This window comes from Mercenaria mercenaria, chromosome 6 (genome assembly GCF_021730395.1).
Source record: "Mercenaria mercenaria strain notata chromosome 6, MADL_Memer_1, whole genome shotgun sequence".
NCBI classification, from domain to species: domain Eukaryota; kingdom Metazoa; phylum Mollusca; class Bivalvia; order Venerida; family Veneridae; genus Mercenaria; species Mercenaria mercenaria.
In genome coordinates, this window is record NC_069366.1 from 19385975 (window position 1) to 19674332 (window position 288358).

Consider the following 288358-nt stretch of genomic DNA (forward strand, 5'->3'; position numbering starts at 1 on the left):
ATAAGAAAAATTACATACGTTAAACCATTTTAGTAATTCATGAAAGACCGTTTTAAACAAGGGCCAAGGTACCGAAAGTTTCGTTTTCATGCATTTTTTTATAGCAATTACTGTATCAGATTATAAACTTCACCAAACACAGTTTCAATTACAACGTAATTAAAAATTTTACGGGCGTTATAGCAGTATACGACGTCACGGTGGATTTTGTACGTCAATAAGTGTAACAAATAAAAACTATTTACATTTCATCAATACTTGGATTTAGCGTAAAATTACTGAATTAAAGTACCAAAACGATTACTTAATTTAGCAGGATTTCGGGCCACAAAAGTGGCCCTTCTGGCAATTTTGTGCATTAGTGGGCCACAAAAACTGTGGGCCCTTTGGGCAGTCTTAGGGTTTATGTATGGTGACTCAGTTGAGCAAGTTAGTTGTTACTTGCATAAAAAACATACATTAATGAAGTGTTTATGAGATTATGCATGTGTTACGAATATTCAAAGTCTACTTTATATTAACGACATTGAAAACATGTTTGCACTCGGCAAATAGCAAGTCTATTGTTTTTAGTGATTTGTATGTATTGCTGATCGCTGATCCCAATGTTCGTAATTTTCAGATGATGATTTCGTTATCCTTGGTCTTCGTTAGCAGTCCTAGTACTGGTCGAACTGCTTCCGCTGTCAACATCCGCAGTGATGTAAGTCAGTGTCCATTTCTATGCGGAATTGCATACATAATTTCTATCAGTTTTAAATCTATGAAAAGTTTGTGAAAAATATTATTCTTTAACAAAGATCCAAGATACAATAAAAATTCACTTTTGAGATATTTCTGATTTATTATCACAGATGTCCGCGCGAAAGTTCAAAACCGATTGATTTTGTTTTGTTTCGTAGTATACTACATTTGTTTACAAATATTGTATTTCATCCTAACATTTGGCTGTACATTTTTCTGCGTTTTCATTATCACTGTATTTTTTGAAAACTTCCTGCATTATTTTCTCATTTTTGTATACAAGAGGGTCATGGATGATCCTGAATCGCACCTCACCTGTGTAATATGCGGGCTACACATTTACAACTGGCAAACAGATGATACAAATATCGGTAGGTCAAATTCATGGTTCACTTTAATGTCAGTTTTAAGCTCGGGTACAAAATGATACATGTCATCCAAATTTCAAGCTGCATAGTAAAAATACAAGAAAGTAGGTCTGTAGGTCAAGGTCACAGTAAGTGACCCTTATTGCTTGGGGTCATCAGGTAATTGTGATTAGATAGTCAAGGAAATATGATTTGATAATTTTTGAAGATTTAATATTCCTTTATACCATATATAACAAGTGACCCACAGGGTGGGGCCTCTTTCCCCCCAGGAGAGTAGTATAGTAATTGTTTGTTTTGGCATTTTTGACCCCACTTGACCTCTTATCCCTATTCTATAAGTGCACCTTATACCGTACCCTAAAAATTTTATACTAACTCGCGAAGCTGGAACCCTCGGTTGCACTAGATTACACCTTTTAACCTCAAAGTCTTTTAAATCTTTTGTTAAACCGAATGAAAACCTCCGATTTAACTAAAGATTGAATGTAAATGGAAGAAAAACGTATATTTAAAAATATGTTTCCACTTAAAAACTTTAAACACTACTCCGAGAGACAAAATGTAGAATAAGTTTGGCCAATATAGCATAAGGAAGGTAAAATATAATGTGGTTGAATTTAGACCACATTTATTTTCTGTTTAAAAGTCACCCTTCTACTCTTTGTTGTGTAAATCCTTCACCATAGTTTAAAAACAACTGTTGAAGGACATTAGAAGGAAACGACACAAGTGTACACAGTACAATTAATACATCTTAAATATAATTATCCATGAAGCAAGAAAATTCTCAAACTAAAAAAATATAAAAAATAACACAGTCCGGGAAACCAAATGCTAAATCTATAACAATATATCAAGGTCGTCAGGTTATTTACAAAATCTATCTTCCCTTTAAAGAATTGAAATAAAAAAAAATACAAGTAATATACTCCCTTTGATAACCTGAAAATTCATACAAATTATTTTAATTTATATGGAAGAATAAAATTACTTTAGGAGTTGTTATTATTTAAAAACAAAATAATTGAATTAAATTATAAACACATGAAAAATAAAATTATGATAAATTTCAAAAAACCATAATACATTATTATACATTAAAGGAAAATATACGTTATATAAGAACGGTATCAACTTTTATATCATTGAGTCGATGTTGTGGTTACGCTTGTTCCGGAAGTCAATCCAAACCGTCTTCCTGTCTGTTTAAAAGGTAGCTTTTGCAGTATGGTATTGTGGTTTTAATGGGTCGTCGTGTCTGTTACAGTTACAGCCTGCTGTTTGACATTGTATTGGTGTGCACATAAAGAATTCTTCCGTCAATGTCGTAACTAGACATTTAGGATTTATTAAGTTACGTGGGACTGTGGGACACCCTAAGGCGATAGATTTTTCAAGGGACCGTCTCAACATTGTTTAATTATATTATGCCCGATCTTGAAAAAGGAGTTTTATATCGCAATAGGGTTTGAGTTATTATATTCATCACTATGCGGTAGTTGATATAAAATTTGGATGTCTTGTTTTTTATTATTGCCATTCGCCCCGGCGTCAGCGTCGGCCGTCGGCGTATACCGTTGGTCTTTTTAAAACTTTTGATAAAGGTCAAATATTTCCTCTTAATTTACTGGTCAAAGCTATTGACTTGAACTTAAAGGACTTATTTTACTATCAAGTCTACACCACGAAGGGACAATTTTTTTTTTTCCCATAATCTCTGATTGAAATTTTTAAGATTATGCCCCTTCCTAATTTAGTATTTTTGGTTATAGATTTTTCATAAGTCAAATAGCTACTGTTACTATCAAGCTATTGACTTGTAACTTGTAAACTGTTATTTTTACTATAGATGTCTACACAAGGATAAAAAATCCCCGTATCTCTGATTGATATTTTGATAGAATTATTGCCCCTTTTAACCTTAAGAATTTATGGTTAATGTTTTTGATTAAGTCAAATAGCTATGTTAAGATACAAAGCTATTGACTTGAAATTAAAAAATAATTATTATTTTATATCGAAGTCCACACAAGGAAAAACTTATCTGCGGTTACTCTGATTTGCAATTTTGATAGAATTAGGAATTATGCCCTTTTTAACTTCGATTTTTTTTTGTTAACATTTGTGATAAAGGCAAATATTTTGGTTACTATCATAAGCTATTCGACTTGAAACTCTTAAAATATTATTTACGTAAACGTTTCACCCCAGAAGAAGAAAATATTCACTTTAAACTTCTGTTTGTAATTTGACAATTTATGCCCCTTTTTAACTTAGAATTTTCGGTTTAAAGTTCTCTGATAAAGTCAAATATATTGTTACTTACCATGCTATTGATCACTTGAAACTTATATCACTTATTTACTATTTCAATAGTCATAACCGGGAAGAAACAATCCCTTAATATGGATTTAAATTATGACAGAATAATTGCCCCCTTGTAAATCAGAATTTTTGGTTTTAAAGTTTTTTTGATAAAGTCAAATGTCTCTGTTTACTATCAAAGCTATTGACTTTAAACTTAAAATAGTTATTTACTATCGAAGTCTACAACAGGAAAAAAAACAATCCTTATAACGTGAATTTAGAATTTTGTCAGAGTTATGTCCCCTTTTACTTTAGCATTTTGGATAAACGTTTTTGTTATAGATAAATATATATTTCTTTTTCATTTTGTATAACGTCGCACCAAACCAACATGATAAGCGTATATGGCGCCTTTTCAGATTTAATGGTTGGAGGAAGGACCCCAGGTGCCCTCCGTGCATTATTTTCATCACGGGGTCGGGCTCACTGGGTAGAAACCACCGACCTTCGTTAAGCCAGCTGAATGGCTTTCTCACATGAAAGAGTTCAACGCCCCCGAGTGAGGCCGAACCCACATCGTTGAGGGGCAAAGTGATTTTAATGTCAGCAACCTTAACCACTCGCCATCAGAGGCCCCAATTGTTTTGTTAAAGTCAAATATCAGAGGATGGGAGCAAAAATTTTAAAGGAACTTTACTGTTGAAGTTCCTAAGGAATATGACAATCAACGGGAGAAATTCTGAAAAAAAATCTTAGTCACTGAAAAAAATCTCTTAGTCCACTAACATTATTAACAGGTACAGTTGTGCAAAAAGACACCTTATACTTTGCAGTACCATCCATGTTATTACCAAAGTAAAGTGGTCTCGGTTTTTACCTACGGCTAATAATATTAAAAAAATTATATAAATAATCTATTTTAGTTAGTAATAAAAGGGAAGTAAGGATGTTAATTAAATAAAACTATTGTAAGTGAAACAAAAAAAGAATCCTGCAAATAAAAACAAGAGTCACCGCAATGCAATGCACATATAAACACCAAAACAAAGTCATGTGACTTTTAACCTCTAAATGTGACCTTTTTCTTTAAGCAAGCTATGTGCTCTGCACCGGTCGTCTTCAATATGGTGAACATTTGTTGCCAAGTTTTTTTTTTAAAAATCCCTCAAGCAGTTTAGGAGTTACACATCGCATCTCGAAACAAAGTTATATATGACCTTTGACCCCTAAGACGGACACAGGACGCCGAGACGTTGTCAGACACGAAATCACCAAAATACTTTCCTTCGTGCGTTATAATAACAACAAAGGAATGGGAGACGCAAGATATGCGTTTCCTACAGTTTTTCACCAACTTGTTTTACCTGTTGACTACATTATTGATCCCAGCTATACCCAGTTAAGGATTTTTTTCATTTCGGCCGCGACGACGATGGAATACGGATACATTGCGAACAGATAAGATCAGCTTTTCCAACTTTGTAGCAGATGCGCCACTTATATTATGAAGAACTTTCGGGAAAGTGTTATGACGGCTAGATCAAATACTTTTTGCGATATACATTAACAAAACACTATACTGGCGAAACAGACAGACGGCCAGCCAAATCCAAATCTTTTCCTTGTGCCGGTAACATAATAAGCTAGACCTTACAATCATTATTGGAATGTTTTCCTTCACAATAAATTGAAATTTATCATGTTGAGACGGTCCCTTGAAAAATCGAGCGTTTTAGGTGTTTCACAGTCCACGTAGACTTAATTCGTAAATGTCTATTAGCCACTGAATTGCCTTACTTCGTTCGGTCTTGTCTTTCGAAAGGTTTCGAGAGGCAACGAACAAATGGGTGTTTGAAGGGTTGATTTGGCTGACAAAATGCAAAACGGGCCAGGTTTGATGAATATAGGAAAAACCAGCTGTTTATGGTGAGCTACAGATGAGGTCTCTTAGGAAAAGACTTTAATGGTTCACCCCGGGCGTTCGGGTGTGCACGTAATAAATTTCTACCTGGCCGTCGGGATTTAAAATAAATGTACGCAACACGGCTTTTTGCACTTTTTTAACAAACTATTAAACAAGTATTACAGATTTAAGTTACAAACAACTGAAATCACTTCAACCGTTTGAGTATGCCATTAGGCATATGCATGATTTTGAATATCATAATACTTTTATGTTATGAAAATCACTCACCGTTTGCTTGAGTAGCCATAGGCATATGCATGTTTGAACAACGCTTTTGAATATTGTTGTCAACCATCGCATGTCGAATGGTTTTCATTTTGTTTATACAACATTTTACAGAAACATAGTTCTTTAATGTTATACAACATAACAGCGTGAGGTATAAGAGCATTTAAGTATTATCCATTATTTGTGTTAATCTCAATTTTAGGAGGGTGTAGGTTCGATTCACTACCGGAACCCTTTTTTAGTAAAAATGTTTTTATAATAATTTTAAATACATATAATATAAATGTTAGATACAGTCAGAAATAACATTCAATTATGAGTATTATTTTGTTTTAGAATGAAGAGAGCAGTCAAGCCAGGCAAGGAGACAACAATGGATTCACAAAAGAGACTAGCGATGTATTAACCAGAGTTGGTACCCATAATGAACAAAGAATTGAAGAAAGCGATATTTTAGCCTGTACACCAGACATCACAGTAAGTAGGAAAAGTCTTGCACTCATTTGACTCAATGAAGTGTTTTATAGTATTTACGGAGTCTTAATTTGTTGAGTCGTTTCAGATTTTCAAATCATTGTCTGAATATTTTTCTCGTGGTCATTTCATGACTGGGTGAATGCTACTTGGGTCATACGCTTAATCATATGTTAATCAACTTAAACATTTTAGCCGTAAGTCTAGCAAAGTCGGCATTCGGCTTCACATTGAAAAATGCAAGACATTGCGTACGTTGTTGGCGATTATCGGAATTTGTAAGTTCTTACATTTCAATGTTTCATGAAATCCGTTTTAGAAATACTGTTGTTTATAGTCTTATACCACCAGAAAGGCAAAACAATCGCCATATTAGTAAATGTGATCGCACTTACGTTTAATAATTAGTAAAAATTTAATTCGACATGAAATGATGGGAAAAAACAACACACAAACGTCATGTAAGATGTAACAAAATTTACTAATGCGCATTACTTAACGACTTGTTAAATCTATAAAATTATTTTTTTCCGTCATTCCGTCAAGTAAGAAGACTCGGTAACGTGATAACTACTATATTTGACGTCATTTCGATAATTAACTGTTCAAGACTTCCTGTAACAAATCGGAAGCTAACGGATTTCTTAATACATCTATCTTTACCTTAACTATTGTATGTTTTTTGTAATATTTATTTTAAAAAATATATATATATTCTACTTTTGAATAATTAAGTTTTTGTCCTGTTTTGACTTTGATTATTTGCGTTTAATGTATGTATACTTTAATCTAGCCTCGTTGTCACACGTATCGAAAATGCAAAAAAAAATTAAAATAAATAAATAAAATAAAATAAAATAACGAAGGTGTTACGCGACGAAATATTAAGGTGAAATATGTATTTGTTTACAAAGTCTGAAACTAGATACAATTGTCTGCAAATTGATATGCATAAGTCCTACGTTGAATAACATTTTTTTATCACGAGCGGTGAAAATTGCAAAATCTAGCCGAAATGTCACAGCCGTGAAATAAATGTAAAATCGACGTTACATTTTAAAGCTTAATAACGTATACGCACTAAAATCGATCCGAACATTGCAACATAATTCACTGTCTGATGAATAATTTGATGGAATATGCACAATATGTACATCTATATGATTATTTTTTAAATATCGGAACGAAATGATGTAAACGTTCTATGTCGAGCTGAATGTTGAGCCAGCTTGACATTTGGATCGACATTCAAAAAAAAAAAAATTGTACACCAAAAATGAGCTTAACGTCGTAAACGTTCTATGTCGAGCTGAATGTTGAGCCAGCTTGACATTTGGATCGACATTCAAAACCGTATAAAAGTTGAATGTCGAGCTGAATTTTGAGTCAGCTCGAAAATCGAATGTCGAGCTGAATGTCGATTGCCGCTCTCTAAGCTAACTTCACACACTTGTTAGTGTGATATAATATGTAGTATGTCGTATCGTATAGACCTGATATAGGCCATGCTTTAAATGAGGCTATTATTATCCCCCGACGAAAGTCGGAGGGATATAGTTTTGGCGTCGTCCGTCCGTCCGTCCGTCCGTCCTTCCGTCCGTCTTTCCGTCCGTCCGTCCGGAGCCATATCTAGGAAATGGTTGGGAATATTTATTTAAAACTTCATATACGTGTTCACCTCAATGAGTTCTTGCGGCCCGTCAAGTTTTAGTCAGATTGCCTAAGTAACACCAGAGTTATGGCCCTTAGAAGTTTCTAGTGTTAACTATATAGGGTACTATAAATATGGCAATTTCTGCATCATAACTTTTGATATATTTGACCTAGAACTATGAAACTTAAACAGAATTTAGATCACCATAATGTGGTTGTGTACACACAATTTCATTTGGATTTATTCGTAAATTAAGAGTTATTGCCCTTTAATTGTATAAAAATCCACATATTTGTACATAACAAACTTACCATTTGGTACAGTTTCATTAAATTTCTTTCATTCTTTTCCATGAACATTTATTGTAAACATGTGAAGTTGTGTACCCACACCTGGTCACCCCTTACCTTGATCACACACCTCCCCCCTTATCCCCTGACCCCCCCCCCCCCACACCCCAAAAAAAAAAAAATTCATTTCTTATTTTAGATTTTTTTCAAACAAACTTCATATACATGTTCACCACTATGAGGTTATGGGGCCCATCAAGTTTCAGACAGATTGCCCAAGTAACACCAGAGTTATGGCCCTTAGAAGTTTCTAGTGTTAACTATATAGGGTACTATAGATCTATAGATATGCCAATTTCTGCATCATAACTTTTGACATATTTGACCTAGAACTATGAAACTTTAACAGAATTTAGAGCACTATAATGTGGTTGTGCACAGACAATTTTGTAAGGATTTCTTTTTGTAACTTCAGAGTTATTGCCCTTTAATTGTCTAAAAATCCACATATTTGTACATTACAAACTTATCATTTGGCAGAATTTTATTAAATTTCTTTCATTCTTTTCTGTGAACATTTATTATAAACATGTGAAGTTGCGCACCCACACCTGGTCACCCACTTGCCTTGGTCACACCCCCTCCCCCTCCCCCCAAAAAAATAATTTTTTTTTTTTCATTTCTTATTTTAGATTTTTTTCAAACCTTCCAAGTTGTACCATTCCCCCACCTCACTTCCCCATCCAGTCATGCCCACCACTGATCATGCATCCTCTGCCCCCCCCCACCCCCCACCCCACTCCAACTTCACCCTTTTACCTTTTTTTTTTTTAATTTTAATTTTCAATCAATATTTATAATCAACATGTGAAATTTTGTTTCCTCTCCCATTCCCCTGCACCCCCACCCCCTAAAAAAATAAATATATACATATATCTATATATAGATATATATATTTCCATTCCTTTTTTTTTTTTTTTTTAAATGTTCAAACCTTCAACATGTTAAGTTGTGACTGCACAAACCTTGCCCTCAGCCGTTTCAAGATATCTTACCTGTGTTCTCTTAAGGACATCTGATCTTTTAAGTTCAAATGTACATGTAAAACAGCAACACCTGGTGCCAAACCACTCAAAGACAATATTTCATTCCAGTTAAACTTCAAGCTCACATTTCAATTAACTGCATTTAATTTTAAAAGCTAAGCTTATTACAGTAAGCATATCCCATTCAAAATAAATTCTTAAGTCAGGATCAAAGTATCATACATTTATTATGTACTCTTTAATTAAACATTTGTTTTCTGTTAAATTGATTTTGACTAATGAAATTATTTGCTTCTTATTAACATCCTTAACTTTTTGCCGGATATATCTTTTTGCCATTCCTCACCACAAACCCTTTCGGCGGGGGATACCAATTCATCGAATTTGCTTGTTATTATTATTATTATTATTATTGCTTTATCATTTCACAAAACAAAGTCTGATAGAGTGAAAAAATGACACTTTCTTCAGCAACACTTTCGTATAATAAATCTTTCTTCTCAATTCAATATATAAAACGTTATCAAGCAATGAGATTTGCAAATAATGTCACGTAGCAAAGATTATGGTAGGTAATCAAAGCGAGCTTAATATGATTGCGCCGGAAACATGGGCCTATATTTTAGTGCTTTCGCTTGAGAGTGATTCTGCGGCTGGACGTTTACTATTCATCAAGAATGAAGATTTTAATTGGGAATTAAGCTATTTATATTATAATACAACCCTACGAATGCAGTTAAATATGCCGAAATCCGTACCCTGCAGTTGCATCTTCGGCTGAATTCACAGGATGATCATGGGGTCCGATTAAAAACCCTCTAGACGCCTACCAAAATGTCAGAGAGGGTTGCTTAATCAAGTAGGGGCTTATCAGCTAGACAAACAATCTGTTAATATTCCATTAAATTCCAACACCAGTTGTGCTGACCAACATCATCACATTAATTGCCTGCTATTTGATCTTATCTTAAATAAATTACTGACCACTAGTAGTGTTATTTCCAGTGCTCACTTTCTAGTATTTTATATAATAATACTTATATAATACTACAAAGCAGGGATTTTTTTCAAGTTATGATATATCTTATTTTTTATCATTTTGTTCTTGAAAAGAATATATTTAGCAAACAATTGGAAAAACTGTGAAATTTTGGAATTTGATATATACTATTATGAGTCTCCTTTACAGTTCGACCGTCCATAAGATCACCCATGTCTGTCTGTAAACACTAGATAATGCAATAGTTTGAAAGCGTTTGTTTAAACTTTCTATACTAATACGGTAATGCATATCACTTTGTGAAGAAAAAAAATGCTGATTTTAGTTTAAAGTTTTATGTTGTAGATTAGCGAAAGTTGGCACTGAGATCGACATTTAGCTCGACGTTCTTGCCGAAAGTTGGCCCGACATTCAATTTAACTTTGGTCGATATAAGCAAATGTCGAGCTGAATTTTGAGCTGGTTCTAGCTTTCGCGTGGAGCTGATTGTCGATCTCCAGTCCGACTTCACACACTCCATTCTGTTTTGTAATTTGAGCATAGCTCGAAATGACTTAATGGACATATATATATAATCTTTTTACATTTTCTGTAGTTAAAATCCAGATAAGAGAAGTTGTGAAATGTATTCATAAAACTTCATGTAGATCATAATCTGTATTTGAATTCAAAACAAATCCAGTTTTGTTGAGCTTCCAGCGGCAATCGAAACCTCAGTGCTTCAGTGCTTTGATTTGTTGGAAATATCTCTTAAATTTACAATGAAAAATTCTGAAAAGAAAGGGTGACACATAATTGAAATACTGTTGAGAAACGGTGTTAAACCTAAAACAACAAACAAAATCAAACGTAACGATCTCGCCTCAGTGAAATATCTTGGTAAAAAGTGCTGTTTTATGTCCTGCACTTCTTTTTTGCTTACGTCAATTATCAAAATGAATGAGGCATTTGCTTAAAATGCCTGTGTTCGAAATATATAAATGTAAATTGTAATAAACAGAGGCACACTCTCTGCTTTTATGACAGATTTCTCCAAAATTCTGCTGGAGAAGGTACCGGTACAGCCTATTAGCACCTCAGCATGATATCTCATTTTTATCAGGACTTGACCCTTAGTTCCTTCATGGTTTGTTATGATGTTAGGCCAGATGTTGCCTGAAGATTACTCAGAGAGAATTAATAAACATTTGTAACTTGAAATAAGAAATAATGAAAAATATTGTTTAAGATTTGAAAAAAAAAATCGGGAAAAATAAAAAACAAGAAAAAGATTTTTTTAGGTAATTAACTATTTAACTTTCTACTACAAACGGCATTATATAATAAGACACATAATAATTACTTACGGTGGCACAGAGAGGACTTAGGAAATATTTTATTTATCACGTGGGGCACGTGTTAGCTCCACGTGCAAAACGTGTTAATTACACGTGCCACGTGATAACTATCACGTTCGCACGTGGTGTTAACACGTTCGCACGTGATACCTATCATGTTCGCATAGGAAATATTTTTTTTATCACGTTCGCACGTGATAGCTATCATGTTCACAATAGGAAATTATATTTATTACGTGCGCCGTGATAATAAAATATTTCCAAATGTCCCCTCTATGCCACCGTAAATACTTGATAATACATGATAAAATTAATGAAGGATAGAATTTGTCTTTTTGCATATGTTTATAATAGACAATAGTATAATTTCCCAAAAAAAAGAGATAAATTTGTAATTTTATTTTCGTATTATAAAATGTCTATGGACATATAAATGATAATAAAACTAGGAATTTGATGTACAGTCATCCTGTGGTAAAAACCACCTGCTAACAAAAAACCACTTTTTTAAAACTTGTCTGCAAAGACCAGGATTTTTACCTCCAATTGACCATTTTCAAAGATATTATACATGTTAAGTGAGACTATCTGCCGTCCAAAACCCAAACTTGGTCTGTTTCCGTGGGTGATCTTTTCAGACATGTTTGACTGTTAATTCACTACGATTTCAATGAAAAAAAAAAAACCCCTAGTTTTTCTAGCACCGGAAAAGCACAGAGAATCTGTCCAGCATGCATAAAATGCCATTTCTGATTTCTTTAAAAACAGAATGGAGGGAAACAAACATATAGTTAGAAATTTGCAAAATTATAGTTTGCAACATTTTAATGTGCCACTTAATTCAGCAAAATAATTGAATTAATAATTGAGCCGCACCATGAGAAAACTAGCATAGTACTGTATTTGTGACTAGTCTGAATCTTGTCAGTCTGCTCATTCCATACAATTTGCTTTCAAACTATATTCGAGTAAAAAACGTTAGTGAACTATATGGATCCTGATCAACTGCATGCAGTACAGGCTAATCTAGTTCCATGCAAATGCAGTAAACTATGTAGGTTTTCGCATGGTGTGACTCAACTATGAATAAAGAAAAAAATATTTGCATTTTGTAAGATTTGCATTTTGTGAATTTTTACTTCAGGCTGTTATAGCAGGAAATAGTTCTGCCTGATGCAAAACAATGCAGACCATATTCAGGCATGGTCTTTCAGGTCCAAATTCAAAATATTTTAAAATGTTTACTATACATAACGAAGGCGTATTGAGAAAATAAAGAGGTTCAGAATTTAAAAATATCCATGTTACTTGGGAGTCAGTTATAAAAATTGTATCATTAAAAACATGTAAAATAAAATTGCTATATATTTTTACATAGCTCATATTTTCCCCCCATTTTTTGAAGTATCATTCAACTAGTACTGATCTATGATATCTGCACAATTCAAATATTTCTTGTAGAATAATACAAACATACTGCATACATGTTGGCTGATAAGCATCTTGGATGAAACACTAATGGGAGATTTATTGCTCCCATGCTGTGCTAGGCTAACCACTAAAACTTAGCATGTAATCGATAAGAGTATTATTGCCCTGTTTATAACTGTTAAGCCTTCCTTACCAGTGAGGAAAATTCTGTCGAAAAATAAGAGAAGTAAAGGTGTACGTTCGGATCAAAATTTGTTCTACAAATTCAATGTAGCATATGATTAAAATTTTATTCTTCAAAACTACAGATTATACCTGGAAAATCCAGCAAATAAAAAAGATGGGGTCGTGTGCTTGAATTTTTGCTCGTGGGACAGATTTGAAAAGATTAGACCTCACGCAATTTTTCAAAATTTGAAGTCTAGGGAAAATCATAACTTTCATAACATTTTCGTGAATAGATTTTTTCTGCAATTTAGAATTTAAGTAAATTTTCCACACTTAAAAATAATCATATGGCCTGTAATGTTGTGAAGCCAAATGTTAAGGTCTGTGTGCTTAATTTTAAAGAATTTGAACATGATGATTGTGAACCGCATTTTAACCGAAAATTTTTTAGACATTAATATGAATTTTACACCGTTAGTTTGTTTTTATATCATGTATTAACTTTAGAAAGACAATAATAGTGCCATTTAAATAAATATGCTCATAGTTTGTTATTAATTCATAAAATGATTTTTTCATTTTCGTACACCGAATCCAGGCTTTATTCCACGTTTCCCGGAATAAATGCGTTACCCATCACTTCCGTTTAATCAAACGGTGCAGAACTACCTTAATTAAGTCTAAAGATGCTATCGATTTTCATGCCAGGGAACTAAAACTGCAGACATTTTGGTAGGAGTACTAGTTAGTTACTAAGAGGTACATCACAACAGATACTGCGAAGGCGGACTTCAGTTGTGGCTATTTAAATGACCAGTGATATTCATGCTACAAAGTCGCTAAAGCAAAGGGGTTAAAACAAGTTCCTGAAAGTCAAAGATTCAGTTGATTTTATTTATAAGCTATATCACTGCAGGTGATGGACTTTAATTGTCTTTTTTAAATTGACTGTTGTAATTACTTGCGGTCGGTCATAGCAAGTTTCTTGTACATCCAGTCTGGAATAGGAAAAAATTTTTACTAAATTTCTTTCCGTTCACCCCAATTGTTTAAATTTTTCTCACTGAGGGCATAAAATTGCTAGCAATTAGCTTGATTATAGTCAGCAAAATTTGCAAACTACAATCATCAATCTTATGTTATCATATTGTTTAAAGATTCACTCTCATTCCTTGCGCGCATCAAAAACCCCATCAACGGAAACGATAAAGATAAAAAAATATATAATGCATACATTTACAAAAAAGCAATTGCACTTGAGAGGCTAGATTTATATTTAAAAAAAAACTATTAGAGCCAAATTATTAAACTGTTTTGCAAAATTATTTGCTGGATATACAGTGAAAAAAAACAACAGTGCATCAAAACTTTAATTTGAAATTTAAAAAGGGCATGATTTATGAAATGTTTAGGCAAGAATATTGACTGCACGTTGTATCATACTAAGAAACAGATGATGTGGAACAACTGTTTTTTATTTGAATCAACTATTTTTTAAATTAGAAGTTTAAAACTTAACATCTGTGGACAGGGATGTGGGGTTTAGTAGCAAAGCTCTTTATAATTTGTATATTCAATTTAAAAGGTGCCGGTAGAGCCAAACTATTTTTGTTTTTTTGTTGTTTGTATTATATATTAAAACCGTCTTTTCATTTTTATGGAATTTCACTCACCACTTTCCACTCCACTCCACGAAAACACTGATCGATGGAACGAATAGAAATTTAAAGGTACTATGTATAGTTAAAATATAAACAGTATTTTTAAGTTTTAATGCATCATTTGAATGTTTAATTTTCTGCTAAATTGGAAAATACTTAAAATTACAAATGCACCTGTAAAATGAAATTGATATTTTCACTGTTTTAATTCAATATTTAGTACGGAACTACACTTAATGTGAAAAAAAAACAACATGAATTATAAATGATTTTGAATCTGACTTGCGTGGGGTCAAAAACTAGGTCATTTCGTAAATCAAAGGAATAGGTTGTATACTCATTAGAGGCCACATTTTTACTCCGATTTTCTTGAAATTTTATCAGAATTTTGGGTTTTTCATTAAATTTGGACATCGTAAAATCTGGGTCATATAGTATCAAAAACAAGGTCACTAGGTCAAATGAAAGAAAATGCTTATTTACACTCAAGAAGATACCTTTTTTGCCCAAATGTTAATGCAAAGTGGGGGGTTTTATTTGTCAGTGGTAAAACAAGGGAAAACATGTTTCACTTTTTATGTGTGTTAATCAGGTGAGGGGCCCTAGGGTCATCCTTTACTCTCTTGAGACTTCACCCCACTATTCCACTGTCATGATAGACAATGTAGTGCACACATTTCATAACTCTACTTTGCTTTTGTACAGAATTATTCCCTCTTCAACTTCCGTATTCATTCAATTGACAATGCTGGGTTTTAAAATTCCTGTACCAGTCCTTATTTATAAATTTTTGTTTTATAGGAACCATCTTATGTTGAGAACGAGTATGAAATATCAGATCGAGATGTCAGCATTAACAACTCTAGTTTTGAAGATGCTCTAAATAATTTCAAATTACCAGCACCCACTCTAAGAAGAAAAAATCAGTCTTACACTCCAAGGCACTCCAAACAACGAAAAAAGTTGTTACATTCAGTTGTTCAAACCAATGCATGAAGCGTGTGACAGAAGATGATATTTCAAGAATGAGGAATAAAGTTTGGACAAAACCTTTTGAAAATAGAGTAGAATGGTTCATGGACAAAGTGGTTGAAAATGTAGACAGTTTAGGGAGAGTGAAGTGGTTGTCTTTCGGACTAGGGAGGAAAGAAGGTGTGCGTACTTGTTTTCGCAAATTATACAGAATAGATAAGAACTTATTTTAAGTATCTCAAGAAGGCTCAAAAGGGTAAACATTCGCCAGTGTAAATTACCAGATCATATTCTGAATCAAGGAATCTGGCCGATACATGGTGAGACTGTTATGCCTTTTTTCATGCAGACATATTTCTTTAACGCTGTATTTCATTTAGAGAAAAATGAAAGCTGGTTGTACTGAAAAGCACGTGAAGGGGTGTTCCCCATGTAAGGCTATACTGTATATGCCATATGAAACTCGAATTGTAAGGTTCATGCATACCCCGAAAGTTAAATTAATATATTTTTAAATGCTTTGTTAAAGGAGACGCGGGGGATCTTCCCCTAAATATGGCTCTACTGTATGTGCTATTTGAAATTCGTTTCCGTAATTTTATATGCACACCTAGACGTTGTTATATATTTAAAGAAAAATTAAAAAGGATTTTGTGAAAAGGACGATGGGAAATTTCCCCGATCTATGGATTTTATATATGTTTTCATTTTAAAACCTGAGTAGTTTGTTTATTATGCCTGCCAATTTGTTTATTATGCCTGCCAAAGGGTTGTTCAATATTTAAAGAAAAAAAGAAGGTGATTTTGCGAAAAGGGACATGGGGATGTTTCCCAATCTATAGCTCTGCTGTATGTGGGAAAAAAGAAAAGTGATTTGTTAAAAAGGGGGTAGGGGATGTTACCCATCTATGGCTCTACTGTATGTGAAAAATGAAAAGTGATTTTTGTTAAAAGGGAAGTGGGGGGATTTACCCTATCTATGACTCTACTGTTTATGTTTTTTTGAAATCGTTTTTTTAATTTTAATATGCATACCCTAACAATTGTATACATTAAAAGAAAACTGAAAAGTGATTTTTGGTGGAAAGGATGTGGGGGAATGTTCCCCTTTCTACAAATAAAATGTATGTGACATTAAAAAACCCGAGTTGTTAGTTTGTTATGCCTACCACGAGTAGTTTAATATTTAAAGAAACATGAAACGTGATTTTTTGGGGGGATGTTACCCTATCTATGACTCTATTGTATTGAATAATGAAAAGTGATTTGTGAAAAGGGGCGTGGGGGGGTGTTACCCACATGCTCTACTGTATTTTAAAAATTGAAAATTGATTTGTTAAAAGGGACGTGGGGATGTTACCCATCTATGGCTCTATTGTATTTGAATAATGAAAAGTAATTTTGGGGAAAGGGACGTGGGGGGATGTTACCCTATCTATGGCTCTACTGTATTTGAAAAATTGAAATCAATTTGTTAAAAAAGATGTGGGGGGTGTTACCCTATCTATGGCTCTATGTATTTGAATAATGAAAATGATTTTGTGAAAAGGGACGTGGGGGGATGTTACCCTATCTATGGCTCTACTGTAAATTTTAAAAATTGAAAATTTATTTTGATTTTGTTAAAAGGGACGTGGGGGGATGTTACCCTATCTATGGCTCTACTGTATGTGTTAATATACTGATAATCATTTTTCATATCACCCCAAAAAAAGGACAAATGGAATTTCCTTTTTTATTCTGGAAAGCCTTGTTTCAGCCTAGTCGGAAATAGTAGTGACGTTGCCGTTTTCAAGGCGATTAATTTAGTTTCGGAGTGGGGGTGGGGGTGGGTGGGGGGCGTTCATTTTATTTAAAAAGTATCTTTTTTCCATTTTATATAATATGCCTTTCGAAACTTATACGGTAATGTAATTTTCAAATATATACTCCCACTAATCGCTGAGGGAATGCTTACTTTATGCAATCAAAGCGCTCAAAGCGCTGATGGTTGCTGCTAATCAATGTGTAAAATATTACAAAGGAAGTGACATTTGAGGAATTCTTAATATAAACCAGAAGAACATTTTTTGTGGGGTGGGGTGGGGGGGGGGGGGGGGGGGGGGGGGGGGGGGGGGGGGGGGGGGAATATTCAGCTTTGGTTTCAAAATTAATCCATTTTTCATTGCCAGTCATTGTTTACATAAACACTGATTCTGTCTTTAACGAATGGTTTGATCCTTTTTGATTATTTTTGACGAAAACAACAACTTAAATTATTTACTGTAAATAAATAATATAAGCTTTTTCTACAAACCATTCAGCTTTTAAGATTTCTTTCTAAAGCTTTTGGACAGTGCCTGTCATTAATTATATACACACTGATTTAGTCCTTATCGGATAACTTTGGTTTTCATGAAATTTTTGTGGAAGAAAACAGCACAAAACATGCACCACAAATGCACCTCAGAATTTCAGTTCTGCATCCAGTGTATTTAAGAGGCGCATTAGTTATCTCTCCATCTGTTATACCGGTACTCAAAAGTCCGCTAGACATAATAGCAGGCTTCGCAAAAATGTTGGACATTTAAGTCAGACAAACTTACAAGAGTAGTCAGATCGTGAAAAAAATCAAAAAATAATTATGTAACTGGCGAAACGAAACCGTTTTAATTTTTATACATATTTGTATCAATCCAGATATTTTGAGCCGCACCATGAGAAATCCAACATAGTGCGTTTGCGACCAGCATGGGTCCAGACCAGCCTGTGCATCCGTGCAGTCTGGTCAGGATCCATGCTGTTCGCTTTCAAAGCATATTGCAACTAGAGAAACCGTTAGCGAACAGCATGGATCCTGACCAGACTGTGCGGATCCGCAGGTCAATGCTGGTCACAAATGCACTATGTTGGTTTACTCTTGGTGCGACTGAAGAGCAAATCTGTCTTAAAACAATTCAATTTTTAAGTTTGGGCAAATTGTTATCCGATGGCTTGATACAGTCTGACATATTGCCGTTCAAAAAGGCGAGTATTAATATCATCGCTGCGCCCTTGATAATTCGGTGTTTTGTTAGACGAAATTGTACCGAAACATGTGTATCTATGCATTAAATAGTATCTTATGTTTTACATTTGCTGAAGGAAGATTATCCGTGAGGGAATATTAAATTTTGAAAACATACATGCTTTTATTCTTATGGCAGGCACATTGCAAACAAAATTGAATGAATTTTAACTGAATATTCTTTTGTTTTGTTCACTCTCGTATTGCAAGCATGTTTAATTTATTTTGTTCTTTTAAAATAACGATGAACTGTACATGTTCAAGTTATATCAATAAATTACTGTCCCGTTATGTTCTGTTCATAAATCATCTTCTTAATTAGTGCGCTAGTGTTAATTGGCAGTAGCAACGCCTGAGGAAATTCGTACACTGATTATCGATTTTCTATAAATGCCAAAATTTAAAATGTGGTCATATTTTGGAGTGTTTTGAAACGACAACGAGACAATACTGTCTAAAATTCGGTAACATTCTAGATCACTAGCTTGCATTAATATAATATCTTATAATTGATAGCTATGAAGACGAAAAATATAATTTATTCTGACATACTTGAAAATTTTTACAAAATTGCTGGAAAAGCTACGGTAGGTACAAACTGGTATTGTTATGGGCCGGAAATGTTCGGAAACTTTTCCGTTGGGAAATTCCGTTTTATTTTAGCCGTGGATTATCTGTAGATGTATATAATCTGTAGATTATTGCTATTAGAAGTCATCGTTCTTTATCAAATACAGTCTTATATTTTGGGAGTTATACATGTGACAATGCGGTTAGGAAACATGGGTTTTAATTGTCAACGTTTATTCACGTGATCATAAATTTGCATATTTGTATTCATACACGTGGTGTTTTAATTAAAAGTTTGGGTTCAGTTTGTATTGATTTTAGTTGCCGAATTTACATTAAAAATGGTATTAAGGCATATTTGTAGCATTGCATATTCTGCACGTTGTGTAGATAAATTATTCCCTGGGAAAGCCTGGAACTATTTTTTGGGTTTTGTGTTAGGATGGTTTAAGAACTGACAAGATTTCTCAAACAGAGTATTCTTTTTAACACTGGTGGCAGCAGCCACCAAAAATCATGCCAAAATCTTTCTATGAAATTATTGTTTTCGTGCGGAATGACTGAGTAGTGTGCAAAAACTGGTCCATAGATTTTTTAAAAAGCTAATATTATCTTATAAATTTATTTCACTGTAAAATGAGCAAAGAAAAATCGGGGGTCACCGACTTCTTTTTCGCAATATTGTCATAAATTTTCCCTTACTCCCATTTTCTCGCGCAATTTTAGACATAACAATCATAAGAAAATCGTTTGATAAATCAACGAAATACACTTCTACCAGATCAATGTTTGCCCACAGCGATATTGACTGCACACGAGTTTGTTAAGTGATAATTTTGAGTCTGATCCTTTGCGATTAATTAAGTTGTAGCCCTAAATCTTAGCATGTCTTGTTCCAAAATCTGACCTCTACGGAAATGACGTTTCTTGTATAAATTGGGAGCATACATTTACTGGTCCATAGATTTTTTTTTAAATTTACATAATTACTTTAAATGCATTTCTCAGCAAAATAACGAAAAAAAAGTCCTTTACTACCGACTTCGTTTTCGAGCTACTAAGTCGCAAAAAATGATAAAGTCTCAAATGCCACTATGGCACACGACCACAGTTATTTGCCCTTGGTTGAATACGGAAGTGGTTACGCGGAAAGTAGTTCCTCTGTTTGATGGTGAATATTGGTGAATTTTTTAGTGAAAGATCTGCAATAAATGGCATGATTTAATAGAGGAGATATGAAATAATAGGCACATGTACAATTTGACAGAATGAGAATGTCAGAATATGCATAACATGAGACTTTTTGATAGGGCCTGTTTTGCCTGTTTGCGGCCATCCAGAGAGTATTTTTCATACGCATGTGATTTGGTTCAAAATGGTGGAAAAAAGAGCCAGTCAACCCATTGTTTACTGTGGCTGGAATTTTTTTCTCTTGAATAGTTCTGTTGAGTTCAGGTATTTTATGGGGGTTGGAATGCATGCAAAATTGCTAAAGTGTCCAGTGCCTATATAGAACATATAGTAAAAATAACTGTTCTCTTAGGCATGTGCGGCGTTTGACGTTGCGCCTTTTCCCGCATTTTTTCTGCCGTTACGCAAACGTTTTATTACTAAAACGGCGTATGCTGTTTGCAAATAGATATCTAGCCATTCCGTTTTAAAAATCTAATACATACTTTCATTCTTGTATTTACATATCATTAAATTTCATAGTTGTCTTTATCACGTGAATAGCCCGCCCGCTTAGCTCAGTAGGTAAGAGCGTTGGTCTACGGATCTCGGGGTCGCGAGTTCGATCCTCGGGCGGGGCATATGTTCTCCGTGACTATTTGATAAACGACATTGTGTCTGATTTCCACGGAGTACCGAAACCTATTTTCAGAATGTGAAATTGAAAGTAGACTATGATTATCAAAAGAGCGCACACTTAGGTGGCAGGGGAGTGCAAATTTGCGAATTCCACATTGACGTGTGGGTACCAGTGTTGAAATATCCATAGAAATCTCGATTTTGCCTTATTTTTCTTTGAAACTAGTATAGACCATTGCAGATACTATAGACTACATAAAGACGCCTCTCCGGTCCTATGCACCTGTCGCTTTCCACGCCAGATGTAGGTGAAAATCGGCCACAGCACCCAAATTTTATAGACCAAAAATAGCCTAACCGGGCCTCACTTTGAACTCTGCCATTCATCCGTTTCTATTTTAAATCCAATTTCGTAGCATATAGGGATAGTACGAACATAGATGCATACCCAGGTGGTGTGGAATGTGTCTGCCAACCACCACTTTATTTCCCTAATTTTCACTTGAAAAAAAGTGGATGGATCACAGCCGCGCGTCTGGCCGACTTTTTGTTCTGATATTTATGTTTTAGCCTCAACCGGAAGTACGGAGCTAGGAATTTTAAAACACCCGTCATGTAGAATCATTAACCGTTTCACATTCCCCAGATATATTAAAGAATTAATAATGATAAATAACCAGTAAGATAGATATGCCTTTATATCTACCCTGTTTATACAGAAAATCGACAGGGGCCAAACTACGAAACCGCTCCCCTGCCACCTTAGCTGCCAAAGGTCAGAGACCACCAATTCAAAAAAGTACAGGGAACTTACTGGGAATGAGGTAAGTGTATACCTGGGAATAAGGTAACGTCTGTGCGTTCTGATTGGTAAGTCATGTAAACAAACCCAGGAAGTGATTATTTTTTCAAAATTGATATTTTTTTCACTGCATTTACAGTATTTTATTATACATTTTGACAAAATTTGCTACATTTTATGTGTATTGAAAAAAAGTTTTATCAAACGAATTTCTCCCGCCATGTCAATGATGTAAACAGGGGGTCATCTCATTCACACGAAAATTACTTAAATAAAGTATCACTATTCATATGTTTTTCGTCCGATATTTTGGTAGAACTAGGATAGTTTTTGAAAAACTTGTGATTAGATATACATGTTTCGATGTATGGAAGGCCGTACACGCCATAATGTTACAATGTAAGTCTATGGGAAAACAATTGGTGGTCTCTTACCTATAATAGAGCTAAAACATGACTTTCGTCGGAAGCCATCACAGGTAATGTAAATGGCCACAAATCTGTTGTAAATGATGTGGAAAGACGTTTTCGTGCAAAAATAAGCGTGAAATTTGATTTTTGTTAAATTTTGGCCTCTTTTTTTAACAGGTGTGCCCATTTTTATCTGAGCTTTTGGGCGAAAAAGGATCATTTTTATCTCTGTAATGTTAGAGAATGATCAAAATTATTAGACCTTATTTCTATTTTTTACGGAATGAATCGTATTTCAGCTTCCAAGTCAAATCAAATGCAGATAAGTGACATTTTCACGAAAAATTACAATCTGACGACGACAGGGACCGAGTCTGGGCATATAAATCGACAGGGGGTGATCTCAGTAAACTGTCCATATCTTTCTTAAAACTGAACATTTCTTGATGAAACTTTGTAAGACATCTGGTATTGGATCATGTTTCACAATATCACTGTAAAATTGGAAAATGTGATACGAAACATTCATCTATAGGTCAGAGACCACCAATTCAAAAAAGTACAGGGAACTTACTGGGAATGAGGTAAGTGTATACCTGGGAATAAGGTAACGTCTGTGCGTTCTGATTAGTCAGTCATGTAAACAAACCCAGGAAGTGATTATTTTTTCAAAATTGATATTTTTTCACTGCATTTACAGTATTTTATTATACATTTTGACAAAATTTGCTACATTTTATGTGTATTGAAAAAAAGTTTTATCAAACGGATTTCTCCCGCCATGTCAATGATGTAAACAGGGGGTCATCTCATTCACACGAAAATTACTTAAATAAAGTATCACTATTCATATGTTTTCCGTCCGATATTTTGGTAGAACTAGGATAGTTCTTGAAAAACTTGTAATTAGATATACATGTTTCGATGTATGGAAGGCCGTACACGCCATAATGTTACAATGTAAGTCTATGGGAAAACAATTGGTGGTCTCTAACCCAAACAGTAACAAAATGGCTGCTCTAGCGCTCAGTAAGGCTTCTGGGTAAAGAAATTCGGTATTAAACGGCGAATATTCTAATATACGGCCTTATATGCAATGTAAATGTTCGTTGGGGGGTATATTCAACAGCTTAAAGACAAATTGTCACGGAATGCGACACAATTTATTATACATGAATTTAAACGTGATGTTAATTTCTTTTAAATGCATGTAGGGCAACGCGCATACTTTGAGAATGAATAGGGTGTATTAATCAATTTTGTATATAGCTGTCAAGGGAGAAACGCCGTTAGTGAACAAAATGGAGAGCAAACAATTACTATGCCAGGGACTATGACACCACTGTACACCATTTTAAAGGTATAAATATTGTTTTTCAAATGCTTGAACATGCAATGTTCTATCTTGGGGAAAGTGCTTCTAACGGCATTCTCATAGTAGACATAAGGTAGAAGATTGAATGAACTACCTAAATCATACCAGAGATAAAAAAAAAAAAGCTGGGCCATAATGAATTTGAAAGACAGTAAATATCTTTAAATATAGTAAAATGATGTATGACGAATTGTATTATATATTCCCTGAAAAAGGAACCTGTACCGCACATTTTTAAGCTCCGTCGACCAATAAACGTTAGTGTTTGCAAACGGTGTTACTGCTGTTTTTGTTACTGTTGGCCAAAAAGTGGTTATCTTATAACTGCTAAGTGTCGTCGACGGCACTTAGTAGTTTACCATTGAAATCTTTGAAAGTTCGCCGAATTTAACGATTATCAATGTTTCACTATTGAAACCAGAATTATTTGACCACGTACAAGTAGAATTATTTTTTTCTATAACGAAATTTAATTAGAGTGTGGAAAGCAGCTTTATTAAACTGTCTGAAATACTGTTGAAAAACGGCGTTAAACCCCCCAAAACAAACAAACAAATTATCACGTGAATATAATTTATGTGGTAATTTTCAAGTTACCTAATAGACTTAGATTGTACGATTGCGAGACAAACGGTACAAATAAGCAAGTGCATATACATGAACGTTTGCAAATATTCAGTTGGAAATAATCTGAATCATTGTATCCCGTGGTAAAAAGAAAACCGTATTTTTTTTCGCATGAAATGTTAATTAGGACATATTTCAAGAAGACGTGTTATTAAGTATAATTTAAGGTGAACTGGCGGTAAATGATTTCTTTTGCATTGAGAATGTAACAATATTAAATAATTTCTTTTTATCCAACACCAACCCCCCACCCCAACCCCGGCCTCCCCCATCCAAGTTGTGTTTGGGTGGGTCAATTAATGTTGCCCTCGCCCGCTCATCCGTCCGTCCGCATCAGTCCCGGAATTAGTGTCGGGCATATCTCAGAAAGTATTGACCCAGAGTCATCAAACCTCACAGGATTGTAATCAGTATTTCCATTTGAGTATATAATGTTTTAATTTGATCTCACACAGTCAGACCAGTGTTATGGCCCTTGACGTAGTCGAAAGTATACATAAAAGTTTGTGTCACATGTATCTCATTATAAAGCTTCAAGATTTTTGTTGCATATATGTTAACAATAATAGAGACATGAAACCATGCGGGAATAATATGCAGCATGTGAAGTTGTAACGTATTCAGCGACCTCCAAATATAATATATTGCTATAATTTATCTTTTGGAGCTAACTAGTACTGCATCTAAACAAATTTAGACAGTTGTATAGAAAGATTCAACCAGTCAGACTAAAGTTTTCGTTTTTTAATATCGGACAGATAGACGTATCCGCTTTTGTTACTTGTTGAGATGTTGTCAGTAACAATGTTGAGCAAGTTAATACCGATAGGGAGTCCGTAAACAATAACAGTTAAATTGTTAGTATATCATTACTACCTACAATACAAAACAGAATACAAACACCAAATGTTTTTCATCTTATTAATGCGCTTGATAACTGCTATACATTGGTTTTATGAAATACAACAATGATATAAAATGTCTTTATACACATCATCTGTCTTCGAAATATATATGAATTTTGAAATGCCTTTCATAATTCTCAAAGGTACCTTTTTCATATAAAAAAAGACCTGCCAATACACAGCATGAACCTATATAGTGCTTAACAACCAAGATTATCCAGCCGAGAATGAAAAACACGTCCGGTGTATCGCCGCCATTTTGTTTCCAACAGCTTTATAGAACGTAATGACGCGACGTTGTGAAGCGTAACGTTTTGTAATGTAATACCTAGGTTTATAATTTTCTATTTTGGTATTTCTATCGATAATTAAGATTTTAACTGTACATTTCAAAAGTCAGACAAAACTTGTCAACACTACAGTAGCTTCAGGGTGTAAAACATTCGTGAATTAATTACTAAGTTTACGGAAGTGAAATAATGTGTCTGCTGTGTTTTCCTGTATAATCCTTTATAAACTCAATATTATATACTCTGTGATCAGGAGAGAGGTGCCCTGGTGCGGGCTAAGGGACTTGTTCCCGCTCTCATGAACTGAAACTTAATAAGCTTTGTTAAGAGCTAGGCTCAAGTAGATTTATAATTAAGAACATCTGTTTATAGAGTTGTTAACATAACTGTTAATAAGTCTCATTGAACTTTGATTATATCTGTGAAATTAGACTGACTATTCATAAGTAACTGTGCATTGCTCTTCGTAGTAAAATAAAAATGTTAGAACTGTCGTAATGTGTTGTGTTAAGACAAACTTCAGGTACACAGACCAAGTGTTACGTTACAAGCACTTTTATGGCGCCGCAGACCAGGATGTCGAATTCTACAATGGGTTATCGCGAGATCAATGTGCAAGTACTACCACTGTACAATGACACGCCGCGAATGATGTGATGCCGCTAACAGTAAGACCTTTATTTTCATACATAGTTCTTACAAAATACAAGCTTTTTCAGTTTTAAAAACAAGAAATTAAACAAAAATATACTTGGCAAATTTTCACATTCAACTGAGATTCGTAAGGAATCATGACGAAACTTTATTATGATACGATTGTTGAGTTATAAAAAGTAGCGAAAATGCTGAAAAATAGTAAAGGATTAAAGTATAACGCATGGAAACCTCAAATATTTATTTTGTGTATATAAAGATCCTATTTTTGTTGTTAATGCATATTTCATTCTGTAAATAGTCATTTTATTGATACCCACTGGTGCATTCTTATATTGAAATTGTAAAGGAAAAGCTATGGAAGCTTAAATTCCTTGAAACCATTTTAATACTTTTAAATGGTATATCCTCTATAATGTGTCCATTTTCGATATGGATACTAATAATTTAAATTATAGAGATGTTGTGCTTTCGCACAAGTTGAATTTTTAAGTACACGTTCATATACATGTATTTAAGGCACTTTTGGGAGCAGTTTTATTAACTATTAGATTATATGTATATAGATTCATCGGAGTACAGTTATAATGACTTGAGTGTTTAAAATTTATTAAGTTGAATTGATACATTTGTTTTGTAGCCTCGAGGCAGGCTTGTCAACCGCGTCTAGAGAAGACGATGTGTTGTGATATAATATAAAAATTCCTTCAGGTGTGGAGTTGATTACTCCGAGTAATATGTTGTAGTACATATTAATTTGTAATATTAATACAAAAAGGCTCAGGGATAAGGTATGAATGTTAAAATCGCCACTATACTAGGTTCAGTATGTAGACTGTTTTTATTGAAAATAACAGTTTGTGGTCATTCATGGGTATAAATATTCAGCTGTTCGTGAAATTCAAGTAAAAGAGATGTTGTAGTCCATCATTGTTCTGCATGTAGAAGCATAATTGATTATTGTCATTAATTTGTGTAAATATTGATTTCAGTATGTGTTTTGTTTGCTTGCAAATTTGTTTATTTCTATGTAAGGTGTCATACGGTACAATATTTGACGTTTTGCTAGCGTTTCTTCTCTTGTGTGAGATACTGATTTTGTCCGTTGTCTGTTTTAGAGTAGAGACTTTAAAGAAATTGATACAAGCTTGTACTTAACATTAAGAACTGTGAAGATTAAAAAGGCTTGATAGCTTATGATCATATGTTCATATGAATATTCCGGTGAAGGATTAAAAAAAATAAAGTCAGTTCTAACACAACATTAGTTAACAGTGACTTTCTACGAAATAACAAGAACTTGGCAATTCAGATTAAACAGTGAAAGATAAATGTAACATTCACATTAAAATATGACAGAAAAGGAGAGACATTTCACTCAATTTCTTACTACGAAGTTATTTTATTCAAATTAAAACGCAATGAATGGACTTAGCATGCACAGTATCATAATTATTAAATTAAATGCATATTATCGAATGGCAAGCTGAAACAACAGAAAGTTAGCATGAAATTAAATCGCAGATCTTTAGAAAATTTTAGTACACAGAGGAATGAAACCACGACTATCGAGTTGGATATGGTACGATGAAGTTTTGGCGATTCAACGATCATGATAACATCTCCTTGAAGGATACCTTTTGACAAAACAACGAACGATGGCAGTGGACATTCTTAAGAAGCTGACGAATCGAGAACTACCGACTGCTGATACCATGGTCGTGTAAAGTTATACTACGGTTGGATCAATGGTGATGTGCGGTAGATGTCAATTCCACCAGCCAACTGGAGACACCAATGGAAAATTTCTCATTGCATTTGTTTAACTTTAGTTCTTTTATCACTTACTTTTTTAAACAAGTTGTTATATCTTATCAATTGATTTTTTTCATCCTAGACTAGTACATTGCTTATGATTAAGAAATCACATATTCTTAATATAATATTCAAGAATGTTTATTTAAATAGTAAGGAAACTAAAAATATGTTATCGTGCAGAAAAATATGTTAACATACAAACTAATGAACTTTCGTATATCTGAGTTTCATGCAATGTTAAACAGAATATTAATTGTGCTTTCTAATTTCAGAATTTGATGTATATGTACCTATTGATTCAGAATATCCGTGAAAACACAGACTTTGAATGCAATCCCTACGCAAAGTGGCACATTCTAAATATAAAGAATGGAAATGACTTTTATTACGTACAAATGTGTGACTGCGAATAGGACTATATATCGAATAATTATAATGAATGCTACATACACATATGAAATGATGTTTACTGTGTAACTTTTATAATGAATTCTGTGTTCAAGTTATAACTTATTTGTATGTTTAAGCTATGTTAATCTATCATATGATTTAATTTCTGAAACCTAAACAAGTAGGGATTCCTGTTTATTTGATTTCATTGATGTATGCAAGGGAACGAACAATTAAAGGAACATCTGTCTCCTTGATTGGCGTGTCCTGTTATATTGACACATTATTCAAATTATTCAATTCCCCAATATACAACTTAATAGTCCATATTAGTTGGATCTTTTAGACTTCTATAATTCTACTGTTTATTTAGATCATTCAGACATCTCAAACTTTTTTATTGTTTTTTTTTTCGTGAAGAAATGAAGGAATTTGTAATGTAATACCTAGGTTTATAATTTTCTATTCTGGTATTTCTTTCGATAATTAAGATTTTAACTGTACATTTCAAAAGTCAGACAAAACTTGTCAACACTACAGTAGCTTCAGGGTGTAAAACATTCGTGAATTAATTACTAAGTTTATGGAAGTGAAATAATGCGTCTGCTGTGTTTTCCTGTATAATCCTTTATAAACTCAATATACTCTGTGATCCTGGTGCGGGCTAAGGGACTTGTTCCCGCTCTCATGAGCTGAAACTTAATAAGCTTTGTTAAGAGCTAGGCTGAAGTAGATTTATAATTAAGAACATCTGTTTATAGAGTTGTTAACATAACTGTTTATAAGTCTCATTGAACTTTGATTATATCTGTGAAATTAGACTGAACATTCATAAGTAACTGTGCATTGCTCTTCGTAGTAAAATAAAAATGTTGGAACTGTCGTAATGTGTTGTGTTCAAGACAAACTTCAGGTACACAGACCAAGTGTTACGTTAGAGTATGGCATTCCGCCAGACGTCGCTAAATTACACCTTCTTCTCCTTAAGTAATTTCAGTAGTTACCGCAGAAAGTGTCGAAAATTCCATTTCCACGAAATTTTCCGTGAGATAAGCAGCCCGTAAGTACATAAATTCTAGTATAATAAATAAACATTTCTTATACTTGCACAATCCTTGAAATGAAATTTGGATCGTTGCCAATCTTGTTCACATTAAGTCTGAGAATTGTCTTTACAATTTTAGGCAGTTTGGTACAACATACATAGAAAAATCACTGTCCACACAATGCACTACAGTAATTTTATGTATGCTGAAAATAGCAACATGTACAAATTATTTTCGTTTTAACACAAGAAGTGGTCAGATTTGAAAACAGATTTTGTAATAAGTTTAGTTTTATTCAGTAAGACATAATGCTCCTATGCATTAATTGAAACTTTGAACTAACTTTTGCCATTCATGAATTTTTAATAAAGTATTTAGAAAGGATTTATAAATCTAACCAAAAATTTGGAAAAATACAGGTAAAATATCTGCTTTGTTTATTTCCAAATTTCAGTATTACTTTTTATACAGCTACTTTCAGTTCAGGTCATGCAAACTGAGCTGTTTTTGTATTATGGCACAGCTGCATTTGAAAGCTTTTGTTCACTATATTTTCACACAACAAATAAAGGTAAAAATTACTCGATATGTATGTTACAAGACACACATTTTACAAATAAAGAGGAAAAGTATATACGCTCTATCTGGGGCTATGAGACATACTTTTCTAATTTTACTAGTCGGTCAAGAGGCGTAGCAATATTTATCAACAATAATTTTGATTGCAAAGTGAATAATGTTGAGCAAGATGAGGAAGGAAATTTACTTATTCTAAACTGCAAAATATGTGATAAAGATATCACTCTAGTAAATATCTATGGACCTAATAGAGATAATCCTAATTTTTATGATGTGGTGTCAGAGAAAATGTCAAAGTTTGAAAACTCTTTATATATTCTTGCTGGGGACTTTAACTTGATTCTTAATCCAGATATAGATTGCTTCAATTATTTACACTTAAACAATCCAAATGCACGTGATAAGCTCCACAGTATAATGTCAGAGTTTAATTTAATGGATTGTTGGAGAGAAAATAATATTGAAAAAAGGGAATATACATGGTTTAGACAGAATCCAATCAAAAAAGCACGTCTTGACTTTTTTCTAATCTCAGATAATTTATATACTGACCTTGATGATACTTTGATTTTACCTGGATATCGTACTGATCACTCACTAATTTTTATGTCATTAGAATTTGGTAAATTTGAAAAAGGTTTGTCCTACTGGAAATTCAATAACTCCCTACTAAGGGATGAGACATATATAAATGAAGTTAAGAAAATCATTTTAGAAACAAAACTACAGTATGTAATTGACACCCCAGAAAATAATGAGGATGTAGATAATATACCTCTTCAAGAAATAAGATTCAATATTAATGATCAGTTATTATTTGAGATAATGTTGCTGAATATCAGAGGAATGACAATAAGCTATGCTTCGCATAAGAAAAAAACGGAAATTAATAAGGAAGAAAAAATTTTAAAAGAAATTGAGAAAATTGAAAAGGAAACAAATATAGATTATGAATTATTAGACAATAAAAGAAGAGAATTGTCAGAATTAAGAAAGAAAAAAATGGATGGGATTTTCATACGATCAAAAGCTAAATAGATACATGAAGGAGAGAAACCTACACGTTACTTTTGCAATCTTGAAAACAGAAACTATATTTCAAAACTTATGAACTCTTTAATCTCTGAAAAAGGTGATATTTTAAAAACACAAAATGAAATTCTTGCCGAAACCAAGCGTCACTATGAATTTTTATACAAAGTGGAAGAAACAGAAAATATTTCTTTAAATGTAACATTAGGAGATTTAGAAGTACCTAAACTTTCAGAAAATGATAAGCAATCCATTGAGGGGCCTCTCACATACAATGAAATGTTGAACTCTTTGAAGCGTATGTCAAACAATACAAGTCCTGGAAATGATGGCTTCACAGTGGAATTTTTTAAATTCTTTTGGAAAGATATTGGTACATTACTAGTTAGGTCAATTAATTATGCATATTCAATAGGTGAATTATCAGTTACCCAGAAACAAGGAGTTATAACATGTATACCAAAGGGGAACAAAGACAAACTTTACTTAAAAAATTGGAGACCAATTTCCCTACTAAATGTTGCTTACAAAATCGCCTCTGCTTCAATCGCTTTTCGTATCAAAAATATCCTAGCAAATATCATAAATGAAGACCAAACTGGATTTCTACCAGGTAGACTAATGGCATCAAACATCAGAATGTTATATGACTTGCTTTTTTATACAGAAAAAAATAATATGCCTGGTTTACTACTTCTGATTGACTTCGCGGCTGCGTTTGATACTGTCTCATGGAATTTTATGCACCAAGTTTTAGACTTTTTTAACTTTGGCCATTCCATAAAATCCTGGATCAAATTATTTTACACAAATATTGAATCCTGTGTCATTGTAAATGGACATATGTCTGAATGGTTCTCATTACAGAGAGGCTGTCGTCAAGGAGATGCCCTGTCATCCTACCTGTTCATTCTTTGTGCTGAAATACTTTCAGTATTAATTAGAAATAATCAAAATATAAAAGGAATAATGATACATGGAAAGGAGTATAAAGTTTCCCAGTATGCAGATGATACTAGTCTGTTTTTGGACGGTACAAACAAATCTCTAAAGAACACAATGTTAACATTAAAATTTTATGCTAGAATTTCAGGCCTTAATATCAACATGGAGAAAACAAAAGTAATTTGGTTTGGATCACAAAAAATTAGTAACACCATTCTTTGCCCAGAATATAACTTGTCATGGAACAATGAAGTTTTTACAGTCCTAGGTGTTAAATTTACCAAAGAATTATCTGAAATTATAGATCTGAACTATGATTCAAAAATTGAAGAAGTTAAGAAACTATTTGCAAGTTGGTCTAAAAGAGTCCTGTCTCCAATAGGCAAGCTAGTTGTTATAAAATCCCTTGCTCTTGCCAAATTAAATCATTTGTTTTTGAGTATACCAAATCCACCATTGGCCAAGATTAATACTATACAGAACCTTTTTTTCAACTTTATGTGGAATAACTCTAGAGACAAAGTAAAAAGAAATATTATAACACAAGACTATAAGTTTGGGGGGCTAAAAATGATAGATTTAAAATGTTTTATGAATAGCTTAAAAGCAACATGGATAAGAAGACTCATTAATTCAAATAATAAATTTAGTCAGTTAGTAGATAGTATTTGTCCAGTTGTAAAGCAAATCTCTAAGTATGGGACAGACTATATTAAAACAAAACTACATTTAGATATTAACCCTTTTTGGAAAGATGTTCTTTATAGTTATTATGCTCTCTCTTTAAATGCAACACCGGAAAATAGTAAACAATGTTATTCTGTTCATTTATGGTTTAATCCTGGAATTAAGGTTGGAAATTCAAGTGTTTGCATAAATAGATGGATTTCAGGTGGAATTCTGTTTTTAGGTGATCTTTTAAATCATGATGGAGAATTCTATACATACAATGAATTTCTAGCCACTTACAATATTAGAAGTAACTTTTTAGAATATAGAGGTATGTTAAACAATTTTGGCTACAGCTTCAGTCCTACATAAAAAATAAATGTAATCTGAATTTTGAAGATTGGACTTTTCAGATATTTTATTTGGTAATACAAAGATGGAAAATGTATTAAACAAACTTATATTATATGCGAAACATTATATATATTATAGTAGGTTGAAAAGATTAAGGCCTAGTCTAGAAAATTTTAAGACTCAAATTGTTGCCACATATAACATTGCAAAATATGTTGCTAAACAAACTCTCAAACATGAAAAATTTGAAAGGTCATGGGAAAAGTTTAGAAACTTAGTTCTATAGAAATATCTCAATAGGTGAATAGCATACATACTATATGAAAAGTCTGTTATAATTTTATTTAAAGTTATATACCTATATACACGTACATGTGTATCTAAATAAATACATTTTTAATAACACTATGAGAAAGAATTAGCAAAAAGTGAAGTTATTAACGCCTACATTATCATTACAATGAGGTCCTCCACCAGCATCTTCTCCCCTCCCCCCCCCCCCCCCCCCCCCCCCCCTTTTTTTCCTTCTCTTGAATATCTTACAGTAAGAAGGAAACCTCAGTAGTTTGCACCGAAGACCTTTTAAAAGTTTTTTTGTTTTTTTTTGTAGACTGATAGATACAAAAGCATACTGTCTTAGCTGTATCACTGGTTTTTGTATCTCTATTGTTTTTGTTTCTTTTCAAATTTAACACAGACTGAAGAAACACATTTGTATACATATATGTCTTTTTTACAGCATGCTCATTATGTTAGAAATAGAACTTATGTAAATTATAATAATATTACAAAGGCTCCAAATATTCAGGTACACCTTCATTAGATAAGGATCCTATTGGCTGTAATGTAGTTTAACACAGTAGTAAAAGAAAACCAAAACAGACACTACATCCATATCAAATTTGTTTCTGTACAAAAACTTGTTACAATGTACCTTTGTTTTGTTTTAGTATAAATTAGGCTAATCTGTGTTTTGAAACTAAGTTGTATATAATATAGAGTTTGTATTTTTGGTACATAGTGTTATTTAGCCACAAAATCTACCACTCCATTTTGAACACTGAAACAAAATGTTAGATATTGTTACAATGTAAAAAAAAACTTCTTGTATCACTATAGCATAGCTACAAGTGTGATTTAAACTAACGAAATTTCAGTAACGTGTCTGAAACATACTATAAAAGTTTTTACTATATATAAATGCATGCAACCAGTGTTCATACCAAACATTTTGAAACAAAGAGTTAAAACGCTATACAATATAGGGCAGTTTGCTTGGCTAGAATAGCACAAGCACATTGTAAATGGAAAAAAAATACGAAAACCCCATTTTTAAACGAAGTTTAACTACCAGTATATCTTTATTATTAGTTAAAAAAATTTATATGAGTAGTTGCTATACATGATTCTGTAAGGGGAAGTGGTGGATGGCTCTCCGACCCCACTCTCCACAATGACGGGGATAATAAATGAGCAACCTTTGGTTGCTGAAATTAGAAAAAAAAAACAAAACAAAAAAAAAAAAAACGGTACAAATAAGCAAGTGCATATACATATACATATGCAAATATTCAGTTGGAAATAATCTGAATCATTGTATCCTGTGGTAAAAAGAAAACCGTATTATTTTTTCGCATGAAATGTTAATTAGGACATATTTCAAGAAGACGAGTTATTAAGTATAATTTAAGGTGAACTGGCGGTAAATGATTTCTTTTGCATTGAGAATGTAACAATACTAAATAATTTCTTTTTATCCCCACCCCCCCCCCCACAACCCCGGCCTCCCCCATCCAAGTTGTGTTTGGGTGGGTCAATTAATGTTGCCCTTGCCCGCTCATCCATCCGTCCGCATCAGTCCTGGAATTAGTGTCGGGCATATCTCAGAAAGAATTGACCCAGAGTCATCAAACCTCACAGGATTGTAATCAGTATTTCCATTTGAGTATATAATGTTTTAATTTGATCTCACACAGTCAGACCAGTGTTATGGCCCTTGACGTAGTCGAAAGTATACATAAAAGTTTGTGTCGCATGTATCTCATAATAAAGCTTCACGATTTTTGTTGCATATAGTTTAACAATAATAGAGACATGAAACCATGTGGGAATAATATGCAGCATGTGAAGTTGTAACGTATTCAGCGGCCGCCAAATATAATATATTGCTATAATTTATCTTTTGGAGCTAACTAGTACTGCACCTAAACAAACTTAGACAGTTGTATAGAAAGATTCAACCAGTCAGACTAAAGTTTTCGTTTTTTTAATATGGGACAAATAGACGTATCCGCTTTTGTTACTTGTTGAGATGTTGTCAGTAACAATGTTGAGCAAGTTAATACCGATAGGGAGTCCGTAAACAATAACAGTTAAATTGTTAGTATATCATTACTACCTACAATACAAAACAGAATACAAACACCAAATGTTTTTCATCTTATTAATGCGCTTGATAACTGCTATACATTGGTTTTATGAAATACAACAATGATATAAAATGTCTTTATACACATCATCTGTCTTCGAAATATATATGAATTTTGAAATGCCTTTCATAATTCTCAAAGGTACCTTTTTCATATAAAAAAAGACCTGCCAATACACAGCATGGACCTATATAGTGCTTAACAACCAAGATTATCCAGCCGAGAATGAAAAACACGTCCGGTGTATCGCCGCCATTTTGTTTCCAACAGCTTTATAGAATGTAATGACGCGACGTTGTGAAGCGTAACGTTTTGTAATGTAATACCTAGGTTTATAATTTTCTATTTTGGTATTTCTTTCGATAATTAAGATTTTAACTGTACATTTCAAAAGTCAGACAAAACTTGTCAACACTACAGTAGCTTCAGGGTGTAAAACATTCGTGAATTAATTACTAAGTTTACGGAAGTGAAATAATGTGTCTGCTGTGTTTTCCTGTATAATCCTTTATAAACTCAATATTATATACTCTGTGATCAGGAGAGAGGTGCCCTGGTGCGGGCTAAGGGACTTGTTCCCGCTCTCATGAACTGAAACTTAATAAGCTTTGTTAAGAGCTAGGCTCAAGTAGATTTATAATTAAGAACATCTGTTTATAGAGTTGTTAACATAACTGTTTATAAGTCTCATTGAACTTTGATTATATCTGTGAAATTAGACTGAATATTCATAAGTAACTGTGCATTGCTCTTCGTAGTAAAATAAAAATGTTGGAACTGTCGTAATGTGTTGTGTTAAGACAAACTTCAGGTACACAGACCAAGTGTTACGTTACAAGCACTTTTATGGCGCCGCAGACCAGGATGTCGAATTCTACAATGGGTTATCGCGAGATCAATGTGCAAGTACTACCACTGTACAATGACACGCCGCGAATGATGTGATGCCGCTAACAGTAAGACCTTTATTTTCATACATAGTTCTTACAAAATACAAGCTTTTTCAGTTTTAAAAACAAGAAATTAAACAAAAATATACTTGGCAAATTTTCACATCCAATTGAGATTCGTAAGGAATCATGACGAAACTTTATTATGATACGATTGTTGAGTTATAAAAAGTAGCGAAAATGCTGAAAAATAGTAAAGGATTAAAGTATAACGCATGGAAACCTCAAATATTTATTTTGTGTATATAAAGATCCTATTTTTGTTGTTAATGCATATTTCATTCTGTAAATAGTCATTTTATTGATACCCACTGGTGCATTCTTATATTGAAATTGTAAAGGAAAAGCTATGGAAGCTTAAATTCCTTGAAACCATTTCAATACTTTTAAATGGTATATCCTCTATAATGTGTCCATTTTCGATATGGATACTAATAATTTAAATTATAGAGATGTTGTGCTTTCGCACAAGTTGAATTTTTAAGTACACGTTCATATATTTAAGGCACTTTTGGGAGCAATTTTATTAACTATTAGATCATATGTATATAGATTCATCGGAGTACAGTTATAATGATTTGAGTGTTTAAAATTAATTAAGTTGAACTGATACATTTTTTTGTAGCCTCAAGGCAGGCTTGTCAACCGCGTCTAGAGAAGACGATGTGTTGTGATATAATATAAAAATCCCTTCAGGTGTGGAGTTGATTACTCCGAGTAATATGTTGTAGTACATATTAATTTGTAATATTAATACAAAAAGGCTCAGGGATAAGGTATGAATGTTAAAATCGCCACTATACTAGGTTCAGTATGTAGATTGTTTTTATTGAAAATAACAGTTTGTGGTCATTCAGCTGTTCGTGAAATTCAAGTAAAAGAGATGTTGTAGTCCATCATTGTTATGCATGTAGAAGCATAACTGATTATTGTCATTAATTTGTGTAAATATTGATTTCAGTATGTGTTTTGTTTGCTTGCAAATTTGTTTATTTCTATGTAAGGTGTCATACGGTATAATATTTGACGTTTTGCTAGCGTTTCTTCTCTTGTGTGAGATACTGATTTTGTCCGTTGTCTGTTTTAGAGTATAGACTTTACAGAAATTGATACAAGCTAACTGTGAAGATTAAAAAGGCTTAATAGCTTATGATCATATGTTCATATGAATATTCCGGTGAAGGATTAAAAAAAATAAAGTCAGTTCTAAAACAACATTAGTTAACAGTGACTTTCTACGAAATAACAAGAACTTGGCAATTCAGATTAAACAGTGAAAGATAAATGTAACATTCACATTAAAATATGACAGAAAAGGAGAGACATTTCACTCAATTTCTTACTACGAAGTTATTTTATTCAAATTAAAACGCAATGAATGGACTTAGCATGCACAGTATCATAATTATTAAATTAAATGCATATTATCGAATGGCAAGCTGAAACAACAGAAAGTTAGCATGAAATTAAATCGCAGATCTTTAGAAACTTTTAGTACACAGAGGAATGAAACCACGACTATCGAGTTGGATATGGTACGATGAAGTTTTGGCGATTCAACGATCATGATAACATCTCCTTGGAGGATACCTTTTGACAAAACAACGAACGATGGCAGTGGACATTCTTAAGAAGCTGACGAATCGAGAACTACCGACTGCTGATACCATGGTCGTGTAAAGTTATACTACGGTTGGATCAATGGTGATGTGCGGTAGATGTCAATTCCACCAGCCAACTGGAGACACCAATGGAAAATTTCTCATTGCATTTGTTTAACTTTAGTTCTTTTATCACTTTCTTTTTGAAACAAGTTGTTATATCTTATCAAATGATTTTTTTCATCCTAGACTAGTACATTGCTTATGATTAAGAAATCATATATTCTTAATATAATATTCCAGAATGTTTATTTAAATAGTAAGGAAACTAAAAATATGTTATCGTGCAGAAAAATATGTTAACATACAAACTAATGAACTTTCGTATATCTGAGTTTCATGCAATGTTAAACAGAATTTTAATTGTGCTTTCTAATTTCAGAATTTGATGTATATGTACCTATTGATTCAGAATATCCGTGAAAACACAGACCTTGAATGGAATCCCTACGCAAAGTGACACATTCTAAATATAAAGAATGGAAATGACTTTTATTACGTACAAATGTGTGACTGCGAATAGGACTATATATTGAATAATGAATGCTACATACACATATGAAATGATGTTTACTGTGTAACTTTTATGATGAATTCTGTGTTCAAGTTATAACTTATTTGTATGTTTAAGCTATGTTGATCTATCATATGATTTAATTTCTGAAACCTAAACAAGTAGGGATTCCTGTTTATTTGATTTCATTGATGTATGCAAGGGAACAAACAATTAAAGGAACATCTGTCTCCTTGATTGGCGTGTCCTGTTATACTGACACATTATTCAAATTATTCAATTCCCCAATATACAACTTAATAGTCCATATTAGTTGGATCTTTTAGACTTCTATAATTCTACTGTTTATTTAGATCATTCAGACATCTCAAACTTTTTTATTGTTTTTTTCGTGAAGAAATGAAGGAATTTGTAATGTAATACCTAGGTTTATAATTTTCTATTTTGGTATTTCTTTCGATAATTAAGATTTTAACTGTACATTTCAAAAGTCAGACAAAACTTGTCAACACTACAGTAGCTTCAGGGTGTAAAACATTCGTGAATTAATTACTAAGTTTATGGAAGTGAAATAATGTGTCTGCTGTGTTTTCCTGTATAATCCTTTATAAACTCAATATACTCTGTGATCCTGGTGCGGGCTAAGGGACTTGTTCCCGCTCTCATGAGCTGAAACTTAATAAGCTTTGTTAAGAGCTAGGCTGAAGTAGATTTATAATTAAGAACATCTGTTTATAGAGTTGTTAACATAACTGTTTATAAGTCTCATTGAACTTTGATTATATCTGTGAAATTAGACTGAACATTCATAAGTAACTGTGCATTGCTCTTCGTAGTAAAATAAAAATGTTGGAACTGTCGTAATGTGTTGTGTTCAAGACAAACTTCAGGTACACAGACCAAGTGTTACGTTACAGTATGGCATTCCGCCAGACGTCGCTAAATTACACCTTCTTCTCCTTAAGTAATTTCAGTAGTTACCGCAGAAAGTGTCGAAAATTCCATTTCCACGAAATTTTCCGTGAGATAAGCAGCCCGTAAGTACATAAATTCTAGTATAATAAATAAACATTTCTTATACTTGCACAATCCTTGAAATGAAATTTGGATCGTTGCCAAATCTTGTTCACATTAAGTCTGAGAATTGTCTTTACAATTTTAGGCAGTTTGGTACAACATACATAGAAAAATCACTGTCCACACAATGCACTACAGTAATTTTATGTATGCTGAAAATAGCAACATGTACAAATTATTTTCGTTTTAACACAAGAAGTGGTCAGATTTGAAAACAGATTTTGTAATAAGTTTAGTTTTATTCAGTAAGACATAATGCTCCTATGCATTAATTGAAACTTTGAACTAACTTTTGCCATTCATGAATTTTTAATAAAGTATTTAGAAAGGATTTATAAATCTAACCAAAAATTTGGAAAAATACAGGTAAAATATCTGCTTTGTTTATTTCCAAATTTCAGTATTACTTTTTATACAGCTACTTTCAGTTCAGGTCTTGCAAACTGAGCTGTTTTTGTACTATGGCACAGCTGCATTTGAAAGCTTTTGTTCACTATATTTTCACACAACAAATAAAGGTCACTCTAAATTCAAGATGGCGGAAGTACCTTAAATGTAAAGGATTGGTAACAGATAAAGGAGATTGGGCAGTGCAAAACTATACTAAATGGACATCTCTAAACATAAATAAGGAGGCATATATGTTTCATTAAGGAAATCTGAGGTAAAAGTATATTTAATTCCCTGAAATAAACATTGCGACGAAATATTTTAGAAAAACTGCACGTGTTTAGCGCATTAGAATTAATTCACGTTTAACGACATTTTATTGAAAAAGTCACGCTCGTATGCACTATTTTGGCATTTCTTTGATTGGAAAATACATATTTTGTGGCAGTTTGGGTTGCATACGATACATTTTTTTTTTGCACCGACAATTTCAACTCATTTTCTTCCAATGCACTGTGGAAAGAAGGTGCAGCGTAGCTTTCATGCTCCCAAATTTACCTACAGATGTATCTTTCCAACTTTCATCATTTATTTTTTTGTGTCCTTGCATTTCCAAAGCTGTTTCGAGGATGCTGATTTTTCACATAAATTTTTAATTTCAATTTGCAGAATATCCTTATGAAGTACCGGGCGTACTGCTACATAAATTTAATAATACATTTAGACATTAAACACATTGTCTTGACTTTATAATATATATATCACTGTCAGTTTGTAAGTAGATACTTTTTTCATACAATTATGTATCATTATTATCATGGAAATATAACCAGATACTGTTACTTTATGGCGCGTCTTTAATCAACTGGCAATATTGACGTCAGGTCATACATACTACTACATTTAATTTACTCTCTTATGTAATAAGACACAGATGTAGGGGTGTTCCTCCGGTCAAGGAAGTTTACCGAATACCTGTATGTCTGATATCACTATTTCATTAAATAAATTGTTTGCACCGGCGTTCGTAATTATGCCTAGCTACGCCACTGGCAACACGACACGTTTTTTTCCGGCGATATTTTAAAAATCTGCAAAGCAGTTTTCAAAAATAAATCTTACTTTCATTTTTGTACTTTCGGTTTTAGATTTGATTTACTATCATGTTATAATTTTTTATTTTTATATAGATTTTAAATTAGCTATACACAAGAATTATAATTTTTGTGAAATAAGTAACATTATTGACCGTTGAGTTCTACTTTCGATTTGAATTCTAAGAACACGGTTTATCAGCTAATTATAAACACTTGCGCATGTGCGGATACCAGCAGACGATTCAGCCAGATCAATGCGTTAGGACGTATATATTTGTGAGTAATTTAATTCTTTTTGTTATATAAGTTTAGCATTTTATATAAATTATATTAGCAGTACAAAGTACGTGAATTACATTTTCATTTTCAGTAGATCTAGCATCGCTTTCAATTTCAGGAGCCGTGACGAGGTACACAAGTTCTATATTTACATGTATATAAACACCTTAATAGGTAAAATATTGACCGTAGAGGATATTACATAATACTCCAGTCACACATACGGCGCGGATAGTAGACTAGCCACTAGACTGATAATAATATATTTCTACATTTTTCCTTTTTTGACGAATTTAATTTCATAGAGACAAAAGCCAGTCTATTTTAGAGATTTTCACAGAGGAATGATGTTGAAACATAGAATATAGACTGGCTCAGTTCACTACATTTAATCATAAAAATGTAAAAAAGATATATCATAGTCTAGGAGCTAGTTTACGCGGATAGCTACGTCTAGCCACGGATAGAAACGTAGAGCAACTGCATTTGAAGTTCTCCGCGGTACGTAATATAGCGGAGAACATTATGTCTTAACACGGCGAAGCACAAAATCATTGAACCATTTTGTGCACGGGATTTTTCGCGGGTATTTAATAGCGAAGAAATCAGTTCTACGCAAGTTTCTGTACTAGTTACATCTACTTTATTGTGCGACGTAAACAAATTGGATGCAGGCACGGAGCTCATGGTGGAAAATAAAGTGAAAGAAGTTTTAAAAAACGAACAATGAAGTATTGCTGAAGGAAATCGGCGAAATGATGAATAAGGTAAGTGCAACGTCTTCTTCTTCAAATTTAAACGCGTTAGAAACGCCTAAATTCAAGCGCAGAAGCAAAAAGAACAATTTAAATATAATTCAAAAGCAGCTGTAAAATTAGAACAGGCCAGCGGTAGCTTATCGTCGCAGAAAGTTGATGAAGCGAAAGAAAATATTATTGAAGGTAATACATAAACTAAATAATAAATAAAATACATGAATAATTAATAAAATACACATGACTCGGGGTATTTTCGTTTAAAAGCATGTAGTAAAGCGTACTAGGATTTCAAAGTTTAGTTTTGTTTGCTTTGCTCACACTGTCAGTAAGATATGTTTATTATGTTTACAGTAAAATTTTAGTGTGTGTATTGATATATCCGTAAGTATTGACCTGGCACTCATGAATATTCCGTATGTTTCCGTAAATCAGTTTTCGGTGTCCGAACCTAAACAACGATATAACTGTTGAAAAGCCAATCATATACCTTCATATACCTTCATTTATCATGTGCGGTTATAGCTGTGCGGACAAAGCGTTTTGCCACTAACCTCAGGATTGTGAAAATCGAAAGTTACCGAATATGAATGTACGGTACGGGTACGATATGGGGATTAGGAACAACCCAAATGGCGGTCTCCAAAAAGGGAGTAACTCCGAGTTACTCTGCCGAAACATAACAACACTGCTCTACCGGAACGCGCCAGAACGATATCTTCACATTTGGCATTGTTTCGTTCCGTCGTTGTGGCGGGGGCACCAGAACGACAGAACGCCAAGACGACGTTTTTTTAGGGCGCCGTTTATAAGTGTCGTTCTTTCGTTCTGTCGCGTTGCAGTCTTCGTTATATCGTTTTGGCGGGGAACGAAACAACGCCAAAAGAGGAAAACGTCGTTCCTTCGTTATGGCGGGTGCGCCAGAACGAGACAACGCCAAAAGAGGAAAACGTCGTTCTTTCGTTATGGCGGGGGCGCCAGAACGACAGAACGACACTGGCAGAAATCAGCCACCATAGTTATGAGCTTAGATGTATAAAGTCTATTTATAGCAAAATTTAGCCCATTAATATTGGCTACGCTTGAATAGTAACGACTTTAATCCGTCAGAGAAAGGTGTACTGTAAAATCATTTAATTTCGTAGGCATGAAATTTCGTGGTATTGGTAAAAACGGCAATTTCGTGGGGATATAAATTCGTGGATTTCATCTTTTGAATATAAATGAATGGGAATTTAACTTGTTCGTTAGGATTAAATTTCGTTGATTGACTCAACCACGAAATCCACGAAAATTAATCCCCCACGAATATTAATGATTTCACAGTATACAGGTACAAGTTATAATACATGTTTTTAATAGCATGTGTCAATTTTTATGTAATCTGAAAAAAAAAAACGATTTTCTTAAACAGAATAGTTATCAGGTACTTTAGCATTGTAAACAAAATATTAACGTTATTTGATACATTTGTACAGTACATCTAGATTTGTCAGCTTAATATATGTATATAAATTATTTAAGCTTCAGATATGATAAAGAAACGACAGAAGCTGGTACAGTTAGCTGACAGTTCTGAGCTGGGCTGGCGCGTGGTGGCGGAATATGAAACCAACCCGATAGCAAGTGACAGCGATGATGAAAAGAAAATGTATAAGGCTGAGGCGAGAGCTGCGAGGAAGGTGAATTTTGAGAAGTCCAAGATCCGTCGTGGTCGGGCATTTCCTTACAGACGTCAACGACAAGTTCCAGATACTCCGTCGCCGTCTGGCGTAATGCAGCGTAACAGACGTCCAGGTTTATGCTTTACTTGCGGAAAGCCCGGTCACTGGAAGATGGAATGCAATCAAAATAGTAGCAACAGTAACATTAAGTTAAGTAGATCTAATTCATGTATGTTTTGTAAATGTAAAGATTCAAAATTTGATACAAATATTGAAAAACTGTCTGTTGCTGGTAAGAAAACCAGTCAGAATGAAATGTCTGATATACAGCGTAGATCTACAAACGGTACTGTAGATGGCGTTTATGGTTCTTTTGATCAAAGTCTCTCATGTGCAAATACCAGTTTTAATGATACAGGACATAGCAGCACAGATTCTTTAAATATTCATGACACACACTGTGTGCAAAATGTTCATAATATAAACGTTCAAAATTGTGATGTAAATGAGACACCTTTGACTGACAGTCAGAAAGTAGGTGCGAAACCATCGCCAGTTGGTAGGTTAAAGAAGCATGTTTCTGAGTGGAAAAACATATCAGATAATGTATATATAATAGGTATGGTACCGGAAGGTTATAAATTACCATTCAAAGAGATACCTCCTAAAGTTAATCTTAAAAATAATAGATCAGCTCGGGAAAATCCCGAATTTGTTTGTGGTGAAATAAATTCACTTTTGCAGAAAGGCGTTATCTCCGAGGTTAATGAGAAAGCTTACGTAGTTAATTGTAGCTTATAACAAAGAGTCAAAACCCAGGCTAGTTCTGGACTGCAGACACATCAATCCATATTTGCATAAATTTAAGATTAAGTTTGACGACATAAAAGTCGCAGAGCAATTGTTTGATATGTTAAGCTATACATTTACATTTGATTTTAAAATCAGCATACCATCATATTGATATATATGCATCCCATGTTACCTATTTAGGTTTCTGTTGGGTACATGATGGTAAAGAAAAGTACTATGTTTTCAATTCTTTACCGTTTGGTATTGCCACAGCTGGCCATATTTTTACTAAAACCTTACGGGTGATTACCAGATACTGGAGAAATTTAGGTCACAGAGTTGTAATGTTTTTAGATGACGAAATTGGGGGTCATCGTGAATTTATAAAAGCTCTAGAATTAAGTCAGTTTGTGAAAGTTTTATTGTTAAAGTTTGGGTTTATGTTAGCGGAGGAGAAATGCAAATGGTTACAGGCTATGGTTTCATGCTGGTTAGGTCATATTTTAGATTTCGAAAGAAATATGTTGTGTATCTGATGAACGCATACATTCATTAGAATATTCAATAGATTCAGTGCTTTTTCAAATTTATAAAGACAGATTTAGTGTAGTACTAGTCAGGGTATTAGCAGCCATTGTGGGTCAGATTATTTCATTACATAGTGTGTTGGGGAAAGCAGTAAGTCTCAGAACTAAATATTTGTACGGTTGTATTTTAGCAAGGGCTAGCTGGAACTCACCAGTGCAAGTAACAAAACAGGCCATTTTAGAATTACAATACTGGCGAAAGAATGCCAGAAACTTGAATTCTGCAGGCAGATCATTTAAGTAAGTAGAGTATATCGATGCGTACTTATTTTCAGACGCTAGTGCATTTGCATACGGCGGTTACATACAGAAATTCGAACAAAAGGTAGATGTTAAGAAAATGAGCGGTAGTTTAATAAATGGAGTGCTCCCGGAAGTGAGCATTTGCGATGACGTATCAAAGATGGGGTCAAGTCAATAATGCCCTCAGATGCGAGCAGTTGTCAGTTTATGCTCCCAGAAGTGAGCAAGTGTCCTGTTACACTCCAAGAAGTGAATAAGAGTACTTTTACGCTCCCGGAAGAGAGCAGGTGTTCTGTTATGCTCCCGAAAGCGGGCAAGTGTCCTGTTACGCTCCCGGAAGGGAGCAAGTGTTCTGTTATGCACCCGGAAGTAAGCAGTTGCCCTGTTTTGCTCCCGGAAATGAGCAAGTGTTCTGTTCCACTCCCGGAAGTGAGCAAGTGTTCTGTTATGATCCCTGAAATGATCATGTGTCCAGTTTTGCTCCCGGAAATGAGCAGGGTCCTGTTATACTCCCGGAAGTGAGCAAGTGTCCCGTTATGATCCCGGAAGTGAACAAACATACTGTTAAGTCTTCGGATACCAGAATCTTTTCTGATATATTTTCAAATGAAATCAAGGGCAGTAATATACTCCCGAAAGAGAGTATGAGTAGTGTTTTGTTCCCAAAAATGAAATTGGGCAATTGGCAATCGGACTGCTTAGATCTTGATGTGTCAGGATAATGATGGTGCCGTGTATGGCTCTTGGACTGACGAAGAAGCAGGCAAGAGTTCAACCAGGCGTGAGCTTGAAGCTGTCCGTAGAATATTGTTTAGTAATTTAGAGTTATTGAAAAATTCTCAAATCAAAATTTTTTCAGGTAACCAGAACGTTAAATATATTTTACAGGGCGGTAGCCGTGTAGAAGAGTTACATTTTATTTCCATGCATATTAACAACGTTTATGATAAACACAATATAAGCTTCACCACTGAATGGATCCCTAGATCACAAAACGAAAGTGCAGATTATTTGAGCAGATGTTATGATGCAGATAATTGGTTTGTTACAAATGAAATGTTTAGGCATTTAGATAGTAAATGGGGGCCCCATACGGTAGACAGATTTGCTACACATTATAACAACAAATGTTTTCGTTTTAATTCAAAGGGGTGGGTGCCCGGTACAGAGGCAGTTGATAGTTTAAGCCAAATATGGCAAGGTGAGAATAACTGGGCTGTACCACCTCCGTACTTAATCACAAAGTGTTTAAGAAAAATCGAAAGTGAGAGGTCGAACACTACTATTGTTATTCCAGAGTGGTTCTCTGCTCCTTACTGTAACTGGCCGTTCATTGTCAACCTGTACAAACAAAATCACAATAGTTTCATTCAAGATGTTTTTGCATTACCTTGTACAGGAGCAATATCCGCAGGAAAAGGCAGCCGCGGAGTATTTAATAACGAACCATTTTCTTTCAGAATGCTGGCTTTGAGATGTTCGTTCACCTAGCTGTTCAGTGTGTTTTAGTTGTAAGTTAAGTTGTTTTAACACATACATGACATGTATAAATATTTTGCAGGTTCTGGTTTAAGACATACTTTAAAACGAAAGTTTGAGGAAGCTGGTGTAAATATTGACAATAGTGATTCAGTAGTGATTCAGTAGTAGATAGATATCTGCTAGAGCTGATGGAACAGTGACGAAATATTCTAGTCAGATTAAATACTTTGAAAACTTTTGTAAAATGAAAGGCTTCCAGTCACGCCCAGCAAATTCTATACATGTGGCTATGTACTTATCAAGCCTAATAGGTTTGGGAAAGTTGGACAGCGTGATATCTTCAGCGTTCTATGCGATCAAATGGTTACATGACATTAACGATTTCGATGATCCTACAAAGTCTTCGACAGTGACTAAAATGCTAGAATGCAGCAAACGTTTAAATTCGAATTCGTGCAGAAGAAGGATGTCATTAATTCTGAACATTTAGTGCGATTGTGTGATATTTATCCAGGCACTACAGACGTTATAACTTTGAGAGATTTAGCTATGATATTAATCGGTAATTCAGGATTTTTGAAATATAATGAAATTAGTGAACTCAAATGCAATGATGTTGAGTTTAAACCCGATTATATTGTATTACACATTAGAAAGAGCAAAACAGACATATATAGGTCAGGTAGACAGGTATTAATAGCAAAAGGTTCTACTTCGGCTTGTCCAGTTGCCATGTTGCAAAGATATATTAAGCATTCAGGTCTGTCTTTGGGTTCCGATTCATACTTATTCAAACCAGCATGTAGATCAAGTTCAGAACGCTTTTTGTTAAAGTCAAACAAGAAACTTAGTTACACTCGTGCTAAGGAATGCATATTGATCAAACTTAAACTTGTCGCTCCTGATTTGAATTTAGGTCTTCATTCACTTAGAGCAAGCGGTACGACCGTTGCAGCAAACTCTAAAGGTGTTTCAGATCGCTGTCTTAAGAGACACGGTCGATGGAAAACTGATACAGCCAAAGATGGCCATATAGAAGATTCTCTAGATAAAAAGTTATTCATAACTAAACAGTTACACTTGTAAAATTTAAGTAATCGAGATATTCGATTGTATAAGTGTACAGATATTAGAAATTTGAATAGCATAAATACACCAAACATTTGTTTCGTTCTATAAAGTGTACATCTTGCCATTGCAATAGGTGTTTGTTATTTTGTGGGTAGTCTTGTTAAGACTTGAAGTTCTCCGCGGTACGTAGTATAGCGGAGAACATATATCTTAACACGGCGAAGCACAAAATCATTGAACCATTTTGTGCACGGGATTTTTCGCGGGTATTTGGTAGCGAAGAAATCAGTTCTACGCAAGTTTCTGTACTAGTTACATCTACTTTATGCTATTCAAATTCACACATTGTTGTACTTGCGTATAAATAAGGCCGAAAAAGATGTAAATACGCTCATTATATCAAGTAAAAATGAAACAATAATCTTTTAAAAGATATGAACATGCTTCTGAACAGATTCCGTAGTTTCAGTATTCTGAGAAATAATCTGAGGAGTTGAAAAACTCCGTGCATGTTACGGATCCACGTTTCCTCCACAGGGGGTTTTTCGTGTACGGCCAGTATTTCTTTGACGAATGTAGCTTTAACTCTGCTAAAGCATGTTGTGATGGGAGACTGATATTGTAGAGCTTTAACAAACATGTACTACGGTTAGTTTCCGATATATACATGTACCTTATGTCCTCCGTGTATTATACACTTTAAGCTGTTTGTAAGGAGGTGATACATGAAATTATAAATAACTTATTTATTCAACCATTATGCATCAAATACAATTGCATTTGTTTATATTGTGAGATCAATATACATGTTTGTTCAAATATACATGTTGGAAATTGTTATGGGTTGTCTCCCCTCTCACTTGTCGCACAATAAAGTGTATATCTTGCCATTGCAATAGGTGTTTGTTATTTTGTGGGTAGTCTTGTTAAGACCTAATGTCGACCCCCTTCTTATATCGACCCCTCTCGAGTTCTCTTTCATATTTGCATATTTTGTCACATGTAGTAAAATAGATTGTGAGGCAGTTTATGACGTCACCATACCTCTTCGCGGAATTTGTTTATTGGCCAAGTTTTGCTGCCAGGAGAAATCTGAAAAAAAAATGGTCGAAAATTATTGTCGCAAATACGGAGGGTGTGAAATTTTTGACAATCTCATGTATCATTATTATCTGTTTCTGAAGTTATTTTATGAAAAGTTATTCCAAAAAAAAGAAAGTAGATTTAATTAACAGTAACAGCAGGATCGATAATACGTTACGCTCTTTATACATTGTATCATTTATCGACCCCCAACTGTATTTCAAGTTTCATAACATGTTTGATTACATTTACATGCTGATAACGCATTATAAGCTATGACAATGTACATACAAATATATAGATATACAGTAAATGTCAGTCTGTGAACCTTGCAGTCGAAAAAATCTGTATGATGACACAGGCCAAACTGAAGGCCCGAGGGATTCTGCAGATGATGTAAATTCGGTCCCTTGCACTTTTTAAATGTTAACATGATTGTATGATTGAAATCGATACACACAACCTTCATAAATATACCCCTAATGAAATATCTACGCCTTTTTTACTTTTTTAAAGCAACTTAGAAAATTTTGCTTTCCACTCCGCCCCATCTCGATCAAAGTTTGAAAACACAAGAATTTGAATTTACCAACATCAATTTTAGCAACTAAGATAAGATTAAACCAAAACATAGTTCATGAGATCTACAAATAAATTGAAAAATATAATAAGGTGGATGAAAAGCATCTATTATCGACCCTTTTAGCTGTAATATAATGTGCTTTGTAAATTTGTCATCCAATTTTCCGCCAAATAGTACCATTTGAAAGAACGTTTTTAATTGGTCATCTTCAGTACTTCCAGTAACTGTATAAGAAAATATAGCCAATGAAAATCTTTGCATCATTTATCGACCCCCAATTAATTTTAATTTTTAAAATGTCAAGCTAAAGAACTTTATTTTGCGACAAACAGATAAAATGTCGTTACAATACAATTCAGAATACACACAGATAATATTTCATTCTTATACCGATATTGTGACCGGACATTGTCCGGAGTCCGTCGTCCATCGTCGTCCGTCGTCAGCATTGCGTTGATAACACTCTAGAGACCACAGTTCTGACCCAATCCTTATGAAACTTTGTCAGAATATTTGTCTTGATGATCTCTAGGTCAAGTTTGAAACTGGGTCGTATGGGTTTAAAAACTAGGTCAGTAGGCCAGATCAAAGGAAAATCTTGTTTACACTCTAGAGGCCATATTTATAACCTTATCTTCTTGAAACTTTGTCTGAGTATGTTTATCTTGATAATCTTTAGGTAGAGTTAGAATCTGGGTTATGTGGGGTCAAAAACTAGGTCACCTGGTCGGATCAAAGGAAAAGCTTGTTAACACTCTAGAGGCCACATTTATAATTCTACCTGTATGAAACTTGGTCAGAATATTTGCCTTGATGATCTTTAAGTCAGTTTTGAATTTGGGTCATGAGTGATCAAAATCTAGGTCACTAGGCCAGATCAAAGGAAAATTTTGTTAACACTCTAGAGACCATATTTATTTTGAAACTCATGAGAACCGGTCAGAATGTTTGTGTAGATGACATAAAGGCCACATTTATGACCCTTCATGAAACCTGGTCAAAATGTTTATCTTGATAGTCTTTAGGCCAAGTTTGAATCTGGGTCATGTGGGGTTAAAAACTAGGTCACTAGGCCAAAGGAAAATCTTGTTAACACTCTAGAGACCACATTCTATGTTTGAAACTGGGTCGTATGGGTTCAAAAACTAGGTCAGTAGGCCAGATCAAAGGAAAATCTTGTTTACACTCTAGAGGCCATATTTATAACCTTATCTTCTTGAAACTTTGTCTGAGTATGTTTATCTTGATAATCTTTAGGCAGAGTTAGAATCTGGGTTATGTGGGGTCAAAAACTAGGTCACCTGGTCGGATCAAAGGAAAAGCTTGTTAACACTCTAGAGGCCACATTTATAATTCTACCTGTACGAAACTTGGTCAGAATATTTGCCTTGATGATCTTTAAGTCAGTTTTGAATTTGGGTCATGAGTGATTAAAATCTAGGTCACTAGGCCAGATCAAAGGAAAATTTTGTTAACACTCTAGAGACCATATTTATTTTGAAACTCATGAGAACCGGTCAGAATGTTTGTGTAGATGACATAAAGGCCACATTTATGACCCTTCATGAAACCTGGTCAAAATGTTTATCTTGATAGTCTTTAGGCCAAGTTTGAATCTGGGTCATGTGGGGTTAAAAACTAGGTCACTAGGCCAGATCAAAGGAAAATCTTGTTAACACTCTAGAGACCACATTCTATGTTTGAAACTCATGAGAATTGGTCAGAATATTTGTCTTGACAAAATCTAGGTAAAATTCGAATATGGGTCATTTTGGGTCAAAAACTAGGTCACCCGGTCAAATCAAAGAAAAACTGTGTAACGGAGGCTATATTTTTCAATGGATATTCGTGGGTTACGTGGGTTCAAAAACTAGGTCACCAGGTCAAATCAAACAAAAAGCTTGTTTACACACTATGGGCCACAATTTTTATTTAATCTTCATAGAACTTGTTCAGAATGTTTGTTATCGTGAAGTATTTTATGATTTCGATCTGGGTTATGTAAGTTCAAAAACTAGGTCACTTGGTAAAATCAAAGGAAAAGCATGTTTACACTCTAGAGGCCACGTTTTTGCTCCAATCTTCTCGTAACTTTGTCAGAATGTTTGATTTTATAATATCATGGAAGGGTTATAATCTGGGTCATGTTGGATTAAAAACTAAGTCACTAGGTCAAATCAAAGAAAATGCTTGTTTGCACTCAAGCCACATTTTTGGTCCACTCTTAATGAAAATTGGTCAGAATATTTGTCTCCATGAAATTTGGGACGGGTTAAAAATTGGGTGCGATTAGGTAAAGGTAAAAACTAGGTCACTAGGCCAAATAGAAGAAAAATCTTGCTTTCACTCTAGAGGCCACATGTTTACTCCAATCGTCATGAAACTTGGTCAGAATGTTTATCTGCTTCAAGACTCGGACGAGTTTGAAACTGGGTCATGTGGTTTCAAAAACTTGGTCACTAGGACAAACATGTTTACACTGTTATGGTGCATTACTCTGGTGAGCGACCTAGGGCCATCTTGGCCCTCTTGTTAATGAAGTGTAAAGAAATGGGAGAACTTTTCCGGGTATTTCATGAAAGCTTTGAAAGAGGCTGTGCCTTCACAGGTTGTGACAAGACATGGGCTTTCTGTGCTCGAGGCAAAAATCTGTTTGGGAAACTTTGACTAGTTTCTTTGATTTCCCAGCATCATTCTCAGCTGATGTCACTGAGGCGTACAATCATCTGTTCACACAAAGAGTAGGGCTATAGTGTGCATTCCTGCATCGTCTGCACACTAAAAAGGTTGCCTATCAGGTCGTACATCTATCCCTTTCCTAGATTCCAAGTCAATATAAATAAGGCTGACCAGAGGCATCTTTAATAAATTGGAACCTTTCTGGTAGTTTTTGCCTCAAGCACCAGTTTCTTGCCAATATCCCCTCAAGTACATGTGCATCCTAGCTAAAAAAGTCAAGGAAGATATAATTTGTCAAAAGTGCTGAAATGCTCTGCACTGCCTTATGCAAGTTAACTAATGTTGTTTACCATCTCATGCTTGTGTGTACTGACACGTGTATCTGACATGTACCTTATTTCAGATTCCAGCTCTCCGTGCTGAGTAATGGACGGATCCAAGACTGTCAATCATTAATGTGGACATAAAACAGACTGTCCAATCGGGACTGTCAAATACGACAGACCTAGTTTACACAAGAGACCACGTGCATTTTGTTTGTGATACCGCTTGTGGGCACTTGACTTTGGTATAAACAAAATAGTAATAGAGAGAGGAGTTAGATGAAATTTATTGACAAAAAGTGGAACTGTCCATATATTTCACAGAATAGTTACTAAGTGTTGCCCGTGAAAACAACATTTTCAGCCTTACTCTTCTTTGTTACACAATTAGCAGTACATAATCAATAATTATATGATCAATTTATTATGCAGATGTTGTGGCAGCGGACGTTGTTTCATTTGATCCTACTGGCCTGTCGCTATAATCTATTCTTGCGTTTCTAAGTCCTAAACCGAAAGGGGCAATTGTCGTATTTGGTGTCATAGGAACCATAAAGGACCATCTTATTCTCCAAATTACCTACCATCTATAAACAAGGTTTCATGAAGAAGTGTGTATAATTTGTAATTTTGAAGTTATTGAAGAATCCACAATTTGCGAATGATAAACGGACACACGGCTGAAAAGATATACAAATGAATAAAATAATAACAAGCATGTTTTCAATTTTTCCTTCTGTCTATGTACAATTTTTAAAGTGACAATCTCTCTTAGTTTTGAAGAAATTGCAGGATGACACTCTCTTTGTCATATTCGTGGACTATTTGTTGCCATAGCAACAACATTTGTTGGCACATGAATTTAAATTACGCTGGCATCCTCCACACTGCTATCTATCCATGTTTGATGTAAAAATCTGTTGTACTTTTAAAGTTGCCGCAGTATCCCACTTCGCATGGCTGACAGATTGACTGGCATACGGGGGTAACCCATAAGCCCCTTCCGGCTAAACACTGGTGGGGTATTACCAATAATGTTTCAATATGCTGTCAAGGAGGAAATACAAGTAATATAACATAATTACATAATATTATATTAAAACAAAACAAATACTTTTAAAATATGAACAAATGACAAAGTTTTCGTAATGATGATATTAAACGGACTTTTAATGGCTATTTTTTAGCTGTTACCATGGAAACAGAAAGAAATTAACAGCATTTAAAGGTTATTCTTTGCTTTTTATTTAAATTAAAGATTTATTATATCATATACATTTATATTTTGGTGCATTTTGGAGATGAATGTAAACTGAATATTTACCTATGAGATACTAATAAAATGTCATTATATTTACATTCATCCCCAAAATGCACCAAAATATAAATGTTTATGATATAATAAATCTTTAATTTAAATGTAGAATTTATATATGTCTTCAGCTGTTCAGGGGTTGATAAATATTTTTCTTCTTTAATTTTTTGCTTGGTTAGAGGTTACGTATAACCTCAGAATGGGCACTGTTTGACTTAGCATGCATACTGGTACTGATCATGATAAACCCGGACAGAAAATGAGGTTTTTTTACCTGTCACTTTTTATTTCTGCAAATTGTAATCAATGGTCGGTATCAAAATAAAGCCTAACATTTTCTGAAAACTTTATTTAATTCAAATTTATACTTTTAATAGTAAGCAATCTCTCACAGAGTGAGGCCGTGAAAGGGGTTTGTAAAACGGGGACTGTACGAACGTTGACTGATGATACATTCGAACACTTTCTCATTTACAAACTTTTCATCGTAGAATTATATTGAAACTTTCCCTAAGAAGCTGCAACAGTCATTCCTGATCAAATAATGAAAAGTGACCCAATGTCAGGCCTTCATGTGTCGACAAATGAGCATCATCAAAAAACGCCCTCTTCCCCAGTAATTTTCGATAAATATTTTTATATAGCAAAATGTAAGTCATTTATTTATACAGAGTATTTACCAATTTTGTTTTTGTTTACACCAGTTGGTGTTGTAAGTGGAACTATTAGACGGTGTGTTCAATTTTATAAATAACTGATTGCAATCAAATATTTCCAAGGTGGTCGACTTTATCATCAGTCCGGGTTTATCATCAGTACCAGTATAGAATCTAGACAGAAAATCCCAGTTTGACTGGGCATTTTTGGTCTTGATATCATAGCAACTTCCGATGAAATTTTCACTGCTGCCGATGCTTTACATGCTATAGATTTAAATACCGATTGTGATATTTTAAAAAATTGGAATATAGCTGAAGATTATGTCACTGTACGAACTTGGTCACATAATTAGGGAAGAATATGTGTTAGGCAGACGGTAAGCTCTATCGGTAGAGCACTCGCCCATGTAAGCGTGGGGTCCTGGCTTCGAGCCCCGGGCTGACTGAACATTTTTCTCACCCTGTGACATTTTGCACCCAATGTGGGACTGTTTGCTTTGTCAGTCTTACCACCCTTGCAGTATTATGTACCATGGTCTCCGGAATTCGAGGACAAATTTCCAGTTGTGGGGGGTGTATTCACATAAGGGACGAATATTGTGTCAGGCCGCCGATTAGCCAAGTTGGTAGAGCAAACGCCCTGTAAGCAAGGGGTCTCTGGTTTGAGCACCGGACTGACTGCACATTTTTCTTACCTTGTGACAATAAGATAGAAAAGATAAATTTTATTTTGAGTCGGCAAGACAAGTAACAATTCATATCTTTATAAGACATCACCGTACATTAGAGGTTCTAACTGACCAATCAGAGAGCTGCATTTTCGAGTACCTGCCAGTTTCCACTTTGGTATAACAAAGTATATAATTTACAATGAACATATAGTGACTTTAGAAATAAATATCACACTATTTAAAAAATCAAATTAGATCTAAGATTTTTCACTGCATATGCCCCAGATGATGCTACAAACAACAAAACTCTGAAGTTTCATTTAAATATTATATGGATTTAATACCTTTATTTTAGTTTAAAGTTTGAGATTTTTTCACAGGGAGTCTATGATAAAGTCCGAGTAAAATGTAATCATTACCCAAGTGAAATTAGCAGGGTTGGCAAAAACCTGGGTTTTAAGCATATTGCCCAGTCCAGTGGGTAATACTGGGAAAACCCGGGTTTTACTGGGCAATATAATATTTCAGTTGACATACTTCAATATACATATTTCAACACTTTAGTTGACATACAACCCATATTGTGATAGCAGTGACACCTGCATGCCTAATGCTATAAAAATCTATTGAATAGACATTATTATGATGATAATTGAGCATTTATTGAACAAGATTAGGGGATTAAAGTGTGAACAACTTAAATCTGCCCATTTTACTCTTGAAAATCAACTTTCCAATTTAGGTCACATTGTCATTTCTATCCTATTACCATGAAACTGAGAATGATTAAAAAAGATTGCAAAATGTGAAGACTGTGACAGTGTAGTTAGTACCAAAATTGAGACTGAAAGCTCATAGACTTTGTGCAGTGTGTTGGTTTTAGATCACCCTTAGACCACTCTGTAGGGTACTGTAGCCAAAAACCTTCTAGATATGCTGGCATCGGCTGTGTCAGCAGAAAGGGTGTTTTCAAAATTTGGAATTATTCAGACAAACTCAGAAATACTGACTTGGGATTAAAAAGACTACAAAACTTGTGTTCATTTACAGAATGTTTTGTGATAAAGAAGAACTAGACTACCATATGTTAAGCAAATTTAAATCTATAGTTGTGACCTAGAGAGATTGTTCAATATGTGATGGGTGGCAGTGTGTAGATTATAATACGTCAATTTCAAAGTAATACCGTACTGTGTCCTTTATAAATTCATAGATCTGTAACTATAAATGTTGAAGGGTGTTTACTTTAAAAATTCACATGGAAAATATTTTGTTGGGTAAATAAATGATAATTTTGTTAATGAAACTGTTGTTGTTTACCTATCACTTCACCAATGGTTTCAAAGTAAGTAAAACTTAATGTAAGAATTAGCTCACATTTTATAACATAGAAACTCAACTTTTGGTAAGAAAAATAGAAAAAACTTTTTATTGCCCAGTATTGCCAACTTCATTCATTTTTAGGAGTATTGCCCAACCCGGGTTTTCCCAGGCGGGTTTACCCACCCTGGGCTGGTAGTCACCAACCCTGGAAATTAGTATCATTCCGCAATCATGGCAATGTTTTGGACATGTTAAAATTATGAATACAACATAAGCATTCCAGGAAATGAGGGAAGCATACCCTACAGTACCTTGAAATTTAGAGAGAAAGAATTGCACCAGAGGCCACCATTTCATGTATGATTATGACACAGTATAATTATATCAAAAACTTTCAGGGAGGAGACTCCACTCTTACCCCAAATATAGACAGAGGCCCCCCTCCCATACCAGGTATCTCCTCTTGACGCTATGCACCTCGCTGGTGACAATCAAATATTTCTAGATCCGGACCTCACAGGTTAAACGCTGTACACCTATTCTACTGTATTCTTCAGGAGGTTTTAAGTATTGCACCATTTGGTATATATATATATTATTAATAAAGCACATCAAACATTTTTCTATTCATTATAAATTCTCATTTATTTACGGATTTGCCAAGCAAGCAGCAGAGGGAGTAGAACAGACCTCTTTTCTCAACTGCAGTGGCTTGGCATTGGATGCCCTAATAAGAAGATTGACTTGACTTTTTAATGCGATTCCGTGTATCACACAACTTACAAGACAATATGTTTCATTATATATCTATGATCATATTTAGGATACATGTTAATGACCATTGTAAGATTGTGTGTAACATACAAGACTTGGGCCACTTGCATCAAGGTCAAGTTCAGATATAGAATTCAGCTGCATACAGTCTACCACATAGCTAATAAACCCTATGAAAGGAGCTGTCGGTATTTCCATGGTGCAGCTATCACCAGTTTCAAAATGGAAACAGGTGAGTAAATTTATATTTTACATTATATTTTCATTGATAAAACCACAGGCCCAGATTTGTGACAATATCTCTATGAAACTTGGTTAGAATGTTGATCTTGATGATCTTTAGATCAAGTTTAAATCTTGGTCATGTGGGGTCAAAAGTTAGGTCATTGGGTAAAAAGACAAAGGAAAAACTTGTTAACACTCTAGAGACCGCATTTATGACCATATCTTAATGAAACTTGGTAGGAATATTAATCTTGATGTTCTTTAGGTTAAGTTCAAATCTGTGTCAGTAGGGGTCAAAAACTAGGTCACCAGGTCAATTCAGAGGAAAGGCTTACTAGTTAACACTCTAGAGGCCACATTTATGACCATATCTTAATGAAACTTTGTCAGAATGTTAATCTTGATGATCTTTAGGCCAAGTTCAAATCTGGGTCAAGTGGGTTCTAAAACAAGATCACCAGGTCAAAAAATCAAAGGAAACGTTTGTTAACACTTTAGAGGCCACATTTATGACTGTATCTTCATGAAACGTGGTCAGAATATTAACCTTGATGATCTTTAGGTCAAATTCAAATCTAGGTCAGGTGGAGTCAAAAAGTAAAATTTTTGAAATCAAAAGTAAAATTTTTAAAGTTTGAAACTCATGAGAATTAGTCAGAATGTTTGTCTTGATGTTTGTCTATGTCAAGTTTGAATTTGGGTCGCATGGGATCATAAACTAGGTCACCAGGTCAAATCAACGGAAAAGCTTGTTAGCACTCTAGAGGTCGCATTTATGACTGTATCTTCTTGAAACTTGGTCTGAATTTTATTATTGATGATCTTTAAATCAAGTTGGAATCTGGGTCATGTGGGTTCAAAATCTAGGTCACCAGATCAAATCAAAGGAGAAGCTATATAACACTGTAGAGACCACATTAATGACCATATCTTAATGAAACTTGACCAGAATGTTTATCTTTAAGCCCTGCTCCGCGGCTGTTCAAGCTCTGTTAACCCACGATTACAATAGGTAACAGTTAACGGCCACACACCAAACTTTAGCATGCAAATCCACAGGTGTTTTATAAATTTTTTTATATAAAATAGACCCTATTTTGACAGGAACTGTTCATAGTCAGGACTTTCATGATTTTCAGTGACAAGTTAAGGTTAAAAGGTTAGACTGGAGCAGGTCTTTAATGATCTTAAGGTCAAGATCATCTGGGTCAGGTGGGGTCAAAAAACAAGGTCGCCAGGTCAGATCAGAGATAAAGCTTGTTAACAATCTAGAGGCCACATTATGACCAAATCTTGAATTATCTTCATAAAACTTGGTCAGAATTTTAATCTTTATGATCTTTAGTTCGAATCTGGGTCACTGAATAAAAATAAAGGAAAAGCTAGTTAACACTCTAGAGGCCATATTTATGACCATATATATCGTAATAAAACTTGGTCAGAATGTTAATCTTGATAATTTTTAGACCTGTCTATTTTCAATCTTGGTCAGGTGTGGTCAGAAACTAGGTCATCAGGTCAAATCAAAGATAAATCTTGTTAACATTCTAGAGGCCACATTAATGACTGTATCTTCATGAAACTTTGTCATGTAAATCTTTATGATCATTAGGTCAGCTTCGAATCTGGTCATGTGGGGTCACAAACTAGGTCACCAGTTCAAATCAAATGAAATGCTTGTTAACACTCTAGAGGTCACATTTATGACCATATCTTCACGTACTATGGTCAGAATGTTATTCTTGGTGTTTTGGGGTCCTTAGGTCAAAGGTCAAGGTTACATGGATCTGAGCATTGAAAATGGTTTCCGCTCAGTCAATAACTGGAGAAGGGTTTCACAGGTACATTGGTCTTGATGAGTAGATAGCCCCTATTGATTTTGGAGTCACTGGGTAAAAGGTCAAGGCCACAGGGACATGAACTTTAAAAATTGTTTTCTTTCAATAAATAGAGAAGCGTTTCACCTAGTACCTTGGAACTTCACAGGTTTATTGATCTTGATGTGTAGATGACTCCTATTGATTTTGTGGTCACTGGGTCAAATGTCAAGCTCACAGGGACCTGAACATTAAAAATGGTTTCTGCTCAATAACTGGTGAAGGGTTTAACCTAGGACCTTGAAACTTAATAGGTTTACTGGTCTTAATGTGTACATGACCCTATTTGATTTTGAGGTCACTGGATCAAAGGTCAAGGTCACAGGGACCTGAAACCTAAAAACGGTTGTTGCTCCGTTATACTTCTATGAATTCAAGAATATGCAGACACTGTTTATCTATTGCAGATGGTGAGTCTCAAGCGAAGAAGAAAAGTGGACCTCTCCTAACAACCTAAAAGGAGAACATTATCTTGCATAGCATTTTTCTCCGAAGGGATTGATTCAAACAAGCACATTGTGACAAGTATCCAACTGGTGGCAAGTTCTAAAACAAGGAAACGGACTCCACCAATATATCGACGTTCAAAAAGGGCTTAAATTTGTTTACCGATCAAAACTATGCCATAAGACATGAATCACCCTCCAATTAAAACAAAACATATGGAGAAGTCAGTCACTTTCAAATCAAGTAAAAATTTAAGATATGAGACGATTCTAATGACGACAGTGAATATGGAAAAGTATAATGTACTTGAAAATGTTAAATGCAAATAGAGGAATGTGAAACGATGTTATAGAAATATTTGAAATAGAATGTAAAAACTGGCCCTTCTTAGGGTCTGCTATAGGGCTAAAATAAAATAAAAACATATAATCGACTTCTTTTCGTGAATCGAATGATGGATTTATTTTTCTGTAGCATTATTATAAGGTCCTCGCATTAAACACGGTTGGGGTTATAGAAATGGTCTCCTTCTGTCCGTCTGTAACAGTTGTGTCAGAGCCATATAACAAACCTAGACTGAAAGATTTTTAGCTCACCTGAGCTTTTGTGATCGCCCTGTGCCTGTCATCGTCAACAATTTGACTGTTAACACTCTAGAAGTCACAATTTTGGTCTAATCTTAATGAAACTTCAGAATGTTACCCTCAATAAAATCTTGGAAGTGTTTGATAATGGGTCATCTGGGGTCAAAAACTAGGTCACCAGGTCAAATCAAAGGAAAAGCTTGTTAACACTCTAGAGGTCACAATTTCGGCTCAATCATAATGGAACTTGGTAGGAATGTTACCCCAAATAAAATCTCGGACGAGTTCGATTTTGTGTAATCTGGTTTCGAAAACTAGGTCACAAGGTCAAATATAAAAGCAAAAATATTGGTCATTGAAAAGTGCAGTTGAGTCAGGGAAAAGTCAGGAAATAGTTTGGGAATTTCTTTTTCTCAACTAAGTGGCAACCCTGAGAAACTGTATAATATATGTTTGTACTAAGCTTACTACAATACTTGTCACATAATTGTGTTTTTACTATGTAAGACTAAAAGATGCAATGAAAAGAACAGCATATTGCATTTGTATATTAACTTGAAAATATTTTAACTGTATGCAAGTTTCTTGTGTGAATTTATTTTTTATTCAGTTCATCATGTTCATGTCCTGAAAACCTAGGTTGTCATTTCGTTTCGAACAACATAGGAAGCAAAGGATTTAAATATAAATTGTGACTTTAGATTCCGAGAAATAGTGTTTTCAAACTATAATGATCACTCTACTGGTACTTGAAAACAATTTTTTACGGTTCTAATATTTTATTAGGTTATTCAAAAATCTTACATTAGTATGATTGTTTTAGCCATTACATCCATTATAGTCTGCCTATATATCCAAAAAAGAGGCCTAGAAATTGCCTTTGATGGCATTTTTTGTTAATGCCCGACAGCCATATTCATTGTTAACTTTATAAAAATTGGAAACTTTTCTAAGGGGGGGGGGGGGGGCTGTCGCCTTCTAAAGGTCATAGTAAGGTCACAGCACAAGGTCAAAGGTCAATAAGTGCATTTTTGTTAAAAACTTCAGATTTTCGCCATTTTTGCTACATTTTAATACAAACTTGTATTTTTTCGGTTATAATTATGAATCTGAGAAGCAAAATAAATTACTTCAAATAGATTTATTGCATTTGAGACAGGCAAAAATTCAAAACGACTAAAGTTATTTCTATAGAATAAGCTTAACTTTTCGTACGCTCTGATATTTTGTTCATTTATGAAAGTTATCTTTCTCATGTTTCTAAAATTTCCGTTTTCAGGCTAACAATTTCCATAAAGTCTTGTTGGTTACCTGTATAATTGTCTGTATGAACTGTACAGGCAGAAAAATCTATGGCGCGTATAGACTAGTACAGTCTGACTTCTTTTGCTCGAATTCAGATTATCCAATTACTACTTTTGGCTCGAACTCAGCGTCAAGTCTGTATAATGTATTCTTCACGTTGGCTTGTACTAACACATTTTGCTTGTCCCGCCGAGCTCTAGCAAACATAGTTTGACTGTACTAACTGTTGACAGATCTAAAGATTCCTCCGAAAGCATAGAACTCAAGGACGTAAAAATAGCAAACTCGGGCTGATTAAGTCTGTATGTGTGATAGTATGAAATGTGCAAATTCTCTGAAGCATGATCTAAAATGGTCCATGTTGTCAATGTAAACTCTATTTCAGCGGCTTACGCGTGTGCTGTAGCAATTTCATCAATGTGTGGGCGTTTAGAATTACTACCTATATATAAAAATCAAGCGATATCAAAGTGTAAATATAAATATTAGATAACCGCAAATGTTACTTTTTTGTGTGTGTTTTTTTTTCTTTTCATTCCACTGGCATGAAAATGGTACTTTTCATATTTTTTAACCAGCTGAAAAAATATTTCTTTGCACATTAACAATAGGCTATTATAAGAACTGGTAACCACTCTCAAGTGTTTTCAATATCTACAATTTTGTAACCATTTGTTTATGTTGGTTCTATAAATGTCATAACTTTAGAAATGCTTTATAATGTCAGTGAATTTGATAGTATATCGAATCTTAATAGTATGATCTTTATGACTGTGAATAAAGGGGCAAAGCATGTTTGTTTTCCTGTTACAACACCTTTAGATTTCCGAGTGATTGGTTGGTGATAGAACCCAGTAGAGCAAACTTACCAATGTATCACAAAGGAATCTACTGATGTTATAAAATAAACAAATGTGAGCTTACGCTAGTGTAGCCTTAAAGAGAATTCCTATAGTTTTTTTTCCTTTCATAGAATTTTTTTAAATTCACATATATGATAGGAAAATTTGTGCTGAAAACAATGAACAAATAAAAACAATAGGTCACCAGGCTTGTTTTTGTGAAAAATTGTTTTGAACAGACCCACTGTTGCTGAAACTGCCAGCGATTTTTCAACATTTTCATAATTTTCTGCTTTTTTATAAATACCAACCAAAATATACATCCAGGCAGCACAGTACTGTTTTTTCTTTTTACAGATTTTATTATATACTTGTTTGATATCATAGTCATATTTGTAATACTCTATCCTTACAATAATGCGTACAAATGAAAAAAAAAAATTGTTTCATATTTACTTTTGTGAACTTTTTTCAATGAAAAATATCCATAGTGAAGAATATTATTTTTTAATTTTGAAAAAACTCTTTCATAGAAATTTTTCTTTTTCTTCTTGTGTAAAGATAATTGTATTGTGAGCATAAAAATGGCTAAAAATGTATGGGTCACCAGGCTAAATTTTATGTTAAGACCGCTAGAATACAACACCTGTTCGGGCGGAAATGGCGCGAACCTGGCCAAATTGATTACATGTATGTCTGCTAAAAGTTAAAAAAAAGTTTTAAAAATTCTTAATTCTTTCTATAATGGAATACTAAATAATCTGAAAGGTGATATTGTCTTATCAGTACTAAGTCAATTATCTTAAATTATATGAACAACACTGTCTTTGTACTAAAATGCGATGTGAAAACACAACCACAAAAATAGCAAGATACCTGTCAGGCATGATACTTGTCAATACAACATAAACCAGTATCAACATTTGATTACTGATATGACTTATCAAAAATGTTATTTCATTCAATATTCCTCATATTTAAGATTGTATGTAACATGTTTCAACAAATGTTGACTTCAGTTCAGTTTTCCATAGAAAGTGTCGGCTGCGCAGAAAGATGCGCATAAAAAACTATAGGAATTCCCTTTAAACGTGTAAAAATAAATATATTGTCAATAAAATTCAGTGCGGAATGCTAGAATGACCTACTCTTATATAGAAATAACTTCTTACCCTTATAAAAAAATGAATAAACCACATAACACTTCACAAGCAATAGACGTCCTAGTCTGACATATTCAATCGGCATTATTTGTTTATTATAAATCCATCGTTTTGAAATTCAAATCTCTTCTTCATGCTCTTCTCATCCTGCAGGAAGTTATTTTTACGCATTGTATATCTCTTGGTAACTATTGAACCACCATATTTCATCATTTTGATTAGTTGAACCATCATCTGTCAGTAATCATGAAAATATCGGAGGGTATAACTTATATTTCATTGAATGAGCCTCAATGTTACTATTATAAAAAAATCTAAAGCAACCTTCTGATATTTTAATACCTTTATTTTTACATTTTTATTTGTAAAACATCTTAATGACTAATGTTTCAGTGTCAAGATACTAGCGTTGTTTTCACAATGTTATCAAGGACTTCCTGTCTGAAACCAAGTGTCAAATCTGTTAGTTGTTACGATCTGATTCGATTTCCGCTTTTGTATTGAACAGCAAGTGAGTGTAGAAGCAAAGCAAAAGATAAAAAGTATCGAAACAGAAATAGCGTGCTGAATTTTCAGAATAAAATGATGCAAATATCGCATTAAGAGCTTCGGTGATAGAAAATCTAGTTCTTGAAATGTGCTACTTAATTGCAAATACATAAAATACGATGATAAATGCCTGACCAATAGTAACAAAAGAACTTTATTGCAGCAAATCAAGGGAATAGTGTATAGATGAACTATGTTGTGACCAATATTTCAGTTATTCTTCTAAAATTGTCCTATTTAACCATCATATAATGAATCATCACCAGATTTGAAATCATTTCTTTAGGGGCTGGAGAAGGATTCCATATAATATTATATATGTCACTTTCAACAGTATTTCAGTCATTTAACGGCGGTCAATTTACCTAATCAGTGTTCTGGAGTCGCTACAAGTAGTAAACTTTTCCCCGCATATAACTGACAAATTCTCCATATGATTCAGAAGTGGAGGACGAAATTACTCCTGACAATGTCTATTATCAAATCGTCATGGAGAACATACACCTCTCCCGGGGATCGAACTCACGACCTCGCGATCCTTAGATCTGCGCTCTACTTATTAAGCTTAAAATACTTGGTTGTATACATGACAGTAAAGTGATTTTAACTGTTTATGTGAGAATTTTATACATTAATTTATATGTAATTCATTTTGCCCTGTAGTCTTCTTCCTGAAAACCTATCATATTTTCTCTTTCGTACGAAATTCTTAAAAGGTGTACACTATGTAATTATTCTTTTTATAGTCAGTTCAAAGCTTCAATTCAAATTTTATTGCTGCCTGAAATGCAAGAAATGCATTAGCAGTGTCATTTTATAATCATTTGCTCAACAATTTTTCTAACTCTGCACCAGACTTTTGCTTTTATCTCTGCCAAATTTTGACAGATTTGAATGAAAATTGGACACATTGTTTAATGACCAGTTCAATTAAATAGGCGATATCAATTGTGCGTACATTCGTTGTGCCATGACAGTTCAAATAAGGTACACCCCCAACCCCCGCTCCCCAAAAATGTCACAGAATGAATGCAACTTGGTGCTGGTCTGTATACGGCAAGTTCTGCCATCTGCGGGATTAATCAATTTTGTCATTATTGTGGTGTCATTAATGTCGTCACAAACCTGATAAAGAATTAACATGTTCATATTGAAAATATTGACGGATGTTCCATTACAACTAAACAGTGAGTGAGTGAGTGAGTTGGGTTTTACGGCGAATCGGACAAAGTTGAACATTCAGAATATAATAATTTGAAATTCACTGAATTAATAGGATCAAAGTGTACTACTGTGATTTGGAATTTACTAATTATGTGACTTTTAATTTAAGGGTTACCTTATTGTTACCTATACAACTGAATTTACATCAGGCTATGATCTTTTTTATGTTATATATTATAACAAAATAATCATTTAACATTGTGTAAAACATTCATTCAAATCTGTCAAAATTTGGCGATAAAGGGAAAAAGCAGGTGTGGATTTAGTATATTATTAATATACGCACCATTTTGCTACCTTTAATAACTTAGAAGTCATTTTTAAAAATTCATATTTGACCTTGACATGTCTGTGACCTTGAAATTACATTGAGTTAACCCTTGGATACGACAGTTCCAAAAACTTTTCTCTAGTTCATCCACATATTAAGATTAGCAAACATGTCAAGTGGAACACACTTTGCCATCGTATGCCACTTTTCCCAGATATATATTATTCTATATAATATATATATATATATATATATATATATATATATATATATATATATATTATATATATTTTATATATTATCATTAGTTTTATTTACAAAATACTAAAGGGCGTTGAGACACAATATTTAAACCAATTTAGATGGTATATGAAAATAAAACGAGTGCACAGTGGCATAGTTTATTTGTAAATGCACTTATTTGACCTTTGACCCCATTGTACTGTAATGAGGAACCCTAGAAGGCGACAGCCCCTTTTAAATTTCATGTTCGATCCTAAGGAATACTTTTATACTAATATCCGAACATTAACAAAAAATGCCATCAGAAGTCACATTTTCCCAAGATATTGGCAGACTATTAAGTAAACTTTACATAAAAAGTATTGGGTGAAGTGCTGTTTGTAGGTAAAAAAAAGTGTACTTTATATAGCAGGGCCTCAACTGGGCCTCAGAAAGTTATAGCCACTTTTTTTAGCTCACCAGAGCCGAAGGCTCAGGGTGAGCTATTCTGATCACTCACCGTCCGGTGTCGGCGTCCGTCCGTAAACTTTTACTTTAAATGACATCTCATAAACTGCTAGGCCAATTTCATCCAAACTTCACAGGAATATTACTTGGGTGAAGCTCTACAAAAATGTTCAAAGAATTGAATTCCATGCAGAACTCTGGTTACCATGGCAACCGAAAGGAAAAACTTTAAAAATCTTCTTCTCAAAAACCAGAAGCCCTAGAGCTTAGATATTTGGTGTTAAGCATTGCCTAGTGGACCTCTACCAAATTTGTTCAAATCATGACCTCGGGGTCAAAATTGACCCCACAAGGGGTCACTTGATTTTACATAGGAAAATCTTAAAAATCTTCTTCTCAAAAACCAGAAGCCCTAGAGCTTAGATATTTGACATGTAGCATTGCCTAGTGGACGTCTACTAAATTTGTTCAAATCATGACCCCGGGATCAAAATTGACCCCGCCCCAGGGGTCACTTGATTTTACATAGATTTCTATAGGAAAATATTCAATTTTTATGCCCCCACTTTGGGGGGGGGGGGGGGGGGCATATAGATTTGCTCTTGTCCGTCCGTCCGTCCGTCCTTCCGTCCGTCCGTCTGTCCGTCCGTCCTTCCGAAAATGTTGTGTCGCGCGTAGCTCTGAAAGTATTTGACGTAGAGTCACAAAACTTTACAGGAATGTTGGTCAGCATGTGTAGTTGTGCACCTGGGGTTTCGCGTCCGGATTCATTCAGTCATGTAGAAGTTATGGCCCCTGACTTTGTAAAAATTGGTCATTTTAATGTTGTGTCGTGCCTAGCTCCAAAAGTATATGACCTAGAGTCACAAAACTTTACAGGAATGTTGGTCAGCATGTGTAGTTGTGCACCTGGGGTTTCGCGTCCGGATTCATCCAGACATGTAGAAGTTATGGCCCCTGACTTAGTAAAAAATTGGTTATTTTAATGTTGTGTCGCGCATAGCTCCAAAAGTATTTGACCTAGAATCACCAAAGTTTACAGGAATGTTGGTCAGCATGTGTAGTTGTGCACCTGGGGTTTCGCGTCCGGATTCATGCAGTCATGTAGAAGTTATGGCCCCTGACTTTGTAAAAATTGGTCATTTTAATGTTGTGTCGTGCCTAGCTCCAAAAGTATATGACCTAGAGTCACAAAACTTTACAGGAATGTTGGTCAGCATGTGTAGTTGTGCACCTGGGGTTTCGCATCCGGATTCATCCAGTCATGTAGGAGTTATGGCTCCTGACTTATTAAAAAATTGGTCATTTTAATGTTGTGTCGCGCATAGCCCCAAAAGTATTTGACCTAGAATCACCAAAGTTTACAGGAATGTTGTTCAGCATGTGTAGTTGTGCACGTGGGGTTTTGCATCCGGATTCATTCAGTATTGTAGGAGTTCTGGCCCCTGACTAATGTCATCTAGTGGGGGCATCTGTGTCCCATGGACACATTTCTAGTTTTTTTAAATAAACCAGAAGGCCTAGAGCTTAGATATTTGACATGTAGCATTGCCTATTAGACCTCTACAAACTTTGTTCAAATCATGACCCCCAGGGTCAAATTGACCACGCCCCATGGGGTTACTTGATTGTACATCGGAAAATCTTTCAAAAAATTCCTAAAAATCATCAGTTTGACATTTGAAAAATGTAGCTCATAATACTCTGGTGAGCGATCCAGGGTCATCATGACCCTCTTGTTTAGAGAAACAGCCAAATTGTAGCTGAATTGCTGAAATTTTGCAACCTTTTAATAAATTCTTGTAACCACTTCATGGTGAGCTTTTGTAATTGCTCTACTTCCTTCATGGGTTATCCATCGGTCAACAATTTGTAAAAAATTTACTTCAAAATCACAGGGCATATTTACACCAAACTTAACAGGAATTATCCTTAGGTGACCCCCTACCAAAATTGTTTAAAGAATTCATTTTCATTTTTGGCATTGTATATGTCATTGTTTGATATTACTGTCTACAAAACAGAATGTGTTTTACTGTAACATTTACATGATGGGCATTTATTGTATATAATTTTTAGCTCAGCTATACGAAGAATAAGGAGGGCTATCCTACTCGACCTGGCATTGGCGTCTTTCCGCGTCCCCCCCCCCCCCCCCCCCCCTCTTAGTTGAAGTTTTTTTACACTTTCTTTTTTTCTCCTTATCTCTTTATTTACTTGATGGATTCGATTCATACTAATTTGTATGGTTATTTCTCACCATCACCCACATCATCTGACATAAGATCCATAACTTTGGCACCAATATTTTATGATTTATCCCCACTTTCCACTTGATTTTCAGTTTAAAGTTTTGGTGCACTCTATATCTGTTATTAATGAATGGATTTGATTCAAACTTGAACTAATTGTTCAACATCATCACCCCCATCATATGACACAAGGTACATAACTCTAGCACAAAGTTTTCATGAATTATACCCCCTTTTTACTTGGAATTTCAGGTTAGAGTTTTGATGCAATTTCACATCATCTCTGTTATTACAGAATGGATTTGATTCAAACTTGAATTATTGTTCAACATCATCACCTATATCATATGACACAAGGTGCATAACTCTAGCACAAATTTTTCATGAATTATACCCCCTTTTTACTTGAATTTCAGGTTAGAGTTTTGATGCAATTTCACATCATCTCTGTTATTACAGAATGGATTTGATTCAAACTTTAAGTAATTGTTCAGCATCATCACCAATATCATATGACATAAGTTCCATTACTCTGGCACATTTTATATCATGAATTATTCCCCCTTTTTACTGGAAAGTTCAGGTTAATGTTTTGTTACACTTTCAGACTATCTAAATTGTCAGTAAATTTAATTAACTAAAGATGTTTTTTTTACAGGTTTTAAACAATTCTGTTTGTATGTAGTGGTTTCATGTAATTTTCTAACCTTTTACTTATTTCATGTGTAAATTTCATAATATTGTCACAACAAAATATGTTCCCTATATATCGAGTATTTCTTAATATTTTTGACACAGTCTAAAGCTATTGTGCAATATCTTCCTCCACACTTGGAATCATTAAACAATCCAGTGACAGCTCCAGTTTCCTCAGACGTGCCTGCCCCGTTTCACTTTCCTGCCCCCCCCCCCCCCCCAAATTCTTGGCAAAAATGTTCCTCATAATGAGACGATATGTCATGCGTAAGATCCAGACTCTTAGTTACAATTAGAGGTTAAATGTTAACATGATGTGTTTCTATCTGGTCTGTTACTCTGCCGTTGTTGAAGGTATTTTGAAAATTCTTGGCATCCCATAACGAAATGAGGTTACATGCACAAGACCCATACCCCTAGCTACAAGTTCAAGATCACACTTAAAAGTCAAAGGTGTTGCTTGTGTGTCAGTTTTCAAGGGATTTGAAAATAATTTGACTCAAACCATACTTGGCCCAAATGTTCACCACATCGAGACGACATGCAGAGCATATGTTTCAGATGGCTCCCTTCAAGGTCAATGTCACACTTAGGGGTCAAAGGTCATATGACTTTGTTTCGTGTCCGCTCTGTAACTCTTGAACTGCTTGAAGGATTTTAAAGAAACTTGGCACAAATGTTCACCACATTGAGATGATGTTACAGAGCACATGTTTCGGATGGCTTTCTTTAAGGTCAAGGTCACACTTAGGGGTCAATGGTCATGTGACTTTGTTTTCTGTGTATATTGCCCTGCATTGCGGTGCTCTTGTTTTTCTTTGGCAGATCCTTTTTTTCCCCTTAGTACGTCAACAATAACTTTTTTAATTGAATCACTTCCCTTTTATGTTACTTTAAATAGCTTTTTTTGTAACTTCTTTATGATTGATCGTAGGGAAAAAACAAGACCATTTTCTTGTGGTACAACATGGATGGTACCTCCAATTTTTATACGCCTGTTTGAAAAACGGGACGTATTATGGGAACGCCCCTGGTGGGCGGGCGGGCGGCGTCCTCAGACATTGTCCGGAGCATATCTTCTTCATGCATGGCAGGATTTTCATGAAACTTGGCACAGTTGTTCACCATCATGAGACGGAGTGTCTTGTACAAGAACCAGGTCCCTAGGTCTAAGGTCAAGGTCACACTTTGAGGTCAAAGGTCAAATTCAAGAATGACTTTGTCCGGAGCATATCTTCTTCATGCATGGAGGGATTTTGATGAAACTTGGCACAATTGTTCACCATCATGAGACGGAGTGTCATGCGCAAGAACCAGGTCCCTAGGTCTAAGGTCAAGGTCATACTTAGAGATCAAAGGTCAAATTCAAGAATGACTTTGTCCCGAGCATATCTTCTTCATGCATGGAGGGATTGCGATGAAACTTGGCACAGTTGTTCACCAGCATGAGACGGAGTGTCTTGCGCAAGAACCAGGTCCCTAGGTCTAAGGTCAAGGTAACACTTAGAGATCAAAGGTCAAATTCAAGAATGACTTTGTCCGGAGCATATCTTCTTCATGCATTGAGGGATTTTGATGTAGTTAGGCACAATTGTTCACCATCATGAGGCGGAGTGTCGTGCGCAAGAACCAGGTCCCTAGGTCTAAGGTCAAGGTCACACTTAGAGGTCAAAGGAAACAAGAATGAAAACTTTGTCCGGAGCATTTCTTCTTCATGCATGGAGGGATTTTGATATAACTTGGCACAAATGTTCACCACCACGAGATGGAGTGTCTTGCGTAAGAACCAGGTCCCTAGGTCTAAGGTCAAGGTCACACTTAGAGGCCAAAGGTCAGATACAAAAATGACTTTGTCCGAAGCATTTCTTCTTCATGCATGAAGGGATTTTGATGTAACTTGGCACAATTGTACACCATCATGAGACGAAGTGTCATGCGCAGGTCCTTTCTTTAGAATTACTTCCCTTTGTTGTTACTATAAATAGCTTATATTGCAACTTTTTCATTACTAGTCGTAGGGAAAAATTGAGACCACTTTTCTGTAGTACAACGCGCATATTACATCCAATGTTGAGGTGTGTTTTGACCTATCTCTACAGGGTAAGGATTTTTGTGTGGACTTACAATTATTTTTTGGATTTTTTTTTTTTTTTTTTTTTTTTTTTTTTTTTTTTTTTTTTTTTTAAGATTAACTTCCCTTAGTTGTTACTATAACTAACCTATACTGTAACCTTTTTTTATAATTGACCGTAGGAAAAAACCAAGATCACTTTTCTGTGGTACAACATAGATGCTACTTTCAAATTTTAGGTGTATTTTAAGCACGGGTGGTAAACGCGCAATCCTATTCCCACTGGGAATACGCTTAAAATGGGTTGCGCGACTTCCGGTGCTGGTGTTGCGCATCAGTATATACAAAATCAAGAGGTGGGTTTTTGTTTTTGTAAATAATGACACATTTATGAGTGTTTTCGAAAAAAAGCAAAATGCTATTCGACCCAAAAATGAATAAAGATCATATGTTTGAAATACCAAATTATTAATTTAAGAATCAGCCCTGATATCACGAAAACTCTGCTGGCTCGATCTGTCAAGTATGGAATCATGAAAAATGCAAATTTTCTAACTCTTGTGGCTTCTTTCTGGAAACGTGCCGCTTCTAATGATCAAACATGTGTAAAACAGTCATGAATATTGCATACACTTGAATGAAATGTTGTTTTTGGGGGAAAGATTGCCAAAAACAATCGGGAATGGGGTTGCGCCACGGGAATGGAGTTGCGCGTATACATTATACATTATGATGTATACGAGCAACTCCATTCCCGGTGCGCAACCCCATTCCCGATTATTTTTTGTCAATTATGTCCCCGTAAGCAGGATTTGAAGCAAATAATTTTGATATCCGTTACTTCATAACAGTTGAGTTATCATAAAAAGCATCAGATGTCCCCAGATTAGGCATATGAGGTCAGAAACTGCCATTTTTGTTGATTTCATACTTTTTTCACGCTTTGTGTCGCCAGAGTTTTTGTGATAATGGAGCCGAATCATAAATTACAAACCAGATATTTTACATATATGATGTATCATCGTATTTGTGTCGAATAGCATTTTCCTTTTTTCGAGAAAAAATATTCTTGTCTCATACTAAGCAAAATCATAACTTCACATACCTCAATTTCGTCTTTTTTTACGCGCAACACTAGCACCGGACGTCGCGCAACCCATTTTAAGCGTATTCCAAGCGGGAATTGGATTGCGCGTTTACCACCCGTGTTAAGGTATCTCTACCTGGTAAGGAGTTTTTATGTTGATTTAGAAAAAAACAAAAGAATTACAATAATTACTAAACAACCACAAAGTTAAGATTCCATTTGCAAACACAGCTGCTATTTGCTAATTTGCTGCGACGGTGTATTTGCTTGTTAGGTGTATTTTCACATATATCTACCTGGTAAGGATTTTTTTTGTTGACTTAGAAATTTTTTTCTGTTGACTTAGATTATTTTTAATTTCTTCCCTTTGTTCTTCTTGTCCTTTGGATTTCAACAGTTAAGTTCTTTAAATTTTGCTCCCTTCCTCCTCTGATAGAACCGTTTAGGCATATATTGCCCCTCTTGGCGGAGCTTTCGTTATCTTTTTTTCACCAACAGCTCTTGTCAATGACAGCTCTTGTTTATTTATGTTAGACTTTGTGTTATATTTATTATGTTAATAAGTATTTGTTTTGGTATTTTTTTAAATAAATAGATTAGAATATGTGTTGAAATTTTCAGTGATTGTTGTATTTTCAAAATGGTATTAAGTGGCATTTGTTCGTACGTGCGAACAATATTTCAATATTCTTTCTCAGTTCTCACATTTGTTCATATTTGGATATTTTTCAAATGCATACAGTCCACAGATTTGTTCGTACAAAATTCCAAATAGCATTTTTTTTCAAATTCTTCTTCATTTCTCTCATCTGTTAGTACGTACGAACAAATCCAGGCTGTTCGTACGTACGAACAAATGATTATGAGAAATGAAAAAAGAATTTATAACAATTTGGAAATTTGTTCGTACGGATGAACAAATCTGGGCTGTTTCAACAAAATGTCAGAACTGATAATTAATCTTTTGCATACAGTCCCTAAATTTGTTCGTACGTACGAACAAAATTCCAAATTGCATTTTTTAAAAAAATAAATTTCATTTTCTTTTCTCTCATTTGTTTATACTTACGAACAAATTCAGGCTGTTCGTACATACGAACAAATGATTATGAGAAATGAAAAAGAATTTTTAAATGCATATATATATTTATATATTCTTTTTTGTAGACATAACTATAAATCACCACCTCATTCAATAATAGTAATCGCTAGATAAAACAAAGTCGTGTTTACAGTTTAATTGTCTCTTTTTCTTCAACCACTTTAATAAAGTTTTCCAATAATGCATATTCGGGGCTGATTTTTTAACCTTAACAGTTTGCTTTCTGCCCAACGCTCGACCCTCTGCACCGGCCCCTCAGCGTCTATCTGTGGCACTCTTCCAGCTCCAACTCCAGCTCCATCCTGTGGAACTGGTGCTATTTCCCTTATTTCTGGAGGTTCGTATCGTTTTAGAACATTTTTAAAAAGGTAAATCTTTTTGTTAATCGCGTACTTCCACGCATCCTCGATAGGGTACCCATCCATCAACTCCAGATCCGATGCCTTTTCCTTAATGGCTCTATAATTAGGATCTTCTTTAAGAGCACGGTACCATAGCATAGCGTTAGCAAAGGCTTTCGCTATCGTTTTCCTATATTTGTGTCTCATGTCGAGAAAAACGCGATTCCTAGCGGTATCTATCGTGAGACTTTCCTCCTCCACATAGCTTTGAACTCTTTCAATGTATTCCGGTTGCCAGTTTTCAAACGTCTGGTCTATAATGATACTCCACGGGTGCTCTGTTTCGTCGTCGTCGTCGGAGGAATCATCATCATCCTTTCTATAATCACTTGTGTTTGAGAATTCATTATCGCTCTCATCATCCGAGACGTCCATTTCCTCTGTATTGACCGATTCACCGCTTTCATCGTCGTGCATCATCTTCTTATGCCGTAACATGTAATCTCGTCTGCTGAAAATCTTGCCACAAACGTCGCATGTACTCATCTCCGCGACCGGTTAAATTATTCCGTTTTTCAAACACTTTGAGGCAAATATCGCACTTAAATAGCTCACTCGGCCTCCAAATTACGAATGAGGAGAAGTCATATGTGCATTCATTTTAGGGAGACGTGAGGGAAGCTTATATAGTTGTAAGGGAGATCTGTATGTTTGTGAGGGAAGACTGTGTAGTTGTGAGGTAGGCATGAGGGGGTTTTTGTTGTTGTGAGGGAAGACTATATAGTTGTGAGGTAGGCATGAGGGAGGTTTTTGTTGTTGTGAGGGAAGACTGTGTAGTTGTGAGGTAGGCATGAGGGAGGTTTTTGTTGTTGTGAGGGAAGACTGCGTAGTTGTGAGGTAGGTATGAGGGAGGTTTTTGTTGTTGTGAGGGAAGACTGTGTAGTTGTGAGCTAGGCATGAGGGAGGTTTTTGTTGTTGTCAGGGAAGACTGTGTAGTTGTGAGGTAGGCATGAGGGAGGTTTTGTTGTTGTGAGGGAAGACTGTGTAGTTGTGAGGTAGGCATGAGGGAGGTTTTGTTGTTGTGAGGGAAGACTGTGTAGTTGTGAGGTAGGCATGAGGGAGGTTTTTATTGTTGTGAGGGAAGTCTGTATAGATGTGAGGAAAGTTATGAGTCTGCTTAGTTGTGAGATAGGTCTGCATCGTTGTGAGGGAGGCAAATATAATTGTGAGGGAATGTCAAACTATTACAAAAATCGACTCATTTCTACGACCTTAAGTTTTGTAGCAGGTATAGCCTTGCCAGGTATTTAAAGACTGGTGCAGAAAGCGCCAACAGCGCATTTCGGAGTATCAAAAGCGCCCTCCTTATTACTCATTTTACCTCCTCATTTACTCATTTTACCTCCTCATTTACTCATTTTACCTCCTCATTTACTCATTTTACCGCCTCAAATATGCATTTTCCCTACTTCCCTCACAACAATACAGACTTCCCTCGCAACTATTCAGACTTCACTCATAACTATACAGACTTCCTTCGCAACAATACGCCTGTATGCTAAAATGTGTATAACAGCACAATCTGTCAGTATTAAAATGAATGCACATATGACTCCTCCTCATTCGTAATTTGGACGCCGAGTGAGCTGTTTAAGTGCGATATTTGTCTCAAAGTGTTTGGAGAACGGAATAATTTAACCGGTCGCGGAGATGAGTACATGCGACGTTTGTGGCAAGATTTTCAGCAGGCGAGATAACATGTTACGTCATAAGAAGATGATGCACGACGATGAAAGCGGTGAATCGGTCAATACAGAGGAAATGGACGTCTCGGTAATGAGAGCGATAATGAATTCTCAAACACAATTGATTATAGAGGGGATAATGATGATTCCTCATCCTCCAACGACGAAACAGAGCACCCGTGGAGTATCATTATAGACCAAACGTTTGAAAAGTGGCAACCGAAATACATTGAAAGAATTCAAAGCTATGTGGAGGAGGAAGGTCTCACGATAGATGCCGCTAGGAATCGCGTTTTTCTCGACATGAGACAAATATAGGAAAACGATAGCGAAAGCCTTTGCTAACGCTATGCTATGGTACCGCGCTCTTAAAGAAGACCCTATTTATAGAGCTATTAAGGAAAAGGCATCGGATTTGGAGTTGATGGATGGGTACCCTATCGAGGATGCGTGGAAGTACGCGATTAACAAAAAGATTTACCTTTTTGAAAATGTTCTAAAACGATACGAACCTCCAGAAATAAGGGAAATAGCACCAGTTCCACAGGATGGAGCTGGAGTTGCAGCTGGAAGAGTGCCGCAGATAGACGCCGAGGGGCCGGTGCAGAGGGTCGAGCATTGGGCAGAAAGCGAACTGTTAAGGTTAAAAAATCAGCCTCGAATATGCATTATTGGAAAACGTTATTAAAGTGGTTGAAGAAAAAGAGACAATTAAACTGTAAACTTGACTTTGTTTTATCTAGCGATTACTATTATTGAATGAGCAGGTGATTCATTGCTATGTCTACAAAAAAAAAAAATAAATAAATAAAATTGACTATAATATAAAAATGAAAATAAAGTAACATCAAAATTACAAAGTTTGTTGACTTTTTTCTACCGGGTATTAAAGAAGAGTTCCGCCTTGCCGCACACAGTGTAATTGAAACCGATTGAAAGCTCAATAGTCAATTGTGTTTAAATATTATAATACAACCGTTAAACGTGTCAAAATTGAAATTTACCTATAATTAACTGGTATTTCAGATATAATGAGAAATAAAAGGTACGTTTTCAAATTTGTAGATTGTAAATATCATTTGTGTTAAAGAAATATATCTGTTTGAAATAAAATAGGAATATACTATTAGCTTGTCTTCAACATTCCACGCACGCGACCATTGTTAAGTGTGTAATTGAATCCTAATCTAATGTTTTCATCAAAAGACGAAGTAACGGATACTTTCGAACAAAAGGTTAAAACTACCGTGGTTCGATTAATTTAAAAAGAGTTAAAACGTTGTCATTTGATCTAGGGGTATTGTTAATTAATTAGATTGCCTGTAATATTTGAAAATAGAATCTGATAGATATAGAAATCAATGAGACGATATTTTAATAGTAAAAAAGAAAAAAATGAAACGAAATCCGTCCTATTGTTTATAGCGTAAAAAGGCTCTATTGTTCTACGTAAGGGTTGGACGCTGGGGGTGAGGCTGTGCCATTGTTCTCGGGTGCAGTTTCCTCTATTGTTTATAACATAAAAGGGAGACTGGGCTCTTTTGTTTGAAAACTAGGGTGGCACCGTAACTCACCTCCTTCCATTCGGGTTGGGCTCTGACGTCATGGGAATTTCCTAGGCTGTTATACGATACCCATTGTTGTAGGGAGCAGCCTCCCTATTATTCGCGCGCAGTCACGGATGACGTCATGGGTCACGTGATATAGCTGCAGGGCTGCAGTTTGGCTGCCCAACTGTGCCAACTTTACTACTTATAATCATTCCATGCAGACCCGCTCAGTAGGGAGAGCGCCTATGTACAGATCACGGGGTCGTGAGTTCGATCCTTGGGCGGGCCGTATGTTCTCCGTGACGATTTGATAAAAGACATCGTCTCTGAAATCATTTGTCCTCCACCTCTGATTCATGTGACTGTGGAAGTTGGCAGTTACTTGCGGAGAACAGGTTTGTACTGGTACAGAAATTAGGAACACTGGTTAGGTTATCTGCCCGCCTTTACATAACTGAAATACTGTTCAAAACAGCGTTAAACCAAACACAAACAAACATTTCATGCATATTTTTATTTACATGTTTAATTTTCTCTTAATATTTCATATCTGTCATAGAACATATTACGTGATAATATATCAATAACCCCTTTGTTGTAAATTGGTACATTTCTCATAACTTTTACAAAACTGTATTTTGTGGTATTATATACTTACACAATTATTCATTTCTCTCACCGTCTCTTTTAGATAGATAAGAAAGGATTATGGGGCAAGGAATATATTCTATTCATACATGTGCTGTCTACCTGCGTATATTGCTTTCCTTGTATTGAAATACGTCATTCAAAAATGAAATTCATACAGCACAATTGACAAATCGGTGGCATGTTAACAAAACACACATTCCGCTTTGTTTATTTTTTATGTGAAACAAATTTAGAATTCAACTTATAATTGAATAGGCTGTCTTCAGATCTAACTGTTAGGAAGATCAAGAACTTTAGTCAGGTTGATCTAAATGTGACCATGATATAATACTTTGTTTTTCTATTGTTAGACAGTAATCCAGTGTGGTATTCTTGGGACAGGTACATGTGTGAAAATAATAGCTAGGATGCGCGTTTCAAGTTGTAGTTGTAAGTAATTATAGAAACAAAGTGTTAAATTTGCGACATACGTACTAACGTAGTCAAACACTGAAGCATTTCCTACGTAGAATAACGTCCAAGGTGATCAGGTTGAGGAGTGCACCTGATAATGATATACCAGTATATCATTATTGTAAGGTGTTCGGTTATGACCATCGCCGCATATCTTCCTGTCGTCCACGCGCACCGGTCTATTACCATTACACGAGGTAGAACATAATCATGTCTTCCGAAGTGTAACCTTCGTGGAAATAACTTCTAATGTATTCATCCAATGTTCTGAATCTTTTGCGCGTGTGTAACTTGAGCGCGATACTGTCATGATGAAAAGTCGGAAGTACAATGGTGAAATGTCGAAACTACGGTGATGAAAAGTCGAAGTACAATGGTGAAAGCCAAAAGTACGATGTGGAAAAGTCAAAACAACGTTGAAAATACCATAATGAAAGTACGAAATACTTTAATCTTTCCGCCATCGTAGTTTGGTTGTTTCGACCTTTTTTACATTTAAGTTTTGTGTTTTCATCATCATGTAGTTTCATCATGTGGTTTCTTGTCACCATCATACTTTCGTTATTAGTCCCCTACTGGTTGAAAACCAGTTTCGGGGACTATAGGAATGCGCTTTTCCGTCATTCCGTCCGTCTGTCCGTCTGTCCGTCCGTCCGTCCGCAATTTCGTTTCCGGTCCATAACTCTGTCATCCATGAAGGGATTTTAATATTACTTGGCACAAATGTTCCCCATGATGAGATGACGTGTCATGCACAAAACCCGGTCCCCTAGCTCAAAGGTCAAGGTCACAATTGGAGGTCAAATGTCAACAGGGCTTTTTTCCTGTCCGGTCCATAACTCTCCCATCCATGAAGGGATTTTAATATTACTTGGCACAAATGTTCCCCATGATGAGACGACGTGTCATGCGCAAAACCCGGACCCCTAGCTCAAAGGTCAAGGTCACAGTTGGAGGTCAAAGGTCAACAGGGCTTTTTTCCTGTCCGGTCCATAACTCTCCCATCCATGAAGGGATTTTAATATTATTTGGCACAAATGTTCCCCATGATGAGGCAACGTGTCGTGCGTAAAACCTAGACACCTAGCTTAAAGGTCAAGGTCACAATTTGAGGTCAAAGGTCAACAGGGCTTTTTTCCTGTCCGGTCCATTACTCTCCCATCCATGAAGGGATTTTAATATTATTTGGCACAAATGTTCCCCATGATGAGACGACGTGTCTTGCGTAAACTTAGACACCTAGCTTAAAGGTCAAGGTCACAATTTGAGGTCAAAGGTCAATAGGGCTTTTTTCCTGTCCGGTCCATAACTCTGCCGTCCATGAAGGGATTTTAATATTACTTGGCACAAATGTACCTCATAATAAGACGATGTGTCATGCACAATTTTTAGACCCCTAGCTTAAAGGTCAAGGTCACACTTAGCAGTCAAATGTTAACATAGCATGAACAGTGTCTGTTTCGTGTCGGTCCATAACTCTGACATTCATTAAGGGATTTGATTATTACTTGGCACAAATGTTCCCCATGATGAGACGACGTGTCGTGCGCAAATCCCGGACCCTCAGCTCAAAGGTCAAGGTCACAATTGGAGGTCAAAGGTCAATATTTTTTTTTCCTGTCCGATCCAGAACTCTGTCATCCATGAAGGGATTACAATATCACTTGGCATAATTGTTCCCCATGATGAGATGACATGTCATGCGCAACACCCAGTACCCTAACTCAAAGGTCAAGGTCACACTTTGAGATCAAAGGTCAGTAGGATTTTTTTCCTATCCAGTCTATAACTTTGTCATGCAAAACAGGATTTAGATATCAGTTGGCACAAATATTCCCCTGGATGAGACAACATGTTATGCGCAAAACCCAAGCCCAGGGTCTAATGTCAAGGTCACACTTAGAGACCAAAGGTCAGACACAAGAATGACTTTGTCTGGAGCATTTCTTCTTCATGCATGGAGGGATTTTGATGTAACTTGGCACAAATGTTCACCAACATAAGACGGATTGTCATGCGCAAAAACCAGGTCCCTAGGTCTAAGGTCAAGGTCATATTTAGAGGTCAAAGGTCAAATTCAAGAATGACTTTGTCCGGAGCATTTCTTCTTCATGCATTGAGGGATTTTGATGTAACTTGGACCAAATGTTCACCACCATGAGGCACTCTTGTTTTTAGAATTACGTCCCTTTGTTATTACTATAAATAGATTTTATTATAACTTTTTTATTATTGGCCGTAGGGAAAAATCGAGACCACTTTTCTGTGGTACAACATGCATGCTACATCCATTTTTTAGGTGTATTTTGACCTATCTCTACCTGGTAAAGAGTTTCTTATGGACTTATATTATATAGATTTTTTTTTTTTTTTTTTTTTTTTTTTTTTTTTTTTTTTTTTTTTTTAAGATTAATTTCCCTTTGTTGGTACTATAAATAACTTATATGATAATTTTTTTATAATCGGCAAAAACATTTCAATATAAAAACAACTGTGGGATTTTATATATGCACATTTTAATCCAGGTGTGTTGTTATAACATATTGTATATAATAGTACAATATTGTTTATACATCATTGACAGATATCAGTTCATGATGTTATACTGCAGTAGAGAAAATTAGGTGCCTTTCAGTAGGGGACTTTGTATTGCATGGCAATACTTCATTCACTTGTTTCTACTTGAATATCGTATCGTCTTTCTTCATTGTCTCGAGCTTAAGATATACGGTGATGGCCCTAACGGGACACCGTACTTACGAGACACCATGTGATTGTAATATGTATAACGATCAAAGGATCTTTTATTGCAGTTTTCGACTAACACGGAGATAAAATAGCTAAAGTATTGACAGAGGAAGTTTGGTTTAAAATCACGTCATGGGTAAGTAATTTCAAGTTATTTTCATATACATTTATGATTGTTATAACGTTACAAAGTTTGTGAGTTTTGAATTTTCTTTTTTTTTTTTTGCAAATTTGAAGAGAATCATAACCTGCTTGAAATTTTTTCTCGTATTGAAGGCTGTTCTAAAATATACATATCTAAAATATACTAAAATATATTGTACAATTTTATTTTAGCATTTTGTGATTCTTCATTTCCAAATATGCATGATCAAACCACGATTATTCATAGGCGTAACAAAGGTTTTCTTGGAAGGGTGCGAATGTGAGCCACCTCCTTCAGTAGGGGTATGGGTGTGTCCCACATAATTTTAAGCCGGGAATATATTTCGTGCAATATGACGTATATATGAGAACTTATCAGATGTGGGCTTTAACTAGGTTTGTAGCAAGTTTGAGTCCATCTGACAAATTTGTATGTGGTCCTCCGTGTCGAGTGGTGTTTTATTTTTTTACGAGGGAAAGCTATCTGACTGATTTACGGAAGTTATAAATCGCAATTAAAACTCAGCTGTCTACAAAAAAATACATGATACAAAGCAAACAAGCAAAAACAAAGTGACTTCCTGATCCATATTAAGGTTTAGGAGTATATCACCAAAAGACAGAAATATTTTATAAACGAATAACATCGTTACCAATATTTTACTTAACCATTACATGTTCTGCCGTACTGTCCCGTACTGAAAATATTCTGAAAAAGTTGTCCCCCTTTGAAAATGAATGCCATTTGTAAAGAAATAAAAATAAACAATTGCTGAAAACTTTATTCCACTTAATTATGTGAAATTTCAACACTCGCATGCAATTGCAAATGAATCAAAACTAACATATGTAACAATTCTTTGAAAATGGTGAGTTTTTGAAGGCGTTTGACTGCCCGGGAGTGGGTCCCATTTAGGCAGTCCTTTTTTCGGAATTCAATGTTTATATTAGTATACTGACACTTGTTTTGTTGTTTTTGTAATGATAGAGTGTATATTACTTATATTACTCTACAAAACAAGTGTCATTATACTGATATAAGCATTGAATTCCGAAAAATGAACTATTTAAACAGGCCCCACTTCCAGACAGTCAAGCGCTTTTAAAAACTCACCATTTTCAAGGAACTGTTACACATGTTTGTTTGGATGCATTTGTAATAGCGTGCGAGTGTTGAAATTTCACATAACTAGGTGGAACACAGTTTTCAACGATTGTTTATTTTTATTTCTTTACAAATGGCATTCATTTTCAAAGGGGGACAACTTTTTCAGAATATTTTCAGTACGGGACAGTACGGCAGAACATGTAATGGTCAGGTAAAATATTGGTAACGATGTTGTTCGTTTATAAAATATTTCTGTGTTTTGGTGATATACTCCTAAACCTTAACAAAACTTCTCAACGCAAGTTTCTCAGGACAAAGGGTGGCTAGTATGGCATTTCGTATATAGATCAGTGCTAGTGATGATAGTCGCTCGTATGTCAGCATTTATATTGAAAAAGAAGACTTGCTGATCACTCGCAATATGTTACTAACACTGCCATGTACATGCTATTTTCAACAAGACGGCTAAAGTGAAAAACGTTTTGTATGTAAACTTCATGGAAAGTTATTAAAGTATGTACGTTGGCGAGTAAAATTTGCTAACCTGGCCGAAAAAAAGAATAAATGTGGATGCTTTCGCACCCCGTCGCACCCCAGCCCCTTCTAACTGGCTACGCCCTTGTTAATTCGATAACAGGTGATAATGGGTGCATGTTGCTATAAGGGTTATTCAGTATGTGTCAACCATAAAGTTGATAAATTTATACTATCAATCCTATTTTGATAAATCAACTAGCTGTGATTTTCTGAAAATATCCAATTACGTCAAACGGTTATTTAATATCTATAATTAGATGATTAAAAAGATATACGGCAGATTATTAAAGCAACCAGCTCATAGTCTGTATTTTTAGCTCACCTGTCACGTATAGTGACAAGGTGAGCTTTTGTGATCGTCCCACGTCCGTCGTTCGTCGGCGTCAATCGTTCGTACACAATTTCTTGTGAACACAATAGAGACCACATTTTAATCAAACTTGCACACAACTTGTACTGGCTTAATATCTCGGCCAGATCCCATCGTGGGTTTCAGAGTTATGCCTTTTTAAAGGTCTAAAAATTGCTATCCATATTGAGACTCCATTTAAGGTTTGATTTATTACAAACTTGCAAAATATCTTCAGGAACAATAGATCTTTGATTCCATGATGAATCTGTTAGATCTAATCATAGGTAGCGGAGTTGTGGCCCCTGATTGACCCATGTAAGAGCTAAAATTTGTTACTTTTTATCTTGTGAATACGATAGAAGTGATAATTCATATTTGATTTTAACCACACTTACATACAACTCAAGTCGCAATTAGATCTCGGTTCCTTTCGAAAACCGGCTAGATTCCGTCATGTGTTCTTGAGTTACACACATGAAAACATGAAACCATTTTGAAATTTTAAAATTTCCAAATAACTTTTTTGCCGTTAGTTAAAAGAAAATATCACGTTTGACATTATTTCCTTACCAAGTTGTTTTTATAAGCTCATCTGAATTTTGGAAAAAAAATAAGAAGTTATTGTCATCACTTGATCGGCGTCGGCGTTGGCGTTGCCTGGTTAAGTTTAAACATTTACTACCTGAAGTACAATTTTAAAAAGTGCAATGTTTGTAAGTATGTTAATATGCACTGACACATAAAAGTTAATCGCGTCCAAGTTTATAGTTCGTCTAACATGTAAAGATCGATAAGAAAATGCAAACATTGCATATTTCATTTCAAACTATTGATTTGCGCTGCAGATTTGACCTTCGGAGTGGATTGATGGCCGTATAACAAACGAGTAAAGGTGTGTTTTAAATAGTGACATAGGAAGGAAGAAGAAACTTGCAACGGGACATTATGGGTAAGAATTTTAAACTGTCACATAGTGTTGATGAATTGTTTCTTTTCCAACAAAATAAATAAAAGCGACTGCTGAATCAGGACAATATTTTATCATAAGGCGTAAAAAAATTGTTTGTTTCCGGTATCCCGACCTACCCTAAATTTTTGGCTCGACCCTAAATGTTTTTATGGCAGTGGATAATATATTTTTCAACTTTTTAACAAAAAGTTGCAAAACTACACATTTTATGCTTTAAACATGGCCAGTGATGTTAGAAATCAACTTACTGATGCTCTAAAGGCATAACCCCCTTAATTGTATTCATTTTTGACACAAAAATAATTTCCGAAAAGTCTCTCTTAACAAAAAAAAACAATTCAAAAAATAAAAAAAATCCGACCTACCTACCTTTTTTAGCATGTTGCCGGAAACAAAGAATGTTTTAGGCCTAATAACGTACATCTCCGTGGATATTCCGCTAGAGAAATATATATCTATATACCTTTGAGTTGCAAAACTTATTGAACTTTTAAATACTTAACTAGCACATACCCCATTTGAAACTCGGCATGTCTGTGTTGAAAGCCCCTTTTCATTTGTTTCTTATGTTCATAGCATGATGTAATGTAGAGACTTACACAAGGGAATCAGTCTGTTTATACAGTGACGAAGTGGACACCGTTTGTATCAGCAATGAAAAATTAATATATGAGCCGTGCCATGGGAAAACCAACATAGTGGCTTTGCGACCAGCATGGATACAGACCAGCCTGCGCATCCGCGCAGTCTGGTCAGGATCCATGCTGTTCGCTTTTAAAGCCTATTGGAATTGGAGAAACTGTTAGCGAACAGCATGGATCCTGACCAGACTGCGCGGATGCGCAGGCTGGTCTGGATCCATGCTGGTCGCAAACCCACTATGTTGGTTTTCCCATGGCACGGCTCATATATCTATTTAAATGCTATGCAGGAAAATACAGCCATGCATCTTACAGTCCTAAAATTGTTTTCTTTGACTTTCTCATATTTCTAGATATTTTCCCCATTTACCTCATGTTTCCGGGTAGCAGATTGTTCTCTTTCCGGCAGTACCTTTTCTAACATATTTTACCTATTGAAATTCTGTGAGTTTGGACTTTTTCAAAAACAAATCGCCTATTTGTTTACCAGTTTCACCAGAAAGAAAATGTCACACTTTATCCAGCGCATTAACTGATTAAATTATTACATAATGTCTTTTCAAGCTGCTAATACTAGTAGTAATTATACGAGGTACTACGTCACTGATCACATTATAGTAATTAAGCCTGCGATAAAGTTTTAGTAGAGTTGTCTCCATTTTTCCCCAAATAATTTACCCAAGATCTTTTTTACGACTTAAATAACTCTAATTTTTCAGAAAATGGTATTTTTTCAGACTGTGACTTTGATGCAGTTTGCTGCATAAATATCGAAAATAAATTGTGTTTACTTGAAGTTTGTATTTTCATTTCCACTGCTAAGTATACTAAAGTTTGGATGAGTCACATTATTATCTTTATCAACTCAAAGTATATACTGACATTAAAAAATACAAGAGGACCATGATGGTCCTGAATCTCTCACCTGTCCTCACATGACCCAGTTTTGAACTGAATATGCCCTCGTTTTTTCTATTATTTGACATAGTGACCTAGTTTTTAAGCTCATGTGACCCAGTTTTGAACTTGACTTAGATATCATCAAGGTAAACATTCAGACCAATCTTCATGAAGATGCAAGGAAAAATATGGCCTCTAGAGAGGTCAAAAGGTTTTTCTATTTTTAGACCTACTGACCTAGTTTTTGACGGCAGTTGACCCATTTTAAACTTTATCTAGAAATCATCAAGATGAACATTCAGACCAACTTTCATACAGATCCCATGAAAAAAATGGCCTCTAGAGAGGTCACAAGGTTTTTATATTATTTGACCTACTGACCTAGTTATTGACCTAGTAACCCGGTTTCAAATTTTTCTTAGATAACATCAAGGTGAACATTCTGACCAATTTTTATGAAGATCCATTCAAAAGTATGGCCTCTAGAGAGGTCAAAAGGTTTTTCTATTTTTAGACCTACTGACCTAGTTTCTGACCTATATATCATCAAGATGAACTTTCAGACCAACTTTAATACAGATCCCATGACAAATATGACCTCTAGAGAGGTCACAATGTTTTTTATTATTTGACCTACTGACCTAGTTATTGACGGCACGTAACCCAGTTTCAAACTGGATATCATCCAGATGAACATTCTGACCACTTTTCATAAAGATCCATTCAAAAACATGGCCTCTAGAGATGTCACAAGGTTTTTCGATTTTTAGACCTACTGACCTATTTTTTGACCGCAATTGACCCACTTTCGAACTTGACCTAGATATCATCATGATGAACATTCTGACGAACTTTCAGACAGATCCCATGAAAAATATAGCCTCTAGAGAGCTCACAATGTTTTATATTTTTGACCTACTGACCTAGTTTTTGAGGCATGTAACCCAGTTTCAAACTTGACTTAGAAATAATCAAGGTGAACATTCTGACTAACTTTCATGAAGATCGATTGAAAAGTATGGCATCTGGAGAGGTCACAAGGTTTTTCTATTTTTAGACCTATTGACCTAGTTTTGGACCGCACGTGACCCAGTTTCAAATTTGACCTAGATATCATCAAGATAAACATTCTGACCAACAGATCCCATGAAAAATATGTCATCCAGAGTGGTCACAAGCAAAAGTTTACGGTCGCACGGACGGACGACGGACGCTGCGTGGTCACAAAAGCTCACCTTGTCACTTTATGACATGTGAGCTAATAAAAAAGACAAAATTCTTATTAGATATTTTAAACTTATAACTTAATATCCTTTATGACAAAGCGTCCGGTATTTCAATGAAAAGGCTGCTATTTCATCGAGTTGTAACTCGAATCCTATGTATTGTTTTGAGTATTTGATGGTTTGCAGTCGAAATCTAATTGCACAGCGATTTGTTTCATATTGTTTTCGCATAGCCCTGTATGTGGTCTGATTGATTTATGAACATACTGAATGGCATGCGTTACGTTTGCAAAAAAAACAAAAACAAAAAAAAGGAAAATAAAAACAACAACAACAACAAACACATGCGTTTGCTACGGAAAAGCATTAGTGCCAGGTGTATGTTATTTACCAACTCGAAATTTCGAGTTACTAAGTCGAAATTTCGAGTTAATATCTCGGATTTCGAGTTACGTATCCATATATTCTCGAAATTTTGAGTTACTAAGTCGAACTTTTGAGTTACTAACTTGAAATTTCAAGTTACCAACTATAGTAGTTTACGTTGATGTATAGGTCCTGGCCATGATTAGGTACATGGTGTATCCACCGGGTAGCCCTACAGGATCAAGTTGACCGAGCAGCGTTTTCTCATAGAAAATATCACTTTTTAAACCATGTTTATTTATTTATTTATTTTGTTGGGTTTAACGTCGCACCGACACAATTATAGGTCATATGGCGACTTCCCAATTTTTATGTTGGAGGAAGACCCCAGGTGCCTAAACTATGTTTAAGTCTGGAAGGTTTTCGACCTAGTCTGAGCCTATATGGAATTGAAATAGAGACATACCCTAAATGAACGTGTAGTTAGGAGTCTGACCAAGATCTGGTACCTGGACAGATCTAGATGTTTCAGGAGAGGTCATAGAAGGTGACCGGGAAGTATTCAAACTTAGAATATTTGACTATTTTTATCATATCTGTAATTAACTCGAAGTAACTCGAAATTTCGACTTATTACGTAAGTCGAAAATTTCGAGTTAGAATTAAAAAAAATACGCACCCGGCACTTATGCTCTTCAGTAGTTTGCTCTACGGAACTGATAAGCGATTTAAACATGATAAATACTTAATGTAATTGATTCAATTATTTATCCGAATCCGTAGAAGCATAATATAACTCGTTTCGCTTGCGACTGTTGCAGTACTACATATGTGTACAGAAACATGCAAGCAATACTGATATAGCATATTATTCTATACCTATTTTATCTATCCAATCGCGAACGTTCATTTGCAACACGTGACCTTACAATATATTACGGTATTTGGATGCACGTGCGTACAAAAATCCTGTATTTTCTGTATTTGGACGCACGCGCGTACAAAAATCCCTGCATTTTCTGTATTTGGACGGCTCAACAGTCCCATGTTAAACATACGATAAAGCCCGAAACGCGTGAAAATGTTCCGAATGTAAATCGGATGAAGTAGGCGCTCTGTGTACAGAGTTTGATTATGCGTCTTGAAATCTGGATTTAATTTGAGTTTGTTTTTTTTTTTTTGTTTACAACACACAAAAACGATTCAAGGGATAACAATGCTATCTGATTTAGATATTAAAACGTTCGTATAAAATCAAAAACTTAGAAATACAGTAAAAAGGATCATCAGATGTTGGAATATTTGAAAAGTCGCTAAAAGAAGCCGTTCCGGACGAAACCTAAAAATTGGTATCAGCCCTGACTATCTGAATAGCTACCTCAGCATTTTTGTTTAACGGTTAAGAAACAGAATGGAGAAGATTATGAATGGCAGCGGACGGGCGGTCAGCATTCAAAACATATCTGCTCTACAATTCAGTTTCGTCGGCTCTTCACTAAGAGAATGTTTGCGGACATTACATCTCGGCCAATTTCGATAACTAGCCAAATTGTACCAGGCACTCTTTGATTATAGTCCATGAATTACTCGAAATACGGGAAATTTAGCCTTGTCCGCTCTTTCAAGTCGAACAGTATTCATCCGCTCTTCACCAAACTTGCTGACAATGTTTGTGGATATAATATCTCAGCCAAGTATTATTACCACCCAAATCGCCAAATGGCTGTTGTAGGGAGGTTGCACCTTATACTTTTTTAATGATGATACGCAGAAAAAACAACATTCAATGAATTACGTATGAAGTGAAATGAATATAGAATAAAAAGGTTATTTAAGGTCTAACATTGTTCTGTATAATATATATTTGCACTCATACCAAGCTGAGAAAAACTAGAAAAGGCAGGAATACAATATTTAGTGAAACATTTTAAATTTAAACTATTATTATAGTAAGATAAAATAGATATAGAATAAAAAGGTTATTTAACATTGTACTGTACAATACGAGATATATTTGGACTCGTACCCAGCTGAGAAAACCATACTGAACTCGCCTAGCGGCTCGTCTAATATGGTTTTCTCAGCTGGGTACGAGTCCAAATATATCACCGTATTGTACAGAGCAATGTTAAATAACCTAATATTAATTTACTATTGTATCAATGTAATTCACATGCAAGGATATGCCATTTACATGAATGTATTTTGTCTTATTAATATCCTTCCACAGAAAGATATGTCGCAAGTTCATGTTATAATAAAAACGGATCAATATTTTGCTTGGTTGGATGGATGTTCACTGAAACGTCTATGTTCATTTGTATGCATGTCCCTTTAATACCACAGTCACACATACGGCGCAAATAACTACGTCTAGCTACGGATAGAAACGTAGTTAACCGTATCGATCCGTATCTGAGCCGTACGGATTGGTACGAATTGATACGGATTACTACGTTAAGGTACGTCTCAGGTACGTATCAATACGGATAGATACGAATTACTACGTTTTTATCCGTGGCTAAACGTAGCTTTCCGCGCCGTATGTGTGACTGGGGTATAACCGTCAATGTGTAGGCACGTTCTTTCAGTCATTTTAATTTGACCTCGGGCTTTGAGAATTTTACAAACATTTACAGCTTCAACGAGTGACGGTGGGCGTACTGTAGAGATTGAGTTCTCGTCTATGAAACAGCCTCCATTAATAAAACAGCTAAAGGGAATTCTCTCAGAATATCCGGACGGAGGTCAGATTCTAAAGGTAAAGCGTCTTCTAATAGTCACACAATACATTTGTTTTAAAACACAAGCATCGACTATCTATAGACTTGAACTTTAATTCTTATAAGTGTTTCTTCATTGTTGTCTTGTCGAAAGAATTTATGCTGGAAAACATCCCGTTATATTGTTGTTCACCGGCATTAAATCTTTTCGGCTGGGCTGATCTAAAATATAAAGTGCAACCCAAGGTTGAAATATCCACATTTACATTAAATGTTGCACAAATGAGGCAAAGAGATCAGGGTTAAAAGTTAGATCATCGATAGCACAATTTGATCGTGGTTACTGGTATAAAACCCAGGAAGCAGGTATTCGGTATGGTAAACATAAGTTCTTTCTCTACTTGATGTAGATTAATCAATCACGATATGCTTTTTCTTGTATATTCTATGCAATATTATAATGATGCACTATATAAGGAAGGTCGTCGCGCCATGCTTAATCCCAAGTGTCAGATACTAAATGTCAGATTTTAGATACCACATGCAATATTCCAATAGTTAATGTTAGATATAGAAAACTTAATGCTAAATGCCAAATACTTAATTTCAAATGCTTAGTATTATAGGCATCATGACAAATGATAAAATTTGATAAAAGTGAGAACAAAAGAATCGAAACAGTAAACTTAAACGAAGCATCAATTGCCATAACTCATATTAAAATCATTTTGAAATAACATGTACAAAAGAAGAATTTGTCATTATGTAGCTCGTATATAGCAATATATTTGGCTTTCCGCATATGGTATTAAAAAGTAAGCATTAAGCATATGACATAAAAACCTATTTGTCATTAAAGGCATCAGCATGGTACAACCGCCTTTCGTATATACATAATGATCCGTGTACATACATTTTTACATTACTGTTTTTAGATATGCTTTACATTTTTACATGGATGCTTTTAGATATGTTTTACATTATTCATAGTGTTCTTTACATTTTTACATGGATGTTTTTAGGTATGCTTTGCATTTTTACATCAATGTTTAGGCTTTACAGTTGGCGTTTGCAATATGACTTCTTCTCGGCGATATATGACCATTTTGTGTCGATTCGCCGTAAAACCCAACTCACTCGCTCACTCATTTCATATCATGAATTATTCATGCGTTTCAATCAATAACACTTGGAACTAATACATTTTCATTCTTAAAAACGGGTGCATGACAAATGAATTTTAGTCGGTTAAAAGAGAAAAATGTCTTTATACACTGCAAGCTTCTTCTGTAGTCATCTTATAAAACCACATTATTCTCCAGGAAATTATTCAAAATGCCGATGATGCTGAAGCAGTTGAAGTGCAGATAGTTTATGATGGTAGGAGAATAAACAATACGACAGGGGAGGCTACTCCAGCTTACAACAGATTTTTTAAGGTAGAGTTATTGTGCCTTGATAGGACAGTAACAGTAACAAATAAACAATGATAGTACTATGCCGCCTCTTACCCACCCAACCAACACATATTGCGATTTTATTGTACAGCATTCAAAATGTTTCAACTATCAAATACTACTTGACAAAAGAGATTTCATTCAAGTATAAAATTCATTTTTGTAGACAGGTGTTGTGGTTGCTGTTTTAGATATAAATGTTTTACGTTACCATCACTTTGTTTCAAGTACAGAAAGAGTTCGCTTTGAAAGTACTTGACATTCGTTTTGTATTTTGGGGGGTAATATGCAGTCTATGGACTACAATATGCATTGTTAAAAACATATTTAATGCCTGCCTTGTTTTGAGTAATTGTTAGCCTGACGTCTTACTTTAGGACTACATTGCATCTGCTATAAGCAGTGCTTAATATGAAGAACATGGTGAAGCCCCTTTCTGAAACTTTATTTTCACATGACTTGTTACGGTAGGTTCGCTTTACATCGCTTTACATCTTCTAAAGTACAGTGTTTTCGGAGAAAATGCAACTTACTTTAGGACCTTTTGAAACGCCCTTTTTGGGAGTCAGTGTTGTTACATTTTCTGGTCCTTCGGGATCATTGATTTCAATTCATTTAGATTTGAAGATTGAATTCTGCTTAAAAGCCGGTGCTAGGGGGCGTGGGCAATGTTGCTTTTTCCATTACTGCTCATGAACAGACTCGGTCAAGCCGAGTCTGCAATTTTCACTGTTTGCCTTGTTTTCGGCGTTTCCGATGGATCTACTTTCCAGATTTTACTGCTTGCATGACGTCTTGGTTTAGGACATTTAGTACAACGGAGTGTTTGCGGAGAACGTATTGAACATTGATCCATTTTTTAGTTATTTTCGCATGACTTATTACTTTTACATTCACATTGCGTTTAATATAATGTTTCAGTGTTTAAGGAGAACTTATTGATTGTTTTGTCTTTGTTTGATGTAATAGTCACCATGACGTCTTTCCTCAGGGACCATCCCTTTGCATTTACAACGATACAGTGTTTGCGGAGAAAGACTGGGATGGCATAAGAATGATCTACAGTACCGTCAAAGAGGACGACACCCTCACAGTTGGTAGATCTGGTCTGGGTTTCAAATCTGTCTTTCATATAACTGGTAAACATTGTACTTATACTTATTATTTGATTCATTTGCTGTGTGCATTTGGTTTTTTTCGCTTTGAACTCACATCTAGAAAATCTAAGTCGTAATATATGGCAACTTCAGCTTAATTTTTGTGAAATATTTTAAATGACTCTCCATTCGTTAAGTTATTAATATTACGTGTATCACGTAGCGGTAAGTATGATTACTATAGCCCCATGTGGTACCTTCTGTGTTATATTATTCTATTTAGCTATTTTACTGCCTTATCAACAATAAAGATACAAATTCACTGGAACCTCATTACGGACTGTTAAATGTTAAATAATTACTTTAAATAATCGATTCCTGATCCACCTGGCTATTGGTTTAATATGTATACATTTACTTCTCTTTACGTTTTACATGTATGTATCATAACCACTTGGTGGAGCAAAACAACATGTATTACAGATTATCCATGTGTGATCAGCGGTGATAAGATGCTCTTGATAGACCCCCAACAACCATCGGATAAGGTAAATGCAATGATTAACCTGGACGATATTGAACAACTGAAAGACAAAGGTCTAAATGCTAGAGCATTTTGGGAAGCTTTGGATAGTAATTTTGGATTTAACAGAGCGTGTGTTCAGAGAGGCTATTTCAAAGGCACAATATTTCGGTTTCCACTTCGTGAGAGGAAGTCAGAGATATCAGAAAATGTGTATGATGAGGCAAAATTATTGGATCTATTCGATGGGTTTCAGACTGAAGCTTCAAGTATACTTCTGTTTCTAAAGAATTTGCAAAGAATTTCTGTTTCTACAATTGGAGCAGATAACCAGATGAAAGAAATGATGAAAACTGAAATCGACGATAGCTCAGGCAAACTTAAAGAACGTAAAGCGAAATTCAAAGAAAAGTTTAAACTTTTAGCCATCGGTTATAAATGGGAAGACATTACAGTGGACCTTCAGATGACGATTAGAACAACAATAAACGGAATTTGTGAGTGTGCTCAATGGCAAGTAGTCAATTACTTCGTAGGAAATAGTGCTTCATCTGATTTCAAAAGACTCATACTAGACGAAGATCTCGGATACAGTCCGTATGTTGGTGTGGCATCACCACTGAATGAAGCAAAGACCCGTTTTGAAGGTCACGTTTTCTGTTTTTTGCCGATACTACGTAAAGGGTCAAGACTAACAGGGTTGCCTGTACATGTCAACGGCTGCTTTGCGTTGAGTCAAAACAGACATGATTTGAAGTGGGAAACAGATGAACAGAAAGGAAATGAGATTGACGATAAGAACATCCAATGGAACAAATATCTCATCAAGGAAGCACTGCCAAGAGCATATAGTAGGTTAGTACAATGTGTCGTGGATGTTTCTAATAATCTTGGAAATACTGACGATTCCGTTGCTGTCGTTTACAATTGCCTACCTCTGGCTTCAAGTACTGAGAACAAATGGAGAGTACTTGAAACGGAGCTATACAAGAAGATTAAAAAGCTACGTTTCTTTTACTCAAAACATCAGAATAAATGGGTAACCATGGCTGACGTGACTTTTGCATCCTTTGACGAATTACCCGAGGACTACAAGCACGTCCAGAACGCAGTGATTCGATGTCTAAGTCTTATTGGGGAGTTACCCGTAGAAATGCCTTCTGAGGTTTTACAGAATTTGCAAAAGCACTATACAGCTATCAAAGATCTTACTCCAGAATTCCTGGCAAAACTGTTACGTCAAAATGCTGCATACACAAACTTGTCGAATTCAGACAAGTTAGACGTTTTAACGTATTTGTGTTCAGAGGGAAGATACCACCAAATGGTCGAAGGTCTAGAACTTCTACCTCTGGCACGCGGTGGCTGGACGAGCTACAGGTCTCAGCCAGAACCTGTCTACATGTGTACTGATGAAGAAGCAGAGATCCTGAAAGGTATAGACAATATAATGACAGTACAACCTTCCTCCCTTGGCACAACAATGATGCATCATATGCACCAGATTTGTTCAAAAGGTAAGGTGTTTTATTTATAAAAGTATAGAGGACTGCTTATATTGATTACATTAAAAGTCACTCAATATCTATAATATATAATATTATGTAACGTCGGCTTTATTAAAATCATTCGTGTTGAAGGTAAAAATTATGTAATGTACTGCCTCATCGTTTCCATAACGTTTCTTCTGGAATGTAAGTAGTTTTCCTAAGGCTACATATACAAAAAATCATAAGGAAAGTATATATATTTACAACAGATGATGCAACAATTTACCAAACATGTAGAAAAGTGATCTAATTGTATGTATATGTCTAACAATATGATGTTTTATAAATTGTTCAAAATATTTTTTGGAGAGAAGACACCACTATAATTCACTTGAACTGAAAGTACCATGAGTAAGAAATATGATGAATAATTGTAGTATATGAATCTACGGATTTAGCTCGACTATTCAAAGAATAGGTAAAGCTATTGAACTCACCTTTGTGTCGGCGTCCGCGTCCCGATTTGGTTAAGTGTATGTAAGTTAGGTATCTCAGTAACCACTAGTGGGTATGGATTGAAACTTCACACACTTGTTCACTGTGATAAACTGACTTACAGTGCACAGGTTCCATAACTATACTTTTTTACAAAAGTATGCCCCTTTTTCGACTTAGAAGTTTTTGTAAGCTAGTATATATTTTTGTATGTAAGCTGCTATCTCAGTACCCACCAATGGGAATAGATTAAAACTTTACACAATTGTTCATTGTCATGAGCTGATATGCTTTTTACAGGTTCCATGTCCCTGTTTTGTATTTTTTTTTTAAAATGCCCCTTTTTCGAGTTTTATATTCATTCAATAGACAAGGCCGTTGAATAGTCGCAGTTAAGTTATAACAGTGAAGTTGCAATAATTATATTCTTGTACGTGCATGCTCATGTTAAGTTTCAATAAGTGTCTGTGGTGTAATTGCATTAAGGGGACAACGGATTTTACACAATTTGGCCGTTACATACAAAATACACTTGTATAGCTTAAATCCAAAGTCGTTTTCGTTTAGAAAGCATCTTAATTAAATAAATAGGACATTACCTAGCGGATACTGATGATTATATATTGAGATCTATTACACATGTATATACACGAAAATGCGTTTAGTGCAACCTTTCTAAAATCTTTCACAAAAAATGCATGTGTTTATATTCTTACAAAGTACCAGTCACATTACTCATTACACGTTTAGATATATTCACATTTTGATCGTATATGTAGCCTCTTTCTTTAAGTAGAAAACATTGTCTAAAAAGAGACTCTGATAAAAGCAAACGGTAGAGTGAACACTAAGTTAAATATATATACATTTAAACTGTGAGGCCGTTTTTGCAATGCGTTATATAGACCCTGTACTAACATAGTGTTGATATGCGCTTGTTTGAACTTTTAGATCTGTTTCAAATAAAGAAACTAACAGATTCAGACTTGGCAATACTGCTGGATTCGACAATACAAGAAGAATTTGAGGCATCATTTTGGATTCCTGAGGAACCATTGACAACGAAAATACACGCATTGCTTTGCGTTGGTTACACAGATTGTCTCTCTGTTCCGAGAGAGCTCATACAAAATGCAGACGATGCCGGTGCTTCTGTTGTAAAATTTCTGTACGATGAAAGACAGAACAACGACAGCAAACAAACAGTTTTTAGCGAAAGAATGAGATCGTTTCAAGGGCCAGCTCTGTGGAGTTTTAATGATGCTCGATTCTCTACCGATGACATGAACAACGTTGCTAAAATGCATGCTTCTACTAAGAAACCAGATGTTAGAAAAATCGGACATTTTGGACTTGGGTTCTGTTCGGTATATAATCTGACTGATTTGCCAAGTTTTTTATCTGGATCCAGTCTTGTGTATTTCGATCCACATGGAAAATATCTTGGTAATTTTAGTAGCGGAACCCGAACTGGCGTGAAATTCCGACTTCCAAATAAAACCCTTGTTTCGACGTACATTGATCAGATTATGCCGTACTCTGGTATATTTGGCTGCAATATTGAACAAGACGACTTTAAAGAGTATAATGGAACGTTATTTCGACTTCCGCTTCGGACAGAGAAGCAAGCTGGAGAAAGTTGTATATCATCAGTATCTTACACAAAGGAAGAGATGGTAACACTACTGCGGATGTTTGTCAAAACAGCTGGAAATTTCCTCCTCTTCACGCAGAATGTCAAAAAGATTGAAATATATCATCTGTGCGAAAGTGCAACAACTACATCTGAACAAAAGCTTCTTTATATAGTAGAAAAAAACAGTGTGAAATGGGACCAAAATGTTACTGGGTCAATTGATAAAAGTGTACTGGCAAGAATTCCAGAGGTATTAGAAAAAACATGCAACTTTCGAGAAATACACAAGTCAGCTATTCTGCAGACGCTAACAGAAAATGCTAGAAGAACTATACCTGACCTCGATGTTAGTGCTAACTACTTAGAAACTACATGGATAACCTCTTGGGCAAAAGGGGATGGTAAATCATTACAAATGTACAAATATGTGTCTTCCGAAGTTGCCGCTCCACTATCAGCAGTCGCCATACCTTGTACTGAATCAAACGTACTGACACTTATGGAGTTGAAAAATCTACCATTTGGTTTTTATCAAGAAGGTCATATATTTTATTTTTTGCCTTTACCTTTGAAAACAAAATTACCCGTACATATAAACGGATGTTTTTCTGTGACATCAGATCATCAACAACTAGCCTCTCTCACAGAAGATGATAAGAACAGTAACGGGAACATATGGAATGTTGCTCTAATGGAAGATTCCCTAGCTGAAGCATTTCTTTATCTAATTCAAGCACTGGCAAGTTCCAAAATAAAAGTGAATTCTGGCTACAAGTACTTTGATCTGTGGCCAGTTAAGTGTGCACCAATAGCGTTACCATTTAGAGAAAGCTTCTACAGGGCAATCATTGAAAAGAATATAAAAGTGTTTAAAGGATATCAAACATGGGTTTCGTTTCAGAATGCAGTTTTTCTGGATCCGGATATATATGAAAGTGGTTTCGGAGAACTAGCTTTTGAGATTTTATCTCATTTTCCACCAAGACGAGGAAAGACGCTTATTGAAATGCCAAAGCAAATTATCGAAAATATCAGACAGAGCAACAGAGGCCTTGAACACTTCATTTCGTCAGCCCAGATATGTGAAAAAGAGTTCTTTCTAGCATTTCTGGAAACACTTTATTCAGATTTTTGGATCAGTCGTCTGGAGGAACGAAACAAACTGATCATAGCTGCATTAGAATGTCGCACCGATGAAGTTGAAAAGGAAATGCGAAATATCAAATGCATTCCGAGTGAGTCTAAAAATGTTTTAGCCAGAGCGTCAGACCTAATTCACCCAGACTTGCCTTTAGCATCTCTATTCAGTAACAGTGAAGAAGTATTTCCACTTAATACAAGGGAGTTTCGGACGGACAGTATTCTAGCAAAATTAGTAGGTCTTGGAATGAATGCAGCTATTCTTCCTTGTTCGCTTTTGATTGATAAATGGGAATCTGTTTCCACACTTGCAAGCAAATGTGGTATCTGTGCACACGAAACCTTTGTAAATTTGATGCGATATTTTTCGCATGACCTTGTCTTAAGGGAACTTGAAAAAGACAAATTTACTGTTGGAACAATTACTGATCATTTAATGTTTCCTGTTTTATCAAAACCAACAGGATGGAAGTTTTCATGGAAGGCCGAATCAGACATAAGACAGCTTAAGATTTGTAGTGGGAGCCATACTTGCAACAGACACAGGCGTGTGAAGGACCAATTTTTATTTGGAAAGTCAAAGAATTTATACAGACAAAGCACAGCTGATTATATCGGAATAGTAGGGTATATGGTGGATGAGAGCTATATTTTCAATTTAAAAGTGAAAAGGAATAGCAGCGAAAGAGTATTGAAGTTGTTGGGAATTAAAGATGTAGATGAAGTTCCAGTGAACATTCTATCAGCGCAAATACAGCAACTTTCAAAAGAATATACAGACAAGAAAGAACAATTTGAAGATGTTACGAGAATACACGGCAAGATATTTAAACATCTTGAGAAAAAAATGAAATTGTCCGAAATACCTGAATCAGAGAAGCAATCAATAGATATTCTACGAAATTGTAGGTTCGTTTTGATAGGAGATGAACTATTGAATGCACAAAATGTGTCATTTAATGTCAAAGAAGAATACAGACCGCACTTATATCGACTTCCTGAAATTGACAAACTGAGTAAAAGTACTGTTTATACCTATCTAGGCGTAAGACAGCATTTCAGCGTGGAGATCATCATTGAAGTTATAAAAGCAATAAGGCAGACAGGTGGAAAGATACAAGACGTAGAGACAATGAATAAATTGCTAATAAACCTTGACGAGATTATGCAAAATGATGGTATAACTTATGAGGAATTGAAAGAATTCCATGACGAAATTGTAGCACCAGATATTAACTGTATGCTCTGGCCTACACATCAGCTTGTTTTTGAGAATATAGAAGACAACACAAGTATGTCAATGAATATTCTTCATCCATCTGTTTCACCAACTGTCGCAAAACGACTTGGTGTAATGGTGAATCAACTTCAAGATTTTGAAGATTTATCAAATGAAATCATTTTATTTGGTCAGCATGAAACGTTAGCAATGAGAATAAACCATCTCTTAAAGGCATGGCCCTGTAACTCGAATATTATGAAACAGTTGCTACAAAACGCTGATAATGCAGGTGCAACCGTAATACATTTTGTGAAGGACTATCGAAACCACTCTACGAAAAGACTTTTCCAAACTTCATGTGAAGTACTGCAGGGTCCCTCATTGTGTGTGTATTACAACAGTTACTTTACCAAGAAAGACATCGAAGGAATATGTAATCTTGATCAAGGAAGTAAAAGCGACGATCCTACAAAGATTGGAAAGTATGGATTTAATGTCGTCTATCATTTGACAGACATACCGTCGATTGTGACTATAGGGCCGGATGATGCAAATGGGGGGTTGATGTTTATATTTGATCCACTATGTAAATATGTACCTCAAGCAACAGTACAGTCACCTGGGATTATGTGCAAAATATCTGACGTTGAAACCAACTTCCCCGACCATATGCTAGGATTTTCCATTAGTGAATTAATTAAGGGAGACGTTGGTACAGTGTTTCGTTTTCCCCTTCGCAAAACGTCATCTGATATCAGTGAAGAAGAAATAACTACTTCAAGAGTGGATGACATTCTGCATTCTTTTGAAAATGATATGTCCAAGTCTGTACCTTTCTTGGAAAACATCAGCTGTATCAAGGTTTTAAATATAACATCTGGTAAATTGGTGGAAGAGTATTCAGTGAAAGTAAAATTGTCAATGGCAACTAGGAAGGAGAAAAAAACATCGGAGTGTGATCGAACAAAATAAACAAAGAAAACGTATACAAAAGAGAGAGAAACTTAAGGATAGAACCAATGGAAGTAATCTACAAAATCAATGTACAAGACAAGAAAACACTTCATATATTGGATGATAGCTCAACAGTTAATTGTGCTGTGAACCATTTCTTTGGCATCAAAGAGAAGTTGAAAATTGGAGACGAGAATGGGGACTCCTACGTTCAGAAGTGTAACAATACAGCTGAATGTAGTTTAGAAGCTAACATTTTCATGGCCGAGACAGAAAGTCTGACACAACCATTTATCTTCAATTTCAAAGGGAGAAACAACAATGAAGTTACAGGAAACATGACATTTCATGACAGGGCATTTTCTTTCTTTCCATTGCCTATTTCTACATGAATACCAGTCCATATCAGTAACCTATTTACCTTTCAAACGAAGCACGGAGAGACGCTTGGTAGAACAGAACGCTTGCATACTTGGTGCTGTGTTTGTTTTATCCTTGTAAATGCATTACACCGGTACTGCAAAGTACAAAGATATTTCATACAGTAAATGCAGTTATTGCAGATTACTACTCTTTTTTCTACTGACAACTGTACGTCTGATACTTGATATTAAGTCGAACGTACTTCTAGAACAGGAATGTAATGGATGGCTTTGTTAGTTTGGCAGCAGCGAGCACAACAATCAAACTATGACTCTGTTGAGACATTAAAAATGTTCAAAATAACAAACAAACAAAAAACACGAGTCGTGATGACTCAAAAAGAATTTTCCCTTTTTGATGACAATATATGATAATCTCATAGATTGCTTTTAGGCTAACTTTAGCGCACTATCATCAGATGGTGGGCTATTCAAATTACTTTTCGTCCGTGGTCCGTCGTCCGTCCGTCCGACAGTTTATTTCTCGTTATCGCTACTGGGGGGATTTTGACCAAACTTTGTCGGACTGATGTATTGCTACGCTAGTTGTGTCCTCCTGAAAGTTAGACTGGTTCAACACTTTTTGAGTGAGTTATGGCCCTTTGTTTATTTTGATATTCTAATATAATTTTATATCCAGTAGTCCTCCAAGTAGTTAATTGCTTTTTATGGCCTTACCTGTAGAAGGGTCTTAAAGTCTGCAGACACTAATGAGATATATATACAAATTATTCATTATTTCCCAATTACACCTCAGCAGTGGATGCACTTCCCTAGTAAATTGATGATTAATGAGGAACATTAGCTTGTTACTACTCTTGAAAAGTCGTATGATAAAGCGCAAGGATAACCAAATATTACATTGGTCCCTTTCATTTGGATTCCTCTGACTTTTTCGTTACCTTTATCCAAGATGTTGCGGTTGGTCAAAATAAATATGTTTTTATGAGTAGGTTTCTGAATAAAAATGATTAATCAGACCTAAATTTAGCAGAGGGCCACTAAACGAAAACCTGTACTTAATCATTTTTCCAATCCAATGAAATTTAGTATAGATATTGCTTTTGAAAATTACAAAGAAGTCAACGATAAAAACAGAGGAAGGACCAATCTACTTCTTAGACATAATCAGGGGAAATAAGTGACTAATATTCCCCAATGGTTTTAGTACTTTCTGGGTTTAATTATTAGTTATAAAAATTATATATGCATTCTTTGTTTCCATAATAAAATGATAATTGCATATAACTTATTAATGGTGTCATCTTTTTTGTTTAGGGTATCGGTTTAATTATTATTTTTAATATAAGTAATTATATGTCCATTCTCTGTTTCCGTAATAAGAAAAAACTGCATATGACTCATTAATGGTGTCATCTCTCTTGTTTAGGGTCAAGGTGATTTATTTTGATGTAGTGACTTACGTTTTTGTTTTTAACCTAAGCATTCAAATTTAGAACAACTGTATAGTTTTGATTGGCAAGATGAATCTTGACATGTTTTGACCTTGATCTTGACCTAGTGACCTACTTTCACATTACTGCAGCTACATCCTTCAAATTTGGACAACATGCATAGGTTTGTGTTCCGAAATAAAATTTGACCTTGATTTTGACCTAGTGACCAACTTTCACATTTCTCAAGCTACAGTTTTCAAATTTTGCCCATATGCACAGTTTTGTGTACCAAAATGAACTTTGACCTTGATTTTGACCTAGTAACATATTTGTGCTTTGCTCATAGCACATTTATTTATTGACCAATCTCTTTGATATTTGGTAAGTAAGTACCTTGTTTGGAGTCAAAATTACCAATTGGTATTAGAGGTCACTGGATCCAAGGACTGTGATGACCTGGATTCTGACATAGTTACCTGTTTTTAATATTTTGAGCTAGTCTTGAAATTCGGAACATTCAAAAATGACTCAATGGTGGGCGCCAAGATCACTCTGTGATCTCTTTTTACATCTTAATATTTAAAATAAAATACTATTAAAAAGGGTACATATGTTTATTCATAAGAAAACCTAAATTCTTTCTTCGAGATCCAAAGCTGTTCGAAACAAAAGTATTCAAAATGTTTTGATTTGAAAACTCTGTCCAGTTACTTCAAAATTCTACAGACATCAGAGTGTTTTGGGAAGGCACAAACATCATGCCAAACATGATTCGAATGAAGAAAAATAAAATTAAACGGAGACTAAAAGTCCCATATGAATTCACGGGTCTTGGGATGGCTTGCCTTATTAGTCCCCTACTGGTTGAAAACCAGTTTCGGGGACTATAGGAATGCGCTTTTCCGTCATTCCGTCCGTCCGTCCGCAATTTCGTGTCCGGTCCATAACTCATCCATGAAGGTATTTTAATACTACTTAGTACAAATGTTCCCCATGATGAGACGACGTGTCTTGCGCAAAACTCGGACACCTAGTTCAAAGGTCAAGGTCACAATTAGAGGTCAAATGTCAACGGTCAATAACTCTCGCATCCATGAAGGGGTTTTAATATTACTTGGCACAAATGTACCTCATAATAAGTCGATGTGTATGCACTACTTTCAGACCCCTAGCTTAGAGGTCAAGGTCATTCTTAGCAGTCAAATGTTAACATGGCATGAACAGGGTCAGTTTCGCGTCCGGTCCATAACTCTGACTTTCACTAAGGAATTTTAATATCACTTGGCAGAAGTGTTCCCCATGATGAGACGACGTATCTTGCGCAAATCCCGAACCCCTAGCTTAAAGGTCAAGGTCACAATTGAGGTCAAATGTCAACAGAGTTCTTTTTCCTCTCCGGTCCATAACTCCATGAAGGGATTTTAATATTACTTGTCACAACTGTTCCCCATGATGAGACAATGTGTCATGCGTAAAACCCAGACCCTTAGCTCAAAGGTCAAGGTCACATTTAGAGGTCAATGGTCAATAAGTTGTTTTTTTTTTCTGTCCGATCCAGAACTCAGTCATCCAACAAGGGATTACAATACTACTTGGCATAAATGTTTCCCATGATGAGACGACGTGTCATGCCCAAAACCCAGAACCCTTGCTTAAAGGTCAAGGTCACACTTTGAGATCAAAAGTCATAGGAATTTTTTCTGTCCGGTCTATAACTTTGTCGTGCAAGGCAGGATTTAAATATCAGTTGGCACAAATATTCCCCTGGATGAGACAAAATGTCATGCGCAAAATCCGGGCCCAAGGTCTAATGTCAAGGTCATACTAAGAGACAGGTCAGATACAAGAATGACATTGTCTGGAGCATTTCTTCTTCATACATTCAGGGATTGTGATATAACTTGGCAAAAATGTTCACCAACATAAGACGGATTGTCATTCGCAAGAACCAGGTCCCTAGGTCTAAGGTCAAGGTCATATTTAGAGGTCAAAGGTCAAACATAAAGAATGACTTTGTCTGGAGCATTTCTTCTTTATGCATGGAGGGATTTTGATGATTTTGACTTGGCACAAATGTTCGCTACCATGAGGCACCCTTGTTTTTAGAATTACGTCCCTTTGTTTTACTACAAATAGATTATATTGTAACTTCTTTTATTTCTGGTCGTAGACAAAATGTCGAGACCACTATTCTGTGGTACAACACGCATGTTACATCCAAGGTTTAGGTGAATTTAGACCTATCTCTACCTGGTAAAGAGTTTCTTGTGGACTTATATTATATAGATTATTTTTTAGGAATAATTTCCCTTTGTTGTTACTATAAATAACTTTTATGACAACTATTTTTATAATCGGCAAAAATTCAATATGAAAACATCTGTGGGTTTTTATATATGCACATTTTAATCCAAGAGTGTTGTTATAACATATTGTATATATAGTACCATACTGTTTATACATCATTGACAGATATCAGTTTATTATGTTTTACTGCAGTAGAGAAAATTAGGTGCCTTCCAGTCGGGGACTTTGTATTGCATGCCAATACTTCATTCACTTGTTTTATGATATACGTTTCGAAAATTCCATTTAGACACACCAACCACCGCAAAAAAAACTTAAATAGCATGTGGTGTGTTCAGCAAGAATAACACCCAGTTTGCACCATCGGTAACAAGTGGACAATACTGAAACTAGTAAAGGAATACACATAACTGTTTAGAGATATACGTCATTATTAAAGTAAAATATGTGTATAGACATTGGTATTGTCATTGTTTGACATACATACATTTACTAACTGTACTGTAATTAAACAATGAAACAACTGATAGACGTAAACTTTACCCTATCCCCTAATATTTTACAAGTGAGTTTACCTCCCCTATCACAAAGATAAGTGAACAAAATATAGATAGGCACGGCTTTGACACTTAAATGGGATTTCATGGAGGATATGACATATTGTTTCCAAGAAAGTATAAACTTCTTTTGGTCTAAATTGTTGCAATAAAAGTATGTGAGCTCTCGGACCAATCCGTTAACGGACCATACGTATGTGAAAACGTCTGTTAGTCATGCCAGTTAAAACTTAAAGTGTACTAAACGTCTTGTCAATATTGAACAGATGTAATCGATGTTTTCTACGTGGAAATTTTGGATCAAATTATATACATGTAGTACCTTATATGTCTGGATTTAATTGTACACTAGTGTGTTATAATTTGCTTGATCATTGTTTAAATCTTTTTGTACAATAATGTCTCGACGTATTATGTTTTTTTTTGTTAGGAAAGCTAAACCTATCAATGTATTTAATGCATTATCATGTAGATAGTAAAAGTTGAGTTATGCTTTTGTTCATGTCTGTCTATCAAAGGTTTCCAGGTTAATATGATTTCATGTTGCATTTTGATAGTATGGTTTCTTACGGATCATGCTTTCTCGCAAATGTTTCTTCGGATTGAACTACAGCAGCAGTTCAAAGTCATTTTTTTTTTGTATTTTAAACGCATGTGTAAACAGTAGTAGTTATCTGTTTATCCTTTATCATATTAATGGAAACTTCCAACACCTGTCAATATTTTTGACAATATTTTTCATAATTCTAATTTTACATGTTCAGATATCTCTTTTATTTAGACAAATATCATGTGTTAAAAAATAACAAAATTTGAACGAAACCAAATTGGACAAAGACATAAATTCTTTCATATTTTTAAAAAAGTTATAAAGATACCTTAAAAGTAGTGCTTTAACAAAATGAGCAAATAGCGTTTATAATGATACAGAGGTGCTAAAACGTCTCACTTAAACATTAAAAAGATAGAAGAAAATATTTTGACAAGCTATTCTATTATGTAGCAAAATTGGCTAGTTTGTACATTGTACCTATCTACGTTTATATTTTGACTTTTAAAAATTTGTTTTGATGCCATACGATAAGTAAAATGATACCATAGTAATATTTAACATTGCCGAAACATTCATAATATGTTTTTGTTTATAGAATTTCCTACATATACGAGAAAATTAAAGAATATAACAAAGTTATATGAAAGATATTAATAAAGATATCAAAGGGGCGTTATAAGTTTTGTTAATTACAATTGTTGTACATAATGCTTTCACTTTAATACTTAAGTAGGATAGAATCATCGTATGGGACATATCCACAAATAGACATATTGTACAATATTAAACGTTTGTGTTATAGACATGTTTTTATCATATTTATGTATTTCACAATTTGTGTTTCATCATGGATACTACTACTTTGATATATAATTAATTTTTACGTTGTATGCACTTCACTTGGCAATGCGTTAGTAAGAAAGACACTTCCCACTAAAGTCACGTAAAACATTTGATCACTATGAATACGAGGTTAATAAGTAGACTGTTTTCTGTCATACTCAAACTCTGCTTCTTGTTAATACTAGTTTTGTCCGTTTGTGTATGTGAAAATATATGTGAGTCATTTATGCTTCCATAGCAGTGAATGCTATATAAACATTGGTATACTGGATGTGTTTTTACTTTAAATTAGAAGTTTTAGTAATAATAGCTATTGATATCATAACGAAGATACCTGGACAATTACCTGTATCATTCATCATCGTGTATTTATGTATAAATATATATATGCATGTGCCTTATATGTCTGGATTTAATAGTATACTAACGTGTTAAAATTTGATTGAACATTGTTAATAAAAGTTTGCATACAGTAATGTAATGTCCTGCTGTTTTGTTTTACTTTTTTAGGAAAGATGATATTCGCTGTATTATTATGTAGATAGTGTTTATAAACTTATGCAAGTTTATAATTATGTATGTTTTATTTCAGTTTAATACAATTTCATTGAAGAAAATTGAATGTTTTTTGTTGTCAAATGCTTACATGTGTAAAGGTACCGTGCATATACTCTCTGTCAAGAAAATAATGCAACCTACCTAAGATAATATAAGATATACATGAAAGTTATAGTTTTGATAGATATTTTCCTAATATTCATTCCATGACAGAACCTTCTTTAGTGACAAGGAATTAAGATAACGTACATTCTTTCACCTTACAAATCGAAGTTTTCTATACTATTTAAAGAGATTCAACGCTTGGCTTTCTTCATTGTTTAACTGACTGTCCTTTTTTAACAGTTATTATAGCAGTAAAGTGAAAGCCGATATTTTGTTAATAGTTGAGAAACTGTTTCAATGCGTTATGAAATTATTTTGCATAGTCTAGTATTGTTCAGATATACAGTAGGTCCCAAGTGTCAATTATTATGTTTTATCAGAAATATTAAAATTGAACATATTTGACCCAAGCATAGTATTTTTCTGTTTATGTGATAAAATGTATTTGATAATCTTAAGGACAGAAGTGGTTGTAATGCGTATACATCAGCACGCGTTGTTTGTGTATTTTTGAGTGTATTATCTGAGACATAAGATCAAGTGTGGTGAGGACATTACACAAGCAGCGAAGGTACATGTGTTAAGGTTACGTGAACATACATGATACAAAATAAATAATGCAGCCTATAAAATCTGTATATGAAAATTGTTGTATTGACAGATATTGTCCTATTATCTATTCGATGAAGAAGGCTGCCTAGGTGACAAAAAGTAAAATCAAGATAACAACATATTCAAGAAGTACATTCTTTTACCTGTCAAGTTTGAAAATTTGAAGAAGTCGTCTTCACTATTTCAAGAGATACAACACTTGGCTTCCTCCTCTGTTTAACTGACGAAAACAATCGAGCAAGGTTAAAATGTAAAAAAAAAAAGAATTAGACTGTCCTTTTTAATAGTTCTCATAGCTATAAAATATTTACCAGGATGATATATCAAGAGTTTTATAGTGTTTAGACGTTTTAGTTTTTGGTATGTTACTTGTACTCTGTTTCTTTATAAGACTTTTTGTTAGTTCATTTGAACACAAGTAGTTTTGTTATAGTCGAGAAATTGTTTCGATACGGTATAAGATAGTTTTTCATTATAAGCCAATCTTATGCCCGCAGATAGCAGTCCGGACATGGAGTCATTCAAAGGTGTTGCAAAGTAATATCGTTTTGTTATAATGCAAGAACACGTCTTGTATTGTTCAGACTTACATGTATATCAGCAGTAGGCCCCAAGTGTCAATTAATAAATATATCGTTAATATTGTTTTGATACATGTATTTGTCTTAAATTGTCTTTAAAGTATTTTATAACTGTGTTGTTAAATGTTCATCCCAAGTATTAGTTTTCATGACATAATTCAGTTTTATATCTCATGAACGGTATTTGATAACATATAACTTATATGTTCTATAAACATTTGTGTTTTCCTATTCTATAAAACATTATTCTATTTTTTACGCAGCATGACTTTGTTTCAAAGTAGCAATGTCCGTGTAATGCAACATTATTATGTTTTATCAGAAATGTTTAAATTGAAATATTCCGTTTTAAGAATAACATTGTTTTGTTTTAGTAAATAAGCCTATGTTGCTAAACTTGAGGCATATTTACATACGTTGGTTGGTCAGTGTAAAACATCTTTCTGATAAAGACAACGCACCTGATTATAAGTTGACAATTGCTGCTATACCATGCAGACTGCATCTGTTATCCTATGGTATTGCCCTTTGAAGGTGGTCAGTCACATTTAAGCAATTTTGTATGACAGTTTTCACTTTTCGTATATTCTGTTAAAGAAATATGTAAGGAACAAAAAGACATATTACATAGTGTTAGATCCCTGTTTTACAAATGTGTGTTTTATTGTGCTTTTTATCAGATTTTGTAATCACCACCCCACCCCTTTAATATGAAATCATTTAAAAATCTGAGTATTTCCTTTTATTTCAATATAATGTCTAGTTCTATATTTTGTATAGATAGGTATTGTAATATTTCAACAATCTGAACCAAAGCCAGTTTTAACACTGTGTCTAGTCTTGAATTCATTTATCTCCGATCTGTCTTGGTTAGGTAAAGAGAGGTAAAATTTTACTTGTTTTTAGCGCGAAGTAAACACAAATAATTGTGAAAGAACAGATGTTTCAAACAAATCTGTTACTTGACCAAATTTGAAAGGTCACTGTGAATCCTACTATATGTTACATGCTTACAGCGGAGTTTTCTGTTTTAAAACCTATCTTATATGTATTTTTATAAGTTTCTATACAGTTCATGTTGTATTAATTGATAGATAGATATATTATGATGTATGGTTTATGATAAATGGTGTATTAAAGCAATACATGACGTCAGCAGGGACTTAAATGTAGTTTAGCATATACACTGATATAAGGTTAACCGTGGGTATGATCCCACTGAAATGTTTGTCTCCGCTGTTTACTATGTCTCCAGTGACATTGCTGAGAACAGTTCTGTTATAAGCTTTTGCAAATAGCCGTGTTAAATTTCACTGTGCACAATATAATGTTTTATAAAATATATTGTATGCATAAAATATTTTACAGATATGATTTAAATTGTATAATAATTGTTATACAACACAACATCATTTTCGTTGTTATGCAACAAAACTATTTCTGAATAAGTAAACAAAAATGTCACTGTTTGGCGACATTACTGTTTATTACTTATTATTATAAATGTCTTATTATACGACATTATTCTAACCCATTTATGAGACTTGTCATAAATACTGAATAAAAATTTTGTTTATCTTTTAATCATTGTTATTTTATTAATCCTTCATTTGTATGAGATGTTTTACAACAAGGAGTACAAGTAATATTTGAAATACTGTTGGATTCATGAAGTTTGGCTTTAGTTCTTCATACTTTCATCAATAATCCCAAGATATCTGTTGTATATGTATATGATGAAATTCACATAGTTATTCACATAGAAGGAATGTGGAATTTTATGAAATTCAATATAGAATAATGGATTAATTAGCCTAGAAGAGATCGAGCGGAGAAGAGAAATTGTCTTCCTTCACTAGATAGATGTTATGTCATAAATCCCAGCTGTTTCTCGGTCTTTATAAACTGAAATCTAATATTTCAATCCAGACGGAAACCACAGACACCACAGAGGTCAGGACCCCCGATCTGTCACCGCCCGTGCCAAATGTCAGTCAATATCATTTAGCGTTTTTAAAAGAAGTGGTCACAGGTCGATCATAAAATACATTTTGTTACAATTTCGACATAATTTCAAAACAAAATTAATTTTCTCATGTAAGAAAGACCATGTTAGACATGGTCATACCCCCGCCGGCTGGAGCAAAGGATTCCTGTAAAAAATTGGAAAATGTTGAAACAATGAACCGTATGCATATTATTTAGTAGTGATAAAGTTTTATTAAGATTTACTTTGCTCAATATGTATGCAAGAGTTGCGGTTTATAAATACTGCAGTTTCTGAATTGTTCGTCATCACGCTCGTGAAGTTTAAACGGTTCTTTTATACGGTTTCAAGTTTACTTGATAAAGGGTGATGATAAAAAGTATGCAAAGTAGAGTTATGGTTCTTGCACACTGCACTACCTCTCGGTTCTTTTGTCATTGTTAGAAGTTTTCTTAAAATCCTTTAATAGTTTTGGAGTTATGTTCTGGACAAAATGTTACAGGTAACTTAAATAAAAGGAAGAAATGAAAAATAAGCAATATAATACTTCTTGTACACTGCACTTTCGTTAATTTCTACATTTTTGTGCAGTCTGAATAAATTCTATTTAGCACTTAAAGAGTTATGACCGCATAAGTAAATTTTATGACGAGAGATTGTAATTTAGTAAGCACGTTATGCTTTTTGTACACTGCACTTTCTCTAAATGTCGCATGTCGTTGTGTGAAGTAATAACAGAATCATTTTAATAGTTTTAGAGCTCTGCTCGGAGCAAGTAAGTTAAATAGAGTGAGATATGTCAAAAAAGTACAGTTGTACTTGTACACAGCACTCTCCCTCATTGTCCTCCGTCTTTGTATGCAGTTTGAATAAAGTTTCTTTAGCACTAAACGAGTTATGCCCAGCACAAGTAAATTTAATAAAGGAAACAAATTAAAAAGGTAAGCGAGAGAGAGAGTTATAGTTCTTGGAAACTTGACTTATTGTCAATGTCCTCTGCCATTGTTTAGAGTTTAATAAATATCCCTTTAATACTTTGAAGTTATGATCTGGACAGACGTGTTATGAGTAAATAAAAAACTTAAAACAGTTATCAAGATAGATTTTTGTTTAGCTTCGGATAAAAAAGTTACGAACGGAGGCAAAGACCCACGTACGTACGTACACAAGCACAGACGGGTCTGTATCCATTTAAATTCTACCGGTCCTGACAACCGACTGTCAGATCTTGGCGAGAAATCAATAACTTCTCTCCTGTTTGATACACTAGCTCGAGAGTGCATAGCCTCTCTGCATCATGCATGCCATAGGTCGACGGAGTTGGGTACCAAAATTGATACGCTTTCAACTGAATCTTTTCCCTGCGTCTGTTAGATGAGGTATTAATTTTGGTACCCGACTTTGATGGTCTATGTTATGCGCGATACAGACGGGGTATCAACGCTAAGCAAGAATTTCACACATGGTCATCTTAAATTGGATAGAGCATTGGTTCTTAAAATATTTAGAATTAAAAATGTTAAAATATACTGGCTGAAGGTTAGGCAGTTCTACCTAACTAAAGTAGAGATATCTTTCTTACTGAGACAAGGGTATTATGATATTATCTTGTTTTCTCCCTTACTGCGTTCGTCCGAAAATAAAATATTTCTTTTCTAAACATATCTCCTGGATAAACAACGACAACAACAAGTATGTTGTACAAGTAGGACAGACTGGCTACTATCTCTATTTTATTTTACATGCAACATGCATCATTATGTAACATGTTATGAATTCGGCATTTGACAGAACATATCATGTAAACAACATCAATCGTAATATATTATAATGTTAACTCATATCCATGATATACTAGCTTCTTTACACTTCTATATTATAACGTCTAAACGTGAAACATCTAAGAGTTACTAAAACTTTCTAAAAAACGATAAAGAGGATTCTACATAAATCGCTTTTTCTTTTCATAAATAACACAAACAAATCCGGTAAAACTGCGAGCCGGCTGCCCTAACCCAAACCTAAATACCTAAATATATATTGTTTCCACCCCCAAATATGTTTTTTAGGGGGAAGGGGAGGTAGAAGGTATCCAAAGCTGCAAACTGTGAGTGTACCTCTCACCCCCGGACTTCCATGGTAATCTTGCTTAAATCTGAATTAGAAGCACATGCTCATAGTAACATAACATAAATATAAACATGATTATAACTCCAAATGTAACAAGACCCACTCTCTTAATATTTACAGAAAAAAATTGCCGCATCAAATAACCTATCTGTGTAGTCGCTAACCTCGAAACTGATTTCTCCCGCTCAATACAACAAAATCCCGTGCAGTTTCTACCCCAAAGAGTTAAATACCGAAAAGAAAAGGAATTATTTTCTCCCCGAAAATAAAATATTTCTTTTCTAAAAATACCTCCTGGATAAACAACAACAAATATGTTGTACAAGTAGAATAGGCTTGCTACTATCTCGAAGCAACAAAGACGTTAAGTATATTAAAAAAGAAAAAGATAGTTAATGATATTTGTATCCATGTAAGGTTTGTATCGTATTGTAAAAGGGAGATAATCAGACTTTATATCTTATCTGCACAATACATGTCTAAAGAAAACGAACCACTTGTGAAAAATTCAATTAATCGTTATCAGAAACGTCTCTGGAAATCCGTTCATTGTAAATGTATATCAACATCTCTAAATTCCTAGAACTTTAGAAAGCTGCAACTTGTTTTCCAATTACCGGACTTCCATTTCCCGTGATTATTAAGCAACCTACTATCAGAAATACCCCCGTTGTTTACCACGGCAGAATCACCTCATCTGCGATATGTAAACCAAAAAAGCTCATTTTCGTAAATAGCTACCATAGCTTCCAGAAACAATTCCTGCGTTCTTGAATATGACAAAGGAATGCTCGTATTAGCCAAAACGTATTTGTTCAGCCTTTTCAAAAATCGTACGCTAGTGAAAATGTACTCTGATAAAAAGAGAGTGAGACCTGCGTTACCAATATATCTTTTTCTACCCAAGACACCGGACACAGCTTATTTCCCGTTCTAGCAATACATATTTCAGAGCCTTTACTTAATTGATCAGTTTTACTCTTTTTAATACTGATAGTCATATGAACTTCGTGAAAGTAATATCTTTCATTTGCAAAGAACTAAGTTCACTGAAACGTAAAAACCCTGAAAATCCAAGAATAAACATAGTACAAATTCTCATAATTTAAGATTGCAGCTGTCACTACCTTTAGCATAGCAGTCAACAATGCGATGTAACATGTTCACAGTTACTGGTTGTTTCTGAACCATGGGTCCAGACAAAATCCTTTTGCTTCCATCATACACTGTATCTTTATCAGTTCATTTTTACATGGATTACTTTGTAAAGACCACTGATGTTTCCAGTTTACACTGTAAAAGTATCCCTCCAGAACTGCACTCGAAACGTTCTGTAATGTTGAATCTTTTGCTGGTAAATACTCCAAGTTGTGTTTTATGCACCAGTTTGCGAATTTTGTAAAACATAAGTCATACTTTTTATTTGTTTCTTGGCTTTAGAAGCATTTGCTATGTCCGGTATCTGGAGCGCTGCTGTTCGGAGACATATTCTGAATCTCAAGCCATGATTCGTGTACCCACATGTTCTGAAAGTACAACAATAGCACCGCCCAAGGGTGCCATCTCTAGTCTGCAAGTGCTGGACAATATGTAAGAAAAGAGTTATAGTTCAGATTTTCTAAGTACAAAAAGGCCCATAATTCTAAAAAAATGCATACCAGAGTAATAGTTCTTGGACTACACCGTTACCTAATAATGATAAATCAGTGTGCAAAGTTTCAAAGCTGTAGCTCTTATAGTTTTTGAGAAAAGGTGATCTAAACACAAATTTTAACCAAACTCAAATTTTCTAAGTACATAAAGGGCCATAATTATGACAAAATGCACATCAGTGTTATGGTTCTTGGCCTACATAGTCCCCTAATGATGATAAACAAGTGTGCAAAGTTTCAAAGCCGTAGCTCTTACAGTTTTTGAGAAAAGGTGGATCTAAACAAAACTCTTAACCAACGCCGACGCCGACGATCAAGTGACGACAAAAATCAGACGGACTAAAACAGCTCATTAATTTCTGAACATATTTGATATTTTCTGCATCAAGAAAACGCAAACAATGTAGTAACAGATTATGCTGTAGATATCTTCAAGGTTAACATTAGAAAGTTTTATATTCAATAACTAAACATTGATCTAATATAATTAATAAGCATTTCAAAGTAGTAACGCCGCCATCGTTCTCTAACCTAGATCAAACGATCTCTGACCAATATTTGAGGCTATACCAATTGCAATACCATACTAACAATATGACCCCCCCCCCCCCCCCCCCCCCCCCCCCCCCACCCCGGTTATAGCCTAATGTTTACATTTTCCCCCGTGACGTCAGCACCGTTCATTTCTGACTAGCATCAGAGACTATTCCATAACATACTACCAATATTATACAGTAATCACCGTTGATAATAGCACCAGTCTTCTCTGACCCGTACCAGAGGCTATACCAATACCAATTACATAATATCAGTATAATACAGTAATCCCCGATGGTGATAGTACCACTCTCCTTTGAACCGTACCAGAGACTAGACCATACCAATAACATAGTACAATACAGTAATTCCCGGTGGTGATAGCACCTTTCTCCTCTGTACCGTACCAGAGACTAGACCAATATCAATAACATAATGTAATACAGTAATCTCCGGTGGTGATAGCACCACTATCCATTGAACCGTATCAGAGGCTATACCAATACCAATAACATAATATAATACAGTAATCCCCGGTGGTGATAGCACCCCTTTCCTCTGAACCGTACCAGAGACTATACCAATAGAAATAACATAGTATAATACAGCAATCCCCGGTGGTGATAGCATCACTCTCCTCTAGCCCGTACCAGAGACTATACTAATACCAATGACGTAATATCAATATAATACAGTAATCCCCGGTGGTGATAGCACCACTTTCCTCTGGCCCGTACCAGAGACTATACCAATATCAATAGCATAATATCAATATAATACAGTATTCCCCGGTGGTGATAGCGCCTCTCACCTCTGGCCCGTACCCGAGGCTATACCAAGACCAATAATATAATACGGTAATCCCGGATGGTGATAGCACCACTCCTCTGAACCGTATCAGTAGCTGTACCGCTACCAGTAACATAATAACATGACATTGATAAATAAATGCTCCCTATGTGATAACACCACTTCTTCCGAACCTATATCCGAGTTATACTAATACCAATATAACATAATACTTATGTTTTATAGCGATCCCCGGTGGTAATAGTACTACTTTCCTCTGATACTTGTCAGAGGTTGTACCATTACTGATAACACTTATAAGTATATAATAATAAATATACAATCAATCGTGATAAAAACTGTTGACTTACCTTAATCTGTGTTTATACCAATTATCATGTCGATTATCATGTACAGAATAGTGTCGATCTAAGGCAATATTGTTACGCTCCTGCCGCTTGGAAGAGCTTCGGGATTATTTCTGTGTCCAATATATGTATATATAGCCTATACGCTATGACAGCGGTCAGTCGCTGCCTAGCAAATATGCTAATGAAGGCTACCGGACTGTAGCCCTTGGGCGTGATCTTGGGTGTGGTTCTGAACTACACTATATTGGGCCGGATTGAACCTTAGGGTTGGGCATTGAGCATATGTATATAATTGGTAGACGTGACTGTGACCGTTCGACCACCCGGTTTGATTTGACCACCGCTGCTTAACGTGTCTGCACCTCTGTAGACTGCTGAGACTAGACTCCTGTAGGTTGCTTGACGTGACTGGGCTTTTGTTGACAGCTAGGTGTGACTGGACTTCTGTTGACTGCTAAGTGTGACAGGACTTCTGTTGACAGCTAAGTGTGACAGGACTTCAATTGACTGCTCAACGTGAGCGTACTTCTGTAGGATGTAATTGTGACAGGACCTCAGTTGACTGCTCAACGTGACCGTGCTTCTGTAGGCTGCAAGGTGTGACAGGTCTTCAGCTGACTGCACAACGTGACTTGCTTTGTAGGCTTTAACACGTGACCGGATCTCTGTAGACTGCTAAGTTACTTGATGTGTGTCGACTGCTCAACGTGAATGGGACTAAGATCGCTTCTGGTCAGCCTTCGCAGATGTTCTCTGGTTGAACTCCAACATTTAAGTTTTGGGAAAATATATCTCTACTTAAGACTTAACAAAGAATTCTAAGACTTAAACTAATAAAAATACCACAAACGACTATTAAAAGTTTCTATTATTTATTTAACAAATCCTTAATAATTGTTTCTCATAAATAAATCATCAAACATTGAATAAAATCTAAAGGAATAGTCGCAAGGCAGTTTAATATATCAGTTTCTTGAGCCAAAGTTTGATTTCTGCAAAATAATTTAAATGCAGCAAATAATTCTTCCTTTTCCAAAAATAAGCTTTAGAATGCCAAAATAAAACTAATAAAAAAATGGTGCACACCCTTATAATTTTGATTCTGGTTAAATGCTTTAGAAATTCTAAGAAAATGCCAAAATGCAGTGTGCAGCCGAAATTTTGGTGTTGGGGCTCCAGAATGACGGTGAGCAGCCCTTATATACTGTCACCGAACATGCCACAAGAAAATGGTGAAATCCACGAACGCTCCACAGGAAGATTGTGGTGACCACAGAAAATCCGTGGCGCCCACAGAAAAATCGTGGTCCACGGAAAAGTTGTGGTACACCACAGGAAAACTGTGGGAAAAGTTTAAATGGCTCTAGCTGACTGAAAAATACACAAAGACACAAAATATTTAACAGACATACAATATAAGCCTCAAACTAGTGTTATCTGGAAAAGATTTAGTGTAAATAGAGGTAATTTTGGTATGAAAATATTCACTCCCTTTGCAACTTTTCACCGTGTAAACAAACATGGCGGATAAGATTCTAGGCAACAGGTGTACTAGATAAAAACATTAAAATACATTGCTTTACACCAAAATTCATAGAATTACTCAGCAGATTTACTTCATGAAGGTTGCTACACAATATGAAATTGGAATTTAACATCTGGAAATTAAAATGAAGGAATAAGGGATTACTGACAACTGTCGTGAAATTCGGATACATTTACAAACTTTGACAAAGTTCTGTCATTGAAACCGGCTTCAAAATTGAAGGATAGATCAAAATGCTGGTACAATACGTAATGTCTGGTTGTTGTCTTGTGAATATAACCTAAGACAACATCCAGCTTCATGCGTTGTCGCCAGCAAAAGCTGCAGAACGAAAGTAAACAACCCAAGTGAAAGAACGAAGGATAAATGAAAGGTAAAATTTCTAGAGCATTTCAATATTACAATGTAATAAATATTCTAACACGACCAGCTAATAACAGGGGGGTGGACGTATTTTGTATTTTTGCTGCTTTTAGGCGGGAAAAATGCTGGTTGCAGTTCAAAATGGAGTCATTTGTTTACTTTTTGACCTAACAGAGGACACATTTTGTAGTGGTAAGTGTGTTTATTATATACGAATTTTCAAACTATAACGCCCAGTTGGTGGCGATATAATTTATCTTCACTCGGCTTTTGGTCTTACATGTTTATATCTGTTTGTTAAAATGTTATCGAAGGTACGGTGCCAGTTTATAGTGACGAAAAAATCGAAGGCGTGCATGAAAATGTAATTCCTGTACAAAACGAACTCTTAACGGGATGTTTATGGATTTGGACATATACATAAATTTATACTGTAATTTAAGATTTTTATCTGCTACTTCTAAAACCTCCCATTGCAATATTATTTTGGTACAAGCAACATTTTGTTGTTTGTTGTTTGATGTTGTATACACGACAATTTTGTTGTTTGATTGTTGTTCCGAGTTTTCAATCTAATATAAAGACTGGCAATTAGAAATATTTAAAAGTGATATATATATACCAGTCTATATAATTACATGTAGCATCGTAATTGAAACACAGTTTTTCTACAATATATCAAAGAGTTATAAAAATAAATAGATTGGCAACTTGAAAGGCAGATAGAGCAAATCTCACCAACATCCCGCGGCTGCAAACGAGATCTCATTACCGGAAGTTCTCCACGCGCCATTTTGTATGCGAAAGATATGACACTGTCAATTATTAATTATCACCGTATGACCACGCTTTTTTGAAAGTAAGAAACGTGTATTTTGTGCTTAAGACTATTTCATATTAAACAAATGTTGTTTTAGAAGCTAACATGTATTTTACATGTAGTTTTAAAGGTACAAATTGCAATTCCATACTCGCTTCATTAAGATAACGCCGAATCACGCTCGGACGCGAGATCACGCGAGATTACAGCCAGTTGCCATTCTGTGTATTTTATACTTCTTTGAATATATGTACAATTAACAACATAAAAATGTCAGTTTATGAAAGATTTTAGATGGATCAGCTGTTTAATTTCATTCTAATTATATCGCAAATATTATTCATTGTTTGTGCATTAATATCATATCTTCATACTGGTATAATCAAACATATACTTTCTTCGTGTTTAACTCGCGTTTTTTTTTTGTGCGGAACCCACATAAGTTTTGTGGTTCTAACAAGGGACAATTATTTGCCTGTAAATGACACTGATGCGTTCAATCATTTTAGATCTTACTATGCAGCCAACACGGAACATTGCATTCTTCTTCTTCCTTCATCTCATTATTTTTATTGTTACAGTGTAACTTCCGAAAACCGGACCTTCTGTAAACCGGAAACCTTTGAAAACCGCACGAAACTCAAGGTCCCGCTTTTTTCTCTTCTTATTTCTATATATTTTTAACTTTTGAAAACCGGAACTTCCGAATTTTGAAAACCGGACGACTTTTGAAGCACCGTTTATATTTTAACACTAAAATTGACTTCCGAAAACCGAACAGCAAAATATTTGCTGGATTAAAAGTGTCATCTGATAATCCAAAAACGCTTTCAGCAAGTTCCTTTATTTATCTATTAGCGGCACGCGTTTATTTTGACACGCTGTATAATCACAATGATAATAAGATGCAAAAGTAAGAAAGTAATCAGTGATAACTTTTATTTATATTCAATTTATCAAAACATGATGAATTAAACAATGTACGTGTTAAAAACTTTCTAAATGTTTGAACGAAAGAAAGATAGGTGTTTTATTGATTAAACTATGCATTATCAACATTAATTAAAATTTAATGTTGACGAACTCGGTGACTCCAAAGATGGTAAAATGTAAGTGGAAAATGTTTGCGTAAATGCTATTATTAAAGATATTTTGTTTCTTTTCATATTTGTTATTCATGCATTTATCATCCTTAATGTTTGTAATTAATTAATCAATTAAATATTTTTTATATGAAATTGTAAAATTAAAAAGGAAAATAATCTCCTTCATCCTACATATAAGAAAACATAACTCTTGTGCACCATGTCCACTTTGCCTACAAATTTCAAACTTCTGAATTCCGGAAACTTACAAAAAAACGAACTTTTAAGCCGGTCCAGAGGTCGTTCGGTTTTCGGAAGTTACACTGTATTATATTATTTTTATTATTAGATTAGTAGATTTACTCAGCACCCGTCCATTATGAAAACGTTTACACACAGAGGCAGCCACTCCGGGTGCCAACTTCATCCTCTTTCAGTACAGACACAGAGCGATCTGACTAGAGCGACAGAAAGTCCCACTAATAGAAAGAGAGAAATCTTTTTAATCCCCCGCCGTGGCGGAGGGATTATAGGAATGGTCTGCGTCCGTCCTTCCGTCCGTCCGTCCTTCCGTCCTTCCGTCCATAACAAATTCGTGTCCGGTCCATATCTCCTAAACCCCTTGAAGGATTTTCATGAAACTTGGGTTAAATGATCACCTCATCAAGACGATGTGCAGAACCCATGAGTCAGCCTTGTCGGTTCAAGGTCAAGGTCACAACTCAAGGTCAAAGGTTTGAGCCTGCCATTTTGTGTCCGCTCTATATCTCCTAAACCCCTTGAAGGAATTTTATAAAACTTAGGTCAAATGATCACCTCATCAAGACGATGTGCAGAACCCATGAGTCAGCCATGCCGGCTCAAGGTCAAGGTCACAACTCAAGGTCAAAGGTTTGAGCCTTCCATTTTGTGTCCACTCTATATCTCTTAAACCCCTTGAAGGAATTTTATAAAACTTGGGTCAAATGATCACCTCATCAAGACGATGTGCAGAACCCATGAGTCAGTCATGCCGGCTCAAGGTCAAGGTCACAACTTAGGGTCAAAGGTTTGAACCTTCCATTTTGTGTCTGCTCTATATCTCCTAAACCCCTTGAAGGATTTTCATCAAACTTGGGTCAAACGATCACCTCATCAAGGCGATGTGCAGAACTTGTGAGTCAGCCATGTCAGCTCAAGGTCAAGGTCACAACTGAAGGTCAAAGGTTTGAGCCTTCCATTGCGTGTCCACTCTATATCTCCTAAACCCCTTGAAGGAATTTTATAAAACCTGGGTCAAATGATTACCTCATCAAGACGATGTGCAGAAATTATGAGTCAACCATGCCAGCTCAAGGTCAAGGTCACAACTAAGGGTCGAAGGTTTGAGCCTTCCATTTGGTGTCCACTCTGTATCTCCTTAACCCCTTGAAGGATTTTCATCAAACTTTGGTCAAATGATCACCTCATCAAGAACTCATGAGTCAGCCATGTCAACTCAAGGTCAAGGTCACAACTGAAGGTCAAAGGTTTCAGCTCTGTATCTCCTAAACCCCTTGAAGGATTTTCATGAAACTTTGGTCAAATGATCACCTCATCAAGACGTTGTGCAGAATTCATGAGTCAGCCGTGTCAGTTCAAGGTCAAGGTCACAGCTAAAATCAAAGGTTTTACCCTTTCACTATCCATAGCAGTGGCGGGGGATTTAGCTGTCTTTCAGACTGCCTTGTAGGAACAGGCATTTCTGTCTTACTGAACTTAGCTCTTTTTTAATCATTACTATGCTTAGTGTACAACATCAATATACATGTAGCACTCTTTCATTGGAAGAACCAATGCACACCTCATACCTAGGTGGTCTACTCTAAAGAGCATCTGATAAATGTCACGTGCTTAACTGGTATTTGAACCCTGGACCACTGGATTGAAAGTCAAGCGTGTTACAAATATACCAACGTTTCATTGCATTTATTTCACCAACATATTCATTACCAAACCGGATTATAACATAATTAACGGACCTTTGCTGTAGATTATCAAAATGATGTAAGTTTCAAAATTACAAATCAATTTCATTAAATTTTTCCTTTTTAATTCTCAATCCCATGAATGTGTTTTATATGAAATATATTTCCTTCCTTTTTTAGAAGTATTTTGTTTGAGTAACTAAAGAAATTAAATGAGAGTCCATTGCAGGATGTACAATTTTGACATTTCAAAAGAGATGGTACATTGTACCTTAGTCCTCAAAGTAATCTGCAATTTTATTTAGGTTCTTTCTATCATTTGCACTTAACTGACTCGTGCATATCATGAATATGATCTTTGACCTTTAATTGTGACCTTGACCTTGGAACCAGCCATCCAAAATTTGCACTCTGCACGTTGTCTCGATGTTGTGAAAATTCTTATTTAGTCTCCAGGTCAATATGTCCTTGACCTTTGATCGACTGAACACAAAAACATACAGGATCCTTCCAAAGTGGTGCTTAGTCGAAATGTCAAATTTGAAAGCTACACCAATTACACTTTGTTACTTACAGACAATGTTGAAGGACGGACAGATGGACGGATAATACCATTCTATAATACGTCCCGTTTTTTCAAAACTGACGTATAAAAAAATAAACAAATTATTTTAAGGTATATATAACTTATATATAGCTTGTATATTTAGAGACTTAAGCTCTATATAAAAGAAAGTAATATAGGGAGATAACCTTTAAAATAAGTGTGGTAAAAGTTATGTCCTTGTACGCTGCACTTCATCTCAATGTCCTCTGTCGTATACTATCTGCGTAAATTCCCAACATCAGTTGTAGTGCAATGCCCTGGACAGTAAAACTTACTAAAGGGACATAACTCAAAAAGTAGGGTGGAGTAATGGTTCGTGTGCATCGCACATTTTCACTTGAACCAGTATTATGTGAAACTTATCGTAAGTGCCAGTTTGGTTTTAGATTTCATTCATGAGCTCGACCCGACACAAATATGGACAGATATCAAATAAAGGAAAATGATTAAACAAATAAGGAGGATAGAGTTATGTCATGTTGTTGAGCTGTCCGTAAGACAGCACGCTCGACTTTTCTCAGTGCTTGACTCTGAATTAGATCTTTGCCAGTAAAAACGTTATAAAACATTAACCAAAAAAATTTCTAAATTTCAAAAGGGCATAACTAGCTCAACTTTCAAATCAGAGCAATGGAGATTGTTTCTCCTAGTGTAGTAGTAAATTACTATTTTAAGTTTCAAGTCAAAAACTTTCATAGTATGAGAGATATTTGACTTTATCAAAAACTTTAACAAAACATCCAAGTTAAAAATGGGCATAACTGTGTCAAATATCAAATCAGAGTTATGGGGACTGTTTCTCCTTGTATAGACTTTGATAGTAAATATTAACTATTTTAAGTTTCAAGTCAAAAGCTATGATAGTTACAGAGGTATTTCACTTTATCAAAAATATAACCAAACAATCGAAGTTAAAAAGGGGCATAACTAAATTAAATGTTCCTCATCGAAATCAAACTTGTTTGATGGAAATAAGGAAAACGTTATTGTCTTCTTAATTTTTATATGGTACCTAGAAACATGACATACAACGGCTGCAGATTGGTGTCATCAAAACTTTTTACATGTCTGCTCCCCCAGGCGACAGTAATTAACTGATCTTCAATAATATCAGGAATTAAAAATGTACGAAAAGTCTAGAGAAATGCATAATATTTTTGTTGCTGTCACTAGTATCGGTGAGAACCACATTACATTTAGTATTATAAATATATCACTTTTAAAATTTCTAATTGCCAATCTTTATATTGGATTGAAAAACTTCAAGAAGACATCTCGGTAGAACAATCAAACAACAGAAATGTCGTGTATACAACATCAAACAACAAAATGTTGCTTGTACCAAAATATTTTTGCAATGGGAAGTTTTAAAAGTAGCAGATAAAAATCTTAAATTACAGTATAAATTTATGTATATGTCCAAATCAATAAACATCCGGTTAAAGGTTCGTTTTGTACAGGAATTACATTTTCATGCACGCCTTCGATTTTTTCGTCACTATAAACTGGCACTGTACCTTCTATAACTTTTTAACAAACAAAGATAAACATGTAAGACCAAAAGCCGAGTGAAGATAAATTATATCGCCACCAACTGGGCGTTATCGTTTTAAAAGTCGTATATAATAAACACACTTACCACAGGCAAAATATGTCCTCTGTTAGGTCAAAAAGTAAACAAATGACGCCATTTTGAACTGCAACCAGCATTTTTCTCGCCTAACAGCAGCAAAATATAAAATACGTCCACCCCCCTGAATAACCTTCATACTTTTAGAGCAAAATCTATCTCGGGTTATCCTGCAATAAACCGACCTGAACTATGCTGCGCGCACCGTGTTTTGGCCAAATGCTGCGGCGTAGCACTCAGTTGTAATTCATGTTTGATGAAAATACTCCTCTGATTTTCGTCTAACGTTATTTGAAGTAAGTCTTGTTAGAATCGAAATAATAAGTATCTAAATAAGGTTTATCGTAGAATAACCCTCGTTTGTCGTTGTTATGCGTATGAATAGATCACTCAGGCTAATTTTGATAATTATTATTTCTTAAATAATACCATTACAAGTGTACTGAATATATTAATGAATGAATAAATAAATAAATAGAAATATTTTTTTCGAAAGATAAACATTAAATTATTATCATGTGCCTTTCTAAATACTAATGTATCTGCTAGTGGTATTACCAGAAATTTTCGTGCATTCAAATTTCAAACGGGTTGCAGTACAAGTGTTTGTACATTGGTATACATCGCTACATGATAAACAAGTTATTAAAAATGGCAGATGCTTTTTTTGACGAGGAAACGAACGTACTTTTGAGTCAAGCAGATATTGAGCCTATCGATGCAAACTGGTTCGGCATTGAACCAGACTTCGTACTAAGTCAGTTCAATTTGGATAACGTTTTGGACATGGACGTAAAATCTGGTAGTTTTCCATATTCTCAAACGATTGGTGACGTAAAGGTGGATGCCAATAAAACGGAAACGGGTGATTGCAGCAGTAAGAAATTTAAATTTGAAGCAAAATCTTCTGACGTCAAAAAGCTTCAAGCGTCTTCTACGCCGTTAAATACGCAGAGAAACACTCGCTAGGGCGTCAATTCTTGTGATGAGTGGGGAAAATGGCGAAATAACAGGACCATTGCCACTGGACTGAAAGAGAGTGCGCCTTACGTGATAGTACCACCCCTTACTGTCGACATTGAGGCATCGCAGCACCGTTACTGGATGTGTCGTTTTGTTATGGAGGTACGATATATTTTAACTGTTTAAATATATATTACATTTTAACAGTTTAATAGGGATTTGTTGTAAATTTAATCTTTGATCTATAATATATATTAGCAATACACTCGCCTTAAATGTTTTTAAAAAGCCTGTTAAACCGAAAAAAACGTCATGATGCCATACAAGATGTAGGGTGAGCTAAGTACAGGTCTAGGATTTCGTCGTTTTTACTGATACTCTGTAAATAAATGGACATTCTTTAAATTCAAAGGTTTTCCAGTCTATAAATTTATAGACTGGGTATATGAAACTTGTTGAAATTACTATTTAAATCAAAATCGCAGGTTAAAATGAAATGTTTCACTTATTACTTGCATAGATAAAATTAATAGGAGAATTTCAGTCAAGCAGGATCACTTTACTTTTTTCACATTTTCAGAAAATTCAAAGTCATCAATACTGAACGAAAACCACATATAACCTTCATTTATAAATGCATGCAGTCTTAGAATCTTTAAACCTGCGGTTTTGATTTTAATTGTAATTTTAAAAGATTTTATTTACACAGTCTTTAAATTTAACCTGAAAAAAAAATCTTTAAATTTATAGATTGTCCATATATTTACAGAATATCTGTAAAGACGACGAAATCCTAGACCTGAAGTAGGCTCATAAAAAGAATTGTAGCTCACCTGAGCACATAATGCTCATTTTAGCTTTAAGGATCGTTAAATGTTTGGTTCACATTAAAATTGATTACACTCTAATGTCACCTTTGCTAAATCATTGTGTACTAGTATCTAACTTGAACACAGTATATATGACCACATGATCTAGAACGATTTCATGGTCCAGATCATACCAGTATGCCCAGAGTCAATGCACTTGAGTTGATAAAACTGCTATATTTTACCTTGTTTACAGTGTGTAAGCAATATTCATTGACCAATCACAACCAAAAATTGAACAGAATAGGTATTATTGTAAGATCTCGACAGAGTTTGATAACAGGCTCAACGGACCTATTTTGAACCACGCCGTTTGAAGACAATATAATGCTATGTTCACAATATATCTTCTATACAACTCGCCCCGGCGTCGGCGTCGGCGTGACCCTTCTTGGTTAAAGTTTTTCGGCAACCTTTGTTCTTCTGTCATATCTTTGTTACTATTGCTTATATCTTACTGTAACTTCACATAAACATTGTCCAGTATACAAATAATGTATGTATAGGGGCTGAGTCCATTATACCCAAGGTCAAGGTCACCAAGCTGTTATACTTAGGTTATTTTTAAGATTAAAGTTTTTTCGGCAATCTTTGTTTTTTCTGGCATATCTTTTTTACTATTGCTTATATCTTATTGTAACTTCACATAAACATTGTCCAGTATACAAACAAAGTATTTATAGGGGCTGAGCCCATTATACCCTAGATCTAGGTCACCAAGGTGTTATACTTATGTTATTTTTAAGGTTAAAGTTTTTCGGCAACCTTGATTTTTCTGTCATATCTTTTTCACTATTGCTTATATCTTACTGTAACTTCACACAAACATTGTCCAGTATACAAACAATGTATGTGTAGGGACGGAGCCTATTGTACCCAAGGTCAAGGTCACTTAGGTCTTATACTTAGGTTATTTTTAAGGTTAAAGTTTTTCGGCAACCTTTGTTTTTCTGTCATATCTTTGTTACTTTTGCTTATATTATACTGTAAATTCACATAAACATTGTCCAGCATATAAACAAAGTATGTGCAGGGGCTGGGCCCATTATACCCAAGGTCAAGGTCACCAAGGAGTTATACTTGGAATTATTTCCATGTTAAATTTTTTCGAAAGCTTCGTTCATAGACATATCTTTGGTACTTTAAAAGATAATGACTTGAAAATAAAAGTATTTGTTAATAATCATCCGCACGTGTTTGTACATACCCAATAACTCTAATTGTGCTTTTGACAGAATTATGCCCCTTTTGTACTTAAACATTTTTTTGCAATCTTTGTTTTCTGGACATAACTTTAATGCTATATAAGATAAAGACTTGAAACTTAAAATATATCTATATCATCATCTTCTGTATGTGTGGTAACAATCCCCATAACTCTGATTTGTATTTTTGTCCGAATTATGCCCCTTTTATACTTAATTTGTTTTACAAACTTCGTTTACTGGACATAACTTTGGTACTATATAAGATAATGACTTGAAACTCAAAATATATCTTTATAATCATCTGCATGTGGTGTAACAATCCTAATGACTCAAATGTGTGTATTTGATGGAATTATGCCCCTTGGTGTATCTTCCTTTTAAAGTAGAGGTCTCTTATTCAGACATATATTCATTTTACTGTCGAATCCCCGAATAGCGGAGTCTTACGGACAGCTCTTGTTCATTTACTGGTCTGTAAAATCTTTGTTTTGTAATGCTATTATTTTTCATTGCATTTATTAGTACGTATCCTAATTTTTCAGTAACTTTTGTCCGAACTCTCAATACTTTCTACTGGTTAACAATGATAATACTTGATCAATTTTTTTCATTGCTTTTTTTCTTCTCTGTGGTGCTCACACACTCTATCATCTCCCAACACGAATTTTCTATACTGTTTTGCTCACACACATGTTCTTACGCACTTAAGGCTCTCGCAAGTGAAAGGTATCACCCACCATGACATTCACATTTGAACGCGTCTTAGAAGCCAACAGAGCCTTAGTGAACCAGCTCTTCTCCATGCGAGTCGTACATTACATTGTTGTTAAATTTCCCTTGACTCTTATACTTCTTTTAATATCAGGTGATGTTCACCCGAATCCAGGACCAGAATCAGTTTCATCAGACAACATGTCAACATCAATGTACTCTGATCTTCTCAATAGTGGTTTAAGCATTATGCACCTTAACATCCAAAGCCTGAAACCCAAACTAGATATTCTTGCAGCTGAATCTCTCCCTTACGACATCATGTTCCTTACAGAAACATGGCTAAGCCATGACGTGATTAATGAAGATGTTCTCATTCCCGGCTTTAGTCAACCTGTTCGATGCGATCGTGACGACAGATTAGGTGGCGGTGTGGCGATATACGTACGCCAGAACATTAACGTTACGCATCGCCAAGACTTATCGGTCAATGGTCTCGAAGCTGTATGGATAGAGTTACATGTAAATAATCGTAAACTTCTTTTAGGCGGTATATACAGACCTCCTAGTGCTAATAACAACTATTGGCAACTTCTAGAACATAGTATTGATCAAGCCTTTAATGAACCTTGTGATGATATTTTGATCACCGGCGATTTCAATACTGACGTTCTTTCAAATCCATCCAACCGACTGGACAGATTTATGTCATCATATAATGCACACTGACTTATAGATACTCCTACTCACTTCACAGAGCGATCTTCTTCTCTCATAGACTTGACATTTACAAAACACCCCGATAATGTTATTTCTAGTTTTGTTGCCGATCCTTTCGTTCCAGACTCGTTCGTTTCCACTGCCCAGTCGTCTGTGTCCTCAAATTCAACAAACCGAAACAGTCTTGTTTTAAACGTCGAATTTGGCAATACGACCGTTGTAATTTTAATGATTTTAGGCAAGAACTGGAAACATGTGACTGGAATTTTCCAAACAATAATGACCTAGAAGCAACAGCTGACATCATTTCAGATATCATTACCTCTGCAGCATCGAAAACAATTCCAAATAAAGTAATAACTGTAAGACCCAATGATATACCTTGGATGAATGGCTCAGTTAGAAAATTAATACGCAAACGCAACAGAATCCATAAAATGGCAAAAACCTCCAATGATCCTACTAACTGGGCTAGCTAATTTTAGGACAATAGGAAATGAGGTTACAAATCTAATAAGAAAATCGAAATCTGAATATCTATCAAAACTCACCGATAAAATGAACTCTGATAATACAACAGCTAAAGAATGGTTCAAATTGGCCAAACAGGTAACCAAAAAGGATTCCTCAAAATCTGCCCCGAACTTGGTAAGTGGCAATGCTCAAGCTTCAAGTGATGTAGACAAAGCAAACTTATTAAATCAATATTTCTGTTCCCAGTCATCCATAGACGATACAGGTCACGAGTTACCAAATATCCCTGTCAGTAGATGCTCATTTCAGGACATATCTATATCAGTCCAAGATGTGATTGACAGTATAAATTCAATCGACCCCGGAAAGGCAAGTGGCCCAGATTTGGTCAGTCCCCGTCTTTTTCGGGAGGGATCCAGTGTTCTTGCTTAACCCCTGTCCGTCTACTTCAACAAGCTCCTTCTGCAATCTTTCTTTCCTTCTTCTTGGAAACTCGCTAATGTCACGCCAATATTCAAGAAGTCCGACCCATCCAAACCGTCTAACTATCGCCCTGTCTCGCTCTTAAGCTGCATAGGCAAACTTATGGAACGCTGTATTCACAAGCACATCTACAATTACATTGTTGCTAATAACCTTATAACTCCGAATCAATCTGGTTTCATAAAAGGTGATTCAACGGTTAACCAGCTGACCTTCTTTTACAATGAAATGTGTCAAGCACTGGATGAGGGCAAGGGAGTGCGCGCGGTGTTTTGATATATATCAAAAGCCTTCGATAGAGTCTGGCATCGGGGTCTTCTTCACAAACTTTCTTCTTTTGGAATCCACGGAAAGCTCCTAGAGTGGTTCTCGTCATACCTTTCGGGCCGTCGGCAACGAGTTGTTATTTCAAATACTTCTTCGTCCTGGCGAAACATTTCCGCTGGCGTTCCTCAGGGTTCAATTCTTAGACCTCATTGTTTCTAATCTATATAAACGATATTGTAAATGATCTCCAGGCCAATATCCGGCTGTTTGCCGATGATACTACACTTTACATAACTGTTGATTCCCCGGATGCATCCGCTGTTGTCCTTAATTCTGATCTTCGTAAAGTAACAAACTGGTCAAGATTATGGCTTGTGGATTTTAACCCCCAAAAAACTGAAACTGTTCTATTCTCTAGGAAGAGAGATCGTGCAAACCACCCCCGTCTAATCATGGATGACGTCCCTATTTCTTCTGTTAAAACTCACAAACATCTTGGTATTTCATATTCCGAGGACGCTAAGTGGAAAGAGCATATATCTTCGTCTGTAAATAAAGCCTGGCAGAGGTTAGGTATAATGCGATCACTGAAATTTATCTTGTTACTTTCCAGTCTGGAAAGAATGTATTTTCATTCGTTAGGCCTCTTCTTGAGTACGGAGATGTTATATGGGACAATTGTTCTGTAGAATTAAAAAATGATATAGATGCCGTTCAAACCGAGGCTGCGAGGATCGTTACTGGTGCGACCAAACTATGCAATATTCAAACGATGCTGTCTGAGCTTCGGTGGGATACCCTTCCAATAAGGCGTAAGAAAAACAGGCTCGTTCTATTCTACAAAATGACAAACTGTCTTACTCCTCATTATCTCAGTAGTTTGATTCCTGAAAACAACCAAAATCGATATCCTTTAAGGAATTCCGATAACATACCTACGATACCATCTAGAACGCAACTTTATAACTCTTCCTTTTGCCAGCAACTATTTGCGACTGGAATTCTCTCCCGTCTGATGTTCGAAATTGTAACACTCTTCACACCTTCAAAACCAAAATCACGAAACAACAAACAAAGTCTCCCGCCCTTTTTAACGTTGGAACACGTAAAAACCAGGTATTACATACTCGTCTACGCCTCGGTTGCAGCTGTTTAAAATTTGACCTTCACAGGAAAAACATTACCGACACCGTTCTCTGCAGATGCGGAGCCCCTGAGACTGTTTCCCATTTCTTGCTTCAATGCCCCCTTTACACCATGCATAGACAAGAAAACCCTGGCAATCTCCCATGTGCAAAAACAGTTAGCAATCTCCTGGAGATGAGCACCTCACGTTCGAACAAAACAGTCAGGTGTTTCTAAAAGTGCAAAGCTTTATATCTTCTTCTAAACGATTCGGTTAATGTATTCGTATTTTGGACTGATGTCAAGAGCTGTGTGAGCCCCTCCTTTCTCTTATTTTCTTTTCTATCGATTTTATTGTTCTAACGTATTTCTCACATTAAATTTTTATTTGATTGTAGTAACGTGACATATACACATGCTTAAAAGAGTTCGTATACTTAGGTTATTTCTCAAGACGCTTTACCCCAAACAACTTCCCAACTCTTGAAACATTATTCAAGTATAAATTGAATTACCTCGTTACAATGTTCATAAATGTCATACTGATCGTAACCTTTTACATTTATTGTTGTAAATCTGTTTATTGGAAAGTTACATAAGCTATCAGCTTGTTTTCCAATCCATGTATTTGACATGTAAACATTTGTTGTACATGTTATGTGTATGTTGCTTCAAATAAAATATTGTTTAAACTAACTAATATATCTTCTTCATTTTTATCATATTTAAGAAAAATGTGTAAAATATTGGTCAAGCTAAATTGGGCCATGTCGGGTGAAAACTACACACTGCCGCACTGCAAGTTTCAGTGTTCGTTTTATTTTAATGAAAACTGACTGCTGTAATTTAAGACAATACCCTACTCAGGTGAGCTATTTACCAGTAAAGCCGGCATGGGCCTTCTATTACAGCCCTCTTTCAATACCATTGCTTATGGTATGAAATTCAAAAAAGAAATGAGCCTGGCTGTTGGAGTTTATATATATCTGATCACAAAACGAAATGCTCGCTTACAATCCACCCATACAAGCAAAATTGTAAACATACAAATCTCAATCTGCACTTTGGAGATAAATGAACACACTGTGTTTCCTGTAACAACGTGGTCTCCGAGCAGCCGACGAGCACGCTGCCCTCACTGTGACTCAGTTTACATTCGGTAAAGATGATGTTGGCCAATGTATACGGTATATTGTGGTAGATCTAAAACCGTTCAAGGAGGCATTCTTTCATAAGAAAGTACTTGCTAAGGACATTAAGCAATACGCCGATGACAGTAACCCAAGATGTGTCGTGAGGTTCCTCCGAAAATACTTAATAATATCCTTCGTTCCTAAAGATGGTCCGTTCTATCGGCGACCGTTGGCAACTAAAACGGCTGACGGGGGACCAAAATACTCCGCACAGAAGGTTGGTGTCCATACCATACAGAAATTCATGTCGAGAATGTGCGAAAGGGCAGGGATTCGGGGTTTCAAGACTGGACACTCTGGTAAAGTAAGTGCACATCAAAATCATATCGTAATGTAGAAAAAAAGTGCATTTATAGGTAATTGTTGCTTGCATCGCGTTCAACATGTCGTATTATGATTCTCTAGAGTTTAAACGTAATTTTATAAGTAGGTTTTCTACAGTGATCCGTTAATTAAGGCCAGCGCTTGCTTCCTATGAATGCAAAAGGCGAAGGTACGACAGCGCGATGGCGAAGTGCAACAGTAAGATGGCGATGCGCGACATTACAATGTAGATAACGCGAAAGTACGATGGTGACAGTCCATCGTACTGTCGCGCTGCATCATCGTACTGTCACCATTGTACTGTCGCGCTTCACCATCGTAGTGTCGCCATCGTACTGCCGCGCTTCGCCATCGTACTGTCGCGCTTCGCCATCATTTCTCTGTTTATAACGGTGTTCCGTTAGGGCCAGCGTACGCTCCCTGTGAACGCGAAGCGCGAAGGTACGACGGTACGATGGCGAAGCGCGACAGTACGATGGCGAAGCGCGACAGTACGATGGTGACAGTCCGTCGTACTGTCACGCTTCGCCATCATACTGTCGCGCTTCACTATCGTACTGTCGCGCTTCGCCATCGCACTGTCGCGCTTCACCATTGTAGTGTCACCATCGTACTGTCGCGCTTCGTCATCGCACTGTCGCGCTTCACCATCGTAGTGTCACCATCGTACTGTCGCGCTTCGCCGTCGTACTGTCGCGCTTCACCATCTATTCTTTGTTTACTTAAGGACCGACTTCAATGAAACTCTGTATTGTATAGTATTGTCAGCTCTGTCCGATGATAAAATAATTGGAACGCTTTTCGGCACGGGTATTAGTGAAATGAATATCACCAGACCTGATGTTATTTAAATGAATATCACCCGGCAGCTGTTGGTCTATGGCTATTTTACATTGTTTACTTGAGGGATAATAAAAATGAATATCAACCGGTAGGGTGTTGTTACAACGGATCCACCCAACCGAGTGTTATTTATGAACAAAATAACATTGTATTCAAAATGAATCTCTCAGTGGAAAAATAAATGATAATGTATTTACATGTAATTAATTGTTTTGTGAGAAAGTGCTGTGTAATCAACTCCTACATGTCAAGCCATGAAACGTTTAAAGAATATATTGTCAGCTAAATATAATAAAAGTACACTCTTGTATAAATGTTGCTTATAAAGCTTTTTGGTAAATTTTATTCAAAAGTGTTGATTAGGTCTAGAATACAGATGTTTGTTCTGCTTACCTTACCGACCCTGTCTTTTTGTCCACTGACCCTAAAGTTTTAATTGAAGAAACGTATTGGATAATAATGTAGATTTATGTTAAACAATATTATTAGTAAGTAAATTCAAAGCCCGTTCCTCCGTCTGACGTTATGCAGACTAAGTGAATTCTTTTGCGCATGCTAAGCAGGAAGGCGACAGTACGATGGTGAAGCGCGAAGGTGCGATGGCGAAGCGCGACAGTACGATGGTGACACTACGGTAGTGAAGCGCGACAGTGCGATGGCGAAGCGCGACAGTGCGATGGCGAAGCGCGACAGTACGATGGTGACACTACGATGGTGAAGCGCGACAGTACGATGGTGACACTACGATGGTGAAGCGCGACAGTGCGATGGCAAAGCGCGACAGTACGATGGCGAAGCACAACAGTACGATGGTGAAGCGCGACAGTGCGGTAGCGAAGCGCGACACGTGTCTTATTGAAATGAATATCAACAGACCGGATATTATTTAAAGGCAGCTGTTATTCAAACGAATATCACCCGGGCGTTATTCAAATGAAATCAACCGGCGTTATTCAAATGAATATCATCTGGCAGGATGATATTAAAAATATTACACCATAATATTGTTTGAAATGTAGTATTCAAAAAATAATCTCCGTAGGTCTATGGTTATTTTACATTATTTACTTGATGTATAATAAAAATGATAATCAACCGGCAGGGTCTTGTTCAAACCAATATCACCAGACAGAGTGTTAATTATAAACAAAATATCACAGTATTCAAAAATAACCTCTCTGTGGAAAAATAAATAATAGTGTATTTACATGTAGTAAATTGTTTTGTGAGACAATATTGTTTACTCAGCTCTTATTTTAGTTAAAAATATGTATTGGCAGCTTAAAAAAAATAAACAATACACTCTTGTTTATCAAAGTTTTTGTGTAAATTACATAAATGTGTTAATTAAATCTAGAAAACTGTTTTTTTTTCGCTAATCCGAACGACCCTTAAGTTTAACTGCCGCGCTTCGCCATCGTTCCTTCTTAGGGAGCAGGCGCTGGCCCAAACGAAACATCGTAGTTTTCACATGCCATGGCCTACTTTATTTTAAATTTGATTTATGAATTGCCTCAGGTGTTGCAGATGGTCTCTGCTGACATGGCCCTACCGTTTACAGTCTGTATATTATTTTTATGTAGAAACTTTTCTCATTTCTCATTATCTCTACGTTTTTTAAGTTTCCAACTTTATGTTTACTTTCTTTAGGTGACCACTGCAACAACCCTTTATCAGAAAGGTTTTGACGAGCAACTATAGCTGGACGTACCGGACATAGAAGCAACGCTATACGTGCCTACCAGCCGTCCAGCAACGATCATTTAAAGGCTGTATCTGATGCTTTACAGCCGCCACACCCTCAAGCTTCAGTATGTGAAACAAAGGCCGTTGGTGTAAAATGTAGCACTAACTATGTATCGTCTGCTAATAGCCCTGGTTCGGAGCTTTCTATTACAAAAGACAATTTCACCTTAAATATTAAATTCTAGTGTCAGTTGAATGAAACTTCTTCAATATAAATCCATAAAGATTTGAAATACAAAGTACTTCTGTTTGATGACTTCCGGTTGCTTTTTTATATAGTCGAAACCCTAATGTTGATTTATGACAGCTATGTTTCAGCTTTTTCACGTTGGTATTTACCTGTGGTTTAAAGTGTCTTGTTACAAGACACATTTTAATAGCTTTGCTCGGGAAATAGTGGAAATTGATAATTCTTTGTTGTGTTATTTAAAAAGCTTTATTTTATGCTCTTTAATGAAATACTGAAATTTAGCAGTGAAATAAAATTGATATTTTGACTGTTTTGAAAATAACAATATCATTTTGTATTTTTCACTGGTACGGAAATACACCTGAATGCGAAAGAATATGAATTATAAATAATGGAAAATTCCTTGCAAAATATAGATCTACTTAAATAAAGATATCTAGTTAGAGCTATATAAAAATACTAACAGGATTATAAATATATACATTTTATCCTAATAAGATGTAAAAGAAACCAGGAAACGTAATAGAACTATTTATTTTATCCACTGTTTCAAACAGTGAAAATATCATTTTTATTTTTCACTGGTACGGACCTTCACTTTAATGCGAAAGAATATGAATTATTAATAATACAAAATGCCTTGCAAAATATACTTCAGTAAAGATATAGATGTATAGAAATACTAAAAGGATCATAAATATATACATTCTATTATAATAAAATGTAAAAGATACAGGAAACGTAATGAAAAATAAAATAAATAGAAATTTTGTTAGTTTCAGTGTAAGATCGAAATATATTTCATTTGTGAACACAATAATTTACATTTTCACTCGTGGCTGCGCCACTGCATTATATATTTTGATCTTACACTGAAACTGAAACAAATATCCTCTATTTATTTACATTGCAATTCTAAAATATTGAAATCTTTATAACAGCCAAAAATTAAATCACATTGAAAATAGACATTCTTTACGTTAGGCACAGTTTATGACTTCGTTCACGAACTTCACGTGCAGGTAGTTATTCATACAGGACAGTTCTACTATTTATAAAGTGTCCGCTTACAACCGTAAGAAGACACTTTTTCAATAGCTCTGCTGGGGGTATAGTCGTATAACCATGAAGTGTACACAGTTATTTTTAGTGTTTAAGGTACTTCCGCCATCTTGAATTTAGAGTGACCTTCATTTGAAGTGTGAAAATATAGTGAACAAAAGCTTTCAAATGCAGCTGTTCCAGAATACAAAAACAGCTCAGTTTTCAAGACCTGAACTAAAAGTAGCTGTATAAAAAGTAAAACTAAAATTTGGAAATAAACAAAGAAGATATTTTACCTGTATTTTTCCAAATTTTTGGTTAGATTTATAAATCCTTTCAAAATACTTTATTAAAAATTCATGAATGGCAAAAGTTAGTTCAAAGTTTCAATTAGTGCATAGGAGAATTGTCTTACTGAATAGAACTAAACTTATTACAAAATCTGTTTTCAAACCTGACCACCTCATGTATTAAAACTAAAATAAATCTGTACATATTGCTATTTTCAGCATACATAAAAGTAGTGCAATGTGCGGACAATGATTTTTATACGTATGGTGTACCAAACTGCCTAAAATTGTAAGACAAGTCTCAGACTTAATGTGAACAAGATTTGGCAACGATCCGAAATTCTTTTCAAGGATTGTCAAGTATAAGAAAGGTTTAATTTATTATAGTGGAATTTATGTACTTACGCGCTGCTTATCTCACGGAAAATTTGATGGAAATGGAATTTTCGGCACTTCCTGCGGTAACTACCGAAATTACTTAACGTAACTTTCTCACTCATACGTGATTGTATATTTATAAATTATAAAAACAATCGAAATATTTGCTTTATCACGATATATGCAAATATTTTTAGACAATCTTGAAACATTAGGCCACAGTATTTCCGCACTGGTCCGGGACAAGTTCGATGTGTATAGTGATTCCTTATTAGATGTTTCATGCCTCGTAAACTAACCAATTTTGATCTATCGACTTTTTAAACAATATGAGAATAATGCAGCATGTTTTTGAAAACACAGTGAGAATAAATCGCAGAAAAAATGTACAGCCAAATATGTTAGGAGGTAATACAATTTGTATACAGCTGTAGATAACTACGAAACATTTTACAAAATGCAATCAGTTGAACTTCTCACTCAGCAATATCTCAAAAGTAACTTTTCTGCATCTTGGTTCTCCGTTAAACAATTTTTTTTTCACATTTTCATAGATTTAAACTGATAATAAATGTGCATTGAAATTCCGGCATATAAATGGACATTGACTTTACATTACTGCTGTGTTGACAGCAGAAACAGCTAAGACTGTCTACGAAACCAAGGATAACGAGTTCTTTATCTGAAAATTACGAACATTGGGATCAGTGTTCAGTATACACTTGAAAATGATAGACTTGCTATTTGCCGAGTGCACACTTGTTTTCTATCGTCGTTAATATAAAGTAGACTAGTAAATATTCGTACACATGCATAATCTCATAAACAGTTCTTTAATGTATGTTCTTTGAAACTAGTAACAAACTAGAGCTATCACTAAAGGTGATGAATGTACCCCCCGCATGCACTGACACAGTACATTGCAATTTGACGCACACAAGATTGCATAATTATGTGGACTGTATGTATACAGTATAGTAACAAAAAACAAAGTCCCGTAACTATGCAGAATATTTATCTAAAAGAATGTAACATGCACCATGCACAACTAGGGTTGGTACTGATCACTTGTGTGAAGTTTCATTAAATTGTGTGCAAGGGTTTGGTAGATTAGGCACGCACAAGATTGCATATGCAGACTGTATGTAAATAGTATGTAAACAAGAAACAAAGTCCCATAACTCTGCAATTTTTGTTGCTGAAAGAACCTAACATGCCCCATGCACAACTACTGTTGGTACTGATCACTTGTGTGAAGTTTCATTAAATTGTGTCAAGGGGGTGAGGAGAGATGGTGCGCACAAGATTGTGTCTATGTATATAGTATAGTAACAAAAAAACAAAGCCCCATAACTCTGCAATTTTTTTTTCTAAAAGAACCTAACATGCCCCATGCACAACTACTGTTGGTACTGATCACTGGTGTGAAGTTTCATTAAATTGTGTCAAGGGGATGAAGAGAGATGGTGCGCACAAGATTGTGTCTATGTATATAGTATAGTAACAAAAAAACAAAGTCCCATAACTCTGCAAATTTTTTTTCTAAAAGAACCTAACATGCCCCATGCACAACTACTGTTGGTACTGATCACTTTTGTGAAGTTTCATTAAATTCTGTCAAGGGGATAAGGAGAGATGGTGCGCACAAGATTGCGTCTACGGACAGACAGACAGACGGACAGACAGACAGACAGACAACCTGAAACCAGTATACCCCCCCCCCCTTACAACTTTGTTGTCGAGGGGTACAATAACTGGCTCAACTGAGACACCATACTTTAAAGTAAATTCAGTTTATTCACCACGAGGTTCAAAATGCACGGGAGTCTCGTGATAATACATGCCTTTAATTTCAAATCGTTGAAGTGTAAACAAATAGTTAAATTTGCTTCGTTTTATTTCTCACGGAGAAGATCGGACGGTTTTTATATTGGAATAATTATAGAACATCTATGCGTTTAAAGTTGAAAGTTGATTGTTTTCTACAGGACGTAAAACTGAAACAATTAAGCACTTTTACTTTTTCAGCAATGTTCCTCAGGTGAACTTTGACATTGTTTACGAAGAGAAATCAGTTTTGTGTCATCCTGAAATGCGTTGTTCGGCTGAAACGTATAGTTCCCGGAAAAGATCTAAAATGGTTTATTTTTGGGATTTTTGTTTTATTTATAAATTCAACACAATGTGTAATATTTCCAGTTTCTGAAAATGATTGAAAGTCAACTTTATTTTACAAAAAGTTTCGATCTTTCAGTAATATTTTGTCAGCGGATGCTTACAAATTTTAAGTGAAACGGCTTTCTTGTCCAAGGGAGGTGTGTAAAGCGAAAAACTATCATTACACATTGCTTTTATTCTTTAAATGTGAAGGATCGGTAACAGATTAAGGAGATCGGACAGTGAAAAACTATACTAAATGGATATCTCTAACCATGAATAAGGAGACATACATATTTCAGTAAGGAATCTCAGGTAAAAGAACAATCATATATTTTATTCCTTGAAATAAACATGGCGGCGAAATATTTTAGAAAAACTGTGCACGTGTTTTGCGCATTAGAATGTTTAACGACATTTTCTTGAAAAAGTAACACTCGTATGCACTATTTTGGCATTTCTTTGATTTGAAAATAAATGTTTTATAACAATTTAGGTTGCATACGATACCGAAATTTTGCACCAAAAATGTTCACTCATTTTCTTCCAAAGCACTGTGGAGATAGGGTTCAGCGTAGCTTTCATGCTCGCAAGTTTACCTACAGATATATCTTTTCAATTTTTATCATATATTTTTTGTGTCCTTGCATTTCGAAAGCTGTTTCGAGGGTTCTGATTTTTCACATGGATTTCTAATTTCAATTTGCGGAAATACCTTAATATAGTGTGTGTACATATTGGGATTTAACATTGGGAATGTTCACATGGAAGCTCTAGGGTAGAGTAGAGACCGACTCTATACTCGATAATCCACTTGAACGGTATAAATTAGAACACCAATCGTACCTTCCCTGTTGAAGTGCTGAACTCTGCAAACTCCACGGCGAGGTAGGGTTTACTGGTTCCTTGCATTTCATTACAGCGCTCATTGTGCAGGGGAAAAACAGTTTTACATATTTCCAGGGCCCAATTTTTGATTGGTCGGTTACTTTACTGGTGGGAGCAAGTATCATTTACACAACAGCCTACTGTTCTCTAGAGCTCCGATGTGAACTTGCCCGTTGTGACAGAACAGAACAGAATTACATGATTTACCACGTGGTGTAAAGAAAGGAAACTACTGGTTTTTCAAATAATCGGAACACTGCAAGCGATAGATTAGTCCATTTTTCGAAAACACGTAATACTCTATTTTAAAACGCAATACCGATCAGTTTAGCCATTCTACTTAATTTTTGCGAAGTAAAAATGAAAAAATATTATCTGATGGTACATTTTAATCGTTCAATATGGTGGAACAGTCTAGTTTAAACATTCATACAAGTTAATTACTACCTTCTCCTGAGATATAAACCATTCCTTCCGAAGGGGCAAGTCGATATATTTATTTTAAATATTGCATAACATCACCAAAACTGCGACACCGGAACTATATTTTAGCATCTATAATAAATACGTAAATGATCATTTCTTAAACACAGCCTTTTGAATGAGCTTTTATTAGTACATACTAACGAAATAGGGCTCCTCCTTTAGCAATCAAAGCATTGTAAATACTTGAGGACGGATTGACTTGAAATGTATTGACTCTGTCAGGTCCGAGATCAGCAATGTCCCTTTTCTGTTGGGACTGATAAACTAGTAAATGTCTTTTCGGTTGTTGTAACCATTTCCTTGCCAAATTTCTATGTTCATTGTGAATGTAATGACTAAATATGAACAATGCAGACTATCATGATCAGACTGCACATATGTGCATGCAGACACATACACACAATTACAAAACAATCATACATTTTGTAATAACTATTGGTCCAATATACATCAAACTATAATAACATAGGTAACAGAACTGAAACACATTTTAAGGTCACTAAATATAACAGGGACGATCAGACTTTTAAGGAATACACATATAACTGATAACCGTGTTGCAAATTAAAATAGACTGTAATAACCAAATCATTTGAGCATGAAATATTTTGTTTTTGCTCTAAAAAAGGTAATAACATATACAGATTTACCGAGAGCTAAGTAATATTCTGTTCGGCAATATAATGAATTCCTTTCTCAATAAATTTCCAGGTATCATTTATAAATTATTGGAAAAGTATTTTACTTTACTTCTTTTGATTATTAAAAGCATCTATCAAAGTTCTATTATTTTATTTCACTTCTTTGTGGTGATTGAAAATAACAAATAGCCGAGCTTTTACTTCCCCTAAATTCTGAATTTTCAGTACAGTAGAGATGGTACCTACCCAAGAAAATCTAAGAAACTCTGAATCAACCAATAAACTGAAGCCAACATAAAACAATGGTCAAAAGTGAAAGAAAAGCTATCATTTCAATCACTCTGAAAAAAAATCTGTAAAGTTGAATCTGAATATTTAAGCTACCATCTCTAAGTACAGCTAATTTATTTGTGAATTCCATTGAATGAAATTGTAAAATCTTCAATGAAAAATCCATCATCCAGCGATAAGAACACTGTCATAAAGCGTGCTTAGTTTATTGGTCAGCGGGCACATCGTCTGCTCGCGTTATACTACACTAATCGTCTGCATTCAATTAAGGAGGTAGGTTACCTTGTTACCAGGGTAAATTCAAATTAGTAGAGCCGCAGCAATTTTTTATATTTCGTGTAATTTAATGTTTTAACTGCTACAATCTCAATTTTGTATATCTCTATCCCTTTAAATACATTTTTTATCCAGGTTTGAAGTACATGGCCCTCCAAAGGTATTTTATATAGAAAGAAGAAGGAAAATACGGATATTTGACATTTTTCAATGTATTTTGGTTTCATTATTATCCGTAGAAGTCTGCATAATTGATAATTTTACTAGCATGCACGTTAGCTTCCTAATAAAAGGTTAAAATGTATATGTCGCGGGGCTCGTGTATCCATGGTAACACATTTTCTCTCATTTTTAAACAATTATGTATGAAAACGGGATTTTCGACGGCTCCAGTACCATTCTGTTAATGACCAACATGGAATAATTGGGTAACACTCTTAGCAAAATACCAAAAAGCTGTACATAGTACTCTTCTTTCTTAAAGTTTAAAGTAACCATGACAACAGAGATGTTTAGAATAGCTTATATCTTGCTTTTTATCGTAGTTTCTTAGAAAAAAATATTAAATAAAATTATCTTTTTGTTAATTTAGCTTTAAAACGTCTTATTTCTAACGTAAGTAGTATTTTCGTGTTATTTGCATTTATTTAAACAAAGTTTATAGTTTAAAATACTTACAGCAGTTCCCCTCGTCTGACATTATTTATGGAAAAATCGTTCTGCATGCTGCTATTATTCTCATGGATATTGTTGAAATGAAAATAAAAAGTCGAAGCTGTGTTCCTTACATAGACAAGTGTCAACGCTTTTGAATTTTACATTTAGATATATAGGTCACGGGCTCCGTTTCCATGGTAACATCAATTCAATTCAAGAAACTACAATTTTCTACTGAAAATTAAACAATTTTAGAGCTTAGTTTTAGTATAATAGTGTCAATTTATCAACGGAAACTGAAAAATAGATTTAACAAATCAAATTGTTCAATTTTTATTTGAAAATGGCCGTAATAAGTAACCTGTTACCCATCTATATTCCCAATAACATTGGTCACCATCATCCATTTTCTTACATTCCGCAAAACATTTCAATATAACTACATAGAAGAAGCAAAATATTGATTATTGTTCAGAGCGAAAGACTCATAAAAGATATTTCAGCAAATAATGGCTGTTTAAAAATAGTTCAAATAAAAAAAATGCACAGAATTACGTACTTTCAAAATTAAAGCCATTAATTTTGCGCGGTAACTGACACGTAACGTCATGACGTCAATGACGTCATTTTAAGGCAACAATGTTTTGAAGCGTTTCTGCGGCAATTTATTCATTATTTCTGCATTATTTAACCATCAGGCATCAGCTCGGAGGCAGGTTAATGTTTTTTTTCAGAAGAATGAATATACAAACACATTTAGTTTGTCGTAAACATCGTCGTAAGTCGTCACGTTAGCTTCCGGTTGGACATGCGCACATACAAATATCAAGGTAACCTACCTCGTTAAAGCGCGCAGTGAAGCGTGGTAATTTCAGTTGTTCTATGTGCTGCCATTTAAGAACTATTTTCTTTTGGCCGAGTGTGAAATATATATGGTGGTTATCAAAAAATCGATTAAGCCGAAATTCGTATATGCATTATTGTGGTTCCTCTGGACGGAATTGTCTTCGACAATCCGTCCAAAAAAATCCCAACTCCATTAGAGACGCCGCCAATGATGCACTAATCAATAAAAAGCACTCATTATCTGGAAGTTAAGATGAAATCCACAATCTTATATCCGGTAGTAACCGTTTTCTCAAGTTTCAAGTTTATTTTCACATCAGGGCATATCATATGAATGTGATGGTAAGGTACGTTAATACACATATTGAACCAGTGCCAAGACATTCTTCAGTGTACAAACAACAATGCAGCATACAACACATTTAAAATTATAGAATAATAGAATAATAGAACTATATATTATTACATTTTACTATTTCGAGAAGTTACACATGTGCATCCAACGTTGAAATCAGTAGAGTTTATGGAGAATGAAATTATTTAAATTGAGACAAAATGATCTTACAAAATAAAGCTTCTTTAATAAGTTTTGCCTTAATTTTGCAATTCATAAGATTAAGATTATCTAGTTTGAACGAACTAGGGTGGTTATAATAGTATGTTAACATGAACTTTTTTCTACTGACGCTAAAAAGGTCTCATTCAAACAGATAGGGAAATTCATCCCCTATTAATTTTTTGTCACAAAGTGTTCACTTGAACCTTCGTAGGTGCAAGTTTACGTTCGACATTCTGGTTATAAGTATATAACTTAAAACAGAAAGTAACACATGAAACAAATGAGTGCGGTGAACATAATTCTAAAGCCCGTGTCTGTTACAGGCAATTAAATGCAGACAATACGCTTTGCATATAAAATTAAATATTTAATGATATGCTTACGTCTGCTTCTGTATGCCATTGTAGTACCGTGTCATTTTATTTTGTTAAAATAAAAATTGCTATCTCGTTGGGACTTCAATGAGAGTTTCGAATTTAATTTTATGGTCACGCGAATGACTTACTCCAAAATATAAATGTTTTTTACGATATTCGTAGATTTATGCAACGTATATCAAGCGGTTGATAAGCTATTCGCAATCATAGAAGCTATAACTGCTCAACGTAAACTTGAATTTCAGAAATAAAATCCAGGTTTAACAAAGTGCACGTAACATGGTTAACATATAAACATCCGTTTTTTGAAAACGATAAGTCGAGTGTCGTCATAAAAAGTTATGTCTGCTTTCAATGGTTTGCATAGGTATATATTTCTCATTTCTTTTGAAAGGTTATTCGATTAGGCTCAAAATGTATATTATGTGGTTCGGGTAACATTGCCAAAGAATAGGGGAGGTAGGTAGGTAGGTAGGTAGGTAGGTTGTTTTTTTAGAAACCCATGTGCGACTGATACACCACACGTGTTGGATAGATGAAATATTGGTTTTGTAGTGTTTAGGACATTTTAAGTAGTCTGGCAGACATAAGAAATATGTATTTCCAACATACTGGTCTTCTTTATGCACCCTTTGACTTTCAATCATCTTCTGCTTGTAACATAATTGCAAGATGTGTGGAACAGCAACTTTACTATATAAGCCATTAGCCAGGGAAGAGGACCTGGGGGTTCATGTTAGAAGAAGTGACTGTCAGTTTTTACAATAATACCAAAACAAGCTTAGCTTTGTACAAAAAGTTAGTATGTGGCCCATTGTTGATTTAATTTCGTAAAAATAGTTTAACATGTTTTTAACTTTTAAATAGTTCGTTCAAATGTAATGTTATGATATGAGGATTTGCTTGATTTGATACAAAATTACCATTCTTTTACACTAATTAATTTACAGGCACTGACCTCCAGATTTGGCTAAAAATAATCTTTCTTTCAAATTGAAGTTTGGTCATGTAATGAACATTAGTATATGAATTTTTGTTTCTAAATTATTTTAAAAATTCCAAAACAAAAAAAAAAAGATTACCGCGTTGGGAATCGAACCCCGGACCGCCGCGGCAATAAATACATTTTCCCGTCGTCGTAACCAATAGCGCTATAGCGGAAGTAGTGAATTATGACTTCAAAATATAGATATTTATAATAGAGACAGTTTACCTGGAGTAAAAGCGTTTGTCATCGTAAAAAGTAGTAAAAACAGCAAATTCTCATGTGTTTGCGTAACATATAGTTTGTCAGTAATTAAGTTTAAAAGCCCTCTTAAGAAATATAGCATTTCTTTCCAGATATCTAAAAAATATTATTTTTGTTGTTGTCGAACGATCTGGAGGCCAGTCCCTTTAAGGTGAATCCTGAAACAAATTCTATCAGTTTAGACATCAGTCTCCAAATCTCAGGCATGCGAGATTACGAGAGAAGTGCCTGTTCTACCTGCATAATGCTGAGCATATTAATGGAGCGAGCAACTGGTACCATTTTACACTTCCACACACGGGCGCCCTACCATTAGACAAAATTACTTAAGACAAGGATTAAAACTGGAGAAATTAATATAGTACATATATAAATGTACACCAAAATTTATTTAGGACTTTAATTAATGTCTAAGTCTAATGACTATAACCATAACCAACACATAACTATCATATTCATGTAAATATATAAATATGTTGGTTGATAAGACTGTCATTTTACTTGATAGAGATTTAAAGGTCTGTCTGGCAGAAATATTAGAAGTGACTTTGTTTTGCTTTTGTATGTAAAATTCCATTCGGAAGTTTTTAATATCAATACTGACATTGCTTGTTAAATTTTAAAATTTTAAACCACCTGTTACATATCTATGTTTAATTAATCTATATGGCAAGTGCCTGATATATAAACTTAGGAAGTGTCAAGGGGTACGATGCTAAAAACTATAAAACTTCGAAGTTTCATTGAAATATTCTATGGATTTAATACTTTGATTTAGTTTAAAGTTTGAGATTTTACACAAGGATTCTATGATAAAGTCAGAGTAAAATGCAATCATTACCCAAGTGAAATATGTATCATTCCGAAATGTTTCGGACATGTTAAAATTACGAATAGGTGTCTTGTCATGCCGTAATGTTTGTTTTTTAACGATTTGGGTTTCTTCTGCTTAATTTCAAATATATTTCATTCAAGGGTTCCATACGATCATTAATCTTTTATCAACTGAATTAATTGGCACGGAACGGGTGTATTCATTTGGAGTCCATGACATTTCATTTAATGAAATTATAGCCTGACATATTTCTGGTACGATTTCTGGTTAGGTTTCAAAACGGGGTTCTTTTCAGCTCAGAGTCAGAGATCTGTAACAGCAGGTAAACATATAAATTCTTTAGCTAGAACTTTTAATGTGTAGCATTTTTTCGTCAAGTGGCGAATGGACCTCATCAAAAATAAGTGTTGCTGTCCAGATGATGCTGATTGCTTTCATAAAATGTTTTGGTATAGGAAAATGATCGCATTTTTTCAGTTCAATTGCCACCACAACAGCTGGACCCGATTTTTTTTCATTTTTTTGGGAAAAAAAGTTAGGGTCGGCGGAAAAAATAGGATCGGTCGGGTTACCTGAACCACACATATATTTTTTTTTTGCCTTATATTTAATAATAGACAAAAGATTTAAAAGCTAATTTAACTGTCTTCAATCGGCTGTTAGAACGATAATGTTTTAGCCTCTTTCAGTGATATTTGTGAGACAGGATTTTACCTGATATACTTTGAAATGTGATTGACATCAGTTGCATAAAATGTTTTGAAGAAGAAAGCAGACGATAAATATAAAGTACAGCACGTTTCTCTCGTCCTTTTGTACTTGCATGCATACTTACAGATATGTCTGCTTCTACACCACCTAACAAAACACTCGGCCATTGCCATCTCAGCCGTTTCGTCTGACACTATCCAGGCAAATGTACAGTCTATGATGGAATCAACAATCAAGACAATCATCGATAGTATACTTCTAGGTCGTATAAGCTCACTGGAGGACGAAAATGAATCATTATAAGGACACTTACATTGCTCTAGAAAAACGGGTAAGTGCGCTGAAGTAGCAGCATGACGCTGATGACCAATATAGCAAACGTAGCTCTTTACGCATCTCTGGTATATAGCGTTTGCGATGCCATCAGTTCAGATGTCACCATGCTAAACCAAACTTGAACAGTCCAAGAGATATCCAAGTTAAGTTTGCGACATATCTGGCTCGCCAAAAGCTGTAAAAAACGTACACTTTTTAAAAAATGCCGACCTTGGCTAACGTGGAACTTTCGTTAACGAGCAATTAACATTTAAACGATCACAACTACGCGCGAAAAGCTTGTGAAGGAAAATTGAGGCATGGTCAACGTATGGAAACATCTTTATTAAGGTTCGCGTTACCGAATTCACCGACATTTTTGAAGGTCAAACGAACCCACTTCTAAAACATGAGAGTAAATGTAATTGTTACTATATAAGCCTTTATTCGTGGTTCAAGTAGTGCACTCATACTTCCCTTGTATATATTTACAATATCTCCGTACAGATAAAAGAGACATGGATTATCAGTTCAACAATTCACCAGACGATGATACTTGTATACTATCTATTTGACCCGAGTGTTTATAAGCCGAGTAGGTGTTTTCGATACCCTAAAATGATACGTATACATTTTCATTTGATCATTGATGCCCTATCAAGAATATATAAGATTTTAGTTTTGAAAATATCCTGCTGTTTTAAAAAAAATAACAGGAGCAAATTTATGTTCATCATATCTTTACTATCGTTTATTTCGTATTACATATAAATACAAAAAAGGTATTATATGTGTTAGGTTATTTGCATACGGATTGAATAATGTTAATCTATCAACATAAATTCGATGCATTTGTCAAACGTTACTAGTGATACACCAGTGTTCAAACAATACACGTATCTTTGGAACCAAACAAACCATCAATTTTGAATGATAACTAACTCGGTCACTTATATATGATAACTAATCTGGGATCTTTTAGGCACTATTCATATGGTATTTCATGGACCCGTCAAAACGTAAACATCTTCTAGACTGTATTTGTTTTCTTTCCAGCAGCTACTGCGAAATCTTAATTCGCAGCTTATCCTGAAATTATAAAGTTTTATTATATACCTATATAAATTATGTCAAAAGTACGGCTTGTATTTTACAAGTAAATACGAACAGGCAGAAAAAATCCGTATTATACCTTTTGTATTGCATATGTTGCCAGACCACTTCTATTTTACATGCTTGACCTGACTCATTTGTATAGATAGTGCACACAAACATAACACGCAGTTCTGTTTTAGCATCGATAAACTGTTAAAACATTGCAGATTTCGTTCGCTAACAAAACTACGAGGTATATATTAACTGGGTCATTGTAACAGTAGCCAGATCTGGGATTGTGTACTCTTCTCTCGTGGATTTTGACAGGTCGGATCAAACGTGACGCTTGCACGCCTTGTGCAATCTTGCCTGGAAAAAATTCACTCGTGCCGGATACAGCATCCCAATTCAAGTCACTATATAATTATAATAACCCTATTATACTGAAAAGGATTCTATCTAAATAGAACTTCTAAACCATTTGCTAGATCCTTACATGTTCGTAATAGTTTCTATAGCTATGATATAGACCATTTGTGCCTCTTTTACTTTTATATTGTTGATTGTACGTACTGTCTTACAATACTCAGTGAAATTTCTAGCAGACAAGTTACGTCTGGCTTACAGCATTTTTCATTACAACCATTTTCTTCATGTATCATTGATACGGGAAGCCTTGTTTATATGTACTCTCATTAACATCACTCATGTATTTGAACTGTAGTATATGTTGACTGTTGTTTCTCTTACATTGTACGCACGAGGTATAACATAACAAATGTCGTATTTACCATTCACGTTTTCACGTAATATCCACGTTTTAGTTGACTTAGAATTTCACATCCCATGTTACCTCTTTGCCTGTAAAACACAAACATCATCCATTATTTAAAATGCATTCAGCAAATCTCGTTTTCACTTTCATCTTACTTCAATTCGATTTGTTCATTTGCTACACGCTCCTTGCATTTTTGGTCTTACTTTAGTTATTAATCTTTCTGGTAACGTGCATCTAAATCCTAGTCTAGAAACTTCTTGATCCAACTCTGCCTCCTCTTATATTTCATGTCATTCATGCATTATAACTTCCAGAGTATAAAACTCAATCTTGATACCCTCTATATATAATTCTGCGACTTTGATTTCTTCCTTCGTTCTGAACCTTGGCAGAGTGCTTCATCTCCATTATCTGACTTACCATTTGGACAGTTCCATGAACCAGAAATGAATTACGGGGTTGATGGTTCTTTTATATGTTGGAAACAACAAAAACAACAAAAGACACGTCCTGAAAATTCCTGGAGTTGAAAATTAGCCGATTATATCAAAACAACATCTACAGATTCGAAGATAAGGTGGGCTTGCATTTAGTCGTTCATCAGCTTATAAAATCTATAAGAATTCTTTTAGAGGCATAGAGCGCGACCACAAGTAAAACAAGTAAAATTTTGATGCAGAGCATCAAGTCGCCGGAGAGCTGTCGGCTAATATTTTGAAGATTGGTTTGGAAAAAAGGCTAATAAAGCTATAATTGCTATTGCGATGCATTGCATGCATGAAAGGCTAAAAAATGTCGCATCCTTGATGAAAGATACCCAAAAACCGTTACCCTCTTACCATCTTAATTTTTTTCTTTGTTTACAAATCAACGCTGAAACCCACGCGCCAGCATCCTCACGAATAAGAACGGAAATCTACGACGGCAAATATTTTTCACATTTTCCAACAATGAATGCAAAAGATTTCTTATAACCGAAACATTTCGACAAATTATATTATATATCCTCTAATGAAATTCCCATAGTCTGACAATAAAGTAAAACAGAATCACGAAATTTAAAGACTTTTCCTATAGGTTGATGGTCAGTAATTTTGTTTCATATAAAATAGACAACTTCAGGTCGTCTTGAAGTATCTTTATAGAACATCACTTTTTCCTACACCTATTTTTAATGAAAGTTCTATTATAAATTAACGACAAAAATGAAAAGAAAATAGTGGGTTAAATAGTTCCTAGTGAAATGCTAGTCAGTTGTGGTCTGCTACCCTAAAAATGGCGCATATTTGCTCGTGTCCGCACAAATAACCCCTGCTTTCGGTTTCGATCTGCAAAACCTACCATGTGGGGTGTACAAACATGAAAACCGTTTCTTCTCATGCAGAATGTATTCTGGCAGTGAAAAAGTGTAATTTAAAAGCACTCGTTCTACAGGAATTTGCGCTAGAAATGGGAAAATTAGGATCTTTTTACTATGGACTTCTTTCGACTACACCACCTAAGCCCATTTTCAACCAAATTACTGACCTTATTCCGACGGACAAGAGACAGTCACATATTATTCCCTTAAACTGTTTTACTTCCCTTGTCTTACATGCGCTCATGTAGATTTGTTTTTCATCTGCAGTGGTATACTCTAAATATAGCAGCGTGACGTATGCACAGGTAAAGACTCAGCCAATCATTGTTCGCTGGAAATCTCTAGCTCTCGTTAATTTATTTATAGGGATAAGTTCTTTATACATTTTTCCCATTTTCCTAAAAATGCTATCTTTTGAAATAATAAAAATCTTATGCAGTTTTTAGCTCATAATTCCTTTATGTAAGCATTTCAATAACTGTCTTATAATTCTTTTATTTACGATATCATTTTTTCATTGTCACGTATTAATAACTGCTCTTCTCCAGTGGCAAAATCCTAAAGCGTATCAAATATAGTCGCCGGTTCCTACCGGCAACTAATAATAGCAGACTTAGTTTGATTTGGCCTGTTCATGAGAAGTAATGAAATGTGCAAAACCTCTCGCGCCCCCTAGCAATGGCTTAAGCGGAATTCTATTATAATAAAACTGAATGTACTCGATGATCCCAAAGGTTCAGAAAATATAACAACACGGAGTCCAAGTTCTCAACAGTCATACGACACTTAAAAACTGTTAACTGTTGTCGTAGTTAATCAAATCTGTGAGAAGATTCTTTGGAAGCATAGAATGCAACCGAGCAAAAAAAAAAAAGAATAGCAGACTGGGTTTGATTGTGCCTGTTTCAATTCTTCAACCTTTCCTCCCTTGGAAGACTGGGCCTGTATATCCGAAGACAAAACGTCAACAAAAGCAGATATCTTGAACGATTTCTTTCTAACCAGACAATCTTAAGGTGATGTCACTTTTTGAATTTGCGGTGAATAACAAAAAAACAAAGAATATTCAGTTCTTTCCAAAAACCGTTATATCATGATTCAACCGAATAGTTTCCTTTGTCTACCAGAAAGGAACAATTCTTATATCTTAATATTGAGATTTGATACCTTTATAACAGACAATAAACTAAAACAATAGACATTCATATGTGACGTCGGTGAGCTCAACAAAGCAATTTCAAGCACAAATATTAATGTGGAATGTAAAGTAAGTTACACATTACAATATCCGTCCAAGATACTTTCAAAAACAATGCATTTGCAGAATAGAGACTGAGATAAAAATAATTCTGACAGCTCGTGAAAACTAATGACAAATTTTGACAGGTACATGATGACTCATGACCTAATTAATTTTTTTCTGTTATTTCTAACTTCCAATTTGATTTTCATAAAATGGGTATTCTTTATTGTAGCTTACAACTCATACATTCAAACAATAAAAGAATATATTGTTACCTCACAGTTGTTTTGTCTATCCATCTCTCGTACGAATTCCTATTGTTTCAGTCATTTGTCAGTAATTAGAGCAACTCACAGTGTTGCAATCATACAAAACACATCCCTTATTTTCACATAGATATTGAGGATTTATCTAATGAGCACATGTATTAGAAACACAATTTCAATACCGACTGTGTATTGTAATAATGCTAAACTATCTCAGCTGTGACGTCTCCTTAAGATACAAGATTTAAAAGAAATATTTTAGCATTCAGACCACAAGATACCGCGACATTTTCATAATTCTACATGTACAGTACTTCCTAAACAACACTTAATTAGGAAGTCATGTATTGATTAGCAAAATAGATAATCAAAATATTGACATGCTTTGTTAATTGTAAGGTTATTAATGGATCGCGATAATTTTATTTTAACGGTACTTGGTAAAATCCAAAAACAGGTAAAGCGGGTGTATTTTAGTGGTGTTAATTTGTATATTGTAGTATTATTAACTCTAGATACGATGCATTATTCTATAACAGATTGCAGATAAGTGGATAGTGTGTTGGATCTCTATTCTTTTTATTTTTGTATGGTGTAGGTTCGAGTCCTTCTTTTTTGAAATGATTTTACTAATTCTATTTTTGCAGGTCTTTTTTATATCGGCTTTTGTATTTATTTTTTCTTTCATTCTTGCAAGAGTTTTCTCTATTCATTTTGCAATGTTAATAGATTTAATATAGATTCTAATATGAGATCCTCTGAAAAATATAAATAAGTACTTGGTATAAGTGCACGAGAAAATCATGATACAAATAGTTTTACCTGTATTCTTCTCCAGGTTACATGTTAGAAAAAGTTTTTAAAAAAGTAGCTCGTAATGTATTCGAACCAGCACCGTAAGCTTACAATTCATACGTATTAACCACTAGACCACGCAGCTTCTTACATCGGTTTTGCGATACAAGATATTTGTCATGTAATGTGTCCACCTGATTCCCTATTTCATTGTTATGGGTTGATCCGGTATTAGTAAATAAAGGCCACAGTTATCGCATTTTGTTAATACATGCGATATTAATGAAACATTTTGCTATAACGTATGTAGACAAAGTGTATGTAAACGTTATCATGATCGTGAGGATCGTTTTAACACGATTAGTACGCGTGACACTCGAATGTCAGTTAGCTGGATCTACTTTCAATTTAAAGGTGGATAATCAGATTTTGGCCATGTAACGGATTTGTTCGAAACTTTAGCATCTGATCATTTACACTCATTTATGTTCACTTAACACTTAATACAAATTAGATTTTCACTGGAGGTATTTTTAAAATTTCATTTTCCTATCCTGGTTGCCCAACCAAGATAGAGTTATTATATCATAAGTATAAATTTGATAAACATACTTTGCCTAAGGAAATGTATAAATATTAGACATATTGTATCATATTTGTAAAATATTTGCATTTAAAATTATGTATTTAGATGGAATTCATTAGAAACGCAAGTTTGAAAAATTATTATTACCTCCCTTTGCCTATCTTGGTTGCGCAACCAAGATAGATTGGAAATAAATGAATTCAGAAGCTACACACAGCTTTAAAACTTGCATTTTGGTTCAGATTGTTCAATAGTTGATATGTCTATCAAATGCAAATGTAAAACTAGACATTGTATCGAAATAAAAAGAAATACCCAGCTTTTTATATACTTTCATATTAAAGGGGAGTAATTACAAAATTTTATAAAAATAATAAAATATACATTTCAAATAGGAATCTAACTCTATGTAATCGGTCTTTTTGTTCCTTAAATAATTCTCTACCAGAATATTCAAAAAGTAAAAAATGTCATAAAATGTTGTTTAAATGTGATTGACCACCTTTAAAGTCACGGAAAATTATTAGGTAGGCTAAATAAAGAAAACGTGAAAAACGAAGTTTACATATTTGTCACTTTCTTTTGTTCTATTGCCACGGAGAATATTTTATCAAGTGATTGAATCATGTGATAGTCTGAATATTCAATACTCGTTACAGAAGACGATAACCTCTTTAAATGAATGTCTATTTTTAGTTTAGCTTTGAAGATAAATGGCCGCGTTTTCAGAAAATCAGTCTCGATTGTTAGGGAGGCAGCCATCTTGCTCGCATGGTAAGTTAAGCCTTTTCACTTGTTTTAATACTATTCATTTTATGCAGCACTCACGCTTTAATGGAAGTTTGTAAACACTTCATTATCGTAGATGATAAGAATTGTCAAAACCGAGCATTAAAGATTTGGGGAACTATCTTAATAATCATAAGCAAAATATCGACCGCATCATGCGTATGAACTATAATGAAGGCTAATGTATGGAAAGCCATAGCTGTCTTCTGATGTCGATATAGCACTTTATGATGTACATATTTCTGTATATAAAGTGCCTCTACTTGTATGTGCAGTGCTTATACATGTATATGATGCGCTTAACACTGTATATGGGGTGCTTTTATCAGTTTTTATCACTTTATATACGGTCCTTTCATGTGTATATCAATGCTTTTATCTGATTGTGCGGTATATTCAACTTTGTATGCGATCGTTTCAACTGTTTATGTGGTGCTCTCAACTTTATATGCGTCGCCTTTATCTGTATATGCTATGCATTTAACTGTGAATACTGTACTTTTAATTATATACCGATTTAACTGTATACGGGGTGCTCTTATCTGTTGTTTCACCTTTCGTTGGTCCTCTTTTCATTATGTGTAGTACTTCGATTTTCATATTCGGTACTTTCAACTTTATTTGCGGTGATTTCAAGTGTATATGCGGTGCAAACTTCATTATGTTTATAAATAACATTATGAGATCCAGTTTATTACGAAAATTAACGAGCATCGCCGAAAACATCTGACATTAGGATTTCATACAAGGGTATTATTATTTATAAACATGTGTCAACATTGTCTTTAAGTTGGGAGAAAATGCAAAGAAAACAATGAAGGAAATTTAAAAAAACATATGGCTTTTTTCGCACTTAAGGTTATTTTCGTTAGCGATTTTGACACACACACATCATAAATATTTGCTGTTCATTTCGTTATTATTGGTACAAAATCAATTACTTTTCGTATATACGTATGTACAAACATGTTCTTTAAAGTAACAGAAAATACAGTTTTAAAAAATGTAAAAAATAAAATATATAACTTATTTTTGCATATATAAAGTTATTTTCATTATCGATTTTGACACTCGCTAATTATTTCCAAATTATTTTAACACTGTTTTACCCTACGGGGTATCAAATGTTCAAACAATATAGTTCTCACTCTGTTTATGAACGTTTCGGCCTTCAGGCCTTTATCAAAATGACAAATCACGAGTCATATGGCGTTCTCTCAATACAACAACAAATGAAATACAAAGCCGGAACTGACGTAACCTTGTTAAGTCCCGCTAAAATTCGAAACATATTTTATGATTCACAGGGAATGTCAATAGTTATCCTGAAAATATTTATGAAATAATTTGTAGCAAAAGAGTCTTTTAACACTTATATATGCACGATGGGCGGTTATACGTCGGTGTAATTATTTCACGAGGGCACAGCCGCACGACGTATTACCGCTCGAGTGTATAAATAGTGTTAAGATACGGTTTTGGTATAAATTATTTCGATTCTAATATGCCGTTAATCTGAAACAGTAGATAAAATAAAGTAGTGCTCTTTCTTGTTCGCAACAAAAACATTGACGTCACCGCCCGTTAACGTGGCGTCATTCTAGCGTAAGAGTGTTTTAACAGAGAAAAGCATATTAGAATAAAGTATACAGCAATGTTATTACCCTTAGGGGTATCGAATGTTCAAAGAGTCTATAGTTTTTACTCTGTTTTATTAACGTTTAGGTCTTATGGCCTTTATCAAAATGACAAATAACGAATAATTCTCTACAACATGGCATCTCTCAATACAACAACAAATGAAATACAAACCAAACCCGGAACTGACGTAATATTGTTAAACGTCACCGTCAAGTCCCGCTAAAAATCGAAACACATTTATGATTTATAGGGAATGTCTATAGCTATCCTGTTAATATGAAAGTACATAGTATGAAAGAAAAGTATTGGGAGTAATTTCAGCATATCAATACCCGAAAAAAGTCCCATATTAAACACGTGACACGGCAAAGAAACATTTTTAAGTACACATTTACCTTAGGATAATGTAGGTATATATATCAAAATTATATTACAAAAAATAGACGAAGGCAAACAAACATATCCACAAAATTTTGCATTCAACTATCAGGCAATTACTAAAAAACAAAATTAAATTAGTAAAAGAATAGTATTAGATCAAACAAACAAAAAAAAGACTATAAAAAATAAGTAAAATTTACGTATAAAGGGAAGTAATTCCAAAAATGAAGTCTTTTTTTTTTATTAAGATTGGAACTTGTGAAATTAAAACCAAAATGTATTGGGATCTAATAAATTTACGTTAAAGGCAGAATAAAGGACATGATATATCAAAGAAAAACATTTTAAATAAACACATTAAAGGTGTGGACTGACAATACAAACAAAACTGAAACAAAATGTTTCCAATTTTCCTCCGGAGAAGTCAGTGTTACTTAAGCATTGATTAAGAGTATTTATATTCTCTCCAAAGAACCCCAAGTTTCTCTTTCATGTTTAGTCCATTTGGTGTCTCTGTCTGGAATTCGTGGATCCACTCAAGTTCCTTGATCTGTTGGTAGTATCTACTGTTCTCTTTCATGTACTCTAATACCGGAACACCGACCCCATCTATGTTATGAATATGCTCTGCCACCGGTTTTGTACGTTTCATTTGTATAAATGTCTGATTCATGCTCTCGTAATCTCTCTTCAGTGTTCTTGACGTTTCACCAACATATACAATATTGAATGGAAAGTATTAGGAACAATTACAATACATACATGCAGATGCATGTCATAGGCATAGTACTAGAGCCGATTTACGCAATCGAATACCGCCGGAAGTAGAACATTTATGTCAACACCGGTTTCGTATTTTCTCGTGAAAACGGCCGAAAACTGAGAGGTTATCAACAAATTATAAGTTTACGGGTACCATGAGGATTTTTCATGCATTTAAACGGTAAGTATAATGTTTATGGATTATTCAATGCAGTATGAAAGTAAACTGTTACGCTTTAAATGGAAATTATGAAAGAAAAGTCGATAAGAAAATATTGACTTTCTACTTTCACTTTCATTCTCGCTTTTTAAATTGCCCAAAAATGTTCTTTCTATTAATTTGTTGTTTCTTGTTTTTTGTTTGTAGATACATAATCCTATGGCAAATTAATGTGTGAAGTGACAGCTTATTTAAAGCATCTGTTATTAACTGGGCCTAAGTTTACCGATTTTTCCTTTTAGAGTGACCTTTGACCTTATCTTAGCTTATAGTCTGTTCTATGTATTTTAGGTGTAGTCAGAACAGAATGTAATTGAGATAAAATGAATTTTCAAAATAAACTGTTGCAAATTGTAGGAAAAGAATAATATAATATATCTATTATAAGTTATTGAAATATTATATTATAATTACCTCATTTCAGAAAGAAGTACAAGCGAACAGATGACACATTAAAGTGGCTGCAGAAGCTTGAAAAGTTAGATAGAGCAGGGGCAGTCAAAACAGTGGGATAATACTTCTATGTAATTTCTTTTTAAAGGCAATTTATACAGGATGGAAGGGTATGTCAAGGGTAATATAATGCCAGTTATTAAAATTACATTCCCCTAAACATTTAACAGATACACATAAAATGATTTTATGAAGTTTCATGAAGGATGGTACAGCCAACCATTTTGAATCGAGAAATTTTGACTTAGGTAAAGATATCTATTCAGACTTCTTATCTCTTAGCCTTTCATATGATACAGAGATAAAAGAACTACTATTGTCAGCCACTAACCATGTTTCAAAGCTTTTAAATACACTATAGCATTAACCATTTTGTTTAAATATCTTTTTAATGCAATGTTTTCTTGATATCTGTCACTTGATGTTTTCAATGGATAAGAGTCATAATTTAATGTAAAATCTGTAAATTTCAGTAATTGAAGTACAAAATATGTAGGAAGCTGTTTCTTTATTTCAGTGTAAAATGTTCTGTGGATTCATATGATGAGAATGCCAGTGTTGATCTGTATGACTTAATTAAACACAGATATTGATACCTTCAGGTAATTGTTTACAATATTCAAAGAGTTACAATGTAATTCAGTTATTGATTTGGTATATATCACTTCTAGAGGCTTGTGTAAAATTTATTTCACATGAGACCAAGGGTCAAGTATGATATATAAACTTTACACTTACAAAAAGAAATTATACAGTACCAAATAATTACAGACTTATGAATGTAACTTTCTAAATATCTTACATTTTTCTCCTGAAGTTAATTAAAAAGGTAAACACAATTCTATTGTTATAAGCTTAAAAAGGTGAATGTAAGATATAAATTATGAAATGTCAAGTATAAGGTGCGTTTTTTCAAAGTATTTAAGATATAGAATAAAATATAGCCTGCCATCATAATATTCCAAAATAAAAAGTGTCATACATATATTTTAGGTCAAATAGTAAGGTCAAGTGAGTGACTTAGGGTCACTATTGGCCTCTTCATATATTCTACTAAAATGGGTCTTATGCATAAGATATGTTGAAGTTTTATTAATCTAGTAACACTTTTATTCTACCTTATATTCAGAAATATACATATTTTGAATATTAAAGAGCTGCAGACACCTCGAATACAGAGTAACTACAATATGTATTTCTTTCTTCAGATATATACCTGTGAAATCTTCGGTGTCACCGTTCAGCTATTGTTCAAGATCAGTGTCTGCAGCTTGCACAGTTTAGTATAGAGGAGCCTTCTGAATCAACTTTGTTACGTATTTGCTGTTATTGTAGGACACGCATGTAGAGAGCAGCAAGTCCTGTCCAGCCGTGCATGTAAATGTGATTCAGAAACTTTGAGAATATGTAAACATTACACTGTTATAATTTTCAAAATACTGTGTCTTGTAGTGTATCAGTACTGTTTTGTCTCAGTTTATAGCACAGTATGTTCACAAATCAAACATAAGACCATAGTGATCAGTATTATCAAAATCATTAATTATTTGTATGGTGACAAAATTTAATTTCATGCAATACCACAGTAAAACGTTTGATAATTTTCGCTTTTAAAGTTGTAAGTTTAAGGTTGGCATAAATTGTTTTTTCTTCTTTCATAAATCTAAAAAGTGATTGGTCATTATAACTGCAATATTATTTTAGTATGACAAAGTTTATATTGAACTAAAACACTAATGTAAATTTTTGAACTAATTAATGCATTTTCTTCAGTCTTAAAACATTTGTTTATCGTACGTGTCATGGCCCATAACTCCTCCATATTACTTGTGTTTTGTCCTTTTTCATTTCACTGAAGAATAGGTATTGCACATCCATTTTTTAGCATCCTGATTTTGTAAAGTGTTGTATGTAAGGTTTTATCTCGGAATTATGTCTCATCTAAAGGTGGGGAGAGGTATTAATTATGCCTTATCGTCTATCCGCATTAAGCCTGTCTGGCTTTAAGAGGACAAGCTGCTGGTCAGATTTTGATGAAACTTCACAGGACTGATCAGTACCAAGCATAGTGTTGTGCATATCGCTTGCATGTTTCGTTTTGATGCACTAAATTGCAGCCATAGCTAAAAATAGAAAAATCTTGTCGGCTTTCACAGGTTAAAACTACTTAACAGATTTTGATGAAACTTCACAGGAGTGATCAGTACCAACACTTTCCATTTTGCTGCACAAAATAGCCGCCGCAGCTAAAGGTATACATAGGTGGGAGACATGTTTTGTCATAAAATTACATAAAGCACCTTCCACTTTGTTAATGAAAAATGTAACAAACGTCTTACAATTGCAAACTGTAATAATTTGACATTAAATGCACTAGTTCCATAACTGCATTTGGATTTTTTTAATAATTATTGCCCTTTTCTTACCATAGCAATATTTTGTGTAACATATTACCTCATTAAGCATCATAAGATCAGAAAGTTCTATGACTCAGACATGTTGGCCCTTTTGTACTTGTCATGAGTATGTTTTCAGTATTTTAAATTGTCATTACTTTTTGTTGTGCCAGTTTGCGGAAATGAAGACTTAGTTGTCCAAATGGTGTGCCTGTGCCTATCCTGATTTGTTTGTCTGGACAATATATTATTGATTAGTCTTCACGAAACTTTGCAGGTTAATTTCCTTAAGTTCCCTGTCAACTTGGATAGTGGCACGGTTACTTTAGAAACACTACAGTGATGTAACCACTGTACTAGTCAAACGTTTTGTATTTCAGATTTTATATCACATTACAGGCTACTGGTCTTCAGCAGCCTCCATAAAACTTTCACAAAAGTTTCCAAAAATGTTGTATTTTGATTTGAACTGGCATTATTCAAACAGTAAGAAGTAATACTATAAGGCAACATTTGACCTCTTTTCCAGTACTTTTTGATTTTCTCTGTTACTATGAAATTGCCTTTTCCTAGAAATTGGTTGGCTTATTTTTGATGATCTTATGTTTTTAATCAATTGTGGCTATGTTCTTTATCTCATGAAAATTTCCATTTTTGTATAATTCATATTTTTTACTGTCAACAAAGTGCAATACCACATACTTATTACTTTCATTAACATACCTGTACTATTTTCATAAAACATTATATAAATCATTATATTTCATATAAACAGAATTAAATAAATATTTAAGAACATCAGTGTTTTCTTTGATTGCTACATGAAACAGACCATAGGTCAATTTAGGGTCAATTCTGACACTTTATATGCAAATTGATAAGGGAGATAACTAGTACTGTCTTAAGTAACCAATATTTAGTTACACAATTACCTTCCCTTTACACAGGTAGGACTATTTTTTGTTGATCATCTTTTGAACATTATACCATTACTGATGACAGAACATTGAAAATAAAAGTTGTTGTATCATGCAATGACATCATATATGACAATATTTACTTTTTTATTCCATTTTTTAAATATTCTTTAAATTAGGTACAATGCCTACATGTCAGTTGCACGAAAAGCGTCCCATGTTAAACACGGGGGCCTCCGTGGCCGAGTGGTTAGAGTCGTTGACTTCAAACCATTTGCCCCTCATCGATGTGGGTTCGAAACCTCATTTGGGGCGTAGAATTCTTCACGTGAGGAAGCCATCCAGCTGGCTTACGGAAGGTCGGTGGTTCTACCCAGGTGCCCGCTCGTGATGAAATAGTGCACGGAGGGGCACCTGGGGTCTTCCTCCACCATTAAAGCTGGAAAGTCGCCATATGACCTAAAATTGTGTCGGTGCGACGTTAAACCCAACAAAATAAATAAATAAATAAAATAAACACGGGACTTAGAGAAAAAAATCAATCGGTACTTTCTTCCTTGAGACAATGTAGGGGAATATATACTACAATTATATGTACAAAAATAGGCGATGACAAACAAATATATTCACAAAATTTTGTATTTAACCATCAAGCAATTACTAAAACAGCAAAATTAAATTATTGAATAAATAGTTTTAGATCAAACAAAATAAAAACTATGAAAAATAAGTAAAATTTACGTATAAAGGGAAGTAATTCCAAAAAAATATTTCCTGAAAGTAAATCATTTATTTTTGCTTTATGATTGTCTACTGATCGTATCTGTATAATGATATAAAATAAATTTAAATTAGATATAAAACAAAAAATTATGGCTTAATTTCGCGAAAATAACCTTAGTTGAATGTTTTCGGAAATATTCGTTAACTTTCGTAATATTCCGATCTCATAATGAGTTTGCATATAATGTTATTGCACCGCATATAAAGTTGAAAGCACCGGATATAAATATAAAGGTACAGCATATACAGTTAAACGAACCGTATATACAGTTGAAAGCACCACATATACAATACAATGCGCCACATATAAAGTTAAAATCACAGCATGTTAATTCTAATTAAATGCACATACAGTTGCAGGTACCTCATATACAGATGAAACTTGAAAACACCGCACATAAAGTAATTGCGAAACAAAGTTATAAGCACAGCATATGCAGCTGAAAGCACAACATATACAATTGAATGCACCACATATACAGTAGAAAGAACTGCATATAATGTTAAAAAGACCACAGATACAGATGGAATCACCGCATATACTATTAAAAGCACCACATACACAGTTGAAACAACAAAACACACAGTTGAAATCACCGCAAATACAGATGGAAGCACCGTCTATACAGTGTTAAGCACATCATATATATGTATAAGAACTGCAACTACAAGTAGAGGCACTTCATATACTGATGTATGTACAGCATAAAGTGCTAAATCAAGATTAGAAGACAGCTATGACGTTCCATACTAATGCATCAAGTTACACGCGGTATCCACATGAGTATTAGTGTTTTACCGGTGTTTGTCATGAACACCTGTAGATTGTCGGATATTGAAATCTACTGTAGTTAGAAAATATGTAATTTGTGACATTCTTCTTTCTTCAAGAAAGACTTGTACAAACATTGTAATAAAACGTTACGTTAAGTAACACAGCTTCAGCTTTTTATTTAAGAAATGAATTTTTTTCGGTGTTCATGCGAAATGAACGACAAAATTGGATCGGCAAATTAAACATGAATCGCTAGCCGAAAAAAAAATTCATTTCTTATATTTACATTATATTTCCTTTCCCTTTGTAAACAAGATTGAATTATAAGTTCCACACATTTTGTGCATTTCACATTAAAATCAGCTTCACGGCCATTCTGTTCAACGGACGGAACAACTGCGACGTTGTCTAAGGAACGTTCTCCCTGACTATACGCGGACGTCGTCAAAGCAGCGGCCCGTTATCACTAAGCAGCGTTGACACTTTCGCGCCTTTCCTTTTGCTGTTTATACGAAATGAACGTCAATGGAAAAGAAAAGGGCGAATGTAAATATATGTATTTCAGCACAGCACTATCCATGAGAATAATAATTACAAGCATTATGATATTTCCATAAAAATGTCGGACGAGGGGCACTGCTGTTAGTATTTTAGGCTTTGAAATTTGTTTAAACAAATGCAGTTAACACGAACATATTACTTACTTTAGAAATAAAATGTTTTGAAGCTATACTAAACGAGAAAGATTTCAATATTTTTCTAAGAAATAACGATAAAAAGCAAGATAGAAGATATTTTAAACATCTCTGTTGCCGTTAAAACGTTAAGAAAAATAGGGTACCATATAAAGTGTTTGTTATTTTGCTAATAATATTACCCTAATATTCCATGTTGGTAGTTAACAAAATGGCACTGAAGCCGTCGAAAAGCCCGTTATCATATATAGTTGTTTAAAAATGAGAGAAAATGCGTTACCATGGAAACACGAGCCCCGTGACATATAGATTTTAAGCTTATATTAGAAACTGAGGCGCATAATAGTAAACGTATCAACTACGCACACTTATACACACTGAAAAGTGTTAGATATCCGTACTTTCCTTCTTCTTTCAATATAAAATACCTTTGGTGTGGGGTAGCGTGATGTACTTCAAACCGAGATAAAAATTGTACTTAAAGGGACAGAGGTAAACGAACTTGAGATTGTAAAAGCTAAAACAATAAATTACACGAAATACAATAAATTGCTACGGTTCAACTAATTTGAATTTAACCTGGTAAGGTATACTACCTCATTAAGCCCCTTGTTCAGTTACAAACCGTATCATCGATTTTAAATGCGTTTTGGTAGGCTCTACAACTATTTTTGACTGATATTTAGAAATGAAAAGAGCGTATTTACGCAAATACGCATCTTATATCTACTAATATCCTCGAACCTTAAATTTGGAACAGTTTGATAACTTTCATTCACATTGCTGGGATCCATATTACCAATGTTACTTTCATCAGCATAGGGGTCACATTGCGCGGCCCAGCTTGAAAGATTCATTAAATCGGAAAGTACCAGAGTTGGAATTTTACCGGGGAGGAACTGAAAAGAGCACTTCCGAGAAACAGACAACAATGGCTCCCATAATTTGGATTATTTCTTATATTGTATATTCCACCTATATATGAGACAATTAAAGTTCCACTTTGTATTGCTAAAACTATTTATACAAGAGAATCATTAGCACATACACTCATAGACATTTATAATCGGTCACATATAATTTTCAAATATTTCTTTAAGAATACGCTGAAAATAAAACAGTAATGTATACCCCCACACTTTCCAAAGTCATACTTTCAATCAATTTCTCGTATGTCCGCTGTTCGCATTAATAACTGCTTGAAAACGGCTACGCATCGAAATGATTTATCTCTGAATGGCGCCTTACATGCGATATTCTGCCACTTGTTAATGACGTCATTTTCAAGATCATGTAGACTCAATTGCTGTGGCAAACGTCGAATTCTTCTTTTGAGCAACTCCTAAATGATATTAATTTGTCAAAGAGAAAGTGTGGATGTTGTTATTCAAACTGTTGTTGTTACCAAATCTCAAATGTTCTAATGAAATGAAACTAATATTGTTATTAAGATATTGAATAAATTGATTGTATACTTTATTGTTTTATTTTCAGTGTATTCTTAAAGAAATATATGAAAATCGTAGGTGACCGATTATAAATGTCTATGAGTGTATGTTCGACCGGGATTGAAAGCTGAAAATCGGCTAGCGTGTGAAATCCTATTTCCTACAAATATCCCCAGATTTGAATTCTATTAAATTATGTTTGACTATTTACCAGGGATCAGTTCATTTCAATGTAAAAATATAGCTACTGCAGTAGTAGTCCTATAAATGCCGTGTTAAATTCACTATTTATACAAATAAAGCTATATTTTTATGTTCCTATAGAGAATAAACATAAGAAAACCTTTTCAAAAACTGGCATAAGTCTGTACATTTAAAGTTAATTATTTCCATTTTTACAACACATGTTAAGGACGAGCTATGCAAAAGGTCACATATTTTATGGCACGAGTCTTATCGGCAGGAATAGAATGAAGCCACTTGCACGATGCTCTCATGCAAATCTTATCTGTTAGTATATCCAGTCTCCGATTATTGTCTACAATACTACTTCAATGAGAGATACCTTCTAAAGGGGTTAATACAGTCTGTAACTTGTGGAATCTGGTTGGTGCCATATCGAATGTCGTGTGCCGACACGACATTAGACACAATACTCGACAATGCAACAATATACTCGATACAACAGTCGATATTGCGGAGCGGAGCTCGACAATGCGACATTCAGACAACGGAGTGTCACGTGTCACAATGTGTTGTCGTGCCTGTAGCACGAAATGTCGCGATAAATATCGAATGTCGCGTCGCATTGTCGCGTGTCGTATCGTGTGTTCCGTTGCATTGTCGTGTGTTGAGTCATTTGTCGCCCCGACATTCAATGTGGCACTAACCGGTTTCCGTAGTAACTTTAACGGTTATGAATGTTTACGACAAATGTTAAAATTTTACGTTATTTTGTTTTCTCCTTATTTCTCCAGCATATCAGAGGAGTACAAGAATGAAGTAACAAGATATGGGTATGTTTTTACAAAAATCAGTTGGCTATGCGCCAGTTAGGGTATTTGTGCAAAATAAACGCAGACCTTACTATAGTATACGCTTCTGACAAATAGATGTCTCCTTATTGAAATGATAGCTATAGAAGATTAGTTTGCCTAAGTAGTTTAATATGTATACATTTTTTTAATTGTACTAAAAAGAATTTGGTGACACCATTTAGTCTGCGCTGTATAACATTGGCTAATTTAAGTCTTTGTTCACTGGAAATTTTCTAGCATCTAAAAGCGATGGAAAGGCGAGGAAAGACGAGGAAAGGCGAGGAAAAGCGAGGAAGGGTATAAGTTTTTCTTCAATGAAACAGCCTCCTCTAATCAAACAACTGAAAGGAATCCTTTCCGAATATCCCGACGGAGGGCAAATTTTGAAGGTAAAATATCTTATATTTTTGAAGAACACTTAGCCTTATTTATCTGGGTGTACAGGTAATTGTTATTAAGTAGTGGCCTGGGAGCAGGGAAGACCACAATATGTTGTAGTATTTTAGTTTTACAATGGGATATCAATATTTGCTGTATCCCCGTCGCTACCAATAGTAATACGCTAGAAGCAAACGGAATAAATTGTAATAAAACACACTTTTACCCCAAGTTAGACGGTAATGGTTGCTTTATTTCTCCTATTCTAGGAAGAGATGTTGTTGGGAGCATGTCGTTAGCCCTACCTGCCGGTCACAAAATCGTTTCCGCTCTGTGTCTTTAAACAGTCTGAAAAAATCAAACATCTGGACAAATAAGCTAACAAAATAACATGAAAAAATGCTCAGATAGAATAAAAGTTAAATAATTTTTATCATTTTACCAACAATGACGCCATAGTAATTCATTTGAAAGCACCACAACTCCTGCCCCAGCATCTTTGCCTGATGGAACACAAACTACGATATACATAATTATGGAAATTTTACACTCGTGTTGTTCAATTATTATGTACTGTAACATAATAAATAACTCAGTGTGGTGTATCATTTCTTTTGCAAACAGGTAATATTTGCAAAACATTGTATCATTCAACATTTACTCAGCAAGCGATTGCTCGATTTATAAAAAAAATCCCCCTTCCTTGCAGGACTCAATCTATTCACAATATTATACAGTCATAGAGTGACAAGTCATTCATTATGTTTGTTTCTACATGTACCAGACTTTAGAAATAAATTTTCAAGTGTTGACTTTAGACCAGCAAACATGTGTTGAATATTGACCACTCATATTGTACAAACTATGGAACGGAGATTGGTATAAGCAGTCGTGTAATAAAACAATTTTTTGAAACAAATATACCAGGAGCTGATTCAAAATGCGGAGGACGCAGAAGCACGTGAAGTCAAGATAGTGTATGACAGGAGAAAGATAAATGAGCAGACGAGTGGGAATAATTTAAAGTATACAAAGTTCTTCCGGGTGAGTTGCACAAGTATATTTGTTTATTTGTTGGTTAAACGTTGGGTTGTAGATTCGTTTTTCAGATACATATAGCAGCTAGTAAATCTAGCCAGCACTCAATACCAGAATAAACCATTTCCCCCGCTAGTAATTATCAATTTTCCCGTATCACAAGTCAGAAGTGAAAACGAAAGACTTGACGTATTGCCAACTACACTCGTACTCAAGGATTCGAACTTACACCGTCGTTATAGGAAGCACTTAGCGCTACCTATTTAGCTAGCTTGGTCGGCTATTATCGTAGCTGAAACACAGGTGAATGCTACTGTCATTTCTTGCAAATGGTATTTCAATATTTGGAGCCATAACTGAAAATTGGTAGTGGAACTTGGCGTATTGAAACTGTGCTCGTTATTACACAGTTACTTAATCGCTTGTCGGTCAATAGTCAAATCTATTAACTGAGGTCCCAAGGACACAGAGCAGATATTTTTGACTATTGGCCAGCAAGCCATTCAGTAAGTGTTTCATACCATGACATCAGATACAAATTTTCATTTTTGTATTCAGGTTTTCACTTACGTGCAGAAAAAATAGCGCTGATCTATAGACAGGTTAATTGCACTAACTATTGACCGGCGACTTGTATAAAGTGTCATCATAATAATATGGTTAATTGTTATGTTGAAATGGTATTTGAAAGTAAAAATAAAACATGTTTTATCAGGGTCCGGCTTTGTGTATCTACAATGATGCTGTCTTCTCGGACACAGATTGGGAAGGTATACGGATGATATATAGCAGCGTGAAAGAAGAAGATCCGCTCAAAGTTGGAAGGTTTGGACTCGGATTCAAGTCGGTCTTTCATATGACAGGTAAGATAGAACGTTAAAATTCCTAATGATGTTGATGTATTATTAGTTCTACATTGGGCAAACTAACTATTATGTCTGCTTATATTCAGTACAATCACAGTGTATGCATTTTTATGCGTTGAACGAGGATATTTTTACAAGGCCAACAAAGGAATGCTCGTTAACTACTGGTTTCACTCCGAAATCTGTATGAGACTGGAATTCTAATTGACTCCAAGCATTATCTTCCATGGACTTTTAATAGACTTGACTTGTCAATTTTAGGTAGATTAGAACAACAGGGATTATGAGTCTTATTTTAAGTTTTTAGTGTTTTTTTCGTCATTAATTGATAGTCACTGATTTACTGAAACTTGTAGAAATAAACATGGTCTCACATCTAAGAACACTAGGTGAAAGGAACAAAAAGCTATGCGGCAAATATTAAGGTAGTACGTTTATTTCAAAAAAATGTACGGAAGATAAAATTACTTTGATTTTCTCTTTTGTCTTGTTGTCGTTTTTGTTTCTTTTTGTTTTTCCTGGGTTTAGAATGAGTCACACCGTCACAAGTTAGGTCATATAGCGACTTTTCCAGCTTCTGGTGATAAAGATCGCAAGTGTCCCTCCGGGCATTGTTTCGTGCATATATGATTTGTTTGTTAGATTCTTTGTTTTGGGTTTAACGCCGTTTTTCAACAGTATTTTAGTTATGTAACGGCGGGCAGTTAACCTAACCAGTGTTCCTGGATTCTGTACCAGTACAAACCTGGTCTCCGCAAGTAACTGACAACTTCCCCACATGAATCAGAGGTGGAGGACGAATGATTTCAGATACAATGTCTTTTATCAAATCGTCACGGAGAACATACGCCCCGCTCGGGGATCGAATTCGCGACCCCGCGATCTGTAGATCGGCGCTCTCCCAACTGAGCTAAGCGGGCGGGCACTATATATGATTTGACGCATATTCCTACCCTATATTAGACAAAGAGTATTTAAAGAATAAACTAACTTATTAACATATCAATACATGAACGAGATTAGCATTTTATGTAGAGACATTAATTAGATTTAACAAGTTCTTTACATGAGATGCCATAGAGATCAAGTATATAATAATAATGCAGGTGAAAGAATGCTTTAGTGTTTGCGCTCACCTGAGCACGGAGTTCCAGGGATGAGCTACTGTGATCATTCGCCGTCTGCCCACACTTTTCTTAAAACTACATCTCCTCTGTAACCAGCTGGTGGTGGAAGTTTGCAAGTTTCATAAAAATTTGAAGACCCACTGCCAAAGTTGTACAAAGAAATCCATTCCATGCTGTACTCTGGTTGCCATGCCAACGGAAAAAAGAAATTGATAAAGTCTTCTTGTCAAAACCCATGTCAGAGTCTGCTATTAATTAACAATATTTTAAGGACTTTGATGGATCGACATGACCAGTAAGCATTATTATTGAACTATGCATGCATAATATACGCCAATATTTGTTTGTTTGTTTTGGGTTTAACGCCGTTTTTCAACAGTATTTCAGTCATGTAACGGCGGGCAGTTAACCTAACCAGTGTTCCTGGATTCTGTACCAGTACAAACCTGTTCTCCGCAAGTAACTGCCAACTTCCCCACATGAATCAGAGGTGGAGGACTAATGATTGCAGACACAATGTCGTTTATCAAATAGTTACGGAGAACATACGCCCCGCAGAGGATCGAACTCACGACCCCGTGATCCGTAGACCAACGCTCTTACCTACTGAGCTAAGCGGGCGGGGGCATACGCCAATATTGTTTTTATTTTATGCTACCCATTAAAACATGCTTCTTTAAAAGCCGAAAGCGCTAGAGTTTATTATTAAATTTTAAATTTTGACTCTTGTTTCTTTTTACGAACCAGAATAATTTCATACATCAAATGTAGATTTTTGTAAAGTTATTGTGAACGAAAACGTCACTATGATAAACAAATTTCTTATTCTATCATATCTTATCTTAGCTTATCTAGTTGGGACCTTAAATAGACTGACGGCTCTATTTTATGCTAGTAATAATTCTATGAAAATGTTCTTAGTCGAGTCCCTACTAGAATAGCTCAAGTTTAAAAACATTTTGATGGTCGACAGAAGGTATTGACACTTTTCCCAGTTCCTATGATGTGGACATTGAGAAAACTGGTAGTGATCTTGGTGCCTATCTTTCAGGACTGTTCAAATGAATCCGATCATCATAACAAAATGGACATTCAGAGGCCTTTGTCACTTCTCCCTATATGCATATAGTTGGGACTGAAGTTATACCATCAAATTTGCTTTCTCACTTTTAAAAATACATGTGATTTCACAATGTTTTATATTAAGATGAATACATTGTATAGTATTTAGTATTTCAATTGTCAAAATCATGAAATCAATTTCAAAACAAAAGTTGCCAGAAAGTGACAGCGATTTGTCACAAAGCATGGTGCAATTTTTGCCTAGTAAGTAATGTTTCATATCCGCTTACCAAGATTATCAAAATAAATCCGGTTTGCAAACCTCATTAATACTAGAGCTAAAACAAATCTTCCTCAACAACTGGCTGGATTTCAAAAGACATTCACAGAATGTTTCCGGATTGACCCAGTACTTAATTGTTAAAGCTATCTTAATTTGTTAAAACATGGCTGATAGGGGGCTAGTGGCTAACTTATCCATATATGTCTCTATGGAAACTTTCTAAAATCTTCCCGTCGGAATCGCCAGTTTTCAAAGTTATTTGGCAGAAAAAGTTTCTTAGACCTATTTGAGCTGTGAAACTCAGATGAGCGATCGAGGGGCATCAAGGCCCTCGTATTCTATTTTGCAATCAGGTGGTTACACAGAGGAGTTACATTTATCTTATTTCAGACTATCCATGCATACTTAGTGGTACAAAAGTCTTACTGATAGACCCTACACAGCCTTCAGATATGGTTAACGCTATGATTGAACTTAATGAAGTAGAACATCTTGCAAAGTGTGGCTTAGGAGCTGCCGAGTTTTGGAAAGCATTTAAAGGCACATTTGATTTTACTAAAGAGGTTGTTAAACGGGGTCACTACAAAGGGACCATCATGCGCTTTCCACTCCGTGACAAACAATCTGTCCTTTCAGATACGTTGTATGATGAGGAGAAAGTCATGGCTCTTTTTGAATGTTTTCAAGCAGAATCTTCAAGTATACTTATTTTCCTTAAAAGTCTTGAACACGTTTCTCTTAGCATCCGTGATATTAAAAATTCATTGACTGAAATAATGACAGTTAAAATAAAAAACCAAAGTAGTCAAAGCAAAGAACATATGATCAGGTTTAGGGAAGCAATAAAAACAGCAAGTTTAGCTACCTACAAAAAAGATGTGAAATGCGAACTTAATATGACTGTCGATGTCATTGTAGAAGGAAAACACACCTGTACCGAGTGGCTAGTCATAAATTACTTTGTGGCCGAAAATGTGTCACCAGAGTTCAATAGGTTGATTGGAGATAGAAATTTAGGATATAGTCCTACTGTTGGTGTTGCCCAACCGTTGTATCATGACTCAGTTACATTTGAAGGGCATGTTTTCTGTTTTTTACCCTTACCAAGAGAAGGCACTAGGCTTACCGGACTTCCTGTACATGTAAACGGTTATTTTGCTCTCAGTCAAAATCGACATCATCTGAAATGGGAAACGGATGAACAACATGGGAGAAAAATCGATGATAAGGCCATTCTGTGGAATAAGTGTCTTATTTCTGAAGCACTTCCACGTGCATACGAAGCTCTTATACTAGCCGTAATCAAAAGGTCAGATATAAATAGAAATACTCCAGCTTCTGTTGCGACTGTTTACAAGTGTATGCCTGACTGCATGAAAACCGAAAGAAGATGGAGTGTCTTAGAAAATACATTATACCAGAGGTTGAGTCGCAGGAAGTGTGTCTATCATGGCGATACAGATAACTGGATTTCATTTAATGACGCATGTTTTGCAACATTTATCGACACCACTGTTGCGCCAAATGTCCAAAAATCTGTTATCAAGTGTTTGAATGCTATTGGAAGCAAATACGTGGATATCCCAGTCCCAGTTTTTCAGACGCTCAAACGACAATTTGCTTTTATTCAAGATTTGTCGCCAGCTTCTTTGGTTCAAAGTTTACGTCAGAGCTCTGGATACAAGTCCATGTCAAGCAGACACAAAGCAGGCATTTTAACATACCTGTTTTCAAACGAGACAAACTACAAAGAAGTAAATGGACTAGATCTACTTCCGTTACATTCTGAGAGATGGTCGACCTACGATTCCAAGGCAGATAAAGTCTTTATATGTCCGTTAGATCAAATAAAGATACTTCCATATCATGATGAGAAACTGGTTTTGCAAGATCCAGTGCTTGGAGAATCACTAACTCGCCATCTAACACATATTGCAAAACAAGGTAAGGGAAATCTTAATAACTACAAAACAGTTATCGAAATTTTACTTTTTTGTTCATTTCATCGATACAAATATGTTTATTTTCTTCAATTTTGACAATCTTACTATAATTTAATTTATTTTTACTACATTCTTCTAATTTCGTTATGTTTTCTTTTTTTTTTTTTAGGTTTATATCAGTTACGAATGATGGACACAGAGACCTTAAAAAGGTTCTTACAGGAGACTGTTACAAAATATAAAAGTAAAACGCCGCCGAAATTATTATCTTGGTTAAAGGCCGTCTGGCGATATATCACGACAGAACATTCCTTAAAACGCTTCAAAGATGTTAGTATACTACCGTTACTGACGAAAGGGACATGGAAGGAGCCAAAAGCAGTAGAACTGCTGAAGCTTTCTGATCTCCTGCTTGTACAATTGAATGGGAAAGATGAATTATCAGATGAGATATGTAGGTGTTTCCAAGCAATGGGTGTGACGATAATAAAAAGTTTTCCCAAATGGATCCCGAAGGACGTCGTGAAAGCTCACGTATTCTGGCCAACAACAAAAAGTGTTGTTTCTCTACTGTCTGCAATTTCGTCAGATGACACTCCGGAGAATGTCATTTCTAAATTTAATGAAACATGCGAATGGAAAGACAAACAAATATTGCTTTCCTATGTCACAGAGGTTTCCAGTGTTTTGACTCACGAAGCCGTTCAATTGATCAAGGAACTGCATATATTCAAAGCAATCAGATTCAGAAAAGACATAGGACACGAGGCATCTGTATCGCAAACCAAACTACATATATACGAAACTGAAGATTTTCCAGATCAGATATTGTATCCATTCGCATACCTTTCTGCAGACAAAAGTAAGGAAAATCTCCTTACAAAGCTGGGTTCACAACGAGTGGCTCTCTCTTCGTTAGTCATGGAGACGGTCAAACGTTTTAAGATTGAACACAAAAGCAGTGATATTCCAACATTTATGACATACTTTATGGAAAATTTCCACAGATTTGAAGCAGAAAAGGAGATCGTTGAATGCGCTTCTGAAATATCGTTTGTAAAAGCAGGATCAAAGTTACACAAGCCTTTTGATCTTTTTGATCCATCCGACCCTTGTCTTCAGAACTTGCTGCAAGGTGAGCATCTTTTGCCGGACTCAATTGACGGGGCTGATAGCAAAATAATTTACTGTTTGAGAAGACTCGGCTTAAAAGGTGTACAAGATATTGACGCAAACATTGCCCTGCAGATTGCTCAATCACTTGATAAAATATGTCATGGGAAAAAAATGAAGATAAACATTACGAGTAAAGCATTTGAGCTAATGAATCTATTTAAATGTAGACCCAAACTATTAGAGAATAAATGCTCAACCGGTAGTACACTTGGTGACTCATTGAAGGACTTGCATTTCATGATTGTACAAGCTAGTAGGAAACAACATTACCCGGAATGTGTTGAGTGGTGTTCTTATTCAAACCTGCTGTGCAAACCATCGGAAGCTAAAGATGTCAGCCTTTGTTTTCTAGTTGGGGCAATTATGCCAACCGTTGCGTGTCCTGCTGACGAACTTAGCAAATTCTTTGGTTTAAAGACATTACCTAGGGTAACTGATGTCATACGACAGCTAGAAGTTGTAAAAGCTTCATTTTCTGTCGACAGTTGTTCAGATATAAAGCCAATGTTAAAACAAATATACACTTTTCTTGATACCAGAAAAGAAGAATTAAAGACAAACATGCAATTTCTTGAAAACAAGGCAGTAATCTGGACAAGGGGTGGTTTTGTAACTGCCGAAAAAGTAACGGTTAAACGCAGTTATGAGGATATAAATCTTCAGCCATATTCTTACGCATTGCCAGAAGAGTTTGAAAAGAAAGAAAGTCTTTTTGTCCTTTTTGGATGTAGATATTTACAAGATGTTCAAGTCTTACTAGACACGCTGCATATGATAGATATCACTCATCGCCAAGTACAAAGGATAGAAGACGTGAAAAGAGATAAAACTACTACGCGTAATATACTTGAAAGATTAGCTACATTAGCTGAACAAGAAGACTTCCGTTTGGAAGACTTAGAGACTGGCGTTTTAATGATGGTGAAAGATTCAAAACTCAGATTAAAACTTGTACCAGTTGAAGAGTGTGTATATGATGACGATCCAGGATATTTTTATGAAGAAGATGATAATGTGCATTTTGTACATGAAATGGTGTCCCAAAAGACAGCTCAATTATTGGGAGTTGAGTCTCTTTCAAGAAAGGTTTTACTAAATGCCGAGGAGATTGGTGTAGAAGACTGGGGACAAAACGAAAGACTTACAACTAGAATAAAATCCTTATTGGATGAGGGTTACACCGATGGTGTTTCAGTTCCAAAAGAATTGATTCAGAACGCCGACGACGCAGGTGCTACTACTGTAAAATTTTTGTACGATGAAAGACACAATATGAAAGCAAGAAAACGTGTTTTTAGCAAAGAAATGAAAAACTTCCAAGGTCCAGCGTTATGGATTTATAACAATGCTTTATTCACAGAGGAGGATTTACAAAACATTACCAAGATGAATGAGGCAACAAAACAAAAAGATGTCAGAAAGATAGGAAAGTTTGGTCTTGGATTTAATTCTGTCTATAATTTGACAGATGTACCTAGTCTCATTTCCGGAAAAAACATAGTGTTTTTTGACCCACATGAGAAGTATTTCACTCAAATACTTGGGAGGAAGAGTAAAGGTCTGAAGTATCAACTTTCGAATAAGACGTTGGTTTCTAGATACATGGATCAGTTTAAGCCCTATAATGGCATTTTTGGATGTGAATTAGCCGACGACATATTTTCAAATTTCAGTGGTACATTGTTCAGACTTCCTCTTCGCACTGAACAACAAGCAAGCGAGAGCGAAATATCAACCAAAGCCTATACAAAACGTGAAATGCAAACACTTTTAGAAATGTTCATGAACGCTGCTGGTAATTTTCTCTTGTTTTTACAAAATGTTAAATCAATTGAAATATGCCATCTTCCAGCCAATGCTAGAAACGCATCAGAGCATAAATTATTATACAAGTTAAGAAAAGATTCACTTAAATTAGAAAATGGAGTACATGTACCTATCACTGAATCTGTCTTATCAAGAATACAAGACATTGTGAAAAACAATACAGGGCTTGTGGAGATTCATCAATCTGTATTCTATCAGGAGGTATCAGGTTATGCAAAGCAAATGATGCGCGGAGTTTGTAAAATGTCGAAAAGTTCAAAAACGACGTGGATAACGGCTTGGGCAACAGGTAATGAAAATTCGTTAAAGCAACATGAAGACTCTCTTCTTCAGACGTCCGTGCCACTTTCAGCAGTTGCAGTCCCACTCGATAAAGATGATGATGATGTACATTCATTAGAATTAAAACACGCCCCTTTAGGTTTTTACAGAGAAGGTCATGTTTTTTGTTTTCTTCCTTTACCCCTGAAAACAAAGCTACCAGTACACATAAATGGATGTTTTGCAGTAACTTCGTCAAGGAGACAACTTGCATCACTCACCGAGGATGACAAATATAGTAAAGATAATGCGTGGAACATTTCTTTAATGGAAGACGCTTTGGTTATTGCACAGGTGAACCTTCTGGAAGCTATCGTTGAAATCAACTTGACACAAAATGCAAATTATAAATACTATGATTTGTGGCCTCAACAGTGTGAACCAATTGTTCGACCATTTATGGAATCCTTCTACAGACACATTATAGTCAGTAATGCAGCTGTATTTAAAGGTAGTAAATCATGGATTAGATTTCGAGATGTAACATTCCTTGATCCAAGAATTAGTCAAAGTACAATCGGGCAAATAGCATTTACATTCCTGGATCAGTATCCTGCAAGAGATGGTAAAACTCTAATAGATATGCCTAAACGTATCCTTGATTTACTAATCAGTAGCAACCAGGCAAATAAAAGTATCATTGAAGAGGCAGTCATCAATGAATGTGAATTATTTTCGCATTTCTTAAGCAAAATCCATTTTCCTTTCTGGGACATACGTCTGCTTGAGAGGAATACAATGATTATCGCAGCGCTAAAAACAAAGAACGACACTGTAAGACGCCTCGTGCAAGACACGGAATGCATTCCAACTACTCCAAATAACAGATTATCAAAAGCGTCGGATTTGGTTCATCCCACCTCATCACTTGCTCGTCTTTTTGAAAAGAATGAAGAAAGATTTCCATTGGATGAGAAGGATTTTGTTGACGCGAGCATCTTACAAATACTAGTCTCACTTGGTATGAATGAAGATTCTTTGCCGGCAGATCTTGTACTGAATAGATGTGATTCGATTCATGGGTTAGCTTTAAAGTGCTGTTGTTGTGCACTTGACAGGAGCATACACGTTTTAAAGTACATGTGCAAAGATCATGTCATTGACATTCTAAACGAAGATAAGCATTTGTCTGAAAGGATAAAGAATTCATTTATGCTTCCAGTTTTGCAAAAACCTGAATGTTGGCCTTTTTCTTGGAGAGCAAGTGGGAAAAGTACCCGTCTTAAACGTTTCAATGGAAACAATGCCAGTTGTTCCCAAAAGGCGCATCGTGAAACGAGGATAAGTCTTGTACTTGGAAATCCCAAGGACTTATTAAGAGAAAGGGTAAAGTATTATATTGGCAGTGTCAGCTTAGTTTTAGATGAAACTGTTTTAAATACTGACATGAACAGATTTGCTAAATTGTGCCTGATAATGGGCATAAAGGATAGAGATGAACTTCCGCTTAAGATGGTGGTCGATCAGCTCCAGAAAATGTCCAAAGAATTCAAAAACAAAACCTCTCATTTAAAAGAGGTAACCAAGATTCACGGAATGATATTCAGGTATTTAAACAATGTTATTGAGTTAAATGCCAGTGAAAGCCATTTACATGATTTGGACAGTTTACGATCATTTGCAGTCATACTGATAGGAAGTACATTTGTTCAAGCTTCAAACATTGCATTTGATGTCAAAGAGGAATGTAGACCACATCTGTACCGATTACCTGAACAAGAGCAATTAATGAGGAAACCCCTTTACAAATATCTAGGCGTGAAAGAACGTTTCAGCATGGAAACTATCATTGACGTGATGGATACATTGTGCCATAAAGGCAAAAAAGCCTCCAACATCGAAGCTGTGAAACATTTGCTTATTAACCTTCTTGATATCATGGAAATGGAAGGAACTGAGTATAACGCTATTGCTCAGTGGCATGATAGAATAGTTGCTCCAGATGTTCATTGTGTTTGCTGGCCGACAAACGAACTAATTTGTGAAAATAAAGATTTTGAAACAAGCACTTCAATGAAAATAATGCACCCATCTATTGCACCACAAATTGGAATGGCTTTAGGAGTTAAAGCTAAACAGTTGCGATGCTTTGAAGAAATTTCTATTGGAATATCATTCGGTCAACAAGAACGTCTAGTTACAAGAATCAAAGGTCTTTTGAAGGCATATCCACGTGACGCTAGCATAATGAAGGAGCTGTTGCAAAATGCTGACGATGCTGGAGCAACAGAAATACATTTTATAAAGGACTACCGAAATCACTCCACTAAAAGAATATTCCAAAAATCATCTGAGCCACTTCAAGGACCATCATTATGTGTTTTTAACAACAGTTATTTTAGAAAGGAAGATATTGACGGAATACACAATCTTGGACAAGGAAGTAAAAGTGACGATCCGACAAAGACGGGACAGTATGGAGTTGGATTTAATGCCGTCTATCATTTGACTGATACACCTTCATTTATAACAAAAGCTCCACAGATTGAAAATGGGGGTCATCTAATAATTCTTGACCCTCTTTGTTCTCATGTCCCAAAAGCAACAGTACTTGAACCGGGAATCATGTGTGCACTTGATGATGTACATAGGTCTTTCAGTGATCATTTGCTAGGCTTTTCGATCAATGAATTGATTCAAGGGGATTTGGGCACAGTATTTCGGTTTCCGTTAAGATCACAACCATCCGACATAAGTAAAGAAACGGTGGATACTAAGAAAATGGATGACCTACTTAACACATTTGAGAGTGATATGTTAGAATTGGTACTCTTCCTGAAAAATATTACCTGTATAAAGATACTAAATATAACTTCTGGGTTCTTGAGAGAAGAATATTCGATTAATGTGCAATTGCCTTCGAAAGGAAAGAAAGAAAGAGCCTCTTTTATTGCACATGTGAAATCAAAAAAGAACAAATCTAACAAAGAAAAACATTTGGATATAAATCCAGTTGAATCCATTTACCATATGAAGGTGGCGGATAGTAAAGGAACGTGCACAAACTGGATTATTGTACAACGCTTTGGAATAGATAAAAGTGCTTGTTCTGAAAATATGGAGATAATTAAAGATAGATTTAAGTGCGGTGATTTAGGTCTTCTTCCTGTCGGAGGAGTGGCATTTCCCATGAACAAATATTTATTAACGAAGAAATTTAAAACGAAAGAATTCTTGTCACACTCTGCAGATGTTGGTATTCTCGGGCTGGCCGCTACGCCTAGCAGTCAGCGTGTTTTACACGAAGTCAAGACGTTCAAAGGCAAGGCTTTCTGCTTTTTACCACTACCAATTGAAACAGGATTACCTGTTCACGTTAACGGCCATTTTGCCCTTGATCACGAAGCAAGAAGAGAACTTTGGAAGGAGGGTTATAGACATATATGGAACTGTTGCGTTTCAGAAGCTATTATTGTACCGGCCTGGATATCTGGGTTACGTTACATATGCGAATTGATCCAGTCTGCTATAGAGAAATCAACATCTCCAGAAATGGTTAATGCTGTACTAAGCAACTACCACTACTACTTCCCTATGCAAGACTGCAATCTTGTGCTGACATGGGAGAATGTTGCAAAGAAGTTTTACAACCATTTAGTTGATAAAAGGGTAGAGTTATTTCCTTACGTATTTGACAGAAAAAATGAAATAGCGCCCCCTGATGGTATCTTTAATAGTTATTCAGGTAGATTTCATGCGTTATTTACATTTGTTGAAAATGAAACGGAACAATTCCGTCATGGAATTTTCAACAGTATTGAAGGTCATATAAGTACGAGTTATCTGCCAGATGTTTGGTTAAAAAGGGAAGCTGATTGTCTTAAACAGCTTCTGATGTCATTCGGAATGAAGTTGTTATCTACACCAGATAGCATTAGAGAGGCAATGACAGCTGCAGGTATTGAAAATATTCCAGCTTCATCTCCATTTCTCGTAATATCTTTCTTGAAGTCCTATAATTATAAATGTGGCCGTCATTGCAATGTAGGAACAATAAACAAAGTAATAGGAGAAACAAAGTACAAAACATCTGTCAACCTGTATACAGTGATCAAGTACATTATCAGTGATCAGAGTTTCTTCGAAAAGTTAGAAGGACTTCCAATACTGCTAACTGCGGATGGCATACTCAAACGGTGTTCGAAAGAAGAACCTGCATTTTTAACAGAGTATTCCCCACTTCTTCCAAGATCTGAGCATGACTTTGTACATGAAGATATTCGTATGGCATTTGTAGACGAAAGATTATTTCTGTCTGGCTGTTTTAAACGCTTCTTGTTCGACGATTTCTTAAGGCTGTTACCACATTCCTTTGATATCGACGCAGTTGCGAGAACTAATCGTATAACTGTCCAAGACAGTGGCTATGATCAAGGTGCTATTTCTAGCGAATGGCTTTGCATGTTTTATGACTTCCTTTGTACACGTTCCTGTCATGGTGTTTCCGGAGATAATAGTACATTACAACACGAAACCGGAACAGACGTGCTGCCATGTGTTATGTCGAGACCTGATTTAGATACAAAAAAAGTTAAAGAACATCTACAGGCATTAAAAGATTGGTGTTTTTTGCCTTGTTTACAGTCGGACACACAACGTTGTCTTATTCCATTACGCGAGGTTTCTAGTTTGCTGTATCTGGATGATACTCAAAGGCAGGACACATTAGGTAAAGCCCTCGAAACCCTAGGATTACCTACGTTAGATATGCAGGCATTTAGCAAATGTAAAATGAAAGAAGATGTAGAATTTACCATGGTAAAGTTTGTAGCTTCACCTGCTAGACCATTTGAATTGCTACAGTGTCTAGCATATCATCGGAATTCAATTACCTCTTTGAAAAATGAAACCGGCAATTCAATATTAGCATTTTTGGGACGAAATCTCACAGCTCTAACTTGTCAGTCTGACCAAATAGCGCTGAAACAGGCTTTACGGAATTTACCCCTGTTTCTTACACAGGATGGGAGGTTGACAGACATATCTGTAAACTGTGAAATATTTGTTCTACCAAAAGGAATGCCCGCGGACGGGATACAAATTTGGGCACATGAATGTGAAACTACTTTACTGCGGAAACATGATGCTCTTGAATCACTTCATCATTTCTTAGGGCTGCAGAACACAGAGATTGGTCATGTATATGCTACAAAAATTTTACCAAAGTTCAATGCACTTCCAAAGCAAAATTGGTTGTGTCACATTAAGTATATAAGGAACAGACTAAAGCACTTTACAGGGGAGATTCAAGAAAAGATAATACTTGAATTAAAACAAGTTGCATTCATTAACATTAACGATGCAATGAGAAGGGCTGATGAATTGTATGATCCAAGCAGTCAAGTTTTAAAACACATGAAAGGCCGTAAGGACTTTCCTCCAAAAAAGTTTATGAAAAAAGAATGGTATATCTTTCTAAAGAAACTCGGGATGGTCACAGATGTTAATGATGATATGTTGATTGAGTTTGCTCATCAAATAGAAACGGATGCAACAAACCACCAGACAGAGGCTGTGCGTAAAAGGTCGAGAATACTTTTTGATAGATTTGTTCAAAACAATGGTACAGAATGGAACACTCAGACATTACACCAAATTCGTATGGTTCGATTTATCGAACCAGTTACTTTGAGCGGCGAGGAAGAACTTCAGATCTGTCAGCAGTTTGACAAAGCAGGACGATTTATTTGCTTTCAGGATGCAGTTCCGTGCATACATTGGAAATTATGCTGGACAAGTCTAAACCTACTACCGCAAAATGTTTCCCAACTTCATGACAACGTTAGACAAGAGTTAAAAGTGCATGAAATCCCACCTATTGAAAGCGTAATACTTCATTGCCAGAACGTAGTAGACTCTTTAAAAGAGAAAATAAACTTGAAAAGTGTCAGCGTTGAGTTTGTGAAGCAGCAAATGACTATATTTTATGATTTTATTTCGGATAAACGCTCGTCTGTGTCCGACTCTATGGTGAAAAAACGCTTAGAGCACAAACCTTTCGTGCATTTGCCAAACGACAGTAAGATGGTTAGAGCATGTGATGTCATCATTGACCTTGACCCGTCATTGGAGATCAAGCCTTACTTATATAGAGCCCCGAAATACTACGGAAAATACCACGATCTATTTGAGTTCCTAGGAAGCAAAACAAAAATACTGTTTTATCATTATGCTGCCATTCTGGATACCTTGAAAACAAAATGCAAAGATGATCAAATGCATCCAACTGAAAAAAGTATTGCCCAACGCGCTGTCAGCGGATTGGTCAACATCGATGCTGAATCTGACGAAAGTCTGCAGACTGTGAAATCTGTGTATTTACCAAATGTAGATCTACTGCTAGTTGACTCAAAAAATATTGTTATTTCAAACAACCAGTGGTATGAACAAAGACTACAAGGAAATATTAAGCTTGATATATTTGCAGGCAACCCATTCCTCGATCTAAAAGAAAATTGCAATTTCGAAGAGATGTTTTCAAAGTGGCCCGCAAATTTAAAGCCCAAATTTCTTACTGATATTGTCTCGGAAAAATTATACATTGGTTTAGAAGATGAAGAAAACGTTGAAAGCAGCGACAAGGCAAATATGATTTCATTGTTTCTACATTCGTCTGAATTAGCAATTGCACTTTGTCGGCTACTAAAATGTCAGTTTTCTACAGGCACAAAGAAATTGAAATACGACGCTACATACTTCGAAGCCGAGATTCAAAAACGCCTTCAAGGCACACGGGTTGTTGAAATGCAAAGTCTTAGAACAGTGTTGATATATTCGGGAGAGAGTGTCAGTGGTTCTGAGACCGATATACCTTATTACATAAAAAGTGGTATCGACGACTGCATATTTTACTTTAAAGACATTAGTCGTGATGAAACGGATAACGTCAGTTTTATATTGCCTGGTTTGATTGAACTAATACAGGAGTGTGCCGTTGGACTTGGTACTAGATATATTGGGCATTTGACGTCACTTTTGTCTACAATCAAGGATCCGAAGAAAATCCCTTCAATGTTAGATCACTTAAACGTGCAGTCATATGATCACATTTTCTCACCTAGGAAAGAATACTTTCCTAGACCTGGCACATATTTGGAAAAAAAGTTCTATCCATTTTTAGAGCAAAGCATATTTCCTTTCAACGACTACGAGTTCAATAATGTTGCTATGGAACTTGATGACATTGAAACAAATGACCAATTAAACGAAGGCCCAGTTTACATTTATGTGAGAATAGTAAAAGAATTAAATGTTGCAGGCATATCTTGTGATTTAAGACGCATATATATAGTTAACACCGGAAATCATGACTTGTCGTCGGAGCGAGTGCCTATTTACCGCTTATATAGATTCGTGCGAAAAGAAAACGAGTCTGGAAATGAATTGCAAACGTATGATATTGAACCTACCCATTCAAGAACATTCGACGCGAATTGCCTCAGGATTAAGCGAGATTTGGAAGAGGCATGGGCGCTACCTGAAATCGACCGGAAACGAATATTGCGTCGCTTGCTTCTGAAATGGCATCCGGATAAGAACCGTGGAGATGAAGAATACTGTAGAAAAATGTTTTTATTCATCAAGATTGTGACAAGTCGACTAGAAAATGAAGAAAGTATTACGGAAAATGTCAACCAAGAGATGAGGAAAGGTCGGTCAAATGTTTCATCTTCGTCCTCGACCTTCTACGAGACAATTAACAGAAGAGCAAAAGTATATGCTCGTTCCTTCTATGACGACTACGAGGACTACAATAGATCGGAAAGAACGGGGCGATACTCACACTCCACTGCTACGAAGGCTAAACATCCTGACCATGTTGAGGCGAAACGATGGTTGAGACAAGCACAGAATGATGTACGTGCTGCGGAGGCCATGTTGACTGCGGTAGATAGTGTTGATGGCCATAATTGGATATGCTATACAAGCCATCAGGTAAGTGATAGTGATGAAATATTGAGATATTGGTGACATGCATTTTCACTATTGATATTTTAAGGCACCGTTTATATTTTTCGCAACAATAGTGGAACCATTTCTGGAAGCTACTGCAGAAACATTTCTATCATATAAGGCATAAAAGGGAGAACATAAGACTTAGTTATGGTTGTCAGATCCTGTTGACTATGAAATTATCTGTTCTTAAACTTGTCTGATATATATAGGTGTATATTTTACATTATAACAGTATTAAAACTTATTAGAGTGAATATAAGTAATGAAATAGCTCAGTCGTTTAGAATTGTTTCTATCAATCTTTGATTAAATACCATTTTTAAAATAATCGCAACTGTTCTTTAAATGTCATTTTAGACAAATTTATGTCATCCACATTTAATTATTATTTAATTATGAATCTGAATCAAACAAATTACTCTAGGATTTATATAAATTTATGCTATTAGGATTTAACAATCAACAAAACCAACAAAGTTCATATTCTCCATGCACAAGTCAAATGTCTTTGATGCTCTTAAAGCGATTAACCTACACATTATGAATTGTAATTTTTATAATAAATTATTATCGAGCCACTGTTTCATATATTTACATGAAACGTAAAGGTTGACCAGGGGCCGTATTCATAAAGCATCTTAAGTATAAGTATATAAAATGATTATTTACTAAAGTATTCCTTAGGTTAGAAATTTATTTTACTTAAGTATATTTGTTATTAAAAAAAACTTAATAAGTAATTCTTGGCTTTTATTGTGGTCAAAATTAATTAAAAAAACAACAACATTAATTTCAGACAGATACAACGTTAACATACACAATTGTGTTTAAAGTGCTTTTATCTGACAAACAACATTTCAATCGTACTCACAACGCCATTTTGTTTTCTGACTTAAGTCATTTCTGACGTATCTTAAGTTTAAGCTGTTTTATGAATAGGACTTAAGTTTTTTTACTTAGACTTAAGCTGAATTCACCACAAACTTAAGTATAATCTTCAACTTAAGTCAAAACTTATACTTAAGATGCTTTATGAATACGGCCCCAGTTTATAGTTTCCAGAATTACGGGAACACTTTTTGCAGTTTTTCTCATGAACAGGTAACATTAGAAAATATTACATAATTTAGGTAAATTAATTCGCCACATATGAATGGAATGAAATATACGTATGAATGGAACTTTTTCGTCTTTTGTAAGGTAAAACTCGGTAATAGAATACACACACTGTGTAATATGCAGAGATAAAGCTAATAAATTTTACGAAATGTAATACGTATTTAACAAACATATATACAACACATCAAATTAAAATTTTATCGAAACACTTAGATAATGTTTATGTTGTTTAAATGGAACGGGATTCCAGCGACCAAGTCGTTCTAGCTTATGACCTCTGTCTATAAATAGCTCATCAATCAAACACTGGTCCCGAGCACAGTTTCATTCATAACAAATGTCGATATGAATTATACTGAGCATTATTGATTATTTGTTTAATAAAGGTATTATTTTTACTAGGTATGATTTGTCATATAATACAATAGATAATGAGCACAAAATATAAATAATGTACAAGGGAAGCTTAAGTTTTAAAAACAAATTCTTCCGGATCTGATGATTTAGGTTCTAGGGAGGTAAGCGCTGCGTGGAAATGCCACTGTTACACAAGAAGAAACAAATGACCACAATCTACGATTTGTATACTGAAATAGCGTACCTGTTACATTTTGATGTACAGAAATAATGTTTGCATTTACAGTAGAAATTAATATTCTTGCATACCAGACGGGGATTTCCGATATTTTTACCGGTGCTGGAAAAATTCATCTTACACCCCGGGGTGTAAGATGACTCTCTCGTGCTGTTAAAGACGTATTACGAACTACATATATGTAGTATAAATAAAAATCCAATACCTTGACAGTTCCACTTTGTTTCTGATAGTATGTTTCTCGATTCAAATCACGTTATTTTATCAAACAATCATAACGTTACGCTGCAACTGATGAAACAAAACCGGAACTAAACATTGTTATTTGTCTTTGAAACATCATGACGTCTTTCCTGTTTACGTACGTTGGTTTCCCGCGCTTTGTTAAAATACGCTGCTATAAGAAATAGTTCTAAAAAGAAAGCCGTTCGATTGATTTTATTTTTATTTTTATTTATTGAAATCGGTATGCAAGAAAAAGATTCTGTCACTGGTTATAGGTGCAGATGGGAATATCCGGCTCTCGGGTAACTGTTTAGGCGGTAACTCGGCTGAGCCTCGTTACCGCCTAAACAGTTACCCTCCAGGCCGGAAATTCCAATCTGCACCTACAACCAGTGAAAGAATCTTAAAATATATTATTTGATTTAACGACAGTTTGTTTGTTTGTTTATTTTTAGCTCACCTGAGCAGAGTTTTGTGATCGCTCGATGTCCGGCGTCCGTCTGTCTGTCGTCTGTAGTCTGTCTGTTGTCTGCCAACATTTAGCTTGTGTATGCGATAGAGGCTGTATTTTTCAACTGATCTTCATGAAATTTTGTCAGAATGATTGCCTTGATAAAATCTAGGCCGAATTTGAAAATGGATTATCTGGGGTCAAAAACTAGGTCACTAGGTCAAATCAAAGAAAAACCTTGTGTATGCGATAGAGCCTGTATTTTTCAATTTATGTTCATAAAATTTTGTCAGAACAATAATCTTGATAAAATCTATGCTGAGTTTGAAAATGGTTTATCTGGGGTCAAAAACTAGGTCACTAGGTCAAATCAAAGAAAAACCTTGTGTATGCAATAGAGGCTGTATTTTTCAACTGATCTTCATGAATTTTGGTCAGAATAGTTACCTTGATGAAATCTAGGCCTTTTTTGAAAATGGGTCATTTGGAGTCAGAAACAAGGTCACTAGTTCAAATCAAAGAAAAACCTTGTGTATGTGATAGAGGCTGTATTTTTCAATTTATCTTCATGAAATTTAGTCGAAATGATTGCCTTGGTGAAATCTAGGCCTTGTTCGAATATGGGTTATCTGGGGTCAAAACTAGGTCACTAGGTCAAATTATAGAAAAATATTGTGTATGCGATAGAGGCTGTATTTTTGCAATTGATTTTCATGAAATTTGATCAGAATGATTGCCTTGATAGACTCTAGGTTGAGTTTGAATATGGGTCATCTGGGGTCAAAAACTAGGTCACTAGTTCAAATCAAAGAAAAACCTTGTGTATGCGATAGAGACTGTATTTTTCAATTGATATTCATGAAATTTGGTCAGAATGATTGCTCTGATGAAATCTAGGTCGAGCTTGAATATGGGTCATCCGGAGTAAAAAAGAAGGTCACTAGTTCAAATCAAAGAAAAACCTTGTATACGTGATACAGTTGATCTTCATGGAAATTGGTCAGAACGATGGCCTTGATAAAATCTAGATCAAGTTTGAATATGGGTCATCTTGGGTCTAAAGCTAGGCCACTATGTCATATCTAAGAAAATACTTGTTTAAACTCAAGAGACTACATTTTTGGTCCAATTTTAATGAAAATTGGCCAGAATAATTGTTTCCATGAAATCATCTTGGCCCTCTTGTTTGTTTTTGTTTTTTATACTAAACACGTTCGTTTTAAAAACATTCTGACAAATGCTGAAAGTGATATTGTATATACTGAATAAATCTATCATATATCTATGTATTTTGTAAAAAGTGCTTTGTTTCCAATTTGCTTCTGGCGGGGGTGTAGATATAAGCGATTTTTTTAAACACCCGTTTTCAACTCTATTTCAGGTTAATATATTAAGATAGTGGACCCGTAATGGTAATGTTTAAGAATTGCATAAACTTTATACAGTTTTGAAGTTAAATCTACCTACATTTCTTCCACAAAATGTAACCTAAAGAATAAATACAAAATAACTTTTAACACATGTAACTCAGTATTTTCAAAGATGTCTAAACCTTTACTTCTGTATCAAAGGTTGAATTCACTTAAAACAGCAAAATATGGCTAATCAAATAAATCTTTCAAAAATAATGATAAGTCTCGAAAAAAGTTTATCTTACTAAATAAAAGAAATATAGTGAAAAAAAATTTGGTCCTAGTGGGGTTTGAACCTGCGCCCTCCTGAAAAATTAGTTAAAGTAGGTTTATGGTAGGAATTGAATACTCTTGCGGCCGGGCAATGCCATTATTAAAGTGACGTGTAAGATTGTTATAAAACTTATAAAACTAACCCGTACAGGTTTAAACATATCACAGGAAAGCTTTAAAACATTAGATCATATTAAAACTTGAGTGTAATTAGACATAATTAGTGTCAGTTGTGATATATAATTTTAGTGAACATGTTAGAACTAGATTTACTAACTCGTTTTGTCTTCATTGAATCGTAGTGAAGAAAAAATTAAAACAATTTAATGGGTCTGGAAATCGAACTCACAACGAAAAATTATAATGAGTATAGCGTAACCGCACTAGGCCAACGAGAAATGACTGGCAGCATCATAAACGTACTAGGAGTTTTGACTTCGTTTTATGTTTTGTTTTGTTAGTTTTTAGGCTGGCGAATTTATTCGCCAGACTATTAATACCGCAAATCGAAAGTCACAAAGACCAACCAAGTGCTGAGACTGACAACATATTTTTCATTTCATGCGCAATTTAAATAGTTCCGTCATGTATGTCAGTTTTACCACGGATTTGTTTCTTAAAGATTGTTAAACTCATCCGTTCAATAAAAAAATAGTTTTCAACCATTTTGTTTGGTTCTGTAAATGATTTTGTCATACACCTCTCTGTTATCCCTTAAGATAACTTTAGAAAATGTTACATAATGAAGGTAAATTAATTCGCCATTTATGAATGAAATGTCCGTATGAATGAAATATTTTCGTCTTTGTTATCCCCCAACGAAAGTCGGAGGGATATAGTTTTGGCGTTGTCCGTCCGTCCGTCCTTCCGTCCGTCTTTCCGTCCGTCCGTCCTTCCGTCTTTCCGTCCGTCCGTCCGTCCGGAGCCATATCTAGGAAATGGTTGGGAATATTTATTTAAAACTTCATACACATGTTCAACACTATAAGTTCTTGTGGCCCGTCAAGTTTCAGTCAGATTGCCCAAGTAACACCAGAGTTATGGCCCTTTGAAGTTTCTAGTGTTAACTATATAGGGTACTATAAATATGGCAATTTCTGCATCATAACTTTTAATATATTTGACCTAGAACTATGAAACTTAAACAGAATTTAGATCACCATAATGTGGTTGTGTACACACAATTTCGTTCGGATTTATATGTAAATTAAGAGTTATTGCCCTTTAATTGTATAAAAATCCACATATTTGTACATAACAAACTTACCATTTTGTAGAATTTCATTAAATTTCTTTCATTCTTTTCCATGAACATTTATTGTAAACATGTGAAGTTGTGTACCAACACCTGGTCACCCCCTTACCTTGATCACACCCCCCCCCCCCCCCCCCCCCCCCATCCCCACAAAAAAAAATCATTCCTTATTTTAGATTTTTTTTCAAACAAACTTCATGTACATGTTCACCACTATGAGGTTATGGGGCCCATCAAGTTTCAGACAGATTGCCCAAGTAACACCAGAGTTATGGCCCTTAGAAGTTTCTAGTGTTAACTATATAGGGTACTATAGATCTATAGATATGGCAATTTCTGCATCATAACTTTTGATATATTTGACCTTGAACTATTAAACTTTAACAGAATTTAGGGCACTGTAATGTGGTTGTGCACACACAATTTTGTACGAATTTTTTTTGTTACTTCAGAGTTATTGCCCTTTAATTGTCTAAAAATCCACATATTTGTACATAGTGAAGTTGCGCACCTACACCTGGTCACCCACTTGCCTTGGTCACACCCACTCCCCCCTCCCCACCCCCCCCCCCCCCCCCCCCCCCCAAAAAAAAAAAAATACTTTTTTTTTCATTTCTTATTTTTCTTATTATTTTTTTTTCAAACCTTCCAAGTTGTACCATTCCCCGACCTCACTTCTCCACCCCACCCCCCACTTCACCCTTTTACCCTTTTTTTTTCATTTTTAATTTTCAATCAATATTTATAATCAACATGTGAAGTTTTGTTTCCTCTCCCGTTCCCCTGCACCCCCACCCCTTAAAAAATTATTATATACATATATCTATATATAGATATATATATTTCCATTCCTTTTTTTTTTTTAAATGTTCAAACCTTCAACATGTTAAGTTATGACTGCACAAACCTTGCCCTCAGCCATGTTCAAGGTATCTTACCTGTGTTCTCTTAAGGACATTTGTTCTTTTAAGTTCAAATGTACATGTTAAACAGCAACACCTGGTGCCAAACCACTCAAAGACAATATTTCGTTCTAGTTAAACTTCAATCTCACATTTCAATTAACTGCATTTAATTTTTAAAGCTAAGCTTATTACAGTAAGCATATCCCATTCAAAATAAATTCTTTAGTCAGGATCAAAGTATCATACATTTATTATGTACTCTTTAATTAAACATTTGTTTTCTGTTAAATTGATTTTGACTAATGAAATTATTTGCTTCTTATTAACATCCTTAACTTTTTGCCGGATATATTTTTTTGCCATTCCTCACCACAAACCCTTTCGGCGGGGGATACCAATTCATCGAATTTGCTTGTTAATATATAACTCAATGACATAATAAACAAACTGTGTAATATGCGAGATAAATCTGATAAATCATGCGAAATGTAAAACGTATTAACAAAAAATATAACACGTCGAATTGAAATTGTATCGAAACACTTAGATAATGATGGAAACGGTATTCCAGCGACCACTCCATTATAGATTATGACCTCGGTCTTAAATTGCTACTTAAACATTCAGCTGGTCATTCATAACAGATGTCGATATGAATCATACTGCGCATTGTTAATCAAATGTTAAACAAAAGTATTGCTTTTCACTTGGTATGAATTTGCATATAGTAAATAAATGATGAGTACATAATAAATTATGTATAATGTAAAAGTGAAGCATAAGTTTTAAATATCAATTCTTCCAGATCAGTTGCTATAGGTTCTAAGGGACGTAATCGCAGCGTGGAATTGCCATGGTAACATGAGAAGAAACAAATGACAGCATTCTACGATTTGTATACCGAGCATGTTATGTTTTGCTATCGAAATAATGTTTATATTTACAATAAAAACTAAATTATTATTTGATTTAACGGCAGTTTATTTATTATTTCATAAATATTTCTTTATTTTTGCTATTTCTATACTTAACGAATTCATTTTAGAAACATTCTGCGAATGCTGAAAGTAAAACTGCAAAACGTTCTTTGTCTCTAATTTACTTAAGGAGGTGTGTGTGGGGGGGGGGGGGGGGGGGGGGGGGGGGGGTGCGTAGATGTAATCACATTTTAATCACATGTTTTCAGCAGCATTTCAGGTTATGTTAAGATAGTGGACCCGTAATGGTAATGTTTAACAATTGCATTAACGTTATACAGTCTTGAAGTTAACATTGTTTCGCACTGTGTTGCTTTTTTAAACTACTTTTACCGTGTCGTTTTTTTCTTTTAGATTTTTTTTTTCTTTTTTTATTTAATTTTGTATAATTTATGTTATTTCCTCAAATTACAAATTTCAAAGTGATAACCACTGCGCAAACGATCGCAGATAATTCATTACACCAAATATTTTGCTAAAAGAAACCTCAAAGTATTGCGTAAAAATTATAACACACGAAATAAAAATGTCGATTACAAATTTTTCTGGGGAGCCTCAAGTAAAAGGATTTAATCGGACAGAAATTAAGCGCCAACACTGAAAAAAATATGGCTAAAAAAACAAAAAAAAATAAACATAGGGTAGAAGTAAAACCTACCTATATTTCAGCAAGAAACGGCTAATCAAATGAAAAATTTCCGCTTTTGTACAACAAATCAATGATAATAAGTCTTGAAAAACACCAGCTTATCTTACTAAATAAAAGAAATATAATGAAAAAATGAAAAAATGTTGGGTCCTAGTGAGGCTTGAAACTACGCCCTCCTGAGAAAATAGTTAAAGTAGTCTGATGTTAGAAATTGAATACTCTGCATAAAATGAGGTATACTATTACGGGTCTGGCAATTTTCCTAGCCATCGTATTAGGGAAGGAACATGACTAGACCATAATCATTAACGGTCCGGTTTGAAGCGGTGTTCGAGCTTAAAATAATTGCTTATGGTAGAAATTGAGTACTCTTCAAAATATGTGGTACACTGTTACGGGTCCGTCCATTTTGCTAGCAATCGAATTAGGGAAGGAACATGTCTAGACCATAATCATTACCAATATTTCCTAAGATTATTTAGGTTTCTCTATGTTCTAGTTCAGGCTATTTGCGACTCAAGATAAAAGACAACCGCACGTACGTTTCTCTATCTTACTGTGCTAAGTATATGTAAATATATTTAAAGGAATTTTTTTCCTTTGGCATTGAATTCACCGTAATTTACTAGAACAGTATTAAAAATATTAAAAATGCAAGTCTATTCAACCTGATTAATGTTCATACATGATTTGGGGGACTGCATATCGAACTATGAATGCTGTTTTTGTTACCTCTATATGTTATCTGATATTATGTCCCTCAGTGCTTTTTTTTTTTTTTTTTTTTGGGGGGGGGGGGGGGGGGTTCCGAAAGGTAAAATATCGTTATATTATGGCTGCTTTTTTAAACATGTATTAACATTGACTGTCATAATATGCGAACCAAAAATTCAAGAGTAAAAGCCGATGGTTTATTCATAGTTTTAATTTTGCAACGTAGGGTAGTTTTCACATTCTTTACAACTTCCTTTTTAGTTACTCCATTTCTTGTATTTTCTCTTTCTAATACCTCAATTTAGATTGCAATGTTCCTAACCAGAAGAAAGTCTTGTATTGCTCGTGTGTGTACCCCTTAAAACTTACACATTGTAAGCAGTTGCATTGTCCTTAGGTTAGTCTCCTAAACACTAATTATGTTATCCCCAATGGAGCAAACACAGTGTATTTTTTCACCATCTATAGTCTGTAGTATCCTTATACTACCTTCTTAAGTTAATCAAGATGATTAATCACAACGTTACCATATGCTCGCCTTAATTTGATATGGAAAAAAATGATATCTAAGATTTTACAAGCATCTTCCCCGCACAATTTTCATCCAGTGTTTTGTGGTAGCCAGCCTTTCTGTACTTTCAGTACTTTGATTATTTCAAAACGTCATAATAGTGTGCGATACCTATACGTGTGCGCTCTGTTGATAATCACGTGATGTTTTCTGACGGGAATTCCGTTTTCTTTTAATGGACCAGGAAACTCTTATCAGAAATTGTAGACGAATGTTTGCATCTTAAATTTATTAGAAAAACAACGATTTTCAACAGAATTTGATGAAAATACTTTGTAAGAACATCGAATATGCAGCATACGTGATATATAGCAAACGTTAGATATTTAAAATCTGACACCGCCATGTGTGGGTTAGTCGCTTTAAAGAGACCTCCAGATCAACGTTAAAATTTCAAAAAAAAATAATAAAAGAAATAGCAATTGAAATAAGATATGGAAAATAATTATTGAAAACCAGTATTGTGTTTAAGTGGGCGATTTGATGTGTATGACACAAACTACAGTTAAATGTCTTCTATTTTACATACACATTCAATTCGTGACTAACGCTTTTATTAGTTTTCTGCGTAATACTATAGATGTTTATGAAGATAACAAGATAACCAACGGACACTTTATATATTTTTCTATTACAGTTATTAACTACAGATAGTATTTTCTAAATTTCGGAAACTGGACATACATCTGGAGGTGTGCAGCGTAAAGCGCTTGTTAATTTGGTAAAAAACACCAAATTTGGATGCATATAGCCATACGCTTTATACTGCAATTGTTTCATTATTTTTAACATGTGTTGACAAAATGTATATGAAAGTTTCTTTTAACAATGCCTAGCCTTAATTCACACAAATGATGCGGCATTCAGTGAGGTGAAAAGTAAGTTTTAAAATCATGCCTTAAGACCAGCAAAATGGTAAAGCTACGTTAAACCGTTTTAGCTTTCTTTTAAAAGTGTTAGCTTTTGTTTATCAATTCTGCATTATTTATGGATTAATTATTATAACGGATTTAATAAGACAGAATTCTTACTCAAACATTGAAAAATTAAAGTCTAGTCAGGTGGGACTGTTATAAACTTTGCTCACTTCATTCAAAAATAAACTTTGGGCAGAAATAAAACCTACCTACAATTCTTCCACAATATGTAATCTAAAGATTAAAGGCAAAATAGAGAACTTTTACAAAATAGAGAACTTTTACCGCATGTAACTCAGTTTTTTAAAGATTTCTAACTCTGCCCCCCCCCCCCCCGCTTCTGTTTCAGAAGTAAATTCACTTTTAACAGCAAGAAATTGCTTATCAAATAAAAATTTCCACTTTTGTACAATGAATCAATAATTAGTCTTTAAAGCAGTAAAAACCTACTAGGAAAAAAAGGAAAGTAAGGAAAAAATGTTTGGTCTCAGTGGGGCTTGAACCTTCGCCCCCTGGAAAATTTCACTCAAAGTAGGTTTATTGTAGGAATTGAATACTCTTAAAAAAGGAGGTATTCTATTACAGGTCTAATACCTTAAGATATTTAATACAATTATCTAATGACGAATGTGAGTATAAAATTACTATTGTTCTTATTCATATTGAAATTCATGTTATCATCGTTCACAGGCATGCGAAAAGGCACTTAAATCTGCACGATATTCGCAGGATGCAAATGATGTACCAAAAGGAGGCCGTAGTCACAACCTTACTTCATTAACATCAGATCCCGAGATGAAAGAGCAGGTAGCTTCTTGTATATTAACTAATTTTAACGTACAATTTCTTCTTCCAGACTTTCATTTCAATGTCACAGAGAGTTTCAGAACAAAAAATCTTCAAGCTTTTGTCTCAGCTATGGGTCCATATTAAAGGGATAGGCTCGGACGATCGGCATGTAATATGTGTATAGTAATTGAATCTCTCGTATGTCCGTAAGTCCATCCCTATGCAAATATGGAAGTTGAACATAGTAGGCATAGAGCTACAGATCCATATGATTACACCTTTGCTAATCCTATTTGTGGTACAGTTTAAAATATTTTTATGGTTACTGGGAGAAATGCTGTATCTTCACTATAAAATACCTAGTGATACTTCTTTTTATTATCGAAATGTAAAAAGGTATTTTTAAATAAACAAGCTGAAAAACATCACTTTTAGGAGAAGCACATATAAATCATTTGCACATACATATATCTTAGCTGCCTTTGTTGTGAAATTGATTTATTTCATTAAAGTATTATTTTCCTCAGTAGGAAGCATTTTAAACCACAAACTGTAGTAGGACAACCGCAACCCAAATTACAGTAAAAACTAGGAACGGGATTGACTGTTCAATATCATATATACACTTCCGAAGCATAGTTCAGTTTACAGGAACAATGTTTTGTTGAATAATAAGAAACAAAGAGGGTTTTTTTTTTTCATTGTTTTGCACGCTTTCTTTCAAAACATTTTAAACTGATCTTTTTCAGATTCTTTGCATCAAATATCAAAGCACTTCATTTGTAAATAAAAATTCTTCACATTTCACGTTATTATTTTTACTACATACAGGCACGTATGATTGAGGAGAGACTGGGAAGTCATGCAAGATTGAGATATCCCGACGCATTATCGAGACCAAAGATACCGTCGGACATTTTCAATAAAGAGGATGCTGAATTTAGTATCAAAATTGCAAGGAGGATAGTGGCAATGGTGGAGGATTTCATATCATAATTTAGACGACATCACGTCACTGATATGTTCTACAAACTGTTTAATAGTTAAATTGATTCAAACAATTTTTCTATACAGAGCTTTGTTCACAGTACAACCAGCGAGGTTTTTTTTTTTTGTTTGTTTTTTTTTTTTGTTGTTTTGTGTGTGTGTGTGTGTGTGTTTTTGTTTGTTTTTGTTTTGGTTTGTTTGTCTATAAACAATGCCGATACACATTTTATTTATTCTCTATTTGAGTTCGGTTTATTAGTAAACGATATAATATGAAAGCATTTGCAGTAAACTGTTGATGAATTATTCTAGATATGACTGCGTGCATGTTTTGACTTGTACATATTGTTATAGAACTGAATTTATTATTGATTTTATTTGTCTTAATATTGCATAACTTCGTCATTTTATTTTGTTTTACCAGCGCAAGTATTTAGTTTCGCAAAGTTTGTTCCCTTAAATGTTTGTACATAGAGAATGTATTTTAATGATATCCGTAATTTGTATTAACATAAATGTTGCCGTGTCTATTTCTCTGTACAGGTGTTTGAATGATATTTCTTCCTCCTTCCGTTATTTGATTATTTAGTTTGTCAAAGTGATTCATACATACCATGTTGCCTGCATAAATATCAGTTTCATAGCTACAAGGAAGTCAGATATCAAATAACAGTTGTGGAAGAATAGAAACATACTTGTTTTAAATTGTAAAGTTGATGTATAGTGTCCTTTTTGTAAATAAATTGCAACTGTTGAAATATGTATAAATGTTATGAAATATTTTTTTTTCAATGAAATAAGGCATCAATTGATTGTCCAAAATTGAAGAAAAAGTTACTTGTTTTTAATATGACTTTTTTCAGTTTGTGCTTTGGCCAATTCTTATGTATCAGTTTATTTTCCATTTAAATAATGCCTTTAGGTAGACATGTACTTGTTTTCGAAATCAGTCTTATGTATAATGTGCGTTTCACAAGCTTCACTCTTTGTAATTAGAAGTTGAGATTGGTGTAACACAGTGATTTCATTATAAAATGTTTGCATGTTCCATAGGTATGTCCATGCACTTGTATGATTGTTGGAAATGAACCTGCATACTTTTACAGTAAGATTTCGACCCGAAGAAATTGTTAGAACAAACAGCATGTTTTATCTCATGTACGATTACTGTTTATATATCTACAAAAATAGCAATATGATTTGAACACAACCATTTGGTATAATTGTATACCATCTTACATTTGTATAATTTTGCTGATGAAGTAACATTGATATTGTCTGGTATCAAATGTCGTCACTTTTTGTTCGAGTATCGCAATGTTCGGCAAAACTTAGAACCGTGAGGTTTCGCTGTTGTTATGAGTCAAACGAAGTCCTGAGTGAGGTAGGATACTATTCAATGTAGTTTTTAATGTTTACTTGTACATGCCCCACTCCCCACCCCCATTTTAATGCCATATGTAATTAGTTAACGTATCACCCTTTGTACTGAGCTATTTACCAATTACAGACCGTATATGTACTTGCGGTAACATTTTCTTTGTATTTGTATATATCAGATATGTGAAAACCACAAAATATATATTCTTATAACCTATATGCATATGATTTGTCATCAGTGTATGCGTAAAAAATGTCATCCGCTGGAATGTTCATCCACATAAGTTGTTAGCAAGTTCCATGTGTGTGCGGCGGCCTTAAAGTGTGCCGCAGCCTGTACGTGTGCCACGGCGTGATAATTGATTTTTCTATTTTCCTTTCATTGACGTAACAATCGTCTCTGGTGTTGCTATTCTGGCTTAAAGGATATATAAGTGTCGTATTCAATAATAGATATACATGTGTAAAGTATTGTGCAATGTTATTAACCGCTATACAGATGTTGTTGTCAAGTTTTTAATATTTCACTATTTGCAAATGATATGATTTTCATTTTACACTTGTATATTTCAAATGAGTTTGTAACTAGACAACTATACACGACTCTGCTGTTTAGATTTTTCTAGTACATTGAATATGTCAGTAATTAAGAGATATTTTAAATCATACTTTAAAAGATTTAAAGTGCACTCAATAAAGTAAATAGTATATAAGATGTATATAATTTTTACAAAATGCGTTTCATAAAATTGAAAGTGTATAATTATGTAGTTCTTGAGTTACTCAGTGGAAACTGTTTTCAGGCTCTAGATCATGACCTTTAATTTACTGACCTATAAAATATCATGAGTCATTTATTGATCCCAGGAAGTTTGAATGTAGCACCTGTCAAAAGATTCCTCGGTTATTGAGCAGATACCATTTTCGGAATCAAGGTCAGTGTGACTTTGACTTTTGAGTTACCTGCCCCCTAAACAACTAAGGAATCAGGTAATCAGAAAATAATGTTCGGTGAATGTAGGCCAAAACGTTATCTTTGCAAATGTGTGGAAACAGACTTAATGACCCTTAAACAATTAAGTTCGACTTGTGTGGTTTTGCGCACTCTCTAGTTAATTTATTAATCGGACATTAAAAGGTCATCCGTCCTTACGGACATACATATCAACAGTCAATGAGCCAAACAATATACTCTCTCTTCTTAGAAGGAGGAGTAGTGGTATAACTACAGTCATACTTATCAACTATTCATGGCCTTTGCGTTGTATATTTTTCTGATTTACAACAATCTTTAAAAAATGGTGATAAAGTTTGGATTGTACAAAAATACTTGATATATTTGCCTTATTTTTATATTGTGTGTATATCCCTTTGAATTACATTTGCTCTGTGCCTTCATGATATGTTTAGTTAATTTATATAAAAACCAGTATTTTGTTATATCGAGAAAGAGTTCAATTGTATTATAAACATGTTGTTGCATTATAGGTTAGTTTTATGCTAGCAAACACTAGTCCTGACATTGAGTCATTAAAATGTGTTACGGTATTGATACACAAGGATATGTCTTGTATAGTTCAGACATACATGTTTCAATTTGTAAATATACCAATATGATTGATATTGGTTTGATACGGATGTTTGTCTTAAATTATTTTAAAACTGTTTTATAACTGTGTTTTCAAATGCTATAGCAAATTGTATTGCCGCGTTTTTCGTTCCAAGAATAAGTATTGCTGACATTTTACATAATTCAGTTTTATATATCATATCAGCAACGGTTATCATATACAGATATAACTTTGATGTCATGTTCTATAAACCATTGTGTCTGCTATTCTAAACAACATTATTCTATTATTTTGTGATGCAATTGTATTCTGTTCATAAAATAGTAATGTCGTTGTTTTGCAACATTATTATGTTTTGTAATATATGATTATATTGAACATATTCTGTGTAGGAATAACATTGTAAAAATGTATTGCTAAGCTTAAGGCATATTTACATGTATAAAAGGACCTTTCCGATAAAGGTAACGCACATGATAATAAATTAATGCAAGGGTGTTTGAATACTGTACATTTTGTATGATGTAACCATAGCCACTAAGCCCACTTTACTATGTAGACTTATCCATTTAAGATGGTCAGTCACATTTAAGCAAAATTTTTTTGACAATTTTCTCTTTTCATATGTTCTGTTAGAGATCTATTTAAGGAAATATGGACCCATTATATAGCGTTAGATCGTGTAACCAAGGTGTATTATATTATGTACTTGATTGAAAAAGCTGAGTATTTCCTTTGATTTCAATATAATTTCTAGTTCTACATTTTAATTGGGTTTGATAGGTATCGGGATATTTCACCAATCTGAACCAAAAGCCAGGGGCAAGTTTTAAAACTATGTTTAGCTTCCAAATCCATAAATTAATTTCCGATCTATCTTAAATAAGTAAAGGAGATCTTGGTTAAGGTAAAGGGAGGTAATAATATAATTTTAAAACTTGCATTCACTAATGAATTTCAACAAAATATGTAGCTGTAAATGCAAACCTTTAGGAAATATAATACAATATGTCTTATACTTATATCATTCCTTAAAGTTATCTTGGTCTAGCAACCACGATAAGAAAATCAAATTTGAAAAGATTCACAAGTGAAAATCTTAGTTGTTTTAGTCGGTAAGCGAACACTGATAATTGCAAATGATAAGATGTTAATATTTCAGACAAATTTGTTACTTGACCAAACTCTGATTAACCATCTTTATTAAATATTCCTATAAATTTTGCTGGAAAGGTCACTGTGAAGATTACCACAATTTATGTTACATGCTTACAGCGCGGACTTTTCGCTTTTTACACCTGTCCTATGTATTATTTGTTATGAGTTTCTAACAGCCAATATTCATGATATTGTATTAAATGATAAGTATATTATGTATATTATGATGTATGTATTATGATAAATGGTATCTAGAAGTAATACATGACATCAGCAGGGACTTACATGTAGTTTAGCATATACAGTGATATATGCTTAACCATGGGCATGATCCCACTGAAATGTTTGTCTCTGCTGCTTATTATGTCTCCAGTGACATTGCGGAGACCATTTCTGTTACAAGCTATAAAAATAGTGTTAAGTATCACTGTGCACAGTATCATGTTTTATAAAATTTATTGTATGCATAAATTATTTTATAGAGATGATTTAAATTGTATTGCTATGCAACACAACACCATTTGCGTTGTTATGCAACATAATTATTTCTGAATAAGTAAACAAAAATGTCACTGTTAGTCGACATTACTGTTTCTTAATTATCATTATGAATGTCGTTATTGTGCGACATAATTCTAACCCATTTATGAGACTTGAGACAAATACTGAATAAAAATATTGTTTATCTGAAGATGATTGTTATTCTATTAATCCTTTTTCTTGTATGAAATGCTTTACAACAAGGAGTATAATAATTTTCAGTTCGTGAAGTTAAGCTTTAGTTCTTCCGAAGTTCATATTCAATAATCCAAAGATGTTTGTTTTATGTATATATGAAGTAGTTCACATATTAATTACTCACATAGAAGGAATGTAGAAATTTATGAAATTAAGAAATATTAACAGATTAATGGATTAAATAGCCTAGAACAGGAGATCGAGCGAAGAAGAAAAATTGTCGTCCTCCTCAAGATAGAATGTTATGTCCTAAATCCCAGATGTTTCTCGGTCTTCACTAAAATCTAATATTGCAGTCCAGATTGAAACCACAGACACTTAGGTTAATGAACCCCCGACCTATCTCCGCCACTGCCAATTGTCAGCCCGCCACTGCCAATTGTCAGCCAATACCATTGAGCCTTTTAAAACGAACTGGTCATAGGTCGAACATGAAATTTATAATTCGTTACAATTTCGACATATTTTCAAAATATTATTTTTTGTCCAATACAAGGTGACCATGTATGAAATGTAAAAAATGGCCGAGTTAGACATGGAATGAGGCAAATGTTTCCTGTGAAAGGTTGGGGCAACTTTTGAAATAATGAACCGTATGCATATTATTTAGTAGCGACAAAGTTTAATCAAAATTTACTTTGCTCCATATGTATGCAAGAGTTACGGTTTATAAACAGTGCAGTTTCTGAACCGTTCTTCATCACGCCCGTGAAGTTTAAACGATTCCTTTCAAATTTGATAAGTGGTGATAAAAAGTATGCAAGGTAAAGCTCTTGTTCTTGCTGACTGCACTTCCTCTCCATTCTTCTGTTATTCTTAGATGTTTTCTTAAAACCGCTTTAATAGTTTTGGTGTTATGTGTTTGGTGTTTGATTCTTCAGATCTACTAGCTGTGATGAAGATCCATCAAACGGTTTATGAGAAGATGTCGCATAAACATACTTCTGTCTTTAGCCAAGAGCCTTCAGGCCAAGGTCTGTACGACCCCATTTGATCAAATATTGGCGATGACCTTATAATAATGATACGGGTCAAGTTTGATGACGATCCACGTTACAGTTCATAGGAAGAAATTGTTTAAATGTTTATTTTTCCATTTTTTTTCCATCTATAGCGGTCCTGAACAAATTGAGAGAGGACCTTGTCAGGATGCTACAGATCAAGTTTTATGCAATTTTGACAGAGAAAATGTAAGCGACGGTCGAAGAACGCATCCACTTATATACTGATCTCCCTGAGCCTTCTGTTTCAGGTAACAACTGAAATGTGTCGAACAACGGAACACTTCAATAACTTCCATTCTAAATAGTATACTGACACTGAAGGAGCATTTCTCTGGGGTCAAAGTGATGTAACGGTCGTACCCCAGTCCAATCCAAGGAAAACAGAGCAGTTTAGTTAAGTTAAAAGTCCGAAACGGAGATAACAGGAATCGGACAGTACGTAATGCGTTGAAGTTTTATCCGTCGCCTTCTGCGTTGGAATCATTTCTGGTCGATTATTTTACGAAGGTCATTCTAAAACAATGAGAATAGAAGTTTGACAAGCAAGAAACTCATGTTTTATACAGATGATACATGAATGACTCTTTTATAGTTCTGCAAAGTTTTAATGAAAACTATATTACCGTTTTGGAGACTAAGTTTTGTATTAGGCGTAGTCATATACACTAAGCAAAATACATGTAGCTACGAAAAGTGAACAAAACTCTGAACTTAGATCGTGCATCAAAGTACGCTAATCAAGGAGAGATACTCAGTGAATTGTACACTTCATGTGGAAAGTCTAGATCTGCAGTATTAGAAAAATCTGTTTGCAGGTTGGTACGTGAAGGCAGTCCTAAGCAGACTGGGCAGACTGGGCTCATCCTGGCGGGCCCAAAACAGCATGCAGTGACGTAAAAAAAATCATTGCAAAAGACCACGCAAAACACGGGCAAACACTTTTTAAAAAAGCAGAAACGCCGTGCAAGATTCTGTCAGGCTGAATATAATCTGGAAAGTAGATCCATCGGAGGCACCGAGAACAATGCAAACAGTTAAAATTGCAGACTCGGTTTGATTGAGTCTGTTCATTAGCAGTAATGGAAAATGCAACACTGCCCACTCCCCCAAGCACCGGCTAAAGCAGTATTCAATTTTCAAATCTGAATGAGTTGAAATCAGTGATCCCGAAGGACCAGAAAATATAATAACACTGAGATGAAGTCGGGGCGATTTTTTACGGCCGCCACACAGCACTTAACACCCGCTTTTGTGAAGAAAATATAATCTGGAAAGTAGATCCACTCATTTGTTTGGTAAATTTTGTCAATATGCCAACATAATCCGTCACACTTCATTTACGATCAATAACTGGAGAACCATTTAAGCTAGAACCTGACCTCTGTTACTTTTGGGGTCACTCCATTTACGGCCAATGTCACAGGGGCCTGAACATGGAAAACCATTTCCGATCAATAACTTGAGAATCACTTGACACAGAATGTTGAAATGTCATAGAATGATTGGATATGCTGAGCAAATGACCTCTTTTCATATTGGGGTCACTCCATCGAAGGTCAAGGTCACAGGGGACAGAACATGGAAGACCATTGCCGATCAATAACTTGTCAACCACGTGGCCCAGCATTTGTAAGCTTCATATGATGATTGGACATGCAGAGTAGATGACCCCTATTGATTTTGGGGTCAGTCCATTAAAGGTCAAGGTCACAGGGACCTGAACATTGAAAACCGTTTCTGATCAATAACCTGACAACCACTTGCCCCAGAATTTTGAAACTCCATAGGATGCCTGGACATGCAGAGTAGATGACCCTTAATAACGTTGGGGTCACTCGAGCAAAGGTCAAGGTCACAGGGGCCAGAACGTGGAAAACCGTTTCCGATCAATAACTCGACAACCATTTGACCCAGAGCCTTCAAACTTAATCAAGTCATAGGACTTACAGAGTAAATGACCCCTATTGTTTTTTTGGGGTCACTTGATCAGAGGTCAATGTCACACGGGCCTGAACATGAAAAACCGTTTCCGATCAATAACTTGAGAACCATTTGACACAGAATGTTGAGACTTCATAGGATGATTGTACATACAGAGTAGATATCCCTATTGATTTTGGGTCACTCAATCAAAGGTCAAGGTCACAGGGGCCAGAACATTGAAAACCTTTTCCAATCCATAACTTGAGAACCACTTGACCCAGAACCTTGAAACTTCGAAGGATGATTGGACATGCCGAGTAAATGATCCCTATTTCATTTCAGTTACTAAGCTAATTTGATTTTCGCTCCTGTCCCCTATTGACCTCTTGTCTATTATTACTATGCTTTGGGGAGACATGCGCTTTTCTACAAAAGCATCTTCTAGTTACAGTTTGTATCCAGTAGAATTAACTAATAACTTTAAATCTGAGAATGTACAATTTAAACAAATCGGTGTCACGCACTTTTAAAACAAAAGATGCCATCATACCAAATTTCGAAAAGTATAATCTATGATTATGCAAGCATACTCACAATATACTTAAATTTTAGCTCAACCATTCTGGCTCTGGTTTCAAAATAAACTGCAAATATAAATTTAAGAAGAACGATTTATTAATCCTACACCGATTATTAAATAGATCTCCAACAGAATATATGAAAACGAGGAGAAGTGCAAAGCTATTACGTAAATTCATTGACAACCGTTACGTACTCTAAATATATCATTAATTGGACTTCAAATAAATTTCCAACTAAAAATAAGATTTGGTTGCGTTCTATGCTTCCAAAGGATCTTTTCATATATAGCGAATTAGTTCTAGTTTTCATTAAATAATAATTGGTACATGTAAACTGCATTACCAAATCTTAATTTCAACTATACAGTATTTTACATATCAGTAAGATGATATTATTGACCTACATGTTGTATTTTCATATTTGTGTATGGGCTGGGTGTCTTTTATACAATCTTAAAATCTATGGTTTTTTTTTTTTTGCTTTTGTTGGATTTAACGTCGCACCGACACAATTTTAGGTCATATGGCGACTTTCCAGCTTTGATTGTAGAGGAAGACTCCAGGTGCCCCTCCTTGCATTATTTCATCACGAGCGGGCACCTGGATAGAACCACCGACCTTCCGTAAGCCAGCTGGATGGCTTCCTCACATGAAGACTTCAGTGCCCCGAGTGAGGCTCGAACTCACCGATTCGGTAATGCAGTTTATACATGTAATAATTATGAATTAATTAAAAATAGAACTAATTCACTATTTTGTATTTAATGCGACCACACATGTAATGATTGGTTCTGATTTTCATACGTGCTTATGATAAATACAAATGACCTCTGTTTTGTGTTGAGTGGAAAAACATGTAAAGCAGCAACTTACATTTTATATTCTAGGCACGGCTGCTGGAATCAAGGCTAGGCAATCACACTAGACTGCGATATCCAGACACTGTAAATCGACCACAAATACCATCTGGTATCTTTAAAAAAGATGATGCTGAATTTTCACTTGCAGTTACAAGAAAAATGATCGACCTTGTGGACGATTATATTTCATAACAGTAGATTATTAGGAAACGATGCTGTGATAGTTTTTACGGTACTACTGGCTTTTTTAACATTTTCGTTTACAGAACTGTACATGAACTGCCACTTTAAGACTTAAATATTGTAGAAAGCTGTTATGATAGGCATCCGTAACTTCCAACTTAATGTTGTAATATCCGTCATTACAGAAAACTATCGACAGCAGAAGACAATATGTCGCGATTTCAAGATGAAGAAAGGCTTCTTGTTGTATTGAAAATTCCATCTACTTGTTTAGTGATATGTAGTGCAGGGACATATATATATTTTAGTTAAATATGCAACATTTTCTCTGTGTTATATTTCTGAAATTTAATGAGTAATGTGTCAAACATTACTTCTTTGGAATGACATGCATTGCTTGTTGGTTCGTATTTTTGTACATGTTTAGCAAGTCTTGATTAATTCGTGTTTACTAGTTATACTAATTCATGTTTCTTCGTTTTATATAATTCAGTTTTAGTTTTGTGTTGACATATATAATGACATGTCTGAATGTATATAAAATGAAGTGTTGACAGACTTTTGATCCGTACATTTGAACGAACTTCAGAGTGTGAAATAAACTTTCGACTGGTTTGTTCACATATTGTTTGCAACATTGCTGTCAATTCAGATTTTACTTTTTTAGTTTTATTCTTAGAAAATGTTCTAATGTATATACAAATCAATACCGTACTTATTTCTGCCTGTTAAACAGATATCATAATTGCACTACCTATCTGTCTAATGATTCACAAAAATTGGTTAGATTATGTATTAACTTGAGTAGACGAAATTCGCCTACCCAAAACAAGTTGAAAAATAATGTTTAATATTCATCTGTTTTAACAAAATTCAATATTTTTGATGCTCATCTATGCGAGTATATAGTCAAACTTTGCACTACTGTGCTATTTTTATTATGTAAATACTTCACCTGAAATATAAAGACATTTGAGACAGATTTATTGATTTTGTTCGTATTTTTGCACGGATTATAAGGCCCTAACCATATTTAAGGTGATGATATTGTTATATAGATATTGTGTTGTTTGCTTTATTTAAAAATCTTGTACATAATTAAATTAAGATTTGATAAGATAATATTTATGATTTCAGCAGTCATTTTACTATTTTTTAGCCCACCATCATCAGATGGTAGGCTATTCAAATCAACCTGCGTCCGTGGTTCGTCGTCCTTCCGTCCGTCCGTCCGTTAACAATTTCTCGTTATCGCATCTCCTCAGAAACTACTTGGGGGATTTTGACCAAACTTTGTCAGAATGATGTATTAATACCCTAGTTGTGTCCCCCTGAAAATCAGACTGGTTCAACAATTTTTGAGTGAGTTATGGCCCTTTGTTTTTTTTATAATTTACATAGATTTATATAGGGAAAAACTTTGAAAATCTTCTCGTCCAAACCCACTGAGCCTATGGCTTTGATATTTGGTAAGTAGCATCATTTAGCGGTCCTCTACCAAGATGATTCAAATTATTTCTGTGGGGTCAAATATGACCTCGCCCCAAGGGGCCCATGGTTTGTATAGACTTATATAGGGAAAAACTGTGAAAAACCTCTTGTCCAAAACCACAGGGCCTAGGGCTTTGATATTTTATATGTGACATCATCTAGTGGTCTTCTACTAAGATTGTTCAAATTATTCCCCTAGGGTCAAATATGGCCCCGCCCTGGGGGCCACATGGTTTACATAGACTTATATAGGGAAAACTGAAAATCTTCTTGTCCAAAACCACTGGGCTTAGGGCTTTGATATTTGTAATGTAGAATCATCTAGTGGTTCTCTACCAAGTTTGTTCAAATTATCCCCCTAGGATCAAATATGGCCCCGCCCGAGGGTCACATGGTTCATATAGACTTATATAGGGAAAAGCTTTTAAAATCTTCTTGTCAATAACCTACAACATTCAAATTTGGACCACATGTATAGTTTTGAGTGGCAAGATGAACCTTGACATGAGTTGACCTTGATTTTGACCTAGTGACCTACTTTCACAGTTCTGTAGCTACAGCCTTCAAATTTAGATCACATGCATAGTTTTGTGCACCGAAAAGAACTTTGACCTTGACATTGACCTAGTGACCTACTTTCACATTTTTGAAGGTACAGGCTTCAAATTTGGACCACATGCGTAGTGTTGCGTTCTGAAATGAAATTTGACCTTGTTTTTGATCTAGTGACCTACTTTCACATTTCTCAAGCTACAGCCTTCAAATTTGGATCACATGCATAGTTTTGTGTACCGAAATGAACTTTGATCTTGAGATTGACCTAGTGACCTACTTTCATATTTTTTTAAGTTACAGGCTTCAAAATTGGAACACATGCATAGTTTTGTGTTCAGAAATGAAATTTGACCTTGGTTTTGACCTAGTGACCTACTTTCACATTTCTCAAGCTACAACCTTCAAATTTGGACCACGTGCATAGTTTTGTGTTCTGAATTGAAATTTGACATTGATTTTACCTAGGACCTACTTTCACATTTCTCAAGCTACAGCCTCCAAATTTGAAGCACATGCATAGTTTTGTATACCAAAATGAACTTTGACCTTGAAATTGATCTAGTGACCTACTTTCACATTTCTCAAGCTACAGCTTTCACATATGGACCACATGCGCAGTGTTGTGTACCGAAATGAAATTTGACCTTGATTTTGACCTTGAGCTAATCTTGAAATTTGGAACATTCAAAAATGACTCAATGGTGGGCGCCAAGATCACTGTGTGATCTCTTGTTTTCTTTTGTTTGTATATTTGTTGTTGTTTTTTTAAAGGTTTATGTACAACACATTAAATAATGTCTTCATAAGGAAGTATGAATTGCATGCTTTTCAATTTTAATTTTGCTAAAAATGTGGATAAGTATTTTCATTAGGTTATAAAGTGAAAAGCTTTCAAAATGACAATGCATTTCAGAAAGGTTTTAAGATACTTATGTTAGTTATGCTAAATGTTGTATCTTCATTTTTTAATTAAGTGTAGTTCAGTTTTTGCTGGAAGTGAGCATATAAAGTCATACTTGTCAAAATTCTGTTCTTTGCATTCAAACGATCTTAAATTTCGTATTATGAAATAACTTTTACACTGGTTTGGTCACATTTTGTTAGAGGATTTCAATGTTGTCTTTCAATAATTCCATTTAGTTTGCAATTTTCAGTTGTATTGTTTTGTTATAAAATCAGTGCACGTGAAAATTATTTTCATAATTATTTACTTATTGTTTGTTTAACAGTTTTTTATTTGCAGTGCCACATGAAGCAAATGTACTGTAGTTTTTATGTTAATTTAGAAACGAAATGCATAATTACACTGTAACAACTTTGTAAAGCTGTTGGTTCTGTTTATAATGTATCATTGTAATTTTGATGCCAAATGTATTTTGTATAATATACATAGAGAACTGCGATATAAACATTTTGCATCTGCTGTTAAAGACGTTCAAACAGCACATTTTATATTTTATATCGCCACATTACGTATATATCAGAGTACAATGTCAGCTTTTCCAGTTCTTGTGTGTACATTTATATACAGGCTTTGTGTGACTAATGTCGTAGATTTTTCATTGTTTGCCGTTTTAGTTTTATTAGTTTCTTAGATATTTCCTTGTTATAGTCTTACTATTGCATTATATATTGGATTTGACTCTTTTGATGGCGGCCAGACCACTTACATGATACGTTTTCACATTTTAGTTTGAAATATTCAGAACGAGTGTGTGCAGGTGCAAGCATGTTTTAATGAGAAATCGCGGCCGGACACGGACCTCCAATATATCACTCAGCTTCAGAAGAAGTTCATCAAAATTTGGTTCCATTATGTTAATCATCAAATGTTATTTAGTGAGTTTTATGGGTACCCCTTTATAAACATACTGGTTAAGTCTGTAAATGTGTAGAGAAACCCCCTTCAACGCAACGTAAGTCACAAAGTAGAAATGTGACATATATTGTATTAACGTGTACTTATGCTTTACGCAAGAGCAAGTTAAATAATTGAGAGTTTTGATATTGAACATACGTTGCTAATGCAAAGTTTCATGCTCGCCTGGCCGAATATATCGTTAAAGATTGTTTTATTAATGTACATTGTTGTAAATACTTCACCTGTTACAATATTTGTGAATTATTAACGGTACGTGTGCTAGATGTATTGAATTGTGTACGTTCTTTTTGTGTGAATAGTGACGTGATATCCCTATGTAAAGGGGAGATACTTTTATGTGGATAAAGGATAGTGTTTATAGATAATAGTCTGTTCTTCGATTGATTTAAGAATCTTGTAAATAATCTGTATCAATATTTGATAATATTTTTATGATTTCAGAAGTCATTATCACATTGATTTAGCATTGTCGTCATAACCCCGTTTTTGTTTGCTTTAATTCTTCAAAGTAATGATTTCAAGCGAACGTTTTACAATTTTTTTTATGTAATGCAAAGAGAATATAATTATACTATATGTTGTTTTAATATATCTTTCTAATTTAAGTGTTGAGTTTGCTTGTACACGGATAAGATAGTTAATTGTAAGGTGTATAAAGTACAAATTGTTTCCAGGTGAGATGTATTAAAGATTGGTTTTGAGAGAATTTTTGAAATGAAGTTAACAGGGAGTGTTATCAATATAACAAATATACATTCGAAAGGAAATCGAAGAAAATGTGCACTTCACGAAAGTTAGTATTTTTTCTCATCAGAAATGTACACGGGTCCTTGTATATTATGCACAGAAGTGATTAAACTTTTATGTTATTATTAGATATGCTGCTAAGTCGTTTCAGTACTATTTGCTCAGAAAGGTATTCTTGTTTTTTAAATGCAAAACTGTATATAGCTTAAATATATATTGTGGATGTATGTACATCATTTAACGAGAATATATTGTTTTCATAAATACCGAAATATGGAGATGTAATGAAACACCTTATATGAAACTTAAATATCAGTTATATGTGTAAATCTGTACAAATTATAAACTATTTAATCTTATCAATCATGGAAATGTACTTTTGTAGACGCTGCTGAAAAGGTGAGCCCTATGTAAACCGAAGTTTAATAATGTTGATTATTTGTGTAATATCTTAGTTTTGTAAATCATGTGTAAATATGATAAATAGATAGGTAGATATTAATCATTGGGTGTATTGTTATAATGATACACGATGAATTACAAATAAATGTACTTCTGTATAATTCTTACGTATGAGAATTATATATGATTCCTTAGCAGATTATGTTATATTTTTTTTTCAATGACTGTATTAAAATTGATTCTGTGTTTTTAAAATACAGATTTAGATATATATATATACTTTTTATTTGTAATATACAAGCACACGTACGATATTTACTTCTATCGAAATCATAGGGGTGTACTTCTGTTCGAAACAGACAAAAGGTAAATCCTACGTACATTAATATAATTATTTCTCTTACTTTTATTGATATACACTATATATCTGTTGTTTTAATATACAAGTACGAATCGTACTAATGGCAAAAATCATTGGGGTATACTTCTGTTAGAAATAGACAAAAGGTGAATCCTATGTACATTTATACAATTATCCCCGTTGCACATTATACCTGTTGTTTAAATAGACAAATCATGCTAATCAGAAAGTTCATAGGGGTGTACTTCTGTTAGAAATAGACAAAAGGTGAATCCTATGTACATTTTGTAATTATTTCTCTTACTTATATTGATATACACTATACATCTGTTGTTTTAATATCCAAGTACAAATCGTACCATTAACAGAAATCATAGGGGTGTACTTCTGTTATAAATAGACAAAAGGTGAATCCTTTGTACATTTATATAATTACTTCTGTTATTTATATTGATATGCACTAAATATCTGTTATCTAAATATACAAGTACGAACCGTACTATTAACAGACATCATAGGGGTGTACTTCTGTCAGAAATAGACAAAAGGTGAATCCTATGTACATTTATACAATTATTCCTGTTGCACTTTATATCTGTTGTTTAAATAGACAAGTACGAATCGTACTAATCATGCTAATCAGAAAATTCATAGGGGTGTACTTCTGTTAGAAATAAACAAAAGGTGAATCCTATGTACATTTATATAATTATTGTTACTTATATTGATATGCACTAAATATCTGCATGCTGTCTAAATATAAAAGTACGAATCGTACTATTAACAGAAATCATGGGGGTGTACTTCTGTTTGAAATAGACAAAAGGTGGATCCTATGTACATTTATATAATTATTCCTGTTACTTATATTGATATGCATTTTATATCTGTTGTTTAAGTATTACAAGTACGAATCGTACTAATAACATAACTCGTAGGAAAGTACTTTTGTTAAAAATAAACAAAAGGTGAATCCTATGTATATAATAATTTCTCTGAGTTTATAATTTAGGCGCGGGATATTGAACACAACGTGTGATTGAGGTGAACCGATCTTTTGTTAAAGTTATCGACAAATAAGAAATATTTATAAGAAAATGCTACTTTGATGTTGCATTTTATAAGAAATAGTGCTATTTCCTGTTGACTAGTAATTTGGAACGAGTTACGAAAATAAATATCTTTCTTTACCGAGTGAATTTGTTTTTTCTTGCACACACAATTTTTACCGGATTCTACTGAATCATTACTGAGACTTTTCTCTGAAAGTCACTGACGTTTAAGACGGGTTCCCTGCAAACTTCAAAAAGTACGCCATCTTGAATTGGAACCATTATAGGACAGGAAATCAGATTAAGACAATTTTTCGCAAAATAATCGGAAATAGATGACGATTAACTTAAATGGTCGTAAGCTGATGCATATTTATTGTTTGAAATGAATCAAATGAAAGCGCTGTAATGCAAACCCTTAAACTCTGAATCAGTCACAACTCATACCTTTGATATGAATGTAACCAATGTATGGAAATATCTTTTTAAATGAGTGTGAAATGCATTTTCCCATGGTTTTTGTTTCGAGAAAAAAAAACAGTTGATGCAAATAAGTACTTACAATTGTAATTTCTGCATTCTGATTTCATAGACTTTTAACTACAATATATGTTTTACATTGTAAGGTGCAAAATGAATGGCTTTATCGTCCTGAGAACTTTCAAAATGCGGTCACCCCAACATTTAATTCATTATGTGAGAAAAGCAAAGTAGTATTCAGTAAACGAAACTTTTTAAGTTCGGCATAAATTCATACGTTCTCAGTCCAAATGGCACTTGTAGGCTTCCGTACTGACTTAAAAACCGAAATGTTCATTCATTGTGATTTTACTGAAGTATTATCTATTATCTGAAATATCTGAAACAGTATATTGTATGATTCAAAAAGACCTTAAGATGCAATGATTTTCGTACTTATTTCAAACATACGCTTTCGTTGGTCTAGACGTTCAATGCATTTTTCAAATCATTTTTTGTTTAAATATTACAACCTAAAATACAATGAATGGAAGTTGATCGTCTTTTATAGTCAGTACGGAAACATGCAAATGCCGTTTCTTTCAAATTGTCTTGGCTTTTATGTTCTCATTAAAATTCTTTGTCTTAAGAAATTTTTCATGATATTAGGAACGTGACTGTATAAAATGTGAATAGCTCCAGGGTTTTCTTCTGAGACTGAATACTGACTGCCTACTTATGTAATAGGGACTCTTAGGAGTAAAAGGGGCATATTCAATTTATCGGCTTGCATAATGTTCTTTCGCACAGGTAATTATCAGCATATGTAGCCAGTAAGGGGGCGGGGCAGTTGGTTGTAGGTATGGTAGTCAAAACCGTTTGGTGTTTTTAGATATAACAGTACTCCCACAGAACCAGAAAATAAATCAATTCACAATAAGCACATAAGAGTTGCACACAAGGCAAAACATGTAGAAATGCTAGGAAAGTACACTGAAAATAATGTTAATGCAACATTGTTCTGTATCCGGTTGAACAATAAATAGACAGATCAGATAACAACTAACACAGGAATGAGAAACATTAAAACCTACAACTTATTTATTAAAACATATCTTTACGTATTTATACAGGAAAACCCCTGAATGGCTTTAAAGCTCGTATGTATGTGTCGCGTGGATTTTTTTTCTTAAAGTATCAATATCTCTGATTTCTGATAATTATTATACTTATTACTTTAACTTGAATTTGATGAAATCTTTACAAGCAATACATACAATAACATTTAATATTCGCTACAAATTTAAAAGATATCAACAAAATGATCTTTTTAACCTAATAAGGGGCAAAAACTCGATCCTCAAATTATTCAAAATATTTGCAAAGAATCAGCTGTAAACACTTGCACTTTCATCAACCATTACAAAGATAGGGATGTGAAGAGAAAGACAGACGGGCACCACAAAGTTCATATCTGAAGAACGTAAAAGCATAAGTATTGAAATCTGCGAACATGGTCCAAATATCAAAACTGATGCTAAAATATTCAAAAAAGTAGGTCAGTAGGTCAAATTTAAGGGCATTCAGCATCAGAATAATTAACAAGATGGCCCTACATCGCTCACCTGAGTTAAGTTGCTTGTTTGAACAGTTAAAAGTCTCTACTAAATAAATTGTGTAAACCATTTCAACAAACTTGATAAAGACCCATGCAAGGATACTAGTGACCAAGTTTGGAGTAATTCTAGCAAGATAATTATTGAAATCTGTATGAAAAATTAATTTATACATGTGGCAGAAATTTCTTTGCCAAAACTTCGAAAACAATAAAGTGGGTGAGTAGGTCACGGTAAAGATAATCTAAGCTAACTACTAAAATCTGTATGAAAAATTATAAAGGTGGTCCAAATCTCTTTGCTGTAGCTTAAAAAAAGGGAAGTAGGTCAGTAGGTCAGTGTTAAGACTATTAAAGATGAATATTGAAATTTGTATCAAAAATTATACATATGGTCCAAATTTCTATGCTGTAACTTCAAAAACAAGAAAGTATATCAGTAAGTCACAAGTAAGACTATTCAAGATGAGTTTTGAATTTTTTATTAGAAATTATACATGTGGACCAAATTATTTTGCTCTAACTTCAAAAACAAGAAAGTATGTCTGGGTTAAGAATATTAAAGATGAGTATTTAAATCAGTATCAAAAGTTATACATGTAGTTCATATTTCTATGCTGTACCTCTAAAAGACAATCAGATCAATTTTTTTGGCAATTATTCTGATTAAATTTCATGAATATCCCGTGAAAAATGCAGCCCCTGCTGCATGTTCCAGGTTTTTCTTTGATTTGACCTAGTGACCTAGTTTTTGACCACAGATGACCTGTATTCTAACTTGACCTAGATTTAATCAAGACAAACAATCTGATCATATTTCATGATTATACAGTCAAAAATGCAGCTCATACTGCATACACAAGGTTTTTCTTTGATTTAACCATGTGATCTAGTTTTGACCCCAGATGACCCATATTCCAATTTGATCTAGATTTCATCAAGAAGATCATTCTAATCAAATTTCACGTATATCTAATGAAAATTGCAACCCCTATTGCACACACATATTTTTTTTATTTGACAGTGTGACCAAGTTTTTGACCACAGATGTCACATATTCGAACTTGAACAAGATTTCATCAACATAAATATTTTGATCAATTCCACGAATATTCAGTGAGAAATGCTACCACCATTGCATACAAAATGCTTTTCTTTGATTCGACCAGGTGACCTAGTTTTAGATCTCAGATGACCAATATTCCATTTCGACCTAGGTTTCATCAAGACAAACATTCTGCATGAAGATCCAGTGAAAAAATGCAGTTCCTTATTGCATACGTAAGGTTTTTTTCTTCTTTTTTTTTTGACTCTAGATGACCCATATTCAAACTTGACCTAGATTTCATCAAGACAAACATTCAAATTGTATGAAGATCCAGTGTTAAATGCAACCATTTTGCATACACAAGTTTTTTCTTTGCTTTGACCTAATGATTTCGTTTTTGATCCCACATGACCCAAGTTTCAAACTTAGCTTAAAATCATTAAGATAAATATTCTGACCAAGTTTCATGAAGATAGGATTATAAATCTGACATCTAGAGTGTTAACAAGCTTTTCGTTTGATTTGACAGTGTGACCTAGTTTTTGACTCCACATAACACAGATTCGAACATGACCTAGAAGTAATCAAGACAAATATTCTGACCAATTCACATAAGTTCCAAACTTACACAGTGGACTATGGAGTGTTAAGAAAATTTTCCTTTGATCTAGCCTACTAACGTATTTTTTGACCCCACATAATCCAGTTTCAAATCTGACCTAGAGATCATCAAGACAAACATTCTGACCAAGTTTCATAAAGATTGAGTCACAACTGTGGCCTCAAGAATGTTAACAATGCAATTGTTGACGGATGATGCACGACGCTTGACAATGACCGGTCACAATAGCTGACCTTGAGCACTTTGTGTGCAATTTGTGATCAGGTGACCTAAACATCTGCATAAAAATGATTTATATGGTAAAATAAAAAAATAATTTGAATGAAAATGTATGTCACACCAGAACATCTCATGAAATATGTCTTGTAAACTACTTCTCTAAAATGAACGTGGATAACATCAGGTAGGAACTTTCCCTTTGCTTGCAAGTCAAGAGTAACTATGAACAAGTTCACTAGGTGTCTGCCTAGATAAGCATGGAATCCATTAGAACATATAAATATAACATGATTTTTATCCTGAGAATTGCCTGTAAACAGCACAGGTAACTAGGTTTATAGATTCTATACATTATCCAAAATTCAAGTGAATTAAAAGTGCATATTTATAAGAACGCTCCAGCAACACTAATGCCCTATACTATTCCAGCTCACACACAAGCCCATAGACGGGATATCTTTATTGCCACTAGACTCGTATTCTCAAATCCTTTCTGGGACATGAGACACGTTGTACATTTCGTCGCTTAATTTGTTGTGACTGTCTTTAAGCAACTTGTGCTACTGTGTGTATTAGTAGGATATCAGTACATGTGCAATGCATTCATACGCAGGGGGGAGGGGGCTACAAACAAACTGTAGCAAGAAAAGAATCGAGATCTTATGGTGATACAAGTTGTGTGCAAGTTTGGTTAAAATCAAATCACAGATAAAACCACTATCATGCAGACAAGACCAAAATAGCCATTTCTGTTTTTCAGGGGCTGTAACTCTAGAACCGTTGGTGGGAAATGGCTGGTTCAATACAATAACCGAGATATTATGGTGATAACAATGTATGCAAGTTTGGTTAAAATCCAATCATAAATGAAACTGCTATTGTGCAGACAAGAACAAAATAGCAAATTTCTGGCCCTTTCAGTGGCCGTAACTATAGAGCCCTTAAAGAAATATGACTGGTTTAAGAAAAGTAGTTCTATCAAGTAGTTCATGAAAAGAAGTCATTTAAAGGCATTTCAATTTTTAGGTTTAGTAGTCCCTAAAGGGGAGAGGACCTTTTAATGGAGCTATAGACCAAGGTTGATGAAGATCGAGCAAGTTGTTCATGAGAAGCTTCGTTTAAAGGTATTTCTATCTTTCAACCTCAAGCTGCCCCTATAAGGGGCCCAAGTGCCTCCCCAGGGCCACTTGTACAAACTTATGAGAGGACCTTTTAGTAATGCTACAGCCAAATTTAATGAAGATCCATCGAACGGTTCATAATAAGAAGAATTTGTTTAAAAGTTTTTTTCTATATTTAGCTTTTTTGGTCCCTAAATGTGGTCAAGGAGAACCAATTGAAAACTCGTGAAAAGTCAATGACAGACTATTACTGACCAAGTTATGTGTAATTCTTACCAGTAGTTTCAGAGAACAAGATGTTTAAGCAAAATTATTGACACAAGACGCCGGGAGATAGACAACGAATGATCAACTTATACTAACAACTCAACCCGAACAAAGTTCAGGTGAGATAATAGGGGGACACCATTCATGAAATACTTGCACAAGAGTTGTGACCTTTGTGTCATGTGATGTGGGTGATAATGCCGGACAACTATTTTAAGTTTGAATCAAATCCATTTACCTTATGGCCCTTATATGTTGTGGCTGACAATGTGTAAGAGTTATTCAAACTTTGAATGAAAACAGAGATACAATGAAAATTCATTTAAAGTTAGTAAGATTGGACATAATTAATGAAAAATTCTGCTACCTCGCTCTTCGTGTAGATTTACGTGTAGAGTAATTTAAGTGACATTGCATTCACCCCTGATATCATTAATTGCAGCTTTAAAGTTTTGCTTCATTCTATTCAACCTCATATCCATATTATCTTATTTTTTTCTAAATAAACCTTTAATTTCTTGTCTAACGTTTTCAAACTCTTTATCTATTTGTCCTGTACATATATCTTACTCTTTCTCCTTGTCTGCTTTTTGTTTCTGCTTTTCGTATTTCTCATCCAACGAGTTACACACAGATTTCCTCCTTGGCTGACCTCTTTGGGACATGTTGAATATATATCTTTAATCTATAGATTATATTTTGTCTATTATTATGACTATATCTTGCTGAAGGTTTCTCTATCAAAATTGTGTCTATGAAAACTCGTTTTGGCGGATGTTGAGTTGGGTAAGAAATACAGGTATAACAATTCAAGGTCACGCTCAGAGTTTCACTATTTGAATTTTATCATACATGGATCACATTTCGGCACATTTCACAAGTTTATTATCAAGCTAGATACCATGTCAGTTCTCTACACTCATCTAGAAGTTCGTGGAAGTCATGAAATGTACACAAATAAACTTTTTTATCCCGCTATATTATTTACGTTCTGTTCACCATGGCTGAAGTAATATCACAATTAACTATGTTTCTATCTTCTTTTATAAAAATGTATATAATATATTTTTCAACAGCCAAATTGCTGTTATTTAAGAATCACATGTAGTTTTATATCAAACATTGTTGATGTAGTTTTTGCAAAAGCTATAGAGCTTGAATGTTAATATTAATAAATTTTGCGAAAAACAATATACCCCTCCCCCAACCAAAAACAAACACACAAAACACCCGAATGCACGCACGCAAGCACGCACGCACACACACAAATAATAATTTTCATATTATAAATGAAAAAGATTGTTTTGTTGTGACGTAAACCCAGCAATCAAACATTCATTACAGAGTAGTTTACAATATTAGATTATTGATTAGGTAAAATAAAACGAGCATGCGCAATGTAATAGTATATTTATGGATTCGATCATTTCAAGCGCGTTGTATCTAGTTTTCTTAAATTTCTTATCTATTTTATCAGCTTTTACCAATGCATGAAGGCTATTGAAATATTACAGTTGGACTTGCTCATGAAGATCATATCTTAGTGGTTTATGAATACATGCATATTGTACATATTGATCTTTAGATAAAACGCATTAAATTATAGCACGTAACATGTTTAAACTGACAAAGTGATTTTCTGAAAACGACACCTGCGTAGACTAGTACGGAATTATGTCGTTTGTTTTGGTATGGAGTAAATTTTACCAAATTGCAAGAGTGTTTTAAAGTATTGTTTAGGAAGTAAAGAAAAGAAATTAATGGTAAGTTGTGTGCATATTTCTTCATGAAAAATGATGTAATGTTATTTCTGGAAATAATTCACTTTTTCTTGTTGTTTAAGAATGGTATTAAATTAATAGTTACTTTGATTCATTTTAGTTTCATAGTCGTTTTTCACGATTTTTTTATCATATTACATTTTTGTAATGATCACCTGATGAGTTGTAGAAATTTTCAGAACCATAGAAAACAGTTATTTTTGTGAAATAGGGCTGAAAATATCTTAAACAAATAAAAATAGATAAATATATTTTTAAAAAAACAACAACAATGAATTATCATTCTTGACAAAGGTTGACAGTATCTACAGGATAAAAACCCGTGTTTTCGATTAATAGCCCGGAGAGCCAATGCCCGTCCGAGATGTGCGAGATGTGATTTTGATCAAATGTGTGGCATTCTATTCTAATACGGTCCTACTAAGATGGGAGTAGGAAATATATACCATGTAATTTTTTCCGGTTTCGAAATTCTCTCTCTCTCTCCCCCCCCCCCCCCCCCCCCCCACGCCGATCTGGCACACACATATTGAAAGCAGTGACAATTACACTGTTGCCATTACCTATAATCAATTTTTAATATACACAATCCAGTCATGGAAATAGAGTTTCATCTGAGAGTTTTTTAACATTAAGGTAGTTCTTCACGTTTGGGTTGACATTTTTTTTCTACAATGTAGAATTTTATTAAACTCTGATTTTTCAAAACTTCAGAATATACTTAAAAATTCAGCAAATAAAAAAGATAGGGTCGTGTGCTTGAATTTTTGCTTGACTGATTTGAAAAAATTGGACCTCATGCATTTTTTTTCATAATGGGAGTCTATGGGAAAATCACAACATTCGTAACATTTTCGCAAATAGAAATCTTTCTATAATGTAGATTTCAAAGTCGTACATAAACATATGGTCTATAATATGGTGAAATAAAATGTATAGGACCCTTGTGCTTATTTTTGAGATATTTGACCGTGATTAAAGTGAAAAGCACATTTCAAGCTATTTTAAGACACTGTTTTGAATTATTTAACGTGCCAGATGTTTTAATATAATATAATATTTCAATTTTACAAAGATAATTACAGTGCCATATTAATAAATTTACTCAAAGGCTGCCATTAATTCATAAATTGATTTTCATTTCCGTACGCCAAATCCAGGCTTTATTCTACGTTTTCCGGATAAATGACGCTACGCCTTTCTTTCCAGTTTATCTAACGTCACCGTGTCCAACGTATACGTCGCATTTACGTCGGGTACGCTACATACTCGGTATATTGTACGCTCCATTACCGGCGTTTCCTGTTGATTTTGTCAACATCCTGTATGGTGAGGTAAGAAAAACTACTTATTTTCATTGAAGTTCAACGTGTTTAAAGAAGCGATATAGTCAGTACGAGCTGCAGATCATTCACGCTCCCAATGGTAGTGTGGTTTTGGCCAGTAATTCTCTATTTTCTTCAAACATTCGAGTAAACTGACGTGTGAAGTCGGTTTCAAACTCGGACGCTCACTTTCAGGCTCATTTTCTGTCTCTCAAAATCATTCTGTTGACTTTCACCTGTTTAACGCGAGAATAGTATAACAAGTTACAAATAACATAGATTTCATGGCGTAATGCATGTTTTAAGAGAGATTTATGCCAAAATTAGCGATGTACGCCCCATAAAACGGCGCGTCTACGGAAGTACGCCACATAAAAAGGCCGCTTTCTTTAAAGCAACTGATTTCATATGTCTTCACTCGCATCTATTCTTTCATTTTATTTACATTTTTTAACATTTATAAACGGTTATGGAATTACATGATGTAATAACAGTAATATTAATTATTCGAATACCGCATGTGTTTGGTTTTTTTTCTTCAGATAAAACATGAGAAAAAAGTAAAGTTGTCAAATTGGTCAATCAAAAAACAAAAGACGGAGAACCTTCCCACTGAAAATTGCAAAAAGGACTTTCACAACGCCAACTCCAGATAAAACAAAAAACAAGTATTCGATTAAAAGTTCTCCTAAAAAAGTATCTCCCCATAAATTGTTTTCACCCGATAAAAAAGGAAAACCATATGCTCTACACCATTTTCGAAAACACCAAAGAAAACTGATGATAATGATGACTACGGACGATTATGATGATTTTATGTGGGAAATTGTAAGCCATGAATCAACAATGTAAGATACTTTTCTGATGCCACGACTCAAACATTGCCTGAAGGAAATATAGAATTTTGAAGACTCGTTAAATTGCCAATCTATAGCAACTGTAAATGAACATATCTGCTGGGAATCAGTTTTAGAGAAATACGGTCTGAAACAAGCATTTGTGATTTCTTTAAGCTACTTGATGATGGAAATATCCAGTGGATAATATATCGCTGATACTGTTTTTGGACACTGTAAGATTTTATGGACTGTCCAATACCTCTGGAATGTCTTATTCGACTGAGTCCAAAAGATTTTGGAAAACGGGATATAGGCTTTTCATGCCAATGTTTCTTTTTTCATGGGCGGTCCAAAGAATCTTGGTAATGTATATGATGGAAATCAGATTGGGCACTGTAATTCACAAGACGCACGGATTAATTTCGTAGTGCCCAGTTTGAATATAATAAGTAACTTTCAATTAAGCGAAATTGAATTGCCTAAAAGAATTCCAACTGGTGTTATTCCTCAAATTTTAGAACACTATATCAAAGTGACAGCCAGCGCAAATACATGCTTTGTGCTGATGGAAAAAAAGTTACAGTCGGTATAGATAAGTTAGGGGGGGGGGTGTTGATATGTTCGTTTGAGATGGAGAAAATCTCACACAAAAGAGAAACAGATTAGAACAAGAGCTTAGAACATTTAATGATCTTATTCTAGATATTAAAGATGGAATTGTTGACCTTTCAGACGATGATCAGTCCAATGCAACGGTAGCAAAATTACAGAATTTTTGTAAAATTATAAGCTCAAGAATCCATGACGCAAGGGATTTGAAAAAACGTCAAAATACGGCTTGGATAAATTTATTTCACTTGGGGGCGAGAAGTGGCGGGAATCAAAATACGTGTATGCCATCAGCGCATTGCAAACATCTATTTATCAGCTCAATGAATACATTACAAGTGCACTTAATGTTGTTAGAGGGCTGTGTAAGTGTGGAAGTTATTTGAAATCTTCAGTATCTGAGGTAACAGACTCCAGGGAGGTTGATTTCTCATACCAAAACAATATGCTACGATTAAAATCTGAAAATGAAAACAAAGATCTGGAACCCAGGTTTATAAAACAACGATCTGAACAGTGGTTTAATATCCGTGCAGTGGCAGCGGTTACCGGAAGTGGACTTCACAACTCACTTGGGTTTCGAGGACTGAAAGAACAGAAAAAAATGTTGAATAAAGATAAGCAAGAGAATTTCGATACACATAGCGACGAAGTAAAAGCAAAGCTTTGAACATGGTACAAAAAATGAGATCAACGCCGTAGCTACCATTGTAGGTATTGTTTTACCGATGTACTTTCAGGTTGCTCTTTTGTAGAAGAGGGCTGTTACAAAATAGCTGGAAACACTAGAGAAAGTCTGATGGTTGTTTCACCGGATGGAAGCATTAGACGTGTTGAATCTGGTAACGAATCCGTTAAAGTTGGCCCTGCTTTAGCAGCCGTTGAAATAAAATGTCCCTATCCGAGATCTGACACACTTCCAGTCCACTATATAGTTCCAGAGTATTACGTTTGCCAGTGTTTGGCTGAAATGGTTGCTTTAGATACTTCTCGACTTATTTATGTAAGTTACTCAGCCGAAACTAGTACAGTTTTGAAATGACTTTTGATGAATCTCTTTGGAACGATATGTGGTCTATAGTAAGTGAAATATTTGACAAAAAGTTCCAGTAATTACGAGTAGTGTAAGAGAAGCTGCAAAGACTTTAAAACCACGACTAAAATCATTCGTTGAAAAAAATGTAGTATTTCTGGCTGAGGTGCCTTCAATGACTGCAGTTGATAGTGGACTTTGTCAGACCGCGCCAAATACCCCTTTCTTATCTGCTTGGCCAAGGCAAAACATGGACACATCTGAATTCAATGTAGCTGAAGCCATAGTACAAAATAGTATACCATGTAAGGCTACGACAGAGACATGTTATAATCTGATGCGACGAAAAGCAGCTGAAGTAATGGTTTGGGTTCTGACAAATATCGATAGAAATTCTAAAGTGGAGATTCCATGTTCATTGCCAGTGGCATTTGGTTTAAAAGACTATAAATTGAACTCTGCCGCGATGCGGAAAGCTACAAATTATGTGATAGATAAATGCATTGAAAGTGGAATTCGGGTATGTTCCTTTGCTACTGATGGTCAGTGGATTCAGTTAATGAATCGCGATTCAAATGGAAAACCAATGACAGTTTATCAACTTCAAAAAGATATCTGGACAAAAGTCAAAGCTATAAGCAAGTCTACTATGGCAAATACTATAGGCAATCTCAATAAGGTGAAAAACTCATCAGGAAATCTGGAAGACTCGTTAATATCCATACGGCTGGAAAACGGTTGTCTTTATGTTAGTAGCAAAACCCTAGCGTTTCAGAAGATAAAGACATGCACTGAGAAGTCATTATGGTCAGGAAAAATTAAGTCAAAGAGTAATGACGCACCAATATTATCTACAAACAGTGAAGATGAAAACGACGACACATTTGAATTGAATGGAATTACTCGAATACCTGAAGGAGATGTATCTTCTTTTGAAGAAATTATGACACCAGCTGTGATAACAGATGAATATTAGAACAAAACCTCCAGGAAGCAATCTCAAAGACAATAAGCTGTGAAATAAATGAATTTATTACATGAAAGCAGTCAAGCAGCTGATGAAAACGTGTCTGCATTAGATGGTGTGCTGACGCAAAAAGTACTTGCAAACGACGATGAGGTAAACGAACTTAATTCAATAAACAGTGATTTGTTCGAAGATAATAATTCCAGTTTTCAATTAGTACATGAAAATGATAATGATTATGTCAACTCTGACAGAAGCTCTCAGTTGCTTACACCAGATACTCTTTCAAACATATTGACAATTTTAAAGACAAATCCTAGGACATCTAAAAAGTGGGTAAATTGTACTATTCATGATCTTGAAAATACTCTAACAACAAGTCATTAATGGAAAAACTGACGCACAAAGAATTAGATGTTATAGCAGAGACCTGTTGCAATGCGTTTCGCATTCCCAGTCGCAAGAGTGTCGTGGAAAAAGGAGAAAAAAATAGAATATTTGACGTTTGTTAATAGCTAGAAGAGTAACAAAAATCGCAAAATTTAACATTCGGAAGAAAAAGTTTGAAGATCCGGATTCCCTGGGTAAATTATGTTTAAAGAAGATTCAGTCAAAGGCAGTTCCAAAAGGCGTACTTAATGTTGCATATGCTAGCTACATCTACCCACGAGAATTCGAAACATGGCAAGAAAGTATGAACTTCAAAAAAGATATGAAGATAAGTGGCTATGAAGAAGAAATTCCATTTTGGTTTGCTTATCCCGAAAGTATGGATCGAATGGAGAACTTATTGGCAAAAGTATTGACTGTTCGCATAATTATACTCATTTGCGTGTACGATCCTGTACACCGGAAATTGGAAATGTAACCGCGGATGCATGGAAGGCAGTAGCAAATCCAATGAAACCCGCTTAAACGTTGCAATGGTTGAAGATTTCTCGATAAACAGAGTGTTCCTAATGCGCAAACGAACTTTTCGGAGGAAGTTGAAATGTGGATGAGAGATCATAACTTTGTTGATGCTGCAAATTTAACAAAAGTCATTAGGGAATGGTATGAGCATCTGATGCCCCAGGGATCTCAGTCCACGAGAGAGTGAAACGACTGATCAGTAGCGGAAGTTTATACTGAACGGTGTTGACTTTGGGCAGTTTCCACCGTGTGGAAGATATTTCAACAAGATACCATTTGTTACATTGAGGGCATTCTAATAGATATTGACACAAATCTACAGTTGCATGGTTTTATTGGGCCGTACAATATTCGTAGCGTCGGTTAGTCTTGCTGCAGAAACAACAGTTGGCATTCTTCAAGAACTCAGCCCATCAAACACCAGTTCAATAAAAGCACGGATGTACCAGCCCTGGTATCTAACGTGGTGGAAATTATGACGTGCAAATTAATACAAACCGGTAAGTATTAGCATCATCCTGTCAATATTTTTGTATTTCCAAAACTACATTCATTTTTCTTTGATTCGTGAAAAAAAACATTAAAGCTGTCACAACACGGATATCAACCCATGTATATATATGGATTTTTAGTCATATAGTATACCACGAATATGATTTCCTAAGCTGAGAAAAATGTATATCTATTTGTAAAAATCATCCTCAGTTTAACTGATCATATTTTAACTTTCTCAAAATATTTCAGTGGATTTTTATGAGGACGGCTAGATCCAACGGAGTGTATCCGATCCATGAAACGGGACGACACAAACAGCAAGAACAGGACTGTAGCCAAAATACTTGTATTTCTGAAAGATGCATATTGCTAAGGTAAATTGAATATTAAAACATTGGCTACTTTCTTACATGACTCCTTTCGTAAGTCGCCAGTCATATCCTCAATATTATGTAGTTCAGGGAAAATGTATTAATTCATTCGTTTTTTGTCGCGTTTTTATGGTAGGCTAGCGTTAGTGCATGTTATTTTCGTGTTATAACATCTTCAGAATTCCTTGGGATACGTTGGTTTCCTCACTCTGCGAGCACGGGCACCAACTAATCCTCGGGATTCGTCAAATTTTATAACACGAAGAAAAACATGCGTTATCCCTACATTGTCGCGCTCACGTGCTGTTAAAAATCACATTTTTAATGCGCGTTTCATGGCAAAGCGTTAACATGTAACGGCCAAAAAACCCGGATAATTCAAAGAATTCAAGCAATAACAATAACATGTTCATTTCGTGTTATAACATTTCATAATCCCTCGGGATACGTTGTTACCCTCGCCTTGATTGTCTCGGACATCAACGAATCCCTTTGGATTCAGCAGATGTAATAATAAGAGAGAAAAAAGACGCACGCACGTTTAACTTCTTCATATGTTACTTTTTTACTACAATTTAATATGATAAAACAACTAAGAATCTTTTAAGCGGTCAAGGCAAATAATAATTTATTTATTATTATTCAGCCTTATTGTTGTACATTTTTACCATCTAACCGAAGGCAAGCAATCACATGTATGTAATAAGATACCTACTATTATTTAAAAAAAAAATCAGAAATCATCCATTTGATCAGCCCGAGAGAAAGAGAGTGGCGAGGAAAATTCGCTTTGGTACAGTGTCGGGTCCATCGGTTCCAGCGCGGGGAGCTCAGTCTGTGCGCCAGTGGCACCGGAAGGACGAATCTAAAATTCTGCAATCGAAAAGACTTGGAATTGACATTGATACAAATGTCCTTTGAAATATATACTGACAGAATTTCAGGAAACCTAGCACTTCCGGCTTTCAGTCAAATGCAGTTCCAATACTTTTTGTATATTCGTCATTTGATATAATACAAATACGGATTTCGTGAGAAGATAAAAAATAGTTGTTTAGCTTGAGAGGCTTGAATAGTGACCAAGGCCTATTCGGGGTAGGATCTTTTCTGTCGAGCGTACGCAACTTTAAACAGGAAATGTAATAATAGCACCGCAGAAAAGTAAAATGTGTTTTTGAGCATGAGATATCAAATTATTGTGAGATATTGTATCATAAATGTATATTATTCTTGATGAAATAATGGAAATTGTTTGCATTGAGTACTTACGTTTGTGTATTAACAAATATCTTAGAATGCAATGCATAAAATACAGGTTAATATCTTGACATGTAAATCTGTGTATTTCTGTCAAAGATCTGTATAATTTCTGTATTTGATATGTATATGTAACTGGAGAAAAATATCTCTTGACAAATTTATATACTTCAACAAACTGGTTAGCTCTTTTTTATCCCGTTATTTCGGTAAACATAGTTTACACTGACTGAATAGCGATTATCCAAGGTTCAAGGACCGAGGGTCAATGTTTAGACTATTACTGGCAATCCATTCAATAATCGAATTATTATGTGACATAAGAGGTAAAAGTTCATATTTTTTTCTCTTCAGGCTTTAGACACAGAAAAAAAATGTAGTAGAACTATAACTGGTCAATAGCACAAACTTCTTTTTGTTGTGTCTTACTTTGCAAATGCGTGGCTCTGTGGTTGTGTTTTAGTGCTCTTTGCTTCCGAGAAGTCTACCTTTACATATTATTTTTGAGACAAGCGACCACACTAGTGATGGACCGTTAGATTGACAGTCAACTCATTGTTCATTGTTGTTGTAACATGTGGCTAAAACGTTAGTTATATAATCTATTAATAACACAGTTGAAAGAAACAGCTCAATATTTATCTTTTATTTATCATAAAACATAAACAACTTTCCTGTTGTCAATCACATGAAATCATATTGCACTTCGATAATTGGAGGTCATAACAAAACAATATTCAATCACTACATAAATTAACACAAGTGTGTTTTCGATGCTCACAGCTTAAAAAAATGTAGTACCCATCAACTTGTGGGTATAATACTAGTATATTCATGAAATAAATTGTACTCTGTACAAACGTTTTACAGATTAGTATTTATGAAATAAAGATCAAGAAAATCAAGGTGATTTATCAATTGGTGCCTACCAAACTTGATATAAAAATGTATTTACTATTACACTGGGATTAAGTTTCAATTTTCTTTCCGTTACAAGTCAGCTCGGGTGTAATTGAAATATTCGTTTGATGACAGGTTTAACACTAAACAAAAAACAATCTTATAAACTGCCTTTTGTAATATGTAATATGCAGATTTATTCGACTTTGCATTGTGCTTTAAGAACTTAAGTAGTTCTAATTGATAAATTGAAATTAAGATTTTAATTAAAAGAAAACATTCTTAGTTGCTGATAAATGGCATGCCATTAAAACTCAAAATTATTTCCAAAGTCTTGACATGCACGTCAGACACTTTTATCTTTCTTCAAATGTAATAAAACCAGTTCCAGTACCAGTTGAAAGACGTGTGCATAAGGGTCTTTTAAACTGTTGGTCGAACATTTTCCACAACGAGTCAAGGTCTGGATACATTATTTTCTAAAAAATTTATTCCAAGTATTTTATCATTCCATGCGATTAAATTATACGGTTGAGTATATAGCCTGGAGGGACAATTGATTTCCGTACTTCCCACCTCTTTAACTTTTGCACTTCTCACTTCCATCTTTTTGACTTCCTACTTCAAACTTCCACACTTCCAACTTCCGCACTTCTGACTTATTACTTCCTGACTTCTTACTTCCACACTTCTTACTTCCGACTTCCAAGGAGAGAAAGTTTGAAGTCAGACGTGCGGAAGTTGGAAGTCAGGAATTTAGATGTCAGAAGTAAGGAAAGTTAGAAGAGTGAAGTAAGAAGGCGGAAGTAAGAAGTGTGGAAGTTGGAAATCAGAAGTCGAAAGTCAAGAAGTCAGAAGTGCGTAAGTTAGAAGTCAGAAGTAAGAAGTTGGAAGTAAGCAGTGTGGAAGTTGGAAATCAGAAGTGTGGAAGTTAGAAGTAGGAAGTAGGAAGTCAAGACGTTGGAAGTGAGAAGTGCAAAAGTTAGAAGTCAGAAGTGGGAAGTACGGAAATCAATTGTCCCTCCAGGGCTTCTATACTGATTGAAACTGGTCTTGTTCAGCGCAGAAAATTTCTATGTATACTTGTATTCAAGACTGTAGTCAACACTTTTCACTAACCTCGTACTATTGAATAATTGATATAATGATCGACGAATGTATTATGGTTACATTTAGGACAACAATGGAATTTTGAATTAAAGTTCAGTTTCATTTTCTCAATCAAGTTATGATTACTAAATTATTCTTCTGTGCCCTTAAAACATTTCAAACAGCATAAACATGTGTATCTAATTAAAGTACAAAAACGTTAACAAGCAACGATTTTCAAAAGTGTCATTTTTTGCATTTCGCCTTATGGTTTCTAAGTCCACTCCTGTATGCAAATGACGCTGGGCATAAAGGGCATGTGTATCTATGAGGCCCATGTTTACTGTTACAATGTTCACGCAGGTACCTCGGTTCGGCAAATTTCATGCCACATGTGACACATTCGTAACCTTTATTTTCAGCTGGTTTGTGGCATCTCTTTTGGTGTTTTTCTAAATGTATGAAAACTTTCTGGCAGATGTTACATTTGGACTTCTCCTGATGGGATTTTTCGTGTACACTTTTGTTCTGCTTGTTTGAAAACTGCTTATCACAGACAGAGCACTTGTATTTAATGTGCAAATGCAATAAGTTCTTATGGTTGCAGAGGCTTGCCCTTGACTTAAAGCGAAATCCGCATTCATCACATATATGAGGTGTCTCGTCGAGTGAGTCCGTGAATGTGTTGTGACAACTCATCTTCCTAAAAAACGGCTTTCCGCAAATGTCACACGACAATGTTTTTGTTCCATGCCTTTTGGAGTGCCGCTTGAGCGCATTTCTATTTCTAAATGTTTTCCTGCAAATATCACACTCAGTCTGGTCTTCTCTGTCCATTTTTCTGAAAATATATGAAATCATAAATGGTAAATTAGACTCAAATTGATATGAAAATAGTAACGGTTACCCCATGCTCTTGTTTGGTTTGTACAAACAGCACAGTATAGAATTGTCCGTTAAATTTTTAAACTGTGACTCATGAATATTTAGTAATTTTTCGTAAATTTATCTTCGGTGTCGGAACCTAAAACGAATTAAAAACTGAAAATGTATTTGAAAAGTAACATATTGTCACTTTTACAGGTAGCTGGTGCGGACAAAATATTTCTCACTCCTAGTTGAGCAAATTGTTTTTGGTGCTTACATCTGACCATATCTTTTTTTTCTTCAAATTTTATCTGCAAACTTAATAGGAATGAAAATTTCATACTATATGATAAAAAAAAACTAATAATCATCATTTCTTGTTCATTTCCTAATAAAAAGCACCTGTATTCAAGATAAACGTCGAAGAAATTGTCGATTTTTCTTTTATACAATCAAAGAAAAAAGAGAGAAAGATTTCCTGTCATAAGTGTTTCCAGAAAATGAAATAACTGAGCTGCGCCATGAGAAAATCAACATAGTGGCCTTGCCACCAGCATGGGTCCAGACCAGCTTGCGCATCTGCGCAGTCTGGTAAGGATCCGTGCTGTTCGCTTTCAAAGCATTTTGCAATTAATGAAACCTTTAGACATGCACAGGCTGGTCTGGATCTATGCTGGCCGCAAGGCAACTTTGTTGGTTTTCTCATGGCGCGGCTTATTTTATTTTCTGGACGGGAAATGTGTTTTTCTTTTCTTCTAAGATACTTTAACAGAAAAATCAACAATTTCTTCGAAGGTTATCTCATGGCGCGGCTCAATCTTCAATAAAGACAACTAAAATTCGTTTAATTATGTTATATGTACGTGAAAAAATATAAGAATAAAATCAATGTCGATAGCATTGCGTTATACTGAATTAAAATGAAATGGTGTAACGGTAATTTGGAACCCGTGGTATGGAGCGTAGACACCACTACGCCATGTATATGTGTTTCCTACATATGTAAGATAGGATTCTTTTGTAAGCTAACGTAAACGCCCGGAAATATCTGGCGAAGTTTAATGGGGTGTCAGGTAAATACTTATGGAAAACTGACTGACTTATATTCGATATTTAATTGTGTAATGTAGCTCTCAAGTCGACATTAACATTGATATTCAAAGAAACTATTTGCTAGGAATTTATCATAGTACGCAGTGGTGGGGTTTAGGTATCCTCCCTGGAAATTCCTTACAATAATGACAGTAACTGTTGCATTTTAGCGTATATTCTTATTAAAGGCAAGTAACGAAAATCTAGCTTTTATATAGCGCGTATACAGCATGCATTTTACTATATATTTAAATGCATTTGAATGTAGGTTAAAAGTGCAAATACTGCTATACTACAAGAAGATAGGTGGACAATTTAGCCCCGGTCTTGATAGATATGTTTTCACAACTTTATCTGCAAAAAAGTCTTTGCACTATATAGCTTTTAGAACACAGAAAAATAACTATTTTACGTGTGATCTAAACTTAATTTGATATATCCAGTACTGTGCATACTGCTACATAAATTTAACAAACAAATGTCACTTTCAGTTTGTAGCTTATGCTTTTATTTCCCAATTTCTACATGCAAATCATGTATAATTGCCATCACGAAAATACAAAAGAATACAGTTATTCTATGGCGCGTTTCTAAGATAGACGTCATTAATCCATACACTAAAATTCTTATGCCATAGTTTATCATATATAAGTGATCTATACAAAACATGTATCATAAAGTCAAAAATACTACATCAAATCAGCTATCAAATGAAAAATACAGTAAGTACTAGTTGAATGGCATAAGATAGCGGCCTTTTTATGTGGCGTACTACTGTAAACGCGCCGTTTTATGGGGCGTACATCGCTAATTTTGGCATAAATCTCTCTTAAAACATGCATTTACGCCATGAAATCTATGTTTATTTGTAACTTGTTATACTATTCTCGCGTTAAACAGGTGAAAAGTCAACAGAATGATTTTGAGAGACAGAAAATGAGCCTGAAAGTGAGCGTCCGAGTTTGAAACCGCCTTCACACGTCAGTTTACTCGAATGTTTGAAGAAAATAGAGAATTACTGGCCAAAACCACACTACCATTGGGAGCGTGAATGATCTGCAGCTCGTACTGACTATATCGCTTCTTTAAACACGTTGAACTTCAATGAAAATAAGTAGTTTTTCTTACCTCACCATACAGGATGTTGACAAAATCAACAGGAAACGCCGGTAATGGAGCGTACAATATACCGAGTATGTAGCGTACCCGCCGTAAATGCGACGTATACGTTGGACACGGTGAACGTGCAGAACTATCTTAATCGAGTTACGATTATGTCAGAGGTAAAAATTATCGGTACAATATACTTCGATTTCTTTTTATGAATTAAATGTTACATTTTTTTTCAGGAAAGTGCGGGGAGGTGGATAGAACACAGACATGACCATATAAACCCAGAGACTTTGCACTTTATTTCGCATAAGAGTAGATTGAATATCATTTTCCTGGTGTTTCCATTATTTAAATGTGCTAAACAGGGCTTCTAAGGATCTGCTGTTTTGTTGAAATATTGATTAAGAGTTTTTCCATTACAGAAGACATGATTACTGAGGAAGACGAATATTTTCTGAGAGCCTCCATTTTGCTACTGAAAGGAGGGCGATTGATGTCAAAAGAAACTTTGTACAAAGAACTGCAAAAGACGGGTGGAAATCTGGATGTACTTCTTAAACAACACGAAAGAAAATTCAAGCACAGATTTGTAAAGAAAGAGAGGGAGAAATTGTTTCCAACAGCTGGAGTAACCGACGTAGAAACATGGGATTTAGCCATGCTTACAACGGTGTCACTGACGGTGTTTAAACAGTCACTTAATGACGATGAGAAAAATGACTTAAAGTCTATAAAGTATATGAGGGATGAAATTTACGCCCATACTCATTCTTCTTCGCTAAGCGCCGATCAATACGAAGAAATCCGAAAGAAATTACAAAACGCACTTACTTCATTGTCGAATGGGTTAAGCGAAAAGCTTAAAGACGAATGTTCTAAGATCATTCAGGAATGCACAACCGGTCCTATCAGCCCATCGTTAGAAGCAGAACTTACGACACTGATAGAAGATACAGAACACTCATTTCAGGCTGTAATGAACAAATTGAGACAGAACAACGACCTTCTTCATGGTATTTTTCACCTACTTTCCATTATTTTCAATTTATATTAGCTCTTAGCAAAGAAAAGAAACATTAGTCGTTATATCAAATACTTCATCTCTGATCCAAATACCGTAATATGACTCAAACTTACTTAAACTGTTGATATTATGTATGGCTGTTAATAAGTTAACTACTTCTTTTATATGCGTCCAGTATTTTATTGATTCTCGTATAGAACGTTTTCTAATTCTGCCGTAAAGCTAATACATAACAGAATGTGATATTTTTCGCAGAAATATTGCGAATAATGAGAAGACAGTCGCCTGAAGACCAAAGTAAAAGAAAAATAAAAGGTATTCTTTGGAAAAATTTAAATATTTTTTAAAATTATTTTTGTTAACAGTTGTCGCAACTGAAACAATACTTCATCTACTAATCATCTATAAAGATATTATTATTATTATTATTGTAATGTTAAATACATTTTACGATAAAGAACTGAACAATGTTGTAATATTACGAAATTGGATCCATACTATAGAATTGATAGATTACATAGTTTATTTTCAGCGATAGATTCAGAGCTTACGTTAAGCGGAGCTGCCAATAAAAAAGAGGACTTAGACTGTGTTGAGAATATAATAACAACTGTAATAAATAAAGCAATAAAAAAAGTCAAGGAAAAAGACTATCCTAAAATACGCAGTGCAGTTGATAAGATTCTTAGAGACATTGAAAGCATGCCTGATGTGGACCTTTTACATGCAGAACACAAGTGCATTATTCTGAAATTCAAATGCACAACTTATGCCGGTGTGTTAAATATACTTATGTATTTGGAGAGCGAAAGCTTCCTCGATTCTCTCAACGATCTTGCTCAGACACTGAATACTATTCCGTGTAGGGCGATCGGGCCATTTAAACTAGAGGCAAGAGTTACAACGAAATGCATGAAAGATCTTCTAGATGAACTGAGTGAGTTGATTTGCATTTTATCCCTTTATGAACGCTTTGCCAGCCAATCATACATCTTTTAAGAGATATCTCATAGCAATTTCGTTTCTTCTACTAATAATAACATAAATTTTTATACAACGACATGTATTCGATAATAACAAAGAAAGGTTTTACAGTCGTTCTACCTTATTAATTGTTTAAAAATGCGGGTAATGTATACGGCCATATCATTGTTCATTGTACATAAATAACTTGGTTGCGCTTATTGAATATCTGCTGAATCGATAAGTGCTAAACAATCAACTTGAAACTTGTTTATTTGCTTAAACGCCTACTTCTACATATAAAAACATATTCAGCGGCGTTGTACAATAATAAACAGTTAAAGGATAATAAAGCAACAATTATTACATTAATACACATACAAGCCTCAAATAATCAATCGTCAAAGCTAAAATGCACAACATAATATTATAGTACATAGTGCTTAATCGATATGTACTAAATAATCAACTTGAAACTTGAAACTTGAAGCTTGTTCATTTGCTTACGCGACATACGGAAAAAATTTAGAATCTCTTCGTTCAACACATGTTAAATAATTAGCAAGAACATGAAAATGAATTTTCTTTTGTTTGATAAAGATACAAACTTACAGCTAGGCTCACCCTTGTAAAAGTTTAATCATAAATTGTTTTTCAATGCAATACATGTATTCCATTCAATTTTAATTTGTAATGAGTCGATTTTAAAGTATTCGTCCTGATAGAAGTAATATATCCCTCATCTCTTTTCTTAACATAAAAATATACAACTTTTTAAAGTTTAAGAACATATTTTTTAGGAGCTGAAATTGTGGAAACAACAATTTATAAACGTACCATTCGAATGCCGATAGAGGTTAAATCGGTACAAGGAATTAAACACATATGGAAGCTGTTTGAAAGTGGTGGGGCTACAAATGGTCTAAACGAATTATCAGAAGCAGTATCTGAAGAGTTACATACAAGAATAACAATTACACCTTCTCTCAATTTAGAGCAGGTACATGCAGCTATTAAAGGAGGTAAATGTAATAAAATTTTAGCAATATGACTGTTAATACTATACAATTTTTGATTGTCGTTTTCATTAGGTTAGGGTTTAAACTATTTACCGGTCAGTAGCAACTATCGACTGGTGATGTATATAAGGAAGCATGTAATAATAATGTAATGTTGTATTTGGAAAAGTTATGTAGAGTAAACATCACGCAAATAGCGGCGGCATGTTCGATCTTCGGCGGAGATTAGTGTTCTCCCAGCAAACAATAATTGTGAACTTCTTTACTGGCGGATCTCACGTATGAGAAAGCGAACTGTTATAATTTCAAATATATCCTGTTGTGTATACTGTATCTATAATGTATCTTCTTGATTTAGTTAACTTTCAGACAGAGAATATACAGCTTGTCTGGTCTCAGTCAGTTAAATGAATACTAGTAAATTGTTAATGCCAATTTGTGATACATGAACAGAGATTTTGAATATACAATGTATATTGATATGTTGAACTATATAGTTCCAATGTGTAGTGCAGTTCAGGCACGTACATAAAGCATGCTTAAACCAACTTCATTACTTCACTGAGTTGGCGGATTTGTTGTTGAATATGCACGCTCGCCTTTCTCGTGCTAGGCTTTTTGCCGTAATTGGTTTGGTGTAATGTGGTGATGATTTGTTCGTATACCCTCGTCTCTAGTGTAATGTGGAGGAGATTTCTTCGTATACCCCGTCTATCTCTATCTCTTTCTGTCTCTCTGTCTCTCTATTGTATATATAACGTATATCGGGTAATAAAAACTCTATTAATAAGATTGCCACATTGCTGAAAAATAAATCGTTTCATATATCTGCTTTTATTGCTACGTTAACGTTAACATGCCATTTATCACCATTATGTCATTATGTAATAATTTCTTCCATACCTGAAAAAATGTTGAAAAAGACGTTAAACCCGAACACACACACACACACTTTCATACCTGAACAATTTTTGGTTGCGGGTTTATCCCGCTACCAAAGTTAAGTGTATTTCTGGCAATCATGTAGCATCTTTATTTGATTCCAAATCACATACAAAGGATGTTCATGTGCTACACAAAGTAGTCCCATTCATGAACAATGCGGATGAATTATCAATGATCAAGCAGTTCTTATTCATCCTCTATCCATTCACACAGGCCATTTAGATTATATAAGATCAGTAAATGATTAGGTATTACAGCCCATGGTTACATCACTGACTTCCAGCTGTTCATGTAAGGTCAGACAGAGTTTATCTTAGATATGAGGCACATTAGTATTTGTTTCTTATACATGTGTATTTATAGATTGGCATTTAAAATGAAAATAACTATAGCAAAACCCGCAACCACCAGACATCTCAAGGCTTTGATAACGATTAGGAATACTATTTATTGATATTTTAGGAATTGCGTCTTATATGCGCATACATTTATCACAGTCCAATATCCGAACGCGAAAGCGTTTTGGACTAAGTTCATCTCACATATACAGGTGCGTTTCTTTAATTTTGTACATATGCATTTATTTCAAACGTGTTTATCAACCTCTAGACCTGTTTAGATGAGACAGCTTATTCCCTCTTTGCTCCAAAATAATAAAAAGACAAAATTACTATGAAACTAAACTGATCAAATTATTTATGTAGAACTACACTAAAATGGACAATTTTTCTAATTTACTTCAAAATTCTTGAAACATAGAAAATACGGACACTCATAAGGACATTTAAGTACAACCACAACGAGCTTATCTTTGCAAAGTCCACATTTCCTATGACATAACTAATCTTTTACACGTATCATAGAATATAAAAATGCTTCCTTGGGCTGTTCATTTTAATCGCATGTAAAACAGGTCATGTAGTGCTAAAAGTACAATATCAGTCTATGGTATGTCTTATTTATTTAGTAGTCAGTGAATTATGTTTGTATTAGAATTTGTGAGAAGGTCTATGATACTTTCACATGAAAATATATTAATCATGAGTCATAGAGTCTATCGATCCTGCTCATATTCTTTCAAAATAAATTGAAAACATAATCTATACGTCTAAAATCTCTAATATAACGTAGCATACAAACAGCATAATGGGATTCGTTTTCTTGTATGTTATAAAGTCATGTAAAATGCGTCCTGCTGTTGATGGAGACTTTTGAACTAGAAAGTATTCTTTCCAAATGACGAAAGGGTGATATAGAATTGTAAAGGTGTCATTTTTTATTTAGTATATGAGCCACACCATGAGAAAACCAACATAGTGCGTTTGTGACCAGCATGGATCCAGACCAGCCTGCGTATCCGCACAGTCTGTTCAGGATCCATACTGTTCGCTTTCAAAGCCTATTGCAATTAGAGAAACTGTTAGCGAACAGCATGGATCCGCGCAGACTGGTCTGGATCCATGCTGGTCGCAAATACACTATGTTCAACTTGATTATGTTGTTTTTTTCCTGGTGCGGCTCAGTTATATAAATAAAATAAATGCAACACTTCTTTCAAAAATAGCCATACAATATTTCAGAATGGAACGAACAGAATTTACGACATATCATCAAAACCTTTTCTCTAGACGTCGAAACCACCATTTTCCAATTGTAAAATGAAAATCAAAGACAATAGAGAGATTGAGATTTTTGTGTACATGCGTTCTGTTCAAAACAAAAATCGTCTGCTAAAATATGTCTGATCTGATGAATGTACTTTTCGCTTCATATTAACCTAAATCTTTACTTTAGAATTTAGGTTTGCAGGTGAACAGTACGCCTAAATGTTACGGATATTTTCAAGGTACTTATTTGAAAGTAAACAACGACGGGATGTGTACTGTGGTCGGGGGTGGTCACGGTATAACGAAAGAAATAGTAAATAGAAGTAAAAATAAATATTAGCTTTTAAAAAGGTAAGACGGACACATAAACATGTGAACAGCAGTTCTATATTCCTTTGCCGACTTCATAGTCTTCCAACTGGCTTACAAAAAGTCGCTGGCTTTACCCGCTTGTCCGGACGTCCGTACCTGAAACTATGCACAGAGGGGAATTGTGTTAGTGTGATTCACCAGAAATCAGCTTTGATTTAATCAGTACACTCAACATATTTTACACACTTTCACAAAATTAAAACACTGTAATGGTGCTGTAGTTCACTTCTGGATGAAATTCTACTAGACTCTGAAAAAAAAACCCAACTAAAATGATGAATGTTCAAACAAAACTATTTCTTATTGATATATCATTCGAAAACGCTTGTCTGAAATTCATGGTGTGGCTCATACATGAAACTAACCAAATGTACACATGTAATCTCTCAGAGAAAAAAAAAACGAAAAAATAACTGAATTTTCAATTTGTAAACAAAATATCTCGGTAAAGTCATTAAAAAGGCAATTAATCAGTCCAACATCCTCTCACCTTCTGCAATTTCATATGAAATTCGCCGTTTTGTATCCTGTAGTAACATTTTCCTCACGACCAAAGTTACTTCCAACCCCTGGTTTTAAGTTCACACCGGTGTATAATAAATAAATGCTCGAACTAAAAGTAATTCATGGCGATAAAAATTAAATGAATGAGTGTTTTATGTATATGCTAAAGGCCCGTGTCTTACAGGCAAATGAAGACAGCAAGGTTCGAGTACTGAAACTATGTTCTTGATATTTTTCATGTTATGGACGATAACGAAACTAAATATTTAATTGCATATCTTGCGTCTGCTTAAGTATGTCAATGTTGTACTTTTCCGCATCATGTATAATTTCGTTGGTTTCCTATGGTAGCTTATTAAGGACATTTGACGTCTGGCCCGTGTAGCCAATTTCTCTAAGTCATTCAGGAGAACGTTGCCCGATACGCCGAGTAACGAAATTAGTTGTGTTGTCAAAACACAAATGAAAAACACAACTATCAACGCGCTACATCGAACACGACAAAACGAAACATTTATATTTCATGCTCTGACTTGCACGTATAATCAACAAAAAATTCGTGTTGGTTCGTGCGCCAAGACGAAATATGATGTTTTTTTCCTTTCACGCTTTTGTTCGCACCATTCACAGATATTTCTTGTTGGTGCATCAATTGGCATAATTAATATTTTGTTATGTCGCATGTGTGCGGCTTGAGCATCACATTTCTTTGTCGTCCTGGCGTGCCCGCCATTATGAAACACGGAGGCATTTCATTTCGTCTTGGCCCAAGCGCCAACGACGTTAATGATTTTTTTTAGTTGGAAGAAGACCTCTTCTGCCAACACGAAAAAGAATGCTTTCGTTATTAATGAGTATTGTTTTCGTTTTCGTGTGTTAATTTTTTTGCGTGCCTGAGCGAACACAACGAAATCTTTCATTTTTCAATTTGGGTCATGGCTCGAACCATAACGACACAAAGAAATGTTCATATAAATCACACACAAACCAACGCGACATCGACATGATCTATATTAGCCACTATAGTTTCACCAAAACTGCTTTTTTTTTTTGTTATCTCGAATAGACACAAATCCAAGCAAATATATAAAGAGCCGTAGATTCATAAAATAAAACACGACAATATAAAATATCAAGCTGTCGATAAGACTTAAGCCCTGCTCCCCGGAGTGGGGGGGGTGAATGTGGGAAGGGGGGTGGGGGGGGGGGGGGGTGTGGTGGGGGGAGGTGGTAAGGGGGGGTGGGATTGGAGGTGGTGGGGAGCGGGAGATGGTGGGGGGGTTATTGGGGTAGGGGGGAGAGGGGGGGGGGGGGGTAGTGGTAGGGGATAGTTTGCGAAGGGGATGTGTGAAGGGGGTATGGGGGGGGTTTCTGATAGAATTATTATATAAGATATAATCTTATTTGACAGCACACTGTTCATAGACAGGATTTTCATGCTTTTTCAGTGGTGTGGGGTTGGACAATTCAAGTTTAAAGTAGAACGGGAGGCAGTGAGGGCTTTAAGGTGGTCAATCACATTTGTAACAACATTTTCGGGTGCCGATTTTGGTCAGTTTTTCAAAGTATTTTCTGGTGAATGGAAATGTATCTATTGGATCGGGAAAGAAGTGACTGAAAGTTACATCAGAGTGGTAGGATCCCCATGAGTGGTGAAATGTCTGAGTAATTACTTTTTAGGAAATTTTGTAATTATCTCCCTTTTATACAAAGCTTATTAAAAGTGGATTATTTCTTTTAATTTCAAAACAATTTGTAGTTTTACATTTGTATTTGATATATTTTAGAATGTTTTAACTACCTGAGACAAAGCTTCGGAGTTAATTTATTTTAAATATGTCTTGGTTGCGCAAACAAGATAGACAAAGGGAGGTAATGATAATTTTGTAAACTTGTATTTCAAATGAAGTATGGTTGTAAATGCAAATTTTTAACAACACTAGTACAGTAGCTTATATTCATGATATTCTTTTGGCAAAATGTATTTATTCAAGAAATGAAATGATTTTTTTTTTGTGTTCATGCGAAATGAACAACAGAATAGGATTGGCAAATTAAACATGAATCGCGTTCATGCGAGATGAACGACAGAATAGGATCGGCAAATTAAACGTGAATCGCGCGCTAGGGATTCATGTTTAATTTGCCGATCCTATTATGTAGTTCATTTCGCATGAACACCGAAAATAATAGTTTCATTTCTTGCATTTACATTATATGTCCTTTCGATTTGTAAACTATATAACATAATGAATTGCATATAATTGGTAGCATTTTTAACATTTAGATCAGCTTCCCGACCATTCTGTTCACCAGACGGAACAACTGCGACGTCATCTAAGGAACGTTCTCGCTGACTACACGCGTACGTCGTCAAAACAGCGGTCGGATATCACTAAGCACCGTTGACGTAACTTTCGTGCATTTCCTTTGAACGGCAAAAGTTTCACTGGAAAAGAATAGGGCGAATATATATATTAGATTTTGGCGTTATGGTTGGACAACCAGGATAGAAAAATCAAAGTTTAAAAATACTTCCAGTGAAAATCTGATGTCAATTAAGAACTTGAAGAAAATAAATATGTGTACTGACAATAAGGTATAGTTGCAATTTATTTGACCTGTCGAGTGGGCATGTTTCGCAACGGTCCACTACATTTTTTGTGCAGGGTTATGTAGACCAGTAACCAATGTACGTTGAATTTTATAGTCGTTGGATACAATACAGAAGAACGGCATGAAACAAATATATTGCTCTACCAATTTTGCACGTTTTTTTAGATAACCAATAAATGGCATAGTCAGAGATTAACTCCGCCCCGCCAGGTCAAATAAAACGGACTATAAAGTTTTTTAAAAAATTCATTGATTGACCAAAATCTGATTAACCACCTTTAAAGGTTTTCGGAAAATGATAGATACACTCGATAGCACCTATTTTCAGAAAACTTACACGTCATAGTTTGCAAGTTTATAAAATACATGTAACAAGTAAAGAGATATGCGTGTGTTAATATCCGTTTTCCGAAAACGATAAATAAAATGCATACACTGCCATATTTAAATAGCGATATACAATTCAGTAGAGTCACTGAGTGGATTGGTGACAGTATTACAAAGGAATAAAAAATCTATTTGATTACCAATGAGTTTAAAAGACTGCCAGTATACGTAAACCAGCAAAGAGAAATAATGGTAAGAGTTAAATTTTCACAAATATTTTTATAGAAATGCTATAAATATATAATGGATAAGTTTCCTTAATGAATTGTGGAACCCGGCCAACTCGAGATATTTGAAATAACCTCCCCCTGATAATATGTTTAAAGGGTGGATAATCATATATTGGCCATTGGTAACGGATTTGTTCGAAACGTAGCATCTGATCATTTACACTCAATATGATCACTTAACACTAATACAAATTAGATTATCACTGGAGTTATTTTTAAAATTTCATTTTCCTATCTGTTGCCGGGAACCAAGAAAGAGTTATTTTTTATCATAAGATATAAAATGATAAACATACTTTTGCAAAAAAGTAAATGGTATAAAAAATAGACATAATTGTAATAGATACATGTAAAATATTTTGCATTAAAAATTATTTATTTTAGATGGAATTCGTAGAAACGCAAGTTTGAAAAATTATTATACCTTCCATTTGCCTATCCTTGGTTGCGCAACCAGATAGAATGAAATAAATGAATTCCTAAGCTATGCATCACAGCTTTTATTAAATAAGACATGCATTTTGGTTCAGATTGTTCAATAGAGTGATATGTCTATCAAATGCAAAATGTAAAACTTAGAGACATTGTATCGAAATAAAAAGAAATACCACCCAGCTTTAATATACTTTCATATTAAAGTGGTGATTAATACGAAAAATTTAATAAAAATACAAAAAATAACATTTCAAATAGGAATCTAACTCAATGTAATCGGTCTTTTTGTTCCTTAAATACTCTACCTAAACCATAATATACAACAAAGTAAATAATGTCATTAAATGTAGTTTAAATGTGAATTGACCACCTTTAAAGTAATGGAGCTAGTCCATCTCAAAACATTTTAATATCACTTATGAAAATCAACGTTACAACAACTCAAAAGCAAGCCCCATATTCTAAAATCGTTATTTAAAATTCTAATTTTGATTATTTACCCCCTGACATAGTTGTTTGGTGACTGCAAGTTAATGCCAATTTACATATACACCGAACCGAAACGACATACGAACAGAAAAAAGCGAGTGTATTATTATCACGTGATTAAAAAAGCATATCTTTTACCGCAGGAAAACGGAACTGAATAGAAAACCTAACCGAAACATGCACTGTTTCCTAACATAATTCAGTCCGAAATTAGGCGAAAAAAAATTGTTTGTTTCCGGTATCCCGATTTGGCCAGAATCCTAATTTTTTAATGGCCTTGGACATGCTTAATTATGTTTTGAAATCAACTTATACTGATGCCTCTAAAGGCATAACCCACCCCCTTGTTTGAATACTCTTTTTTACACAAAAATGAATTTTGAAAATTCTCCCTTAAAAAAAAAATAATCCATTTTTTTCCGGACGAACCTACCTTAAATTTATTTGAGCATATACCGAAACAAAGAATTTTTTAGGCCTGATGAAAATGATCATAGGTTTTATCTAAGTTAGTCATTTTCATTTGCTAATGCATCAACAAATAGTTCATTAACACGTCAAAGAATATCAATGCAATTCCTAATGAAGATAGCAGATTTCTCCAAATTCGACCAGTATGGTCACGGATCATCCTGTACCCATTTTCTTTTTCCTGCTTCGTCTTCGCAGTCTTTGTATACTAATTTCAAAGCAGTAACAATAATCATTATCATTTATTTATCAACCAATTAAGCGCATTCCATATTCTGGAGATTTCTTTCATTATGCTAAGTTTCTACACATGTTCGCCCAGTGTATAGCATATTTTAAAAGCGCCGAATATCGGAAAAAAACAGGTAAGTTCCGGTCCCGGTTTTTATGTATAAGAAATGGCTATTAAACACAGACATACTTCGTGTCAATATGGCGACCTTTACCAGCGTCAAAGGTGGAAGAAAAACCCAAATTCAGACAAGGTTTGGGAACCTGGTCATCGCTTTTTGATTAAAATATGATAGAATTTAACATTTTCGGTGTCCTCGCATTAAGCCATCTGTAGTAAGTACGATAAATAGGAAAAAGTAATTGACCATAAAAACTCACGCTTCAAGTTCGACGGGGAAAGCCAAGATGCATTACACAGTCTACAAGACAGAGCCACATCGATCATGACGAATGTTCTCCCAGGGATTAGTAGATAAATCGAAGCTTACTTAATAATTGTTATGCAGATGGTGTCCAGTAATCATAAAAACCTACATTTTTAGTGATCGACAAAAATTTAACGCTTGACATTGTAAACACTTCGATAAATTTTCACATAATCACGCAAAATATCGTTTCGTAATAGGTACATTGAATACACGCTCTTCCAAGTCTACTTTGCTCATAAAGATAAATAAATCATTTTAATATAAGTATTTTTGCTTCACATCCAACAAAATTTTTGTAAATTATCCATTATCATTGTTTCGAAATTTAAAGTTTTGAAGAAATGTGTAAGCTAAGTACCCGTGTGCTTGCACATTTCAACCTATAGTTACATTGAAAACAAGGCTAAATCAGTTTAATATTCAAAAGTAAAATTACTTCTTGTAAGATGTAATGCGTTAATACAGACTGGACCAATTCCTTTTTTTAAAACGAATAAGTAACCTCTATTCACGAAACTGCAGTTTTACAGTATTCTTCAATGAAACGTTTAAGATTCCAAGTGGATCTAATACTTAAAGTTATTTCCGTCATAAGTGAAGAAATTCTGTCATAATTATGTTAATAGTGGTAAACTGCAAACTTACAAATAATATAATATTACCATTTTATTTTTTTAATAAAATCATTTTGGTATAACTTTGCCAAAAATACGCTTTGTTCTTTTAGTCATTTCACAATGACATTTTATATCTATAACCATGACGTATTTGCACTGTTTATTTAAGATTAAAACTATTTCATGTCATTGAATGTAAAATGTAGATATATACTTGGCTAGGATTCCAATGATGTAGGGTTATAAACTTAAAATACTTATGTTAAGTTACAAAACATTATATCATGACCCGTTACGATGACAAACTCAAATATTTTTAATTATTCATTGATTTTTTTTTTTTGGCTTTATAGTAGGTACCGAAAGCACTTCATGAAAACAGAATAATACTTATTTGAAGTATCGTCGTAGAATGCAATGTTAACTCGACAGTAAAAAGAAAAGACTGAAAATATTATCATACTACAACTGAAACAAAATAAATAGCAATAATATTAAAATGCAACCAATCTTGGTCTAAGAATTCTCTGTCCGCCATCACCCACCATGTCATTGCTTTAGTACAAGCTGTTTCATTCATTCCACTTAAATGGTGACAAGTCCATAAAAAACATAAAAAGTAGGCATTTTATCTACATTTGAGTTGTTTTTAGCTCACCTGAATGTAATCCAAAGGCTTTTTGTTACCCGTGCTCATTCCGTCGTCATCGTCCCGTCCCGTTAACATTTCCTAAAAAAGAATCTTCTTCTTGAAAACCACAGGGCAGAATTAAACCAAACTTCACAGAAATGATATTTTAAAAATCTTCTTGTCTAAAAGCACAAGAACCTAGGCCTTTGATATTTGGGTAATAGTTGCATTGCCTTATTGTCCTCTACCAAAATAATCAAATATAACCCTGGGGGAAAAGAGGCCTGCACCGGGAGATCTCAATTTTTACATAGACTTTATATAGGAAAAAACTTTAAAAATCTTCTTGTCTGAAAACAGCAAGGTACCTAGCATTTGATAATATGGTATGTTGCATAGCCTGTGGTCCTCTACTACCAAAAAACAAAATTTCCAAATTATGCCCCTGGTGGAGAGAAAGAGGCCCGGCCCCGGGTCTCAAGTTTTACCTATACTTTATATAGGAAACATCATTTTAAAAATCTACCTTGCCTTAAACTGCATGCATAGGCTTTGATATTTGGTAATGTTGCATTGCCTAGTGTTCCTAAGCCAAAATTGACCAAATTATGCCCCTGGGGTGAAAAGAGCCCAGGCCTCTAGGAATCCCAAATGTAAACATATACATATCAAAAGTGGAAAATCTTCTTGTCCTAAAAGTATAAAGCCTAGCTTTTGATATTGGGTATTAGCATTGCCTAGTAGATTTCATACAAGATTTTCAAATTAATTCCAATGGGGTGAAAAGATGCCCGCGCCCTGGGGGTCACTTTGTTATTTAGATATAAAGGAATAAATACGTCAAACATATCAAATCACTATTTCCTAGATTGCTCTATCTAATTACCCTATGACCCGAAGTGATAGGGTCGATTGACTGTGACCATGACCTACTGACGCTACTTTTCTTTGTTTTGTTTTTAAGATACAGCCTTGAAATTTGGATGACATGCACAGTTTTTCACACCAATCGTAAACCCGACTCTCAGTGACCATAAATGTGACCTCTTTTCTAATATTTTAGCATCAGTTTGCCATTTAAAACATGTGGCTCATATTACTCGGGAGAGCGATTCAGGGTCATCATGACCCTCTTGTTTTAATTTAGTCAAATTTATCCACATATTATCTTTCATTTGTTTCACATTAAATTTTGCGTTGTGGCTTTGTCTGTAAAATTCTTCTCTTATCCGGGCCGGCCCGTTAGGCTAATGGTCATACGCTTGAATGTTAATCAAAAGGTGCAGATTGGAATACCGATTCAGGCACTAAAACTCTCTTTGAGGCGAAAAAATATTTAACGTTTTATCGGTTCTACACACCTTGCACGTTAAAGAACTATAGACTGAGCTGAGTTAACAGGGCATGAATGTATCTAAACCACAGTATCTCTCTGTTCTTGAGACTTTCTCTCATTCTGACCAAGTTTGTCATATCACGTTGTGTCTGCTCTTGGCAGTGAATGAAGTAGGTGCCCTGAGTGATTTGCCTTTGCAAGTAAAGTATCTTTAAACGTGTTTATCATATCTAAATCTGGTTTAATAAATGACTTTCTTGTTTGTGTATAATTCACATTACGATTATGTCTCTGTATATGAATTTATTCCCCTTCACGTCTTACCATAAAGTTACAATGCTCTCATTTTTAAATCGAGAGCTGTCCTACTCGACCCGGCCCCGGCATCCATGTCAGCGTCCGTTTCGCGTCCACGACTTGGCTAAAGTTTTTATGAATTTTCTCTTTTTGTCTGTAATTACTTAATGAATTTGCTTCAAACGTAAAACTAGTAACTCCTCCTCAGTGATGACACCAGGGTAATAACTATAGCCTCAATATTACAAGTATTACCACCCCCACCCCCCCCTCCTTTTTTTTTTCTTCAAAGTTCAAGTTACAGTTTTGGTGCACTTACACTTTATCTCTGCTAACGCTTAATGGATCTGATTCAAACTTAAATTAATTGTTCCACATCATCAACGATATCATATGACACGCGATCAGTAACACTTGGTCCAATTTCCCGCGAATTATGCCCCCTTTCTACTTAGAATTGTGGGTTTACTTTTGATGCTTGTAACTATATTTCGTTATATGCAGTAAGGATTTGACCATACTCAAAACCAATTATCAACCACATTATATGATAAGCAAGGTCGTAACACTGGCCTAATGTTCAAAAGAATTGCTACCCCTTTTTACATAAAATTCAGTAAAAAAATGTTATGCCATTTGACTCAATCGATGTTAGACTGAAATGGATTTGAATCAAACATGACCGTAATTTGTTTCCACAACATCACCAAACATCACCTGATACAAGAACCTAACTCTTGAACCAAATCCTTTCATGAATTATGTCCTTTTTACTTAGAAATTCAGGTTGATTTTGAAGCCCTTTTACTACATTTTTGTTATTTCTTAACGAATTTGATTCAAACTTAAAACAGTTCCTGTACATCATCCTAGTCATCAAATTACACAACATCTATAACTTTTGCTTAATTAAATCATGAACTATGTCCACTTTTTACTGAGAATTTAATTTTCATTTTGATACTTTTTCATTATGTCACACTGACACCAAAATGTGATGAATTAGCCCGTTTTTGCTTAGAATTACAGGTTCATGTTGTGATGCACTTTTGCTCTATTTCAGTTATTACCATTTATACTTAGAATATTTGTTTCACATTATTTGCCACATGATATGGGAGATTGTGCATTACTCTTGTCGAAAACTTCCATGAATTATGTCCCTTCTATACCTAATTAATGTTTGGATACAATTTACCTCGATCTATTTATTACTAAGTACATCTTTATCCTTGTTAGAGTCATTAAACACTCCATTGAAAGCTCAAACTTCTTCAGCTGTGCCCATTCCACTATCCAGCATGGAAATAGTGTTTAAAAAATATTTTCTAGTTTGTTCACAATATGTTCTTTCATTTTGTTACATATCAAGAATTGAGTTTTAGAACTGTTATGCTATAGGACAACATGTTAGACTGGCTATAGCCTTGTTTGTTTATACACAAGCTTATTTATACTCGGCACTGGTAACCCATATGGGCGACTCCTCCAGAAGACTGTTAGCAGTGTTAGTGGAAAGGTAGTGCAAGATACAAAAGAAGTTTCAATTCCGGAAGCTTCCCTGGTTCTTAAGCGTGCCAGGGGTCAAACACCCATACACGGGACTCTTATCCCAATGCTGTAAAATTTCTAGATGATGGTGCAGGGGCTTGGAACTCAATACACCTTGATTCGTAGTCAGACAGTATAACGACTGGACCACTCCATCTGCTCTTAGCTAAAGCCAAATATTTTATACTCATTAAATAAATGATGATGATTATTATAACCATTAAATCTGTCAAAAACTTGTCTGCAGTTATACTCATACCATTCATGAGGGGAAAATGTTAAACGTTTCAATGCGCATACAAGGAAGATAAACAGCTGTTAATACCTATTAACCCATTGGTAGAGCAATTCATGAAACTAAATGCAACCTTACGTAGGCAACTTACAGATCGTGCTATTTCACACGTAACTTCAAATGTTTAATAGAGATGTATGCGAGTCGAGTAACAGGATGCACATATACATTCACACACATATATCCGGGCGGTTTATTGGTCATTAACAATTCAGATAATAGATATTTAAATGAAAATAGGTTACAAATTTAGAATTATAAAACAAAATGGACCAGCATGATGCTTGGTTAGTCACATATTAAATAAGATATCATTTTCCAGTTCAAACATTATATCTGTGTAAATAAATAATGGTATTTATATCAACCTTTAGCCTGCTGTCGGCAAGATGTCTTTTGTTTTATGCATACATTTGTATATAATATTCGTTGACTTCTGATAAATTATATGTATACTAAGATCAAAATAAACGGTTTCATTCTAGTCCTAAGAGGGCCCCATGGAAGATTAGCTTAGCTAAATGGGTTACTCTCTATAAATAAAGAATTTTCTTACATACTTACTTACTTACTTACTTACTAAGTGATTCTACCTGTGCGACCAGTGCAGACCAAGATCAGCCTGCACGTCCGTTCAGGCTGATCATGGTCTGCACTGTTCGCTATTCAGTCAGTAAATTTTCATTGAAAATCCCTTCAGATAATAAGTGGTACTGCCCTAATTGAATGATGGACCAGTCCATTTTAGAAATTTAGCAGGGTAATGGTTAATAACAATAAGTATATGAGGCTGTTAAGATATTGTTTCTATTTAAAACTTATCGTAAATAACACCTGTACCGGTGTTTCACTGTGTCTTTTAAGTTGATTTCATAATGAAAAATGTAGACGACTCAATACATGTATGGTATATATACTTGTCTGAGAACAAAACAAAAAGAAAACAGTTTACGAGCTTGTATGGTTCCAAATATGTGTTCATTTTCTAAATAATTAGAAAGAACTTTACTTAATTAGTATTGTAAAATATGCAAAAGCTGTCTACAACTTTTGTCATACAGTATATAGTTATGTAAATTGAAGGGTTTAAGCTGTACTTCTTACCATAGTCAATAAAAAGAACGTAAATACAATCGTTTCTTTTATTTATTTTTAGGCATTTTTATTATGTAGCCATCCTCCTTCAAGCCATCCGATACTTATTTGTATCTTTTCCCGGGAATACTCGATTCATCAGTATACAAGTTCCAACCAACCCTCGAGACTTAAATCCAGTAAGTCCATGCCCCCTTCAATCCTACAAGTATCCATCTTTAACATGGCCCTTAGACCCTCGATGATGATCTGTGCGCGTGTCCCTATATCCCCCTGTAGACATGTCCTTCTTACCCTTCAATCCCCCATGTTCCCTTGTAGACACATCTCTTCAACGTCCGATGTTCATAATTGGACATGTCCCTCCAAGCCTTGATGTTCATATTTAGGCAAGTACAAATGTATGTTCATCGGTATACATGTCCCTTTAATAATGTATGTTTATTTGTAATTATGTCACCAGTCTCTGCTAGTATGTCCTACACACCCTCTATGTTCATCCGTAAACATGTCCTTCCAACTCTCAATATTCAACTGCTAGCATATCTTCCATCCCTAGATGTTTATCTTTAAAGATGTTGTTCCAACTTAATTTTGAATTTCCGTAATTTGTATTTGTACTAACATTTAAATTACAGCTTCTACGAGTGATGGAGGGCGAACTGCAGAGATTGAGTTCTCGTCTATGAAACAACCTCCGTTAATCAAACAGCTAAAGGGAATTCTGTCAGAGTATCCGGACGGAGGTCAGATTTTAAAGGTAAAACAGTTTATTACTTTTAACAAAAATGCATACAAAAATTATAATGATGCGTATTCATCTAATAAATGCTTCTTCATTTTTGTCGTCTCGAAAAAATTGTGTTCTGGAAAACTCGTGAACTGTTTTCCACAAATGGTTAATCCATTTGACTGGACTAACTTATACACCTAAAATCTTATGTGTAATTCGAAGGTTGAAATGCTTACTTCTACGACTAATGTCACACAAGGAAAGCGGGCTGTTCAAGGTTAAAATTTAGAGCGTCGGAATCCTGATCCGGACATTGCGATTTCCTATCAATTTGACCGCGGTCTCCAAATTCCTTCCAAATCCGGGCGTACTGGTATGTAATCCATAGTAAAGTTTCGAGAACGTTATTTGCAATAGATCATACGGTAAAAATATCTATCACGATAGGCTTAATCCCATTTTTCTTAAAGTGTGGTGCTAGAAAGTTAGAAGCTAAATGCCGAATCTTAAATAATAAATGCACTGTGCTGAATACTTAATGCTGATCTTAATGGTAAATGCCAAATACTAAATTTCAGATACTGAACTTTAATTGCTTAAGGAAAAGATATAAAGCAAATCATTATTCAAATGATCATGCGAACATACCACTGAAATTGTTAACTTTTAAATGTACCCGAAGATAGGTTCAAAAGTCACTCCAAATTACGTGTCACGGCTTGACAAAGTTGTTTTATTCTGTCTGAGAATCACTTTAAGTAACGCAAGGTCTTAGTTCATTACAATGCTTGCCTGTAATCATTTTATTATAATATAGAACAAAACCACATGTTTATCCAGGAAGTGATTCAGAATGCAGAGGATGCAGAAGCAGTAGAAGTTCAGATCGTGTATAACGGTAGAAGAATAAACGATACGACAGGGGAGGCTACTCCAGCTTACAACAGATTCTTTAAGGTAGGGTTATTAGACTGTTTTATACAAGGGAAACAATTTGTTTATACCGTGAAATTGTTGTCAATCATACTTCTATCCATATCTTATCAATACGATGGAAAAGTAATCTATCTAAGTTACCTGCTGTACGGGATACAGCATCTAACATTCCTGAAATTGTTTTCTTTAGTTTTCTTATATTTCTCGATATTTTTCCTATACTTTTAGGCATAGATATAGGTAGCAGAGATTGTTCTCTTTCAAGCAGTAGCTTTCTCAACAAAGTTTACCTTGGGAAATTCTGTGGGCTTTACCTTTCTTTAAAATATCGTCCGTTTGTTGACAAATTTCATTTCAAAATTGTTTACTCTTTCCCCACGGCATTTCTTGATTTGATCTTTGAATATCTTACTTTTCATACAACTGACCACTGTATTAATCATGCCGGCTTTTTTCACGTTTTTCATACATAGATTGGTCCCATAAGTCTTGTTACGATCTGTGAATGAAAAGAATGGAACCACTGCCTTACCCTTGCATGATCGAAAAGTCGCTAAAAGGTGACTAATAACACTTGGTTTTGCCAGTAACTCCCTGTGATTTCAGCAGGTATGCAAATTTTGATTCGCATACCTCATGTTTTTAATTCAATGTAAAGAGAATGTGGAACCAAAAGATGTGAGTCCTGATTGGCGCCATAATAACCTAATGTGTTGGTGCTGGCCGTAAAACCCAAATAAATAAAAAAAAATCATGTCATAGAGTAAGAGTGAGAGCTATGACTTGCGGTAGTAAAAAAGCAATAAACATATTCTGCCTATGCCTACAAATAAAATTTTTATCAGCGTTTTCATCCATATTTTCCTATTATTTTACCAAGGATCATTTTTTATTTTCAGCTCATATAACTCTTTTTTCAGAGACCGATACTTTAATGTTTTATTTTCAGATTGTGCACTATAATGTCAGTTGATTACACATATATATCAAAACTTTTAAATTAACAATTCCTGTGCCCTACTGTAAACTTTTGGGATAAAAGGCGAACCATTCACTCATATATATCATATAAAATAATGCACGGTAAAGTAAGTAAACAACCCAATCCCCCACTCACATTGCGATTTTATACGTCTGGTATTTTTTATCCTTAATATGTTAAGACTATAATAAGATGGCAAACACATTTATCATACCTCTCAAGTAGTTTTAGGGTGGTAATATGAACGAAAAGATTTTGAACTACACTGAACTTATTAGGAATATTCTCCGATGAAGTGACGCAAGCATTATTCATAAAACACTTGCATTGTAAATATATATGATAGATATATAGATAGTTTTATTAACAAAAGTTACAAACCATGAGTTCACATTAAACATATAATCATATAAACATAAAAAAAGTAATGTCAATGGCGGTGTGAAAATTAGTTATTTTTACAAATACACCTAAGATTCAGTGTATACCTATGCAATTTGACATATCTATAAGCAATTGTCTTGGTCATAAACAGTTCTTTCAATAAACACCATTCCTGGACATATTAACTACAAAACTAAACTCGTTATAATTAAGTTGGAATCTACTACTTAAACCTGTAATTATCTAGATATATATATAGATATATATATATTTATACCCTGGTGTCATACTATTCCTCCAGTAATCAGAGAGTAATCAAAAGTAATCATAATTACAGGCAGAAAAAATAACTGTAATTGATTATATTACATTACACGTAATCAGATTGTGATAGTAATCAATTACAGGTGATTACAATTACTGTATTCGATTACCCCAAGCCTGGTATTTACTTCGAAGTTATTGTGCATATCTACATTAAAGCCGTGTTTTCTGAGAACATAATCACTGATGTTCCCTTTTCGAAATGATTGTTAGCCTGACATCTACACTATTACGGAAAATGCTGAATATATATGCCATTCTTTGAAATTTATTTTTGCATGATTTCTTACTTAAGGAACCATTACTATGCATCATTTTACAATAATATGCGTGTTTGCTGTGCGTGTTTGCTGATGAAATATTGAATATTTGTCCTTCTTTGAAGTTATTGTCCACATGATGTCTTATTTTAGGAACCACCGCCTAGCATCTGCAATAACGCAGTGTTTGTGTGTGTGTGTTTGTTGGGGGAGGGGGGGGGGTTTAAATTATTGGTTCCTATGGCATTTTATATTAGGGACCTTCGCTTTGCATCTACAATAGGACAGTGTTTTAGGAGAAGATAAAGAATTTTTGCCTTTCTTTGGAGTTATTGTTGGCATAACATCTTACTAAGGGTCTACCATTTTCCATCTACAATAATGCAGTGTTTGGGTAGAAAAAACTGAACGCTTGAAGTGATGTTTGCATAACTTCTTACTTTAGGGACCATCACTTTGCATCTACAATGACGCAGTATTTGCGGAGAAAGACTGGGATGGGATAAGGATGATCTATAGCAGCGTCAAGGAAGATGACCCTCTTACAGTTGGTAGATTTGGTCTGGGTTTCAAGTCCGTCTTCCAAAAAACTGAGAAATTCATGTCAAATTATATATCATTTTCCATACTTCCAAGAATTTAAACTTTTGTTTCCTGTTTAGTATGATATCAACACCGATCGGACAGAATGTAGTCATTAAAAATCTTTGGCAAACGTCTGTTATTATTGTGGTTCTTCTGTGTTCATTAAATCAGACACAGCCCTAGCATGTACGCCTTACTTACGCAAAAAATATTTCCACATATTAAGCGGCGTTTCAAATGAGATTCATGTGACCTTTCGCCACACCTTCAAGAAGGCTAAACACGTCTCTTTCGGGAAGGATGTGTTTGACTATTTAAGATAATAGAGAGGTTTCGATTTCATAATTGTACATACTCGTACGTGTATGATTTAAATCTGTATTGTCACTCCCTTAGAAGAAAAAAATTTGTATTGTTTTTCGCCATGTTGTTCAATTGATATGTCGGTCGTTTGGTCCGTTGGTCGATAGACACTTTGGTATTAGATCAGTACCTACAGATCGCTTGTGCCGATAAATGCTAAACATCATAAACTGCTTGTGATCAGTAAATGAGCCCTGTTGTTTTAGGTTCAGTATGCTGGTTAAAGATCAAGGCGCAAATGCCCTTGATATTGGAAACAGTTTCTAATCAACTTGATATTATCTAGGCCTAGTCTAGTCAAGCTTCATAGGAAGATTGCCTGTGGTCACTGGACCCATATTGTTTTGGTAAGTCAATGATCATGGTCACACTCGGGAATAATGTTTTGGTCTAGGACTCAAACATCATATAATGATTCAGTAGGGTTAAGTAAGTCAGAGGTCAAATTCACCGTGACCTTGGTGATAAAAATAATTTCTGATTCCTGTAAAAGCTTTGGCAAATGACTGTAAAACTTCATTAGCATACTTGTCAGTGAAACCAAAATAAAAATAGTGGAATCCACAGGTCGCCCAACACCACAAAACAAAATGTGTTGGGGCAGGCTTGTTTGATTGAGCCGTTTCATGACGGTAGTGGAATGCAAGCTACCGTCCCGGGTTGAGTAGAATTCAACATTTACACATATTATAAGTACCAGTTTATAGAATGTAAGTAAATCAAGACCAAGGTAACAATAACCTCGAGACTGATAATTGTTTCTGATTAGTAACTCTAGAATACTTTCGAACAAGACTTTCAGACTTCATATAGGATATGGTGAATAGATGATCTTTATTGTTTTGAGGGTCAGTAGATCAATGGTCAAGGCCGTATTAATATTTAAGCTTAACGGGTTTCTTATCAATAGCTAGAGAATGTTTAGCCCTATGGCTATCATACTTCATGATATAAAATGTCTAAGACCAGTAGATTACCCCTATGGTTTTGGCGATTAAAGGTCAAGGTCAACAATTAACTTGAGACTTTAAACAGGGCCGTCAAATGTATATGTAAAGTTTTATGATCACAAATATACCTTATTGTTTTCTCCCTTCCTGGGTTCATTAAGTTAAAGGGTAATGTGTTACCCAGCATACTTGAGACTGACTTTTACACTTATATACCTTTGACATAGTACATAATGGGTACCACAATGTGTTCTGTGGTGTCAACATACTTACTTCAATGTTTTGGCAAAACTCCTTACACATTCAGTATATACTTCTGACTCCTTTATCAGAAGTTTTAAACGTGTAGTTTTACGAACAACTCGATTAAATGTATCGTACAATTTCAGCAGATGCATGTAATCATTCATTAGTATACATAGGTGTACCAGTAAATCTGTAATATTCCTACCTTGTCTCTGGTTTACGTCTACCATGTAGCGGTCAGTATTATTATAACAACGCATTGTCGCAACGTTTGTGTAATATCATACTATTTAGCTACTTTAACTGCCATATCAAAAATACAAGTTCACGTACTGCTTAACATTAGATGTTTTAATCTTCGATTCATGGTCCACCTAGGTACTGATTATTAATTCAGACCGTCTGTTCATTTTGCTTTTTATATGTATGTTTTGTAAACCCTGAGTAGAGCAAAACCATATACGTTTACAGATTATCCATGTGTGATCAGCGGCGATAAGATGCTCTTGATAGACCCCCAACAGTCATCGGATAAGGTAAATGCAATGGTGAACCTTGAAGATATTGAACAACTAGAACACAAAGGTCTAAATGCTGAAGCATTTTGGGTAGCTTTAGATGGTATGTTTGGGTTTAACAGAGATTGTGTCCAAAGGGGCTATTTCAGAGGCACAATATTTTGGTTTCCACTTCGTGAAAAGAAGTCAGAGATATCAGAAACCTTGTATGATGAGGAAAAAGTATTGGATCTATTCGATGGCTTTCAGACTGAAGCTTCCAAGAAACTTCAGTTTCTAAAGAAGTTTACAAAGAATTTCTGTGTGTACCATGAGATGAAAACACAGTAAAAAGTAAAGGCAAAAAAACAGAAATTGACGATACCTCAGGTAAACTGAAACAAAGTAGAGCAAAATTCAAAGAAAAGATTAAACTCTTGGCCTCCGATTATAAAGGGGAAGATATTACAGTGGACATTCAGGTGACGATTAGAACAACAATAAACGGAATTTGTGAGTGTGCTCAATGGCAAGTAGTCAATTACTTCGTAGGAAATAGTGCTTCATCTGATTTCAAAAGACTCATACTAGACGAAGATCTCGGATACAGTCCGTATGTTGGTGTGGCATCACCACTGAATGAAGCAAAGACCCGTTTTGAAGGTCACGTGTTTTGTTTTTTACCACTACCACGTGAAGGGTCAAGACTAACGGGGTTGCCTGTACATGTCAACGGGTTCTTTGCGTTGAGTCAAAACAGACATCACTTGAAGTGGGAAACAGATGAACAGAAAGGGAAGAAGATCGACGATAAGAACATCCTGTGGAACAAATATCTCATTAAGGAAGCACTCCCAAGGGCATATAGTAGGTTAATACAATGTGTTGTGGATGTTTCTAACACTCTTGGTAATACTGAAGATTCTTTAGCTGTTGTTTACAACTGCTTACCACTGGTCATCAAGTAATGAAACAAATGGAGAGTACTTGAAACAGAGCTTTACACAAGAAGATTAAGAAACTACTTGTCTTATTACTCAGAATCACAAGAATAAATTGGGTAACCATGGCTGACGCGTCCTTGCATCTTTGACAACCAACCCGAGGATCACAGACACGTAAAGAATGCAGTGATCCGATGTCTTAGTCTTATTGGTAGTTACACGTAGAAAATTCCATCTGAGGCTTTAACAGAATTTGCAAGCCACTATACAGCTATCAAAGACCCACCTCCAGACGCCCAGGCAAACAATTAAGTACAAAAGCAGCAACAAAAACTAGTCCACTTCAGACAAGAAAGAGACCTTTTTAACGTACTTGTGTTCGGACGGAAGATATTACCAAAAAGTCGAAGGTCTAGAACTTCTACCTCTAGCAAGCGGTGGCTGGACGAGCTACAAGTCGCAGCGGGATGTTGTCTACATGTGTACTGACGAAGAAATAGAAATTCTTAAAGGTCTAGAAAAGATTATGGTTATGAAGCCCTCTTCGCTTGGCACACCGCTGTCGCATCATTTGGACCAGATTTGTTCAAATGGTAAGCTGTTTTATTACTAAAACAATTGACTGCTTATATTGATTATACGCCGTCAGATGTACGAAATACTGAGAAATGTGTGTTGGTTAGTTTAATAAATAATCTGTTAAGAAAGACAGAATCATGTAATGCCCTGTGAATTATGTTTCATCTGTCGTACATCTGTGGTACATGTACCTACGTCTTTTTTATCATAATAGCGAATTTGCTACTAATTTCTGTCACGTGTACCCGGACATTAAGATTTAATCTTTTATATCAATAAGCGTCTGAAGTATAATAATACGAAGAGCATTAAAGCTTTACACAGATTAGATTTAGGATACAAAATTTAATCGTTACATTAAAAATGTACTTGTTTAACCGAAATCTAAAGTCATTTTCATTTAGCGATGAAATCTTTTAGAATTCATTAATTTTCAGATCATCAATGGCTTATATTAACTCAGTGTAGTGTCATAACCAAAGATATTCAGTACTGTGTCACAAATTGCAATTTCAAGAAATATCTTTGAATGGGTTAAATTGTTTAATAAAGACATATTGAGCAACCTGTATTGATATCTATCAATATAGGAAACTCTGACAGTTTGCTTTTCGTGAGAAGAATATCCGTGAGGTTAGATAAGGTGATATGAGTTTGAGTATTAGGTCATCCGTTGTGAAACGTATGTCTGTGTATCTCAGCTTTTTAAACAAGATCTAGTTACCAATTATTAATTACTATGTAATTCAATATACCTAAAGACAAATGCAGACAGAAATGTTCCTAAACACTAAGAAAAGTTACGAACCATAAAGTGTACTCTTCTTGACATCATGAAAGGCCTTCTTTAAAATCACCTTCAATTTTTAGAGCCTCTGTAATAAGTCATTTTATAGACCATTTACTGACCAAATAGTGATAATCATAACATCTACTTTTAATTTTAGATCTGTTTCAAATAAAAAAACTGACAGCTTCAGACATGCGACAGTTACTGGAAACGACAATAACAAACCAGCTAGGGACAAATCCTCGTATAACACAAAATTCAAAATTGTCGTTCGCATGGCTTCACCATACCTGGAAATATATAATTGAAAAGAACTATGTATCTCACGTGAAGAACGTTCACATTGTTCCCGTACTGACTACAGGCACATGGGTGTCACCTGAATCTGTTGATTTGATTTTGCTATCCAACATGCTCCTTGTTAGATTAAGTAATAAAGATGAACTTCCCGAAGGACTATGCAGATGTTTTGAAAATATGGGCGTGAAAGTGATAGGCAGCTTACCCGAATGGGTTCCCAGAGAGAAAGTTAAGGCTCACTTTTTTTGGCCATCGCAAAAGAGTATAATAGCCTTGCTAACAAAATTAGGAACAACTGAAAGCGCAGAAGAGACCACTGAAATATTCAATGCAAGATGCAAATGGCAAGACAAGTGTGTTTTAACTGCCTGCCTAGCAAAATGTCATCATATTTTGACAGAAGAGGCAATCGAGTTTTTAACAACACTGACAATCTTTCGCGCGATTAGTACAATAGAAGACACGGGGACAGATACAGCTCTGTCAAATACAAGTTGCTATATAAATGTCAAAGAGCAGTTTCCAGAAGGTGTCCATTTTCAAAATCCATGTATAGCAGCCGACAGTTCAAAGGAAGCCCTACTCTCAACTCTTGGGGCCAGAAAACTTGAACTAGATGAACTCGTTCTAGCAACACTGAATGGTTTCCAAACCGAAGGCGGTCAGAACGCAAATGAAATTCCAAAATTTATGGATTACCTCATCAACAAATTCCATTTATTTCAGACAAATCCCCAAATAATCAATTCGGCTTCGAATATTCCATTCTTAAGGGCTGGCAACAAGCGATGTAAAGCATCGGACTTATTCGATCCATCGGACTGTCGTCTTCAGCACTTACTCATTGGTGATGCTCTTTTACCTGAAACTAAAAAACGATTGAGCAATGAAAAAGTGCGCAACTCATGAAATTTCTATGGCTTTAAAAGGAGACCGACTATATAACATAGACCATTATTCAACAATTACAAGGACACACGACAACATGTCAAGGGAAAATCATAAAGACATTCAGTGCATAAAGAAAGCAAAATCACTTTTAGATTTCCTGCATTCCAGAGGGTCACTTTTGTATGAAAAGTGTATAAATGGTTTGACACTAGCTAAATGTATTAAAACCCTGTCGTGCATTCCAGTAGAAAGCAACAGAGTCCCGCCGTTCCCAGATTGTGTGCATTGGTTTTCTGAGGACAAATATCTTTGCAAACCGTCGGAGGCAGTTGAAACTTGCATGAGCATCCTCGTAGGAGCAACAAAGCCAGTAGTAGCTTGCAAATCAGACAAGGTCAATACTGAATTTGGATGGAAACTTTCACCGGCTGTTATGGATGTCATTTCACAATTAGAAATTGTTAGTAATGCTTACACTGTCCAAAACAGACCAGATATAATGCCTATGATTAAAGCTATATATGAACATTTAGTAAAGCGCCATCGTGAAATATGGCAAAACAGACAAGGCCTTGAAAACGAAAAGCTTGTCTGGAATGGGTCTGAATTTGTCGCTGTCAACAAAGTTATTGTTGCACAACAAACCAATAATCTAGATCTCAATCCGTACTTTTGTTTTGTACCTGCTGAATTTCAAAACATGCAACAGCTTTTCACTTCGTTAGGATGCCGCCTCCAACAGGATTTTCGAGTTTTGATTGAGACACTGCAACAGATTAAAGTGGTTCATACAACACCTCAAGAGGAGCAAACCATCATGCGTGACAGAAATATTGTTTGTAACATTTTGGACAAAATTGCACTGTCTTTCAAACAATATCTGACATCCAATGACGAGTCAGAGATACTAATAATGGTGCATGATAGCAACCCGAAACGTCTTTGCCTTTATCCGCTTTCTGAGTGCACCTATGATGACGATCCTACTTGCTATTTCGAGGATGATGAAAACATTCATCTGGTACATGAAATGGTTTCACCAAATACTATTGAGGCGCTTGGTGTAAAGTCTGTTACAAGGAAGGCATTAATGGAAGCGGAAGAATTAGGTGTTGAGGAGTGGGGCCAACAGGAACCATTGACAACTAGAATAAACGCATTGCTCCGCGATGGTTACACAGATGGTCTCTCTGTTCCAAAAGAGCTCATACAAAATGCAGATGATGCCGGTGCTTCAGTAGTAAAGTTTCTTTACGATGAAAGACAAAACAACGACGCCAAACAGAGAGTTTTTAGCAAAGGAATGAGATCCTTTCAAGGGCCAGCTCTTTGGATTTTTAATGATGCACAATTCTCAGCCGATGACATGAAAAACATTACTAAACTCAATGCTGCTACAAAGCAAAATGATGTTAGAAAAATCGGCAAATTTGGGCTTGGCTTTTGTTCCGTTTATAATTTGACTGATTTGCCTAGTTTTTTGTCTGGATCCAATTTAGTGTATTTTGATCCTCATGAAAAACATCTTGGTAATGTTCTTCGTAGCAAAGGAACTGGTCTTAGATACAAACTTCCAAATAAGACCCTTGTTTCAAGGCACGTTGACCAGTTTAGGCCGTATTCTGGTATAATTTGGTTGGCAAAATGAACAAGACGACTTCAAACAGTTAATGACGGAACACTGTAATCGACTTCCACTACTACAGAACAGCATTCCAAAGAAAGCCGTATACATCAGAAATCTTACACAAACGAAGAGATGGAAACACTACTGCGGATGATAGTCAAAACAGCTGGAAAAATCCTCCTCTTCACTCAAATGTCAAAAAGATTGAAATATATCATCTGTGCGAAAGTGCAACAACTACATCTGAACAAAAGCTTCTTTATTCTATTGAACGAAATAGTGTTAAATGGGACCAAGGTGTTTCTGTGTCAGGTAATGAAAATGTATTGGCAAGAATGCCAAAGATGTTAGAGACAACATGTGACTTTCAAGAAATACACAAGTCAGTTATTCGACAGACACTAACAGAAAATGCGAAAGACACAATACCTGATCTCGATGTTAATGCCGACTACTTACAAACTACATGGATAACTTCGTGGGCTAAAGGGGATGGAAAGTCCTTACAAATGTACAAACATTTATCCTCTGAGGGTGCTGTTCCACTTTCAGCAGTCAGCGTACCGTGCGTTGAATCAAATGTACTGACAATCACAGACTTGGAAAACGTTCCATTTGGCTTCTATCAAGAAGGGCACGTATTTTGCTTTTTGCCATTGCCCCTGAAAACAAAATTACAGGTACATATAAACGGATGCTTTTCTGTGACATCAGATCGTCGACAACTAGCCGCTCTTACAGAAGATGATAAGGACAGTAAAGGAAACACGTGGAATGTTGCTCTGATGGAAGATTCTCTAGTGAAAGCCTTTTTGCATCTTATTCAAGCATTGGCAAATTCGAAAATGATAGTAGATCCAGGCTACAAATACTATGAACTGTGGCCAGCAAAATGTGCGCCAATAGCATTACCATTTCAAGAAAGCTTCTACAAGGCAATAATAGGTAGGAACATAAACGTGTTCAAAGGCTGTCAGACATGGGTTTCGTTTCAAAATGTGGTTTTTCTTGATCCAAATATAATTGAAGGTAGTATAGGAAAATTAGCATTCGAAATATTGTCTCATTTTCCTCCCAGACAAGGAAAGACACTCATAGAAATGCCAAAGCAAGTATTCGAAAATATCAGACACAGCAACAGAAGCCGTGAAAGCTATATTTTGTCAGCTCAGGTGCACGAAAAGGAGTTTTTTCTTACATTTCTGAAAACACTTGATTCAGAGTTCTGGAACAGCCGTCAAGAGGAACGAAACAAACTTATCCTGGCTGCATTAAAATGTCACAGTACTGAAGTCAATATTGAAATGCGAAAAATGAAATGCATTCCTAGCGAGCCTAATCAAGCTTTAGCCAGAGCGTCAGACCTTATTCACCCAGGCTCGCATTTGGCATCTCTGTTCAGTGACAGTGAAGAAGTTTTTCCATTATGTACAAGGGAGTTTCGAAAGGAAAGTACCCTAGCAAAATTAGTAAATCTTGGAATGAATGCAGATTTTCTATCCAGTGCTCTGTTAATTAACAGATGCGAGTCTGTTTCGGCTCTTGCAAACATATGTGGTATTTGTGCAAACGAAAGGTTTGTAAATTTGATGCGATATTTGTCGCGTGATCTTGTATTGAGAGAATTTGAAAAAGACAAATTTACGGTCGAGATAGTTGCTGATCAGTTCATGTTTCCAATTCTACCGAAACCAAAAGGATGGAAATTTTCATGGAAAGCAGAAACAGATTCAACACAAGTAATGATTTATAGTGGGGACCATTGTTGCAAAACACACAATAATGTTAACGGCACGTTTTTATTTGGAAAGTCAAAGAACTTATACAGACAAAGCACAACTGACTACGTTGGAATAGTAGGATATGTGGTGGATGAGAGTTATACTTTCCCATTAAAAGAGAACAGGAAAAGCAGTGAAAGAGTTTTAGAGTTATTGGGAATAAAGGGTCTACAGGAAATACCCATGGACATCCTATCAGAGCAAATTATGTCTGTTTCAGAAGAATATAAAGACAAGAAAGAACAATTTGAAGATGTTTCCAGAATACATGATAAGATATTTAAACACCTTGAGAATAAAATGAAATTTTCCGAATCAACAAAGTATTCAATAGATATTCCTGGAAATTGTAAATTCGTTCTGATAGGAGATGAGCTATTATATGCGCAGAATGTGGCATTTAATCTCAAAGAAGAATTCAAACCGCACCTGTATCGACTGCCTGAATTGACAAATTGACAAAAGAACTGATAATACTATCTAGGAATCAAACAGTAAATTTTTAGCTGGTACAGGAGCACGATGAAGTTATGAAATCAAAGAAGAAGACAGGAGGAAAGGTAGAAAATGTAGAAACACTGAATAACTTGTTGATAAATCTAGACGAAGTTATGCAAAATGCTGGAATGACTTATGAGGACTTAAAAGAATTCCATGACGACATCATGGCCCCAGATATCTGCTGTATGCTCTGGCCTACGCATGAGCTTGTGTTGAAGAAGTGAAGAAATATAGGAACAAGCAATGCATGAAAATTCTCCACCATCCGAAACAGCATTGCAAGACGCTAGGTGCAAATGTGAAGCCGCTCAATTCATCAAGAAATATCAGTTGGGAATTTCCTTCGGTCAACGGGAAGAGCTTGTTACAAGGATAAAAGGTCTTTTAAAGGCATACCCATGTGACTCGAGTATTATGAAAGAATTACTACAAAACGCTGATGATGCTGGTGCAACCGAAATACATTTTGTGAAAGACTATCGAAATCATTCGACAGAAAAACTTTTCCACTCGTCCTGTGGCGACCTACAGGGTCCCTCATTGTGTGTATATAACAACAGTTTCTTTACCAAGCAAGACATCGAAGGAATACATAATCTTGGACAAGGAAGTAAAAGCGACGATCCTACAAAGACTGGACAGTATGGAGTTGGATTTAATGCCGTCTATCATTTGACAGACACACCGTCGTTTGTAACTATAGGACCAGATGATGCAAATGGGGGATTGATGTTTATATTAGATCCATTATGCAAACATGTACCGCAAGCGACAGCAGTCCGCACTCTGGAATGATGTTCACGATACTGATCTTGAAACCACATATTCCGATCATAAGCTAGGATTTATCTACCCAAGAACTAATTAAGGGAGATATTGGCACTGTGTTTCGTTTTCCTCTTCGCAAAGCGTCGTCTATTATCAGTGAGGAAAATATAGACATTTCACGGTTGGATGAAATACTGCAATCGTTTGAAGCTGATATTTTCGAGTCTGTACTTTTTTTGAAAAACGTTAGCAGTATTAAGGTTTCAGATATAACTTCCGGTGAATTGGTAGAAGAGTATTCAGTCCAAGTACATTTATCACAGAAAGACGCAAAAGAGAGAAAAACATTTAAAGACGAAGTAGACAAGATAAACAAAGGAAACATAAAAAATAGAGAGAAAAATCTAAATCTGAAGCTCAAGAAGTGATCTACGAAATGATGGAAAGACCCATAGAAATAACTCCAAACGTTTGGTAATAAGTCAACGATCGGGATTTATGGGCTGTGGAAACATTCAGAATGAAATCAGACAGAACATTAGAAAACGGAGACCTAGGGCTTCTACCTTCAGGAGGAGTAGCAATACAGTTGAATGGTAGTTTAATAGGTAATATTTCCTCAGGTGAGAAACAAACTGCGACAAACCTCTCTACAGGGGACACAAAAGAGAGAAACAAGACAGAAGTCAAAAGAAACATGCCATTTCAAGGCAGGGCATTTTGTTTCTTGCCATTGCCTATTTCAACAGGATTACCAGTACATGTCAACGGACATTTCGCTCTAGATCACGAAGCAAGAAGAGATCTTTGGAAGGATGGATATAGAATGAGATGGAACACATGCTTGCTTAATAATGTCATTATTCCAGCATGGATATCAGGTCTGTCATATCATTGTAATATATATTTACACAGAATTAACAAAAATGCCATTGTTTGGCAAAAATAAACGCAGTGCTGACTGATATATCACACCCATTTCCCTAACAGAAAATTGTACGTCCAGATACCTGAATGAAGACATCGTGGCCAAGCACTACTACACATCCTGTGCTTCGAGAACGGTTACACTTTTTCCATTGCGTATTGGATAACAAGTGTACATACGTTAGCAGTTCTGATATTCTATCATGGATGCGATTTTTGATACTTTGGACGAAGGTACATGCAACAGCTGAAGTAGGTCACGGTGGAGTGTATAAAACAGTGCAAGACGAAATGCGAATAAGATACGATGTCATGTCAACCCAAAAAGATGTTTCTTTGCTTATTCAACTTTTGAAAGCTTTTGGACTGAAATTACTGGAAACTCCAAACAAAGTCAGATTGGCTATGGTTAAAGCAGGTCATGAAAATGTGCCTACATCTAGTCCGTCTTTTGTAATATCGTTTCTGAAAACATTCATCGATCATAGCGACTCAAGTTGTGATGTAGGTCCAGTGGGAAGTCATATTTCTGACACAAAGTTCATCACACCAAACAATTTATGTGTTCTGTTGGACTATATTTTCCATGAAAAGGACTGCTACAAAAACATGACAGGTCTTCCCGTTTTGCTGACAGCCGATGGTATTCTCAGGGTCTGTTCTGAAGACTCGCCGGATTTCTTTCTAAATATTTCCAAAACTTCTTTACAAAAATGCACAACAGTTTGTGCATTGAGGGAATTAGTTTCTCGCTACTAATCCAAAAAACTGTTACAGACAAACATATCAAAAATTTCAATTTGAGGACTTTGTCCGGTTACTTCCAACTAACATGGACGCCAATATGTTTGGGAAAGGGTTATATATACAGATGAAAGAGAAGGAAAACGATTGGGATGAAAGTAGTCCTACAATTTCACAGGAGTGGCTTACGCTGTTTTATGATTTTCTTTGTGAACATTCCATTCAGTCATCGCATCAGGACATTGAGCAGTCACAAAAGGTTTTTGATTCGCATCAAACAGACCGCAAGATTGACACAGGAATGCTGATAGAAAATATAAGGTTACTGGACACGTGGTCATTTTTACCTTGTATTGGAATTGGTGACAGATATATCCTCATACCATTGAAAGAAACATTCCATTTGCTTTTTCTGTCTGCTCTTGATAAACTCGGCAAGCCGGGCCTGTCTCTTGCAAAATTCCGTCTGCCAAAATTATATGTAAAAGCATTCAGTAAATGCACGGCAAAAACTGATGTCCAAAAAGCAATGGAAAATGTCGTTGCTTCTTTAAATCGACCGTACGATTTACTACGGTGCCTTGTACACCATAAGGATGTATTACAAACGTCGGAATCAAAGACTGAGGATGATGCAATTGAACTACTAGCATATTTTGGTCGTGAATTGAATATTCTTGAGAAATTCGCAGATAAGAATACGCTCGTGTCGTTACTGCGCACTCTGCCCCTTTATTTAACACAACAGGGCACAATGACTGATCTAGCAATAACTGAAGAGGTTCTTGTGCTACCTAAAGGCATGCCATTTGGTGGAATACAGATCTGGGCAGACGTAAATAATATTACATTATTGCAAGAGAAGGACTCTCTCGAGTCAATTTATGAATTTCTAGGATTACAGAAGGCTGATGAAGATTATGTGTATGGACAGAAAATTCTGCCAACCTTTGACGCCATTCCAGACCAGTATTGGATGGAGCACGTTGAGTATCTGAGAAATAAACTGGGGCACAGAGTAGCCTTAACAGCAAATCAGTCCAAGATTTTAAAAGAGCTAAAGGCGATAGCTTTTATTAACGTTCAGGGGGTAAAAAAGAGAGCAAATCAGTTGTTCGATCAGTCAAACGTTACCTTCAAATGCTTGGTAAATTCAAACGAGTGCCTTCCTAATGATATGTTGACATCTGAATGGAGACAGTTTCTAAAGAAACTTGATCTTAAATGTGAGGTCACTGATGAAATGATGGTCATGTTTGCTCGGCAAATTGAGTTAGAAAGCTTAAACAGCTCCATGGAGTGTGTTCGAAACAAGTCGAAAATCCTTCTGGATCGGTTTGTTGAAAGGAATGGGCAGGATTGGAAAATAAATACACTTTCTGAAATACGAAAAGTTAAATTCATAGAACCATTTGTGATAAAAGACGAGTGTAAAAATGTTTGTCCTCAGTACTGTGACGCCGGTAGGTTTATCTGCTTCTATGATGCCATTTCCTGTGATCACTCAGATTTATGCTGGACTAGTGCAAATTTACTTCCATGGAAGCTTTTCAATAAGCTTAGCAAAGAAGTACGAAAACAGCTTGGAATTCAAGAGAAACCTCCTGTGGACAAAGTTTTACTACATTTTCGCAATGTTTGCGACAGCTTAAAAAATAAGCTTAGTCGTGGTACAGTCCATGACAATTTTGTTAAGAGCCAAATGTCCTGTTTTTATGAGTTTTTCACCGGCTGTCCTTCGCTTAATGATCAAGTCTTTTCTAAACTCAGAGCTGAACCGTTCATTCATTTACCCGATGAAAAGGCCATTGTTGTGGTAAGCGAAGTTGTTGTCGACCTACCGTCTGCATTGGAGATTAAACCATATTTGTACAAAGCACCAACGTACTACGGAAAATACTATGAATTATTTCAAAAGATAGGAAGTAAAAAGACAATCATGTTTTGTCACTATGCTTCAGTGCTTCAGAAGATAAAAGATAAATGTACAGAAAACGAAATGAGTGTTCCGGAAAGGGCAGTAGTCAAACGTGCATTTGAAGGGCTGGTCCAACTGCCACTCGATGAAGACACAAGCACAAAGGAAGTACTGTCTGTCTTTCTGCCAACGCAGAAAATGTTTCTCAAAGATTCAAAACAAATAATTGTTTCCAATAAAATAAGTTTTGAAATTAGGCTGAAAGGAAATATTGAATTAGATATGTGTGCCGGAGAGTCATTTCTAGATTTTAAGGTCGTTTCACTTGAGGAAGTTATTTCAAAATGGCCAGATCATTTGAAGCCTATCCTTCTGACCGATGTAATAAAAGAAGAAGTTTGCATTGAGGCTAACCAAAGGATAAGATACAGTAGTAAAGCTTCTGTAATCGAGGCATTCCTTCATTCAAATGATTTGGTTACTGGTCTTTGCCGTTTGCTCAAGCATCAGAGTACAAAGGAAACTTGTGAAACTAAATTTGAGGCTGAACGCTCAGAAACCGAAATTGCAAACAAATTACAAAATGTAACTGCTGTTGAATTTCCTACACTAAAAACAGTATTAAAATATAAGGGAAGAATTGTGGATAGATCTGAAAGGGAAATAAATCATTACATTCAACATGAAAATGGAAACATGTCTGGTCCACTGACTTTCTATTTCAATGACGGAAGTAAAAAAGCAAACGTATATATACCAAGTATTTTACATGGTTTAATAGGTTTAGTTAAAATGTGTGCTGGCGGTCTCAATGCAGAATCCATTGTTCACGTCACACTTTTAATTCAGTCACTGGAAACGCCACGTAAAATACACGAAGTTCTAGATCACGTTCATATCAAGCCATACGGAAGTCCACAGACTCAAATAAAGGATTACTTCCCTAAGCCTGGAACTTACGTAGAGCCTCAGTTTATCCCTTTCTTGGAGCAAGGCATTAGTCCCTTCAAGGATTTTGAGTACGATCATGTGGCTATGGAACTTGAAGACACCACTTTAGACTGCAAGTCGCAGTTTTCACAATCGTCATCAGCGTTCTATGAGAACGTTTTTAGGAGAGCACGTAGTTATGCGAGGGCGTATTACGACAATTTTGATGCCTATAACAGATCTGAAAGAACGGGTGACTATGCACATTCTACATCAACTCAAATGAAACGCCAAGACCATGGAGAAGCCCAAAGATGGTTCCGACAGGCTAAAAATGACTACCTGACCGCTTCAGAAATCCTTCCTACGGCTTCTGGTATCAGTTCGTTCAATTGGGTATGCTACATCTGTCATCAGGTTAGTGAGATCATATTGCTCATATAAGTTTTGTTTTACTGTATTTCATTATATATATATTTGTTTTATATCCACGTCTTTCACTTCTGCTCGGTTAGCGTTTTAAGAATGCGGTGATACTCAGTATCCAACCAAGTTCATACTATAACATTCAGTTTAAAAGCCTGAAGTATCATATCTATCACATACAAATGTCTGCCTAGTAAGTTATATGTTTCAATTCGCGAATACAGAACAAACTCACGTATTTTGTTTTATTAAGTAGAGAGGTTCATATTTATACGTTGTTAACTTTTAATCGATAAATGTGCACGAGTTCTGCATACGTTGTTAGCTTTTAATCGATAAAGGTGCTCGGGTTCTGCAGCGAAAATATTGCGTAGTGGTTGAGTATTATTCAGCTAAAGAACGGGTGCATATTTCTCGATACAAAGCTAATAATCATTGTAGTAAACACGTATGTTATAATGATATACACCTGAAAAAATAACATTTCATTGTGCATAGACCGGTCATGATTTGACATTGTTAGTAAAGGTCTACTAGACAATGCTACATACCAAATATCTAAGTTCTATGCATTGTGGTTAAAGACAAGAAGTTTTTTAAAGGTTTTCGCTATACAACTCTATGTAAAACTAAGTTTGCCACAGGGCGGAACCAGTTTCAACCCTAACCCTAACCCTAGAGCGGAGTGATTCTGAATATTACGAATGTGAATATAAAGTTCATAATTGTTCTAGAATCCGTTGCAGCTTGCTTTTGTTGTTTAAGTAGTTCTCAGTCACACAATGCCATGATCATGTAATAGAAAGAGCATTGAAACTCGAGGGTAAACGATTTGTACGAGGGGGCGTAGCCCCCGAGTATAAATCGTTTACCCGAGAGTTTTAATGTTCTTTCTGTTTTGTATCATATAGCCATACATATATGGTAGTTCAGTAGGCGTTCCACATTGCCATATACAGCAGTTCAGTGCGTACTTAAAATCCTTGCTATACAAATGTGTAAAGCTCAGGTAAAATAAACCAGTGCGAGCGCAGAAAATCAATAAAATGCACTTCGCTGTCTGCTGTTAGAGACACGCCCGTACACGCTGGCATACTTTCCTATCCAACAGTGCGGTAACTAGCGTGCGGGTATTTAATACCTGCACACTTTTAGTTACCGCACCCCTGCACTCAGTGTATACGATTTACCTGCACCAAATTTGTTAAGAAAAAACACCGAGCTATGATACAATAAAAAATAGATATGGGACTATTTTACACGTCCAGAATTTTTGTGTGATGCGGTCACGGAGAAATAGATAGAAAAATCAAACGATGCTGTGTTGAAACTTGGTAGCTGATTTAAAGCTATAGCCATTTGTTGTATCATAGCTCGGTTTTTTTTCTTAACAAATTTGGTGCATGTAAATCGTATACACTGAGTACAGGGTGCGGTAACTAAAAGTGTGCAGGTATTTAATAACCGCACGCTAGTTACCGCACTGTTGGATAGGAAAGTATGCCAGCGTGTCTAGAACAGAAGACAGCGAAGTGTATTTTATTAATTTTCTGCTCTCGCATTGGTTTATTTTTCCTGGGCTTTACACATTTGTAAAGCAAGGATTTTAAGTGCTCACTTGAACGGTTGTATATGGCAATGTGGAACGCCTACAACTACCATATATGGATGGCTATGATACAAAACAGAAAGAACATTAAAACTATCGGGTAAACGATTTTTAATCGGGGGCTACGCCCCCTCGTACAAATCGTTTACCCTCGAGTTTCAATGCTCTTTCTATTACTTGATGCACTGGCTAAAAACGCAGCCACATACATTTACATAATGTTAAACACCCTGTGCAAAGTTTAGACGTGAATATGGAAAACATAATGACATTTCTGATTCCGTTTACGCTGTAATTAACGGAAAATGACAACGAGTATGTAAATCGTCGTTTTTCTTTATTTTAACATCGTAAAATTTCAGGCGTGTGAAAAAGCACTTAAAGCTGCCCATTACTCTAATGATGCGAACAAAGTTCCTGACGGGGTTTTCCTCCCGGCACTAGCATTGACTGGTGAAATGCTGGTACAGGTAGATATTATTTATCACTCATCATGATACATTTTTGTACTGGGGGCTTTCAAAACTGATTGGTTAAGGTCTCGGACTTCAAATCACTTGCACAGTGGAAACAAAACCTCGCTGTGTAGAAATCTTTCATGTGAGGTAACCCGCTAGTTGGTTTTCGAAGGTTTATAGTTCTGCGCAGATACCCGCCCAAGCCAGACATACTGCCCAGAGAGGCATCTTTGGATCGTCCTCCACAATGGAAAATGGAAAGTTGCCGTATGGCAAAAAAAATGTGTCGTGTTATTAACCCAACATAAACGAAACTGTATGATACAGTTATGGGCTTTATGATGTGATCAGATTTCTTGTATGAGGTACGAAATGTATAAAAATATAAAAGGTCATATTAGTAAGTTGGCAGTAACGTTACTTTATGCAAGGAGTGAACACAGTGACTGTTACTCGTATTTGGCCAGTTATAGAGACAGTTTTAGTAGCATCATAATTTGTTCTGTTTTCAATACTGACATAATGCGGTATTTGTGCAATGAGGGGCCATTCTAGTCATATTGGAACTTCATTTATATCTAGTTGATATAATAATAATATTTATGTTAGTTGAAACAATTTTAACATACAAAATCCGAGACTGTCATATGATTTTTATTATAGTTATATTTGCACCGTATCAAACGGCGATAGTAACCTTATATCATAACACTTTACATAAAAGATAACAGATTAATATCTCATCTATTTCTATCTTAGGAGTACACTTATCAATAAAAAATATTTCACTTCTATTCCTTTTTTACAATAAGGCAACTCTTTTGGAGACACGACTTGGAACACATGGGCGACTGAGATACCCGGACGCTCTGTCGCGTCCTAGAATACCATCGGATATGTTCAGCAAGGAGGACGCCGACTTTGCACTTTCGGTAGCAAGAACAATACTGGAACTAGTAGAGGAATACATATAACTGTTCAGAAACACCCAAAGTCAGAAAAGTAAAGTATTTTTTAAAAATATAGACATTGATGATATTGTGGATACTGGTTTATAAACGTAACCTATTACGTTCTCGTTTACAGAACTGTGTTTAAATAAGTACTCTGCATTGTAAAATCAAGGTCTCACCGCAGAAAATTTAGACTTGTTTCAATTTATCATAGGTATATTTTATGTTGTACATAATGCTGTTACTTCAATACTACATTCTGATCGACTTTTTTGTATGAAACAAATTCACATATAACATATTGTAAAATATTGTATATTTGAGACATGTTTTATCATGATATTTGATATGGGTTTTTTTTTCACAATCGATATATGATCTTTCACTGTTGTTTTATTTTACAATTTTAATCACATTAATTTGTGTTAGATCTAATCAGAAAATCACCGCCCATCAAAACTCCGACTACAACTTTTACGTTAGAAATCTTGATTACTATGAACTACTGGTTCAGAAGTAGACTGGTATTATCAAACTGTAGTTGAAATAAGAATAAATGTAAACGTCTTTTAAACAGTCGTAATTCGATGGATTTTTACTTGGATGTTTGGTTATAATAATTAAAAAAGGAATTGTAAGGCGGCCTTATTACACATTCAAGTTTAAAATTCCATTTAGCTACATTGTAAAAAAAATCATATCGGATGTGTGACGTTACTTGTGACGTCATTTTCATATGTTTTGTCGCGAAAAAGAGAGGTCATGAACGACCATGTTTTTCATTTTTACCTAGACAACAACTTTTATCATTGAAATAATGTTATTTGTAGATGCGTTATAATAAAAGGATGATGAGCTTTATACTCGTTCTTTCGCGGATTATTATTCCCGTTGCAGAACTCGTGCATAGTTCTCGATACAAATCTGATTTAGTGCAGCCATATGGTGAAAAAATCGTGCTATTTGTGGGAAAAGCATGAAACTTGGCAGAAAGGGAGGATATGGTGTCTTTAATTCAAAATTGAAAGGAAGTTTGAAAAAAATTCAAAATGGCCGAAATTATTCAAAATGGCCGCCATTCATAAAAAATATGAAGAAAAGTAAGGGTCAGACACACTCAGTACATTTTTTTAGCCAGTTAATCTATGTTTTTAATCATTTTTATGCAAACACTGATTATAGACACTTTTATGAATAGATTTCAGCTATTTATTGTTGTTTTTTACTATATAATTACAGAAATTGAGTTACTTCCCTTTGATGCAGTTTCGTTATTTATACCGCAAACAGCTTGATCTGTTAAATTTCTTTTCAGAATGTTAAAAATCATATAAGATTGATAAGAATAATAGTCGGAGTCCAAATGACAAAACAAATGGTAATAAAATGTTATCCAAACATTTTCTGACGCATACTGTAGAGAATACAACGTAATATTCGGACTAAAGTAATTCATGTGTGTTGTCACTTAGTTCATTTTCTCTGCATAAATTGAAATAAACACTTCCTAATATATTCCAAAGATGAATATAGACTACTTTTCTACCATGTAGTAATATTTCCATAGAACTTATCATGTGTGTTTATTAATTTATAACTTCAAAGATGTAGAAAAGTGATCCAAATCCTTATCAAGGAATGAGTCAAATAACTTATGTAAAATATTTAACCAAAATGGATAGGATAATTTGAATACAGATTTAATTCAAATTTATGCAGCCACCCATACAACATTCCGAACATTATTTTATCTGCTTTTGAGGTAAAAATGTATAATGTACAAAGAATGTACAAAGAACAGATATAAACAATAAAAAATACCACCAAAAAACTTCAGATCATAAGAAGTTCGTATTGGTGGCTATACATTAACAATATTCCGTTTTCAAGGAGTTTTGTTCAGTGAGATTCAGATGGTTGCTCCGGTTGTCACACATCAGGGTTAAATTAAGACACTGGTACTTCTAATGATACAGTGTCTTTTGATCTTGTGCCCCTGTTCTGCCTATAAACTTCTATCATGTTGTACATAATAAGACTGAGGAAGATTGAGTAGAAACTTTAAGGTTTGAGTATGTATTTTGTAGTATTTTGCTGCAAGCCAAATGAGGCTCCTTCTACACAGGAGTAATCTGACTATGATCGGATGCTCTAGTTATAAGATGAGATGCTGTGTTCTGTACATGTTGTAGTTTGTGCAATACGGTGCTCGGAATACCATGAAACAATGCATTGCAATAGTCTATTAATGCAAGGTAGGAAAGCAATTCGTAAAGGTGTTGATTGCATCACAGGTTAGGTACCGTCTGATCTGACCTATTATGTACAATTGTGGATATACAGCCCTGCATACAGAATTGAACATGTGAAAGTCTAACACTACCTGAGATTCATCTATTCATTACATACATAGTTGCAGAGTCACTGGGTTTCCTCAACATGTTAACACTGTACCTGCAATATGCTTTGATATCAACATTAATATTTCTGTTTTATCAGCATTGTGTTTGGGACAATATGGGGCAATATCTAACTGTAGCTTTTATAGGCTTAAAAGAAAAGTACAACCGAGAGGCGTCGTGTAGTAACTACAAATCATTTCATAACATCTCCTTTTTTCACCAACCGTAAATATATGTAACTGTTGGGGTTTAGTTTGTGACCCGTAGGTACACTGTATTTTGCTAACATACTGGTGTCAGTAACTACCAATCAATGCACACCATTTGAGAGTGATTGCTTAGATAAATGACACTCGACCTTCAAAATAGTGCTCAGTTCAGTGCAACACAGTCAGATTGTCAATGATCATGGTTCCAGTAGCTTGTATTATACATATAATATGGTCAAGAGGCTGAATAATGTCGTTCTGTAACTTTGTTAGGTCAGTCTGGTCTCCAAAATCTTTAAAATAAGTAGGAGACGGGATACAAGCATGTTGTTTTTGTGGCTGTTGGTTCTAGCCTAGGTTTCTTTAACATAGATCTCATTTGCACATTCTTAACTATCATTGGTAAATTACGTAATGTATTTATATATTTTGCTATAAATGGTTACAGTTCCTCCAGGAATTTCTTAAAAAGTCATGTCTACAGTTTGTTTTAACGATTTATTGATACAACAGTCGCTGAAATTCTATTCACTGCAAGTTCCTGTTCAGATAACTCACAGGGGATAGCAAGATCACTACTGTTTGTTTGTTTTGGGTTTAACGCCGTTTACAACAGTATTTCAGTTATATAATGGCGGGTAGTTAACCTAAACAATGTTACTGAATTTTGTACCAGTACAAAACTGTTCATTACAAGTAACTGCCAACTTCCCCACATTAGTCAGAGGTGGAGGACGAATGATTTCAGACACAATGTCTTTTTATTTTATCAAATAGTCACGGGGCCCGGGATCCGTAGATCTGCGCTCTCCCTCTTGAGCTAAGACCACCGTCTCCCTACAGATTTTTGACGTATGCAGAGTAGTAAACAATTCAATCCTGATATTACCCATCACTTTATATTTGAGTATTCATTGTCACTTTGAGTGTACGCCGCTTATGTTCAAGCTTGCTTTTTAAAAGTTTGGTCTTGTGAAAGTCGGTTCTGATTAGGTGCAACTTGGTCGAAATACGGGTATTTTAAGCGGGCAAATGAATGCTATCTATCAGTGAACATTAGCTGTTTAAATACATATACACTCACTTCCTTATCAACATGAGGCTGTGCATGGTACATGCATATAATTAGAGGGTAGTTTTCAAAACAGTCATATGGCATGTTCATAATTTGATAACAAAGATTATGATAATTAACTGTATACACACTGGAAACACACCTGTAATTATAATAGTTTGTGGTCAACCCCTATGTGGGCTTGCCTAATGAAAACAGTGGATTTGTCTTGACACTGGCGATGAAGATAAGTATGGTTTGATGTTTAATGTCTTTATATTTCACACGTGCTCTTAAAAAAAAGACAAATATTACCTCATTTGCAAAGGCAGTACTTAATGCTATGTGTAGCTATTTGTCAATGTGGTGGTAATTATAGCAACGGCTGATAAACTTATGAACTTGGATAATAAACATATACACATTAATTTGGTAGGAATCAAATACATGTACGTATATATCCCGTTAAATAAAGTGTTCAACATTCTTTACAAATTACATAAAACGGTATGTTAGGTTTGCTGCTGAAATAGGCTGTGTAAAATGGTTCTTTGTCTTTGTATTCTTTTCCATATAGATATGACAAGATTTGTTTTTAATTATTTCTATTTAAAATTCATATTCAATATCAGTATGTTCTTAATTTACAGTATAATGATGGTTCGGTTCATGTAAATAAATCACTACTTTATATTGATATTTTGGCGGCCATTTTACTTTTGACGGCCATTTTGATAACACGGTAACGTCCAATATATGTCAACAAATACAGTATGCAGCCCTAAATATCATACTGTGTAAATATTGAGCATTTTTTGCTGGTTGTTATAGAAATATTTAGCATGAAAGTGGATTATTGGAAGAAATATTGGATTTTGGCTGCCATTTTTAAAATGGCCGACTAGTCAGCCATCTTGGGTATTACAGCAACTTCTTTTCGTTTTCTTATATAGATAATACCAAGTAACATATGTACCAAGTTTGATGCTTTTCCCACAAATGGCACGATTTTATGAAATTAAGTCGCCAAATGGCTGCACTAATTACCTATAATTTCTTTTCATGGCAAACCTATGAATGAATTTACATACATGTGCTTTATATCTGTATTTTGCTAATACACTGATGTTTTATAGTTTGTTTGAACTTTTTGCGTATACAGTTATGTCTTGACGTATTATGATTTTCCTGGTTCAGTAATGTTTAATGTATTATTATGTATGTAGTAATGACAGTGTTTCAGATATGTTATCTTCGCTTTGTAGTTTAATATAATGTGTTCGAAAGAAATGTAGTTTAATATAAACGTTTGGAAGAAATGTAGATAAATATAATATGTTGGAAAGAAATGATAACAATTTATGCTATAAAATGTACGTCTGTTTTGTCAAACGCTTTTATATATAAAAGTGTCGTGCATATATACGATGTGATGTAAATAATGCATCATTTCTAAGGTAATATCCAATGTAGGTCTAAAAAATATATGAAGCGTCCTGTTTTGACAGATATTTTCCTAACATTTATTCCGATAAAACCTGCATGAGTAACAAAAATAATGAAATTTGCCTTTCAAATGCGTAAATCTGACAGTTACCTTGACTTATGTCAAGAGATATAACGCTTGGTTTCCCCCTTTGTTTAAATGCTAGAACAATCGAGTCATGTTAGAATGTAAACTAAATATTTTTTGTAAACAGTTATCATTGCCGTAAAATATTTACCAAGATGATATAACATGTCGAGTTCTAGAATTTTTAGACGTTGCTATCTGTTTGCCTTATTTGATATTTTGTATACATTCTGAATTAAATGTAATCTGTATCTCCATAGTTTATCTAAAAACCAGTATTTTGGTAATATTTGAGAAACTGTTCCATTGTGTTATGAAAATGTTGTTGCATTATAGGGCAATCCTGTGCCTGCAAACAGTAAACCTAACATTGGGTCTTTCAAGTGCATTTAAATAGCATTATACAAGAACTTGCCTTGTATTAAGAATAATTCAGACATACATGTATGCCTAAGGTCCAATATCATTATACAAAAACATGCCTTATATTATTTAGATATACATGTATATCTGTAAAAGGTCCCAACCTTCAATTTGTAAATATACTGTTATACATGTGTTTGACTAAAATTGCCTTTAATCTGTTATATAACTGTGTTTTAATTGTTAATGTTCTTCATCCCAAGTACTAGTATTGCTGTAAATTTTCATACTACAGTTTTATATATCTCTTACAAATAACTTTGATATCATGCTGTATACTTAATTATGTTAAACATTATTATAATATTATTTTTGATATGCATTATAATTCTGTTGTGGTTATGTTCGTTGTTAGGAGACATTATTGTTTTGTAAGAAATGTTTGAACATATTCTGTTTTAAAATTTACACTTTTCTGTTTTAGTGATAAAATGTAGCATTGCTTATCGTAAGGACGTTTACAAGCACATTTACATACGTTGGTTGGTCGTTATAAGGGACCTTTCCGGTAAAGGCAATGTACATGATAATAAGGTGTTTATATCTACACAATTTAGGTGTATTCGAATAATTTTCACTATGTGTAATGTAACAATTGCCGTTTTACCTTCTATTACCGTGCAGACTACACCCATTTTTATGCTATTGCCCTTTAATAGATATATCTATAACATGTACTGGAAATGTCACTGGAAATGTCACATGCTGAAATGCTAACAGCGGAATTTTCCAATTATAAATCAGATCTATGTATTACTTTTTATGCTTCTAGATTTTCTGAATTTTATCTGATAAGTATATTATAATGTATGTATTATTAAGTATGCTATGATGTATGTGTTATTAGGTATATTATACTGTATGTGTTAACCCTTACCCTGCTAAATTTCTATAATGAACTTGTCCGTCTTTCAATTTGGACAGAACCGTTAACTGTTAAAAGAGGCGCATACCAAAAATATACTGACTGAATGGCGAACAGTGCAGATCACGATCAGACTGCACGGATGTGCAGGCTGATCATGATCTACACTGTTCGCAAAGGCAGAATCAATCGTGTCCAGCATGATAAGGGTTAAATTATAAATGATATGCAAAAGCAATACAAGATGTCAGCAGAGGTGAACATGTTGTTTAGCTGATACACTGATATAAGGTTAACTATGGGCATGATCCCACAGAATTGTTTGTCTATATCTCTAGAGATATTGTAGAGAACATGTATGCGGGATGCTTATGCCAACAGTCAGTTTCACAGGCTAGTGTAAAACATTCACTGTACACAACGCCACAGAAAACTCTTGGTGTGCTCGTTGAATATTCGTCATCGCTGTGATTTTGTAAATGGACATTGTATGCATAAAATAGTTTTACAGATATGATAAAAATTGTACTGCTACGTAACACAGCAGATTTATAAATGTCAATGTCGTTCTTAAACGACATTATTATTTCAGTAAACAGAAATGTCGCTGTTAGTTGGCATTTCTGTTTTATAATTATAGTTATAGATGTCGCTATTATGCGACATTATTCTAATCCATTTATGATGCTTGTCATAAATACTGAATAAAAATATTTATCTTAAGATCATTGTTATTCTATTAATTTATTATTTGTCTCTATTGTTTTACAACAAGGGCTATCTAGTGATATTTGGAAAAAAATTGGATTCATGAAGTTTGGCTTTTGTTCTTCAACTTACCATTAAAAGTCAAACATGTAAGTTATTCACAAAGACGGAAAGCAGATTCTTATGATATCAATAATAATTAAAAGACAAATTGATTAATTAACCAGGAACAGGAGATCGATCGAAGAAGAGAAATTGTCGTCCTCATTTACACAGAATCCCAGCTGTTTTACAGTCGTTACTACAATTTAGGTTGAAACCAATGACACTTTAGATAAAAACCCTAACTCATCCCCTCTGCCAGCTGTCGATAATATCACTTAACGTGTTAGATTTTGCCATATTTTCAAAACCGCAATTTCTCCTATCAATGTTCTACCCATTACAAGAATATAACAGAGCCATGTAAGGCATAGCCATAAAGTTTCGTGTAAAGGGTGGCCAAATTTCGAAATAATGAATTGTATGCAGCGAAAAAAGAGTTAGGGCTATAAACACGGCAGTTTCTGAACGTTTCTTCACCCCGCTCGAAAGGTTTACATAATTCCTTTACAAAGTTACAAGTAAAATTACCCGTGGATCAAAATATAAAAAAATATGCAGAGTGGAGTTATAGTTCTTGTACATTTCACTTTTGTCTATGGACTCTGTTATTGTGGCAAGTTTCGAGAAGGTTCCTTTAAAATTTACTTTTGGAATTGTGCTCCTAATAAAAGACAAACGGAGGCTAAGACGAATGGACGTACACGCGCACAGACGGGTCAATAGCTGTTCAAATGACCCCGGTCCTGATAACTCGTATTCAACTGATAACTTTCATAAGTCGATAATTTTACATCGTGAATAGCGCTGGTATTGCTTCAACGATCTATGGCATACGCGCTGCAGCTCCAAGTAAGAATTTTACACATGGTCATCTTATATTCGATAGAGCATTGATAGTAAAATATGAAGTTTTAAAATATGCAGTAATTATATTGGCTGAAGGCTAGGCAGTTAACAAGTGTTTATTAGTATCTAGAAACAATGTTCTTTCACAAAATATTCAACTAGTAAAACGATTAATGATCCAACAGAATACAATACCTTTTATTCATAATATTTCAGTTCATCATACCTAGTGTTAATCTTTGTGTTTAATTTCTTAATTGCGTTGATTCTATCTATAAGATCATAAAGATGTATCCAGAAAACATGTCGGTAAAAATATATATCTTTTAAAAGTGGAACAAAGTCAAATAGCCTTGGATGCAGCAACAACAAAAACAACCGATGACCGTTTTACTCTCGTCTACAGCTATTCCTCTATCCGTTCTGATTGAAAGTCAATAATAGCCGAGACATCAAATTTCATGACAGATTCGAGACGAAACAGATACAGAAGGTAAGGAGCGGACAAAAGCAAGTATCTAGCACTAATTAAATGTTCAAAACTTTCAAAATAAACTACCAAGGCTGCATAAAAGCAAATCCTATGTGATTTATGCTCATTTTGCGTCTTCACATCGTGCTTTAATCGTATTAATTATCGCGCCTTCGCATCGTATTATGGCCCTCACGGAATACCGTAGAGAATGACCAGACCATGGAAAAGATATTCGATCCAACAACTTTTCAAAACTTGCATCTGTTCGTACAGTAATCCCCCTTCACAGTGATAAACATCCGTGTCCGGCAGCAAAAGTTCCTGAACTTACTCATTTATTTCAGATCGAGGAGCCGCGCATTCATGTCATGATTGAAAAAAGACACCTTAACAAGCAAGACTGCCATGCCAATACGATACTATTGCATGTTTCATAGAAAAGTAAGGTGGCTGATTTATGCCATTTCGTGTCTCCGGGGCTAAGACATGAAGACAAGAGGACACGAAAAGACGAGAAACTGCTAACCTGTCGTGTCTTCGTATGTCGACGCAATATCTAAGGCGAAATAACGAAACTTAGTGGCGGACACACGAAATATTCTATTGGCACAATGTCATACCGGCGGGTTTAAAGCGTCGTGTCGTCGCCCTTTATTTGTCATAAGGACACGAATACATAATAAATCGGTATCATATTGGTCGTGTCCTGGCGTCTTCGCCCTGAACACACGAGGACACGGCAAATAAGTAATTGTTCGTACATTCGAACGCACCAAAAGGGCAGAAATTAGCTACCATAAAAAAGAATCACCAACTTACTAGCATGTTCAGCCCATGCCTCTAGTCTGTCTTCTGTCGTTTCGTGCAGGAACACGAATACTGAACAAAAAAAAGAAAATTCTGATTTCTATACATATTTGAATGTTATAAAAAGAAATTATCACGGCCAACATATATTCTGGCGAACGATGTATGCCATTGTGTTTAAAATTTCTTTAACGGCGATATTTTCAATTTCACACAGACTTAAGATAGTTCTGCATGTTTAATAAACCGGAAGTAATGGTGTAACGTCATTTATCCGGGAAAAGTAGAATAAAGCCTGATTCGGCGTGAAAATGAAAATCATTTTATGACATAACAACGGCAACGTTGCTATTTTTCTAAAGTTAAAATATAATATTAAAACACCAGATACGTTAAATAATTCCGAAAAATATCTAAAAATTAGCTTGAAATGCGCGGATAACTTTAATCTTGGGTAAATATCTCAAAAACAAGCACACTGACCTATACGTTTTATTCCATTATATTATAAGCCATATATTTTTTAAGACCGTGAGAAGTTTCATTAAAAATTTCAAATCAGTCAAGCAAAAAAATCGAGCACACAATCCTATCTTTTTTATTTGCCGAATTTTCTAAGTGTATTCTGAAGTTTTGATAAATCGGAGTTCAATCAAATGCTACATTTGTAGAAAGATTTTTGAAATATGCACTCTTTCTTTCTCGGAATAATATTGCTGCAGAACTCATTCTCGATCTCTAATTATAACTGGATTGTACGCATTTCACAAAAAAAGAAAACGCTGAATTCGTTTCCTCGTGCATGCACGGACCAGTATAATCCTTGTTTATGAATTCAAACCTTTCAGACTGATTATATAGATTTTGTTATCAATAAGAAAATGACGTTGAAAGAAATTGAAATATATACAGTTTTCTTTCTTTTTGATATGCCTAGTATACCACCAAGTTTACGTGAACGTGGCATTGGCATGCTTAATGCTGGTATGGCGACGAATGAGGTTGCTAGCGTTGTTGGCAGTTCTAGCCGTGCTATTTGAAACCTTAGGCAGTGTTTTCAAACAACAAGACGTATGGAAGATATACCACATGGTGGACGTCCGCGCGTCATGACACCTGGCCAAGACCACTATATCATGAACACCCACCTATGCTATCTTTTCCAAACTGCCACTGCCACTTCTGCTAACACCCCTGGCACACATAACAACCGAACATCTGACCAAACTGTACGCAATCGTCTGCGCGAGGGTGGTCTACGTGGACGTCATGTCCTTACGTTGACTGCGTTATGACGCGACGTCACCGGGTAAATCATGTTAATTAGGCACGTACAAACCATCGCCGGTTAAGGCAACAATCGAATAGGGTTCTCTTTTCCGACTAGTCGAGATTTTCCTGTCATCGAAGTGATGGCAGGCTTCGAGTATACCTTAGCAGAAATGAACGTTATGCCGACTGCTGTGTAATTGAACGAGATCGTTTTGGGGATGGAGGTTCCGTCTTGGTCTGGGCAGGCATTGCGCATGTTTATCGCAAACCTCTTGTCGTGATCGATAAGAACTTGAATGCCCAACGCTACCGAGATGAGATTCTTGCGAGGCACGTCATCCCACTGTTTCAAAATAGTGCCAATATCACTCTGTATCATTCAACAGAATAATGCCATAAGCCATCCAGTTAGAGATTCTGTGAATTTCCTCAGGACGAATAGCATTGCATTTATTAATGACTGGCCCGCCAAAAGCCCAGATTTGAATCCCATCAAACACCTGTGGGAAAATTTGAACCAGCCTGCTACACGTCGCCTATTCTACCGTCGAACGTCAATGAACTAACATAAGCCTTAATTCATGAGTGGAACAACATTCCACTGGCCGTAATTTACACACTTGTCGGTTATATGCGCCAACGATGGCAGGCAGTCCTTGATGCTCAAGGTGGCCATACCCGGTACTAATGTGTGATTTTGGTGTACGACCCCTACCACATTTAATCAACCGTTTAATCAGTTTTCCGTATAGGTAGAACGATAAAATTTTCTACACAAATTTTTATTGTAATACTCTTTTGTAATATAATAAAAATAATTTAACCCTTGTTTTTATATTTACGTATATCGCAGGTTTTACTTATTTTGTTCAGTGTATATGATTCAATGAGCGCCTGAGGTGTCAAAATTCTGAAAAAGTTTAAAAATATAGGTTGATGTTTCAAACGTGTATTGTACTACGAGCAACACGATAAAATTAAGCAGACTTTTATTGTTACAAGTAAGAATGTATACCACATGCACTTAAACGGGCAAGTATTGAAATCGCAACCTTTCTGATATTTGATAACATTTACTAAATATGGATCAATAGCATTGGATGTTTTCTATTTATGGATCGCGATAATTTTATTTTAACGGTACTTGGTAAAATCCAAAAACAGGTAAAGCAGGTGTATTGTCCGATAAGTGGTGTTAATTTGTATATTGTAGTACATGTATTTTTAACTCTTAAATACGGTGCGTTTTTCCATAAAAGATTTCTAGACTAGCGGATACAGTCTCGGACATCTATTCTTTTTATGTTTGTATGCTGTAGCTTCGAGCCCTTTTTTTTAAACGATTTTTACTTATTCTATTTTTTATTCAGGTCTTTTTATATCGTCTTTCGTATTTATTTCATTTCTTTTATTCTTTTTTATTCATTGTTTCTCTTATTTATTTTTCATGCCAATGTCTATTCTTCCTTTCAAATTGAAGTTTGGTCATATTATGAACATTAGAATATGGATTTTTGTTTCGAAAATATTTTAAAAATCATAATCAAGAAAAAAAGATGACTGCGACGGGAATCGACCCCCAGACCGCCGCGGCAATATAAAGACATTTTCCCATCGTCGTAACGAATAGCGCTATAGCTGAAGTAGTGAATAATGACTTCAAAATATAGATATTTATAATCGAGACAGTTTACCTGGAGTTCGATTTTCATCGTAAAAAGTAGTAAAAACAGCAAATTCTCATTTGTTTCCGTAACATAAAGTGTGTCTAAAACCTTCTTAAGAAATATAGCATTTATTTCAAGTTATCTTAAAAAAAATATTTTTTTTGTTGTCGAACGATCTGGAGGCCAGTCGTTTTAAACGAAATGGCAAATATAAGCTACCATACTGTATTTTATGTCACGCGGAAATTATCTACTTTCGATTTGTTTTCCAGAAAAAATGTGAGATAACAGCGGGGGACGGTGCATATTATTGTTATATATAGATCTACACAGTAATTGGTTTATATACACAGTAAGTGGTTTATGTTATTTCAGACTGTGGCGTACTTATTTTCATTTTATAGCACTTCAAAGTTCTACTGTATTAAGCGAAATATTTCATTTTAGCCTGCGGTTTTGATATAAATGGTAACTTGAACAAATTTCATATACCCAGTCTGTAAATTTATAGACTGAACAATCTTTAAATTTATGGATTGTCCATAAGTTTACAGTGTATCTATAAAAACGACGAAAGCATAGACCTGTTAAATATTGATATTATCAAGTACCATCCACAGGTGCTAGACACATAATCTAATATTTTACTTAATAGGCCTATATATGTATATAGAGACTTAAGGTCCTGAACGGAACAAACACATCATGCTGAACAAACAAGAACACTGTTGCAAGAATCGATCAGATCACGGTTTTCTCTTTGTGGTCGCCACTTAAAAGCATCAATCCAAGTGTTAACACTTTTTAATTCATTAAAATCCCTAAAATAGCAAAAAAATGACGAAAAGTTTCACAAAATTCAACAATCATCAATCCATGTCGATTTCGACGTCCATTCTATACATGTATAAAACACGGTTTCTGCTCGATTCCTACGAAATAAACGAGAAACGGCTAGAATTTCCACATACTTTCAATAAATGAACTCTTTTCCTGTCAATCTGCGAAGTATAAACTGAACGATAGCCCTCTACAGACATAAATCACCTGAAAATATACGAAATGATCTAATTTGTGACAGTATTTTATCGCCATGTATACAGTTCTGCACTGAATATTATGGTACGAGTTGATTGGTTAAGACGAGAATCGGAATGGCTTGCATTTCATCGCTGCCGGAAGTTTACACTTTGCGCGTAAACCAAGCGGAACTTCTCGGTTATCTCTGTAATATATTGCAGTAGTGCAAGAGGAAAAAATGAACGGAGAACAAAAAAGCGCGTTGAAATTTGTCCAGGATGGCCATAACGTGTATATAGGGGGGTATGCAGGCACTGGCAAATCATTTCTGGTGACAGAAATAGTTTCCTGGGCGAGGAGCTCCGGTAGGCAAGCAGCGTTAACGTGCACCACAGGTGTGGCATGCTGTCTGTATCCGCAGGTATTTTTTAATACATGTACATACAACAGTACAATGTATTACTAATTTTTTTATTATTATTAGTGACTCATGTCATTGTCAGATGTAGTATGTATCAAAGATCATCTGAGCTTATGCAACTTGTTATTAACTACGACTTTGTAAAATAAACATTAAAAATAATAAAGCTCAAGAGCTAAATATATTAATGAGCCACACCATGAGAAAACCAACATAGTGCTTTTGCAACTAGCATAGATCCAGACCATACTGTGCAGATGCATGCCGATGAACAGTCTGGTCAGATTCCATTTTGTTCGCTTTCAAAACCAATTGCAATTAGAGAAACTGCTAGCGAACAGCATGGATCCTGATCCGACTGCACTATGTGTAGAGACCGTACCATAGCTTTTAGCAGTCATTGATTTTTCAAAAACAGTGGTTTTAACAAGAGCACCGGTTACGATTAAAAATGTAAACACGGACTCTGTCTATAAATTATTTTAATGAATGAATGATCGTCGATCTTAGTCATAATACTGATTGACAGTGAATGCTAATGACTCCATGTGTTGCAGAAAGGTATTTAGTTTGTAAATGTAATTGATATACTCTCGAAACTGGTAAAGTAATTGCTTATATTTAGATAAAGCCCACTGTCTTTGCCATTCGCCAGCTGCTAAAAAGGTAAATATATAAGATTCAGTGTAAGTTATATTTCACTGGTTCTACCAGTTAGTAACAGGGCTTTTCATCAGGAAATTGGGAAGAGGCCTTGGCCTTTCAAATTTGGAAATTTATGCGTGATAATTTTCCATTTTGGGAAAAATTATCAACTGGAAGTAAACATCGAAAGACGAAGCAAATTTATCTCCACTGAAACTTGGACTAAAATCCAGGCCATGGAACATAATGTATTAGACTGGCAATGTGTCACAACTGGTTCTGTGGGCTGTTAGGCTAAATTGTGCGACAACAAATCTATACCAGACAAATGCTTCCTCTGGAAATACTAAAATGTAAACAAAATCTTAACCATCTGTTGCATGATTTGGGAAAATTTTCCTTGCATTTTGGGAAATATCTGGCCACTGTTGGGAAAAATGGTACATTTTTGGATTGGGAAGAGGCCTTTTATAGGCTTCTGTTAAATAAGGATGAAATGCCCTGAGTAAGTTCATACTCTAAAAAACAAGTCAGAGAAAATTTAGGCAGTTTTGACCGATTAAAACGTTTGCAGCATTAGATTATATTTTTTCTTTACACAAAAATTGCCGTTAGGTAACAAAATGAATACACCAATAATCCGGAATATGCCAATTATGTGTTATTGTCACAAAACTGTTCCAGTTCACGTAATGTCATCGGTGCACTTAAACTGCCTTGCTATAGCTACTGCTGTCACAGAGAAGTGGTAGAGTGTCTGCCTTAGGTGTGAGAGGTCCTGGGTTCGAGTCCCAGTTAGAGCTTAACAATTTTCATTCTGCTACAACATCTTTTTGCTTTTAATGGACTGTTCCAGTTTTTCTATATTTTTAGCACACAGTATCATGGATCATTATTTAGAAATCCAGATCACAGTTGAATGTAAAATTAAATGCACCCAAGTAGAAAATATTCGCTATATTATGTCCCTTTGATGTTTCTGCTCTCCAGGTTCAAGAAGAATTACATTTCCTTGATCACAAAATTTTCTTTTACATGAAAATATTAAAATTTAATGCTCATAACTCTACCTTTCTGGTTAAAATTATCAATATATCTATTTTTGGGAAATATATGGACATTTGTCTACATTTCAAAGCTTTTTAACTTCATACCTATGATTTGAAAAACTTAGGTACTATCTCTTCTATATGTTGGTTTTCTCATGGTGCAGCTCATTTTAAAAAAAAAAACTTTCTGAAATAGTCATCGATTTTATGCGTATATGGAGTACTAGGTACGGAGGAATACTTTGTTATTAAACATATATCACCACGGATATAAGTTATTTTCATCTGTGGTTAATTTGTATAATGGCTAAGAAGAGGCAGAATCAGGATTTTGTTTTGGACAATGCCTAAATTCTCTGCAATAATTTAGTAGTTGTACAACAAAATATGCAATCTGACTTTTTTTTTTTTCATAGTCTGAGGGTGAAACCTCCAGATAATAACCTTATTTTTTAAGATATATATCTGAAGATGTGCCCCTTGGTTTTAGTCAAATAAAATATACAGATAATGATGAAAATATGCATTAGGCCTAAAAAAACTCTTTGTTTCCAGTAACATGCTAAAATGAAATCAAGGTAGGTAGGTTGGGAAATTTCATTTTTAAAATATATATTTTTTTCCATTTAAGTGAGACTTCATAAATTATTTTTGTGTTAAAAAAAAATGAATAAAAATAAGGGGATAATGCCTTTAGAGCATCAGTAACTTTATTTCTTACACCACTGACCACGTTTAAAGCATAAAAAATGCAGTTTCGCAACTTTTTGTACAAAAGTTGAAAAAATTCCTCCAATGCCATAAAACATTTAGCACCAGGCCAAAAATTTAGGCTGTGACACCGGAAATAAACACATTTTTTTACACCTAGCTTAGATCAAAGATAAAGTTTCTTTTAGATTTTTTGTTATATTTACCAGTCAACTGTATATAATTTCAGCTGTATCAACCAATGACAGTGCACAAATGGAGTGGCTTAGGAGATGGGAGGTTGACAGCGCAGCAACTCAACACACTCATAGACGCAGCAGATGATCGCTATATAGCGGCTGCAAAAAGGATGAAAAATGTTGACATTTTAATAATTGACGAAATTTCCATGTTAAGTAAAACGATGTTTGAAAAGTTAGAGTCTGTTATGAGTGATGTGAGAGGAAGTTATTTGGTAGGGCACAGCTTGTCGTTGTAGGAGATTTTCTCCAACTCCCCCCTGTTAGAAATTCTAGGTACAATGACCCTGGAGAATTCTGTTTCCAGTCTGAGGTATTTCCTGTTCACAGTATATATCTTCTACATGTTATGAGACAGAAAGATGAACAGTTTATCAAAATAGTGCATAATCTTGCCATTGGAAAGGTTGACCATGAAACTAGCGCTTATGTGAAACATTTAAGTAGACCTTTAACATCCCCAGGCCAAGAAACGACAAGACTTTTCTCTGTTAACATATTAGCAGACATTTACAACAGAGACTGCTTAATGAAACTCAATGGTGACGTCTTTGAATTTGAAGCAATTGACGAGGGCGAAGAGCGGCACTTAAACACCTTGATCGTTCAGAAGACACTTTGGTTAAAAAAAGATGCAAAGGTAAATACAGAATCAATGCTTTAAAAGTATCCCCTTACAGATTTTATTCTTATCTTGAAACCAGAGTTGACTAATGTCAAGTAGGTACATTTATGAATGATGTTAGTTTGTTCAGGTTTATACTGATTGCATAAAGGCTAGTTAAATGCTTACATGCATTGAAAATAAGACTGGTAAAATTGTGTCCTTCTTTATGTAGCTTAAACAATACACTACAGTAATTAAGCCATGAATTATCACAACAGAATGTATTTTTACATGTAAGCAAATAAGTGTTCATTTACATATTCATTTCAGGTCATGTTACTGCGTAACCTGTCTGACCAGCTTGTGAATGGTTTATGTGGCACAGTAGTGGAAGTTAGAGAGGGTGAAGTAGATGTCTACTTCTCAACTCTAGGCAAGCTAACT

General features: G+C 34.9%; 7 protein-coding genes, 1 long non-coding RNA gene and 1 pseudogene across 9 annotated transcripts in view; all 9 read left to right on the plus strand.

The window, feature by feature from the left end:
• Positions 1–41374: 41374 nt before the first annotated feature.
• LOC128557630 (uncharacterized) lies at positions 41375–49485 on the plus strand. Of its 2 annotated transcripts, none has more exons than XM_053545305.1 (2): positions 41375–42308; positions 43647–49485. In XM_053545305.1, the coding sequence occupies exon 2, from the start codon at positions 43655–43657 to the stop codon at positions 44585–44587; it is 933 nt and encodes a 310-aa protein (XP_053401280.1). In that variant the 5' UTR covers positions 41375–42308; positions 43647–43654; the 3' UTR covers positions 44588–49485. The 2 variants fall into 2 exon arrangements, with proteins under 2 accessions (XP_053401280.1, XP_053401281.1); XM_053545306.1 differs by having other exon boundaries at positions 41375–42134.
• A 34634-nt stretch (positions 49486–84119) lies between these two features.
• On the plus strand, positions 84120–199775 carry LOC123549483 (sacsin-like). Its single transcript, XM_053546697.1, has 18 exons — positions 84120–84334; positions 90128–90249; positions 91534–91650; positions 92660–92807; positions 93249–94805; positions 96225–100235; positions 127529–127978; positions 128675–128911; positions 129683–129747; positions 129932–130130; positions 131561–131935; positions 165397–165548; positions 166465–166581; positions 167291–167438; positions 170304–171857; positions 172026–183115; positions 193890–194006; positions 194820–199775. Exons 1-18 carry the CDS (start codon positions 84331–84333, stop codon positions 194982–194984), a joined length of 20628 nt encoding a protein of 6875 aa, XP_053402672.1. The 5' UTR covers positions 84120–84330; the 3' UTR covers positions 194985–199775.
• On the plus strand, positions 153372–160302 carry LOC128557634 (uncharacterized). Its single transcript, XR_008371278.1, has 5 exons — positions 153372–153636; positions 156368–156616; positions 157080–157218; positions 157626–157710; positions 158317–160302. It is a non-coding gene; the product is annotated as an uncharacterized LOC128557634 (long non-coding RNA).
• Positions 199776–217666: 17891 nt separating the features above from the next.
• On the plus strand, positions 217667–234019 carry LOC123554873 (uncharacterized). The gene is made up of 5 exons (XM_053545308.1): positions 217667–217977; positions 231287–231877; positions 232144–232203; positions 232421–232825; positions 233652–234019. The coding sequence occupies exons 2-5, from the start codon at positions 231292–231294 to the stop codon at positions 233900–233902; spliced, it is 1302 nt and encodes a 433-aa protein (XP_053401283.1). The 5' UTR covers positions 217667–217977; positions 231287–231291; the 3' UTR covers positions 233903–234019.
• A 14994-nt stretch (positions 234020–249013) lies between these two features.
• Positions 249014–252672, plus strand: LOC128557993 (sacsin-like). Its single transcript, XM_053546698.1, has 3 exons — positions 249014–249170; positions 249984–250100; positions 252475–252672. Exons 1-3 carry the CDS (start codon positions 249096–249098, stop codon positions 252670–252672), a joined length of 390 nt encoding a protein of 129 aa, XP_053402673.1. The 5' UTR covers positions 249014–249095.
• Positions 252673–254673: 2001 nt separating this feature from the next.
• LOC128557994 (uncharacterized) lies at positions 254674–258192 on the plus strand. Its single transcript, XM_053546699.1, has 4 exons — positions 254674–254794; positions 255061–255579; positions 255962–256207; positions 257141–258192. The coding sequence occupies exons 1-4, from the start codon at positions 254674–254676 to the stop codon at positions 258190–258192; spliced, it is 1938 nt and encodes a 645-aa protein (XP_053402674.1).
• Positions 258193–264572: 6380 nt separating this feature from the next.
• LOC128557631 (sacsin-like) lies at positions 264573–277168 on the plus strand. The gene is made up of 3 exons (XM_053545307.1): positions 264573–267787; positions 269768–269875; positions 270676–277168. Exons 1-3 carry the CDS (start codon positions 264611–264613, stop codon positions 270835–270837), a joined length of 3447 nt encoding a protein of 1148 aa, XP_053401282.1. The 5' UTR covers positions 264573–264610; the 3' UTR covers positions 270838–277168.
• A 6282-nt stretch (positions 277169–283450) lies between these two features.
• LOC128557633 (sacsin-like) overlaps positions 283451–288358 on the plus strand; it is a 25323-nt gene continuing 20415 nt past the window's right edge. Inside the window, exon 1 of the mRNA XM_053545310.1 lies at positions 283451–283574. The gene's annotated coding sequence lies outside the window, so the exon portion shown is untranslated. The remainder of the gene's footprint in view (positions 283575–288358) is intronic.
• LOC123532489 (uncharacterized) overlaps positions 284481–288358 on the plus strand; it is a 10380-nt pseudogene continuing 6502 nt past the window's right edge.

Coding starts and splice junctions, on each gene's coding strand:
- LOC128557630 (XM_053545305.1), top strand. CDS start 43,655: ATGATAAAGAAACGACAGAAGCTGGTACAGTTAGCTGACAGTTCTGAG.
- LOC123549483 (XM_053546697.1), top strand. Junction 94,806..96,224: donor GCACCAGATTTGTTCAAAAG/GTAAGGTGTTTT, acceptor TTGAACTTTTAG/ATCTGTTTCAAATAAAGAAA. Junction 183,116..193,889: donor TATGCTATACAAGCCATCAG/GTAAGTGATAGT, acceptor CATCGTTCACAG/GCATGCGAAAAGGCACTTAA.
- LOC123554873 (XM_053545308.1), top strand. CDS start 231,292: ATGATTACTGAGGAAGACGAATATTTTCTGAGAGCCTCCATTTTGCTA. Junction 232,204..232,420: donor AAGTAAAAGAAAAATAAAAG/GTATTCTTTGGA, acceptor GTTTATTTTCAG/CGATAGATTCAGAGCTTACG. Junction 232,826..233,651: donor AGATCTTCTAGATGAACTGA/GTGAGTTGATTT, acceptor CATATTTTTTAG/GAGCTGAAATTGTGGAAACA.
- LOC128557993 (XM_053546698.1), top strand. CDS start 249,096: ATGAAACAACCTCCGTTAATCAAACAGCTAAAGGGAATTCTGTCAGAG. Junction 249,171..249,983: donor ACGGAGGTCAGATTTTAAAG/GTAAAACAGTTT, acceptor ATGTTTATCCAG/GAAGTGATTCAGAATGCAGA. Junction 250,101..252,474: donor CTTACAACAGATTCTTTAAG/GTAGGGTTATTA, acceptor TTCTTACTTTAG/GGACCATCACTTTGCATCTA.
- LOC128557994 (XM_053546699.1), top strand. CDS start 254,674: ATGCTCTTGATAGACCCCCAACAGTCATCGGATAAGGTAAATGCAATG. Junction 254,795..255,060: donor ATTTTGGGTAGCTTTAGATG/GTATGTTTGGGT, acceptor ACGATACCTCAG/GTAAACTGAAACAAAGTAGA. Junction 255,580..255,961: donor GGATGTTTCTAACACTCTTG/GTAATACTGAAG, acceptor AGTCCACTTCAG/ACAAGAAAGAGACCTTTTTA.
- LOC128557631 (XM_053545307.1), top strand. CDS start 264,611: ATGGACGCCAATATGTTTGGGAAAGGGTTATATATACAGATGAAAGAG. Junction 267,788..269,767: donor TATGCTACATCTGTCATCAG/GTTAGTGAGATC, acceptor GTAAAATTTCAG/GCGTGTGAAAAAGCACTTAA. Junction 269,876..270,675: donor CTGGTGAAATGCTGGTACAG/GTAGATATTATT, acceptor TTTTACAATAAG/GCAACTCTTTTGGAGACACG.